Source organism: the organism of the source record quoted next, unplaced genomic scaffold (genome assembly GCF_019419815.1).
Source record: "Pyrus x bretschneideri cultivar Hongxiangsu unplaced genomic scaffold, Pyrus_bretschneideri_v1 Contig34, whole genome shotgun sequence".
NCBI lineage: Eukaryota > Viridiplantae > Streptophyta > Magnoliopsida > Rosales > Rosaceae > Pyrus > Pyrus x bretschneideri.
Window position 1 is genome coordinate 575,694 of NW_025999657.1, and position 274,577 is coordinate 850,270.

The 274,577-nt window shown below is 36.7% G+C and overlaps 22 protein-coding genes, 3 long non-coding RNA genes, 1 other non-coding gene and 2 pseudogenes across 37 annotated transcripts; 13 read left to right on the forward strand and 15 right to left on the reverse strand.

The window, feature by feature from the left end:
• Window positions 1-13,127: 13,127 nt before the first annotated feature.
• On the reverse strand, window positions 13,128-13,732 carry LOC125480620. The gene is made up of 2 exons (XR_007260959.1): window positions 13,436-13,732; window positions 13,128-13,275 (listed from the first exon to the last, which is right to left on the reverse strand). It is a non-coding gene; the product is annotated as an uncharacterized LOC125480620 (long non-coding RNA).
• A 17,813-nt stretch (window positions 13,733-31,545) lies between these two features.
• Window positions 31,546-33,652, reverse strand: LOC103960460 (protein TORNADO 2). Its single transcript, XM_048591491.1, has 3 exons — window positions 33,545-33,652; window positions 32,842-33,368; window positions 31,546-32,013 (listed from the first exon to the last, which is right to left on the reverse strand). Exons 1-3 carry the CDS (start codon window positions 33,561-33,563, stop codon window positions 31,702-31,704), a joined length of 858 nt encoding a protein of 285 aa, XP_048447448.1. The 5' UTR covers window positions 33,564-33,652; the 3' UTR covers window positions 31,546-31,701.
• Window positions 33,653-42,909: 9,257 nt separating this feature from the next.
• On the forward strand, window positions 42,910-45,804 carry LOC103960459 (29 kDa ribonucleoprotein A, chloroplastic). The gene is made up of 4 exons (XM_009372941.2): window positions 42,910-43,389; window positions 43,597-43,695; window positions 44,378-44,668; window positions 45,375-45,804. Exons 1-4 carry the CDS (start codon window positions 43,018-43,020, stop codon window positions 45,507-45,509), a joined length of 897 nt encoding a protein of 298 aa, XP_009371216.2. The 5' UTR covers window positions 42,910-43,017; the 3' UTR covers window positions 45,510-45,804.
• Window positions 45,805-48,147: 2,343 nt separating this feature from the next.
• LOC103960458 (RING-H2 finger protein ATL52-like) lies at window positions 48,148-50,257 on the forward strand. Its single transcript, XM_048591511.1, has 2 exons — window positions 48,148-48,172; window positions 48,815-50,257. The coding sequence occupies exons 1-2, from the start codon at window positions 48,148-48,150 to the stop codon at window positions 50,002-50,004; spliced, it is 1,215 nt and encodes a 404-aa protein (XP_048447468.1). The 3' UTR covers window positions 50,005-50,257.
• Window positions 50,258-51,491: 1,234 nt separating this feature from the next.
• Window positions 51,492-53,650, reverse strand: LOC103960457 (transcription factor bHLH71). Its single transcript, XM_009372939.3, has 3 exons — window positions 52,940-53,650; window positions 52,142-52,582; window positions 51,492-51,778 (listed from the first exon to the last, which is right to left on the reverse strand). The coding sequence occupies exons 1-3, from the start codon at window positions 53,360-53,362 to the stop codon at window positions 51,677-51,679; spliced, it is 966 nt and encodes a 321-aa protein (XP_009371214.2). The 5' UTR covers window positions 53,363-53,650; the 3' UTR covers window positions 51,492-51,676.
• A 6,707-nt stretch (window positions 53,651-60,357) lies between these two features.
• LOC103960455 (uncharacterized protein At4g17910) lies at window positions 60,358-67,622 on the reverse strand. The gene is made up of 16 exons (XM_009372938.3): window positions 67,440-67,622; window positions 67,257-67,320; window positions 67,115-67,160; window positions 66,641-66,759; window positions 66,306-66,379; window positions 66,081-66,156; window positions 65,889-65,978; window positions 65,195-65,268; window positions 64,228-64,315; window positions 63,779-63,905; window positions 63,572-63,676; window positions 61,681-61,810; window positions 61,535-61,586; window positions 61,404-61,448; window positions 61,025-61,123; window positions 60,358-60,893 (listed from the first exon to the last, which is right to left on the reverse strand). The coding sequence occupies exons 1-16, from the start codon at window positions 67,487-67,489 to the stop codon at window positions 60,741-60,743; spliced, it is 1,392 nt and encodes a 463-aa protein (XP_009371213.2). The 5' UTR covers window positions 67,490-67,622; the 3' UTR covers window positions 60,358-60,740.
• A 1,313-nt stretch (window positions 67,623-68,935) lies between these two features.
• LOC103960454 (RING-H2 finger protein ATL29-like) lies at window positions 68,936-70,256 on the reverse strand. Its single transcript, XM_009372937.3, is given in 2 exon segments — window positions 68,936-70,169; window positions 70,171-70,256. Coding segments are annotated over 2 exon segments (1,206 nt in total). The 3' UTR covers window positions 68,936-69,049.
• A 1,018-nt stretch (window positions 70,257-71,274) lies between these two features.
• On the reverse strand, window positions 71,275-75,925 carry LOC103960453 (zinc finger CCCH domain-containing protein 56). 3 transcript variants are annotated; one of them, XM_009372936.3, is made up of 3 exons: window positions 75,641-75,918; window positions 74,557-75,384; window positions 71,275-71,943 (listed from the first exon to the last, which is right to left on the reverse strand). In XM_009372936.3, the coding sequence occupies exons 2-3, from the start codon at window positions 75,308-75,310 to the stop codon at window positions 71,663-71,665; spliced, it is 1,035 nt and encodes a 344-aa protein (XP_009371211.2). In that variant the 5' UTR covers window positions 75,311-75,384; window positions 75,641-75,918; the 3' UTR covers window positions 71,275-71,662. The 3 variants fall into 3 exon arrangements, with proteins under 3 accessions (XP_009371211.2, XP_048447515.1, XP_048447516.1); XM_048591558.1 differs by having other exon boundaries at window positions 74,557-75,917; XM_048591559.1 differs by lacking the exon at window positions 71,275-71,943 and adding an exon at window positions 71,965-72,803 and having other exon boundaries at window positions 74,557-75,925.
• Window positions 75,926-83,432: 7,507 nt separating this feature from the next.
• LOC103960452 (cinnamoyl-CoA reductase-like SNL6) lies at window positions 83,433-87,395 on the reverse strand. Its single transcript, XM_009372934.3, has 4 exons — window positions 87,170-87,395; window positions 86,915-87,069; window positions 84,599-84,796; window positions 83,433-84,038 (listed from the first exon to the last, which is right to left on the reverse strand). The coding sequence occupies exons 1-4, from the start codon at window positions 87,282-87,284 to the stop codon at window positions 83,607-83,609; spliced, it is 900 nt and encodes a 299-aa protein (XP_009371209.2). The 5' UTR covers window positions 87,285-87,395; the 3' UTR covers window positions 83,433-83,606.
• Window positions 87,396-93,085: 5,690 nt separating this feature from the next.
• LOC103960451 lies at window positions 93,086-98,989 on the forward strand. 5 transcript variants are annotated; one of them, XM_048591536.1, is made up of 7 exons: window positions 93,086-93,330; window positions 95,096-95,135; window positions 95,353-95,620; window positions 95,743-95,881; window positions 97,707-97,750; window positions 97,913-98,056; window positions 98,638-98,989. In XM_048591536.1, the coding sequence occupies exons 3-6, from the start codon at window positions 95,357-95,359 to the stop codon at window positions 98,039-98,041; spliced, it is 576 nt and encodes a 191-aa protein (XP_048447493.1). In that variant the 5' UTR covers window positions 93,086-93,330; window positions 95,096-95,135; window positions 95,353-95,356; the 3' UTR covers window positions 98,042-98,056; window positions 98,638-98,989. The 5 variants fall into 5 exon arrangements, with proteins under 5 accessions (XP_048447493.1, XP_009371206.2, XP_048447492.1 ...); XM_009372931.3 differs by lacking the exon at window positions 95,096-95,135 and adding an exon at window positions 93,693-93,807 and having other exon boundaries at window positions 93,089-93,330; window positions 97,665-97,750; XM_048591535.1 differs by having other exon boundaries at window positions 93,089-93,330; window positions 95,082-95,135; window positions 97,665-97,750.
• A 3,296-nt stretch (window positions 98,990-102,285) lies between these two features.
• On the forward strand, window positions 102,286-104,177 carry LOC103960450. The gene is made up of 3 exons (XM_009372928.3): window positions 102,286-102,720; window positions 102,820-102,992; window positions 103,668-104,177. Exons 1-3 carry the CDS (start codon window positions 102,286-102,288, stop codon window positions 103,798-103,800), a joined length of 741 nt encoding a protein of 246 aa, XP_009371203.2. The 3' UTR covers window positions 103,801-104,177.
• A 2,037-nt stretch (window positions 104,178-106,214) lies between these two features.
• LOC103960449 (RNA-binding protein 34) lies at window positions 106,215-109,375 on the forward strand. The gene is made up of 6 exons (XM_009372927.3): window positions 106,215-107,093; window positions 107,181-107,239; window positions 107,582-107,651; window positions 107,765-107,890; window positions 108,011-108,139; window positions 108,798-109,375. The coding sequence occupies exons 1-6, from the start codon at window positions 106,323-106,325 to the stop codon at window positions 109,257-109,259; spliced, it is 1,617 nt and encodes a 538-aa protein (XP_009371202.2). The 5' UTR covers window positions 106,215-106,322; the 3' UTR covers window positions 109,260-109,375.
• Window positions 109,376-109,937: 562 nt separating this feature from the next.
• On the reverse strand, window positions 109,938-112,445 carry LOC103960448 (uncharacterized membrane protein At4g09580). The gene is made up of 4 exons (XM_009372926.3): window positions 112,053-112,445; window positions 110,964-111,234; window positions 110,714-110,884; window positions 109,938-110,405 (listed from the first exon to the last, which is right to left on the reverse strand). The coding sequence occupies exons 1-4, from the start codon at window positions 112,271-112,273 to the stop codon at window positions 110,280-110,282; spliced, it is 789 nt and encodes a 262-aa protein (XP_009371201.1). The 5' UTR covers window positions 112,274-112,445; the 3' UTR covers window positions 109,938-110,279.
• A 22,098-nt stretch (window positions 112,446-134,543) lies between these two features.
• LOC103960446 (inositol-tetrakisphosphate 1-kinase 1-like) lies at window positions 134,544-136,132 on the forward strand. Its single transcript, XM_018650698.2, has one exon. The coding sequence runs from the start codon at window positions 134,718-134,720 to the stop codon at window positions 135,732-135,734; it is 1,017 nt and encodes a 338-aa protein (XP_018506214.2). The 5' UTR covers window positions 134,544-134,717; the 3' UTR covers window positions 135,735-136,132.
• A 15,796-nt stretch (window positions 136,133-151,928) lies between these two features.
• Window positions 151,929-153,660, reverse strand: LOC103960468 (transcription factor MYB39-like). 2 transcript variants are annotated; one of them, XM_048591618.1, is made up of 3 exons: window positions 153,246-153,660; window positions 152,346-153,134; window positions 151,929-152,155 (listed from the first exon to the last, which is right to left on the reverse strand). In XM_048591618.1, the coding sequence occupies exons 1-3, from the start codon at window positions 153,509-153,511 to the stop codon at window positions 152,143-152,145; spliced, it is 1,068 nt and encodes a 355-aa protein (XP_048447575.1). In that variant the 5' UTR covers window positions 153,512-153,660; the 3' UTR covers window positions 151,929-152,142. The 2 variants fall into 2 exon arrangements, with proteins under 2 accessions (XP_048447575.1, XP_009371224.2); XM_009372949.2 differs by lacking the exon at window positions 151,929-152,155 and having other exon boundaries at window positions 152,327-153,134.
• A 10,000-nt stretch (window positions 153,661-163,660) lies between these two features.
• Window positions 163,661-171,484, reverse strand: LOC103960445 (ABC transporter B family member 2). Its single transcript, XM_009372925.3, has 11 exons — window positions 170,900-171,484; window positions 169,769-169,823; window positions 169,478-169,653; window positions 167,971-168,431; window positions 167,322-167,862; window positions 166,713-167,089; window positions 165,895-166,310; window positions 165,553-165,794; window positions 165,225-165,472; window positions 164,600-165,012; window positions 163,661-164,385 (listed from the first exon to the last, which is right to left on the reverse strand). Exons 1-11 carry the CDS (start codon window positions 171,203-171,205, stop codon window positions 163,835-163,837), a joined length of 3,786 nt encoding a protein of 1,261 aa, XP_009371200.2. The 5' UTR covers window positions 171,206-171,484; the 3' UTR covers window positions 163,661-163,834.
• A 2,929-nt stretch (window positions 171,485-174,413) lies between these two features.
• On the forward strand, window positions 174,414-174,507 carry LOC125480637. The gene has a single exon (XR_007260974.1). It is a non-coding gene; the product is annotated as a small nucleolar RNA Z107/R87 (small nucleolar RNA).
• Window positions 174,508-189,325: 14,818 nt separating this feature from the next.
• Window positions 189,326-195,656, reverse strand: LOC103960443 (alpha,alpha-trehalose-phosphate synthase [UDP-forming] 5). Of its 4 annotated transcripts, none has more exons than XM_009372923.3 (4): window positions 195,501-195,656; window positions 192,668-194,726; window positions 191,091-191,364; window positions 189,326-189,910 (listed from the first exon to the last, which is right to left on the reverse strand). In XM_009372923.3, the coding sequence occupies exons 2-4, from the start codon at window positions 194,650-194,652 to the stop codon at window positions 189,587-189,589; spliced, it is 2,583 nt and encodes an 860-aa protein (XP_009371198.1). In that variant the 5' UTR covers window positions 194,653-194,726; window positions 195,501-195,656; the 3' UTR covers window positions 189,326-189,586. The 4 variants fall into 4 exon arrangements, with proteins under 4 accessions (XP_009371198.1, XP_048447458.1, XP_009371197.1 ...); XM_048591501.1 differs by lacking the exon at window positions 195,501-195,656 and adding an exon at window positions 195,141-195,479 and having other exon boundaries at window positions 192,668-194,720; XM_009372922.3 differs by lacking the exon at window positions 195,501-195,656 and adding an exon at window positions 195,141-195,478.
• Window positions 195,657-205,793: 10,137 nt separating this feature from the next.
• On the reverse strand, window positions 205,794-207,503 carry LOC108868177. The gene is made up of 2 exons (XR_007260956.1): window positions 206,996-207,503; window positions 205,794-206,088 (listed from the first exon to the last, which is right to left on the reverse strand). It is a non-coding gene; the product is annotated as an uncharacterized LOC108868177 (long non-coding RNA).
• A 3,294-nt stretch (window positions 207,504-210,797) lies between these two features.
• On the forward strand, window positions 210,798-217,386 carry LOC103960442 (E3 ubiquitin-protein ligase RNF14). Its single transcript, XM_009372921.3, has 7 exons — window positions 210,798-211,334; window positions 213,757-213,831; window positions 213,912-214,425; window positions 215,150-215,535; window positions 216,247-216,473; window positions 216,586-216,733; window positions 216,922-217,386. Exons 1-7 carry the CDS (start codon window positions 210,813-210,815, stop codon window positions 217,048-217,050), a joined length of 2,001 nt encoding a protein of 666 aa, XP_009371196.2. The 5' UTR covers window positions 210,798-210,812; the 3' UTR covers window positions 217,051-217,386.
• Window positions 217,387-222,220: 4,834 nt separating this feature from the next.
• Window positions 222,221-228,113, forward strand: LOC103960466 (annotated as a pseudogene).
• A 7,182-nt stretch (window positions 228,114-235,295) lies between these two features.
• Window positions 235,296-241,354, forward strand: LOC103960440 (heat shock factor protein HSF8). 2 transcript variants are annotated; one of them, XM_048591531.1, is made up of 3 exons: window positions 235,296-236,201; window positions 239,560-240,810; window positions 241,038-241,354. In XM_048591531.1, the coding sequence occupies exons 1-3, from the start codon at window positions 235,899-235,901 to the stop codon at window positions 241,041-241,043; spliced, it is 1,560 nt and encodes a 519-aa protein (XP_048447488.1). In that variant the 5' UTR covers window positions 235,296-235,898; the 3' UTR covers window positions 241,044-241,354. The 2 variants fall into 2 exon arrangements, with proteins under 2 accessions (XP_048447488.1, XP_009371190.2); XM_009372915.3 differs by lacking the exon at window positions 241,038-241,354 and having other exon boundaries at window positions 235,299-236,201; window positions 239,560-241,008.
• A 1,623-nt stretch (window positions 241,355-242,977) lies between these two features.
• Window positions 242,978-246,665, reverse strand: LOC103960438 (protein SAMBA). Its single transcript, XM_009372914.3, has 3 exons — window positions 246,419-246,665; window positions 246,071-246,181; window positions 242,978-243,413 (listed from the first exon to the last, which is right to left on the reverse strand). Exons 1-3 carry the CDS (start codon window positions 246,588-246,590, stop codon window positions 243,352-243,354), a joined length of 345 nt encoding a protein of 114 aa, XP_009371189.1. The 5' UTR covers window positions 246,591-246,665; the 3' UTR covers window positions 242,978-243,351.
• Window positions 246,666-246,902: 237 nt separating this feature from the next.
• On the forward strand, window positions 246,903-249,418 carry LOC103960436 (phosphatidylinositol-glycan biosynthesis class X protein). The gene is made up of 4 exons (XM_009372912.3): window positions 246,903-247,171; window positions 248,126-248,516; window positions 248,650-248,816; window positions 249,057-249,418. The coding sequence occupies exons 1-4, from the start codon at window positions 247,007-247,009 to the stop codon at window positions 249,351-249,353; spliced, it is 1,020 nt and encodes a 339-aa protein (XP_009371187.2). The 5' UTR covers window positions 246,903-247,006; the 3' UTR covers window positions 249,354-249,418.
• Window positions 249,419-249,708: 290 nt separating this feature from the next.
• LOC125480556 lies at window positions 249,709-252,231 on the forward strand (annotated as a pseudogene).
• A 734-nt stretch (window positions 252,232-252,965) lies between these two features.
• On the reverse strand, window positions 252,966-255,803 carry LOC125480617. Its single transcript, XR_007260957.1, has 3 exons — window positions 255,521-255,803; window positions 254,728-254,795; window positions 252,966-254,596 (listed from the first exon to the last, which is right to left on the reverse strand). It is a non-coding gene; the product is annotated as an uncharacterized LOC125480617 (long non-coding RNA).
• A 2,218-nt stretch (window positions 255,804-258,021) lies between these two features.
• Window positions 258,022-261,985, forward strand: LOC103960437 (multiple myeloma tumor-associated protein 2 homolog). Its single transcript, XM_009372913.2, has 5 exons — window positions 258,022-258,128; window positions 258,359-258,484; window positions 259,464-259,553; window positions 260,371-260,638; window positions 261,576-261,985. Exons 2-5 carry the CDS (start codon window positions 258,442-258,444, stop codon window positions 261,847-261,849), a joined length of 675 nt encoding a protein of 224 aa, XP_009371188.1. The 5' UTR covers window positions 258,022-258,128; window positions 258,359-258,441; the 3' UTR covers window positions 261,850-261,985.
• An 885-nt stretch (window positions 261,986-262,870) lies between these two features.
• LOC103960435 (syntaxin-22) lies at window positions 262,871-266,365 on the reverse strand. The gene is made up of 7 exons (XM_048591540.1): window positions 266,172-266,365; window positions 265,584-265,677; window positions 265,242-265,381; window positions 265,000-265,074; window positions 263,556-263,713; window positions 263,372-263,472; window positions 262,871-263,227 (listed from the first exon to the last, which is right to left on the reverse strand). Exons 1-7 carry the CDS (start codon window positions 266,363-266,365, stop codon window positions 263,162-263,164), a joined length of 828 nt encoding a protein of 275 aa, XP_048447497.1. The 3' UTR covers window positions 262,871-263,161.
• Between the last annotated feature and the right edge of the window lie 8,212 nt (window positions 266,366-274,577).

Sequence of the window (274,577 nt, forward strand, 5' to 3'; positions counted from 1 at the left end):
TCGAAATGGGTTACCCGCTTGTCACTATCGTGTAAACCTGTTAAGGACCCGTTATTAACAGGTTCTTATTGTGTAACCCGATTAGTTATCGTGTCAACCCGAAACTTGTTATTTTCGTGTCGTTCACATGTTATGTTAACTGATTGTATAAGAAATTGCTAGGTCTACTCCCCTCATACAAGTTGATATATAGATGAGCACCGAATTGGATATGAACTTTAATTTGAGGATTTACTAAAACATGTTCAACAAGACCTACAATAAATTGTTTTAAAGTAGATGAAGTTTTCCACGTGTTTAAAGTTCAAACTCTTTTTCCTCTTCGTAGTCTAAGTTAAGATACGTAGTAATATTGCTTACATATGAGTTAGGATTGGGAGATACCCATTTTTCTATACACTTTTTAACACATCTTTTGTAAGGCAATTCCGTAAATTTATTTTAGGATCTAAATCATTTATATTTCAATTCATAATTTATAGATCATATTCTCACAAGAAATAGACATATCTAGAATCACTAAGACATTCATTGGTACGAAGAAAATTGATGAATACGGTCATGCAAAGAAACACTAAAATGACTATGATTTAATCCAACGGTCATATGGTGTTGGATTTTGTTGTTTTTCCGTAGACATAATATTTGAATGAAGACCTAAAAGATACGACCGTTGGATTATATGATAGTCATTGTAGTGTTTCTTTGAAGAACCTTATTCGTTCATGTTGTTCGCTTAAAATAAATGTCCTAGTGGTTTTGAATTTGTCTATTCTTTTGAAACGATGATTTATGAATGATAATTGAAATATAGATGGTTTGGATCCTTGAAAAAATTGCAGAGTGGGTCTTACCATATTTGTATTTGTTTTCTCATACAAATACAAATGTCTTAGAATTAAAATCATTAGGAATAAAATTTGGTGTGACCTTATTTCGTTTATCAAATTTAAATGTCCTAATTATCATTTTTATGAATAAAATATGAGAACATTTAGAAAACTATACTTCTGAGAAGTGTACAATTAATTTTTGGAGTACTAAATTTTTAGAGTGCCAATAAAGTTTTCAATTACTCTTTTTTTTTTTTTATGGTTGGACAAAATAGGATTTTTTTTTTTTTTTTTTTAATAAATAAGGGTAGTCGTCATTTTGTTTTTAACGAGTCTTAGCATATAATATCATATATAACACATGAAATGTGACAAACAATAACAATAAACGGCCATTGGTTTGGACTAGTTGCTGTGATTATTTATTGACATTTTGATCTCATCAGAAACTAGAAATAGCGATTGGCCAATGCTACTTCTAACGTATATATGGCCAAATGGGTTTTCTAAGGTTCCTAGAGTATGAATAATCTAAAGTGCTTTTAACTGTTAAATTTTTTCTTTAAAGTATAAAAATAAGGTATATAAAAAAATTAGAATATTACAAAATACAAAATTTTGAGAGAACTAATGGAAAGTCCCTTACAAAATTTTTTTATCGAAAAAACACTTGAACAAATTTTCTTATTATTAAGGACTTTTTTGTATTATAAGAACCCAGAAAAAAAAAAAAAGTCACACTTCATGAGATTTTGAATTAAAACAAATATCTTTAACAATAAAGAAAGTATCCTTAATAATAAAAAAATGTTACGAAATATTTTTAATCAATTTTTCATAAAATGGTTGTGGGCTAAAAGGCATCCAGTTATAATTTACCATTTCTCTTTTTATTGGTGGTAGCCAAGTAGGAGCACACAAGAAAGACTCCACCATCTCTACTTTATCTTGAGTTGAGTTGAGTTGAGATAGATTAGCTTCTTCCTTTTTCATGCAAACGCCCATCACCACCTTCTCCTTTTCCCCCAAAATAATCAAAGACTCCCGACTTTATATAATAAGATACTAGCATATAGGCATACAAAAAGTGTGTGAGAAAATTTTTTATTTTTATTTTTGAAATAGAAGGAGAGAGGAAGAGAGTGATAGAGAATGTGGGAGTGAGAAGTTTTTTTATAGTTTTTTTTTTTAATTAGAGATATGTTACGATTACATGTAGGTGAAGCTTTGGAAAAAAAAAACAGCAAAATTTGGTTGTGTGAAATTACATTTCTGCCGCATATTTCTTATTCATGTTCTATTTTAATTAGAGGGTTAAACTGGTAATTTCATAGGGTTTTGGTTAACGATGAGTGTTTTATTAATTAGTAGAGATTATTACTATTATTTTATTAGCATTATTATTATTCTAGAGGAGCTTTTAAAAAAACTTCATGGCCTATTTACGGAATTTTGTGCTTATGATCGAAATTGTTTATATTATTATCATTATGTAAAGATCATATCTACAAAAAATTAATTAAAACTAAGATTGTTTAGTCAATCAATTATACCAAATGGATTGACGGTTGACAATACTTTTACCGAATTCATTCATTTGTTTTTATACAGCTTAATGCCTAAACAATGTTAGTTTTAATTATTTTTTGTAGATAAGATCTTTACATAGTCATTAATAATATAAAAGGGTCTGATTATAAATACAAAGTTCTATGATAGGCCACGAGGTATTTTATGGATGATTTTCTTCTGTCCTTGAAGAGCTTGGCTCCTTAAGGTTAAGGAGATTTTCTCCTCAAAATACTTTGTGACGTATTCACAGAATTTCGTGCTTATGATCATAATCATTTATGTTTTAATCATTATGTAAAGATCATCTATGCAAAAATCAATTGAACGAAGACCATTTAGTCAATCAACTGTAGCATAGATAGACAATTCCCAATATTTTTACAGAATTCATCCATATGTTTTTTTATACAATATGATGTCGAAACAATCTTAGTTTTAATTGATTTTTTGTAGAAGTAATCTTTACATAATAATCTATAATATGAATAGTTCCGATCATAAATACGAAAGTTTGTGAATAGACTAGAAGATATTTTAAAGAGGATTTCCTGTTAATTCTTTGAGGAGCCAAATCTTTCTCACATATGATATGCGTTTTAAACCCTTCTCTAATTTCGTTTGTCCTATATGCGAAGATGGCCCCCTCCTTAATCAAGTTGCCTAAGCCATGATGTAAGTTGTTTACCAACTCTTATCTGATGATACCCAAAATCATGCCAACACCATGCTGTTACTGATGATCCTAAATTTTTAATGTTTCGTTTTATTTTTCCTTAATCAACAGCTCGAATGGCTAAGCTTTGACTGATCTCGTGTCAGGTCACCAACATTACCTGATTTTTTAACATTTGAAACTGAATGCTGCTCCCATATGACTTCTTCTTCTTCTAGAAAAATAAAATAATCATTTTCCAGTGATGAATTATTTCTACTATTTTATATTCTAGGTCATTGTTTGGCGGCATTAGGGCCGGGTTTTTTCTATATTCGTCGATATATATGTGTAAGAACCTAAGAGGGTCGTTTTCCAAAGGGTTTCTTAATGAACAATTAATTGCAGTTTTATATGTTTGTAATGTTGTTTCAAGTAATTGCAAGAGAGGTCTCTAAACTAATCAGAGGAAGAATACAAGCCAGTTAATTTATTTATGGAAAATCATATGAAACAGTTAGATAAACTATAAACCAACATCGATCTGATTATCTCTTAATCCAGAAATCGTCAAGTGTAAAACCAACATCAAAAGGATTTAATTGTCTAAAGTGCTTAAAAGGGAAATAATTTCATGCTCCTTTTCTTTTTTTTTCTTTTTTTTTTTTCTCATTCGTTCCTAGCTATACACAAGGGAATAAAAAAGAATGTAAAAATCACTTTGCCCAAAATATTTTCTGATCTTTGGTGTGCAATTTTGTGTTTTTTGATATGATAATTTCTACTCGATGACCCCAAAATGAACAAAGAATAAAGGTTTATTTCTCTTTATTTGTAAGTGAGATATATTAAATTCAATTCTAGCTAAAGGCAAAGTTAAACCACATTATTAGGGCAAGTACATTGTTATGTTTAGCCCACTCCCCCACCCTTCCTTTAGACCAACTCCAATGGCGGGCTAAAAACCAAATTACCCCCAAAATTTCCCCCCAAACCCACTCCAACCCAAGGGGAAATTTTGGGCTAAATGCTAAACTAATGTCAAATTCCTCCCAAAATTTAGCCCAGAAATCGGAGTGGACTCCACCCAATATTTATCGGAATTTAAATTTTTTTTAGATTAAAATGTTCATCAAATTAATTTACTATAGTCTAGATATTTATTTATTTTTTTAAAATTTAATTTAACAAAAAAAATAGCCTAAGTTCATTCTTTAATAATCCCGGGCTAAAATTTTAGGCTAGAACGGTTGGAGCAGAAAAGCTGTTTCTAGGCTAAAAGCTAAATTTTCGAGGCTAAAAAATTTGGCTTTTAGCCCAACCATTGAAGATAATCTTAATGTAGATACTATCATTTGTTCAAAAATAAAAAATACAATAGTATCTCTGACGTTTTGGGGGATTTGTGCGAATGTTATAAAGGACCCTCTATAAGATTATTATTATTATCATCGGATGTCCCCGAAGGGACGGGACCCTGTATAAGATATTTTCCTTAACAATGTATTCATGCGAAATTTAACAATCGACATTCTATCTCAATCGAAGTCAACATATCAGTCCAACAAATTGAATAGTCTCACTCATTTGGATTTCTCAACTGCCATGAAATTATGATTTAGAATTAATCCATAAAAAATATGATTAAAAGAGAAATATGAAAAGACATTTGTGCTTGTGGGAGGAAGTAATTGACAAGATTTTTTTAAATTTTTTTTAGAAGATTGGAAAATTAATATAAAAATTATAAAAGCTCCTCTTAACAATTGTAATAATTAATGACCAACAAGAAAAACTCATCGCCATATGTAAACTGAAAACTTTTTATCAAGTTTTTAATAGAAAAAAAAAAAAAAAAAAATATATATATATATATATATATATGTAATATAGGATGTATATATATATGGAGGTGCAATTTAGATTGGATCAACTTGAATCCATCCATGCTCAACCCAATTTTAAACCCAATTGAGTGGATTAAATTGAAGTAAAAACTCGCCCATACCCAACGTAACCTCAACTTGATCAACCCAACCCAATTTCTAGCCCGAATTCTCTTAAACACATATTACTCATTCAACTTCATATTATATAAGCAAGGTACAAGTTTAGGGATGACTAAATTGAGGATTGTTGTTGGTTTTGATTTGTACAATGGATGATAATGTTGCTTTTTATGTTTCTTTTGGTTGAAACTCTAGTATTCTCTTGTACTTGTATTTCAACTTCGCATATTAGAAACATTAAAACTGATCTCCACACTATTTGGCTTTTGTGTGGATGATGTGTAAAATTAAATAATAACTAATATAGATTGATGTTGTTTACAAAGTTTGATAACATCTTGCACAATAAGGTTTTAAGATTGAGCTCGATAAAGTTGGAAAAACTTGACTCAACCTAAGTAAGCCCGAGCCCTTCAATTTAGATCTAAACTAGAATAAACCCGTCTGAACTTGAATCCAACCAAAACCCAAACTGTGAATGATTTGTAAGCCCGTGTTAACTTGAATCCAACCAAAACCCAAGTAAGTCTGAGCTCTTCAATTTAAATATAAAAATAAAAAATTTTGGGCCTCTTAAAAATTAGGGTCCATGGGTCGATGCACCTTTTGCAATATACCCAATGGCACCCTTGTAGAAGAGCTCATAATTATTTTTGTGAAAGTTGGGCGTGTTTCTTTATACAACAATATATATTTAGACTATGGGGATGAAGAATATTGATATCAAACTCGTCATTCACGAAATTTGAATTTGAAATATTCCACTTATAAATAAAGAGAAATATAACTAGACCCTTATATATATATATATATATATATATATATATATATATATATAAAAGAAAATTCCCTCTAGCAAAACAAACATTTTCCTTGATATCATCTGAAGTGTGATTAAGAAGCCCTTATACTTATAAGAGCTTTTCAAAAGAGTGTTATTACTAAAAACTTGTTAAAATTTTAATTAAAAGTACAAGTTCTTTTCTCGCGGGTTCTTTTCCAGAAAGTGTTACGCTTTTATGTTCTTTTGCCAAACCTTAAGCTAGAAGCATTTTTAGTTTTTTCGAAAACATTTTTAACACTTTTAGAAGAAATTTCAAGCCAACCCTATTTACAAAAGTACGAGAAAACATGCCTTTCCTTTTCTTTTGCATGTCGTCCAATCTTGTAGTGGATAGCATGTTGGTTTTCTACATGCGTCATAGGTTCGAAACTCCTCCTCCCCTAAATTATTGTAATAGTTTCGAATCATTCCGTCTCCTTACTTAAAAAAATGCCTTTCCTTTTCGTTTTATTTTGTTTGTAACATTTGATTATAAAGCTTTGTTGTAAGAGCTAGTACTATTTCTGATTCTTAATTTGGTGTTAGTCATAGCAACAACAAGGATTATATTCTAGTAAATCTGGAAAACTATTATTAGAACAGGGGAATTGTATAGTAGATGCACCCGGGCGAAGCCACCAAAAAAAAAAGATTCTCCATATCTGAAACTCCAAATCCAAAGAGCATATAATGTATAGCCTTGTAGATTAAATTTCTTCCCCCACCAAAGAATGGAACATTGAAAATGAAAATGGGAATTCCGAATAATTGAGAATCTGAAATCAAATGGCATTGTACGAAACTAATTTTAACAATTCAACCATCAAACTTGTTTGTATATGCTTCGAGATTGCATATGCCAAAAATCGCAAAAAATAAACATTAAAAGATCAAGTTGACAAACATTTTTTACGGTTATAAACGAAAAATCACTATTTAATGGTAGTTTTAACTTCGATTTTGATGATTTTTTACAGCTACACTCCTTGACCCTATATGATTACAATGAACTAATTCGATCGTCAATTTAAAATATTTACACAAGTGGATACCACAAAATCTTATGTTAGACTTAATGAAAGTATAAATAAACTAAGTGTTAGTGAATTTATCGTTTTGATGGGATACGCATTGTACAAAATTAATTTCAACAATCCAACTGTCAAACTTGTTTGTACATACTTCGAGATCACATACGCCAAAAATCGCAAAAAACAAACATTCAGAGATGAAGTAACGGGACAAACATTTTCGACGATTATAAACGAAAAATCATGATTTAACGGTAGTTTTAACTCCGATTTTGATGATTTTTTTATAGCTACACTCTTTGACCCTATTTGAATACAATGAACTAATTCGATCGTCAATTTAAAATATTTACACAAGTGGATACCACAAAAGAAAAAGGCAATACCAAAAGTCCAAAAGAAAAGCAAAAAAAAAAAAAAAAAAATTTGTGCGACAAAGGTGTACATTCGTCCAAAGTTTTTTTTTTTTTTTTTTTTTTTTCCCCTTTTGCTTGTGAACTAATTCGATCGTCAGTTTAAAATGTTTACACAAGTAGATACCACAAAATCTTACATTATACTTAATGAAAGTATAAATAAACTTCAAGTGTTAATGAATCTATTATTTTGATGGGATAGACATTGTACAAAACTAGTTTCAACGATCCAACCGTCAACTTGTTTGTATATGCTTCAAGATCGCATATACCCAAAATCGCAAAGATAAAACATTTAGATATCAAGAAACGGGACAAACATTTTCGACAGTTACAAACGAAAAATCACGATTTAACGGTTATTTTAACTTCGATTTTAATGATTTTTTACAACTACACTCCTTAACCCTATATGAATACAATGAACTAATTTGATCGTTAATTTAAAATATTTACACAAGTGGATACCACAAAAGAAAAAAGCCAATGCAAGAACCCCAAAAGAAAAGTAAAAAAAAAAAAAAAAAAAAAACTTTTCGTGACGAAGGTGTACATTCGTCGCGCAAAGTTTTATTTTTATTTTTTCCCTTCTTCTTCTTTTGCTTATGAACTAATTCAATCGTCAATTTAAAACATTTACAAAAGTGGATACCACAAAAATTTATGTTATACTTAATGAAAGTATAAATAAACTCCAAGTGTAAGTGAATCTATTGTTTAGATGGGATACGCATTGTACAAAACAAGTTTCACCGATCCAACCGTCAAACTTGTTTGTATATGCTACGAGATTGCATATGCCAAAAATCGCAAAAAAAAAAAAAAAAAAAGACATTCAGATATCAAGTAACGGAACAAACATTTTCGACGATTATAAATGAAACATCACAATTTAACGGTTATTTTAACTCTGATTTTGATGATTTTTTACAGTACACTCCTTGATCCTATATGAATACAACAAACTAATTCGATCATCAATTTAAAACATTTATACAAGTGGATACGACAAAATCCTATGTTATACTTAATGAAAGTATAAATAAACTCCAAAGTTTAGTGAATGTATTGTTTTGATGGGATACACATTGTACAAAACTAGTTTCAACGATCCAACCGTCAAACTTGTTTGCATATAATTTGAGATCACATACACCAAAAATTGCAAAAAAAAAAACGTTTATAGATTAAGTAACGGGACAAAGTTTTTCGACGGTTATAAAAGAAAAATCACGATTTAACGGTTATTTTAACTCCGATTTTCATAATTTTTTACAGTTACACTCATTGACCCTATATGAATACAATGAATTAATTCGATCGTCAATTTAAAATATTTACAAAAGTGGACACCACAAGAGAAAAAGGCAATGCAAGAACCCCAAAAGAAAAGCAAAAAGAAAAAGAAGAAGAAAAAAAAAAAAAAAATCTTTGCGCGACGAATGTACACCTTCATCCAGTGGCAGATCCAAGAAATAATATTAGAGGGGTCAGTAAGAATAGAGCACGCAACGCGCAAATTTTTTTTTATCAGAAATAACATGCATATCACCATTTCATCAAGTCTTGGTAAACCTGAAGTTATTTGGAAAGGCATACTGCACACTTGTTATTGTATGCAGGGACAACACCCAAGGCATCCATGGACATTCATTGAGTCTTGGCAGGCCTGAAGTTAGTTGGAAGGCATGTATGAAGCCAACTCTAATCTTCAAAATGGCAACACCTAAAGTATCCATGGACATTCACCGAAGTTCAGAGGGTCAGCACCCAAGGTATCTATGGACGTTCACCAAAGTTCGGGGGGTCAGCTGACCCCCCTGCCCCTCAATGTATCCGCCCCTGCCTTCGTCGCACAAAAAAGCTTTGAGCAACGTAGGTGCACTTGCGTCGCGTAAAGTTGGGAAAAAATGGGTTAAGCATTCTTGGTTTGGTGCCAAAATCTTGCTCGCGAAAAGTGTCGTTGCGCAAAGGTCATTTGTGCGATGTTTTGTGTTTAGCTTCACGCAAACATACTTTGCGCGACAAAATTTGCTACGTCGCGCAAGGTGCTGTCGCTCAAACATGTTTTTGTACTAGTGTTAAGTTTTTAATAGAAAATATATGTATACATGTAATATAGGATGTATATATATAGGGGTGCAATTTGGGTTGGGTCAACTTGAATCCATCCATGCCCAACCCAATTTTAAACTCAATTGAGTGGATTAAATTAAAGTAAAAACTCGCCCATACCCAACTTAACCTCAACTTGATCAACCCAACCCAATTTCTAGCCCGAATTCTCTCAAACACATATTACTCATTCAACTTCATATAATATAAGCAAGGTACAAGTTTAGGGATGACTAAATTGAGGATTGTTGTTGGTTTTGATTTGTACAATGGATGATAATGTTGCTTTTATGTTTCTTTTGGTTGAAACTTTGGTATTATCTTGTACTTGTATTTCAACTTCGCATATTTGAAATATTAGAACTAATCTCCACACTATTTGGCTTTTGTGTGGATGATGATGTGTAAAATTAAATAATAACTAATATATATTGATGTTGTTTACAAAGTTTGATAACATCTTGCATAATAAAGTTTTAAGATTGAGCTCGATAAAGTTGGACAAACTTGACTCAGCCCAAGTAAGCCCGAGCCCTTCAATTCAGATCTAAACTAGAATAAACTCGTGTGAACTCAAATCCAACCAAACCCAAACTGTGAATGATAATTATATAAAAATGAAAAATTTTGGGCCTCTTAAAAATTAGGGTCCATGGGTCGATGCACCTTTTGCATTATACCCAATGGCACCCTTGTAGAAGAGCTCATAATTATTTTTGTGAAAGCTGGGCGTGTTTCTTTATACAACAATATATATATATATATATATATATATATATTTAGACTATGGGGATGAAGAATATTGATATCAAACTCATCATTCACGTAATTTGAACCTGAGATATCTCACTTACAAGTAAAGATAAATACAATTAGACCCTTATATATATATATAAAAGAAAATTCCCTCCAGCAAAACAAACATTTTCCTTGATATCATCTGAAGTGTGATTAAGAAGCCCTTATACTTATAAGAGCTTTTCAAAAGAGTGTTATTATTAAAAACTTGTTAAAATTTTAATTAAAAGTACAAGTTCTTTTCTCGCGGGTTCTTTTCCAGAAAGCGTAGTGCTTTTATGTTCTTTTGCCAAACCTTAAGCTAGAAGCATTTTTAGATTTTTTGAAAACATTTTTAACACTTTTAGAAGAAATTTCAAGCCAACCCTATTTACAGAAGTACGAGAAAACATGCCTTTCCTTTTCTTTTGCATGTCGTCCAATCTTGTAGTGGATAGCATGTTGGTTTTCTACATGCGTTATAGGTTCGAAACTCCTCATTCCCTAAATTATTGTAATAGTTTCGAATCATTCTCTCTCCTTATTTAAAAAAATGCCTTTCCTTTTCGTTTTATTTTGTTCGTAACATTTGATTATAAAGCTTTGTTGTAAGAGCTAGTACTATTTCTGATTCTTAATTTGGTGTTAGTCACAGCAACAACAAGATTATATTCTAGTAAATCTGGAAACTATTATTAGAACAGGGGAATTGTATAGTAGATGCACAACGGGCCAGTGTTAAAGTGGAGATAAAGATTCTCCGTATCTGAAACTCCAATGCCAAAGAGCATATAATATATAGCCTTGTAGATTAAATTTCTTCCCCCACCAAAGAATGGAACATTGAAAATGAAAATGGGAGTTCCAAATAATTGAGAATCTGAGATCAAATGGCTGTGCAGATATAATCCGTGGGCCAAAAAAAAAAAGCAGGCAGCAAGTGCGGGGGAGTTGATTGAAGTGGGGCCATCAAAATTGAAGAAACAGAAGAATAAGGAGGATAAGAGCTTTGCTAGTTGCTGCAACTACATTGTGACGTGAGGGTGAAGTTGCTCTAATTTAGATTATGCCGAAATTGTTAGTCAAAGCAGTTAAAATGTGTGATGCATGCAAATTGCAATCCCATGCAACCCATCCTTAACCTACCTGCATACGGCCCACGCCACGCCCGATGGGGTCGCATTGTCTTCCAGCGTGAAGGAAAACTGTCGCTTTTCGAGTGCAAGTTGGAGGGACCATCTTCAAAACTAGTTTCATTGGACTTGTACATGGATGATGGATTCAATAATAATCTAGCTGAATCATCTGGATAGCTGAGAACATTTTCACGCGTCTACATAGGATATTTTGGCATTTTTAAAAGTCCTACATTCTAGATTTGTATTTTAAAACAAAAATCTAACCGTTTAAACATCCGAAGTATCTCGAGGTACCATAGAAAATTCCTTGAGTGACAAATATTTTATTTTTATTTTAGATTATGTAAGGCATGTTATCACTTTGCCACTAGCAGCGAAGTAGACCCAAATTGTTTTCAATTTCTTGGCGATGAAAATACTAGTTTATAAATTATAGTTAATGGGACAACAAGACTCAATTCAATCGATGTATTGTTCGTTTAAATTCTTTGATCCTTCTAATATACCTTAATATGAAGGTTTTCTTCTTCCCTAGTTCACGAGATCAATAAATATCTTTCTTGAAGCTCAAAAGGATTCATATGAAATCATAGTGCATTTGAACGGCCCAATTTGTCACATACCGATAAAGATAGCAACCTGACCAAGAAAAGGCCCGTATCTATTACACGCAAAAGTACAAAGTGAGAACTTAATTCATAAGTAATTAATAAAAGACATGCCAAGATCGAACCTTGCTAATTATAAATAGCAATCATGTAATAGCAAAGCATTGTACCAATTAGCACTAGTAGAGAAAGAAAAATTTGTGCGACCCAACTTTATGTGACGCACCAAATTTTGTTACGCAAGGTCGCTTTCCACGACGAAATAAGAGTACCGTTGTGAGAAAACATCAAGGCCAAAAAAAAAAAAAAAAAAATTGAAAACATTAGGCCACGAAGCCTTTCACCGAGCAAGAAGGCTTTGCTTGACAAAATGGATTTTTCGTTGTGCAATATCTGGGTAAAAACGTAGTAATATGAAGGTTTTACGCCATCTATCACGACGAACAATTTTTCATGCAAAAATCTTGCGCCATGAACTATTCATCACGTAAAGAACTTTGAAATGATCGGTAAGATATTTAAGATGGAGTAATTAATGCAAGCTTTGCGCGACGGGGGCTTCATTGCGCAAAGGTTTCATGGGTTCTATTAAATCACAGATCCACTATCTCTTTTAAACATACAATTTAAATTTGAAGGCTTAAGTGGCACCTTGACCTTTTTAAAAAATTTCTTCTCCACTCTATACGTCAAACTATTATCTACTTTTCATAATTGTAATAAATATTTTTAAAACTAAAAATAAAAATAAAAATGATGAAAATCACTTATTAATCCCTAAAATTATATTTGAAGTTGTTGTCAAATGTGACAGCAACCATCTTTGATGTCAAACCACATCATGTCACATAGGAGTTGACATTTCGGTTGAAAAACACTAATGTTGTCTTTTTTACTATTATTGCTGATGTGGACTTTTTGACTCCTCTATTTTACTCTTCATTTGGAGATGCTCTAAAGTAGTAGTTAAAATGGGAATTTGGCTGTTTATTATTTTATTTTATAATTTGTTTTGGTTCTAATTCTTTTTTGTGCGTTTAATACATAGTTATGTTCTGTTTAACAATAATTTTTCTGCCAGTTTACAATAAATAAAAAAACCTTAGTTATTATCTCAATCATTTTATAAGCATAAATACCCTCAATTTGTAATTCTGGCAAAAAAATTGTGAGTTATCATTTATTTTAGCAATAAGAGTTGATGCCAAGATAAGGATTAACTTGGAATAGGGAAGTGAACTTCCGCAGGGGTGATTGGTCGCTTACAGTTACAATCCTTCAGCTGGTGTGTCTCGGGAACCTGCAAGGAAGACAGGAGTTAGGGTTGAAGGGTACCGTGTGGTACGGCCAAAGAGTGTTTAAGGTGCTACATGTATTGTTTAAGGTAATAAATGATGATTACATGAAGGAACAATGACCTTCTATAGATGTATATATATCTGGGAGAAGTTAATACGTACCTTTCGTTAATGTGGGATTCTTAAGATATTGTTGTGGTGTTGAGACGTCGGAGTAAGTGAGCTCCATGTAGGAGGAAAGTGAGAGCTTACGATTGGTTATGGAGTTAGTCGGTGGCACCTGTTGCCACACGAGGTAGTCCGCCTTGGCATGTGGTGCGGGAGCTAAGTGTCGAGTGAAGAAGAAAGTTGATTCAGAAGGCGTGCTTCGATAGTATGGCTTTAACAAGTATTGAAGACTTGACAATTTCGAGACCGATCACATATGCTACAAACCGAAGTAAATAAAAGACAAGCGGTGAAAACTGTGGCCACATTTTTCTCAAATTAGTTGGACAAATGTCTAAGTTTAGTACTTTTCTTGTTGGACAAATGTCAAATTATTTCAAATCCAGCCGTCATATTTGATTTTGAGCACATTTGGGTAGTTGTATTGGTTACAATGGGTCAAAAAATTGCTAAGAAAGTAAGTGGAGTTGAAGGTCTACAATCTTTTTCAATGGAGAATTATTAAACCAACTTGGTAAATCTTTTAGAGCAGTTCCAGCCCAAGGCATTTGGACCGGCACCAAGTGAAAAAAATAGGTTGGGACTCTGTCCATCACCTCCAGCCCGCAAAACAGGCTGGCACCCAGCCCAAGCCAGGCAGCAGCCCAGCCTATTTCGGACAGACCCAGAAGCCGGTCCATTTCCCTGGCGCGTGCACGACACGCGCTACTAGGCGCGAGTAGCCGACAGCCTTTGCAGGCGGTGGGGCCCGCGTGCAGGGCAACTTGCGTTCGACCGGGTGAGGGCTACGTGGCCCTCCTCAGAGTCGTTGGATTTCCAACGGCTAGTTTTTGTAGGCCGTTGGATTTCCAATGGTAAAAAAAATTTAAATTTGACTTTTAAATTGGACTGTTCGATCACAGATCAACGGTCCATGTTTTTTTCACCAAAAATATTAAAAAAAAAAAAAAAAAAAGGCCCAACGGTTAGAAATTTGATCGTTTGCCACGTGGCAGCTGGTTGGCTGTTGGATTTGATTATTTTTCAAATCCAACGGTCCAGATTAATTACAACATTAAAATTTATTAAAAATTAATTAAAAATTGTGAATTTTTTTTAAAAAATATAGAAAAATTTTAAAAATTTAATTTTTTTTTTCTATAAATACCTAACCCTCATCTTCCACCTTACACCACATTTCAATATTTTCTACACTTTCTACACTTTCTACATTTGAATATTTTGTACACTTTGAGAGAAAAAAATGACTTCGTGGAAGCTCAGTGAAGATGTTACGTTGTGTGAATGTTGGGTTCGCACTACTCATGACCCGATTACGGGTAATGAGATGGATAAGCGAGAAATGTGGAGTAAAATTACAAAATCGTTTTGCGATGTACATGGAAAGGATGTACATGGAAAAGATGCCAGATCTAGTCAAGGTCTTCAAGGTCGTTGGAAAAAACTCAACGCATCCTTTACTTGTTGGAAAAACGCCCTCTCTCATGCTTCTGGTAATCTGCGTAGTGGGACAAGTTTAGCGGATGAGGTAACAATATTTTTATTTATTTATATGCATTCCACCCACATCAATATTTTAATTTATTTAATTTCTTATGTAATTTTTATGTAATATGCATTCCACGCCCATCAATATTTTAATTTATTTATTTGTGTTACACCCACATCAATATTTTAATTTATTTAATTTCTTTTATGTAATTTCTATGTAATTTCTTATGTAATTTATATGCATTCCACGTCCATCAATATTTTAATTTATTTATTTGTGTTACACCCGTATTTTTTAATACTATCTTATCCCACATTTTTATAGACACTACAAGCACAAGCATTCTACAATGCAAAGAACCATAACAAATCATTCAACAAATGGGAATGTTGGCAAATTGTCAAAGATTGCCCTAGATACAAAATTGTGGCAACCGGTCCAAAAGTTGTCATGCACGGTATGGGTCTACACAGTTCGCCAGAAGCAGACACAGCCGAACAAGAAGCCAACACATTTGAAGACACGGAAGGGACGCTTGAACAAGTACCAGAGACCCAACCGACTCGTCAGTCCCTCAAGCCTCAAGGTAAAAAGGCATCAAAGAAAAAAGGTAGTTCTTCCAAAAATGACTACACTAAATATATGGAGGAACTTACTCGTCAAGGTGAACTGAACATAGCATGGGAAAAGGCTAGAGATGAGGAAAAAGCTACTGCTATGGCAGCAATAATAGCAGCTACTGAGGCTCGTGATGCGGCGGCTGAGAGACAAAGAGAAACAGTTAATCGAGAGAACGAGATGATTAGAGAAGCACTTCATCGAGAGAATGAGATGCTTAGAGAAGAAAGGATGGCTCAAACAGATCGTGACACTATGAACAAGTCTCTAGTAGGACTGTCTCCGAATTCAAAATATTTTTGGACATCAGAAAAAAGAGATGTCGTGCAAAGGAGCCGTGCAAGAGATGCCGAAACAAGTCAAGGGGGTTCCAGCTACAGAAATCCTAGCAACCAAGATCCTAGCACCACATATCCTAACTCCACAGACTTTGTATAATTTCGCATTTATTTGTACTACTTTATTTAATTTCTTATGTAATTTCTTATTTATTTTTAGAACTTTATTTAATTTCTTATGTAATTTCTTATTTACTTGTAGAACTTTATTTAATTTCTTATGTAATTTCTTATTCACTTTTAGAACTTTAGTTAATTTCTTATGTAATTTCTTATTTATTTTTAGAACTTTAGTTAATTTCTTATGTAATTTCTTATTTATTTTTAGAACTTTATTTAATTTGTTATGTAATTTCTTATTTACTTTTAGAACTTTATTTAATTTCTTATGTAATTTCTTATTTATTTTTAGAACTTTATTTAATTTCTTATGTAATTTCTTATTTACTTTTAGAACTTTAGTTAATTTCTTATGTAATTTCTTATTTATTTTTAGAACTTTATTTAATTTCTTATGTAATTTCTTATTTATTTTTAGAACTTTATTTAATTTCTTATGTAATTTCTTATTTATTTTTAGAACTTTATTTAATTTCTTATTGTTATGTAATTTTTGTACTTTATTTAAATATTTGAATAAGATTACATAAACTCACCAAATAAACATTTAAAAAAAAAACACCAAATAAAATTACATAACCTTACCATTTAAACTTAAAAAAAAAAACAAACACACTAAATAAGATTACTTAAAAAACAATACACTTTATTCTTCAACCACAAGCCTTATTTTAATTATCTTCGCCTTCGTGCAATCTCCACTGATGGTCAATCAAGTCATTTTGGCGGGTTATGTGCCAGTATGGCTCTTGCAATGAAGTGTACCGTTGAACGATCAATTCATTGTAACGTCCATCCCGTTCCAACGGCTCGTGTTGCACGGGATCTTCGGTCCGGTCATGAGCATAGTAGATTTGTGTTCTTGAGTTGTTCATCGGATCCGGCTCGTATTCATCGACGGCATCATAATCATACTCGTCTTCAACAATCATGTTATGGAGAATAATACACGTCATCATGATGGATCGAAGAGCCTCGACATCAAACATTCTAGCTGCAGCTCTGACAATGGCCCAACGAGCTTGCAGGATACCAAAACAACGCTCAACATCCTTCCTACACCCTTCTTGACACTTTGCGAAGTGTTTCTCTTTTTCACTTTGCGAATGTGGCACTGTTTTGACAAATGTTGACCACCTTGGGTAAATACCATCTGCAAGGTAGTATGGTCCCTCGTATTTATTACCATTAACCCAATATGTGCATCTCGACCCATTTCCTTGTAGCAGTTCGTCAAACACTGGAGATTGGGCAAGGACATTTAGGTCATTCTGAGCTCCTGGAACACCAAAAAAAGCATGCCAAATCCATGTATCAAAAGAAGCCACCGCTTCCAAAATAATACTTTTAGCTCCTTTTCTATCGCCATAAGCTCCTTGCCACGCACTTGGACAGTTTTTCCATGTCCAGTGCATGCAGTCGATGCTTCCAATCATGCCAGGGAAGCCTCGCATCTCACCCTTCCTCAGAAGCCTTCGCATGTCCCTTGGCGTGGGTTGCCGAAGGTACTCATTGGTGTAGAGGGCTTCAATTGCAGAGCAAAACCGCATAAGGGACTCCAGAACTGTTGTTTTTCCCATCCTTGCGATCTCATCCACTTGATCTGCAGATGCTCCATATGCAAGCATTCGCAAGGCAGCCGTAATTTTTTCCTCAGGAAGAAGACCTAGAACATGAAAAGCATCCTCTTTTTGCACAAAATATGGATCATGGTTGCAAACATCACTCATGATTTTATCGAACAAACTTCATTGCATTCTAAAACGACGTCTAAAAACATGATCAGGGAAAATGCTGTTGGGAATAAAATAATCTTCCAAGAGATCTTTATCTCGTCTTTCCCTTCTTCTATCGATGTTTGCCGCACGTCTGGGTTGGGCTATCTGACCCATAGCTTCCATGATACGACGGGAATGTGAGGCCCTCCGCCTTCTATGGTGATCATCCTCATCCTCCTCCATTGCGAAGGCCTCATCTCCACCTCCACCTTGGTCAAGATTGACCAATTCTTCCTGTTGTGCCAACAACCTTTTCTGCTGCTCTTGCAACTGTTTATACGCTCTCCTTGAAGAAGACATTGTAAGAACTCAAGATTTGAAAACGATAAAGAAGAATTCTGAGCTAAAAAAAAGGATTGAGTTTAGTGTGAGGATGGATGTAGGGATGTAGGGTTTATATGGACAAAAAAATAGAAGATAAGGTTCTGGACAATGCCACGTGGCACTACGTGATTGGTTAAAAATCTTATCGAAATCTTGGCTAAATTATTGTAAATAGGAAGTGACACGTGGTGTGTCAGGATTGGTTGAAAATCTTATCAGAAATCTATCTACAAAATAGTATGTTCGGATAATGACACATGGCGTGACAAGATTGGTTAAAAATCTTATCGAAATCTTGCCTAAATTATTGTAAACAGGAAGTGACACGTGGGTTGTCGGGATTGGTTGAAAATTTCGGATAATGACACGTGGCGTGACGAGATTGGTTAAAAATCCTATCCGAAATTAAAACTTTTTTTTTATTTATTATTTTATAAAACAATTATTTAATATTTTAAATGGACTGGGTGCCAGCGCATTTTGTAGGGGTGGAGATCGTTTGTGCCAGTGCATTTTTAGACTGGGTGCCAGCACATTTATTTTGGGGTGGAGATGATTTGGCCTATTACTGTTCATTAGGTCTATTACTGTTCACTGAAGTGGATAAATAGGCTGGGTGCTGGCGCAAAGTCTTAGGGGTGGAGTTGCTCTTAGAGACGTATTTTCAGGTCCATTCTCTACTAGGTAATCTTGGAGATGAATAAGCTGTGATACAAAGCTAATTCCTTTCTATTAGTTTCAAATGATCCAGAAGGATTGTTCTATCCCAAATATAGAGGCAATTGACAAAATGACCATACTTAGTCATGACATTTGCCAGAAAGTTTCTCTCCCAAGAAACATATTTTCAAGAAATAAAAACAAAATGCTTCGCCGAAAATCTAATGTCTTCAATTCAATGGTTGTCTTTAACCTTCAAGTTATGGAACACTTCCCTGACATGACTCAATCACAAATTTAGCATCATCCTCTACATTCACCCTTATAATATTCTTACTTCTCGCATGTCATCAATTTAATGAAAATTCATATAATTCGATAGACAAAAAGTGTAAATTGATTCAATTTCAAAATCTTAGAGTGCAATGTGAGAAAATTGAGATCTCGTGACCTATTTTGATAATCACCCAAAACATAGAGGGTGTAGTTAGCCTCCAAGTTTATGACCAAAATAATCGCCTCAAAATGAAAACTTTTTAATTCAATTTTGATTAGGAACTTCAATTTTTCTTCAATAGTCCGGAAACTCATACGAGAAATGAACGATCAAGATTGAGTTTAGAAAATATTATTTTTGGGTTTAGGATTACCCAGTAAATAATAAGAGTTCAACCATTCAGGTTTGGTTAAACTGCTCTTCATCTTCCGGTGTACAATTTAGGAACTGGGCTCATATGATCGAACTTTCCATACAAATGGTGTACTTATCCAGCTTTCTCAGCAGGTCATAAAGTTTACCAAACACAAGGACCTATAGTAACTTGGTAGAAGACACAAGACAGTGCACGGTCACAAACCCTAAACCTACTCATACTCCAAAGATGGTTTAAAATTGGCAAACTCTTGAAACATCATTGCGAACAACATAACACAAAACATCTTCAAATTCTCATTGTACTGTTTTTTTTTTTTTTTTTCTCGTGATTCCGAATAAGGAACTGAAGCTTGAAGTCATCATTCTTCATGACAGTCTCCTCTTCAGAGCAAAATAACTCACTTGCAAACCACCACAAATCACTCCCAGGCTCTGCCCCAAGTAAAGTCTCGACTACTTTCAACACTTCCTCAGTGCTATAAGGTTATGCAACTCTAGTATTCATCGATTTTTCGGCATTCTTACTCCTAGCCATGCCAATAAGTTCAATTTCGTGACAATTCTGCAGCACCTCCCCCATTCTCTTTCTCTTGTTTCGTAGCATCTGTACTCAGTGGATGAAAAGCTCTCTTTTTTCCTCTCTCTTCAGTACCTATAGTAGCTTGACTCGTTTCATCAGAATCGCCACTATCTTCCAATGTAGTGACATCATTCTTGGAGGCCCTCCACTTTCAACTCGGAGTACTCCAGATGAGGGTGCACAAGAATGTTTACCGGTGGCAGTGGCATTCATAAACATCTGATCTAACTTCTCCTCTAGCTCAATGCCAACGTCACGAAATTTTGCAAAGTCTCCGTTTTCCTAATAAAACGCATACATATTGAGATTAATAATAAACTCATAATAGTGAAAAAAAAAATACAGTAACTCATAAACTAAAAATAGATTCACACCTAAATTTTATTTTCCCACCATCCCTGAGATGCATCAATAGTACTCTTAATATGATTCCAACCAAGACCGGTTTCCTCTCATTTGAGTCTTATCCACAATGTCCATCCTCTTCTAAGTGAATCCCATATATTTTTCGATTGTGTTCTATTGAACTATCTTCCAAGTTCTGCACTACGGTTGTTGATCAAATTTGTGTAGCCATCTTTATCCAAGTGTGTACCAGGATGCCTTCCTGGCTCCACCTCTTTGATGCAACCGTCACAGAATATAGATGTTGTATAAGTATTCGAACCCACCTTTTTCTGTTTTGAATCTTTTGATCCATTCCCATCTTATCATTTTTTCCCCATCTGTTTGCGAAAGAAAAGGTGACAAGTAAAATATCAAAACATATTACAAATAGGGATGCTTACTATTGTTTCACTCAAGTACATGTTATTAACATGACTGCCAACAAACATCAATTTCAAAGACAAACATCTCATACCAGCAGAAAGGTGTTTTGTCCCCAGACCACTGAATAATTTCTCAAAAGACTGACAAGAATTTGATTGTTAAAGAGTTCAACATTCTGAGTGATTGATGCAAAAGTTAACAATCACATAAATTATGACAAAAAATTTGTAAACTGGCACTCTGATGTTATAGAACGAGTTAAAAACAAACAATACGGTGACATCGTTGATGATCTTTTCAGGACAACAGGGAAAACAAAACTTCCCAATCATAAAGAAAGCCACTAGTTATTCCATTCACAAGATTTCCCAAGTCAAACTTCTGTTATATCTCTCCATGATCATGTATGACACTGATCTCTAGAGATTCAGAACTAATTTCTCTCCCCACAGATACATATTTTTCGCCTGATTTCCAAACTCAAATCATTTTGCCATGCAAATAAGGGAACATAATCTGATGGATCCCAAAAACAGGAGGAATAATCATGCCGTGAATGCAATGTGGTACATTAAATTTTCATGCCACTAACACTGAAGAACACACATCCAAGAACTACATATGAAAATGATTTGAATTACAGAACAATTATATATGCCAAAAAAGAGCTATTAAGTGATTACCAAGTAGTTCTTATTTGGTTATAAATTCACCATTCTCTTAAATTTGAGTAAAGAAATATTATTAATTTACAACCATCTCCCTAGCATGATTGTGCAGAAAAATGATACACAATTTTGGTATAAAAGAAGATGTATCTTCTAAAGTTTCATTGACTCATGAGTCGGTAGTTTCCATTTCATGTAAAGGAAAAGACAAAAAAATGCACAATATAGTGAAAGCCAAGTACAAAAGAAGCAAGCCCACCAACCCAAAACACGATGTGCAGTATGTACCTAACCCTTGTTTGACCAAAACAGTAAGCACCTGGAGGGTGTGACATTGAGTTAGCTGTTGTTTAACATGGATTGCAAGATTGTTTCGTTGAACGAATTTGTTTACTATTATTGTGTTGGTTTTATTGACAAAGCAAATTTTTTGAGTAAATTACACTTTATTATTACTTCATGTTTGAGATCTATTGCAACCTCATATAACTTCTTTAAAAAAAATTCATTTTCATACCTCATTTATTATTTAATTTCAATATAATACTTCTGTTATATTTTCATCCATTGATTTGTTAAGAGATGACGTGACAGTAGTGCATCCCATTACACGTTAGCCCACTCTTTTAAAAACTTGGACAAGTAGATATCCATCTACTACGTCATAAAAAAAAGCTTAAATACAAAATTAAATTAAAACAAAATGAAAAGGGGCCCACCCCCTATTCGTCCACCCGAGTCCTCCATCTCCTCCAATCTCCATAACCACCAGCACACCACCCCTCACAATCCCTAAACCCTGTTTCTTTAATTCTCCCAAATCTCCGTAAAAAAATCTCTCTATTTTGGTTGTCAATCCAAAAAAAAAAAAGCCCAGAAATTTCATGGATTTCGAAACTTTATTTCCCAAAATTCAAAACCATCATCTTTTCCGCGTCAACCTACTGAGGACAAGGAGGCTTTTGAAGATGAGGAGGGCGGCGTGCAAGGCCCTAACCGGCCGATTGGGCCACAGACGGCGAATCCCAGGTCGCCGAAGGACGCGATCTTTGAGAAACCCAAGTCACCAAAACCCAGGGGTAATTTTTAAATTTGTTTAAAGCTTGAATGGATGGTTGTGATGGAGAAAGAATGAGGAGATGGAGGTGGTTGCTCCGGTGGGAGGGGAGGATTGATATGGTGATTGTATGAGATGGGTGGTGGTGATGTAGAAAGAAGGACATGAAGTTGGGAGGCTCGAGAGGGAGAACGAGGGGTGGGGGGTTGCGGGGGAGGTGGGATTGGGGTGGGATGGGGTGGGTTTTTTGGAAGGAAGGGGAGGTGAAGAGAGTGGAGGAGAGGGAGAAGTGGATCGGGGAAGATGGGTTTCAGGTTTGGGTTTTTTTTTTTTTTTAAATTTTTTTAAATAGGGTAAATTATTGTATTTTAAATGTATAAAAAATTATTTTTTGCCACATGACACAAATTTGACTGGCACGTCAACACAAATGTAGATCTTGTTGAAACTGAACTAGGTTTACGTGAAGTTTTATGAATATGAACACAAAGTATTTTGCACTGGATAACTCAAAAGCATTCTTCTATTACTGAAAGACCTCGACCAGCTATTAAATAGCCTTACATCAACAAGAAAGTGAAATAATAACCCACGATAACAACAACCCTAGAATCGTGGTAATCAACTAATTCAAAAACAGATAACAAACTTGTCCCTCATGTATAGGAGGGTTATTAGCACGTCTAGGGAATAAACCCTAGAAACAAGGAAACCTATCAACTAGAATCTTTGACAACTTCAACATCCTCCCTGAAACTGAATACTATTGATTCAGTTTATTCCAGGCCATTTGCATACACCCATTAGGTCTCGTAGTTTCTGAAATACTTCAAGTTTTAGTGGCTTTGTCATCACGTCTGCAATCTGCTCCTGAGTAGAACACTGCAGCAGCTCCACTACTTCTTCCTTGACAAGATCTCGAAGGAAGTGAAACCTTACATCTATATGTTTACTGCGACCGTGCATTACTGGATTCTTTGACAGCTTAATGGTTGAGACATTATCACAGTAAACCTTTGTTGGACCAGTTTGCCTCAGAGTCAAGCAACTCAAAATTCTTCTTATCCACACCACTTGACACGCACTTGAAGCAGCCGCAATGAATTCTGCTTCAGTAGTAGAAAGAGTGACCACTAGTTGCTTCTTTGAGAACCATGATACTGCTCCTGAATTCATCATAAATACATAACCTGAAGTACTCTTTCTGTCATCTTGATCACTAGCATAGTCACTGTTCGTATAGCCAATGAGCTCTTCATCTCCTCCCTTCTTGTAAAATACCCCAAAATCACCAGTTCCCTTCACATATCTTAAGATCCCTTTGACTGCCAACAAATGAGTCTCTGTAGGATTCTCCATATACCTGCTAATTAGACTTACAGCGTACATAAGATCAGGTCGTGTAGCTGTTAAATACATAAGACTCCCAACCATTTGCTTATAAAGCGTGTTATCTACTTTTGCTCCCCCTTCATCATGAGTGAGTTTGAATCCAGGAACCACAGGGTTATGCACTGAGTTGCACTGACCCATGTTGAACCTGTCTAACACTTCCTGTGCATACTTACGCTGACTTATAAAAATGCCATCTGGTTTCTGTATTACTTCAATGCCAAGAAAATATCTCATACTTACGAGATCAGTCATATCAAATTCTGTCATCATAGATCTCTTAAATTTCTCAAACAACACCCTATCATTTCCAGTGAAAATGAGATCATCAACATATAGACATACAATCAAAATTTTACCTTCACTGGCTGTCTTGATAAACAAAGTGTGCTCAAAAGGACATTTGATGAATACCTCTTTGATAAAATATACCTCTATTCAACTGTACCATGCTCGTGGAGCCTGCTTGAGCCCGTATAGTGCCTTCTTGAGACGATAGACCTTGCCTTAGCTTCCCTTCTGTTCATATCCAGGTGGTTGTTCAACGAAAACCTCTTCATTGATCTCTCCATGCAAGAAAGCTGCTTTGACATCGAGTTGGTAAATCTTCCAGCTCCTTTGTGCAGCAATGGATATAACCATTCGAATTGTATCCATTCGTGCCACTGGTGCAAATACTTCAAAAAATTCCACTCCATATCGTTGGCAATATCCCTTCGCAACAAGCCGGGCCTTATACTTGTTCACCTCCCCATTTTCATTCAATTTTGTCTTGAAAATCCATTTGACTCCAATAGTTTTTCCTCCTGTTGGTAGGTCAGTCAATTCCCACGTATGGTTCTTCTCTATTGCTTCTATCCATTGCTTGTTTCCACTTCTCACTTTTCACAGCTTTGCAATAGCTAGTAGGATCGCCATTTGTAAACAAGGCTAGATGAGCCAAGTTCATACTTTCTTCATCAGAGAGACCTTCACCAGTGTCATAGTCTCTCATCCAACTTGGCGGCCTTCGAGTCCGTCCCTCTTGAGGTGCACTGCCTTCATTTATGGCATCTTCTGATTCAAACAGATTATTGCCATCTGACCCATGAACGTCAGTTTCTTCTTCATTTCCTTCATTTCCTTCTTCATTGCCTTCATCTCCAGTACCTGTTTCTTCATCAAGATCAGCTAAAATATCTTGCTCATGACTGTCATCCCAATTCCATAGTTGATCTTCTTCAAACACTACATCTCGACTTATAACGATTTTACTTGAAATAGGGTCATACAATCTATAAGCTTTGCACTCCTCACTTACCCCCAACAGTATACATTTGAGGCTTTTGTCATCAAGCTTCAATCTTTTGGTATCTGGTACATGCACATGAGAGATGCAACCAAAAACCCTAAAGTGTTCTACCGAGGGTTTGCGCCCACTCCATGCTTCCTCAGGTGTTTTGCTCTTTACTTCAAAGGTCGGACTTCGATTTAGCACGTGGACAACCCAGTTCACTGCTTCAGGCCAGAAGGTCTTTGGAATCCGCTTCTCTGATAGCATACATCGAACCATATTCATGATAATTCGATTCTTCCATTCAGCAACCCTATTCTGTTGAGGCGTATAGGCAGCTGTCAACTGCCTTTGAACGCCATTATCATTGCAGAAATTTGTGAATTCATGTGATGTGAACTCACCACCTCGATCCGTCCTCAACCCTCTTATGAATGATCCAGTTTCCTTCTCCACTTTGGCTTTGTATGTTTTGAACACGGTGAAAGCTTCTGATTTCTCCACCAAAAAATAAACCCAAGTTCTTCTACTATAGTCATCAGTAAAAGTGATGAAATATCTCTTTTTACTGTTTGAGATTGGGTTTATGGGACCACAGATGTCAGCGTGTATCAATTGCAGGATCTTTGAGGCTCTCCACACACTTTCACTAGGAAAAGATTCACAATGTTGCTTCCCCACAAGGCAGCCTTCACACACATTCTGAGAAGCTTTGAGCTTTGGCAGCCCCTTAACCATGTTCTTTTGTTGTAACACCTTCAGACCACTCCAACTTAAATGTCCATATCAACAATGCCAGCGATCAACTTGATCTATGGTTGTCATCGAGAGACAACTTTGTTCCTTTCCCGGACAGCGAGCACTCAAGGCAAACATCCTGTTGTATGTCATCTCAGTTTCGAGAATGAGACCTTTCTCAGGGTGAAAGATCTTACACTTCCCATGTTGCATGAGCACTGCAAGTCCCATCTCTTGCAGTTGACCAATACTCAACAAGTTATTCTTTAATTCAGGTACAAAGAAGACGTCTGTAATCACATGCACGATCCCATGCACCTCCATTCGTACTTTGCCCTTGCCTTGCACACTGAGACTGAAGTTGTTTCCCAGCTTGACTGACTCTCGGAAATTTGCATCTATTTCGACAAATGCTTCCTTTCTACCACACATGTGGTTGCTACATCCTGAGTCAAGAAACCAAATCTGCTCCGTCTCAGCTTCCTTGGCATCCACTAACGCCATTAGCAGCATTTCCTCATTTGTTTCTGCAAAGTTAGCCTTGGAGTCCCTAGTCTTTTTAGAACATTCCCACTGAAAGTGCCCTAGTTCGTGACAGTTGTAGCATTCTATGATAGATTTGTCGAACCCAAATCTACCCCTTCCTCTACCTCTTCCCCGATAGGAGCCACGGCCACCACTCCTTCCTCCTTGTTGGACTCCAGTGGTAACTTGGAGAGTTTGTTCATCCATCACATGTTGACCCATCCTTTGTTCATGCACAAGCAAACTGCTCTGAAGTTCATCAATGGATAGAGTATCCAAGTCATTCGACTCCTCAATCGAGCAGACCACATAATCAAATTTTGATGTCATAGACCTCAAAACTTTCTCAATGATCACTATATCCTGCATTCTTTCTCCATGCACCCTCATCTTATTAGCTATGGTGAGTGTCCTCCCAAAATAATCATTGACAGTTTCTCCAGCCTTCATATGCAATACTTCGAACTCCTTTCGAAGTGCTTGCAACTGAGCACGCTTCACACGTGCAGTTCCTTGGTATTTCTGCTTCAAGGAATCCCATATGTCCTTCGCCGTGTCCTTCTTCAAGATCATTTCAAGGATAGAGCGATCAATGGCCTGAAACAAGTAGTTCTTGGACTTCAGGTCTTTCAGCTTCAGTTCCTCCAGTGCCTTCTTCTGTGAATCACTAGAGTCCGCTCCTCCTGCGACTGCAATGATCCCCATCTCCACCAGGTTCCAATACTCCTTGGAACGCATAAAGTTTTCCATAAGCATGCTCCAGTGATCGTAGTGCCCATCGAGCCTGGGGATGGCAAGTTGCACAAAATTGTTCTCGGACGTCATATTCTTGTTCTTTCACGCAAGAAACTATGTTTGCTGGTTTTGGTCAGGCCCCTGTGATGGGGCTCTGATACCAGATGTTGAAACTGAACTGGGTTTACGTGAAGTTTTATGAATATGAACACAAAGTATTTTGCACTGGATAACTCAAAAGCATTCTTCTATTACTGAAAGACCTCGACCAGCTATTAAATAGCCTTACATCAACAAGAAAGTGAAATAACAACCCACGATAACAACAACCCTAGAATCTGGTAATCGACTAATTCAAAAACAGATAACAAACTTGTCCCTCAAGTATAGGAGGGTTATTAGCACGTCCAGGGAATAAACCCTAGAAACAAGGAAACCTATCAACTAGAATCTTTGACAACTTCAACAGATCTCATATTTTTCATGTCATCACTTAACGTATTTTCTAACGGATGTATGAAATTGAAATAAAATGATAAGTAAATATATGAAATTGAAATGTTTTAAAGATGTAAAAAGTTGCAATCGAGGATAAAATGTAATTTATCCAAAATTTTTTAACACATCCCACTTAAAATTTCAATATTAAATGATAAAGATGCCTTGATATGGAATGAGTAAGTGTTACACACTCTTAAGTTAAAGCCTACTGAAATTATGCACAGCTTTTGTAGGAGGCCACTGAAAGTTTATATAGTTTCGACAAATACTCGTGGAAAACTTGCATTATTTTGGTTCTAACTACTGATGTTTTAAAACAATTTAATATTGATATGCTGAAATCAAGGTTCAAAAAGATGTTAGACGCTAGTGAGACGGTTGGTTGGGACTTAGTGCTTAAGCGGCTAGGTGGTGCCTTAGGGGACTAAGCAGATTTAAGTAATTTATTATATATTGTATAAATAAGTGTCTATTTATATTTAAAAAAAAACACATAATTGTATACATGAATTGCAAAATAATATGACATATAGATTATAAAGTATTAGAACATGTTGAAAACATGGGGAACAAGTATATAATGAGTGTTCACCCAAGTATTCAACAAGTGTCTTACATTTTATTGAAAAAATAAAATGCAAATGAAAATTATCGATTTTTTGTCTAAGTGAGAATCGCGACCTAGACGAACTTAGACGGATTAGGCAGGCAGGCACCTAAGCGGGTTTAGGTGCATTTTCTTAATTTTCAAACGCCTAAAGACTAATTAAGATGGTGACTAAACACGTAGTGTCTAGGCAACGGTAAACGGAGATTTTTAGAACAATGGATGCAACACCAATTATTTAGATTCTTAACGAGAAATAGAAGAAGTTTTGGGAAAATATTGTTGGAACTTATGCAAATTCAATTGGACGCTACAAAAGTTATAAAAAGTACGTGTGAGTGTGAGTAGTTTAGATAAGTTAGGTGGGTGTACTAAAATAATTATATATTTAAGAAAAACATGTGGAGTGATTTCGGTAAGTACTGTGCATTCAACAAATTGCGAGGACTAAATAAAACAACTTGATGTGTGCTCTATATTCTCAATGTTTATACAACATTATTAGGATTTTTATGACAACTAATCGTTTATGTTTTATATATTCATCAATTTGGTACTCAATGTTTCAAATTCATCAATGCCGTCCATTATCTGTTGCTCTACTCATTAATGTTGTCTCTTGTGCGACTTTGTTAGTCTACTTTCTTACGTTTACTCAGTTAGTTTCTACTTATTAAAGTGTTTTAAGCCATTTTCGTGTGTTTGTAGGTCCAAATGGCAAAGTTGGCAAGAAAAGGCAATTTGGAGCATTTTAGTGCAGTTTTAGGCTTGGAATGGATAGCACATGCATGAAGCAAGGTGGATGGACGTTTTTAAAGATCAAAAGAGGCTAGGAATGTGCTTAACATCTGAAGAAATTAATTCAAGACTCGGAAGATAAGGAATCAGCTGAAAGCAAGGAGATCTTATCCAACCTTATCTTATATTATCCCATATTATCCAAACATTATCCTATTTAATCCAACATTATCTAAACTCATCTCCAGCAGCAATAGGAGTCCTTATCCTATTTTAAATCTTTTCCCTCTGAATTTAGGAGTCCTTATCATGTTATACAATACATATCTGATTTTAGAAATCCTGAAATCATGCAAATAACCTAATCCTTCTTCTCTTAGAATTGTGCCATGCCCTATCCTTGTCCTCCAAGGATTGGTGATGTGAACCCTACCCAATATATACACATTTATGCCGCACAAAATAGAGAGGGGGGACCTTAGAGAGAAATTAAGAGAAATTAAACACTTTGTGTCGCAGCTTTGTGAGGAAGGAGAGTTTGGAGCCGTGCCTGCCATCCAAAGCCTTTGGGATTGCTGGAGCGTTTCTAGGTGTATTATATCCTTAGTTTTAGTCCAATATTTGTTTTAATTTGGTTTTCAATTATGATGAACATGTGGAACTAATTTCGTTTTAGCTAGAGGTGAATTCAAAACCATGAACATATGTGTGATATGAATTGATTACATCCAGTTATTGTTTCATAAATCATGAATGCAATTTACTTATCTGTTTGATTGATAATTTATTCTTGTATGTTGATTAAGGATGCATACTTAGTTTGCATGCATGAATTTGATGCTAAAATATAAGGGAATTTCACCTAATAGTTATGAACGTATATTTACAAGTAGTAGAGGTTGCTAGTCACGATCGCGTTAAGTAAATTCCTAGCTGGAGTATCATGCAGTTCATAGTTACGAATGCCATGTCCATGCTTATGATTTTCACAGAACTTAATGATCTTTGATATGTATCTCTATTATGCAGTTCATGTAGGGAACTTGATAAGAATAATTTGGTTGCGTCGTTGAGTCCAATTTAATGAAATTAAGAAAATCTAAGAGTTAATTTGTGTAGTTCACAATTGATTTGGGACATTATCATTCATGGTTTATTAGAATAATAATTGGAAATCGATTTGTATGCATATGTGTCATGTGTGGAGATGAACACTCTAGCTAGCCATTCACCCCATTAAAACATCCAATTTCGTCTAAAGTTGTTTAGAGTCTTTAAATCTGTTTGTTTTTACTTTAAATTCGTCAAAACCCACTTCCCATTTATATTTCGTGTCTTTTAGTTAGAATATGTTCAAACTGGTTTCTTTCTAGTGTTTTGAGTCAACATAAGTTAGAATTCGTCCATACACATTGTTTTGAGTCAATTTGTTTATTTTGTGTAGTTTTGAGTAGTTTGAGTCATAAGAGTTTAGTTAAGTGTAGTTGAGTCTAATTTGAGTAGATTAGCAGTCTCTCATAATATCCGACCTAGAATGATTCCTACTTTCACATATTACAACTATCAAAAAAAAAATTTTAATTTGTATGTTAGTTTATATCACATTATCTCTAACGGAGTTAGATATGAAAAACAATTTTGATCTGTAGCGCAATAGACAAGGGACGACAAATGAATTTACAAAACATGATGGAAATTTGTGATAAGAACCCCCCACATTATTTTACAACATTATGTACTGGCTTTCTCATACGTAGAGCCCACTAATTAAGGCTCTGCTGAAGATGTGGTGCACAACATAGCACAATGATGTACTCTCTTTTCATACGTAAATGTCTTTTTAGCAGCTATGGCCTACAGTTGCACAAATTATTACATGCATAGTTGATTTTTACATAAAAAGCATCCCAATTTCAAAAGTAAGAACCAGCTTTCGGTTCCCTCCGCAAATCATGCACGTACACCTTTGTCAACTTTACACAAAAATCGAAGTTGGGCATCTCATAAAAAATAAAATTCGGCTTATTTTTAGTTCCATCTTTAAAACTTGATTTTATTAAAAAGAAATTCATTTTATTATGTAACTAAAAAATCGTCAATTTACTATCTGAAATTCAAAATTTATTGCATTATACATTATAAAATTTAAAATTCGCTCCACATTACTTTAATTCTGTTACGTTGGCTTGATTTGAGATTTGAGTACACCAAGCTAATCAATGTCTTTTTTATTTTATCTTTGCAACTCAAGCACAACAACTTGAAAAAAAATTCAATTCTTAATTTCTTCTTTTAAACTTAATATTTTCTTATTGATGAATGTTAATGGATAGTAGAGATTTATAATCCAATTCATTGGCACATGTGACATAGTCTTATTGGGAGGTAGATCTCACATGTGTTTTAGGGGTGACCTTTTTGTTTTGGAACAAGAAAAAAATCCACAAATCAAAGTTAAAAGAATTTTGAATTTCAAACAAAAAGTTGCGAGTTTTGAATTAGAATAAACAAAATTTGATCAAAATCGAATTCCATGAAGCATAACCAAAAGTAACCTTAAAATTAACCAATATGATAAGACAACACCACCTAGTAATGTTCATGTCACGAGATAAATAAAATTAATTAAACAAGCTAGAGAAAGAAAAGGACTGAATTATTCATCCTAATTAATATAGATTATATGATAATTAGGTATAGCCTTGCTTGTATTTGCGGAAAAGGTCTTCGGTTTTGGCATTCCGAAAGGCACAGCAGCCTATCAAATAAACGGCAACGAGAGCAATGAGAGTGATGATCAATATAATGTTGGCTCTTCTCCATTCTTTCTTGAGATTAGCAAGTAATCCAGCTTTGCAGGAATCGCAGTTGAAGCAAAGTTGGGTCTGGTCGTTGTTCCAATTCAGGCAATCCATGTCGGCTGCGTTGTTGATGGGACTTATCCAGTACGTTGGATTCACGAACGTGTAACCACATTGTGTGGGTGGCTTACAGCATCCTGACTGTAGACATAACAAATTAAATTAGACAAAAGAAGAATCATCGCCACAAGGAATAAAGCATAAAGATGTATTAGAACTTGCACTAACACAAGGAATAAAGCATAAAGATGTATAAGGTTAGAACATCTCTAAGAATCTTGATAAATTTACAGTTTAAAACATATTAATATATTTTTTTTTAAATGATAGCATTAGTGGGTTAAGTTGTTGAGTATTAGGAGGAGAATGATCGGTGGAAATCGAATTTGCACTGGAGTATATAAATACTATTATTTTTCGCCATTGTAATAAAAAGCCATCTCCAAAACATATTAAACTGAAGTACTTAACAGTTGAGTTTTTGGATCAAACAGAAATGAAAATAATTATCGTTAATTAATTAATTTGAAGACCTGGAAATTATAGTGGGATTTGGAAAAGAAAAAGAATTTTCAACTGATAGATTTACAGAAATTCAATATTGGCCCTATCAACCGTGAATAGGACTCGAAAGAAAAAGAAAATTAGCGCAATTAGTTTTCTAGCTTGCCTCAAGAAATTGTACAATAAATTACAGAAAATAGCTAACAAAGAAAGTATGTTCAAGATCTTATATTATCTCTCATTTAACCGGATCTTATACATACACACCTACGAGATTAAAACTATTTTTCTAAAATCTCTTTTTTTATAAATAAAAAGCCCAATTCCTTAAGCACTCCAAACACGTAATTGTTTCATTAGAAATTATATTCAAGTTGCTTTAAATTAATTGATTGAATAAAACTTGAAAAAGAATAAAAATTTAAATTAATTGATGTTGGAAGAAAATGATACAAAATTGTTTACCTGTAAGGGGGTAATGTGAGCGTTAAAAAAATCCTGAGCCATGCTGTAACTCTGATTCAACTCAGCGCACATATTTGTAGAACTAAGACAAGTTCTTATGCGTTCCCACTTAAAAGGGCTTCGAACTCTACGGCGAAGCCAACCGGAGTAATCATCAAGATGATATTCTAGGTAAGACCGGCTCGGTTCGAGGTGGCCGGAGCCTCTAATAGTGACCATGTAGATGAAAACCACCAAAGCAGCAAGCAAGATTATAAGAACCAGCATGGCAATGAGGTAACAGATAAGGAGCCATGGGATCCTCCAAAACGCTCCCACAAAGCCGGCGATGGCCACAACCAGGAACAAGATGCCTAAAATTATGACAGGCCATTGTAAAAGTTTTACACAAGAATTGTCTGGCTCTGTTGCGAGCCAAATTCCTGTACCAATGATTGGGATTGAGAGGAGCATCGCAACGAAGTTGATGGCTCCGATGACATTGTTGCTAGGTGCCATTTCGGTCTCTAGATCGATATGTTCCTCTCCTGTTTAAAAACAAAATTTAGTAAGGCAGGAAAGATATATCTCAGGCCATATATCAAAGGGTAGGGAAAAGAAATTAAGGTAGAAGTAGCAAAAGCCAGAAGGGCCAGATTCTTTTATTATACAAGGGAGTATGGGAGAGGAAAATCAAGCGCAGAACCTCGAGTTCAGATTTAACCTTTAAACCCTTTTGGCATCAAAACCAACACTTTTTGTTCCTTCCCTTGGATCCATGTAAAGATAGTAAAGCAAGTGGGAATGATTTATTTTTGTTGGAGTTTGAGACCCTCTTGTCCCACATTGGTTAACAATATTTTTGAATAATAAAGTATAAGTATTTCGGTTCTGTATTTCTGTTATTTTATTGTTTCTAAATTGTTCTCCAACAATCTTCGAACAGTATGGAACAATCGGGAACTAAACCTCATTCTGAGAAACCTGAGAAATTTAAGGGCGGAGACTTCAAAAGATGGTAGCAGAAAATGCTGTTTTATTTGACAACCTTGAATTTGGCTAATGTTCTGCGCGAGACTGTACCTACTGCAGATGGAGAAAATATTTTTTCTGCAGAAACTTTAATGGCTATAGATGCCTGGAATCATAATGATTTCCTCTGCAGAAACTATATTCTCAATGCATTAGATGATTCATTGTATGATGTCTATGTAGTATGCAAAACAGCCAAGGAACTTTGGGAATCACTTGAAAAAAAATATAAAATTGAGGATGTTGGTTCGAAGAAATTTGTCTTGGGCAAATTTTTGGACTACAAAATGGTGGATTCCAAGTCCGTTGTCTCTCAAACTGAAGATCTCCAGAAAATCATCCATGACATTCATGTTGAAGGGATGGTGATCAATGAGTCTTTCCAAGTGGCGTCCTTTATAGAAAAATTGCCACATTCTTGGAAAGAGTTCAAGAATTATCTCAAGCACAAACGTGAAGAGATGACCCTTGAGGATCTCATTGTAAGGCTGAGAATAGAGGAAGATAACAGAAAGAATGAGAAGAGCCTGGTTTTGAGTATGGAAGCCAAGGCGAATGTTGTTGAAGGAAGTTCATCAAAGCAAAGGCCGAAGTTCCAAAAAACTAAGAAGAAGGAAAAACACTTTATCCCTGGTGCGAAAGGCAAAGACTTCAAGAAAATCAAGGGAAGTTGCTGGGTTTGTGGAAAGCAAGGCCATAAGGCTCAAGAATGTCGCCATCGAAGGGATCAAGGTCCTGGAAATCAAGGCAACAATAACCGCGCTAACCTGATTGAAAACAATGTGGATGCCTTGGCTGCAATGATTTCTGAAATCAACCTTGTATCTGATCACGATAATTGGTGGATAGATACCGGTGCAACTCGCCATGTGTGTGGTGACAGAAATATGTTCTCTTCGTACCAGAAAATCGAGGGAAACGAGCAGCTGTTTATGGGAAATGCATCTGCATCTGTTGTGGCTGGAATAGGGAAATGTGTTCTGAAATTCACTTCTAGAAAGGAATTAACCCTCCTTGATGTGCTACATGTCCCCGATATAAGGAAGAATCTTGTTTCTGGTCCTATCCTTAGTAATAAAGGATTCAAACTAGTTTTTGAGTCCAATAAGTTTGTACTCACTAAAGGGGGAATGTTTGTAGGGAAGAGTTACCTTGATGATGGATTATTCAAACTAAATGTACTTGTTAATGCTATGAATGAAATAAATAATGCTTCTGCTTATATTGTTGATTCGTCTAATTTATGGCACTCTAGGTTAGGACATGTAAATTTTCGTTCACTTTTTAGAATGCATAATTTAGGTTTGCTGCCCAAAATTGATTATCTAGATAATGTTAAATGTGAGACTTGTACAGAATTGAAATTTGCGAGTCAAAGCTTTAAATCAGTGCATGAAAAGTCCAATGATTTATTAGATTTAATTCATAGTGACTTGTGTGATTTTAGATCATATCCAACTCGTGGTGGAAAGAACTATTATGTAACATTTATAGATGATTTCAGTAAGTATTGTTATGTTTATTTACTTCATAGTAAAGATGAGACCTTGGATATGTTTAAGATATATAAGGCAGAAGTTAAGAATCAACTTAATAAGAAGATTAAAGTCTTAAGGTCCGATAGGGGAGGAGAATATGAGTCTCATGCCTTTGCTGAATTTTATGCCACACATGGCATAATTCATCAAACAACAGCCCCTTATACACCGCAACAAAACGGTGTTGCCAAACGAAAAAATAGGACTTTTAAAACATGATCAATTCTATGTTGAATAGCTTTGGGCTTCCACACAATTTGTGGGGTGAAGCTTTACTTACTGCAAATAAAATTTTGAATCGAATTCCACCTAAAACGAGAAAGGAGTCACCATATGAATTATGGAAAGGAAGAACCCCCAACGTTTAAATTGCTTAAAGTGTGGGGTTGCCTGGCAAAAGTACAAGTACCATTGCCAAAGAGAACAAAATTAGGGCCTAAAACTATAGATTGTGTTTTTATTGATTTTGCATCTAATAGTTTAGCTTATAGATTCTTAGTTTTTCATTCCGAAGTCAGTGATATACATGTCAATACTATTATAGAATCTATAAACGCAATATTTTTTGAGGATATATTTCCATACAAAATAGGCAAGTCTAATTTATTGAAAAAGAGATTACATGATGATGTATCTGAGGTTAATGACGAACCTAGAGAACATGATGATGGTTCATCCTCATCTAGAGTTCAGGAAGAAGAAGAACTTGAACCTAGAAGGAGTAAAAGGACAAAAATTCGAAAGGACTTTGGGCCTGATTTTGTGACCTTATTAACCGAGACAGAACCTCAATCATTCAAGGAGGCCATGTCCATTCCTGAAGCTCCATTTTGGAAGGATACAGTTAACAGTGAGATAGATTCCATTATGCAAAATCATACATGGGAATTAGTCGATTTGCCCCATGATAATAAGCCAATTAGGTACAAATGGATCTTTAAGAAGAAATTAAAACCTGGTGGTACGATTGACAAATATAAGGCTCGTTTGGTAGCTAAAGGATATCGTCAAAAACATGGTTTGGGTTTCTTTGATACATACTCGCCTGTAACGAGAATTACGTCAATAAGACTGTTGATTGTTATAGCTGCACTCCATAACATGGAAATACATCAAATGAATGTAAAGACTGCATTCTTAAATGGAGACTTAGATGAGGAAATATATATGGAACAACTCGAGGGGTTTGTGGTTAAAGGTCAAGAACACAAAGTTTGTAAACTTGTGAAATCACTATATAGGCTTAAACAAGCTCCAAAGCAATGGCATGAAAAATTTGACCATATTATGATAACACATGGTTTTAAGATAAACGAGTGCGATAAGTGTGTCTACACAAAAACTCAAAATAATGCTTGCGTTATGTTGTGTTTATATGTAGATGATATGCTTATAATGGGAACTAACAAAGAGATAATAAATTGGACCAAGAAGATATTGAAATCAAGTTTTGATATGAAAGATCTTGGATTAGCTGATGTGATTCTTGGTGTAAAAATAAAAAGAAACCAAGAAGGATATATTCTTACTCAATCCCATTATATAGAAGCTACACTTAGAAAATATGGTCATTTGGAAAGTAAAGATGCAATTACTCCTTTTGATGCCAATAGCAAACTTAAGAAAAATAGAGGTGATGCTATATCTCAATGTGAATACTCACAAGTTATTGGAAGTCTTATGTACATTATGAACTGCACAAGGCCTGACATAGCATACTCAGTGAGTAGACTGAGTAGATATACATGCAATCCTGGGCATGATCATTGGGAAGCTTTAATTCGAGTATTGAGATACTTAAAGCATACAATGAATTATGGATTGCATTATACAAGGTATCCTCATGTGCTTGAAGGATTTACTGATGCGAATTGGATATCGGATAGTAATGATACAAAATCCACAAGTGGATATGTATTTACTTTGGGAGGATCAGCAATATCTTGGAAATCTTCTAAACAAACATGCATAGCTCGATCAACTATGGAATCGGAATTTATAGCTCTCAATATGGCTGGAGGAGAAGCTGAGTGGCTAAGAGATTTTTTGGAGGATGTTCCCATACGGCCTAAACCTGTAACGGCAATATGTATACACTGTGATAGTTTAGCTGCACAATTTCGAGTTAAAAATAGTGTATACAGTGGGAAGTCTAGACAAATTAGACGAAGGCATAATACAATAAAGCAATGGCTCTCTAGTGGTGTAATTTCTATTGACTATGTTAAATCAAAAGATAATATTGTGGATCCGCTTACTAAAGGTTTGTCTAGAGAGCAAGTTAAGAGCACATCGAGGGGAATGGGTTTAAAGCCAATAGAGTAAAATGAAACTGCCAAACGGAAACCTAACCTAATTGATTGGAGATCCCATGGTCTAGGTTCAATAGGCAAACTGGTTTAGTTAGATTCAAGAAGAAACACACTTACATACCCATTCCTGTGATGGAAGAAGTGTGGTGACTGCTGATAATGTAGGATACATTAGTTTAATGATATTGATACTTGTAAATCAAGTGGAATAGTAGCAGCCTATTCTTAATCAATATCAAATCAAGTGGAATAGTAGCAACCTATTCTTAATCAATATCACCTATATGAGAGTAAATGTAGGGTTGCATTTATGAGAATTACATGGCTACATTCTCTAAAGCTCTCATGAATCCAGGATTTGTTCATGACCAAAAAGAACACAAACGTATGAATTTGTGATGTGTAAATGTGGCATATGTTTTGCTTATTGTCTTGGTTTACTACGGAGATGAACAGTTCAAAATTTTATATTCACTGCATCATCTAGTAAATCCGATAAGTATATACTAAGGTAGGTTCAAGTCCAAAAGACACCTCTCCTGATGTATGTCACATCTATTGTTTACTCTCGTATCTTAGTGTGTCTAGGACCAAAGAGTCATCTCAAATGTGGGGTATTGTTGGAGTTTGAGACCCTCTTGTCCCACATTGGTCAACAATATTTTTGAATAATAAAGTATAAGTATTTCGGTTCTGTATTTCTGTTATTTTATTGTTTCTAAATTGTTCTCCAACAATTTTAAGGCGCGTTTTGATCTTTAGGTTGGACAATATTGTTATTCATACACCTATTTTTATTTCTCACATACTCTTGTAAAATTTTATTATTGATATTCTTCAATACAACTACTAAAATTAAGATAAATGTATGTAAAAAGTAACAATTGATGTGTGGATAGCACTACCCATTAGGTTTTATCACATACTTTGAGTATCACATTTTTGAAAAAGAATACCTTGAACAGGATGAAGGAATTTGAGAAAAAAAGACCAGTTGCAAGCAACTTATGCATAATCATGGAAAGATTTAGAAGGAAGCAATTATCTCTGTACAATAATGCTTTTGGCAGCTGCATCCACATGAATCGGGCTTTGCCCTAAAAATTTTGCATTGCACAAGGAAAACAACTTCTATGGGTTCACTGTCATCGTGGCTTTCCATGCATTCCAATAAAATAATGATATGAGTAGGGCTTTAAAAAATACATTGTATTATTAGAACAAGACATTACGTAACAATGAACACGTTTTATTTAAGTCATCTTTTGCACAAGACCCCAACTAAAATAAGTTAGGGTTTTAAAATTTGAAGTCTTTGGAGTTGGCCCAGGTATAGAACTAGGGATTAATTTTTCAAATTCCTTTAGATATGAGGGATCACATTCTTTGTTTTACCATAAAACTATCTATTAAACATTCTGTCTATGGCATTATAGACTCTTTGTATGATTCTAACGAATTCAGTACGCATTTTACACTCATTGTTTCTTATTCTAAAGGTAAAGCCGCCATACATAATTCATAAACACTTTGTAATAGCTATAAAACTTTTAACAACAGCAGAAAAAAGTTTGTTGTTTGACATGCAACTAAAGATGTACGTTTGCAATGTAAGGAATTACTTTCAATACCCAATAGATTTTTTTGTTGAAAACTGACAATAGGGGGCAAACTGGCTAATTCTTGCTAGTTCAGGGTAAATTGGCAAAAGAGTGCTAATTCAAGGGGGTACATAGCCGTTTACTCAAATAAAAGTGCCTTAGTAATGATAAATTTTTAAATAATATTAGAAATATATTTTTAAAAGCACTTTTACTTACTAAAAGTGTTTTCAACTGGAAGCATATTAATTTTTTTTAATAAAGTTAGAAGTGTTTACTGAAAAAAGCATATAACGGGTGTTTCTTCTCGTACACGTGAAATCACTCATTGTAAATAACAATCGTGCCGGTGGAAAATCCTGGCTTTAAGATATATTATAAAATCACAACAATAAGACATTAGGATCACAGATTCAATAAACCAAATTACAATGAACCAATTACAATTAACTTATCATGGCCTGAAGATATAGCATTGTTTGGATGGTATACTATCGACCACTCAAACTACATCCAAAAGGTGTTGTGCCACTTTAATGAAGATATAATGAAGGCTTTGAGTACTCCTATGGTTGTTCGAACTTTAGATGCAAAATGAGATTAATTCCGTCCTAAAGATGAGGATGAAGACACTACTACTGTAAATAGCTTTCGCGAGGTTAAAGCATCCACAAATTTTACAGTTACATACTAAGAAAATATTTTATTTGTCCATAACAGCTAAATAAAACAGCTACTGTTGTGGTGGTGTTTGTGCAACTTGGTCAGCATGATGCTTCTATTCTAGGTACATTCATCAACTTTTATTATAATAATGCAATAAATTTTTCCAACAAAAGACAACCATAAAATTCATACAAAATTGAGTATTTCCTATCCAAGATCCTTCTCCTTTGTATGTCATGATTGGTTTACTGTCTGATGCTTGTTCCATTGGACCAGCAGCAGAATTGAGTATCTACAACATCATAATTTCCGTATATTCGAAAATGCACAACTTATGACAGACCATTTAAAAACAAAATTAATTACTAAAACAAATTTGTTCTTTATTTGGATGTATAGAGACTTACCTAAGAAATCGAAGATCGTCGACAATGAAAGCATAGGAAAAAGGAAACGAGAACTGGGATATGGGGGGAGAGAAAGTTTTGGAGTTTGGAGGATAGAAAATTTTGGAGTTTGAAGGAGAAGAAAATGAGTGGTTTGGGGAAAATGATGAGGAATAGATGAATGAGAAGAAGATAGTGGATATGGAATAGATAAATGCAAACCTTAGGCGACGAAACATTCGTCACCGAAGGTTTGCATTTATTTTTCACCATAATTATCTCACCGACCAGTTCAAACACTTTGCAACAAAGGCTGTTGTTCGTCATGCTAGACTAAAATGGGGACAAAGGTTTTCTTGCACAAAAAAAAGTTTGTCGAGTAATAAATTGGCACCAAATCATTATTTTCGCATTTTTTCTAAAGATTGTGCGACAAATTATTCAGTTCGTCGTGTGAAGTCCTCTTATGCAACAAACTTCTTCATCGCCAGAATTTTTCAATTTTTTTTTTTTTGATGAGATCAGTTGGTGCAACAAATCGCAGATTTTGTTGCACAAAAAGCACTTGTGCAATGAAACTGCCTGGTCACCTATAGTTTTGACGTGCAAATAACTTTTTCTACTAGTGAGAGGTCTTGGAACTTGAAGTTCCTTATTATACTTGGTTCAATGCAATACACCATACATCTTCTTTGCTGTGAATCTTTTAGCATGATACATCAATGCACTTACATGCAAACACTGGATATGTGCGAAAGACATCCTACATTACCTTAAGAGTACAATGGGTATGAACTTATTTTATCCCTACACATTACTGAGTGGATCCAACCCCTGAGCGACCTAGTGATGTTCATTTTATTGGTTATGCTAGCACTAGTTATTTATCTAACCCGACAAGACACGTTCTCAAACAGGTTATGTCTTTACTGTTAGAGATATAACAATATCTTGAAAATCAACCAAAAACGAGTTTGTTGCTATGTCTTCAAATCACGCTGAGATTCTTGCCCTACATAAAGCATCATGTAAATGCTTTTGGTTGAGGGGTGTGATTGATCGCATAAGAACCTCATGTGGTTTTTCTTCCATCATTGTTGTTTTAGCAACGATTTATGAAGACAACGCTACATGTATCGACCAATTAAAGAAAAGATGCATTGAAGGCGAAAATACCAAGCACATTGCTGTAAAGTATTTCTTCACTCATTAGCAACAAAGGCATCACAAGGTTGAAGTTAAGCAGATCTGATCCCAAAACAATCTTGCTGACATATTCATGAAGTCACTACCAAAATCTCTTTTCATAAGGTTGTTCATGAAATTGGATTGTGTAAACATTCAGATTTGTATCACTAGTAGTTCTCATGGGGAGTCTTGTTGAACTCAGAAAGAGTATTTTAAAGTATACTCACATGATCTTAATGTATTATTTCCCTACGGGAGCACTTTTTCCCATTGCATTTTTACTAACCTGACGAGGTTTTGATGGTCATACCTTTGTGTGCATCAATGATCATCCTAAGGTTGTGATACATTGACATCCTATATTAACTCACCTTTTCTCCTTAAGACTATTGGATTACTATAACAAGGTTTTTGTGAGATTTTTCTTTTGATATGTGCCCCTACCATGAGACACGTGTTAGCAGTTATTGTACTTGGAGAGAACTGACGACAACAACTGCCACCTCCTAATCATATGTAGACCTAATGCGACTAATTCTTAAGTTGTACACACTCAAGAGAGAGTATTAATTAGGAATGTGAATATGTAACTTAAAGTAGAATCCCAATATTATTTGGAGATCAAATCCTCATAGGTTTGTACTTGTAAGGTAAGAAAACTCATCATGATTATTGTGAGTGTAATGCTAGAGAGACCAAAGTTTTAAACCAAATTTTGTGAACCAAATAATGTGGGTGTTGATGATTAGATTATTACTCAATTATTGATTAAAGTACTTATTTTTTATTGATGACACATTATTTGGTTTTAAAATTTGATTTCCCTAGTATTATTCTTATTATAAATAATGGTACAAGATCAAGAGGTGAAGACACAATTCTCATACATTTAAACTCTTCTCTCTTAGTCATCCCCTCTGTCTCACCCAATTTTATAATTAGTTTCACAACATAAGAAGTCATGGAATTTTATTTTATTTTTCCTAAATGTAATTACAATGTCGACTTTGAGCTTCCACCTATGAGAAAAAGTAATTATACGTGGGGAAGTACATATCATTGTTTGTATCTTAATCGAATAAATTCAATGATCGAAATCATTCAATCTATTAACTTTCATTTGAAGATCACTCTTAAAAAAACTTTTGAATTAGCGATCATTTAATCATCCATATATATCAACAAATAAATGAACGCTCATCATAAATATGTTACTTGGTACCTACACCTCGATTTGTATTATACATTTCAAATGAATAAATAATATTCAATTAAAAATTTTTTTTTTGTATAAATAATCTTCAAATAAAAATTAAGAAATTAAACAATTTCAATTATTACTTTGTTGAAGAGAATGAGGTCATTTGGCAAGGCAAGTATTATCCGAATATGAAATAGTGGCGACTTGGAGTTTCTACGCGGACCGCCCCTTATCCACTCCCTCCCTACTCTTCTGGACACAACATTCAAAACAATGGCGGCATTTGAGGCTGCACTCTCTGTCTCCTTCCTCTACTCGTCTTCTTTTCCTTGTTATTCCTCCAAACTCAACTCGTCCCCCAGACAATTGGCTCCCCTCAAGCTTCATATTCCCAATTCTACGCCTCCCAATTCCCTCGATTTTCTTCTTTCCGGTCCCCGACGCATCCCCACAAGAAAGCTCCGTTTTGAGCTGCTGTGCTCTGCGGTGGAGGAGATTACAGCAGAAGAAGAAAAAGCAGCAGTAGAAGAAAGCCAGCAGCAAAACCAGAAGAGAAAGCTGTACGTAGTGAATTTGCCATGGTCTCTGACTGTCGTGGATATCAAGAACCTCTTTGGCGAATGTGGGACTGTCAAAGACGTCGAGGTGCTTACATTTCTCTCCCTGTTTTGTTCCTTAAGATTTGTAATTTTCTTTTAGCAGAGCGATAAAGTTAATAGCTTAAAAATAGTTGGTTGTTAGGGGGTGGGATCGAACTGCATCAGAGTGTATAGGCATAATTACTTTCGGTCACTTTGTATTTGAAAAACTGAAATGTTGGGTAATAATATTAGTAAATGTTGGATTTTTCAGATTATAAAGCAACAAAATGGGAAGAGCAGAGGCTTTGCGTTTGTGACAATGGATTCCGGGGAAGAAGCTCAGGCCGTCATTGATAAATTTCACTCTCATGTAAGTTATTTAGGTATTCTATGATTGCCTTCGTTGTTGGTATTCTACTCACAATCTCAAATGGGGTTTTATTATTTCGAATGTTAAGCATGTACTCGGGCGATATCAATTGTATTATGGGTTACAGAGCTTGTGCTTTTGGGTTTGATAAGGAAAGTGAAGGTAATTTACGACATTGGAGTGGCGTGCGATAGATACAAGTTTATCTCCTTCTGTTCAAATGGCCAACACAATGAAATTAATTGTTTCTTAAGAACTTAAAAGTCTTGTTCTTTTCGAGTTTTCTTTGATACACTGAAGTGGTCTAAATAAATGAGTCTGGTAATGGTTCGAACTGTACCAAAGTATCCTTGTATGATATTTTCATTGCAAATGTTTTGTTTTATAGAGATGGAAATGATCATTAAGATTGAAAGAATATAATTACTGGTTGTTTTATTTACAGAGGCGGTACTATGTTGGATAATTTAGCACCTATTTTGTTGCACGCCTGACATGGACTAGGCTTTCTGCATTGGCTGTTCTTATTTAGAAAGAGTTTATCGTTTATGTTGTATGTTAGCTAGAGCTTTTCTGCATTGGCTGTTAGTATTTAGTGGATACCTTGTCCACAAGAATTGTATCAAAACAAGGTATCGTATATCTGTAAGCATATTTTTCACTTCCGAATTATTTGATACAGGAGGTGTTGGGTAGGACTATCAGAATTGAGTTTGCAAAGCAATTTAAGAAACCTTCTCCACCGCCCTCCAATCCCCAAATTGGAGAGACACGCTATAAGCTTTACGTGTCTAATTTGGGATGGAAAGTAAGATCAAGCCATCTCAGAGATTTTGTCTCTCAAAATTTCAAAGTTCCAGTTTCAGCCAGGGTTGTCTTTAGTGGCCCTTCTGGGAAATCTGGTGGTTATGGATTTCTTTCTTTTACTACAAAGGAGGAAGCAGAGGCTGCAATTTCTTCTTTGCAAGGGAAGGTAAGAAATGCATATCTACTTTGTCGGTCATTGTCATTCTTTTTTATTTCTCTGCTCAAGCTTTATAATAGCAGTTCATATGGATGTGTCATTTTGCTTCCCTAGGTGATATAAGTTGGTTTAGTATCTTAACTTTCAAAAGAAGACCGTAATATGGATTCCTTTTATGTTGCACACATACATCTATAGGACTCTGGGTGTCTGCAGTTATTGTAGAGAAAATCGTACCACTTATGTAAGCCAGAAGTTTACTTTTGGTTCATAAAAAGGGGTTGGTAGTATCTGCTCGGTAAATACTTGAAGGCATGATATATGGAATTGGAATCTTATTAATTATCCACAAAGCACTATATTAATATGTCATTCAATATTGTCACTTGTTTTACTTTGGATTCTGTTACTCGAAAACATTTTAGACCAAGAAGAAAGAACTACAGTGCATTTGGATACGAGGCTTTAAATAAACAGATTCTGATTTCAGCGGTAGTCTACATTGGCAGAAAGAGTCATTTATATACAAGATATAAGGATAGGCTAGATACAGTGAATAATTTGGCGGTATACATCAAATATGTTACAGAAGGAATTACTAACCGGAATATTTTATATGTCATTAACTTTACAGTTAACTATAAAAATATTAAGTGAAATTCTTAGATTTAATGTTTTACATTCAAAATGGCACTTAACAGTTTATCTTTGGCAGGAATTGATGGGCCGACCAATTAATCTAAAATTTAGTGAGAAGAATGTTGGTGATTCTGGAAGCCAAAATGTTGATGACTCTGGAAGCCAAAAGGAAGAGGGAGATAGTTTTGAGGGTCAACCTGAAGAATCGTAAGTCCACAGACAGTCTTTGACCAAATTAATCCGTTTTTATTGCAGATTATAATTGGAATCTTGGGAAAGCAGAAATTTTGACCTCAACCCCCCATGTAGAGATGGAAAGTGTCCTCCTGTTGTCTGTACATTTTTCATTGTCATTTCCCTTCATCTTAGCGTTAGTTCTTGGAACAATGGTTGTGTTCTCTGTCTTTCTAAAATGTTGGCATACTTGCTACTAGATTGTACCACATAAAGAGAGTAATTATTTAACCTTTGTGATTACTCAATGAAAGCCTCTTTACAGAGTACAATTTAATATTACGTTTTAGGGTTTAGGGATAAATTTCCAACATATATTTTCAGATGTTTTCTGGACAAAACTATTGTTTTGGATGCTAATTGTATGCATAACAAAGTTGACCCTTTCTTGAGACAGCTTCTTTAGAGTCTAAGCCAGCGTTTTGATTAGTAACTACGTTTTGTGGATCATCTAAAAAATAGGTATGCTCAATGCCTTTGGATACTAGAATATTTGCGTGTGCACACACGGGTGTCCGTATGCTGTGTTATTTTTGTTTGGACAGGAGGTAGACCTTTAGATTTTACAAATAGAAAGTGTTTTGTTCGTTGTGTTTCCCTCTTGAGGGTTTAATTGATGAAAAAAGTAGTCGGAGGCTGCAGGGTTGATGAACACTGAAATGGGCTAGCGTACTCTAATCATAGCTGTATGAAGGCAGGAGCGTAGCTTAGGATAATAGTTGATGTTTTCTTTTCAAGTCACAATTGATATACTGAAGGGATGCCTTTTGAACTTTTAAGTTACTTGTTAAATTGCATTTTAATGTTGTTCATTTTGAAAAGTTCCACAAATCAATCAATTAGTTTGTTGTTTTACATTTTAGAATCGTTAAAATTCGATCAAAAGCATGTCAAATTTTATTCGGTGTTTTTTCTTTTGTAACTTTTTTTCATAGCAGCATTTCTTTCTATTAGTTGATTGGAACCAAACTCTCTTTCTCACATCCCCCCTCCTTCCTCCTCTCACAAAGTGTGGTGTTTGAAGAGGTTGACAATGACGGAAATCGCCTAATAGCAGTTAAACAGATATGTGTTGGGTTGGGAAACTGGACCACATGAAAGGAAGCTAGGGTGGACTGACATTATGTTGCTTGTTGTACCGCTGCATTTTGCTAGGTACTCTAAATTTAGTAAAAGGCGAAACAATAGTTCGCTTTGTGCTTAAAGCATGCTCTGTCTACGTTCACTAAATTTAGATTCCATGTAAAAGAGGGTACAAATTGTTTATAGGCTAAGATGAATCTAGGGTTGGCGTGACTTTGGAAAAGAGGCTGTCCAAAGTTTAAAGAAGTTGTTTAGCAGAGAGAGAATTAAGTCGTTCTTCGTGACGAAAAATAGCTTCGTAATCGTCCCATCATACCTTAATTTAATGTATAACCTCTTTTTTTAAGGTTTTTACTCCACCTTCACATGGAAACCGTTCAGTTTAGAGAAAGCAAAAGTCTGGCGAAGGTTGGAAGAAGTTTGGTAGAGAGACAAGTCTTCCTTAAGTCTTAAGGCTCTCGACAGAAGACAGCTTATTTTTTAATGCAATATCACATTTCCTTTAGTTTTTTGACTTGCTTGACCAATAATATGCTGGGTTTTACCCAATTTTAAAGTCATGCTTTCTTCTCTCTTTTTTAGGGGACTGGGATTTGTTCAACAATTTGTTGGGAAAAAACGTTGGTCCCTACAACACTCTTTAAGCCCCCTTTTTTGAGACCCACATTTTCACGTTTGTGGATTTTGAAGAGAAAATGGAGCAGCACTACATATCCCATTGGGGGATGATGACTAATCTTCTCAGTCGAAATTTCTCATTCTACATTCTCGGCTTTCCTTCTCATTTTGTAAAGTTCAACCATGATGAGAATCGTTACTTTCTAGTTCACTCTTTAAAGATAAACTCTGTAAAAAATTAATCAAATCAAAAATCGTGCTTCTCATTTTGTTCTACCTTCTCAACTCCTTTTTTTCTTCTACAATTTTGCATCATGATCAAAATCGTAGACTTTCTAGTGTTGACTGAAAAATAAGGTTATTGTCTTTATTGGATAATCGTTAAATAACCAAAAGATACCGGATTTGGTTGATTTTTGGCAGAGTTGATTTTTAATCGATGACCTAGAAACATAGATGATTCAGATCATCATGCAACATAAAAAGATGAGAAAGAAGAACCGAGAAGGTGGAACATGAATGTTTAAATGAGAAGGTCATCTTTGCGATATTGTTTCTAACATTATGTTCTTCCTTTTTCTTTTCTTTATTTATCCAACCTAGAAAGGCTGTGTCATCATTGACTCATATGTTCTCTTTGGTCTAAAGTAGAGACTAATCCATGTTTGTCACAAACCACGAAGAAAACCTTCCCTGCATACCCCCATTGTGTCACTCTCTCTCTCTCTCTTCTCGCAACACTCTATCCTTACGCGATTCACAGAAGGACAGAGAGAGTAGCAAAATGGTGATATGCAACCGCGATAGGAAAGTTTTTTCTCCAAATTTAAGCTTTGTTAATGTAGACTTTAATAGTGAAAATTAGTAGTGTAGATTTCTTGCAAGAATGCACTTGAAAATTTGGTACACCCACCATGGCGGCTCTAGTTTTAGTTTTTGGTACAATGCCTCTTTCACCAATTTAATGGAATGCGATATGCTCACTTGCAAATGCATTACTACTTTAATTTAATGAAACTCCCAACCAACACCAGCACGTTGGTCCACAACTATATTATCTCCCAAACAAATTGAAAAAAAAAAAAAAAAAAAAAAAAAAAAAAAAAAAAAAAAAAAAAAGAGAATGAACGAAGAAAAAGAAATGAAAAGAAAAAGCAGAAAACAACACAACTCTCATCTTCTAGTCTATGAATTTTGATCTGCTTTTGCTTTCCATGTAAGCTGCTTTTTTCTCCCACAAGTCCCAACCAATCTTGTCTCCCTTCAAATAAACTTAACTAGCAGAAACTCTCCTATTGTGTACTTGCTGTTCCTGCCTTGACAACTCTGCAGAATCTCTACAAACTCGGTGTCTGTCTTCGAGTGTGCTCATTGCTAGCAAAAAAAAATCCCCAACAAATCCAATCAAAACAGGAAGCAATCTTCAGGTAAAATTTTGGTCATTTCGACAGCCCTTTCCTCGACTTTGCAGTCTTAAAACTTAGCACCTCCGCTATATTAATTGTCAAGCAACTGTTTTAACCTCAATTATTTTTCTTTCTGTTAACATCATTGTCTTTTAATCTTTGTGTTGATCTCTAGGGAAAATTGTATTGACGAATGAAACAAATGATTCACAGTGTGAACAGAAACTTGGGCGGGTTTTAGAATTTAGATTAGTGAAGGGGTCTCAAGGCAGCCGTAAGACTTGGATACCATATATGAACACCAAAGATTGTTCCCAAGGTTTTTGTAGTTTGCATTGCCCACAGTGGTGTTACATGGCAGTACCACCCCCACCTGCCTTTGAGTTTCCTCAAGAAGATTCGTCGTCTCCCATTTTCTCTCCTCTTGTTATTGCAATTATCGGCATTTTGGTCAGTGCTTTTCTTCTTGTGAGCTACTACACCGTAATTTCCAAGTACTGCGGTAACGAGGACCGGAGGAGAGCAAGAAGAGAAAATCATGGCCAGAATGAGGAGTTCGATGACGATCACACCCAGTCGATCCATATGCCGTGGCATATCACAACGGCTGGCTTAGATGAGGCTTTGATTAAGTCATTAACAGTTTGTAAGTACAAGAAAGGAGATGGATTGGTCGAAGGAACAGATTGTTCGGTTTGTTTGAGTGAGTTTGAAGAAGATGAGAGCCTGAGGCTGTTGCCTAAGTGCAATCATGCTTTCCATCTCCCTTGCATTGATACATGGCTTAAATCTCACTCCAATTGCCCTTTGTGTCGCGCTACAGTAGTTTCTGCAAATGCTTCTCAGTTGCCACCTAATGCAGTGTCTGAAAGTCCTCCATTAACCGATCGCGATACATCATCATTTGCTGAAAGCCAAGGAGCATATGAAAATGCGGTAACGGCACAAGATTCAGAGAGGGGTTCTTCTCAAAACGTGGAAGCAATACATGGAGATCATGCTATTCCGAAGACATCATCGGGACTTGCTTTTAGTGATTTGGGAAATGCAGAGGGGCGAGATAGTACCATCATTGAGATTGCAGGAGATCATGAGGTATATCATCAAGCAGTTAGAAGGTCGGTTTCCATGGATGGTTCAAGTGGGTACCGTGTTTTAGTTGCAGATATTCTTCGCATGAATGATGAAGACGATGGGGAGGACAATGATATTGATCATGTGGGAGGCTCAGATGACGTTGCCGGTTCTTCGAAACAGTCAACTGGAGGAGCTGGAAAATCTAGCCATACAAAAGGAGTACTCCTGCATTGTGTTATAAGTCCAGTTGCAATGAAGAGATCATTTTCAAGCGGAAGATTCTGTTAAACTAGGTATTTGGATTAAAGTGCAAAATTTTGATTTTGCTCTGAAATAGGTATTATAATTATCTGTTTACAATCCATTGTTAGACTCCGTGAGCTTTTAAATCCATAAATTGTTGCATATGATGAGTGTATAGAACATCATTTTTAGGGTATAAAACCACTACACGAAGTGTGATGATTTTTTAGACCGATTGATATACACTCCTGGTGTGCAAATATTTCTCCGATTAGTATATTGTTGCTTTTGGAGTAAATTCTACTGTTTTCTAGTAAATTTAATTAAGTTTCACGGGCTCTAAGTGACGGGCTTGGAGTTTAATGTTCCTAAGTAAATTAAAGTATATACATTATCAAGGAATTTTCTCAGGTCTTACGGACCTTTGTAGCCTTTCACACTCAACCTGCCAGTCAAGCTTGTGAAACCACCTTTTGGATCCATGTGATCTGGATAGGTATCGAGTTTAAAGGAATGTATTTCCCTTGACGTGAGAGATATTTACATGATTGATAATGGATAATAGTAATTGTACACATGGTATGCATGTGCTTATTAAAATTTTGAAATTAAAATTTACAAAGAAAGAAAATATAAAATGGTCGCTAAAGCTTTTTAGTAACGACCTTCAAACGATTTTTCGTCCCTAAAGAGGGTTCATATCTTTAGCGGTTGTTCCTTGATAACTATTTCATCACTAAAAGTTTATTTTATTTGAGAGAAAAACATGAAGGAGAAAATGGTGGCAACTCATATGGTTACCTAGCTGTGAAGCTTTGAAAAACATTAAAACTATTTTGTGTTTAATTTACTATATTGACCATAACTTTTATTTTGGTTATTGTTCTTAGTTTTGTTAACATGTTTAATTTGATCTTTTCACCCTCTTCTAATTGACAAAAAAGATTTTGTTAATAGGTAGTTTAGATTAACAATACCAATTCAAGCCTATACGATCAACCAATAATTTGAAGTCCAACATAAGCTGAACTACTCGATGCGCACCCCTACTCCAGGCACATCTATGGCATACTCTCAGGCAGGACTCCCTTCTATTTGTTAAAAGACATGGGAAAACAAACGGGTGTAGCAACTGAAAGGAAATTGACCCACAAAAGCTACCCGAACATGCCATGCAAGTCGAGAGGCAAAATATAAAGGCCTCATCCAGACAAGACATCATGATTTCTAAGAGAACGGCCGGCGAGATGGTAATTAAACATTCACTTGATTACTATGCCGTTTTGGTTCCTTCGAAGTTTTAATGACGTTTACTAGGCCAATTTTTATAATTCTCAGTTTTATTTTTATTTTGGAGCTAGGCTTAACTTAGTATTCAAGTGAAATAATATGTTGTTCTTAAACTGTCGTATCATTTTTTTTCTTATAAACCTTACAGTGGCCTTCTGTGCTAATGATATAAAGACATGTTTTAGCTTCTTTGCATGTGCCCTTGTATCATTAGTACGTATGCCACCATGGCATTATCTCCGTTTCATGCAAGTTGCTCTTGTAATTGAGGTTTTTTTTTTCTGGTTACATGTGGAAACCGTGCACTAAACAACCGAAAAGGAAAACCGAGTATTAACTCAGTAGCTACTAGCTTACAACTACAAACCAACAATAAAGAAATTGAGAAGCTTAATTCACAGCAGTTGTGGTGATTCTAGTCAGATAATTAACACAATAACCTGGCAGCTGCTTCCTCTATTACTCTAAGCATGTGGTGAAGTGATGCTGCTATGTCATCTGCCGAACTTAGTAAGCACCCTTCTTCAATCTGCACACACACACATATATATAGAATGTTCATATTTTAGACCAATTTATTTAACTCATTGAATTCTTACAATTATAAGCAAACAAATATTTGCAAATATGGTAAACACCACCCATATACACAAAAATGTAAAGCCAATTATTGGTGACGAGACCATTCCAAGCAAATGACAAAACTGCCCCCCCCACAACAAATGTTTGCAAATTATGTAGTCTTGAGGCCTTTTCTATTAGAAAGTGTCACAGCAAGCGTGACAATTTTATGTGTTCAGACTCTAGATAGTACAATTACAGAATGTGAATAACTAACTAAACTTTGGTTCAAGTTAATGTTAATTATTTCGTAAATAAGTAGTATACGTACCTTGAGACTAATACAGTAGAGAACAAATGGATCCATGGTTGAAACAGTGAGATGAAGGATTGTGAGGTGAAGTGAATGAATTCCAGCGACCAACTTGGGAAGCTGTGATCTTGCTGCAATATTTCTGCGTGAGAGAATTTTAAGGTTTGCATGGGTCTCAATTAACGTGACCTCAATGTCAGCGGTAGCCCCCTTGGTTTTTGAAGTGTACTTATTGTTAGGGCAATGACTGTGAGACCACGAGTGCTTCTGAGGGTATTCCAGTAATTGTGTAAAAGGGGATGATGGCACGATTTTGGAGGGGGTGGTGACAATATCTTCTGGATTATGTTGTTGTTGATGTTGGAAAAGTTGGAGCTTTTGAGCTTCAAGGGACTGTAGGAGATGCTCAAGTTCCTTCACGAATTCTATGGCACCACCTACTATAGAGGCCTGGTCACCCTGTATGCAGATGCAGTTGCACAACCAAAAACAATGAGAAGAAAACAAAACATACAAAAATGAAGTAAAAAAGTGACGTTAAAAGTACTATTATGCATATGTGATGCTGAAAAGGTGGACAGGTAAACAGATATATACATGCATGCATACATATATATAATATTAAGATAGATTAGAAGTTCTTTAACAAAGAAAAAAAATTGTGTTTCCCCTGTAAAGCTAATTGGGAAATTAATATATAAATTAAAATTATGCATCTCGACTACACTTCCTAGATAGAGTTTAAGTTAATGGAAGAGAAGAAATTGATGGATGAACATGCAGTAGTGAAGTAGTAGTAGGCTAGGCTTGGCTTACCCTTTGGGCGTAAGAGTCGGGCATGAGAGAGCGGAGAATGGCAAGATGGTCGTTCATTTGTTTTCTGCGGTTTCTTTCGACAGCAATGTGAGTCATTCTCTGCGTCTCAGCTTCTTCCTTGTTCTTGCAAACCCTTGCCTTTCTCCTTCTCTTCTTCCTCCCTTGCCCTTCCCCTTGCCCTTGCGGCTGCTGATGGCTGCTCATCTGCTTCGTCTTCTTACCGCCACCACCACCTGCTGCTTCCAACATCATACTAGTATTACTACTTTTGGCGGCAGCGTTATTGCAGTAGTAGAATTTTTTAGGAGGTATGAAATTATTGGCGGTTTCTGAAGAGTAGTCTTGAGCTTGGCTGGTGTAGGGGGTTGCAGAGATGGTATCATAGACGATGAAGTTGAAAGGAGGATCTTCTAATAATGGCATTATTATCTTATGTATTTGTGTGTGTTTCTCTCTTCTCTTCTCCTCTCCTCACTTGTTTAGCATTACCTCCGGACTTTGATTCTTTAGCTCTTTTTTCTATTCAAATACCACAATCATTTTATATACGAAACTCAACTCATCCTCTCTTCAGATTAACATGCACATATCAGAGACAGAGAGAGAGATGGTGCACGTGAGAGAGGCAGAAAAGGTGAAGTGCTTTTCAGCTTCGGAAAGTGAAGAAAAGAGAGAGGGACTCTCCTCTCTCTCTCCCCCTCTCTTTCTCTCTCTCTCTCTCTCATCCTTGGTTTGGTTTTCTGTCCAATTTGAGAGACGGTGTTAAAAAAAAAGCTGGGCCATGCCAGTTTCTGCAAGAGATGAGAGAGAGAAGGGAAGAGTAGTGGGGGACCCAAATCTATATAGAAATATGCATACAAACAACATAACAAGCTGTGCAAAAGCTACTCATCACATTCAAATCTGTGATGTGTTTTTGCAGCAAGGGACTGACTCGCGTACGTACTCTTAACCTAGCTAGATTCTCTTTTCTTATATACATATACATATATATACATACATATATATATATATATATATAGAGTCCCGTTCTTTTAGACCTCTTGGTCTAAGAAAACTGTGGTTATCCATTGTTCGGTATCTTAATCCGATGGTAGAGAAAAAGGTACAACAAAAATTGAATGACACTTGGTTGATTTAAGATCAAACGATGAGTAAATTCTCTTGGAGCATGAAATTTCGAAACTGGTATTCTGTATATTAATTAATAAACTCTTCATATGTAAACTAAACATGCATGTGCTTGGTATTGCAATGTCTTGCCATCTGGGACCATTTGTCATTAGGTCCCTCGATATATTGGTAGATATTCATTTTGTTTAATTTATTACTTTGTGTACATATTTAGTGCGTAATAAAACAAAAATGTATACTGGTGATCACTTTGGCACTCACATGTCAAACACCAGCAGCAACTACACCAGGTGGTCATTGCAATGTCAATTGTCAACCCTGTTGGTGAAATTGACATATTATTCAAGATATGTGAACACTCATAATAAAAATGAAGCATCACTCACCAAAGGCAAAACGTCATTGATTAATCCTAAAATCAACCTCGTTATCACCCTTGAGTTGACAGCACAAGAGGTTTTCAATGTACTTAGAATACCGTCACATGATATTACAAATCAACTCAAATTGTTAATATATCCAATAGGAGTGAGAAATATCAAAATAAATAAATAAATAAAATCTTGATGAGTGTTCCAAGTACACATAAAATTTCTTGACAAAGTACATATATAAATGGAGCTACCTCTGTTTATATAATTATTCGTTTATCTATTTCATCTCGTAATAAAGTCATGTAATTAAAGAGTAACAAAATCGTATCACCTAGGGATAGGCGAGAAATACTCTGAATAACCACTTCCATTCTTACTATTATTTTATTTTTTGTTACGAAGGGCCGGGGGTCCAACGTGTGAGAAAAATTCTAAACAAGAAAATTTCAATTTAAGGGCTTAAACAACATAGCCCCAGCCATAACCACCCTACAAATATCATCAAATAATGTTTCAAATGAACAATCGATGGAAGATCGAGGTTCATCAATCACGACAATGCCACGGTTGAATGAAACACTCAATTTACCAAACCATCAGCTACCATTTTCCATTCAGTACAAATATGACTAAATTCACTTTGATCAAGTTGAGACATCAAGTGATGGCAACCATATATACCACCAAAGGATGTAAATCCTGCATAACACCTTTGAAGTGGGAAACCAAGAAAGCAGACTCAGATTGCACGGCCAGCCTCCTTACACGCTTATCCAAAGCCACTTCCATCTCTTAAAAGAGTATAGGATTTACACAGCACGAGTACACCATAATAGTGATGTTTTGTACAAATAAATAATGGCATGTATAAATTTTTATCCATGTACCGTTGTTTCATTGACACAAAACACCATATGATGGTACTCGTATCATTTACGTTGTTCTCCTAGAATAGACCTCTTGACTACTATATATTGTTAATGTTTCAGTGGTTAGTAATTGATATTTGCCTAACTTCCACTAGTCCTTACTTATGTCACTTTGAACTTGAATTATAGAATAATTATTACCCTATACATCCAGAAAAAAAAGGCTGTATTATCCTTGCTAGTACAATCATCAATAATTGTAATAAGATGATTTATTATTCGCTAATTACAATTAGAAAGTGTGCAACTTTATTTGAAAAGGAGAAAAGATGTATTCGTCAAGTAAAACCACCGTCTCCCTCTGTTCAATTATGAATTATATATAGAAAAGGTGAGAAAAAGACTTGTCCATCTGCCTGTGCAGCTTAATTTTGCACCTTGTCCGTTAGGGATTTTGGTTTTGTCTTCTACATACCTAAAAAAACTTGTGAGATCATCGTGAGTCTCAGTATTCGGTAGTTATGCACCGAAATTTGGTTACAGTTCAATAGGGAACAACTGAAAATCCTCAAAAGATTTGGTTGCTTTCTGCCGAATACGGTAGCGAGCACCACCGTCACCATTAGCCTTGCGATTTCCAGCGCCTTTATCGTTCTCGTACGGTAGGGAATCTCATGGGTTTAGGGAGGAGTTCACGAGCTAAGTTGATCAAACTGTCATGCCGTGTTAAGGGGCTTTCATGTAAAAAGGATTTTAAACTAAACTAGTTAGAAATGCACTCTAACTCTTAGGGATCATTTGACAAATGCTTTTAAATGAATGAAAGCTTTCCGAGAAAATATTTTTGGATTCTAAAAACAATTGAAGTGTTTTCTGCTAAAACCACCAGTTATGTGCATCTTGCTAGAAGCACCTTAAGTACTTTTTCAGAATTAATTTGCATTTTTACTAAAGTTTGGTTCCAAAAATATTTTATCTAAAAACACTTTCAGTCATTTAAAAACACTTATCAAACAAGCCCTTAAATAAAAAATTTTGCAAGGACTAGGTGCAATGCACTAAAAGAGTTATTTGCATACAACTACTTCAAAATGAGTCGTTAAAAACTTGTGTGTGTTTAATGTTTTTTTTTTTTTAAGGAAAACTAATGAAAATAGCTTGAAAACTTCAAGTTTTAACGATAAAGACAAAATAAAGGGTAAAGTGAATAGTACCAGGATTGACTTTTAAATGTAAAATTGTGGTTTTTTGTTAAAGTAAACAATACCGGGAGTTTTTCGTTAAAGTTCCCTTTTTTTTTTTTAATCATGGTGCATTTTCAATTCCTCGTTCTAATGTTTTCCAGTGCTTTTTGAACTGTAAGTTAGCCTATATACACTACTTCCAAATCGCTCATCCAAGTAAACCATAATCCATACGTGGAGTGTGTGTGCCTAAAGTCTAAACTACATATTAATGGAACTCTAATTATCAACTGAAGTTTTATGAAATTACTATTCTAATCTTCTAATTAAAACTGAACATAAATAAAAATTATGGGCAATTTTGTAATTTCAAAAACAAATTTTGCTCTTTTTTTTAAGTATCACCCACATGTGATTTTAACTTCTTTAATATTTCCTATTCTTGGTTTGAAGAGTCCCCGACTTCATTTCAAACTTTATTTTGTCTGAATGTAATTCTGTTGGATTATGATGTTTGTTTGTGCCACATGCTTGTTATGCTTATGGAGGTCTTTAATTCCCTCCATGTTACATTTTATGTCCATTTCTTCATAGTTTGACATCAATAGTTCCTTGGGTCTTGTAAAACCCTCGTCAAACTTAAGGATAAATCTTGGATAAGTTAGATTGTTGAGTTTAACTACTGTTCTAAAAGGCGGTCTAGGCAACTGGCTAGGCATTAGGCGGGGGTGCTTTGCCACAATTAACCCGAAATCATTTATCAAATCGGCAAGGATATTAGGCAACGTAAGGCGGCCTGGGTGGGCTAGCCGGGCTCGACAGATGCTGGGTGGTCCTGGCAACCTAGAAAAAACATGTGTCGCAAGACTGATAACCGCCTTATCTCCAAGAGTCTCACTGTCTCCCTCTCGGTTTGCTAGAAGAGGAGTTGACGATGGTCTACGAGAAGAGAGAGAGAAAATTGTAGAAGATAAGTATGCAATTACAGAGATGGGTAACGGCGGCACGTTGTAGAAGGTAAGTGTGCAATTGCAGGAATGGGTGCGACAATTTTAGTTAGGGTTTTAAGCAATTAGCAGCTTTAGGCTTTAGCTAGCTTTAGTTAGGTTTTTTTTTTTTTTAAGCGAGTCGGTGAAAATTTTACTAAAACAAGAATGCAAGGCCAACCTTCTACGTTCATGAAAATGGCTTGGGCTAAATTTATTTTGACAAAAAATCATGCTATAACTTTGTTTAATGAAAATTAATTAAATATTCATGAAAAACCCTTAAATTTTAACAAAAAGGACAAATGAACTTAAATTTTAATGAAAATGACACAATTTTAATATTAAAAAGTTAAAAAAAATGAAAAATGAAAAATAAAAAAAAGACCTGACATGCAGGACCTATGCATCTATCACAGACACTGTTTATGAAACTGAACAGTGTTTATGAAGCTAAAACACTATTTATAAAACTGAACACTATTTACGAAATTGAATGCCACTACACTATTTGTTGGTCCAGTTTCATAAATAGTGAGTAATTCTTGGTCATGTTTCATAAATAGTGTCTAGTTATTGGGTCCAATTTTATAAATAGTGTATAGTAATTGGTACAGTTTCATAAATAGTGTCTCTTTCTTTGTCTAGCTTCATAAATAGTGTCTAGTTATTGGTCTACTTTCATAAATAGTCCCTAGTTCTTGGTCCAATTTCACAAATAGCATCTAGTTCTTGATCCAGTTTCAAAAATAGTTTCCATCTATTGGTTTAGTTTTAGAAATAGTGCCTAATTCTTTGGCTTTGTTTAATAAATAGTGTCTACTTATTGGTCAAGTTTCATAAATAGTCTCTACTTATTGGTCTAGTGTCATAAATAGTGTCTACTTATTGGTCAAGTTTTATAAATAGTGTCTAATTCTTGGTTCAGTTTCATAGATTTGAAACTTAGACCATTTTTTGTCCTGTAAAAGCACTCTTTGCGCCGAAAACAATGAACCCAAAAGTGATTCTTTGTATCAAAACCTTGAGAAGATTATGTCATCAGCAATTATATTTAAAAAGTTGTTTTCAATTACCAAATTAAAATTCCCTAACATTTTTTACATAACTACAATAATTAAATGTAGCTCTCCATCCAATTTCTTTAGCTTGGGTGTCATCTTGGAGAAATTTTTCCTTATGCCCGTAACACAAATGGTACAACACGTGTTATTATATAAGTGGTGAGAAATTTGATTTTTTATGTTATTAATTCTCTCGTCATCTTAACTACTATTGGAAAACAACACCACAAAAATAAAAATAAAAAATGTATTCGATTTGAAGTCTTTCTCTTCTTCTAAGAAAAAAAACAAAAACAAAAACAAAACAAAAACAACAAAAAAAACAAACAAACGAACTCTTAAGACAACGGGGAGAAAATAGAGTGGAAAGGGAGGGGTGGGGTTGGGGGTATGCGCGCCTGGCGCATGTGCTTTTTTTCTTTCTTTTTTTTTTTTCTTTTTTTTTTTTTATCCTTTTGTCTTTATCATTAAATAAAATTAGGAGATAGTTTTTTTTATTAAAACGTAAATATTTAAACTTTTTTTTCATTAGTTTTCCTTTTTATTAATAAGAATAAACACCCAACAATATGGGCCTAGAAAATGAAAATGATACAAAACCAATATAGAGTCTAAAATTTTACATATATACTTACATGTATATAATTTATTTTAAAAAATACCATATTAATGAATGTTTATTTATATTATATAGTAAACTTAATTTAATTTATAAGATTTATTACTTAAATACCGTCTAGTCTGCTTAGGCCCTATATAGACACTCAGGCGCTAGATCCCAGCTTACCGTCAACTAACGCTTAGTGTTTTCTGAAATGTAACAATGATCGAGAACTATGGATATTGAAAGACTTCATTTCAATTTCAATACATAATCTTAATTTGAGTGAAGCATATCAGCATAGACGATGTGGTTTGACTGTCTGCAAATCTTTCTTATAGGAAAGTGTTGCCTTATCCCAGTGACAGAACGAGGACATTTGGAAAGAAGGAAGACGGTGGCCTTAGGAGTTGGGACCACGATCCAGACTGTTGCCTCTCTGCAACTTAATCCATGTGACCATCTGCTTCTGCTCCTCTCGATAAACTACATATTTCCTACCATGTCCCATAATCCAAAGTCACCACTCAAAGGATCTACTCAAACCTTTTCCGCCCTATTTTTTTAACTTTCACTTGGACATGGATCCTCTCCGGATCCATGCATTCTAATCCTAGGAATCCACCAATCTGAAGCATTAAAATTTGATCTAACGGCTAAAATTATTATAACTTTTAAAGTGAACCCTTGTTTGTAACTGTTAGATCAAATTTCAATGCCCGGATTGGTGGATCCCTAGAATTAGGATGCATAGATCCGGACAGGATCTATGTCCTATATATTTTGTCACAAAAACAACACGTCATTTTGGCTATTGTGTCAAACTTGCTTTTCTGATTTCTCTTGTAGATTTCTAGGGTACTGTTTTTGTACAATTGAAGCTTGGAAGGCTACATCTTCGTCTCCATTGCACAAACCAAATCTTGACTTGTCATTGTACTCGACAACCGATGCAACATGCATATACCCAAATTACCATACCATTTTCTAATTCTGCCTAACCATCGAAACGTTCTCTTGACCACCAGGTGATTGAAGAATGCACAATACCACTTACCATTAGATTTGTTTACGTCATTGGTTAAATTTTAAGACATTAAAAACACGGCTATTTATTCTCCAGCCTTGACATCAAAGGTAAACGACCGTGAAATCTTCGTTCACTGAGTGACTAACAACATGATTTTAATGCCGAATACATCATACTGCACTAGAAGAGAAAGCAAGATTAAACTGTGGCGTTAACTACAAATTCTTTACCCCTTACAATGAACACCAATTGACTAATTTTTAAAACCCGCAACAGCGCTAATCAATTAGTATGTTACAAAGCGTTACAGTAGTTCAGGATACGAAGCGTTAATGTTTTCAATCTCATTCCAGAAGTGCAAAAGGACCTTCTTGTCTCTGTGCGTGTGCGCGCGCTTGTGCGTATGTGTGTTGGGTTGGGTGGCTCAGTTGTAAACATAGGCGGCTCGGAGAAGGAACATAAAAACAATTGTCATCAACAGTAACAACTTCATAGGATTTCTGGTGATTTCATTTAATTCATGTCCTTAACTAATTAGATTTCCAATTTGATGGTCGACCTACCAAAATTTCAACCGGATGCCGCAGAAATCTAGCAATCCAATGATGAAGGTCGTCGAAAATGTATAGGCAATTAAAATAAAAAGGGCTTTGGCTGCCGATGCAAACAGGGTTTCCACCATCAAGTTCACCAAACCCGTGAGCAAATTCGCCTGCAAGGGAAGAAGAATCAGATTATGTTATGCATGCAGCATGAGAGAATTGAAGCTTGCAAATGTTGATTAAACCAGACAAACATTTGTTGGTCACCACAAGAAACTTTAAAAAGTTCGTTGTAGTATACCAGAAGAAATGTCCCCAGCAAATTGCGGTTATATGCTTCTTCCAGCACTGAAGTTTTGCTTCCGGGGAGAAAATCAGAGAGAAGAAATATTGCCAACACCTGAAAAATGAGTGACAACTTGAGTTGGAGTTAAACAAAAAAGTGGGAAGTTGTTTGAACTGATTCTTTCTACGGATACGTAAACATATTCTAAATAATTTTCTATTTTAATAATCTTATAAACAGAAAATTAATGCTTCTAAAGACGAGTGAGGATATTTTCAATTACAACGACAATTTCCGAAGGGGTCATGCCAGTTAAATTTTATACATCCAAATCAATAATTTCAGAAGGGAACATGCCAATTAAATTCAAGTCAAAAGAGGAAATGGGCTTAACCTGTAAATTTACAGCCAAAACCAGTGTAACATAGGCCAGGTTGCACTGCAAAAATGTAAACATACATTAGTTTCCTTAAAAATACTATTCAAACACGTACAAAATTTGAGTAAAAGCAGAAATACACATACCATCCTACGGGAAACTCTCTCTACGTGGCGGTCTATAATCACAGTTAATAACCTGAAACAGAAAAGAATTTAACACCTTCGGCAACCACCTTATAGCTCCCAGAGAGTGAATAAATTTGACAATAAGACTTGGAGTAGAGAAATACCAAAGGAGAAGTGAAAGTATCCAAACTCTAATTGTTGCCCATTTATTGCTTCCCATTGTAGCAGAGGAATGGTTATTGAATAGAAGAAAGTTTCCCAATTGGACACCAACAAGGTACATACCCCAATATCCTGGGAATGAAGGCAATAAACTACTTTAAGCAATAAGAAGAAAACCCAAACAACACGCTTGAAAGATTATAACTCAGCTTTCTCTCGGTGCTAACCAAATTCAATAGCACTCATAAAAAGACAGGTATAGTAGAACTTTGAACATAGTTGTGCTACCAATGCACAGCAGAAGATGGCAATCTTTCCAGCTATATTACAGATGTTCACACCCCCCAAATACCCACGATTAGGTTATTCAATGAATTACATCATATGACTTTGTTGTTTGAGTTACAGATAACACTAGGAAGGTGGGATGAAATGAGCTTAGCGGAAATGGTGATGATAATAACAATGATTAACTTTCAACTTCGATATTTGAAAGGGATACCATTATAAAAGATATAATTTGTGTACTGTATTAAAAAGAGGCAATTTACATACTTTCATTTAGTATTTTGATTTAATTCATTTTCGTCTCCTTTTCTATTCAGATTTCATATCCTCTACATTTTCATAATAATGAGAAAATCTAAAAGCAGCAACTCAGTTGCAAGATACTAGTCTTAGATCCAAGAACCAAATACCATTAATTACAAACCCGACTTAACCATGAACTGCTATACTCTCAATCTAGAGTACTTTCTCCTGGTTCCTTACAGTATACTATAAACTGAATGTGTTCTAGGTGCCTAAATCTTGGTTCGGACAATTATCAATCTTCAGATACTGACACTTTTATCTCTCAATATATGAGCTTGGAGAAACATCATGATTATATTGAGGGGCGGAGCTAGAAAAACGTTTATGGGGGGCACAACTAAGCAATAGTGGATTAGGTCCTCGTGGAATCCCAAAAAGAGCGCGTGAAGCGCCAAAATGTTTCTCAATTTTAAGTAAGGCATTTTGTTGAGCAATTGACCAACCCATAACCATTGTGTGCTTAGCATACATTCCCACCCTTTGTGCCATTTTAATTGTATCTTTAGAGTCAATATTGTTATAGTGAATAGGTAGATAACTTATATATGTTACATAGCTGGGAGGTCAAATTTATTAGACATATGGGAGGAGGGAATTCTTCTTTGTGACTGCCAGAATCAACCACACAACTAAAACTTTTTGTGTTATATCCGCCTCTTGGTGGTTTTGGATAAGGACCGAGTGATAGAGTTGGTGGTGGTGAGTTGATTATTATTTGTCGTTGGATCTACGTCATATCGAGCAACAGAAAGCGGCTGAGATTTAAGCAGTGCCCTGGCTCCTGCTCAAACCACCTTTTTTCCCAAGCCAAAAACTTGAGGGGGGCACATGCCCCCTCTGGCCCTTAATAAGATTCACCCCTGATTATATTATATATATATATATGTGTGTGTGCAGAGATTACGATTTAGTGTTGGCTCTTCCTAAAAAGTAATCTGGGTGCAGCATTCAATTTGGTTTTCATACTGCAACTTCACATGGGCCAAAGAATGTATTAAAATGGAACGCATTTGATGTTTTTCTTTTGTGAAATTACTTGCTATGATATAGCATTATGAAAAGGGAAGCACATATCTCTTACAGCATCCTACCTATGTCAGTTTATGACCAAACCAAAGAATGTATACTTCGTTAAGAAACTCAGTCAAGAGAACATTTAACAACTTGATTAAATAAATGAATCCCATATTTATTTTTTTATTGATGTACCAAGAAAACCTGTCCTTTGAACTTGACGGAGAGTCCAAACTATTCAGAAGATCAAATAAGCATGAAAAGTATTCAAGCTCAAGCACTTACCAAATATGCTAAAAAACCCCTCCTTATTTTGGCTGATTATATCAGTTCCCCTTTCATTAGAAAGCAGATACGAGTTTAACCCATGCATCAAGCAAACTTGGTAACCTGGAGGATAAAAAACCAATTAGACTATAACTTACATATACTCGAAGGATAAAAGTAATATAACGCATACACCAAAAATAACATTGTACCGTACGATTATACCTACTAGAATTAGTGAGCCAAGAATGCCAGAATACTGCGCGGGAATATTAATTATGGATGTAAGAATTGATATCGCAGCAAGTGTGAAAAAGAAATTCCAGTGCACTCCATATTCCGCCACATGAAGCTACAATGTGTAAACATATCATGACAAAGCAGAAACATAAGAGCTGATAAGGAAATCGGAAAAGCATAAGACTATATAATATATGTGTGTGTGTGTGTGTGTGTTCAGTTAATGGATCAAAAAGAGATTAATGCAGCATTGAACAGCCTATTGAACACATTAAAGTATTGACATGACCACGATAAACATCAGTGATTAGATGGACTGACTTGTTACAAGCTGAAAGGAGTGGTCACCCTTCATTGTGAAATTGACTTAAACTGAAAACAAGACATGACACCAGTGAACATACCAAATTGAACTGATAACATCATAAACCTACCTGATAGTCCACGCCTGTGGTAGACAGAAGACGGGCAAACCCAAGGATAATTAGTGGACTAGCAGATTGAATAGCAGTCTTCCATGACCTTAACAAGCATAAACAAACAACATGCCATCAACATCATATTTTCACACAACAACAGGAGAACACTGCAGTCTGTTCATACCATTCAAGATCCTATCATGCAAACAAAAATATATAAAAACTAAAGGAAAAAAAAAAACATTAAAGAGTAAACAAGAATGATGAAAATATTTATACATAATCACAGGATTTCTTGGAGGAACACTTGAACTTCCATATATTTTCCATTATTCAAAATCACGTTATTCTCTGAACTCTTTTTATTGGTGATTGTGTAAACTTTTTTTTATAGATGTATGGTACATGCACACACACCCACACCCCTACATGTGTGTGTGAGAGAGAGAGAGAGAGAGTTAAGAGGTTACACCCAAGGTTCTAAAAGACGCTAGGCCCTAGTTGGGTGTTGGGTTGGGGCCTAGCGCCTAAGCACCTAGGTGGGCGCCTAGGCGAATTTAATTAAATTTATTATATTTTGTGTAAATAAGTGTGGGTTTATACTTAAAATATATATAATTTCATCAATAACAACAAAATAGAATAACATATACATTAGAAGTATTGGAACATAATGAAAACATGGGGAACACACATATAATGTGTATTCATTTAAGTATTCAACAAGTCTCTTACAATTTATTGAAAAAAAAATAAAATGCAAAATGAAAGTTATCTAGTTTTTGTCTAAGTGAGTCACAACCTAGGCGGGTCTGGGCGGGCCTAGGCAGGCGCCTAAGCAGGTCTAGGCACCCTTTCTTAATTTTCAAATGCCTAGACATTAATTGGTGCGGTGACCAGCTGCCTAGCACCTAGGCGGTGCTAGGTGGGGATTTTTAGAACAGTGGTTACACCCAAAACAACAAAATTATAAATGACTAACCTTGATGATATATTTCGTGCTTGCCGTGAAACTAATGAATTTGCTATGACAAATGAGCCAACCCCAAGATCCATCTGACATATTCATGTATGGAAAAAAATTAATAGAGGTCATTTCTCAATTTAATTTCCTCAACAAATATTCATTAAGTAGAGATGTTTATGTTCGGTACATTTGAGTAGGTCTCAAAGAAAATAGAATATCTAAATCACCAAATATAAATTAAGAGAAAGTAATATAAAGACACAGGAATAAAGAAGAAAAAGAAGTGATAGAAAGAATATGATCCAAAGTAATTCCACTATTCTTCATTTCACACAAAACTTGGAACTAGTACCAGAGAACCAGTGAGTGTAAGTAACTTATGATTGCGTCCCTAAGTCTTGTCCTATATTGGCTATTGATAAATACTGAAAGAATTATTCAAGAGGGTATTGCTATCAAACAAAATTCAGACAGAATTAAAAGTTCGCTGCAAATTGGAAACTACTCATCAGTTGATGGCAACCCAGAAGAAAATGATGGTAATGGAACAGATGTTAAACATATGTTATTTGACTTCTCAATTTGAAGAGTAAGGTGGTACAATATATATACCATAATGAAAATCAACAAAATCTAGTCAAACTCAAACACTACAACAATAGGCTTAAGAAGACTACAATTGTGTTCCATATTGCTTGCAAATTCTTACCCAGCCAGTACCATAAGTCTCGGTCTTGGCATATCTTCTAGGGAATATTGTGAAGTCAACAGCCAAGATACAGACGCATGTTATGATCATCTGCAGCAATTACTTTTGTTCACACGAAAAAAATTGTAAAAGTTACAGGAAAGTTTCTATAGTAAAAAATTAAACTACGCAGACCTAAGTGAAACTGCATACCGTAGCAACTCTGTAAGATGAAATAATTTGCCTTATAGAATAGGGATCTTCCTTCAAAGTAGAATAGGAACCAAACCTACATTTAAGAACATGCAACTGTGAATCAGTATACTATATCCAAGCATAAAAATGCTCTGCTACTCATTCAAACATCTTCTAGCATTGTGAACATGGCATGAATGACTCCTCGTGACGAGGGGAATACTAAAAGCGGTATCATACTACCTTTTGGCTGCAATACTGAAAAGCAGTAACAATATCAACAAAGTTGCCCAGATATACATCCACTCTGCCAAAACCTGACATGAGTTATGATCATAGTGAATATTATAGGACATGTATCCCTACATAAGAAATCATGTGACCACAACAGGAGACCCATCTACAGAATATACAGATAGAAACTATAAAGGTTAAGACACTTTGACGATTCATGAGCAACAGCCCTGCTTTCAGAAGCTTAAAAAGTAGTGGGGAAAAAAGGATTGCAATCTCCACTCCAAAGATTACTACTTGGATCCTTCCAAGTTTTTATAATTAGTCAAGTAAAGAACACTTACAGTGTAAACTAAGACGATTGGAACTATAATGAGAAGAAAATCAAGAGACATTGAAGCCATGTAAGCTGCCCATCCCTTAGAACCAAGTACTGCATCATCATTTTTCTTTGATACGACATCTATTGGTAAAACAATCACATGAAAAAGATTAACATCAGACAAAAAATCACATGAAAATGATTAATATCAGAAACACAAACATATTAGCTGCAATGCACATCAAACAAGCTTGGAGATGAGAAGCTTATGGTAAAGTGAAGGGATCCGGTACAAATGCTAAATTAAATGAATCCATTTGGTGCCAAACTGTGTCCGCTAACACGTGCGCACACACAGGAATGCAGCAACAACAAGTTTACACAAGCAATGTTTAGTTCAATAACCAAACAATTACAAGACCATATTTTGGTAAGTTGAGAATAATTAGGAGAAAAAAAAAGTTTGATTGGTAAAGCAAAAGTCCTTGTGGCTTACCGACGGCACGATGAGAGCCAACTGAGTGCCGGAGAAGTATCAGAATCTAACAACAACGTATAAACACATGAGCATTTTTTTCTAAATTTAAGAAATGCTAGACGGAAAGAAAAATGGAAGTCTGAAATTAGGTTATATTTACAGGGATTATCGTGGTAAGTGCGGCAATCTCCATCATCGACGATCCACTCAAATTGCTCACAAATCTGAAAAGTCATCAAATTCCCCAAAAACAAAGTTAAATTAAATCAACACAGTTTAGTGAAACAGAGGATGTTAGAGAGAGAGAGAGAGAGAGAGAGAGAGAGAGAGAGAGAATATTAACTCTTCTTTGAGACGTTTGTTTGGATTGAAGGTGTTGGGAAGAGAATCCATGGATGAAAGAGAATAGAGGTGAACTTCGCCGGAGGATTTTGTGCTGGCCGGCGGCAGAGGTTTGAGTCTCACTAACTGGTTTTACGATTCTTCTTTGTCCCAAGTTATCCTACTGCTATTCTTCAATTTACATGCATAGCCATTGGGCTCATTTTTGGTTCATTATTATTAATATTATTTTTGAGAAGGATAGTGCTACCCACCTTATTTTTACCTTCCACACAGTGATTGATCTTTTTCAATTCATCCAACTCGACGGTTAAAAATTAATAGAAATGTAAAAAGTAAAAATGAATTTAATTTTGCATTCCAAACTTTTTATATTTAGAAAGAGAAATATTATTATGAAGAGCACAATTAGATTTTTAAAGTGCAAATAATACTTCTCTTATGTTTTTAGGAAAAAAGCCCATTAAATTTTCTTTTCAAACTCAACAAAAAGGCTCATCTCTTGTAAATCCCAACCACCGTGTCTAATGCTAATTCTTGGCAAATATGATGGGCAAAACTTATATCACATTATCACTTAACGAAAAACTTGACGGAAAACCTAAAACAGAAGTATTAAAGTGTCAGAAAAATCAAAGTTTAGGCATGAAACTAAGACAGAAAAAAAAGAAGGATAGCAGAGTGTGAATTTCACAATACTTGATAGTAGTAACGTGAGGATAACCGTATAATAAAATACGACCTTTTTCTAACAATACTCTCAATCACCTAATTAAGGTGTCGTGAGCAATGTCAAGCCCCTAAGCAATCTCTCTTTAAAGACATGATTCCTTTTAAAGACTATAAAAGTTATTCTCAATTGCTTAGTACATTGGTCGTGAATTTACTGATGGTTGCAAGAAGACGGAAGATGAGATTATTGCAGCATGTTGAGTCCTTAAAAATAATATTTGAGACTAGGTCATTGGTTTTGCATTGAACTTGGACGTTCGACAAGTGCTTGAAGCCAAGGTATGGGAAGTTGTGCATCTAATTAAGAGCAGCTTTCACATTGGGATGTCAAGATTATATTAGCCACGTATGGAACTGCACTATTCAATGGGAAATGTTAAGAAAACTTTCCATAAGTAGAACTGTTCAGGAATTTTCTGTCATCTCATAATTTACTGTTAATTTTCGTGTCAACATTATAAAATATTGTGCCAAAAACATGAGGTGGCAGAGAGTCTATGAAGAGTCTCACTTTTAAGAAAATCTCCTTAGCATATCTCTTATATATTCAACATATCGACAGAGAATGTAATATGGTGCCAGACCTTCTTGCTGATCTAGGATGCATACTTGAGTTTCGTGGCCCTTGTATTAGATGCCATTCGAAAGATGATTAACTAGATGTTTTTAGGGCTCGTACCATGTTGGTAATTCCTGATCTAGCAAGACGCTAAGCAGCAAACTAAGGTAATTAAGAGCAAATGAGCTATGAAAAACCGACTAAAATGCATTTGCGGTAGCATCTAAATGGCTAGCTACCCACCCTAATGTATATATTTGGGAAATACAAGAACAAAACTAATCAAAATGGAAAAGTTTGAAGAAAATAAACAAAAATAGTTAAAACACAGAAGCTAATTTGTTAATATCTTCTCCACCGGCGGAGCCGGAGGCCTCTCCAAAGCGGGAAGCACCTGCATTGTCTCTTTGATGAGAGAACTCCCCAAATGTAGTACAGCTTCCTGTCCAGTTATGATGTCCTCTTATAAGTTTAATCTTCACATGCTCTGGCAATCTCAGCGTATATCTATCCTCTTGTGCTCTAGGCCTAACTATGGAGTGCCCCGTTGAATGCGACCGTGAAAATCTTTCGGTTTCATTCTCTTCATTTCGATCATGATTCTGATCGTGATCTTGATCTAGATCTCGATCTTGAGTAGTGCTACTGCTATTTTGCTCACCTTGTGAAACCATAATGTTATTACTACTGTCATTACTTCCTTGATGACAATGATCTTGGCTTTGTTCATCTTTAATGTCAATGCGGACAGCATCCAGATCCAACAACACTGATTCATGCCCAACATGAATGTCTTGCATGGCGTCGTTCTCATGAGCAAGCACCGGAGACTTGTCCGCTAAACTCGGGGCTACTACTTCGAGATTTCCACGGCAAAACGGACAAGTTTTATGAGACTCGAGCCAAAGGTCGATGCAATCTTTGTGGAAAACATGGCAACACGCGGTCAAGAGGCGTAGCATGCTGTCGTCCTCAAACTCCACCAAGCAAATTGCGCATTCTAGGCCGTACTTCTCGATCCGGAAATCTTTGACACTTGCGTACTCGAACGTTGGAAATGATTGTATGAGTGAGACGTCAAGGCCTTCTTTGGGGACAACCGCCGTGGCCACAAGGTCTCCGGAGGGCGTGTGCTGAAGGGAGGTAAGGATGTGATCCAAGAAGCACTTGCAAAAGTAAATAGAAAAGAAACCCACAAAGAAGAAGACAAGGAGGAGGACGGTCAGAACAACAATAATCGGAGGGGAGACGACATGTTGTACTGGGGAGTAATTCGCATTCGTGGTCGATGCTGACATTCCCTGCATAACTAAGACTAAGCAGCAATACCTTGATGTTAACCCTATGGCCGGAGATCGGCTTGCACTTCCGGCCAGCCCTAGTGCATAGATATTCCGAGACGACGGAAAACAACAATAATAGTAATAGTAATATTGGCGAGGCTACGAGGAGAAGAATGTGATGTTGTTTGAGTTGGTGTTGGGATCTGACTTTGTGTGTGTTGGATTGCTTCCTCCAGTCAGTCATTGGCAAGAGAGAAACAAGGAGGCATGCATGTTGTCAATGCATCTCCTCATGTTTTTGTGAGCATACAAAATTGTTGCCTTAATTTGGAATGTTGGTGATGTGGAAGTCTCTGGTAAGAAGAACCAAAACTTCTGAGCTTAATTTGAGCGAGTCCTTGTGAGAAGGATGGGGCTCAACTAATTACTCTCTTCACTAGTATTCCAAACCACCAATACATTTATCACCAAATCCCACCAATACACACACACGCGCACGCGCGTCTGAACTAGAATTCAGAGACATTTTCTAACGCACATTTTGTCACTCTTTCTTGTAGACTAGTAGTTCCCATTTCGTCATTTTAGTGTTTAATTGTAAAACCGTATTCATCCATTTTCTTTACTATAAATGAATGTCTTAATAATTTGATATTTGTCTAATTTTTGCAAAGATGATCTATGAATGATGAATTGAAATATAAACAGTTCAGATGCTTAAAAAAAGTTACAAAATGAGAATCGTGTGTCAAAATGTGAGTAAAATTGTGCCACCCAATCCTAACCCTATATATACACCAAAAACCGCCAATATGTTGCAGGACAAGGATTGTCTGCCCTCCGACTTCCGGTGCCCTCCCATGCCCTCCTGTTTTGTGTGGTCACGATTAAATCACGTCAACATTTTATATTGTTTTTTTAATAGAGATAATAAGACAAAAATAAATAGTAATATAAAATGTTGACGTGGCGTAACCGTGACCACACAAATAGGAGGGCATCGGAAGTGAGAGAGCATACAATCCTTGTCCTATGTTGCACCACCATCTCTGGCTCTTGGTGCAGTGGCAGTACTTCTCTTTCCAATTTTGCAAAAAGTCCCAAATTCGAATCTTCCCTACCGATTCATTGAACAAGACAAATTCAGTCATCTTATGTTATTATGCAAGTCATCTGAGAGAATAATGTTTCAAACAGCAAGAAAGAACCTCAAAAGGCAGAAGACCAGATACAAATATTATGACTAATTCGAGAATAGGGAATGCAAGATGAATAACTTATTTAACTGATAGTTCGAACAAAGTGTTACAAGCTAAGGACCGTCGTCTCTTCCGGACAACGAAATGTCTGTCACATAATTATATATGGAACCAAGAACCGGTCGATACTAAGACTAGGAGAGTGATACAAAGCTTCAAGTTCTATCTGTAACAACAAAATTCTCACATGAAATAAACACATGGGACGTGAATTAACACGCCCGGCATCAACCTGAACTTGAAGCGAGGATACAGAAACTTCTACAGAAAAGTTACAGTTACATGATGGTACCATAATCTCTTACAAAGACTAGGTATCTATTTTTCTATCTAATTCCAGGAAGGATAATGTAAGCGACCGCATTGCATTGCAGGCGACCAATCCCAAATTCTATTCGATGTCATCAATCCAGTCACCATATATCCTACTGATTTTGTCTGGTCCCTTCCATTTCTGATGGGCTCGCGGCCCTGATCTCTGAATTACAATGGATGATCTTTGTGACGGGACTCCAAGGTGATAAACATCAGAATGAGAAACTAGAGGGACTGATACTACCACAGCATCTCCTGGAGTTTTCGAAGGCATTGCTCCCTGCTTATTGTCAGGGGCGACTGAAGAAGAATCTCTAGTTTCTCCCTCCACAAGCCCACCACCATACCGGTGTAATTCTGCAGTCAGAATTTCAGAATATCAAAGTCAGATACTGAAATCGTTATACAATTAGTCACGAGAGATATTGCACACGCTCGAACCAAAACAGAAAAACAATCCTCAGATAGCGGGAGACAAATCATCCATGTTCCAGACAATACATTAGCATGCTACTCTTCAGTGGCAGAAAAGTTTTAAGTCCAACAGATGATGTCAAGTGCTTTCACATAAGAGCATATTTGCATTTATTGTCAACTAAGCGTGAAGACTCGTTAACTTAACAGAAATATCACCATGCAAATTTGTATGAACACTTTCTTTTCTTTCATTTTTTTGCCAGAACTTGCACCGATACGTCAGTAGCCAATAAACTAAAATTTAGAGAAAACAAGTAAACAAACAAATGCACTATCTACTATCACTACCAAACAAGCTCATAATACAACAGTAAGCACTGCATAGCCAAACTAGATCAAGTTGTACAACAATAGTATGCATCTACGTGATCCTTGCTTAAGCTTTATATCTTGTGGGTAAATTCCATCTGTGCCTCCTCTCATGGAAGATGCAGGATTTTTCCTAGATTTTGATGCACAAGTCAAACCACCAATGACCAAAAGTTGATCAGCTCAAAAGTGTGGGCTGGCCACATCCTCTTAAGCTTGTCCCTAATTTGAATTTATCCCCATCTGTATACCTGGTCAGGTGATATACATTGGTGGTTTACCACTATTCCCAAAACCTTAAGTTCTTAGGAATGTCAATAAACTAACCCATCTCACATGCAAGCCCATTCTGCACGTGGGGAGGGAGAGGTATTCAGAGACAGAAGCATACAGGTCCAGCCCCACTCTGCACCTTGTAATCCTACAATGAACTGAGAATGGGGATTAGATTTTGAACCAAGGACCTGCTAGACAAACAGATCCCAAAACTTTAAGCTGTTAGGATGTGAAGCCAATATTTGTTTTAAACATTAACAGTGGGAAAACGCCCCATGTTTCTGAGAAATTTCCACTGAAGACACTAGAAAGAGAGGATTTGTCTTCTCCCTCGTTAAAGACATGATTGGAGTAAGAAACTTATATAGCTTGTGTTTGTTTATAAAGCCCACATCAATGTCCTCTCAAATAGGAGGAATAAAAAGAAAAAAGAATATTACTAAGAATATCTGTCTTCTTCTCATAAGTTTGTTAGTATCTAAGAAACAAATTATAAGCGCGCACATATATATGCTCAGAGGCAGATCCAGACAATAAGAATTCCACAACTATCTCGGTGTCAGCAGTGTAGAGTCGATACACCATCTCATTCTCTACCGCTAATTATGTTGAAGCTTTGTTTCTTCTAATCTTATGGAGGCTCAGGTGGTATGTTTTAAACAAGCAATGAAAAAAATGGAATAGAGCTTCTAACTAGGAACTTCCCTAGCCTACAATAAAAGATGCTTTTATTAATAATTCCCATAATACGAGTGGCCTTCTTAGTTAGACTTAAGCCTCTTTTGGACTGATTGTTCCGTACCAGCCTCTCTGTTAAGGTTTTTTTTTTTTTAGTGGGTTGGGGAACAGCTCCAGAACCCCTGATGACTTGATGATTGTTCGAGGGTATTATTCAGCTGTTCTTCCTTCCTAATCTCTAATCATACTCATGTAAAATTATATTAATAATTAAGAGACAGACAAACTATTCAGTTGTCCATATCAGCATAGGCAACTTCAATAACACCACGGTTCAAGGCCATAGATAGTTTAGAAAAAATGAAAGATAGAAGAGATTAGGGGAGAAGTTCACACTTTCCTGTCATAACCAATAACATAGGTGGACGAGTAAGCAATAATTCAACAATTTAGCTTGCATATTTCTGCTCAGGAACCTCTTCCTCTAAATTCCCCTATAGATTGGGTCAAATAAAGGATGGGATGAGTGGTTTTGAATAAAACCTCATGATCTTGCAATCCAGAACTTCTGTCCTAACATCAGAATTGGGCTTTCCCAGGCTCTCTATGAAAGACAACAGAACACAGAAAGGTGTTGACAAGCATCTTTGCTTTATGACGAAAAAGAAATATTAATGCGTCAATGTTTCTTTTTGTGTGTGTGTGGGTGGGGTGGTGGTGGGGGGGGGGGGGGGGGGGGGGGGGGGGGGGGGGTTGGGGGGTTGTGGTGTTTGAGGAAAGGAACACGGGTAACTAACTCTTTGTTAATGATGCACCAAAACAAGAAGTAAACGAGTACAAATTTTGAAACTATTGGAAAATAAACTCAAATAGTAGTTGCCATAATTGAATCACTATAACATACTCAGTTTCTTCGCAAAATCAAGAACAAAACAACAGCGGAAATTGAGAACATCAGGCATCCATGTAAAGAAACTGAAACCAGTATATATGGAAGCCCAAGCAAGACGGCTAGCTCTATTAAAATTTAAGTGAAAAATGACAACAAGGAATGATTTACTACTATAGAAATTGGATTATTCTCATCCTCAAAACAGATACCTATTAGAGCATGGAAAATTGCTGAATTTCAAAACTGGAGCTACAAAGACAAACACTAGCCTACCTAAAGAATTAACATCAATTGTTTTCGTTGTCTAAGAAAAAATGGAAAAAGTAAATGAATCATACCTGCTACACCATGAGCAAAATGGCATTTGCTTCCAAATGGGCAATATCCTGTCAATTCCCACTTATTGCAAATCCTTGTTTTCCAGTTTGATGGCTTGTTATTTGCTCCATTCACAGCAGCAGCAGCACCGCCATATCCTCCAGGACCTAAACTTATTGCCACACTCTCTCGATTCTTTGACTGCTCATCATGAAGAAAAGTGCAATTATCCCCATAAGAACACCCTTCCTCAGTATAAAACTTCTTGCAATGCCTCCCTTTATAGGATCTTAGAGTCTCCACACCATAACCTGTAGAGACGATTGGAATTTGATACTCTTCCCTTGGCTCTGAAGATACAGCCTTTTCTTCCTCATGGGCAGCCACAATATCTTGCCAATTTGGTGGCGGTCTCCGAAGCTCCTCAATGCTATGAGCAAAGTTACAATTGGTGACATAGGGGCACGTCCCAGCACGGAATTTGCAACAAAGTTTGGTTTTGAAGAACATTTTCCCAATGGCTTTCGACCGGTTAGATGAAGTTGCATCTTGGGAGTTCCTTGATTTCTTATTTGGAGGTTCGCTTCCAGAGCGACTTTGCGATTGCCTTTGATCATAACTTGAGTTGGACATGGTGTCCGCCATCGCATCACCATTATTCCAAACTCGGTACTCATCCTCCGTAGCCCAAACTGCTTGGTCACCAGACCAAATATCACCACCACTATTCCCAGTGATTACCTGGACCGCATTGCTGTCTCTACCATAATCCATTGGAATTTGGAAGTACAATTCCTCAACAACAAAGTAGAATGCTTGAAACAAAACAATACGGCTCTACAAAAACCCTAAGACCAAAATACCCACAAGCTGAATTCACCAAAATTCTATAAAAAAAATTCTGAAAATCCGAAAGAAAAAAAAACAACAATTGGGAAATGGGTATTTCAAAAACACATCTAACACACAAATTACAGAGCTTTTAGCTATGAAACTTCCCCAGAAAATAACAAGTACCCACTACTATTACTACAACAACAACAACAAGTACAAGAGATCAAAGCAAGATACAAAGAGGAGAAATAGGAAAGTGAAAGACTTTACCAAGTTGGAATTGCAGTTGGATCTACAGCCTCCAAATGTCCAAAAGATAATTGTCAGAGCAAAATGGGAAAGTGTTGATGCATAAATAAAGGGAAAGTGGTAGAGAAATTGATAGGAGCGATGAAATTAATGAGGCAACGAAGAAAGAAAGAATGAGAATTTAGATATAGATTTGATTCGGAGAGCCCCCAAGAGGAGGAGATTTCCCAAATTTTCACATTAAGGGTTGTAATTTCTGGAGGAAAGACTTGGACGAGATTCTCTACTTTTGTTCCATTTTTAACCATTTCTGGCCATTTCCTATTTTCTTTTCCAACTTTTTGTCTTTTACCACGGAAGACATCCTGAGCGTGCGTTTGTGTTGTAGGAGATTTTCAGGAAAATGTAAAATAGTTGGTTTTTCTGAATTTTTACTTTTCTTTTGGGCTGATTACACAGAGTAATTTATATAAAATGGATTTATCGTCACGAAGTGTTTTAATTTAATAATTCAATGTTTTGTATTTAAAATTTTATAAATATTTTTTTTTTATTGAAAAAAGACGCCACAGTAACTGTGGACACAGGAAAACTTACTCGTATCGTTATTTTATTAGATATGAGATGACATTAGTTTGCTCATTTCCGCTCATTTTAAAATTTTGTTTGACATATATTTTTTTTTCTTTTGGACAAAGGTAAATTTTATTACTAGACTAAGCAACCATACACAAGAGGTCCAAATACAAGTTAAGCACATCAAAAGAAATGAAACCCAAATTAAGCAACACAACAAGGGGCACAAACACACAAGTTGGAGCCCGAAAACAAAAACACACCAAACAAAAAACCTAGCGTTCTGCAAACACCGACATTGCATAAACAGAGCATCTCCACAAGTGTGATCCAACGCCCCCGACCACTACCAAGAATCCAAACCCTAGAAAAGAGGAAAAAGGAGACTCCAGCATCTTATATTACACACCACACCAAACACAACCACATATCGAAAGAAGCCAGTGGACAACCCTTCAGTGACAATGTCAATAAACGCAAATAGATAGAAGGTGGTGGTGTATACACTTGTGTCGAACCTCTACATAGCTTTTGGAAGAATCAGAACCAAGCACGGTGAAGAAGAATGATTGCAGATCAAAATTGAGGTTGAAATGATAAAGGTCGGAGCCAACTCGGAAAGGGAGTGGAGAAAATGGAAGATTCAAATTGAGGATGATCGACGAGAGACTTGGATGTGGATGGACATGCAAATCGAAAATGGGTCTAGCGCTGAATAGCAAGGGCGCGATGGCATGGCAAACAAAAGTAAAAAGAAGCAAATGAAAACAAAAAGACAGAAGAAAGAGAAGATAAATAACATGAAATGACTATCACCTATCTTGGTCACATCTAGGGTTGGCAACGACGCGGTTGATGAAAACTAAAAACACTCACATGACGGTGAAAAAGCTCCCACAAAAAGAGAGAAGTACTCTCACAGACGGAGCGCAATAACTTTTCTGGTATCATTATTGCTTATATAATTTTAGTTTTGACCATCAAAAGCATCTATTTTACATGCTACTTAGTTGATTAAAAACATTTAGCGCTCAATGTCATGTTGTTTCTTATGTGTTTGATTCTATCTCCTTCAAAAGAAAATATGTTCTTTATTTAAAATTACAATCAACTGAAATTCGTTGAATTTTCCATATAAAATAAATCGAAAAATGAGCTTAACAACACATAGATAGCATGCAAATGGCTAAAATAAACGTTTTGAGTAAAGAGAATAGCATATAATAATGTCATATTCGTCACATGATAGATAGAATCAAGGGCTCTTTTAATTTAGATACCAATTTTAAGAAAGTTTAGATACGAATGAAGAAGTCAACCAAAATAATTGTATAAATACTATTGTAATTAAAAATAAGGAAAACTAACGAATATGACTTGACAACCTTGAGTTTTAATGATAATGACAAAATAAAGAATAAAGTGAATGGTACCATGATTGACTTTTTAGTGTAAAAATGTGATTTTTCGTTAAAGTGAACAGTACCGATAGTTTTTCATTAAAGTTCGTAAAAATAATTACATGGTTGCTCAATCCTATCACGTTTTCCAACCAACCAAGTTTTTAAGCGATTAGATGATCAATTTATTTGGCGACCAACCGATCAAATTTTTCCGATCTCAAGGTCACTAACAGTTACTTTCAAAAAACATGTTAACATAAGAATTTTTTTATAAGTTCTGAAATTTTATTCTGTATATATGTAAAAATAATAATAAAATCACATAACAAACATAAGTTACAGTTATTGCTATTTTTTATGTCACTATTAAAAAAATGACTTGAAGTCATTACCTTTTTGCATTAGTAATGGATGAGTTAACTAGACATATTCAATATGATATCCCTTGTTTTATACTTTTTGCAGATGATATAGTGTTGATAAATAAACGCATGGGGGAGTAAATGAGAAGTTAAACCTTTGGCGGGAAGTGTTGGAATCTAAAGATTTTTGCCTAAGTAGGTCAAAGACAGAGTATATGGAGTGCTGATAGGAGCATATTCATGCGACTTAAATGGCTTGTTCTCGTGCATTTACGTTATGTTTCTTTAGTTATTTTAGTCCTTTATGCTTCTTTTGTGTGTTTTCAGGTTCTAAGGGCAAAGTATGCAAAATGGTGCATTTTGGTGCATTTTGGAGTAGTTTGGGGCGTTAAATGGATTGCATATACTTGAAGCCAAGTAGATGGACGAAATTGAAGACCAAAAGAGGCCCTTTGTACCAGAAATTCACACCAACACATCCCATTTCAGATTGCATTCCAATCATTCCAGCCAAGCCACATGCACTCCCTTTAATTTAGTCAACCTAGCTGTCAAAGCACATGCACATTCACCCTAATCATTCACATACACAATCTGCCATCATTCACACATTCATTCCACATGCATTCCCTTCACAAATCAGCCACATGCACTTTGCCTTTCATCATTGCACTATAAATCAGCCACATGCACCCATAATCATTCAATCAACTTTGCACATGCATTCATCATCATAACCTAGCTGTCATTACCCTTTAATCACATGCATAAATCAGCCACATGCATCTCCCATCACCATTCCAGATTTCCACCAAGTTCCTAGCTGTCATATTCCCTCATTTTCACCTATAAATAAGCATCCATTGTAGCCACAATTCATTCATTCCCATTCATACACAATTCATTCTTCCATACACATTTCAGTCACAAACACCAACCATTCCCTTGTGCCGTGGCCTCCTCCTTCCATTTTCACCACTCCCTAAACCATTCACACCATCAAACTATCCTTAGACCTTGTGCTACAACGAAGAGGAAGATAAGAGGGCCTAAACGTTCATACAATTCAAGTTTGAGTTGTTGGAATGTTTAGGTGTTTCTTTGATTTCAATGTTTAATTTCAATACTCTTTGTTTTGTACGAATGAGGAATGGAAGAGAAGAGGGCCTAAACGTTCATACAATTCAAGTTTGAGTTGTTGGAATGTTTAGGTGTTTCTTTGATTCTCTTTGTTTTGTATCATGAGGAACTAAACCCCCCCCCCTTGGCTAGGGGGGATTCGAAATATATGTTTATGCTTGCAATATGATTTGATTACTTCTAATTGCATTTCATAAGTTGTGGATTCAATTTGTTTAACTGTTTGATTGATAACTTATTTATGTATGTTTATTGAGAGTACACGCTTAATTTTCATGCATGAATATGACGCTAGAATATAAGTGAGTTTCACCTAATAGTTACGAACTTATATTCACAAGTAGTGGAGGTTGCTTATAAACAATCGCGTTAAACGAATTCTTGGCATAAGTTTCATGCAATCATAGTAACGAATGCCTCGTCAACACTTATAATTTTCATAGAGCGTAATGATTCTTGCTTGTATCTCTATTATGCAATCATGTAGGGGACTTGTGGGGAATGTTTTGGGTTGTCGTATGCAATCATCCAATTCAATAACGTTAGGAAGATTTGAAGGTTAATTAGTGCATCACGGTTAACTCGGGGTGTGGAGAATTCATGGTTTATTGAAATGCAATTGGAAATCTTTTTATTATGCAAGTGTAACATGTGTGGAGATGAACCCCTTAGCTAGTCATCCCATCCATTCAAATCCATCACATTCATATTTACATTCTGTTTTTAATTAGAATCTGTGCAATTAGTTTAATTTCGTCCAAAACTCAATCCCCCCTTACTTTAATGTCCAAATTAGTTAGAAATCAATTTAGTTTGTGTTTTTAAGAGTCTTGAGTCAAGTTACAACTTAATTTCGTCCAAATTTGGGTTTAAGGTCAGAAACTGCCTAGTTAGTGTTTTTAGGCAGTTTTGAGTCTTTTGAACTTGTTTTGAGTCCTTTGAGTCTTTGTATTGTTCAAATTAGTTAGAAAGTGTTTTGGTTTGTGTTTATAAGTGTTTTGATTCAATTTGTTACCCAAATTCGTCCAAAGTACTCAAAGTGCTCAAAACTGCCCAGAAAGTGTTTTTAAGGCAGTTTTGAGTGTTTTGGTGCTGTTTTGAGTCTTTTGGTTTGTTTTAGTGTTTTAAAGTTTAGTTTTGCATTCTTTGAGTCTAGTAGAGTGTTTTATATTGTGTTTTTACGTTTTTGAGTAAAATCCAAGTGATTAACAATCCCTCCTAATCCCCGGTCCTGAACGATCCCTACTTACATTCTATACTACAATTGTCAAAAAGAGGGTTTAATTTGTGTGCGTATAATTCTCGCATCAAGTGCAAGTTCGGTGAGAATGTGGGTTCAAATGAGATAAGGGTGAGGATTGCAGACATGAAGTACCAAAGAGTGAGCGCTTTCGTTATCTTGGATATATCTTGCAAAAGAGCAAAGAATTGGATGAAGATCTTAACCATAAAACACAAGCTGGATAGATGAAGTGGACAAGTGCATCGGGAGTATTGTGCAACCGACATATATCACCAAAACACTCGAGGGAAAAATTTTACATGTGAAACCCCGTACCCAGATTTCACAATTCAATGTTTCGTATTTTACAATTATGGGAATTTATTTTATTTTCATTAAATTTAGAATTTTTGTATATATTCATTAAAACCTCGTAGACCTTTCGAGGTCACCTTTTTTTTTTTAATAGAACTCGACTCGAAGAGTGCATAGGCGAAACTGTTCACAAAACAGAATTGTACAGAAGGAGAAATTAGCGAACAAAGTTAGGGGCATTTTCATCAATTGGGATTTATTTATGTGGAGGGCTCCAAGATGGTAGGAGAAGACCTACCATTTGATAGTTGACTCGAAACCCCTCTCGACTCGCGGATGACCCAGGTTCTCATGTGATCTCGTTATGTAGACTAAAATCTAGTGAGACATACTCGTTTGTTTTCATTGAGTAATTTTGAAACTTTACGTCCTTGCCAATTAATATATTCAGAAATTTTAGAGCTTAAAAGAAGGGTGAACTAAGAATGGATTGACCTCGTTTCGGGGTATATAGGCAGTTTAACAGGAAGGTTAGATGTAACCATGTGATAAAAGAAAAGTTACGACGTTATTGGACTAATGATTTGTGTATTATTCATGTCTCAGAGGCGAGACATAATAGATGAACAAGTACGTGATGACGTCACGTGTTAACCTTGGACGTATCTTGGGAGATCGGAGTGTGACATTATAGGATGACAATAAGGCCAGCAACGCTTTATGGCACAGAATATTGGGCTGCTAAGTATCACTACATGCAAAAAAATGAGTGTAATGGGGATGTGAATGTTTCATCGGATGTGTGGGCACACAAGAAAATACAAAATTAAAAACAATGATATCTAAGTTAAAGTAGGAGTGGTTGCAATTGAAGATAAGATGAAAGAAAACTAGTTAAGGTGGTTTGGACATGTGAACCGAAGACCTACATATGCTCTGATTAGAAGATGCGATTATGAGATGGAGGCTCAGGGAAAAAAGAGTGAGGAAGACCTAGGAATCTAAGAAAAGACATGGATTACTTGAAACTAACAGAAGACTTGGGGCAAAACCGAGCAGGGTGACGTATTAGGATTCATACAACGACCCCACTTAGTGAGATACTACTTTGTTATTGTTGGTGTTGTAATGATGGTGGCTTCACACTAGTAGCTTATATATGGGTCATTTGCAATGGGGGTAAAAGTGTAGATGCCCCTATAGTTATAAATATTTTAGCCCACGTATGTTGTGGCTTAATTCAAAGCCTATTGTTTGGTGAACTAAGACTCAAACAAAAGAAGTAGAAAGGAAAGAAGATGTTGTTATACATTTGAAGAACACTCTTTGCAAATGCACTTGCATTTGCAAAGTATTCATTTAAGTGAGGGCCTTTACTCTTTGCTACTTTCTCCTTTAGTGTAGAAATTTCGAAAGCCCCAAAGAAAGGAGGCCTCTAATTTCTCCATATCAAGTTGAGATACGAATGACAGAATGAGAGATGATTGATCTAGAAAGAAGTTGATGATAGTGAACTTCCTCTTGATGGTCGGTCGTATGTCATTTGAAAATGAGAGTGATGTTTTTCCTGTACTCTTAACAAAGCCTTAAAGAAGGCTAGTGTTATGACTCCCCTTATATAACTCTCTTCTATTTTAGTGATTTAAAGAATAAACACTAGAATTATTTCTATATGGTCAGCCTCCCCATAGTTATTGGGTTTTTAGGCCTTTTGGGTTCATGTTGTCATACACTTTGGTTTACTGAGCTTAATGAAGCCCAAATCTTCCTTGAAATATAATTCGAACTCATTCGTTTAAATAATTAAATTATTAATTATCTCAACCTTAAACAATTAAATTATTTAAACTATAGTTAACCATCTCAGTTAAGTTTCTTCAATCTCTACCTTACTCAGCGTACGATTCATTAGATCTAACCAGCGAGAAAGTGGATGATTAGAACTCTTACTAATTCATTTTGAATTAAAACTTCTTTTAATTCTCCTTTTATTGATAATTAGTGTTTACTAATCTTTAGGGCTTCCAAAACCCCGTGATTGGCGTCTAACAATATGGGACCTAAGGTAACCAAAAGCAGTGGAAAACTTATTCAATTGGAATTACAATGCAACATGATAATTTTTCTAATTCAATACTCTTGATCACATTGTTTTTCTTTTCATTTTATTCATGTCTATTATCCCATGTGATTCACTCATCTTTATTGTTGTGAGTGTGATTTGGAACGTACTTCCTAAATAACATCCACGTGCTATGGCCTGAGCTTCTTAAATCATATCATAGAGTATTCTCGTTCTATGGTTGAAGGTTAGAGATCTCTTGTTGTACATTTAATATCAATTTAGTAAAAAATGAAATAATTTCAATGTTCATTACATGTTAGTAAACATGTCATACATTTAACATTTGTCAAGGGTGCTAAACTAATTAATTAGTTAAAAAAAGAATTTAGAACTTTGAATCATGGAGAAATATAATGGAGATGAATGAGACCGGAACTACGTAGCCCTCATTACAACTTACAAAAACTTTGATTTTTTTTTATTTTTTGGAAAATTGAAGCATTAGTTCTTAAACTATGATTGCATTGTAGCTTTATACATGTTTAACAAAATGTGGAACATTAGTCCTTCATGCTAACTTTGCAAGAATTTTTGTATATCAATTTTAATCGGTTTTTAATTAAAAAATCAAAGCTACAATTTGGTCATAGTTCGGAGGTTAATTAATGCTCGAATTTATTCTTTTGACTTCTGAAACAAACAACACGAAAATTTCCAGTTTTAAAAAAAGTAAAAGAAATAAGATATATATATATATATATTTTTTTTTTAACAAACGATATTATTAAGCACACAAATAAATATAGCACTTACAAAAACATGCTTTCTTAATAATATATGCCTTTAATTAAGTGACCAACATGTCACACACACACATATATATATAATATAAGCAAATCGCCCTTCAACACTCTTGAGATTTGCTCTTAAATTCCACCATCAATTTATTTAATTTCTTGTTGCTTATCCTCTGTTGAGGGATACTCATATCTTGGTCCTGGCCTTGTGGATTTGAAGGGGCAGAAGGAGTCAACTTCCGAGCAAGCTCTAGAGCATCTTCAGCCCGATTGATGATGTTGTTGAAGCACAGATATCGACCGTAGGACGAGACATCTTCAAAAACGCAGATGTGTGCATCGACTAAGAAATCAGTATCGACGGTCACGAGCACGCCATCTTCGTACATCTCAGCCGCTCCTTTCAAATACGGGTTGGTGATGGACAAATCCGGAGCCATCAGCAACCCTACATTCATAGACACCATATTCAAGCTCCTGTCCATTGCAAGGGCCCACGCTGTCTTCTCTGCTAGGGTTTTTGATAATGCATGCCACAACTGTCCAACAACAAATACATATGGATAAGTGAAGTTTAGTAATTTGTTGGTTCAGGTTGAAAGTGGGATCGGATCACATTCCTACCGACTCACAACACTCAAACTACTGATCAACACTGGGCTCACGAACCGCATCGCGTCGACATCTACATGCATGAGTCATTTATGACCGTTGAAAACGACGATAAATTTTTTAATGTGTTGGAATACGTTTTGAAAGTATAATACTACAATTGGTTGAAAATTGAAAAAAAATTCAACCAATTGTATTATATGATATTTAGCGTAATGATCCATTTTTCCTGCATACTGGAATCCTCATCTCCAAATAATGCGTGTGGCGACACATCTCATCAAGAGTTAGAACTTAGAAATGGTCCATGCAAGTGGCGGCAGAACTCCCAGTTTCCCAAGATGTGGCTGCGCATCGGGCCACCAACCCGTACCATACGTATAATCATTTTACAACACACACGCATTTGACTAAACGACTCTTTGTTTTCTTTTGTTGGAATGGACTAACTGATGAGTTGAAAAAATTGTAAAGATATAATATTTACCTTGAAACTACGACAGAAATTGACATCACTCCAGTGCCGTTCATCCAAATCCAAATCGAGAGCCGTCGATTTGCGATCATTTCGCCAAAAGACGGCAGCAGCGGAAGATGTAAACACAATTTTGTCTATTGTTTCAGTTCTTGCACATGCTTCTAGTACGTTGTGCGCTGCCCGAACCTCTACTTCCGCTATGTATTCCTGCACGCAACATACATATACATAAAAACCGTTGTAAATTTAATGGTACGTAACATGAGTGCTACAAATATTTCCGTTATATTTGATTTTTATTACTGTTAGAATTTTTTATTTCCACAATTGATTGAATCCAACCCAGTATATTGAAAAGGTTTCTTATAAAACATTCAAAACCTGAGAAAACAATCAACGTATGATGTCCGACTTTTGACTAGTTCTCAAGAAATAATAATTAAGAGGCTGATTGATTGTGTTACGTTGATCTAATTATTAAAAAACATACCGTCTATTTCCCTCCGCCTCCTGGTAATGTTGATATTTTAATAAAAAATAAAAAAAACTAAAAAATAGATATATAGATACAGTGTATGGTGTTTGAAGAGAAGGAAGTGTTTCCCTAGGTAGTTGGGAGCCGACTTAGCTTATACTTTTTCTGCTACTTCATAATTTAAATTTAAATTTTCTTATTAACATTGTAAAATATTATGCGAAAAAAATGAAGTGTCAGAAAGTACATAGAGAGTCTCACTTTGAAGAAAATCTACTTAGCATTCTCCTTTATAATCTAGCTGATGATGGTAATGTATCGACTTAGCTTTCTAATAGTCTAGTTGCTGATATTAATGTACCAACTCGTATTTGATCATTAATAATCAGTTTACTATTTAAAAGAAAAATAAGGGCCAAACCCAGGAGATTGCATGAAAATTGGATCCCTTATCGGATCAGAGAAAGGTTAACTGCATCTGTTATAATGTCCGACTTTTGACTAAAGTTCCTCTTTATTTCTTATTCACCAAATATGCTCCTTTTCATTTGGTTTCTTGGTCACATGATAATACAAAATCTATACAAAATCTAGAAAAAGCAAATGATATATAATTATATATCACTTTCAAACTTCTATTCTTGCCACAAGAGAGCACCTCCAATCATTTCCATACACTAATTCTGTAATCATTATTTTTTTGGACGAAGTGACAACTTCATTAGCCAATTACGCGATCATCTTAAAATGTCGAGTGTATAATAACTTTATTTTAAAAGAGATTAGTTAGTGATTTTGTTATGTTAGTTTATTTTTTTGAAGATAGGAAAGACTCATAGAATTTACATTAGTTTTCAAGCCATTTTCAAACCATTTTCAACCCTTTATTTTGTCCTTATCATTAAAACTCAAAGTTTTCAAGTCATTTTCATTAGTTTTCCGATTAATAAACCCACAATCAGTAACTAAACTCTAACCATTACGTAACTTTTAACGTGCGTTTTGTTCTGGCAAAAACCTTAAGATGCTTTCATAAAGAAAAAATAAGCTCTTTTTGACAGATGGAGGGTGATTTTGAAATTTTCAATCCATTAACTAAAATATAAATTTATTTATGCAAGAGTTGAATTATTGATTTATAGACTATTAGCTGTATAAGTTTACCAAGTATTTGTTATTCTTTTTGGACACCATTTACCGAAGTCTTCCACTTCTTGATTTACATATAACCATAACATCCTGCTTTTGTTATTGGATTACATATCAATCTGCTACTACTTAATTCGAGAGTTACAGTTAGATAATAGACAACATTAATTAGCTAAGTTCCTCATGTATGCGTTTGTAGAATATCCTACTGATAATATTAGTCTTTGCTTTGCAATCTAAATTCTAATAATTAGCCAAACCACCAACAGCTACAATCTTTGCATCATTGTTTTCGCATGTTTCCCAGCTCTTTTCATTTGATTTTGGTTTTTTATTTTTTAAATGAGTGTAAAGATAAATTTACATCCTTGAATTGGGTTTGTGAGGATAATTTAGGCAATAAATTTAAAGAGATATTGAAAGTTTAATTAAAAACAATATGAGTGTAAAGAGCAAGCTGGATGCAGAAAGAGATTCAACGGTTCAAATAAAATTTCCCACAGAGAAGATCAGCAAATTAAACACAGAATTTCTAGTGCAGTTGATTAACAAAAGGGTTCGTTTACTAAACATTTCATCTTTTAGTTCTATTGAAGAAAAAAACCTGAAAGCATTCCGTAACTATTTTCAGTTTTCAGCTTAAAAAAACGAAAACAAAAAGATTATCAAGTGAGTCAATTGGGGAGAAAGAAGGTACATACATCGCAGTCAGGCTGATCTTGTGGAGGCTCAAATGAATAAAACAAGCCGGAACAGCCCTTGAGAGCGTCGAGCATGCTCTGGTAGTCGAACGGATCCAGATCGAAAACTTTGAGCCTCGTTTTGTCACAACAAATCCCACCCAACCACGCTTCCCCTAATTAATCAACACACCCCAAGAACAATGTTAATTAACGATAATAATCCAGAACTAAACAAAAGTAAAAAGCTTCATTAAGCTAAATTTAAAAACCCACCATGCCTCTGACGGGCAGCATGGACCGTGTAACCCTTTTGCAGCAGGCGCTCTGTGAGGCTGGCGCCTACGTGACCTGATGCATCCATTACGCATACTGCTGCTGCTGGTGCCATTTGTGTCTCTCTGTATGAGAGAGGGAGAGAAAGAGGCTTTTGGGGTTTGAAGGTCCGAGCGGGCAATATTAGGGAGGTTGCAGGTTCCGGGTAGATGGAGAGGAATCAAGTTTATATATATAGGCACGACAAGTAGTCCCGCACGTTACTTACCAAGCGCCACAGAGCCAGCAACAATTGTAGAAAGTATGTATTGCGCTCGTCACGCTCTTGTTGACGTTCCAGAGATCGCGATTATTGCTAATTTATTTGCTTGACAGTTTACGTTTTTACAATTTAGCAGTTTGATTAATACGGTATCAGAGTTTTAAATTTAGGGGTGTACTTAATTAGATAAAGATTTTAGCGCCGCTTAGTACTACGATCTAATGATATTTATTTTGAATTGTAAGTAGGAGTTTTTGGGTTCGATTATGGTAAAAAACGAATTTGAACCACATTATGCTAGCCCATTATGAGGCTTAGCTCACTCATGATCCCTTAATATAAATAATATCGTTTGTTAAAGAAAAAAAAGAGTTAAGAATTTTAATCTCCCTAACATTATTCTTTCATAAAACACCATATATATATATATATTCAATTATTGTTTTTAAAATATTTTAAAAAGTTATGCATTTTGATGAATTTGGTGGAATTTTCTAGTGTACTTTAGGCTTTTAAAAATCAGGCTTATACCTAAAATTTTGAAGGAATTCACCTAAAATTTTAAAAATATTGGTTTTTTTTTTTTTTTTTAAACCAAATTTCAAAAATATTGGTTGATTACACTCAAATTCTACGAAATTTTATTAACTACTTTAAATTTTAATAATACTCTTTTATTTTCAATCTCGTTCTGATAATGCTTAGGATGCCTTGACATTGGGATTGTTTACCCACTCTTGGTGGTTACAAATAATTATAAGAAAGTGATATTCACACACTTATTCTTATCTTCTAAATACACATATTAGTATTTGGTCATTAATCTGACGATTGAAAATTAAAATTGGTTTGCGTGAGAAGTAGGGAAGGGAAGGCATAGATGGACGGGTGGCTAGCATTCAAAGAACGTGGAGAGGAGGGGAGAGGGGATTAACTCTAGTTGGGAGGTAGTTGCTATTATATGGGGTTTGGTGGGAACATGTGTCTCCATTAAACTTCACACATGTAGTTATACATTCACATACCTACTTCCTCCTTCCCTACCTACGTGATACAACAATTGTAGTTGTTTATTTATATATTTATTTTTAAATCACTTCCAACTCATCCGTTCAAGCAAGTGTCATTTTATTACAATGGTAAAAAAAAGTTTAAGTCATGACATGACGGCGTCAGTGGAACCTCGTCGATGACTAATCAAATATCTAATCTAATAAAATATATCATTGTGTTACAATTACACAAATAAAATATCTCATATTCAACTCATATAGAAAACGATGACATGTTTATGTTGAGTTGCATACTTAGTGGCTGATGCATTGAGTATCTGCCTCAAATCTTTATTCCTTTAAAGTAAATATTGTTATTTATAAATTTAAAAAATAGATCAATAGAAAATTACACTGCCGTTTGGGAGTTTAGGTGCAGTGCACAATAGACCAAAATCCGTTAGTCAAAATTTGGGTCAACAAATAGATCAGGTCTGGTCTGACACTTTACGCGACCATTTACTTTTCGATGCGGAAAAGCTGGATCGGTGGCCATTGTCTGCGTTGTGTCCGAATGGATGAAAGATAAGTTTGAATTTTGGTCACGGATGGACCAAGAAAATTGAGTGATTGCATTCTACCCTAAAATATTTCTCTGTGTTGAAACTTCGTACATATTTCTAGATAGAGATGGACTGAGATATGTTTAAAATTAAATCAACGTTTTAAAAGGAACGGAGTTGATTCGCAAGCCACGTGCATTGAAGCATATAATTTTTTGGAGTATTGCAATCGGTGATTGCCATAGTTAGAGTCTTTTTCTTTAACTCAATATGTTTTGTGTCCAAACTTTTCATCTACCTTGCTATAATTTAGTGTAGAATATCGATTGTAATAAAAAAAAAATTAAAAACCCTTTCAAGCATTGAATTTTATGAGGCAATGGTACTCAATTAACATAATAATAACCCTTGAACAATATTTTCAAGACAGAGACGTTTGGGAAATGGCCTCTTTCCTTGAAAAATAATACTAAAATGACATCTTCTCATTTTAAATTCCTTATCAAAACTCGTTGTTTAATAAACAATACATTAGTTGCTTTGTACTACGATCTAGTGGTATTTCTCTTGTAAGTGAGAGGTTATAAGGTTGAATATCGTAGATGATGAGTTCGATACCAATTTATTCTCTTATTCTTTAGACCAGACATATCATTGTATAGAAACATTAAAAATAAAATACAATAATTTAAAACCAAAAGCAAACAATATTATTTTCTTAAATTTATCAAAAAGGATATGAATTTTTTAAATAGAGCGTTAGCATTAGTGGATTAAATTCTAGTTGTTATGGGAAGGGAAATTGATGAGGATCCAACCCTCATCATGGTGCATATGAATGATTGCTTTCTATCATTACCATTTGGAAAAAGTACATGACTTCTTTGTTAGTGATGGCATGCGCCTTGATAGTGGTATGTGCATTGATAGTCTCAAGAATACAATACTCACCTATTCAAGTATTGTATTCTCAAGTATCTTAAAACATGTTTGTTGATGCACAAAACGAGTTAACTTTAAAATAACATAAAGTGTCAAGTTATGACCTTTGCAAGGTTGCTATGGTCACTTAGCAAGGGTAATATGAAAGAGATAGAGATAGCGAAACAAATACAAACTATACATGGTTCACTCTAAGTTGGACTACATCCACGAGGGTGGAGGAGTTCTCATTAGTAATGTAGAATTTACGTAGTAAAATGGTCTAAGCATAATCATTATTAGTAGGTTCTAATAATGGGTACTACAATAATGGCGTTAGGGAATAATTGTAGAAGAATGGTGTCCTTTTATAGTTGAGGAGAGTTGCATGCTTTCGTCCGTGGTCTATGTGGGACTCTAAGAGTTTTATTTTGATGTTGACACATGTCACATTGTGATTGGCCTCCTGGTTGGAGAGAAACTCTTATCCTTTAGCAGGAGTGCCTCAACACGAATCCTTTCAATGGGCTCTGAAGGTATAAAGTTGACTGATGCTCGTTAGTTTCGGGATTGGTAAAGTGTGGTACAAACAATGTTAAACCCTTTCTAGGAACTTTCAAATCACAATGGATTGAGACCAAGTTAGTTAGGAATATACTACAAAGGTTTAGATAGGACGTATTAGGAATGTACCACATGAGTCCTATAGATGCATATACAAGATTCATGTGAATAAGATTTACAACTAATTACATGTAAGGAGTCATTTACAAATACTTCTTAATAGTGTTTTCTAAAGCTTGTTTGGTGGACCATTAAATTGGCCATAACGTGGCCTATTAAAACATTACAATGTCATAGACAAACTCACAAATTTATTGCAATGTCATATATCTATTGGTTAATCAGTTTATTTGATCGTTAATAGATGACCAAGTTAGTTAGGAATATATTACAAAGGTTTAGATAAGGCGTAATAGGAATGTACCACATGAGTCCTAAAGAGGCATATACAAGACTCACGTAAATCATATTTGCAAATGACTCTTTGTAAGAGTATCTTCAAAGGAAATGTCAAAATCCTAGGTGGAATGCCATTGTGCATATTTGACATCAAAAGTCTCTCCAATCGAAATGTTATTTGCTTACTGAATTTGAAGGCTTTGTGGTTTGGAGTCAAATTTGACTTCAATGTCAAATTGATTTTTAATTCATTTTAATGGTGGGTTCCTTGTTCCACTAACATATCAACCAATACAAAATTTGTTTCAACATTGTTTTAGTAATTATAACCATTTCAAGCTCTATTTAAATAATCTAATAATATTTGACAATTCGGTTGGAGAAATACAAAATTTGACGTAAAACTTCAGATTGCCACATTAACCATCAATTATAATTTGACTCTTATAATTTTACATTTCATTTAGAAATGATCTAAGGATTCATTTACAAATACTTCTTAATTAGTGTTTTCTAGAGCCTATTTGGTAGACCAAATAAGACATAATGTGGCCCATTAAATTGGACATAACGTGGCCCGTTAAAACATTACAATGTCATGGATAAACCTACAAATTTATTGCAATGTTATATATTTATTAGTTAATCAGTTTATTTGACCGTTAATTAATGATTTCGCAAGAATGAAATGCTGATGTAGATATTTAAAATATGCCACGTGGAAAACAATACTCACATGTTCAAGTATTGTACTCTCAAGTATCTTAAAACATGTTTGTTGATGCACAAAATGGGTTAACTTTAAAATAACGTAAAGTGTCAAGTTATGACCTTTGCAAAGTTGCTCTGATCACTTAGTGAGGGTAATATGTAAGAGATAGAGATAGTGAAACAAATACAAACTATATATGGTTCACTCTAAGTTGGACTACATCCACGAGGGTAGAGGAGTTCTCATTAGTAATGTAGAGTTTACATATAGTTGAGGAGAGTTGCATGCTTTCGTCCGTGGTCAATGTGGAACTCTAAGAGTTTTATTTTGATGTTGACACGTGTCACATTGTGATTGGTCTCGTGGTTGGAGAGAAACTCTTGTCCTTTAGCAGGAGTGCCTCAACACGAATCCTTTCAATGGGCTCTGAAAGTATAAAGTTGACGGATGCTCTTTAGTTTTGGGATTGGTAAAGTGTGGTACAAACAATGTTAAACCCTTTCTAGGAACTTTCAAATCCCAATGGATTGAGACCAAGTTACTTAGGAATATACTACAAAAGTTTAGATAGGACGTATTAGGAATGTACCACATGAGTCTTATAGATGCATATACAAGATTCATGTGAATAAGATTTACAACTAATTACATATAACAAGTCATTTACAAATACTTCTTAATAGTGTTTTCTAAAGCCTGTTTGGTGGACCATTAAATTGGCCATAACGTGGCCTATTAAAACATTACAATGTCATAGACAAACTCACAAATTTATTGCAATGTCATATATCTATTAGTTAATCAGTTTATTTGATCGTTAATTGATGACCAAGTTAGTTAGGAATATATTACAAAGGTATAGATAAGACATAATAGGAATGTACCACATGAATCCTATAAAGGCATATACAACTCACGTAAATCAATTTTGCAAATGACTCTTTGTAAGAGCATCTTCAAAGGAGATGTCAAAATCCTAGATGGAATGTTATTGTGCATATTTGACATCAGAAGTCTCTCCAATCAAAGTGTTATTTGCTTACAGAATTTGAAGGCTTTGTGGTTTGAAGTCAAATTTGACTTCAATGTCAAATTTATTTTTAATTCATTTTAATGATGGGTTCCTTATTCCACTAACATATCGACCAATAAAAAATTTGTTTCAACATTGTTTTAATAATTATAACTATTTCAAGCTTTATTTAAATATAATAATAATATTTGACAATTCGATTGAAGAAATACAAAATTTGACGTAAAACTTCAGATTACCACATTAACCATCAATTATAATTTGACTCTTATAATTTTTCATTTCATTTGAAGATGATTCAATTCAAGGATTCATTTACAAATGCTTATTAATTAGTGTTTTCTAGAGCCTATTTGGTAGACCAAATAAGACAAAATGTGGCCCATTAAATTAGATATAACATGGCCCGCTAAAACATTACAATGTCATAGATAAACCTACAAATTTATTGCAATGTTATATATTTATTAGTTAAACAGTTTATAATTAATGATTTTGATGTGTGCTTCATCGTCTCATTCCCCTTCATCATCTCCTTCCCTTTACTCATTGCCATCATCGCCGTCTCCAACTCTCCTTGATCTTATGCTCGATCGCCGAATCGCAAGTAGAGACAGCGGGCTGAAGGCGCGTCTAACTGGCACACAAAGGTTCTATTTTTCGGTTGGATTTTGGGTTTTACCATCTGGATATTGTCCATCTTCTCATCTTCCAGGTACCCAATTGATTATTCGTTAATTTGGTTATTTGGGTGCTGAATTCCGATCTAATTTGAGAAATTTATCATCTTTTGGAGTTTCCAAGGTGTGGTTTTGATTGGTCGCCTGAATTCGTTTTTTTGGTTTTTGGTGAGATTGTTTCAATGGTGGCCATCCTTGAGGTTTGCCTCCTCCTCCTATATGTCAAATGGGTCTAGTAGTAACCATGTATCTGCCTTGGCCATTTTTGAACGTTATTTGAATCTAAACAAACTCAGTGGCGATCTTGAGAGACCATTAACTGAGCTATTTCTCATACGTTGAAGTATTTGGAATCTTGATAAAGTTAATGCTCTTGTATTGTGCTTTTTGTTACCAGAAAATCAAGGGGTTGGTAAATGGTCTTGGTTTTATTGGGCTCTCTACCCAGCCATAGTAGGGAATGGGGAGTTGGAATTTTTTTGCTAAAAATTCACATGTAGATTCGCGGATGGGTATGAACTTTTTGTTCTCATGTATTCGGCTCGTAACTGTAAATAACAAGAGCTACAATTACATGTTTACAAAGCTTAGCTTTCATTCTCTTGTTATTATTTTCAATTCAAGTAGTTTTAACTGATCAAGTACTAATCATAATTTCTCAATTCTCATGTGTTGATGGGAATTTAGTGTCTGTTTTATTTATGTTAGTTTCTATGAATATATCCATCGCAATCATTAAATATGCTAATGTATGGACGATTTAGTGCTTACGAGTTGTGGATATCTTTTAAGTTAGGCACAAAACTTGTCATACTTGCTTGCATGGGTCTCCCTTATAATTCAAATGATTTTACTTTTAGTATGTCATGGATTAGCCAATTGGAAGATACAAATTATAAACTTGTTTCATTTTACTTTTATGTATCATACCAGTTGTTCTTTGTTCTGCTCCCTTTGAAAATTTTAAAGAAATATGTAGACTTGGTTCGAATGAAAAGAGAGATTATAGTTGATTTACCAAGTATCATGGCTGTGTGAGTTTGTGGTGTTTGATGGTTGCTGAAGTGAAGAAAAGGAAAACAAATTGATGGTGTTTGTTTATTTATTTCACAAATGGTACATATCCAACATTAAATTCATCTAAATTAAGATCAGAGAACTTCAAGTTTAGTGTAGACGGAGATGCTGCTCTAACCAACTTGGCTAACCCTAGGTCCGTAAATTGATGGTTTAAAGTGAGCTTACAAGGTGGATCTAGCTGTGCAAGCACGTTCAAGTCCTTTATAATAACTGACATAACAAAGGAATGAGGGAATCAATTCCCATCAAATATGTTTCTCAAGCATTTCAAACAAACAGTCTCTCTTGCATGTGGACAGATACACATGTAAACGTGACCCAGTTAAAGCTAATCTTGGCCTTTGATTCTTTAGTTATAAAAACCAACGTTTCAGATTTAGTTTGAAGAGAATAATTGCAGACCTTGTAAGACCACTTGAAAATTTTACCTTCTCCATCTCCATTGTCTTCACGAGGAAGACCTGAAAATGCAACTTACAGAGCCCTGCTTTTCCTTCTCTTTCTTCCTCTTCCTCCTCCAAGGTCAGGATTGATAAGTCTCCACCACCAATTGGATCGGTGAGGTCGCATTCCCTCTGCTTCAATCAAATCCTCGCCGACCCCATTGTCGAATGTTGTTTTCTTTTTCCCGAATTCCGGTTAATAGAATGTTGGTATTGAATGTTGTTTTCTGATTGTCAAAATCATTTTCTGATTTTCTTTTCAGTTGAATTTGTGCAGGTTTGGAGTATTGAGCTCGATTCCATAACACCTTCCCGAGGTAATTCCCATGTTCTTGCTCATTGGTTACTTTTTTTATTCACTTGGACAGTTGTGTTTTGTAATTGCTGGGTCTTTGATGATAATTTGAATAATCTATTGTTGTTACAGTACAATTCTTAATTAAGTAAAAAGAAAAAGAATCCACCATTGTTATTAATACTGTCTGGAAAGTTGGTCATAAATTGAAGCCTTATGGTCTTTTTATAAAATCACAGGAAAATGACCAGTGATCCGATGAATCCACCTGGACTGGTCGTATCGACCACCGAACCCATCCTCTCATTCCTCACCTCAGCTTCCACAGACCCACACCTCTCTCATGAACTCCAGCAAATTGGGTCCAATCTATCCTCCAAACCCAATGTACCGTACAAGTCTCTCCGAGCTCTTTGGGTTGCATCTGATGCCTCGACCCGACCGCAGTTGGCCCAACTCTTCTCTGGATGCGAGTTCGTCCTCACCAGCCCCAAACCCAGAGAAAAGGTGAAACGCAAAACACTATATCACCCCTTTGTGTTTTGTTTGGTTTGCAATTGAACTTTGTTATTTTTTCCTGTATTTTCCAGAGATTCCAAATGAAATGTAATTGTTCTTGTTGTGTTTAGAGTGAGGAGTTGAAGGCTAGACTTAAGAAGCTGGCTGAAGTTTTGGAGAGGAATGCATATGCAGAACTTGTGAAGGATATTACCCCTAAGAAAGAAACCACTGAGCCTTTCTCTTCTTACAAGGATCAACTCGGCTTTGGTAAGATAAAGAGTTTATACATGTCTAACATAATGTTTTATTGCTTGTTTCTGAATGATATTACTGTGGCAAATGCATTGAGCTTGGACTTTTTCAGTTTTGTGATAATGGCGTAAGTTTCTTTAATTCAATGATCTTATCAGGAAGAGTTCAATTTGTAGTTATTGCTTTGGTCCATTGATGGAAATTGATTTTTATGTGAATGGATTTGAGGGGAATGCGAACAAAACTGTGATATAATACAAGGATGTTGTTTTTTATTACAAACAATTTTTCATTCTCTGAAAGTGCAGAGTCATGACATTTAGAGGGGGTAGAATGGTTGGATTGGTATGCTTGACAACGTCAGATTGGTTGGACTTAAACATGGTAATTCAAATGGAAACTGTGAATCCATTCTAAAAGGTTTAATGGATAAACTCTGGGATGTCACGTATCAGGTGTCTTCTTTGGTTTCCTTTGCATGTAAATGTTGCTCATCGGTCATCAGAGACGATATTGATTCCATTTCCATGAGCAGGTCAACCAATAATAGTATTTTACCTTGTGAATTTTATCATACCATCCACATGGAATGCATATAGAATATATATTTTTCCATTCAGCACATGTTCAAATTTTCTGTCTTAGTAACTAGTTTAGATGCCTATGTAAGCATGAAAGAACTATGTTAAGGATGAAGCTTGAAATGTTGAGCAATAAAGAAACCAGATTCTGTTTTAGTGAATGCTTTCCATTTGAATGAATACATTTTCCATCTGCTCAAAAACTTAGCTCTTGAGGTATCTAATGCTTATATGGAATTTCAAAGAATAATGAAATTTTGGTGAGTCCGAGGATGTATTCGGGCATGTGTGATCTGTACAAAAGTTCTAATTATTTGTACAGGTGTGCAAAGTACTTGCTGGTTTTGTTGACTGGGCAGTTTGGTGTTCTATGGCAGTTTGTTTATGTGGGATTACTCTAATGTGTTAGCACCTGAATGATGAAAGAATTAATTTCTTCTTTCCTGTTTATTAATGCCAGAAATTTTATGACCGTTATTTTTTGTCATATTGCTGTTTTGTTTTCACTCTCTCTCTGCTTGCCATTACATTCCCAGCAGATGATATTGAAAGGAAATTGGTGACTGATTGAGAAATTTGAATCTAGGATATATATGGGGAAATTACTGGCTGGTGGTAATAGGGAGAGCATTGGGTGGGGGGGAGTATTCTGTGATAATTTCCGGACCAAGTCATAAAAGTATTGGATTGCATTTTAAATTAACATGATAGTAGACCATTATTTATGTAAAGAGTACATGAAATCACATTGGAAGCGAATTAGTTCACAAAACTAGAGATTTCTTTCTAGTTTGGGTGAACTGTGAAACTGGAACTAGTTCACAAAACTAGAGATTTCTTTCTGGTTTAGGTGAAACTGGAACCGAATGGAAGGCAGTACAGGCTCCCTAGCCTAGAACATTTGCTTCATGGGAAGCATTTTGTGTTAAGAATTCATTGAAATAGTTTGACTACATATTTGAATCTCTGTTTAAAATTCATTCCTCTTATTTCCGAATAGAGTTGAGTGGTTTATTTTTCTAATTTAAAGCATCTATTGTTATGTTTAGAAAAACAAAATATATTTATTATCCCTTTGTTAGCGAATGATTGATAATCTTTTAGTTTCTTTTCTCCTTTTTAATTGTGTTTGTTGTGTAAATTTTCTGTAGAATTTTTATTCTCTTTGAAAATATGTTTTGGATGCTCCAGTGCTAAAACAGTCAAAACTTCTACAGGTTTACATGTTGTGGTGACCATGTTTACCTGCTATTTGGTAGGATATGCTGCATTCAGAGCTTTGTTTAACCACAGTCCCGTCATGGTATGTATCTTCGAGAGAGTAGTTTCTATTTTATTAAACTATTTTTTGGTTTCTGGGCATTGTAATATGTGATTATTGTTTGGTTCCTATTTTATCTGCATGTTCTTTTTCTTATTTACAGTACTATATAAGTTGACGGCGCTCTTATTTTTCTCATCTCAGAATGCTGCTGGAGGCATTCTTGGATTGGTCATTGGCATGCTCGTGGAAACATTTATTTTCATAATTAGAACTTCTAGTCAAGATCTCAGATCATCTTCTTCCACATCCAAGCTAAAGAAGAATCAGTAGGCTTGGTCTTTGGAGGTTCGTATACTTTTATTGACGGTTTTATTGATAGTACTTTTTTGACATCCTAAATACAAAGAGATCTGAGCAATTAAAGCAACCTTACATGTAGTATCGTTATCGGCCTCACACTCCATATTAGCATTGTTGTGAAGCTAAGGGCATTATTAGCTAAGTAGATAACAGTTGAGGATAAGCTTCCAATTTAAGGGTGGCATGGCTATCAACTGTAGCAGAATGGAGTAGTTAACACACAACTGAAATTCGTTATTCCCAACGCGAAAACTAGTTGACATCTGGCCAACCTCATTTATAACGGCCCTGCTTAGGCATCCCTGCATTAGAGGCTTATCTTAATCTGTCAACTTCCCTGCTGTCACAAGTCGTTAACAACTTCAAAATTCTAGCAGCTAACGCATGCTCCTAGCCAACTTAACAATCGTGCAAACATGGATGCTGATATATGTGATGGCTGACATATAAGGTTGCAATCAATGTTGTTCACGCTTGTTTTTGACTACGTAGTAGGGATGGTTCCATTCACTTACAAAAGTTGTGTCTTTCTGATCTTAATTGTAGTCTATTATCTTGAAATTTAGGTTTCGATGAGGAGGATGAAGCGTAAACAGAGGAGAAATGTCTATGTTACTAAATATACTCGTATACTTCAAACAGTCAGGTACATTCTTGTCCTCATAGAGTTATCCATCGGCCTGATTTGCATGAAGCCGGATAAGTATGGTTGTTAGTTTTACAGATCGATCGTGGGTTTACCACCGAAAGATTAAATCAAGGTCTTATAGTGGACCTTTTTTTTGTATTACCATTACATCCCAGTGGGATGTTTTTTGGATGGTGGTTTGGGATCAAGATCTTTGTACCTTTTTCAATGTTTTCGCAAATTTGTGCCACAAGAAACACTTGAGACTTAACATCTGCAGATTATTTGAATCATTATGTACACATAGTTTAACAAACGATATACACTAAGGGGGTGGGAGAGTGGGCTAAGCCTTACAATGGTCTAGCAATAATGTGGTTCAAATTCGACACTGGTGAGAATCGAAAGTAGGACATTTCACTTACAAAGAAAGAGGAATACTACTAAACTATAGTACTAATTGGCAATATGTACAGTGAGTTGACAGTTGCATGTTAACTAGAGAAATTTGATACCAAGTTTACACTAGAGGTACAATTTTTTACACCCGACAACAGGTTGTCTTTTTCGGGTTGATATGGTGTGAAAAATAGGCCCAAACACGACCCCTTAAACCCTAAACCCTAAACTCTAATTTTGTTGAAGTTACTTAATATAACAATAATTCGATGAGCAATCGATAACTGTTGGTTTGAACCATTTCTTTTATTTCTAGTTGTTAGGGTAAGACAGAAGTTGGTGAGAGGTTGAAGCCTAGAAGGGAGAAATGAAGAAGAACACATCAAATGAAAAATATGTCAGTGAAAACGACTCCTCCATTTTTTTATCTGAAAACTAAAAAATAAAAACGAAATGATTATTAAACGACGTTAAAGTAATAATAAAATCACGACAAAGCAAGCTGTCATAATAAAAAGGAATCGTTACTTGGTACATACTTTATCTTATCAACTTGAAATAATTTATTAGGAGATAAGATAAACCCCACTTTGTTAAGTTGATTTTGGGATTTGTCATTGACCCGTTAAAAGTCGATCTATTTTCTTTTGTCTTTTCTTTACAAGTGACACTACTATTCTTCTCTTTATCAATTTAGATACTCTTCGAGAATGTATTCTTTTGGAAATTTCAACTGTTTGTTTAATCGACACAAATTGGGACCCGGATCTCGCAGATATTTTGATTCCAACGAATGGTGACGCTATAGCTTCAACTTGATTAATTCTTAACGAATTAGCATTTGCAATTTGTAAAGGTCATTCTAGCTATATACGAAATTCTTGGTGTGCATTTGTCTTCTTCTGTTTGTCAAAAGTAACAAGGTAATAATAATTAGACGATTTACCTAACGGTTAGAAATCTTCTTCTTTACAAGTGTTTTATGAGACAAGAACTTACATGCCATTAGAATAGCGCCGCGTGATGTCTCGTGTCAAAAGTAAAATATGTTTAAACAAAAGTTTACACATTTTTATTTTGTTAACATGAAACTTCACAATAATATTGTACATGTACTATGTAAGTTTTATGAATCATGACCTAAAGTGGGAGAGATTTTTCCATCCATCCATTCAAAACATAAATCAGTATTCCATATGTCATGATTTAAATAAAAATTATATTTAGTCACTTTCTTTTAAATCATGACATATAATATGTCGACTGACTCGTGTTCGGAAATATTGAAATAATTATCCTAAAGTGAAATAAAGGAAATTGTCACTTGATATCAGATGGGGCTATAAATCCACGTGGAGCAGGTGGGACCTTCCCTAAGTGCATTGGGTTAGGATAAACGCACCGTTCCACTGTCTCGGCAACTACAGACAAAATATACTCTTGGAAATAAAGGAAATTGTGAGTGTTTTCTTAATTTTTAGCTCTTTAGGATTAGAAATGCATGTTTTTAATTCCAATTCAAAAAGTTTTGGATATGAATATCACAGAATTTTGGGATCAGAATCTCAAAATATACTCTTGGCGAATTTGAACTTTCGAGATCGGATCAATTCCGAAATTTCGTAGTTGTGGGAGTTATTTGGCTTCATCCATACCAAGATTACATAATATATCATCATCACCACGCTCTCTCTACATAATATATATTCATGGAGTTATATGTTTTCATTTGAAAAGTTTCGAATGTGAATATCCGATTTTGTTTATATTTGAGTATTTTGTACAATATATAGCAAGGATACCTATTTAAAACATAATTAAGTGTATGTAATGGAATTAGGCAAGTTTCTGAGATTCGGAATATTCAAATACATTTCAATTTGTATCCAATTCTTCTCATATTTTTTAGGTTTTTGATGTCGAATTTGGATTGGACAAGATACTTTGGAACTTATCGGCTCACGATCGGTCAGGGTCGAATATTTCTATCCAAGTTGCAACCGTATGTGAGTGTTGGCAAATTCTTGTACCTTATTTTATAAAAACCAACGGCATGGGGCAGGGATGGGAACACAGAAATTATGCCAAAACCATATGCTGGGATGGGAACACAGAATTTATGCCAAAACTTCTGAGCGACCAAAAAATAGGTAACGTGAAATCTCAGTTACTTTTCATCACACGGTCAGATGCGGATAATCTAGGAAGGGGTCCTCCTGTCTGTCCCATTACCATCGGGGATTTTTTTTATTTTTTGAACAGAATTTGGCTGCTTGAAAACAAAATTTGTTTGATTTGATAAATTTTTTTAATAAGTGGGATGCAATTCATACTAAATGTTGTTGTCTGTTCCAAATATTTTATAGGCTATGTTAATAATTGTACCATAAAGAGATGATAAAAATTATAGAATCACATTTTTATTTAATATATCGGGTGGACCAAATGATTGTACAAAATGTCAAATTGATCCATAAGTCATCAAATATCATTTTGATGTTTTACACTTAACATCTCTGTTGAAGATGATTTAATGGTTTATTAACTAGACGATGATACTAGGAGAACATTTTTAGTATTTCGGAACAAAACTATGTACACCAAATCATATTACAATTAGTTGAAATAAATTTTCGAAGTGTCTAACTAATTTTATTATTACATTGGGAGGAAAGGGATCCATTTGGATCCCTTTGATGAAATCTACCAAGGCACACAATCTGGACCTTTGAAATTTGATCCAACGACTAAAGTTACTATAACTTTTAAAATGAATATCTATTTGTAATCGTTAGATCAAATTTCAAAAGTCTGAATTATGTACTTTGGTGGACTTTGATGAAAGGCCTCTTTCCACCTTTGGAATACACGGAGGGGACCACAAAGATTTGTCGTGAAACGTGCACTTGGCACTGCTTCGTTCCTTACCTGATTCACGATCTTCCCGCCTTCCCCATCGGAGTGGCTTACTCACTACTCGCTAGCCAGCCTCACGTGCAAATTCGACACGTGTCATCATCCCGTACCACCCCAAGTCAACCCCGTCAGCGCATCCAACGGCGCAGAGTGAATTATATATACAGGCCTTCACTTCACGGATCTCTCTGCAAAAAGCAGAGAGAAAAACTACGAAGTCTCACACTTTGCTCAGACACTGCAAAGTAGGCAAAAGCTTCAATTAGCAGTCATGATTCGAACCGGTTCTTTTGCGCTCCGGTCACCGGCGGTTTCCGCCTCGCCTAGAGTGTCCCTAGCCCGGAACGACTCGCTCTCGAGCGTTTTCTCCGGCGAGAGGAGCACCGTCGGATCTCCCATGATCTCCCTGCATTTCGACGTCAATCGCCGCCGAGATAAGATGATCCGGGGATCTCTGTCGGAGAGCAACGTTCTGCAATCGGCGTCCGACGGATTTCGAGCTCTGCCGGCGAGTTACGCTGGTAAATTGGCGGGAAGTGGAATTTCGACGGAGGAGCTGGTTCCTGGCGGCGGCGATTGCGGAGGGAATACTGTAACGGTGCAGGAAGGCGAGCAGAGGAAGATTGGAGCGTATTATCAAGAGATGCTGAAGTCAAACCCCGGCGATCCGTTGCTGCTGAGGAACTACGGGAAATTCTTGCACGAGGTAATTGATTAATTAATCAAATTATCAAATTGATCTGCAAATTAATTATGATTAATGAGAAAAGAAAGATGATAAAAATGATTGAATGATTTGGATTAGGTGGAGAAGGATGCGGTAGGGGCGGAGGAGTGCTATTGTAGGGCGATATTGGAGAGTCCGGGAGACGGTGATTTGTTGTCGCTCTACGGAAAGCTAATCTGGGAGACGCAGAGAGATGAGGAACGGGCTAAATCTTACTTTGATCAGGCTGTTTCTGCCTCCCCTGACGATTGGTATGTGGCTTTTATTTTATTTTATTTATTTTTATTTTTTTCAAACTCTCTTGCTTGGTAGATAATATACGAGAGATTATCTACCCAAGCAAGGAATTTAGTTTGGTGTTTTTAGTTCAACAAATAAAAATGTTCGATGTTTTTAGTATTTTGTTTTTCGATTTTATATCAATTTTTCTCTAAAAATAAAGATAAATTGTCGATTTTGTTGCTGAATTATTACTCGAGCATAGATTAAGTCTCTAAAGTTATTCTTTTCGATATTAATCTCTAAACAATTCTGTCCAATTTTTCGACATTTTAAATCACGTGACTTCCATGTAGTATTATATTGTCAATTCTTTTACCCATAAACCACTAATTTTGCGAATGAAACTATACTATTTTATCTTCCAAACTTAATTCCATAAACTATTTTTCAGAACAATAAGTTTATCTTTATAAATTTATGTCAATATACTCTTTAAAGTGTGTCACGTCTACTTAACTTAAATTCACCGAAAATTGAATATTTGCTTGTTTTAATTCTTAATTTTTTTTTTCTATCATTTGTTTAAACTAGTAAATAAGATTAAGAAATAAAGCGCTCAGAGCTTTGCCGAATTTGGAAGCGTCGTCTTTTCCTAAGCGTAAGAAAAAAGTTTGATTTGTCTGTGTATGTTATGTTTAATGCAGCATGGTGTTGGGGTCCTTCGCTAGCTTCATGTGGGAAGCAGAGGAAGACGAAAACGAAGACGACAATGAAGAAATCAACATTGACGACGGAACTCAAGCCTCATCTGTGCCGGCTCTGGTTCCTGCATTTTAACTCTGTTGGATGAAGTAGACCGCGAATTCGACAAAGAGAGTTCAACCACGCCACTCGCGTTCCCGGGAATTCAATTCCCAACGTTCCTGATGTTGGTAAAAACGGCAAAAGAAAAAGAAGACGGGAGGTACCAGTTTTATGAGAAAGGCTTTTACTGTCGAAGTATAACTATAACCACTACTTAACTTGAAGAACAAGAAATAAACATGTATATGTGCTAAATACATAGCATATGTATGTAATATGTAGAATGTGCTTACTTACCCGGCTGAAATCTTTAGCTTGCTAAGTGAAGGTTGAATGTGTTAATTTCATTTGCTTGTCTGCTTTCCTTGTAAATGTTTATAAATAAAATTATAATGTATTCTAATCTGTCACTTTTCTGTATCTTATCGAATGCATAGACTTTGTAATACTTTGCCTTCATTCATGCTAACGGCTTCTTATTCCATTTGAAGTTTTGAACTTTTGGGACGTCAAACAAGACCTTATTTGAAAGTACTTTTAAAATAATTGAAAGCATTTTTGATGAAATTGATTCAGGACCAGCCCTGGGGCAGGGCAAACAGCCGGCTGCACAGGGCCCCAAATCTTGAGGGGCACCAAAATTAGTTTACAAGCATATGTTTATGCCAACAGCGGTGGGAAAGAACTAAGGAGGACAACCTGAGAAAGAAAAATAGCTTTTTAACCGTTGACTAAGGTTGAGTTTCCAAGAGCCAAACATTGAAGATGAAACTTAGAATTCAGTAGAGCGGTTGTCAAGGTTGACTGTTCAATACTTCACTGGTGATGAAGGAGAGCTACAGTAACTTGATGGAATGAATAGTATTTGGTCCTTTAAAATATTTATTTATTTTTATTTTTATTAAATCCGCCTAATCCACCTAAGCCCCCCTCGCTTAGACCTCGTCTAGCCGTCTAGGCACTAGGCTTCGACTTGCCGCCCAATTAGCGCCTAATGTTTTTAAAACCTTGGTTAAGAGTTCAGTCATGAGGACCCTTTTTTCATATGTCTGAATAAAAAACAATAAAATTTCTTATGTGGACCTATACAAGGGCATTATTCTTGGCCTTGCCCTGGGTCTCTTTAAATCTATGAACTGGCCCTAAATTGATTTATGTGTTCTTGCAAGAAATACTTTAAGTGTTTTTGTAGGATCTACTTAAAGCTCGTTTGGAATTGCTTTTAAAATAACTGAAAGCGCTTTTAAATAATATTTTTGGGTTCTAAAAGCACTTCAAGTGCTTTTCCAAGATTTTCTTAAATTTTTAGTAAGAATTGGTTCTAAAAATATTTTTTCCAAAAGCGCTTACAATCATTTTAAAAACACTTTTCAAACGAGCCCAGTGATTTTTATTAAGGATTGATTTCAAAAGTATTTTCATTAAAAACACTTTCAGTCATTTTAAAAGCACTTCAAAACGAGCCCTAAAATATTAAATGTGAACAATTGAAGTCACACTTGTAACAACCCGTCCCTAAGTTTACAATTTAATTAATTTTAAATGAGTGATTTGATGAAAATGCCCCTAGAGGCGAGATTGTTGACTTTCGTTGACCATCATATTGTGAGATTGTTGACTCTCTCTGCATTCACCATGCACAATAACACCGAACCACCACCACTTGATTACTCCGACGAGTTAGACCATCAGACCACCACCGCTTGTTGACCTTCCTTATCTTTGTTAAGCTCAGACCCTGAACATCAAACCCAGGCGTGGAGCTTGCACTGCACAGTGGCCATTGCCACTGTTCACCATCTTCTTCGACGAGTTCTCATCGATCTCGACCAAGGTAAGCGTTAGGACCTTTCTCTCCCTTACCTTTTTCATTATTAGTGAACAATCTCAAGGTTTGGACGCATTTTAATAGGGTTTAGAAGCTGTTAGGACGAATGGAGGATTTTCCCAGAAATTTTGGAAGCTTAGAACCAAGGAAATATTGTGCCATATTGAATTCTTGAGATACCGCTGGCTCTGGTAAGTACTTTTATACTATACTTAGTATGTATATTTTGGAAACTATAGTCGTTTAATGGCGAGGGATTATTATGTTTTCGAAAAGGTCTTTACAAAAATTTTTTTTTAGGCCCACTCATTCTTATTTTTCGCCCCTCCAGGTTTTAGCAGAAGGTATGAAGAGGAAAATCACTTGCCATGTGGTGTATTTTTTTCAGGTCTTACTATATGAGAGGAAGACAAGGTTGATTTATTAACACATGATGGTGTTTCAAATACACCCGAAAATCTCTCGTGAAAATGCACCTACTTGTCTATGCAGTTTTATCTTTGGGCCCATTTGATCTCTCAGCCCACCCAATTTATGAAGTCTTAACTTGATCCGGCCCACTCTCTTGCAACCACTTTCAAACACTCCCTCCTGATTTAAAATAAGAGGACTCTAGGGTTTCGAAGCCCAGCTTCCCTTTTCTGCCTGCAACGCTTTGAAGTTAAAGAACTTGCGCTTTCTCTCTGCGTCCTGATTGATTTCTCAAAGTTCCTTCAAACCAAATACAATGGGTAGGAGGAAACCCAAGGACCCAGAAACCGACGCCGTTTCAGCAGCTCAGTCCGACGTCTTCAAGACCCTATTCGGCGACGCCGCCAGCCACGACGCCGCCCCTGCCATCTTCTCCGAGAGCAACCCCTTCAGGAGGAAGAACCAGGAATCCGGGTTTGGGCTTGTTGCCCCTTCTCAACCTGCTGAGACCACCAATAATGGCGAGTCTGAGAACAATGGCGATGACGGGGACGGCGAGGTGCAGAAACGGAAGCGGAAGAACAAAGAAAAGGCGGCTTCCGGGTTGATTAATGAAGAAGCTCCACAGAGTCCTGTGGAGTTGGAGGGCGAAAAACCAAAGAAAAATAAACTGCCGGAAACGCTCAATTCTGAAAACCCTAATTTGGGCTCTGAGTTAGAAGGGTTGTCAAGACAGGAAAATGATGAACCCTCCGAGACGACGAATGCGGTGACGAAGAAGAAGGATGGGAGGAAGAGGAAAAGGGATGAAGTTGAGAGGGAATATGAGGTGAAGAAGTACGGCGTGAAGGAGGGCGAGGAGGATGGGGACAAGGAGAAGAGGATTGTTGGAGAGAAGAGGAAGACAGTTGATAATCCAGCTGATATGTTGGTTTCCAACGAAGGTTTCGACGACGAGAGTAAGCTCTTGAGGACTGTTTTTGTTGGAAATTTGCCCTTGAAGGTCAAGAAAAAAGCTTTGATGAAGGAGTTCACTAAATTTGGAGAGGTGGAGTCTGTGAGGATTCGATCCGTGCCAATTTTGGATGTGAGTTTTGTGACTTCTTGTTTGCAAACTGTGGATATAAATGTATTGTTGGTTGCTGATTTTGTACATTTGGTTCTTTTTGTTCAGACCAAAAGGCCCAGAAAGGGAGCAATACTCACAAAACAAATCCATGATAAAGCTGACAGGTAATCATTTCGCATCACTTAGTCAGTTGGTTTGGGAACTGCTTGTTGCATTTATAAGCGTTTTTGAAGCACGTAAGGCCCTGATTCCAATTTACAATCAGATTGTGGGTTGGGGCTATAGGTTCTAGGTGTACTATTGGAATCTATCGTAGCTCAAATAAAGCCTTACATTGGAAGGTTGGCTCCCTCAGTCACCAATTTGTTATTTAATTTGGTGTGACTTTAAGTTGTTAAAAGTAAGTAAAATGATGTAGATTTTAGACTTTTGATACTTGTTGACATGAAAATTTCAAATTTAAGCGATTTACGATTGCTTTTGAAATAACAGATTTTGTGTTGCAGCGTTAATGCCTACATTGTTTTCAAAACCGAGGAATCGGCACAGGCTTCTTTGTCCCATAACATGGCTGTGGTATGTTATTTGCATGAAGTTGGGTGATTGGTATCATTCTGCACAAGCTCTTTCGTACAGTAAAGCTGAAGTTGTTGATCTTGTACCTTGACTTGTTATGCATGTTGATGTAGGTTGAAGGACATCATATCCGTGTTGACAGGGCTTGCCCACCTCGTAAGAAGCTGAAAGGGGAGAGTGCTACTGTTTATGATCACACGAGAACAGTTTTTGTGGGTAACCTTCCATTTGATGTAAAGGTGAATTGCTCTGCTAGGATTTCTTTTCTGCTTCTTTTTGGAACTTTCCACCTCCCAATTTGCTTTTTGTTGCACACTTTTAGTTGCAATATGTGGACAACAATTTCTTTTCTTTTGCAGGATGAAGAAGTTTATCAGTTGTTTTGTGGTATCAACAATCTTGGATCCAGCGTTGAAGCTATTCGCATAATCAGGGATCCTAATTATGGTATCGGAAAGGGCATTGCTTATGTTTTGTTTAGAACAAGGGTATGTGATTTTCACCAACAGTTTATCAAACCCTATTTACCGTCAATAATTCTTTGTTACAATGTCATGCATTTTGAACTCAGATATGTGGTTGCTTAGTTGATTCTATTCATTTTCTTCTTGGATGGCGTGCTCTACCTTTTTAATGATAGTCCTCATGGGGATGTCAATAGGACCCCCGGTTGTCTCCTGGAACATATGTGAAACATTTGTCTTTTCAACCCTAAAAATATAAATTTGTTACTATGGCAGTTTGGCGGTAAGTATATAATGACGTTAATTTAGCAAAAGAATGACTACAATCAATTCTTTAAATATGCATATTGGGATGCTAAGGTGTTTCCTGCCATTATCTTTATTTGTATTTATCTTAAAGTTGGACTGAGGATAGAAATAAGAAATTATTGATGGAGTAGTTTCTGTAAGTGTATGATTATATTTTATCCCGAACCTTCTTGTAGCATGAATATTTCATTTCAAAATTAAGAGTATTTGGAATTGAATACGTGCATAGTTGACTAAACTATATAAATTACTTTGTTTGCGAAACTCTGTAGCTAAATTTGTATATGCTGTAAGTTTCTCAAGGTACACCTATTTTCAATTCGTATCATCTGATACGGTACATTATGTGTTGTCTGTCAATTTGGGCATCCAGGAAACTGCAAATTTGGTCGTTAAGAAGCGAAACTTGAAGCTTGGGGATCGGGAGCTCAGGCTGTCTCATGCAAAACCAGAGTCCACCCCAACTAAGAGAAAGAACCCCTCATCAGCATCAGAAGCTAATTCTTCAGCCAAAAAGCGAGCTGTGGACTCGAGGAGTCCAGATTTTAACAAGTCGAGTTCAAGGGCATCTTACCAGGGCCTGCGTGCAGGTAAGCCTGGTGTCCAAAAGAAGTTCAATGCAAAGGGCAGTAGACCAGATAAGTTTGAATCAAAATCACCAAGTGGAGTGAAGCCGAAAGAACGGAAAGATAAACGACCATCTGTTGCTGCGAGAAAGGCTAAAGAAGCACTGAAAGGTGGCGCTGCTTCAAAACAAACAGGTACAAAGCGTAAGCTTGATAGCCGGACTCCAGATAGCTCCCAGCAGAAAAAGAAATTCATGAAATATAGGTAGGAATATACATTAACATTACGAAATGTGTACGTTTTCCAAGTTTTTATTTGTTGTACAAGCTATTAATTGTCAAATTGGTGATATGGTTTTCCTTATAATTTTCCCATTTTATTTTCCTTGCACTGGTTCCCAATCTTTTGATAGAGACGTGGATTGGAATCCGTGGCAACAGTTAGGTTGGAAGATTAGGGCTGACAAAGAAGGTCATTCCCGGTAATGATAAACACACGCCATTTTTACTCTCCCACACGCTCCTGTTTAATTTGATCTTCGTTTTTAATTGATTTGAAATCAAGAGGGGCGTGTGAAGCTAAAATGAATAGGAAAGCCACCTCTCTTTGTATTCACATTAAGAATATGAAAGGAACCAATTAAGCGGAATTCCTTTCACATTAAGAATATGAAAGGAAGCAATTTTAGATGCTTTAATGCCTTCCCAACTTCAAACTCAATCATTAAGCCAAATTTGACAAGGAATCGTGAGAACAAATGTTCTTCCTGCTTACCCGCTAAGCATTTTAAGCATAAGTGCTTTATTATGAAGCACTTGCTACCTTTCTTTGGTTATACCAGGCAGCCTGCATCGACAAAAACCGTCGAAATTGTAAACATTGCCGAAGGGCGGTTACGTCAACCTCATTCCTACGGCTTAGTCGTTACGTTTATGAAAAACAATACTAATATCATCTTGGAACTTTCATTATTCAACACTAGAGCTGCGTCAAGTCAGAAATTGACTAGAGAATGCCTTCACATTTTTGTTGATGATGATACACATACCCTATAACATCTTACCACTGAAATCGAAGTTACATACACATTTAACCCCAAACCCACAGCCCGAATGAAACATGACAGTCAACAAATTCCATCCAAGGACACGGACACGCCTTCTACATAACGAGGCAGTAATACCTTTGTATTGCAATTTCTTGATGCTCATCTGTACAGAGCTACCCAAACGGCTGCAAGCAGAACAAGGTCCTCATGTACACCAAGCAAAGTTCAGTAAGTGAAATACTATGCTTTGTTCTTGCTCACTAGGGTGGGAGTAATTGAGACAACTCCAATGAAGAACAAGGTGGCTATCGAGTTGAAGTCATAGAGATCCCCAAGGGATCGTAACTCTCCAAGAGCTAATCCAGCCTGCAGCACGAAAACAGAGTCAAGTACACAGGCACAACCAGTGACTATCGAGTAGAGCATACGTAGACGAGACCACGCAGATAATTATATATTTTTCTGCAGTAGTCAAAATGTGGATTGAGATGGCGTCGAGAGGAAGGTATATTGTATTTATCTTCCTCTATAACAAAAATGGAAAAAAAGATATTGATTTTTATTTTGGATCATATGGCCATAGAACCCTTCAGGTGTTGCATAGACGTCTGATGTTCTTAGACAACAACTAAACTTCAATATTTAATCAACTTTTTGAAGTGCAGGATACATACCCTGACAGTGACGTAAGCAGCTGGTATCAGACCAATTGAAGTTGCCAGTAAGAAAATATGGTAAGGCACATCAACTATTGGTGAAGCAAGATTAATAAATGTATTAGGCAAGGTCGGAGTTAATCGGAGAAACAACATATAGTTCAACAGTCCCTGCCTTCTTTTAGCTACCTGGAAGAAAAACAATAATGATTCACTCATTTTGGAAGTTAAAAGTATCAATGGGAGATATGAAAACATTTGAATATACCTGGTTTTGGAAAAATTGCAGCTTGTCAGGCCAAAGAGAGATGACAATGGGCCTCCCGATCAGCTTTGACAAGAAATAACAAGAAGATGCACCAGCAGTGGCGTTAAACACCACCAAAGCTACACCTTTGAAGACTCCAAAAAGGGAACCGGCAAGCAAGGACATAAATACAGTACCAGGGATCATGAAAGTCTGCATGAATATATAAACCATGCAGTACCCTAACAGAACCTGCGCGGTGTAGTCACTTGTGTAGTCCTCGAGGTGAACTCTAACCAGAAGAAGACAATGACAGAAAACAAAATAAATAGAACCGCATAATACCATTAAAATCATATTCAACAATTTATCTATAAATGGAGCAAACGCAGCTGGAACAAAACACAACGCATCGGTCATCAACTAGGGGAGTACACGGCTACACTCAACCAAGTTCATAACTTTTTCCGACAATGCAATTTAAAACGTTTCGCAAAATGTGAGTAGAAGAGTCATCAAACTTAAAAGTTTAAGCTCACAATAATGCAACATTCCATGTTCAGCATTAATCTCTCCTCCCTTACACATTAAGGTCGCACTAATGCATTACCCCGTATCCTTCATTGATACCATAACCAATGAAAAACAAAATTAACTAATGTAACAGTTGCACGCGGTTCTATCAAATTCCTCAGAACACAAATCAAAAGCCCGAATCAAAACTCGCTCAGACGAATACTGGTGCATAACGTTCAAGAAAAGAAAAGGCCAACGCAGATAAGGAGAAAGCAATATTCTATTCATTAATTTCAAATCCTAGAAAACGATTTGCGAAAATAAAATGCTTCAAGAATATGGATCCATGCAAAAATCAGGTCTCTTCCTAAAAAATAAATTTTGAGACATGATTTTTTTCCTAATTAGTTTGCATTAAGAGGTGAAAATCCATAATTAACTAAAAACTAACATAATAATCCCAGATTGATATCGCATGCATTAGAAACCCACAAATTTCCCATTAAAATTCGTGGCTTTTCCTGGAAAATTCAATCCTAAAAACCCAATTCAGATTCATGGGAAATTTATAAGAAATTTTATTCAAAAAAGTACCTGAGGATTTGAAGCTCCTGGAGGCTACGGGGAAGCTTGAGGAAGCTGTAATCCGATGCGGGCATGGTCAGGTAAACACCCAGAAGGCCAAACAAGAAGCCCAATACGACGGTGGAAGCCACAGCCACCTCCCAGAAGCTCAACGGGAACTTACTATTATTGGGTCCCACTCCCCCACCAACCACCTTCACGTCCACCCCATTGTCGTCTCTCTTCTCCATCTCTCTCTCTAAATTTCCCTTTCCTCTTTCTCTTTCTGCAATTTTTCTCGGGAAAAGTTAGAGAGGATGAAAATCAAGGAGCCCCTTTTCTCTTCTTTCTTCTCTCTCCTCTGCTGTTTTACGGTGTTGAAGAGAGAGGGAAGAGAGACAAAAACGAAAGAAAGGATATTCGCTGGTTCCTACTAAACCAACTCATTCTTCCCAATACAAGTTACATGCAAATTGGAAAACGATGTTAATTACTATTAAAATAAGGGAGTTTTAACGAAAAATCAACGGTACTGTTTATTTTAACGAAAAATTATATTTTTATACTAAAAAGTCAATCTTGGTACTATTTATTTTACCCTTTATTTTGTCCTTATCATTAAAATTTAAAGTTTTCAACCCCTTTTCATTAGCTTTCCTTTAAAATAATAATACTTGTATCTCTATATAAAAAGGGAAGTGTTATTGGCACTCCAAAAATCTCATTCTACACTTCTCACAAGTGTATTTTTTTTTCTAAATATAGAAAGTTTGTGAGTGTAGAATGAGAAATTTAGAGTGTCAATAACAATTCCCTATAAAAATACAAATATCTTGTATTTTTATTGTATAAATTTTATAATCTAAAACATTTAATTTTTTAATTTTCAGTACAAGTAATAATAATTATTTTTTTTGAGGAAGTTCAAACATCAAAATGTATCATATAAATAGATGAATTATGTATATGATATTTGGTACTCAACTCCTCGATTTTGTTCAGTATATTTGAATACATAAATGATTTCTGATTCGTATGATTTTTTTTTTTTGAAGTATGATAGTTTAAAAAGGTTTTAATTATGAAGTTTTTTTATAAAATTTATTCGTTTTATAGATTATATTTTTCTTTTAAAGCAATTTTGGTACAACAATTTTTAGTTTGGCTTTTAGATAAAACTTAAATTAGGAGAATAGCAACTAACTTTTTATTTAGAGTAAGATGTAGATTTTTTCCTTAACCTTTTACCCCCTGAACTTTTAAATTCGAAAATCAAGGACTTAAACTAATTTTTTTGGCTAATTTCCCTTACAGTTAGTTTTCCATAGATTATATCCAAATTAACGTTAACTTTTATCACGTGCACACCACATGACTCTCATTTGAAACAAAAACGTCACTTCGCTAGACTTTCAAACGCAAAAGCTATAGAATCACATAGATTTGCACAGGTCAACATTTTAGAAATCTAGGATTTTTAATTATTTTAAAGAAGGAAGTGATTGAACCACTCTCACATGTTGTGCATGTGCTTTCATTTAATAGAAATTTGGATGGAATGAATGAAAAACCAACAACACTAGAGAAATCAGCAAAAAAAAATTAGTTTAAGTCTTTGATTTTCCAATTTAAAAGTTTAGGGGGTAAATCGAAAGTTAGATGAAAGTTGAGGGGAGATTGTCAGTTTACTCTAAATGAAAAGTTTAAATCTTATATTGTATTAATCACAATAATTTAATAAGGACACTAATTTTTTTTTTTACCAAATTAATAGTGTGCATATGGCTACTTAGTACTACGATATAGTGGTATTCATCTTCGCTTGAAAGTGAGAGGTCTTAAGTTCGATTATCGCCAAAAGTGAATTCAAAACACATTGCTAGCCCATTGTGAGGCTAAGTCTACCCCTTCCCCTTAGACCATCTCCAACCCATGGGATAAATCTTAAAATATAAGTTTTAAAACCCCCCCCAAACCATCTCCAACCATTGAGCTAAAATAAGTCTTGGGGAGAAAATATATCTTTGGGCTAGATTCCCTTTAGGATTTAAGCCTGATTTAAATTATTCTGGACCCACCCAACTGTCATATTTCTTTTATTTTTATTTTTTACTTATAATCTAACGGCTATGGTCAAATGAGATCAAATCTAATGGTAAAAAAAATTTGACGACCCAAAATTCAATCGAACGTCTAAAACTATTTTAAAAATGATTTAAATCAAATTTAACTTAAAATTTTATAAATAACTATGTATTTGTATGAATTTAGATTACTTATCGAAATTCAAATAATTTTAGATTAAAATGTTCATAAAAATAAGTTAGTTGTAGGCCTATTTAACTGAGCTATTCTAAGGGAATGGAGAGTGGAGGTTGGCGACAACAAGAGAGATAAAAGAGAGATTTAATTGTGAGGTGTGTATTGTAGCACCCCATTGTGCCCTTATTTATAGTAGTAGGATATGTTAAATGCTTACCCTTTTAGGATTACAACTCTAATAGGATATTAACTACTAAAGGGAATATAAAAGAGATACACTAGAATTTCCACAAGCACATTCCTATTCCAAATATTAATGCAACACTCCCCCTTGAGTGTGTAAATACTCAAACAAAACATTGCATCAGATCTTCAGCAGATAAGGTAGAACAATTGTTGAAGTCGGCGACACAACGGGTGAATACGAGTCTCAGATAATTTACACACACCGATTCTTTGGACAAGCTTTTGAAAAGTAGACTTGGGCAACGACTTGGTAAAGAGATGGGCCAGGTTGTCTTGGGAACGGATTTACTTAACTTCAATGTTCTGATGCTGTTGTTGTTGATGAGAATAAAAGAACTTCGGTGTTAAGTGCTTGGTGGTGTCTCCCTTAATGTATCCCTTCTTTAACTACTTGGTACACGATGCATTGTCTTCAAAGATCGTCATAGGAAGGTTAATGATGGAAGTAAGACCATTAGTGCTTTTAATATGTTCCATAACTGCTCTTAACCAAAAGCACTCACGCGATGCTTCATGCAGGGCGAGAATCTCAGCATGCTTCAAAGAAGTCGCAATTAGCGTTTGCTTGGTAGACCTCTAAGATATAGCGGTGTCTCCAATGGTAAAGACATAGCTCGTTTGCCTTATGTGAGTCAGACAGATATCCAGCATATGCGTAACCAACAAGGAGGGAATCAACCCCGAGAAACGAGGGGGGCACCTCTTGAGGATTCGTGGGTGTAGAACAAGCCCAAATCCGTCTTACCCTTGAGGTAACAGAAAATGTCTTTAACACCATTCTAGTGTCTACGTGTGGACGCATTGCTGTATCTAGCCAAAAGATTAACAGCAAAGGAGATGTCATGTCTAGTGCATTAAGCCAAGTACAATAAAGCCCCAATTGCACTTAGGTATGGAACTTTAGGCTCCAAAATATCTTCCTCATCCTCCTTTGGACGGAAGGGATCTCGTTTAGCATCTAGAGTCCGAACAACCATATGAGTACTCGAAGGCTTCGCTTTATCCTCATTAAAACATCGCAACACCTTTTGGGTGTAGTTCGATTGATGTACTAGGATTCTATCTGAACAATGCTCAATCTCTAGGCCGAGGCAATATCGAGTTTTCCCAAGATCTTTCATCTCAAATTCCTATTTCAAGTGAACGACAATTTCCTCAAGCTCTATGAGAGTTCCAATAAGGTTCATGTCATCGACATAAATTGCAACGATCGTAAATATGGAATGTGACTTCTTTATGAACACGCATGGGCATAATTTGTTGTTCACAAAACCTTGACTTGTTAAATATTCACTCAGATGGTTATACCACATCCGCCCGGATTGTTTCAATCTGTATAGTGATCTTCTCAATCTAACAGAGAGAGTGTTCTATGGTCTAGAACTATTTGAACCAGTTAATGGAAGTCCTTTTGGAACTTTTATGTAGATTTCCGTAACTAGATTCCCATAGAGATATGTGGTTACCACGTCTATAAGTTGCATATTCAATTTTTCGGAAACTACCAAACTAAATAAGTAACAGAACATTATGACGTCCATTAGGAATACGTCTCCTCGTAATCAATCCCAGGGCGCTGAGAGAAGCCTTGCGCTACGAGGCGTGCTTTGTATCGTACTATTTCATTATTCTCATTACGCTTCCTCACATAAATCCATTTGTAGCCCACTGGCTTCACATGTGGTAGAGTATGAGCTATAGGTCCAAACACCTTATGTTTCGCAAGCAAATCGAGTTCGACCTGGATTGGTTGTTTCCAGTTTGACCAATTTGTTTTACGTCGGCATTCATCAACAAAACGTGGTTTAATGTCATCGCTAAGCATGATGTTAGTAGCTACTGTGTACGCAAATGCATCATTGACGATGATCTCATTCGGATTCCAAACCTTATCCAATATTACGTTGTGGACCGAAATTTCGCGATTCTAGGGAGGTCGGGTTGTCTGATATCACTGTAATCTAGAATAACCTCATGCATTGGAACAGATGAGTGAGCAATGGTCGGATTCAAGCTAGGGTCACTAGTTGGTGCCATTTTCCTCTTCTAGGGTTATGAATCCTTTGAACCAAGGGGTCTGCCATGCTTCAGGGTCGAAGCAGATGATTGCTAAACACCAATGTACCGGGCTACGTGGAAGGTATGGCCTCCCCACCTTCGGGGACGGTTCGGCTTTCCCAGGCAGGATTAAGACGTACGCAGGGTACATCTATCATTGTAGGTGCGTTTGCAGCAGGTATATGTGATCTTGTCACCTTAGCTAGATCAGTAAAAACATTTGGCATGCTTTGAGCAATGCTCTGAAGATCTATAATTCGTCGCACCTTAGTTTCAGACTGGGCAGTGCGGGGATCTAAATGAGACATAGTGGGAGTATACCATGATAATTCGCGGCGTTCTCCAGGGACGTTAGCATGCTTATCTCCCCTTAACGACAGGAAGACTGTTTCATCAAAGTGACAATCCGCAAAATGTGTGGTAAAAAGATCCACTGTCAAGGGCTCTAAGTAGCGAATAATTGATGGCGAATCATAATCAATTGTAATGGTGAATGAGGTTGGGTAACGGTGGACCTCAGGCAAACCATTATAGCTATGTGCAATATTGCATAGCCCCAGGCAGATACCGACAGTTTGGTTCGCATAACCAAAGTCAAAGCTATCAATTGAAGGCGCTTTATGAAAGCTTCTGCAATGCCGTTTTGGGTGTGAACATGGAGTACAGGATGTTCGATTTCAATCCCTATTGACATGCAATAATTGTAAAAAATCTGTGACGTAAACTCTTAAGCATTATCCAGTCGAATCGACTTAATCGGATAATCAGGGTGGTGAGCCCTTAGCTTAATAATTTGTGCTAAGAGTTTCGCAAATATAGCGTTGTGTGTGGACAACATGCAAACATGTGACCATCGTGTCGATGCATCAACCAACATCATAAAGTATCGAAATGGTTTGCATGTTGGATGGATAGGTCCACAAATATCTCCTTGAATCATCTGAAGAAACTTAGGAGGGTTGTGAATGATCTTTATAATCAAGGGTTGAGTATTCAACTTCCCCAAAGAACACGCTTTGCATGGCGGGAATCCAACGTAGAGAGGTAAATGATGCCTATGTGATGATTTAAGGATATGGCGCATCATGTCATGTTTGGGATGTCCCATATGGTCATGCCAAAGTAGCAAAGTGCTCTGGAAATCAAGCACAAGGCCGGCCACATGGTGGGCTTCTATGTCGTGAATGGTTGTGTTGTACAACTTACTCAGCAGACGTTCAAACTTCTCGTGAATACGCTTCTAGCCATATTCGTACAAAATGATACAAAGAAATTTAGAACCATTATCTTCAGTGGTTTCAATATGATATTGATTATTTGAATATCTCTAAAACTAAGCAACGTTCTTCCGGAACATGGAGAATAGAAGGTCTTTTTAATGGTACCATTGGACAACATGATACGGGCATTTCCGTATCATTCAATCAAATTGGATGGGCTTGAGAAAGTTGTCAGAGGTGCTTTCTTAGGTACAAAGTTAGTAAAATAGTGTCGCTCACGCAATATGGTGTGTGTGGTAGCACTATCAGCCAGACAACTAACTTCCCCACTAAACATACGTAGAAATAAATTGATTGAATTGGTCACATGCATAAATATAATTCCATTCATTCAATTAATCAATTTCAGAAATAATATCCATAAAATAACAATCCATAATTTAAAACAAACCAAAACCAAACAAATTATTCCAAATACTTAGAAAAATTGTCCAAAATTAAACCATAAACGTAAAAATTAGGGGGGGTCCAGCCACTAGGGTTAAAACACCCTAAAACATGTCTAAAATTTATTCGTCCATAGAAGCTGATGCTTCCTGAAAATCTGATATCTCTATGGATGTAGTAGCATCTTCTAGATGTTTCGCATGTGCAAAGTTAGACTCACGATGGGAATGATACTTGACAATAGCCTCGGGGGTAGCTCTGCATATGTGTGACCAATGATCATTTGATCTACAGTGATAGTACATGTCCATTTCAGTAGAAGCCGATTGAACGGTAGCTTTTCCCTTGTTCTTAAAGTTTGGGGCCTTAGGTGCAAGGGGTTGGCGCTTTTGGGTCACATTTCCTCCCTTGGGTTGGCTTTGATTCTGCTGACATTGGGCCCTTGGTAGGGCTTGCCGCCCATTGCCATGGCCACGACGATTTTTGCGTCATTTGTGGCTGCTAGGATTGGCCGCATGTACTTCAGGCGCGGCGTTCGAGCCAGTCAGTTAAGCTTGATGATTTTTCATCAAAAGCTGGTTCTGCTTTTTAGCGAGAAGTAAAACAGAGATGAAATTTGAAAATTTGGTAAACTTCTGTGCCCTATATTGTTGCTGCAGGACAATATTGATGGCATGGAAAGTCAAATAAGTCTTTTTCAAGAGATCTGATTTGGTTAATTCCACTTTACAGAACTTTAGAAGTGATCGGATTCTACAAACTTCAGAGTTGTATTCATTCACAGACTTAAAGTCTTAGAAGCGAAGATGCTGCTAGTTGTGTCTTGCTTCAGGCAAGTAAATGTTTTTCTGGTGATCGAAATGGTGGGCCAAAGTAAGCCAGAAGGTACATGGGTCCTCCTTAGCGAGGCACTCGGTTTGCAGAGCATCATGGATGTGTCTTCAAATGAAGATCATTGCAGTAACTTTCTAAGCTTCATCGACATGTGTGTTGTTGGTAGGTGCCTCGATGGTGGCTCTAATACCATTTACAGTAAGATGGAGCTTCACATCTTGAACCCACTTTAGGTAGTTTCTTCTAGATACCTCTAGAGCGGTGAAATCGAGCTTGTTCAAGTTCGACATGTCCCTAAAATGAAGGGTACAACAAAAATGTGGTTAGTCATATAGTTATCCATAGATATACATCGTAGAACATTCGGGTTCTATAGACATGTATTGGTTTAATTTATGCATAAAAGCTCCAAGTTTCATGTGGTAAGTTTTGAATGAAAACTTCGGGTTTTGAAGGCACTAAATATGAAACTACATGTTCAATTTAATTTTATGAACGATTAGTTCATAAAGGAGAGGTTCTTGCAAGAACTCATAATGCAATATGCTGATTTAAGTGTAGTTGATTTGAGTTGCTTCGAGAACTTAAGTGTGAGAGCTTCGGGACTACGAAAGGATGTGAAAGATTCCAAGTATAAAAATAAATTATCGAATTGTTAATGTCCAAAAGTGATATTCATGTTAATAATTTTGGATTAATTATCATATTAATGGACTGCAGGTCACTTTTTATTAATTTAATAGATCGCGACCAAACGGGGTTGATCGTGCAAGCAAAATAATGACAAACGAGTCATATTAGCTTCGGTTGGTGATAAACCAAGTGATAATTAAATTAGAATTAATTAGTATAAACCAAAACGCCCCAAAATTCTTTTTAGACATGATTTATAATGCGGGAATGCCAAACATTGGCATCGAGTTGAAAAAAGACAAGGGAGTGGGCCCTACAGATTCAGCTGCAGGTAGATTGGGTCACAAAAGGGTTGCATGCCTTGGGCCTTATGGTCTGGGGAGCCCTGCAGCCTTGGACACAGATGTAGGCCCAACAAGAACTTGGCCGTGGGTTGGTCTAGGAAGCCCAGCCGAAGCTAGGTTCAGGTCGGGGTAAGCCAAGCCCAGTAGCAAAAGCTGTGGGTAAGTAGGCTGAACGCTATGGCAAGCCCAGTTAGTTATGGGCTGTTGCGGGCAGGCCAAATCATGGGACAAATAAAAGCCCAGCAGTACTGGGCTGTTGGAGTTGGGCCAAAGACTTCGCGGGACAATAGGGTAAGAAGGTTGCATGTTTTCTTGGTTGGGCTAAAGGACATCATGCCCATTAAGCTTATCAGGCTAAAGGCTTGGGGTGTCCAAGTCAGCGCATCAAAGCCCAAAAAGCTGCTGCCGTATGGTCCAAGGTGTCAAAACGACACCGTTCCATGATATGTTCCATGCAGTTGGGCTTCAGGCTAGCGGCGGTGGTTTGACGACCGTGCCGCATGTTTTCCCAATTTTTTTTTTTCTTTGACATAACTAGGGTTTAAAAACCCTAAATTGCTTCTAATTTATTTATATGCTTTGACTCACAAATTCCATATAGCAATATAATTGCGTAATGCATGAAACATATATATATATATATATATATATTATATGTAGACAAATATATGAAACATATGCAATATGTATATGGAAGGAAAATATAAACGTAGAAGGGTTCACGCATCATGGGGAATGTTTTCATGCTTCGTGGATGTTTCAAATATCTTCCTTTATTTTAAGCGTACCTAATTGGCAGAAAAAAAAAAAGAGCCTTTGAATTTTTGTAAAAGAAAGCCTCCTCCTATGATCCTTTAGTTCCTTAGTTTCTGGCAAAAACGTGCTGATAACATGTTGTATGCCTATTTAACTGAGCTAACGTGTTGTAGCCTATTTAATTGAGTTATTCTAGGGGAATAAAGAGGGGAGGCTGGCGGCAACAAGAAAGAGGAGAGAGATTTAATTGTGAGGTGTGTGTTATATCACCCCATTGTGCATTTATTTATAGTAGTAGAATAGGTTAAATCCTTACATTTTTAGGATTACAACTCTAATAGGATACTAACTACTAATGGGAATATAAAAGATATCCCTAGATGCATTATGATTTACACAATCATGTTCCTATTCCAAATATGATTGCAACAATTAGGATAATTTACATAAATTTTATTTTAAAAAAATTTACTAAAAAAAATATTCTAAAATCATTATTTAGTAATCTCTGGTTAAAATTTTAAGCCATAAGGGTTTGAGGAAAAAAAAACAGTTTTTGGGTTATGGTTTAAAATTTTCTAACTTAAATTTTTAAGATTTATTCCCAAGAGTTAGAGATGATCTTAGAATAAATAATATAGAATAAATGATATCGTTTGTTAAAAAAGAATAGTGTGCATATGTGACTTAAATTAATGTTTTTTTACACTATAAAATAAAAGGGTTTATCTTTGACTATTTAGAACTACAAAGTAGTCTAGAAAATAAATAATAAAGATTAACTTTAAGGGATTTTGCACCATTTATTTTTTGGATTATTCAATAGACCTCAAACTTGAGGTGGTAAAGTGTAATTTAACCTTTCTTTTATGTTGTAGGCCTATTTAATTGAACTATCTAAAGGTTTAGATAGAGAGAGGTGGCCGACGGCAATTAGAGAGAGGAGAGAGTGATTTAATTGTGAGGTGTGTTTGTATCACCCAATTGTTATTTATAGTAGTAGGATAGGCAAAAACCTTACCCTTTTAGGATTACAACTCTTAATAGGTAATCAACTCCTAATAGGAATATAAGATACATTCCTATATCTACTAGGATTTAAACAATCACATTCCTATTCTAAATATGACTGCAACACTCCCCCTAGAGTGTGTAAATGCTCAACAAACCATCACATCAGATCTTCAGTAGAGAAGGTAGAATAGTTGATGAAGTCATCGGCACAATAGGTGAACGTGAGTTTCAAATTTAAGAAAGTATGCATTTGTAGTAAAACTCACAAAACGTTGCTATGGTAAAACCCAAGGGTATGGGGAAAACCCATAGACTAAGGAGAAAAGTGAGAAGTATGCTTAAAGTCTAAAATGAAAGTTAAACATGACGAAGGTAGTGAACTTAACGGAGTATGATCATCCCAGGATGGATGCCTCGTAAAAACCTTGTCAGGTAGCAAAAACCCAGGGGAAAAATGCACCTAATCGTAGGAAAAAAAGAACATTAAGATCAAGTGAGTATGCTTCTAGATACTCCCCCTGAGTTAGACATAACTTCTAAATAAGAGAACTACAAGGGATTCAACTCAGATAACTTAAGCACACCGATTCTTTGAACGAGCTTCTGAAAAGTAGACTTGGGCAATGACTTGGTGAAGAGATCGGACAGGTTATCCTAGGAACGGATTTGCTTGACTTCAATGTTTTGATGCTGCTGTTGCTGGTGTAAGTAAAAGAACTTTGGCGTTATGTGCTTGGTGTTGTCTCCCTTGATGTATCCTTCTTTTAACTGCTCGATACTTGCTGCATCGTCTTCAAAAAGGATCGTACGAAGGTTAATGATGGAAGTAAGACCACTAGTGCTTCGAATATGTTCCATAACTGCTCTTAGCCAAAAGTACTTACGCGTTGTTTCATGTAAGGCGAGAATCTCAGCATGGTTCGAAGAAGTCACAATTAGTGTTTGCTTGGTAGACCTCCAAGATATAGTGGCGTCTCCAACGGTAAAGACATAACCCGTTTGAGAACGTGGGTTAGACAGATATCCAACATCTGTGTAACCAACAAGGCGGGAATCAATTTGAGAACCATATGGGGCGGCAACACTCGAAGATTCGCAGGTATAGAACAAGCCCAAATCCGTCGTACCCTTGAGGTCGCGGAAAATGTCTTTAACACCATTCCAATGCCTGCGTGTGAGCACATTGCTGTATCTTGCCAAAAGATTAACATCGAATGAGATGTTAGGTCTAGTGCATTGAGCCAAGTACAATAAAGCCCCAATTGTAATGCATGAAATATATATATATATATATTGACAAATATATGAACATATACAATATATATATATATATATATATCGTAAGGAAAATATAAATATAGAGGGGTTCTTGCATCATGGGGAATGTTTTCATGCTTTGTGGACATGTCAAATATCTTCCTTTATTTTAAGCGTACCTGATTAGCAGACAACAAATATAAGCCTTTGAATTTTGTGGAAGATAACCTCTTCCTACGATTCATCAATTCCTCAGCTTCTGGCAAGAGCGTGCTGATAACGTGTTGTAGGCCTATTTAATTGAACTAACTAAGGGTTTAGAGAGAGATGGGGGGCCAACAACAATTAGAGAGATGAGATAGTGATTTAATTGTGTGGTGTGTTTGTATCACCCAATTGTGCCTTTATTTGTAGTAGTAGGATAGGCAAAAACCTTACCCTTTTAGGATAACAACTCTTAATAGGTAATCAACTCCTAATAGGAATATAAGATACATTCCTATATCTACTAGGATTTACACAATCACATTCCTATTCTAAATATGACTGCAACATTTTATAGTATTTTTGTGAATTTGATTTGATTTTTTTTTTTAATTGCATGTCCCGGTTTATAGCCAGCGAATGAGGCCAAACAAATCGCCCATCCCAATCTCACTTTCTCTCAGAGACTCACATGCTCCCCTTGTTTTTCTTTTCACGTTTTTTATGAGTATTCACGCTTTAATTAGGGCCTCAATAATTTAGTTACATGATTAGGGAAAATTAAAGTATTAAATAAAATAAAAAATCAAAAGGGAAGATCCGAGGTCAATCTAATTACCTGTTGCCAACCACCATAGAGTAGCTTAGTGGTTGGAGACGAATTTCAAACTTGTATTTCACATGAAACGTCCTGGATTCGATCTCTGACATTGGTGAATCACACGATGGTGGTCAGGGAGAGGTTGAAATGTCTCTATGAGTCTTCCCACCCCCAGAATGGTGGACTGCCGTGGACGAAACCACCATCTGATCCCCTTTTTGAAAAAAAAAAAAAAATTACTTCTTGCCGAGAAAAACCTTGTAAAGATAACTACTTACTCATTGTTTCTGGTTATGGGAAATCCTGAACACATTCAAAATGAACACCATGTTTCTACATTATAAGATAATTCTTTAATTTAAAAACATATGATCGTCAGATTCAATTTAGTGTATTTTTGTCAAATCGTATTTATCTATTTTCTACGCTACAAATGACTATTTTAATAGTTAAATTTGTCTAATTTTTTGCAATGATGATATATGTATGATGAGTATAAATATAGACAGTTATACGTTATATAGCAGCCCTACAAAGTGGGGCGTCAAAATATGAGTGGCTTTCTTGATCCTAATCATATATATATATATATATATGTGTGTGTGTGTGTGTGTGTAATATTATAATAGTAAAAATGTTGTAAAATGGGCAGTGTGTGTAGTGGAATAAATGAAACAAGTCACAAATTTTATGAGGTTCCTCTACAGTCAGTGTGACTGGAGTACATCCTCAAGGCAGCAATAGTGCTTTCATTATAATTTGGAATAATAAGAGTGCAAGGATAACTATCACTATTCTCTCCTCGTCCTCTTTTTTTTCTTTCCTCTTTCTTCTTTCATAATCTCTTCCGTGAACTTATCACTTTGATGTTGTGTGGGGTTTGTATTTATATAGAAAATATGAGTAGTGTGCAACAAGCTTCAGCACACAATGGAAAGACAACTTGCCTATTATTTAATTCTTTGAGTGGACATCCACTGTTTTACAACACTCCCCTTTGGATGACCACAAGTCTTCAATTGACTCGTTAAAATCTTGATTTGTTTTTGGATGCTCCCCCGATGAGTAGTAGCACATCTGTTGTGCTTGTTGACTTTCCACAAGCTTGGTCTTGAACTGGGCTGGAGCGTCTTTTGGTTTCCTTTAAATATCTAAATTTACTTCATTTATATGAAGCTAAATTTGATTCAAGGGTGGGGAACACTTGATCTTGAATCAGAGTTGTGATTTCTTCAAGGGCCGTCGAGTTTTAATCTTGAATCAAATTGGACCACGAGGAGCTTCACGTGGCAAGTGATCTTCGGCTCTGTCAGGGATGAATCGACACTTGTTTGTTGCGCTTGTTGATTCTCCACAAGCTTCGATGTATCATTTTCACTTACCTTATATGTTCCCCTTGCAAAAGCGGTATTTTCCTTAGTTTTCCCCCATGCAGGTGTGGCACCTTCTCTCACATCATTTGTCCCTGATGCAGGAGTGGTATCTTCTCTGGAAGTATATCAACAGTTGAAGATGACTACTCGAGAGCAATGTTAGGTAAGCAATCAGGGAAGGATTCCAAGCAATCAGTTCTAGATCGGAAGTTTGATTCCAAGTGCCGACTGATTGCTCTCTTTCTTCTTGTCTTGCAGGTAAGAGCAACAACAAAGAAAAAGGACAAGGGAAAGCGTGATATGAGATACCTTTGTTTTCGACCTTGATGATATGAGATGCTTTTGCTCTGGTGTGACTTGTTTGAAAAGGTATTCTCGGAAAGGAAGAAAACTGAGTATCTCAAGATGCTTCGTTGAAAATGCACTCTCAGAGAGGAGGAAGAGTTAGGCATTTTTGCAGGTTTGCCTAGCCATAGACTGTGGAGGTCGACATATATAGGGATTTCTCAATAGCAAGTAGTGGTGCTATTCCTTTACTTTTGTCGGCAACTGTTAGGTAATTGAAACAATAAGATTCACGCGTTTTAACCTTTGTTAGAGATCTTTGACAAAGTTGCAAGTGATATCCAAAAAACTGAGATTGCGTATGAAAAATGCCAAAGAACTTTATTCAAGAAAATATGGCTTTTGAAATTCATAGAGTGGTGCCTCTTCGATTTTTGAACAAGTGGCCTTGTTGCCTCTTCTTTTATATAGGCATTAATTGTGCTCAAAATGTACGCTCGGAAAGCTACTGCCTGTAGAATTTTTCCCTTCTTACACTTCTGAGATTTTATTTGACCTCAGTTTTCCTTCATCATTTCTGAATATGGCTTGCCCATTTGACCTTTGTTTAGATTTGAGTCTCGGGAGGGATACAGACGAGTTGTGTCAGGATAATATATGGCGCATGTGCTTCTTATCTTTTAATGGTTGTCTTACGGTTGGGGACTCTGTGATGAAGAATAACATAACCGCTACAATGGTAGCTATGAATCTTCTCACTCTTAAGGATAACAGAATACTTTCAAAGAAGTCTGATAAACTGGCTGTTCAAGACTCTTTGGCTTTCAGTGTTCAATTTGCGGGTTTTGTATCCAATATGGGCTAACACCTACTTGCTCGAACAAGAGATCAGAGGGCTTAAGCACGAGAATAGAGAGTTACACATGCTTGCAAAGAATTACTCAACGAGCATGAAAAGAAAGCTCAACCAGCTACTGGAATCCAAAAGTCAGATTCAAAGTGATCACCAGAGGTTCGTTGCTAGATTTCGAAGGCATCTGATGCCTTGTCTTTGTGGTGTTTTGCCACGTATTGGGGCGCCACATGATCAATCTCTAGTGCCTTCCCTTTCTGGGGTACTGTAGAGTATTGAGGCTTCACATAAGCAACCTTTATGAATGCTCTATCTTATTTGTTTGTTTTAACTCATATGTATGCACATATCTGTTATTTCTCGGAGATATCAATATATAAGCTTTATTTCATTCAATGTATTATGTTAAATACAGTAAAGCATATACTTCACTAAAATTTGGTACTTCTGGACCAAATATCAATTTATCTTTACCCTCATGAAGATAAATGATCTTTCTTAGTGTCTAAATATTGGTTAATCATTTGAGTATTCAACTCATAATCTTCAATCCATATGGTTCTTTAATATCATAAACATTATGGATAAGATTCGTGTTGACATGTTGTTCAATCTGCAGCTCGAGACAATATTCCTTTCAACACTTTATAATCTTTCTAGACTCTTTAAGAGTCCCAATTTAATAATATCAACTCTTGCAAGAGATTTTAGTATGTTACAACAATACCATAATGATAGTACCTACTAAGGCAATTTATACCATCCATTGGTATTGAGTACATAATTTATGTTTTACCCTTCCGGGGCTTACTTCAAGTAATTTGAATCCTTCAAGGATTTTCTACTGTTCATGACACATTTTCCTTTGGAAGTTATACAAAGCAATTTGCTCCCATGTATACTTGAGGGATTTACTTATGGAGATATGATGTGGGCGACTCACAACCCTTCGTATATAATTCTCCATTTATATGAACTCGTTTACCAGAATATAATTTCAGGTTTCAATTAGTAACCTTGTGTCATATCATATGAGTGTATTTCACTGCATTACAAATGCCCATATGTAACTTCCTTGGTTCAACATCTTTTGGCTATTTGTATTGTATTCAAGTATATAGATCCATATTTCCACATTCTTACAAAATTGTAATGGAATTGCCTTTCTCTATTTTTGGCTAATAATATTTCCTTTTGTCGATGGAAAAAGAACGGGACTCAATATCAACACAGCTCATTGATTAATTTAGTAGCTACCTGTAAAAACCAAAGTTACAATTGGTTATCATCAATCCGTGATCCCATATTCCCATGTGCATGCGCATGCATAAAAGCTTTTCATTTCTTTGGATATCCATTGCCTCTTCAGGGGTATTACACTATCTCTTATAAGATAGTCATAGTTTAGAGAATGGGGATCATAACCTCATCTTGAGCGTTATAGAGCTTGGATTTTAATCTCCACTTCCGGGAGTTGAGTCATTGGAACCTATACATCCATCATGCTTCATGCATAAGACATTTTAATATTCCCATGATCGAAGATTGTCCTTTCTAGAACGTGTATCCATGTGGCGATTGCTATGCTTCCGGCATGCAATAGTTATGCTTCAGGGATGCAATAGTTCAGTAGTGCCATATTTTTATTCTTTCGAAGGACTGAATCTATTGAGTCTAAGGGTCTGCCACGCTTCAGGCGTGCAACAGATAAATCAATTGCTGCCACATTATTTTGTTCAATAGGGACATCAATTCTTGTAGGCACATTTGTAGCAAGTATTGTCATGCCCCGACTCGCGAATAAAGACTATTCACGAGTTAGGGTGTAAGCCATATCTTAACTATAGAAATAAATTCTACAACCAAGATATGGTAAAAATAAAATAAAATTATAACAATTACACCATACATCAACAAAATCTTTCATAAAAATTTATCGAATACGCAGTAGAAATAGAAAAGTACACAAATTAATTCAAAACAAAAACTACTACCAAAAATAATAATTAAATTATAACAATTCTTTCGAATGCATGAAATACATACAGATGAGATGAAGGAATGCACCCAAGCCTGCATGTCCCATACCATGCTTATACCACTTGGCTTCAGATACTTTAGAATATAAGTTAACTCCTGTTCATCCCTTAAATCCAATTTTTGTAATTAAACTCTCAGTTTCCACTTTATTAGACATGCATTTCCCTCGACGCCTAATTGTATATTCAAGCCCTTCCTCCGACTCCTTACATATACAAGATTTCATTATTTTTATAATCAACCAATTTGTATACTCAAGCCCTGCATCCTATGCCTGACATATACAAGATTCATTATTTTATATTCAAGGGAAACTTATTCTATCACATCCAGTCTCGACTCCGCCATAACACGATATTGTCCGCTTTGGGCTTACCATTCCCTCATGGATTTGTTTCTAGGAACTCAGACGAGAACTTCCTAGTGGGTCACCCATCCTAGGATTGTTCTCGCCCGAACTCGCTTAACTTCGGAATTCCGATGGAATCCGAAGCCAGTGAGTTCCCAAAAGGCCTCGTGCTATAGGGAAGGAAGCATGTACATATAAGGTACATCACCCCCTCTTCGTTGGTCGATATGGGATCTTATAATCAACCTCACTTAAGGGGAACCCGGCGTCCTCGCTCGCACATCCTCACTGAACGGCAGAGTGGCTCTGATAACATTTTGTCATATCCCAGCTCGACTCCGCCGTAGCACGATATTGTCCACTTTGGGCTTACCATTCCCTCACGGATTTGTTTATGGGAACTTAGATAAGAACTACCTAGTGGGTCACCCATCATAGGATTGTTCTCGCCCGAACTCGCTTCACTTCGGAGTTCCGATGGAATCCGAAGCCAGTGAGTTCCCACAAGAACTCCTGCTATAGGGAGGGCAGCATATACATATAAGGCACATCACCCCCTTTCCGTTGGTCGATGAAGGATCTTACAAGTATATGTGATTTCATCACTTTCTTTACATCATTAAATGCATCCGGCATTTGATTGGTACATCGTTGCATCGTTCAATTATTCTTACTTCATTTTCTCATTGATTGCTTCGTTCTTTTGGACTGGTCTTTTCTCGTCGTTCTTTTGGAACGGTATTTCTTCCCCTAACAGCAGGAAAATTGTCTTATCAAAATGATAGTCCACAAACCACGCAGTAAACATATCCCTAGTTAAGGGTTCCAAATATTGAATGATAAATGGTGAATCAAATCCAACATAAATTCCCAATATGTGATGATGCCTTATTTTAGTACATTGTGATAGTGCAATAGGCACATATATAACACAACCAAAAACTTGTAAATGTGTAATGTTTGGCTAATGCCCAAACACGAGTTGTACTGAGAAATATTGATGGTTGGTAATAGGTCTCAACCGAACTAATAATGCATAATGTAAAATGACATGTCTCCATGTATAAAACTGGCAATTTCGTTTTCATGAGCAGAGCTCATGTAATCAATTTCATCCGCTTAATAAATGTTTCTACTAAACCATTTTGAGTATGGACATGAGGAACTTCTGGTCCTTATTTAATAGTCTATGGATTAAGACTCTTATGATTTTTATTACAATTAAGTTAAGACACTGCAACACTTCAAACTTACGGTACTCATCAAGGAACTTTATGTCTTGATCTTAAGGATCAAGGGACTTCATGCCTGATCTTTTTTCATGATGGAACTTCAGGTCCAATCATTTTTATATGATGAGGATCAAGAAATTGCAGGTTCTGATCTGATCAAGGAACTTCAGGTCCTGTATATACTTATCGTAACAAAAGAAAAATACAATAAGTAAATTAAAGCAATAGGCGGTAATTCCAGCTAATAGGATTTTTACCACCTGCAAAAGTAGGGATAAAAATACTTAAAAATACTTGCAAGAGAACAAAGTTATTGTAGTATAGTAGCTCAAGTAAGGTCGTTTTCCACAAGGATTGAATGAATAATTTGTGTATAAAACCAACTCTCAATTAATTATTTAAAACAAAGTTTGGAAAATATTGATTTTAGAATTTAATATAATAAAAATGAATTTTAAAATAAAACAATTAAAGAAATTAACTAGAGAACAATTTAAAAGAAAATCAATTTGGCAAAGCCTAGGGTTCCGCCATCCACTTAACAATCCTACGCAATTTTATCAATTACTTATGAATTTCCACACACATGCTTTGAAGGTTAGGTTTTCTTAATGCATATTTTCCTCGTGATGTTCAAGCGAAAATGTATATCTAACATGTAACCCGTCTGTGATGTTCAGATCAAATATAAACATGCAGGACTCATTAAGCTTTGTGAAAACCCTTTGAAAAACCATGCAACCCTTAAGAATGTGATGTTTGCCTTAAGTGAACTTACACTTACTAATCACAAGAAGCCCACTTCAATTTCAGGGTGATGTTCCAACAGAAATTGCATCAAATTACTTGTTTAAAAACCCTAATGGTCGCGAATCATTAAGACAATTAATAGTTTAATGACGATGATTAATAATTCAAAGCAAACATGCTTCCATTCATAAGCAAATTAATAAAATCACATATTCATGCTAAGGCTCAAGGCTTCGTCCTAGCAAAAGAAATAGTTACGAACAATCGTAAAACAAAATATTATTAAGAACATGGAAAGAAAACACCTAGAAAATAAACTTGAATTGTCAAAGGCTTGTGCGTTTCCTCCTCTTTTCCCTTCTAACCCTAACGACTAAAAAGTCTTATTTATACTACTACAAAATAAAACCCTAAAAAGTCTTAGAATAAAACTAGGAAACATAATAAAATAATAAAACAGAAAATAAAAGGTTTCCTATTTAAACTGAAATTCGGACTTCTCAGTAAATTAGACTTTTGACCAACCAAATAAACTCCGATTTGGTCCCAAAAGGTCTCTTTTGAAAGCTGGAGACGCTCCCTACAAATCATCAGAAGGAATCTTCCTCAAAATATGTCATCTTGACCTCCAAAATACCCAAAACGTCCAGAAATGTCAGTTTGGAAAAGCTACGCGCTGGGCCTTTATTTCATCGCCATGGTCAAACAGCTTGGTAGAAAAATCTGGAATTTTGATACAATCATCTTGAAAGACTCACGAACATCATTGGAATCACTCCAAAAATTTATCTGTTTGATCACTTTTTGCTCCAAAGGAAGTCGAATATCCTACATTGAAAATATATAACAAAGTATCAAAATTCTACCAAAATAACTAATATATTAATACTAAGATAATGGTAAAATATATGGTATAATATTGACTCATCACCAACCATAGTAAATAAATTGCATATACGTAAATAAAGCTTGTGACAATGACTTTAATTCAACTCCATTCACATAAATTAAAAACTTAGAGCAATAGACAGTAAAACCATCTATGATAAATAAATTATTTTAAAGTAAATAGAACTTATGGAAATGTTTCATGACAATACTATTCACATAAAACAAAAAGTATCAGATTCTTTTTTTTTTTTTTTTCTTTGACCTTTTTCCACAGTGTGCCGAAGCACCTAAACCTTTATTATTATTATTTTTGCTTTTCTCACATGGTGCCGTGCACCGTTCAAACCTTTATCCCCATTTCCCCCTTTTTATTCTTTTCTGTGCACAATTCCAACACATCAAAGTAGCTATCTAGAGCTTTATGGCTGCTGGCTTTTCTTTGCCCTGAGCAGAAGCCATCCTACATAATTATCTCTCAATTTCTTGTAGGTAAAGGGGAGCTTTGAGGATATTTCAAGCTTAATTCAGACAGAGAGAGAGACTAATAGGGCTTGAAACGTCAAGCTTTATTTCAGAGGATTGCAACACCATCAAAAGACAGTTGCTATGGGCGCCTGGCCAAGTAGTGTAAAACTCAAAGCTAGAATTATCGTGAGTCCTCAAGATTCATTGAGAACGATGCGATCTGGGTTTCCAACTCTGATGAGATTCTTTTGGATCTCTGAAAACCAGTTGTCAGGTATGAGTTTTCTTACTCGTGATGACTACAGGTCATTGTAAATTTAAATTCTCACCGGAATTTGGTGGAGCGCTTCTGGTGTGGTGGGAGAGACGGAAAATGAACATACTTTTTATTATGTGAGATAGCTGACGGAGGTGAGAGGTAGATAGTGCTTCACCTTTCCACTGATATAAGAGTTTCTCGTGCTGACAACGTGTTGTAAAATGGGGGCGATGTGTGCAGTGGAATAAATGAAATAAGACACAAAATATACAAGGTTCCTCTACAGTTAGTGTGACTGGAGTACATCCTCGAAGTAACAGTAGTACTTTCAGTATAATTTGGAATAATAAGAGGACAAAGATGACTATCACTATTCTCTCCTCTCTTCTTCCTCTCTTTTTCTTTCCTCTTTCTTCTTTCACAATCTCTTCCGTGAACTTATCACTTTGGTGTTGTGTGGGGTTTGTATTTATATAGAAAATAGGAGTAATGTGCAGCAAGCTTCAACAGACAATGGAAGGACAACTTGCCCATTATTTAAGGATTTGGATCCTCTCCTGAGCTCAGAAATCTGAGCCTAGGAGAGGATCCAAATCCATTATTTAATTCTTTGAGTGGACATCCACTGTTTTACAAAAAATAAAAAACTAATCTCTTATCTTATCACAAAGTGAAGAACATTTCTCAGATAATCCAATAATTAACTGAAAATCATATGCTATCTGAAATGTAATGATGTTGTGTAAGCCACAATAAACATGTACATGAATTAATAATTGTACTTTCGCGAGTTATTTAATACATCTTGGGCCTGCAGGCCCAAGACCCACCCAGCCCAACCAATGTCCTTTCTTGGGCTTGTCACCTTTCTTAGCCCAGCAGGCCACACACCTATTGAGGACACATGCCTTATGCCTACTTTGTTGAAGAGCTCATAGGAGGGAGATGGCTGGACAAGTCCCATCACCAAATTGCACATATTTATTATCCCATATGATATGAATGTAACTTATAGATTGTGACAGAAAGATTAATAATTATTTTATGTTTTTTATTATCAAGATTTCAGAAACCACTTAAAACCAAACAAAACTCCGTTGAACTTTACAATTTGACGAGTTATTGATTAACGAATTTTCTTTATACATGTCATAATCAAAACTATTTATTTTTTAATCATCATAAATGGCGTGTGTTTGTGTAAAGGGAAATTGAATAAGAGGAAAGAAAATGACAATCGGTCCAAGTGAGTCAAGTGCTTCTTCCTTCTTCTTCTTTAAAAAGAAAAAAAAAAAAGAAAAAAAAGAAATCTTATTCTTTTCAAAAACTTATTTTCAATTGGATAGCATGAATGTGTTACGAGAATTTTATGTGCATCAATAAACATCTTATAAGAAATCAATCGCATTTTTACTATGATTCCAGATAATTTAGTAAACAAGTTGGATATAATTTTGATTCTTTCCTATTTCAACTTCTCCGAAATTCAATTCCTCCTCAAATTCTCTTATTTGATTTACGGATTATTAAACAAGTTATTATGTTGATTACAAATAAATAAACGAGTCGTTAATTCAATTCTCCCTTAATTCTATTTTTCTTTTCTTGATTACAAACTAGTAAAATATTAAATTATGAAACAAATGAACGGACGGCTTCATTGTAATTTGGAAGCCAATGGCCCCATGGAGAGGAAGGATTTTTCGGTGTACCCGGTACACCAAAAAAATTTGGTGTACCCTCACTCATAATGGTGAGGGTACACCAAAAAAATTTGGTGCACCCTCACTTTTTGTACACCAAAAAAATTCTAATGAGTGAGGGTACACCAAATTTTTTTGGTGTACCCGGTACACCTAAAAATTTTCCCATGGAGAGCATCTACAGGCCCAATTGACACTCGTTTCATTTACTCGAGGAATCTCCAAGTCAAGATCGTTGACTCCCTCCACCCGTCACTTCAGCTCAATTCCAACCGTCCACTCTTCGATCTCACACGCGCTTCTTCCCCGACGCGAATCCGCATCTTTCCCCATAGAATATGCCACGTGCGCACAGACCCCTCCTCCCCTCTGTACTAACCCCGGTTAGTTTACCCATCCCCTACCTTACTAACCCTAGTCGAATCTATATATATCCACACTTCTTTCTCTCTCCTCCCCGTTCAATCTCTGTTCCCTCTGCAATTTTCATTTCTTCGAAGCTCCAAAACAACAAAGAAACTACCAAATTAGGGTTTCGTGTTCGGAGCTCGGGATTTGTATCCGCGGATTACATGAGCGTTTTGTATAGCATTCTGTGGATTCGTTGTGTTGCGATTCAATGGCGGAGCGGAGGTTCGGCGTAGGCTATGCTTTGGCGCCCAAGAAGCAGCGGAGCTTCATTCAAGAATCGCTCGTCAACCTCGCCAAATCGCGCGGCATCGATCTCGTTCGGATCGACACTGACCGCTCGCTGGCGGATCAGGGGCCCTTCGACTGCGTGCTGCACAAGCTCTACGGCGATGACTGGAAGCTGCAGCTGGCGGAGTTTAGGGTCAAGAACCCTAATGCGGTGATACTCGACGCGCCGGAGGCGATCGAGCGCCTGCACAATCGGATTTCCATGTTGCAGGTGGTTTCGGAGCTGAAAATCGAGCACGAGAGCAACACGTTTGGGATTCCGAAGCAGATTGTGATATACGACAAGCAAACGCTGTTTGATCGCCAGGCGTGGGAGGGTCTGAAGTTTCCCGTGATTGCGAAGCCGCTGGTGGCGGACGGCAGCGCCAAGTCGCACAAAATGGCCTTGGTTTTCAACCATGACGGTCTCGACAACCTCAAGCCCCCAATTGTGCTTCAAGAGTTTGTGAACCATGGCGGCGTCATATTCAAGGTGTATGTGGTTGGAGAGTATGTGAAATGCGTGAAGCGTAAGTCGCTTCCGGATGTTTCCGAAGAAGAGAAATTAGGGAGCTTGGATGGTTTGATGTCGTTCTCGCAGATATCGAATCTTGCAAACAATGAGAGGACTGATGACAAGTATTACAAAATGATGCAGCTGGACGATACTGAGATGCCGCCGCAGAGTTTCATCACTGATATTGCAAGAGGCTTGCAGCAGGCAATGAAGTTGAACTTGTTTAACTTTGATGTGATCCGGGATGCAAGGTTTGGCAACCGCTACTTGATAATCGACATTAATTACTTTCCTGGGTATGCCAAGATGCCTGGCTATGAGACTCTGTTGACGGACTTCTTTTGTGACATTGTGCAAAAGAGAGAGAAAGATGGGGTGGAGAGCACTGGTTTGGATAGTTACGAGGTTCTTAGTTGCGACGATGAAGTGAGAAAATTGTAAGTTGTGATGGGGATGATGCGGGTGACCTTAACGTAGAAGATGTTGAGAGTTGTCCGGAGAACCCAAATCAAGTTTAAGGGCGGTGTGGCCTCTTCGTCCGGTGGTTGCACATTAGGTTTAGATAGCAGTTGGGGTACAATGCTGAACTGAGTAGGTTGGTTCTTGGTTTTAGCTTTAACTTCTTGACAACAAGATGACATGACGTTCAGCGTCTATCGTGTATATTCCATCCACCAATGCTCCGGAGAAGGTACTTCTCGAAATACTGTGCTGAAGTTTTAGCCTTTTTAGGAAAGTCAAGATGTAATCTGAGGCTTTAAAGTCCTTCCTTTCCTAGAAACTGTTTTAGTTTGTGCCATAGGCACCTTTTAGTTAATGGATTTTGGCCTTTTTGTTAATGATTTTTTCATTTTTATTCTTTTATGCTTTTTGGTCTCTGTTGAATTTATTGAATTTGTGATACTTTTCCCCCTGTTCTTGAAGTAATTTATTCTTCTTTTATTTTAATATGGCTTGAATGAATTGCATTAAGGTACTTTGTACCTCAAATGAATTGCATTAAGGTACTTTGGAATCCTCGTAATCCAAAAATGGGAAAAAGGAGACATAATAGATGGAAATCTCTCATGAAAAGTGCCTTTTCATAAACCATAACTTGGAAAGTTGGAATTTAGGTTTAGAGCCTCTTTTATATCAATACATTTTTATTTCTGTATTTGGCTAGTGATCCATGGTCTTTATCATGCTAGCTGAGAATTGGAAAGTGCCTGAAGTTATTAGTTATTAAACTCTTCCTTTTTATTAGAAATGTGGGTTTTATTGGACAAACAGGGTAAAAGAAATGGTTGTTGCCCTATTTTACTTTGTTTGTTGACAAGAAGCATTTTCAGTTGATTCAATTTATTCTGTTACTTTCTGATCAAACTTGTTGTCATATATCCGCCGCTTTTTATTAATTATTATTGGGAGTGTAGTGTTTTGTCGTATGTTTTGGAAGGTTAATTTAAGACTCAGTGCATATAGCGTGTCTTGGTGCTTTGATTTTACTAGTAATAAAGTGCTATCCCAGATTGCCTTTTAAGGTTTCGTGTCGACTTCAGAGTGTTGAACTCTAAAAAGCATACGTATAGTATTGTATTGACGTAAGATTTTTTGGATAACGTAGAATGCTAGAATCAGAATGCAGTAGGGTTCTGATTATTTCTTTGATGTATGAGTTATAGGGTTAGGAAATAGAGAAGAATTATCAGGTGGTTGTTGAAACAAAGTGGATCCAGGTTGAAATAAGTTTCTATGTTGGATCTGTTTCTATTCGCTAACAGTCAGTCTGTGTATTGATTTTGCATGTCAATAGAGGAGGGATTGACCCTCGTGTTGTTTTGGTGTGTTGTTATCAGTAATGGCTTCTCGTTGTCTTGTCCAAATATACCATGTCGTTTATATATATAAGTAGTTTATAGGTTTGACACTAATTCCCCTGGTGGCTTCTACTCATGTTAGTTCTGACTTTTAACTGTGTTGTATAAGCACCATGTGCTGGCTCGTAAAATTTTCATGTTTTCCATCAGTTGATAGGCTAATAGAATATCCAATTGTAGAAGCACCATATGCTCGTTGTATCTAGGATTCCTACACGTGTTTGCTAGCTGTCCAAAGTTCAGAATTGTGAGCGTTTCCCACAGTGCGACGTAGCTAAGAAGAGATTGGGTCTAGCAAAGCGACTAGGTTGCACAGGAACTATCTTATGTCATTTCGCCTCTCTGGTTACCCTCTTTCAAATACAAAAAGAGACATTACCATTACCGGGCAAGTGCAAAGCCACATTGATTGATAACATAATAGTGGTTTATAAGTGAAATGGAAAAGTTGGAATGCGATTGAGTTTCTGTAGTCAACTGCAAACATATTAAATCCTTTGCAAAAATATATCAAAAGTATATCCAATTGTTCTCCAATTGGCTTACTTCCCTTGCTTGAAATCCATGCTTCACCCCGCTCTACAGTTCTGCCCAAATGGGCTATATGACAGCACAGTTGAGAAATTAACGATAATAGGGTTAATTCTTTTCAGTGCGACTGGTTTCTCTAGCACTCATTACCCTGGCCAATTCCATGACCCATCCTTTGCTTCTCTAAGCTGAGTATTCCTACCATATTTCTAGCCTATTATAGGAGAAGTTATCTGTCTGTCTCTTAATTCTCTGTATCCTGTTTCCGAGAAGATTGGTGAACTAAAGCTCTAGGTGTCAGTTAGTTTGAGGAGATTGATGCAGGATGCATACTTCTCAGAAGGGTAACTTTAAGGATCTGGATATGCATTTGACATGATGTGCTCTGGATTCTTCTGGGTGATATCCAAATACTTCACAAACATATTCGCTTTGGAGATTAGATTAACTTTTTTTAGGACTTTTCCTATGCAAACATAGGAACAATTTATGACTTTTATCTTGAAGTGTTTATAGATAGATAATTATGAGATTGATTACTTTACTACCCCATGCGGAAATAGAAAGTTTTAGAATGGTAAGAAAAAGAAAAACAGCTTGTTTTCTGTTTGTCAAACTTATAGTTTGCCCCCAAGTTATGTTTTGATTCCATTATATCTGCAGAGTTGGCGGAAGGTTTCCACTCTGCCTTTTTTCTTTCTTTTCGTTATTTGTTCAGTTAGTTATTAGTTTCTTGTTAAAGGCACTCTTCTTGTAAGGTGATTAATTGTTGATCTGTGAAGGATAGAATAACCTCTGCATATTCCGTCGTTAGGTTGTATATGTATAGGTACTGTGAGTTTTCATGAAATGCATCTTTGCTACTCCTTTGAATGTTTGTGCGTTGCACAATTTTGTGGGCTTATCGTAAAGGTCATGATTTATGTGATAGTGTTTATAGGAATTAATCCTTTGAGAATAATGTCCTTGACGCCATCTGTAGACAGAGCTTCATGTACAGACCCTTTGTTAGATGTAAAACTTAAGCCAAGTTTGGTATTTGACGAGGAAAGGTAGAAGTTAATTTTTCTGGCTGCCACAGCAACTTTGAATTTGCTGTTGTACCTTGGTTTAGCGTTACCAAATGTGGAATAGTGGTGGGTGGATATGAATCTCTAGCAGTCTTCCATGGAGATCGAACTCTGTTTAGGTAGCAGAGCGGTTATTGAGGACCCAAGTTCAAGACATTTGGGGAATTAACATCGAGCGGGTTCAGTCTTTCTGTGTTGTGGTGTTTCTATTCCAATATGTTTCTGCAGTAGAGTAATTGATTTAGATTTATATATGTTACAGTGGCAATGCCGGTTTGTCATTTCTATGCAGTCTTTAGATATTTGCTTGGATCATTTTCCGTTTGGATTAGATATTCCAAGTTTCATGAGGAAACTTGAGGAAATGGAATCAGGACCTTGGTTGTTCCTGTTTATCTTGGAAGGGATATGGTGGCAATATAATTCTTTGGAGTCGTTCAAATTCCCCAGTATTCGTTTGCAGTGTGTGATCTGAAAATTCCTGTATCCATTCCGGTCACTCTCTGCATTTGGCCTCCATGTCTTAAAATCTTGGTTTAGTTGTAACCTATATTCGTTCTAAGCAACGTGAAATAGGAATGGCAATAGGGCGGAGCGGGGCCGGTGGTGCCACCTCCATTGGTGATTTTTCCTCCGTAACCGTTACTTTAAGGGGATTCTTCGTCCCCGCCTCCACTGGAATAGTACTTCCAAACTCGCATCCGCCTACCTGCGCATTTTGTTATGTTTATAAAATGACAACCGGATTTTTTTTTTTTTTTTTTTTTTTTTGAGAAATTGATAGAAATGAGTTATTTTCTTAATATTAGGACAAAAAATCACATGCATGCACAACAATATAACAAAAATAAGATTTTTGTAAAACTTAAAATGACTAAATTGTCCTCCCCTATAAATGGGTTATTGCAAAGAAACCCAACAAAGAGTACCAAATTGAAGAGAATTGTAGCAAGCTCCAAAACGGGCAAACCCTGTAGAGCTGTCAAAATGGTAATCGAGGATTGCTGAGCTGGTGAAGAAGACGAAGGAGTTAAGGAGGTGTCTCCATAGAGGAGGAGAGTGGGACCCATTATTGGATGTAGCGGAACTTGCGCAAGAGTCGATTGAAAAGAGTGAGTTGCTGGTGAGCTGCTAGGCGAGAGGAGGAGAGATTGAATCGTTTGACAGAGAAGGGCATTTCACCATCTGGGAATCGTACCGTTGAAATTTGATTCAACGGCTACAAACAGAGATACACTTTAAAAGTTACAGTAGCTTCTGTCGTATCAAATTTCAACGACAAGGATCACTGATTTTATGGAGAAGAGAAAATTTTAATTACTACTTATATCTCTACTAAATAAGGAAAAGTGCATCATGCAGATAAAATAAATTTAAAAATTATTTTAATTTAAAAAAAATATAATAATGGCATGTAATTTGGCTTGAGGTGGCTATTTGACATGCCCAACCCTGATATTCTCCAAACACTAGGGTAGGCACGTGCTGGCCGACACTCGAAAGTGACGAAGCCATATTAGGATGCATGAAAACTAAAAACAATTAACTGACATAAATAAAACTTGTAAATTTAATTATAATGAAGATTCAATTGTGGAACGTGTTCAGAGCATACAACTAATCCGAGACACTAAAAAGGAATAATATAAAATTGAATGAACAAAGAGATGGATCCTACACTGAGAGGATTCGAAGATGCCGATACGAGAATGCCTTGATGTTGGGATTGTACGCCTCGATTCTAAGTCTTGAGAGGGCGCAAAACAAAACATAAGTGGACTAAGTTGATATATAAGTAATAATAACATAGTTATTCAACAACGTACTAACACCCAAAGTTTATGAAAACTCATATAGCGTAATAAAATAGGTTTTCCAGAAACCCTAGCATGCCATAAAACTTCATAAAACATATACTGTATATAATGTGGCTAGTAGTGGTATCATCTCCCGCCCGAAGGCATATAGAACTCTTCATTTGCCCAAAGGCATACAAAACTCTTTCGACCGAAGCCACCTACACATGCTCGGCCGAAGCCATATACACACGTTCGGCTGAAGCCAATATGAGTATCTTCCGGCAGAAGCCAAATATAAGTATAATTCACCCATAGGCAACTAGATCACCCGACCGAAGCCATATATAGAAACGAATGTCATAAACGGATTTAGGACGTCGAAAAATATAAAAGGGGACCTTGGGTACCCCCATGCGTCGCCGCACGTGCCTTCATGGGCCGCTATGGGATGGCGACCCGGATGATCACACGCTAATTTAGGACCCCAAAAAGTTGGCGCCATGGATGGCGGTGGAGCACTGTATCTCCGGTGAAGGCACATGTGTTCCATGCGTCGCCCAAGACAAGTGCTCACATGCGCCCACTCACTAGCCAGGGTTCTGGGTTAGGCTGAGGGTTTTGGGCCAATATTGATTTGGACTTGGGTTAGGTTTAGGTGGGTTGGGCCTGGGCTAAGTGAATTGGGCTTGGTTACATAGGCCCAAGGTTTGGGCTGGGTTCTGCGGGTCAGGTTTGACCCATTTTCAGGTCGGGTTGGTTGGTTTGGATGAAGAGGAAAGCCGGAGCTTTCCAAGTTCCATTCAACCCCAAAACTTAATCAAAATACATTATGCAATATACCAAATTGAAGCCCAAGGAACAAGGAAGAGATTCATACCAATTTCAAGACATGTGGTGGCTGGAGTTGGCTGGAAAACTGTCTGAAACCCACAGGTTCTCACCGAAATCTGCGAAAAGCTCTCCAAGGTGGTTCTTCGTAGTTTTAACGTCCAAAACACACAAATACTATCAAAAATGAACTATGAGGAAAAAATGAGAAGGTTTAGAGTGTTATAGAAGCTCACCCACGTTGGAGGTGATGGAAACTCGTCAGAGATCATGAACTGTGGCCTTTGCCACGATCGATTCCCAAGTCTTTGTCCAGGGTTCAAGGTGACGAGGTCCAGGTGGTGAGTTAAGGGCATCGTCGAGGCTGTGGTGGTTTTCAAGTGGAGTTTTCCCATGGCACCATCTCAATGCTTGTCGAGAAAGAAGGGAGAAAAGTGAGAGTGAGTTAGGAGAGAGGTGAGAGAGAGAGGACTTTACGGGGAGAGAATAGACACGTGGTAGGCAAGGGAAAAGAGAGACTGGGGGACCAAAATCAGAGTAGGCCCCACTTGGCTCACCTTTTAAGACCCAAAAGCACACTTCAAAATATCTAGCCCAACAAAGATAAATTACCAAAATGCCATTATGTTCCATAAATTCTGGGACGGGTCGTCACACTATTGGTCAAAACACTTTAATCAAATTTTAAAAAAGGCACAAATGTTTAATATAAACGATATAGAAAAACTATAGAGGATATATAATTTTCTCTCTCCTTTTTTTTGTTTTTTTTTTCCTTTTTAAGGCCATTACGAAATATAATACCCAAAAATTCACAAAAACCTAAATCCTAAATTGACAAAACCCTAGATGTGCGGAAGAGAATAAACAAATAAAAAACTTTTTGAGCATTTTCTTTTAGTACTAAAGACAAAGACGAGTTTTTGATGACCATTTTGTGAATGAGTAGTCTGGACAACTTAAGTGGTTGTATTGAGTCAATGTGTAGTTTAAAAAGTATTCGTGAGGTGTTTTAGTAATTGAGGTGTAGTTAACAAATTGGGAAGTGACGATAAACAACCCTATGTATAAACTAAATCCTTTTCTATCTTGTTATTTGATTCTTGAAATACTCCCTTCAAGTATTATACCTTCTTGTCATCACCTTCGTATGTTTATATGTTATGAAAGCAACGTAACAAACCAAAATTCAACTAGGCAAATACAGTGACTAATACATACTTGGTATGTATACAATGATATTTTTAGCCAAGGGATCGAAAATTAAGGTTAAGCCATACAATGAGTAATTCATCATTTTTGGGTATTAAACTCACTTGCCATGAGAATCGAACTTACCACCTCTCATTTACATATCACTACTATGAAACCATTTATTAGTGTCTCTATAATAACCGACAAGAAACGTACATTTGTCACATCCCGGCCCATGCCCTCACCACATCCCGATCTCGACTCCACCGTAGCACGATATTGTTCGCTTTGGGCCCCGACCACACCCTCACATTTTTGTTTCTGGGAACTCACACGAGAACTTCCTAATGGGTCACCCATCTGGGAATGCTCTCACCCGAACTCACTTAACTTCGGAGTTCTGATAGAATCCGAAGCCAGTGAGCACCCAAAAGGCCTTATGTTAGGTAGAGATGAGAATATACATATAAGGCTTACAAGATCCACTCCCTTGGGCAATGTGGGATCTTACAATATTACTGTCGGATATTAAGCAAAATCTGAGAGAAAATGAATGTAGTGGCGAATATAATAAGGGACAGAATTGCCAACGTCAGGAAATGAATTTTCCGACAGAAAATACTCTAAAACCAACATAAATTGTGTCGGACATAACCAACAAAGAATATATTAATAATGAATAAATAAGAGCATTCTCTGTCGGATAATACCGACAGAAAATACTCTAAAACCGATAGAGAATAGATGCAGTGGCAGATATAATAAGCGATAGAATTGCTAGCGTCAAGAAATAAATTTTCCGATTGAAAATACTTTAAAACTGACAGAACTTGTGTCGGATATAACCAACAGAGAATTTATTAATAATGAATAAATAAGAGCATTATTTGTTGGATAAAACCGACAGAAAATATATTAATAATAAAAAAATATATAAACCACTTTCTGAATCATTTCTTTCCCTTTCAAGTTGGCCTCCCCTGCATTCACTGCATTTTCCAACTTTGGGATGTGCAACGTTCCTCTAAGGTACACCATATTCTTCAATTCTTCAAGTTTGTTTCCTGTTTTGTAGCTAACCTGAATATATATAGTTAGGCAGAAGTTTGGCCCCCAACAACAAGAAAAGGATTGGAAAGATAGATAAATATTTTTGAAAAAGAAAAGAAAAGACAAACCGAAAATTTGTGCAAGTTGTGTGGCCGCCTACACTACTCCTTGGGGTTACAGTTCATGCAGTGCTCCTATTCTTCGACACTTTCGTTTCTTCACCACCTTTATCATCACAGACCTTGTCTCGCTCATCAACTCATTGTCTTCTCTCGTCACGTTTCTCTCGATCTTGACATCTCAGTTTAAGTACAAAAACTTCCATCAATCTCTTTCGCTCAGGCTGCTTTTAGGATTTGCCTTTCTTTTCTTCTCGCTAGTGACGACCATGCTGCTTTTAGGATTTGCCTTTCTTTTCTTCTCGCTAGTGACGACCATGCTCTCGTTCACTGCTACAGTTGTGCTCTTGATTCATCTCGATGAGGAATTGACAAGGTCTCTCCTTTATGTTGCTACCTTTCTTCCTGTGTTTGTATTTGGGCTCATACAACAGCTTCCTTTGTATACGGGATTTTCTCATTCTTTGATATTTCTATTTAAGAAAGTTAAGAAGTTTATAATTTCTATTTAAAACACAAACTGAACGTAATACAAATAATTTAAAACGTATTGGTTTCAGAATGTTGCTTCTCGAATTGTTCATCCATGGTGATTGAAGCGAGAAGGAGAAGGAAATGAGGAGAGGAGAAAAGAGGGAAGGAAGGGGGAAAGGAGAACGGACCAGCGAAAGGAAGAGATGGAGGGGTTTTATTTTGGAAAATTTTCATTACTGTCTGTTAAAACCGACAGAACATTTTTTTTAAAAATAAAAACCGACAGAAAATTTTCATTACTATTGGTTAGAAAAAATATTCCCTCCCAAAATTTTAAATTCCCCTAAAAATTTTTGTTACGATTTAAAAAAATAACAAAATAATATGTATTTAAATAGAATATGTTTTTAAAAATTACATAAATAATTGTTTGGTTTAATGGATAATAACCCATGTAAAATATGTGATAAAAAAAACAAAAAGATAATTGTACAATGAAAATGTCATCACACAAACTAAATATTGTCTAATCAATACTTGAAAAACATAAATAAAAATTTAGCACAAATTACTTTTCCCACTTCAAAATTTAGGCAAATTTAATGGAGATATGCATTCTATGAAACTAGTTTCAATGATCTAACCGTCAAACTTGTTTGCAGATACTACAAGATCGCATACGTAAAAAATTGCAAAAAAAAAAAAAAATTTCAGAGATTAGGTAACAGAACAAAAAATTTTGACGGGTATAAACAAATTTAATGGTTATTTTAGTTCCGATTTTGATGATTTTTTTACAGCTACACTCCTTGACCCTATAAGAATCAAATGAACAAATTCGATCCTCAATTTAAAATATTTACACTGGTGGATACCACAAAATCTTATTTTATACTTAATGGAAGTATAATATTAACTCTTAAGTGTTTGTTTAATCTACCGTTTTGACGCGATATGCATTTTACGAAACTTTTTTCAATGATCCAACCATCAAACTTATTTGTACACACTCCGATATTGCATACGTAAAAAATCGTAAATAACAAATTCAGAGATTACGTAACGGAACAAAAGTTTTCGACGGTTATAAATGAAAAATCACAATTTAACGGTTATTTTTACTCCGACTTTAATGATTTTTTATAACTACACTCCTCGACCCTATAAGAATGTAATGAATAAATTTGATCTTCAATTTAAAATATTTACACTAGTGGATACCACAAAATCTTATTTTATACTTTATGGAATTTTAACATAACTCAAGTGTTTATTTAATCTATCGTTTTGACGCGATACACATTATGTGAAGCTTTTTTCAATGATCTAACTGTCAAACTTGTTTGTACACACTCCGAGATCGCATATGTAAAAAATCACAAAAAAAAAAAAACATTTAGAGATTAGGTAAGAAAACAAAAGTTTTCGACGGTTATAAACAAAAAATCACGATTTAACTGTTATTTTAGCTCCGATTTTGATGATTTTTTACAGCTACACTCCTCAACCCTATAAGAATGCATTGAATGAATTCGATCTTCAATTTGAAATATTTACACTAGTGGATACCACAAAATCTTATTTTATACTTGATGGGAAAGTATAACATTAACTCTAAGTGTTTGTGTAATCTACCGTTTTGATGCAATACACATTCTACAAAATATTTTTCAACGATCACCGTCCAACTTGTTTGTACACACTCCGAGATTGCATACGTAAAAAATCGCAAAAAATAAACATTCAGAGATTAAGTAACGGAACAAAAGTTTTTGATGGTTATAAACGAAAAATCACGATTTAACTGTTATTTTAGCTCCGATTTTGATGATTTTTTATAGCTACACTCCTCAACCCTATAAGAATGCATTGAATGAATTCGATCTTCAATTTGAAATATTTACACTAGTGGATACCACAAAATCTTATTTTATACTTGATGGGAAAGTGTAACATTAACTCTAAGTGTTTGTTTAATCTACCATTTTGATGCAATACGAATTCTACAAAATGTTTTTCAACGATCAACCGTCTAACTTGTTTGTACACACTCCGAGATCGCATACGTAAAAAATTGCAAAAAACAAACATTCAGAGATTAGGTAACAGAACAAAAGTTTTCGATGGTTATAAACGGAAAATCACAATTTAACGATTATTTTAGCTTAGATTTTGATGATTTTTTATAGCTACACTCCTTGACCCTATAAGAATGCAATGAATGAATTCGATCTGCAATTTAAAATATTTACACTAGTGGATAAATCTTATTTTATACTTAATGAAATTGTAACATTAGCTCTTAAGTATTCGTTAAATCTATTAATTTGATAGGATATGCATTCTACGAAACTAGCTTCAACGATCCAACCGTCAAATATGTTTGTATATACTCTGAGGTAGCATGTGTAAAAAATCACAAAAAAAAAAAAAAAAAAAAAAAAAAAATTCAGAGATTAGCTAACGTGACCATGAGTGAAAAAAAAATATTCCGAGATTATTCTGGCGGCCGCCTAAAATTTTGCTTTGTTCGTGTCGGTTATATCCGACAATGCTATGAGTGAAAAAAATATATATTTAAACCATGTGTTTATTTATTTATTTATAATCAATATAACATTTTAAAATAATAAAATAGTCAATTTCTATTGGTTATAACCGCCAGAATACTAAAATAATAACCACCAGAAACTAAAAGAACAAAATAGTCAATTTCTATCAGTTATAACTGCCACCATTAACTTAAAAACCACCAGAATATGTTAAAAATATTTAAAAAAAAAAAAGAATTCAAAAATACTAGTGGTTATAATAATTTTATGGCGGTTGCATCTAACACTAAATATCCGCCAGAAATTTATGTCGGATATAACCGACATGATTTCATTGTTATTCGACACTAACTGAATGATGTGTCGGATATCTTTTATCCGACATAATGTCTTATTAAACCGCCACCATCATCCGACACCTAAAGCTAATATTGTAGTAGTGTATGTAGAGAAGAATATCATTCAATAATATGATTGTAAATCCGTCAGATGATCACAATCTGGATGCTTAAGTACAAATTAATGAATTGTGTGGAGCCAGAAATAATCACAAGGCGACACGTGGATTTTTGGTGAAAAGGACAAAGTTACCCCTGAGACATACAGGTTGTCCTACGTACGAGCAGTGGACAATCATTCTTTAATCAAGCAAAGAGTGTCCAAAATAGGTAACAAATTCCAAATTATCTCATCCATCCTCATCTTAGGTAATTACTTCATAACCTACAAATTATTCCATATAAATGGAGATTAATTGGCTAATTAATGGATTGATTCCTAATTAATCCATTAATCACCAATTAAATCACCCATTTTCACACAAAAAATCCTCTAAAGGTGGGCCACCTCCATTCCCTATATATATGACCCTATTTTCTCTAAAAAGCTAAGTCCACACTCTTGTAAAACTCCAAAAACTCTCCAAACACTTTTTCTCTCTAAATTCTAACTTTGACATCGAAGGTTCTTCGGCCAAAGCCTTCATCATGGGCGTGTGAGGCTCTTGGCCTTAACCTAAGGTGTTAATTGTTTTGCAGGTGCAATTTTTTCCAAGATCAAGAAGGCGGAAATTTGCATCCACAAATTGGTGCTTTCATTGAGAGTTAAAATTCACACTCGTAGAAGACTCTCGCATAAAAAATGTTTTTTTCTCTATTTTCTAGTCCACTTGTATTTTTCGTACGTTCTTATTATTAGAATTTTTTATTTGCAAAGATTCTTTGATAAAACGAAAAAAGAGAAATACAATGGCTAGAAATTTAGAAAACTCCATAAGTGAAAATTCAAATATAAAAGAAATGGGACCGCAGAAATCCATGAGACTAAATGTGATCCTAGGGGGAGCGGCACCACCACCACAAGGTTCCACCATGGGAACCATCGCGGTGGCCACCCGCGGCGAGGTCCATGGCACCACTACCACAACCCTAGCTGTGCCACCAAAGCAAGCCTAAGCTGTGCCATCCAAGGCTCATGGCACCAAGGCCATGACCTAAGCCATGTCACTCCAAGCCCTAGCCTCGCACCCACGTGTGCCACATGCCGAGCAACCCACTCCCATGGCCCAACCTGCTTCCATCGAGCTGCTTGCTCTTGTGGCCTAGCCTGCTCCCGCTGAGTAGTCTGTTTTCGTGGCCCAGCCTGCTCCCGTAGTCTAACATGCTCTTACCGAGTAGCCTGCTCTCGTGGCCCAGCCTGCTCCCGTGGTCGAACCTCCCGTGGCCTAGCCTGCTCTCGCAGCCCAGTCTGGTCCCGTGGCCTTCCAAGTAGCCCAAATCGATCAAAGACTAGTTTAACCGTTTCAGCTCCAAATTTCCAGACCGATGATCAAACTGGGAGCATTTTTACCATATTTTTCTGCTGATTTGACATTCCCCAGCTTAAATCTCGCGCCCGGAGTCTACCCCACATCCACTGCTTAAGGAGAAACAATCCTTCCAAGCTCTTCCAATCCAAATGGCGAACAACACTTATCTCGAAAAGTCATAGAGTTGATGAGCGTCCTAGTACAGCAGACGACCTTGGTGAACCAGCTCTTGCAGCACATGAAGATGCAACGTGTTCCAAACGAGGTGTCCCAAAGAAGGACATGGGCAGACGAAGAACCTCTCCAGCAGCGTCTCGATAAACAGCCATTCGACCTACCATGAACCGAGCGTTTTGGTAGGGTACGTTCCCGATTATGCCCCCGAGATAATGTATACTCCCGTCTTAATGCGTGGATGAGCGTGCACTCTCGACTAGGCCCATAGACGAGCATACACTCACGATTGGGGCCACATTCTGATAATCAATATGAGCAGCCTTCTAAGCGAAGTGTTCATTCACGGCTAGGCCCGCAATGAGCATCCTCTATATCACATCGAAATAGGCAGCATGACGGGCAACGAGAAGCAGTCACTCAATCCGGCTCAATTTCAACCAGCAGCCTGCGAAATCCCTCGCCTACTAGGAATCCACCATATGCATCGCTGCCACGACATAGACGAGCTGAGCACGTAGAAAAGCAGCTTAGACCGGCAAGTCAAGACTAGGGCAGCCGAGAACTCTGCCACTCCCAACAAAGGTAAATTCAGGAAGAAGTAGAAAGGCTCCTGATCGAACGATTGCGCAATTTCCTGCACAACGAAGCTATTGACAAGGCGCTCCGATAAGACATGACCAACATGAGCGAGTCATCTTTCAATGACAAGATCGAGTAGACAGGACTACCCCATATAAATTGTTGGATATAAAGACTACTTCTGTTCCGACAAATGTAGCAACTTAGCCTAATAGCACGTCGGGGGGCAGACGAGTACCAGAAGGACACACCAGCCCAACTACCAAGAACCGGGGGTAGGCTCAGGATTTTTTCGGTTGTCCCAGCAGTCCAACTTTCTTCAGTTGCACTCACGACAATGATTTCCATGCTCTCCAGTGCAAGAGGATAAACTAATTGCTCTCCAGTGCGAAAAGGTAAACCAAGTCCCCAACACCCCAAAAGGGTCTGCTCTCCTTTGCGAGAGGATAAACTAATTGCTTTTCAATGCGAGAGGGTAAACTAATTTCTCTCCAGTGCAAGAGGGTAAACTAAATCCCCGATACCCATATAGGTAAGCTCTCTAGTGCGAGAAAGCCACATAGCTCAAAAAATCGAATGCCTGAAGATCAACTAAGCAACAAATGTTGAAAAATCAAACTCAAGCGATTTCCTCATTTTCAGCAGGTAGCCCAGACAATTGCCTATTCCACAACATTTCCTCGGCCCATGCCGAACCAATCCTTGGCTTTAATCAAGCCAAGCTGCTAAAGCAATGGCCCCTGCCATATCACCTTCTTGGCTTATGCCAAGCCAACTCCTGGCCCTTGCCAGCCAACATGCCGTACCACCCCGACGACTGCCCCGTGGCAGCACCACCCAAGAAGAAGACAAGAAAAAATTAAGTTTTTATTACATTGGTGCGGCATGGAGAAGATGAAGAAAGCAACGAAAGACGGTCCTTTGCACGGGCAAGATGTAGAAGATTGTTAGAGGAGGGGGAACAAATATCCTCTAAGCTTTCTCTCTCTCTCTCTCTCTCTTGTAGGGTAGAATAAATCACTCTCCAAAGTTGATTTAATAACCCACTTAAGGTGGACTTCAACAGGCTTTGAGCGAAATTTATTTCCCTTTCCTAAGGATCTAATTTCATATTAAAGAGGGAATCTACATCAAAACAGGAAGCAATCCTAAGTATCCTAGAGCAAGAAGATCTCTACACCTGTTGCCCTTTCCTACGAGCAGTCTAGCAGGTGTGGGAGCATTTGTGGAGCCATAAATAATCACAAGGCGACACGTGGATTTTTGGTGAAAAGGACAAAGTTACCCCTGAGACACACCGGTTGTCCTACGCACGAGCAGTGGACAATCATTCTTTAATCAAGCCAAGAGTGTCCAAAATAGGTAACAAATTCCAAATTATCTCATCCATCCTCATCTTAGGTAATTACTTCATAACCTACAAATTATTCCATATAAATGGAGATTAATTGGCTAATTAATGGATTAATTCCTAATTAATCCATTAATCACCAATTAAATCACCCATTTTCACACAAAAAACCTCTAAAGGTGGGCCACCTCCATTCCCTATATATATGATCCTATTTTCTCTAAAAAGCTAAGTCCACACTCTTGTAAAACTTCAAAAACTCTCCGAACACTTTTTCTCTCTACATTCTAACTTTGGCATCGGAGGTTCTTCGGCCAAAGCCCCCCTATTCATCATGAGCGCGTGAGGCTCTTGGCCTTAACCTAAGGTGTTAGTATGTGCAATTTTGTCCAAGATCAAGAAGGTGGAAATTTGCATCCACAAATTGTATTCAAATCAAACCATGGATTATTATACAAGTGTATTATATTTCAAATCAAAAGATGAAAATTTCTTTAGGTTTATTTTTTTGTGACAAAGATCAAAATTTCCTCGTTGATAAAAAAAATGTCAATATATCTCTTAACATCGTATTGATTTTTAGTGACTGTATTTTGAGACCCCAAACATAAAGATGACGCTAAGTCTGTCTAATTAGTATTTAAAACGTTATCCCAATGTGGCAATTTAGTTTTAAAAATTGTTAGGTGGTTTAGTTGGGAACTTGGTAAATGGATTTTGCACCAGTCAATACCTTGTATTAAACGGAAATAATCTTACCTAATGAGTAGCAATTTAACTACTAATCTGACTTTTAGTGACTGTTCACATAAATATGCATGGAGTATTAATAATTAATCATTGAAAACACCGAAAATATCCTTCCCTTGCTTTATTCATCAGCTGATCTTACACTCGGAGATCCCTTCGACAGCAACATACACATACATATACTTTACACACACACACACACACACACATATACATATACATGTCTGACTTTGGCATGCAACAGTATGCATGGTCAAAGCCTTAATTAATTAATTCTCTCATATTATGGAACATAAGTTTAATTTCTAACGAAATACTGCATCAATCTTCTTCTTCTCCTTCTTCTTCTTCTTCTTCTTCTTCTTCTTCTCTCTGTGTTTACAAGCAACAAATAGAGTGCTACTGAGACTATATATATGTAGGAAATGAAATTACGGTAGTGAACTACTATATATATTCAATGGAAAAGGAAATTGAACAATACTTTTACAAGAATTTGGAGGTAATTAATCTTTTCACATAGGTGCCGAGTACATAAAAACATATGTATATGAGTTGAGAATTCAGAAGCCACATCAAGCAATAACCAATCCGAAAAATAAACCTTATTAACGAATAATGAATGCAGAAATAATTTTTCTGTCTGAAGTTGAAAAGTTTCTTCAAAGTTGAAAGGCTGTACGAGCCAGAGAGATCACGATGAAGGAATTTATGAAATTGATCTGCAAAACAGAAAGAAAAATGTAAACTTTAGTTTATAAGGAGGCAAATGCATCGGGTGAACAGTTTCTAGATTAATTATTACGAATTTTATTTTATCTCAAAGAATAAAGAGGAAATATTCAATACTCAATGTAACATGAAAGTAATGAAGCGAAAGATTTGAGAGGATATTAATCTGCAAGAACATACTCTAGAATATCTTTCCAGTAGGATTCACTTGTTTCATCATCCAAGAGTTTCTCCAAAGCATCAAAGATGGCCGTGCGCGCAGGTGCTGCAGGACCACTCATGCTCATTTCCATTTGGTTCGCTGCTGAAGAAGTCCCAGGATATACTGATGATGATGAAACTAATGCAGGAAGTGGGTGGTTCTTGGTCTGCAAATATATATCATCATAGCAACAACTACTGCTCATGTTCTCCTGATCAGGACTGTTGCTACTAATAACTCCTTGTGCACCAAACCCACCTTCAAATCCTTCTAACGAGTTAGAAATCGAGTGGAAGCCATCGACTACATCTGCCTGCTGGTTCCATTCTTGACCACTTAGCATGGTACTTGCTCCACTCACATGTCCTCCTCCAAACGGATTAAGAATGTGAGAACCAAAAAGGCTACTAGAAGGGTTCATCAAGTCTACATTATAATTATTAGGAGGAACACTACTATTACTTGTCCTCACGACCGGCATCATGTATAAATGTTGAAGTAACTGCATTTTGGTAAGTTGGGCAGCACCTGCAGCTGCTTTCAGCTTCAGGGCATTGTCCCAAGGACTAGTCATCATGTTCGAGTTGCCAACACTTGCCGCGCCGAGCAACTTTGTAAGGTCGAGGAGCTGATTGAGGTCAGTCCTTGGCTTGTGAGTGTTTGGATCAATCCCCATGTGCAGGAGCTTCTTTCTCAGTTGGGTGTTCCAATAGTTCTTGATTTCGTTATCGGTTCTCCCTGGAAGATGAGTTGCAATCTTTGACCACCTGAAAGAACAAGCGAAGTACACCTTTAATTAATTAGTTTCCCAAATTTTTCTAGAGGAAACTTAATTTTATGTGTGAATTGTGATGGATGGAGCAAATTAATTAGCATACTTGTTTCCAAGAACTGAATGAAGATTGATGATAACTCTTTCTTCCTCTTCGGAGAACTTTCCTCTCTTAATATCAGGCCTCAGGTAATTTATCCACCTTAATCTGCAACTCTTGCCACACCTGTTGAGGCCAGCAAGCTTGGGGAGAGCTCTCCAGCTTCCATGGCCATTTCTGCTAATATAATCCATCAATTTTGCATCTTCTTCGGTTGTCCAGGGACCTTTCTTCAAACTGCTCTCTTCATCACAACAAGGGGCTCTAACCATTGTGCTAATATTAACACACAAATATATCCAAATTCAAGACGATGAAATTAAAGTCCGAAAAAGGTATGAAGATTGATTGATTCTAGGATTAGTTTTGGGCCTATATATTTCTGAGACATGCTGATTTTATAGGTGTAAGGAAGATGTAATTCAAAGAGTGATGTCATTTCATTCTTTTCCTCGTTAGGATATATTTCTTAGCTCCCCGAAACAAGCAATGACGATTGACGAGGAAGCAACCTAGAAAGTTATAAACCATTTAGATGGCACTATAGTTAACAGGATTAGGTAGTGCATGTGTCATCAAATGAGACAGTAAATTTGGTTGACAAATTTTCGTGACGCCACGGGTCAGATTTCGGTTGGATATCGAATGCCAGAAGAATAAGGTGGCGTACCTACGATTCAAGGTTCGGATTGTGTTTATGTTTTGTGACAATGAAACTAAAAGGTACGCGACATGAAGAAAAGCAGATGAAAAATATACAGATTGTGTGCTACTTGAGAAGATGTGCTGTCATTGACTGTTGTTGGCCACATAGTGAACAAGTATTTGAATTGAGATGGCAAAGATACCAAAAATTTGACATTTTTTTTCGTGGAATTGTAGTGTCCAATATATTTACTGTGGTTCCGATATATGTTGATGTCAGTGTGATAACATTACAACTTTCATTAGGAATTACCCAAGGAAAACAGAATACTGCAGCATGTCCATATATATAGAAGACTTTCCATCATTCCATGTTTTGCTTGGAATTGTAACTTGCACTCTGAAGAATGTCAAGGATGCTTCTGATGCTATTCATAAACAATTAAGATGAACTACTAGCTCTCAGGTCAAATTCAAGTGAAAAGTCGATCTGCAGAATGTTAAACCCCATTAGTGACTTTTATGGTTTCATCTGGAATTTTAATTAGTACCATCACCTGTTGTTTTGTACCAAACAAGTTGTTCATGGTTAATGTGTAATCAAATAATTAAAGCTGAAAAATAAATCCAGTAAGGAATATTTCTTGGATCGATCAAGTTATGCAGCGTCAGTGTTTAATTAGTATTTCAGTTTATACCGTTTTGATCACTGACTGAAACATTTTCAGTCTTGGTATTAAGTACATTGATCATATATATTCTTGTTTCCGAGGTTTAATTCGTGACACTGGACTGACATGCTGCTTATCATATTAAAGGATTGGAAGATGTATTACTATTTGCATTGCTGAAAATTAAATTCAAGTATTTGATTACATAACTTATGATGTTTGATCTATTTGTCATCTTCTTATTTCATCACGTGTTATATATATGTGTGTGTGTGTAGGGATGTAATCGCTGACATATATATCCTCTTCAGTGTGGAAGATTATAAATATGGATGTTGAGTCAGGCATAACCTCATTACTAGGTAATAAAACTAAGCTGCTTAGTTTATATTATTATTCTTCAATTTATTATCTTAATCTTCATATATGCCTCATCCTAATGGTCATCATTTTTGTAATTGTCCTACTAATTTAACATAAAATTATTGAATTAATTAAAATCTTGTCCAAAAATATGCAGCAGTCTCCAACTGCTCTCCCAAAATCTTGCCATTGCTTAGTAGATCACCCATTTACCAAATATTCTCCACAATCTTCCTCGGACCGAAAACATACATTATTGATCTCATTCAGTTTACCACATTACGTTTTGAATTTTCATTCATTCAAACTCAACATGTATGTATGGCATACGTACGCGATTAGAAGATCAATCTTGTATCAAGAAGTTGATTAGTGAATAGATTAAAGATGTTAGGCATTCGTACTGCTAAGAAATCTGACATCAAATTTACAATAATGTACATACCTACCAAGGAATGACTGCAATATTATTTCGAAAAATTATATTTAGTCATGCTCTTGGGGTATAAACGTTTACGATGAGCTTTCATATTTTCAATATCAAATTGTCATTCTTCTCAGTTATTGCCCACATAACCCGCAATTATCATTTACATTTTACATGCAAGTTAACTGGTATATCAATATTTTCTTTTACTCCAGCAGATTTTGCTTAAAAATTGTTCAGTTTAGCTTATCATTTACACCATATATACAAGTTAACTGGTATCAAATTGCTATCATTCTCTATTTGCTCCCCTTGAACAACTAAACGACCTTAGTTGTCTACCTTTCTTTAGAAGAATAAATTAAAAAGAAGTTAGTTAAATTCTGGTGCTACTAAAAACCAGAATATGTATCATCGAGTACACACGCATTCAGTGCACATAGCCTTTGCTCAAATTCCAAATAAAATAAAAGAGGTTGGACTGCATTGTAAAAAGGTATGTAATACGTTTGACATTCACAAAATTAATGTTTGACATTTGTCATTTGGTACAAAGTTACAAACAAGATATATATCTAAGAAGTTGGTTTTGACATCTGCATGCAACTGCATGATAGCTATAGCTCAAGGTATTTTGTATATTCAAAGATGCCTCCTCGATCTCACTGGTCAAATTAAGGATTAATGCGTATAGAAAAGGACAGTAAGATATGCTAGACCTCGAGTTCAACTTTTCTTACCTCATTCGCTTCCTTCACAAGGCCGTCGATTGATGGGATGAAACCCTAAGCAAGAAAACTGTAGAAACAGATTTGACAGATGAGTTGAATTTTGAAACCCAGGATTCAACATGCATCAACCTATATGTTGACCTTTACACGATAAGCCACATCATCATGTACAAATCTTCCAACTGGGATAATTTAATTTATAAACTTGGTTTCCTAAGATTAAAATCTTTGACTTTTATTTGATACGACTGAGATTAACCCACGCATTTCGTTTTGACAAAAAAAATAAGTTTGGAAAAAAAGACTAATTAAACAAGAAAAACAGATCATCCATGTCGTTTTTCCATGGAACAACACAAAATTTCCTACTTTCTCTTTTGTCGCTAAACTACACAAAAGTTTGTTGTGTCTCAAAGGTGGGGTCATTTGTATTTATACGGCAAAGTTTTAATAAGTTGAATAGTATAGGACAAGAATTTTTTAAGACAACATCTAATCAATTATCGTTTGACAGATTCAATGAATTTTAAGTACACCAATGTGATATAAATATATGTTCTCTTTAGTATTACTCTTGCATAAAATGAGTAAAGATTAATTTTCTAAAATGAGTATTGTGGAGTAAAAAATAATCAAGAAAATCACGGAGGCGACGCGTGAACTTTTGGGTAAAGAAGATAAAATTACACTCAAGACACACCGAGATTTCCAGGGGTATGCAACGGACAATAACGGCATAATCGAGGTCAAAGATGATCAAAATGGTATTCTTTTAAACCCTCTCATCACTCCTCATCAAATCCTCACCCACCAGGTGACTCCCAATCATCATTTTCAAATTAGGATTAATTGCCAAAATCAATTGATTAATTTCCTAATTAATTGATTAATTGCAAAACTAATTGCAAGATATTATTTTACATAATATCTTGCAATCAATCCCACAAATCAACCGAATGTGGTCAATCCCAATTCTCCTAATAAGGCCAGCCACACCCCTATATATAGCCACTCATTTTCTCCTAAAACCTAGGTTCAATTCTCTTCTAAAAATTTTCTAAACATTTTCTCTAAAATTCTAACCTTGGCATCAGAGATTCTTCGGCCAAAGCCCTCCCACCAATTCATCATGGGCGTGTGAGGCTCTTGGCCTTAATCTTAGGTGTTAATTGTTTTGCAGGTGCATTTTCATCCAAGAAGAAGAAGGCAGAAATTTGAATCCACAAATTGATGCTTTCATTGAGAGTCTTGATTTACATACTCGTAGAAGACTTTCGCATTCAAGGTTTCTAATTTTTTGTTCATTTGTAGATTTTTCGTATGTTCTTATTTCTAGATTTTTTTTTAATACAAAAATTCTTTAAATAAACGTAAAAGAAAAGTACAATGACAAGAGATCCAGAAACCACGACGAACGGAAATTCCAACGTTCAAGAATTTGGACCACGATGATCCATGAGGCTCAACATGATGACGAGTGGAGCGGCACCACCCCCATGGGACACCATCGCGACAACCACTGTGGTAGTAGCTATGACAGCAACCTTCGGTGAGCCCACTACTCACGATGAGCAAGCCACCTCACAGCAACAGGCTCAAGCCCATACCATAAGGTAGCCAGCCCAGATAGCAGGCTATGGCCCAAAATGAGTAAACCTTGAAAGCAGCCCAGCTTGCGGCCATTTCAGCAGCCCAAGCCCAGGAGGAAGCCCAGGCCTAGAAGCCAGCAGCCGAACCATGACACGCCCAGGCCCACGTCATGGAGCAGCACCAAGCCCAGGCTCTCGCCATTTTGCAAAGCCTGGCCCAAGTATGTGCCGCACATCAGCCGGCCCAAGCCAGTTGAGGAGGAAGCAGACCTAGCGCCCACGCGCAGCATATATGGGGCAACCCACGTCAGCGACCCAATTCAAGATCCAACCCACTTCTGTGGTGTCCCAAGCAGCCTAAATCGGTCCAAGACCAGTTCAACCGTCCCGGCTCCAAATTTCTGGGCCGACTATTGAACCGAAGGTATTTTCACCTTATTTCTCCACAAATTTGACAAATCCCAACTCAAATCTTGAACCTGGAGTCCAATACACTTCCACTACTCAAGGAGACGTATATCGTCCAAGCTTTTCCACCCCAAATGGCGAACAACATTTTTCTTGAAAAGTCATAGAGTTGACAAGTGCCCTTGCTCAACAGATTACCTTGGTGAATCAGCTCTTGCAACGTACTAAGATGCAGCGTGCCCCAGACGAGGTGTCCTGAAGTAGGACAAGGGTAGACGACGAACCTCTCCAGTAACATCCCGATAAGCAGCCACTTGACTAATCACGAACCAAGTGTTCTCGCAGTGTACAATACTGACTGGGCCCCCGAGATAGTGTATACTCTCGTCTTAGCGTGCACTTTCGGTTAGGCCCACGGACAAACATAAATTCACGGTTGGGGCCGCACTCCAATAATCAACATGAGCAACCTTCCAAGCAAAGTGTTCATTCGCAACTAGGCCAGTAAGGAGCATTCTTCACCTCACATCAAAATAGGCAACAAGATGGACGAAGAGAAGTATTCACTCAATCCGGCTCAAGTTTAACCGGCAGTTTGCGAGTAATTCGCTCACTTGCTAAGAATGTACCACATGCACCGTAATCACGACATAGATAAGTCGAGCACATGGAAGAGAAGCCTAGACCAACAGGTCACGACTGAGGGTAGCCGGAAGTTCCGCTGCCCCACTAGAGGAAAATTCAAAAAGAAGTTGAAAGGCACCTGACCAAATGATTACGTGATAAGATTAAGCAGATGGGACTATCCCACATAGATTGTCGGATACAAAGATTATTTCTGTTCTGACAAATGCAGCAGCTCAGCCTAATAGCGCGCCGAGGGCAGACGAGTACCAGAAGGACACACTAGCCCAACTACCAAGAACTAGGGGCATGTTTTGCTCTCAACACTCCAAATGATTCAATACTAAAACAACACATCACTAGTAGTCGAGCATCAAAGACCTAGTGTTCCAATTCCACCTACTGCGCATAACCTGGCCCAAGCCAACCCCAACATTATGCTCATAACCATGCCTACCTGCTCTACAGCTCCCGGTAGCCTTTGATCTTACACCACTGCTCCTAGCCCTGTCGATCTTGCCTTATGGCTTCTAATCGCTCCAACCAAGCCCATGACACTCTAAACTTCAAAGCATCCAACAACAGAGCAAAAGACAAGGCTTTATTAGCGAAAGACTTAGCAATGAAAAAGCTTGCAATCTATTTAGATTTTCAATTGATCACCAACCAAGCCTCAGAAGGGCACATGACGAAACATTTAACAATGGTGCAATACTTGAAGAAAGTCTGGGAGCAGCTCGCTGCGCTTCCCATTTACACCCTTACGTGGGTTCCACAAGCAGTTTAAAGTCTCAAATAGATCGCCAAACAAGACCTCATAGGCTGAGGATTATTTCAGTTGTCTAGCAGTGCAGCTTTCATTAGCTAGACTTATGACAACAACTTCTATACTCTCTAGTGCAAGAGGGTAAACCAATCCCCCGACACCCATTTGGGTAAGTTCTCTAGTGCGAGATGATAAACTAATTGCTTTCCAGTATGAGAGGTTAAAATAATTGCTCTTCAGTGCAAGAGGGTAAACCAATTCCCCAACACCCATACGGGTCCACTCTCCAGTGCGAGAGGTTAAACTAATTGATCTCCAATGCGAGAGGGTAAACTAATTCCTTGACACCCATATGGGTTTGCTTTCCAGTGTGAGAGGTTAAACTAATTGTTTTCTAGTGCCAGAGCGTAAACTAATTCCCCGACATCCATCTGGGTAAGCTTTCCAGCGCGAGAGGATAAACTAATTCCCCGAAACTCATATGGATAAGCTTTCTAGTGCGAGAAGGCCACATAACTCAAAAGATCGAATACTTGAATACCATCTAAGAAACAAATGGTCAGGGGACATTAGCCACATAACTCATCTGACACTTCATATTCAGCAGCTCTAATCTTGGCAGCTTCATCCTTGATTGCTCTATCTATAACAGCTCAGAAATCAAACCATACCATGCCACGCCACTTCCCTGGCCCATGCCGAGCCAATCCTTGGCTTCAGTCAAGCCGAGCAATACAAGCATTGGCCCTAGCCACACCACCTCTTTGGCCTATGCCAAGCCGACTTTTGGACCCTGCTAGTCGACATACTGCACCACTCTGACGGTTGCCTTGTGGCAACACCTCCCAAGAAGAAGACAAGGAAAATTAAGTTTTTCTTACATCAGTGCGGCGTGAAGAAGACAAAGAAATCAACGGAAGACAATTCTTTGCACGGGCAAGCAAAGAAGAGTGCTAAGGGAGGAGGAATAAATATTCTCTAGCTTTCTCTTTTTCTTGTAGGGATAAATAATTGCCCTCCGAAGTTGATTTATTTCCCCTTTCTAGAAGAATCTAATTCCAAGTCTAAGTGGAAATCTGCATCAAAGTTGGAAATCTCTACACCTGCTGCCCTTTCCTGTGAGTAGCCTAATAGGTGTGGGGGCATTTGTGGAGCAAAACATAATCAAGAAAATCACGAAGACAACACGTGGACTTTTGGGTAAAGAAGACAAAATTACATTCGAGGCACACCGGGATTCCCACACGCCTGCAACGGACAATAATGGCTCAATCGAGGTTAAAGGTAATCAAAATGGTATGATTTTAAACCCTCTCATCATTCATCATCAAATCTTCACCCACAAGGTAACTCCCAATCATTCTTTTCAAATTAGGATTAAATGCCAAAATCAATTGATTAATTTCCTAATTAATTGATTAATTGCCAAACTAATTGCAAGATATTATTTTACATAATATCTTGCAATCAATCTCACAAATCAACCAAATGTGGCCGATCCCAATTCTCCTAATAAGGCCAGCCACACCCTTAAATATAGCCACTCATTTTCTCCCAAAACCTAGGTCCAAAGATAGGTTATGGATGTTTATAAATAGGTGCATCGACTTCTCACAATGGGTGAAACACTTCTTCCCTACTTAGAGCACTCTACTTATCTTATATCCTAAATACTGACTTCATCGTCGAAGCACCTATGCCAGAACCACCCCTAAAGCCTAGTTTTATGATCCCTTCTTTATTTATGTTATTCCAGACTCACTTCAACTACTAAACCATGTGCCTTGAACTTGATCCAACAAAACCTAATGGATCGTACACCATTTAAGGTAGAGATTGAAGAATACAAAGAAAGTTGAGTAAACACAATTAAATGGTTTAATTTACTATATTAAGACGTTAACTAATCAAACGAATAAGTTCGTGTTAGACCTTGAGTTAGTTTTGGGCTTTAAGGAATAATAGGCTTCAAACCATCAAACACATTAACTTAGGTTGTATGACAACTTAAAATCAACAGGGCCAAAATCCCAATGACTCTATATAGGCCGGCCATAGAGAGAGGAGTGCTAGGGTTTTATTTAAGTCACTGACCTAGAGGGACTATATAAAGTATGTTATCGCCTTAGCCTCATTTAGGCCTTTGTTCGGAGAAATTGAGGAACTCTTTCTCCCCTTTCCCTCTACATAGGCTGGCCCCTAGGAGGAGATTCACTAGCATCAATCTCCCTCTTAGGTCACTCATCTCCACTTCACAACTTGCCTTGGTGTAGAGAAATTAGAGGTTCCCTCTTTTGGCAACTTTGGAGTTTCTATTCTACCATTCAAATCCAATGGGCCTAGGAGCAAAGTATATCATGGAATGAAGACCCTCCCAAGGGTGATTAGCCTTTGCACATGCAAAGAGGAATCTACAAAGGTATATATGAAATTTCATCCCTTTTCTTGTAGATTTGGGTTAAGTCTTGGTTCACCGAAACTAGGCTTTGAATTTCATAGGTAAAAGATCGATTTTTTTTTAGTTCATGTTAACTAATTTCCGCATTTAAGCTTGCTGTAAGATGCATGAGATACTCAAATGATCTACAATGGCTGACAATTCTAGTTCAAGTTCCAACATGGAATCTGATTGGGATGAGCAAAGACAACAAATAATGGAAGAAGACGATGCTCGGCTGCACACAAGTACACAATTAGTGGCCACCGCAGCATCCTTGTTGACTCAGGATCTTGTACAACCCCAACACACAAGTATGGTTGGTACACTTCAATACTTGACGACCAAGAGGCCTGACTTTTTGTGCGTTGTTAAATAGGTCTGTCAATTCATACAGCACTCTCCAAAGAATACACATTGGATGACTGTGGAACGAATATTAAGGTAACTAAAGGCTACTTATTATCATGTTCTTGTAAATAAACCTGGTTTAATGTAGCTTACTGCATTTTAGATGCATACTATATAGGAGATCCAGCATGACGCATTCAACTAGATGATTTTGTGTTTATTTTGGAAAGAACCGTATGTCCTGGAGTCCCAAAAAATGTAACACAGTAGACAGATCAAGTACCGTTTGATGAAAAATTTAGAGTAGCCTAAAATCAAGTGCATTGGATTAGCCACTAATTCTCCTATCTCAAAAAAAAAAAAAAAATGCAGCAGCCACTTAATTATAGAAGGGAGCGAACGCCAATCTTCTGGGCTTTTTCTCCTCCCTCCTCGCCGATTTTTTAAAAGTCATCTGGAGAGTCCACCATTGATTAGCCAAATAAAGGCTGAGGAGTTGTAACTTCTGAAAACAGCATTAGAATCCCAACTTTTGTTGAAGTCCCACATCGGTGAGGTAAAAAGAAACCAAGGGGTTTAAATAGTATTACTCTACTCTAACTAATACCGAGATTTTTTGTGGTAAAATTTCACATCTGACAGATTGAGCAGGTGGTTAAGTTGGGGACAATATTGGTGTCGTTAGAGTAGGATTGGCCCAGCGATCCAAAAATCCAACATGGTATCAAAGCCCACGGTATGACCCGTGCAAGCCAACGAGCTTGTCACTCATAAGGAAACAAGTTTGAACTCTTAATATAAAGACGATCGCTGAATTCCATTGAAAACAAGTGGGCCCAACGTGAGTCGACCTCTGAGTTTCAATTATTGATGTGAATCTCCATGTGTGAACCACTAAATGGGATTACATGTGAGGGGAGTGTTAAGGTCTCCCACATTGGTGGAGTGAAAAGAAACCAAGGGGTTTAAATTGTATTATCCTACTCTAACTAATACCGAGGCTTTATGTGGTAAAACCCCACACCTGACGGATTGGGTAGGTGGTGTGGATTGGACAGGTGGTTAAGTTGGGTGGTAAAACCCCACACCTGACGGATTGGGCAGGTGGTGTGGATTGGACAGGTGGTTAAGTTGGGAACAATATCAGTGTCGTTAGAGTGGAACTAGCCCGCTACAAAAATCCAACAACTTTATATCATGAATTAAACTCATCAGTTTTATTTAAGAAAATAAAACACAAGTTTGGACTCCATACTTACTGTTGGAGGAGAATCCCGATTGAGGATCTCAGTTTTTCAATCAAGAAGGAAGCATTTAGAAGTTGATTATTATACCTGTCAGAGAGAGTAGTTTGTGGGGAGTTATCTGTCAACTTCATTTGTCTGGAAGCAATAAGAAAAACCAACTCATTTTGTACAGCAACGCCCCAATGTGTATATTATCATTATTCTCAGACAAATGCAATATCTCCATTTGACAATTCTATATGATATTCATATATGGTTAAAAAGAAAAAGAAATAACAAGAAAATTGAAAGAATTACAAAGGCACAGTGAGGATGAGTATTCTGTTCCGAATTTTGCTACTGTTGTCGTTGCTGCTGTTGCTGAATGTTTATTAACTTGAAATATGGTCCATTTCTGTTCTCTCTAAGTGTCGAATGACTTCCTTGCTCAACAATCTTCCCGTCTTGTATAACTGAGATTTCATCTGCGTTTTTTATTGTCGAAAGCCTATGTGCCACCAATACCGTTGTACGGTTCTTCATCAATCTGTCAAGAGCTTGTTGCACCACGCGCTCCGACTCCACATCTAGAGCACTGGTAGCTTCATCTAATAACAAGATTTCTGGGTTCTTTAGAACAGCACGGGCAATGGCCACCCTTTGCCTTTGACCACCAGATAGTTGCACCCCTCGCTCTCCGACTTTGGTTAAGTATCCCTCAGGAAGGGCACTGATGAAACTGTGCGCATTAGCAAGCTTAGCTGCTTCAATAACTTCTGCTTCAGAAGCTCCATCTTTTCCATAGAGGATGTTTTCATAAATTGATGTGGCAAAGAGAGCTGGTTCTTGTTGAACCAAGCCAATATGTTTACGAAGAGACTTGATATTGAGTTTCTTGATATCTTTCCCTGCAGTGGTCCAAGAGCGATTGATTAAGTTGTTCAAACTTTTACTGATCAAGAAATTGTTTCAGAAATTTGTTTTGACGAGGCTAAAATATGTGAATCCAATGACACTATATTGGAGGTCTTGCTTTTCGAACTTCGCATAGATCAAGCAATAGTTTCCCTCGTTCTATGTTTTAGCGCAAAAGAACAAAGTTTTACGCATAAGCTTACTTACCATCAATCATGACTTTCCCAGAGGTTGGATCGTAAAATCGGAGTATTAGAGAAAGCACAGAGCTTTTTCCAGATCCACTTTGCCCCACTAGTGCCATACTTTTGCCCGAGCGCACTTCCAAATTGAAGTCCTTGAAAATGGATACGTCTGGTCTTGAAGGGTAGCCAAAGTGAACACTCCTTAGCTCTATTGTACCTTCAACTTTCATAAGCTCCTCTCCTACGTCTCCCAGGACTTCAGTTCTACGATCCAATACTTCAAAGACTGATGACACCATTTGGTTCCCTTTCAAGAGGTCTGGGGCAAGTGCTAAAGTCTCACCCATAGCTAATGCCGTCACAATCAAAACCATGAAAGATTTCATGACAGATTTAAAGCTTGCGAGCTCCTTTCCCATTAAAACAGAACCATACCTGAGAGGAATGCATATATTATCAATCAAATCTAGAAGCTAATTAAGGTCACCGGAAAATTACAACCGTGATTAGTTTTGTTTAGCATTACTTTTCATGTTGACACATTATAACTTAAGAGGTCATCATGTCAGTCACCGGATAGAATAAAATTGTCGTTTATCCAACCTACATCGTCTATACTAAGGAAAGAGGTAATTAAACCTACATACCACAAGGCCAGGCCGTAGGATGAGAATATGAAGAACTGGGATACACCGTAGAATATGCCAGCAATCTGACCGCGAGTAAATGAACGTCTAGAAGGATCCACAAGCTCACGAGCATAAAGGTCGATGATCTTCTCCTCAGAACAAAATGCAGCAACAGTGCGGATGTTACTCACAGCTTCCCCGGCTAGCATGTTAGCTTTTAGATATGCTTTGCTCAAGTTTCCACCGTAGCCTTGAAAGAAAAGTTTCTGAAACAAATGTAAAAACTGTTGGCATTCTGTAAATAACAAATATTCCTTCTCTTTTAAGTATAGTACTGAAACTGAACCTCGCTGATGTGACCACTAATGATCAAGGGATATGTGGCTATGACCACGAGTGTAATTCTCCAGTTCAAGATGAAGGCGATGACGAATGAGGCAACAACCAAACCCAAATTCTGTATAAGAATTGTTGTCCGATCAACAACAATAGTTCTTAACAAAGTTGCATCACTTTCTAGACGTGATGAAAGCATAGAACTAGTGTTGTTTGTATCATCAAACCATCCGATCTCATTCCTCAATATGGCTGCAACCAAATATAAAAAATTGAAGATGAGCGATCAGTATCGTAAAATGAAGATATAATCAGCATAAACTTGATAAAGACAGTATGTGGTGTGACATACCGGAAAACATCTTTTCTCTAACACGAAGAGTGAGTCGCTCTCCCATAATCCCAAAACAAAGATGCTCTATGGCATGAACAATGACAGTTAAAAATGCAGCCCCGCAGAAGAGTAAAGAGATTTTTTTAACCTCATGTTTTGTTGTCTCCCAGTCCATGTAAAATGAAACAAGAGCCTGAGAGACCCCGAGAGCAAAAAGAGGCATCTGAGCTCCAGCAATAAGGCCACCAAAGGTTCCTATCACGCCATAATACCAGTCTGGACCAACCATGGAATACAGTGTCCCTGCTGAAACATGTTTTGACTTTACAGTCTCCATTACATCAGCACCAGTACGGCCAACAGATTCTTTATCAGAACGGAAGCTGGCTCCGAAACTTGTTGTAGTGTGGGATAATTCTCGTGAATACCTCACACTGGAAAAGTTAACCAGATATTATTAAAACATGAATGTCATTCCCAGTTAACAAATCAAATGGATCATAGTAGTATGCTTAAAGTCTGGCAGAGAGTATGTCACTACGGAATTAATATGCAACTAGTGACTAATTGCATCCATATTCTGTATGTTTCTTAATGACTAGAGCCAAATTCACAAGCTAAACACATATTGCAAGGTTTCTGATTATCCCAACCCGTGTTTGCAAGGAGAAAATAATATTTCAAAGAAAAAAGATCTCTTTGATTATTATCCTCTACCAAACTCATTGTAATACTTTGCAGAAATTGGTCTACCTCGATTCTAATTGTTGAAGTTGATCTAGGCATCAGAATGATTCATATAAAGGTTCCAAGATGTAACAGTTTCAAACAAGTACCTTAGTGGCCTTCCCGAGTTACCAATTGAGGGGTGGCGTTGCAAAGAAGCTGTCTCTTGTAGTTGAACTAGTGCTGCATAGACACCGTTTGGATTAGAAATGAGCTCCTCATGGCTCCCGGTTTCCACTATCTTACCCTCTTGAACAACAGCAATTACATCTGCATGCCTAACCGTAGAAAGACGATGGGCCACCACTACTGTTGTTCGTCCCACCATGGCACGATCAAGTGCCTCCTGCACACTCTTCTCAGACTCTGCGTCCAGTGCGCTTGTTGCTTCATCCAATAGGAGAACTGATGGATTCTTCACTATTGCACGTGCTATTGCAATCCTTTGCTTTTGTCCTCCTGAAAGTTGTATTCCTCTCTCACCAACCTGTAGGAAAAGAACTCTGAACGTCAATGCATGAAAAGGGAAAAAAAGAGAATATTTCTCTAAGGTGAGCATGGAGCATTCTCTTCGAAACTTAGAGTTGTGTGTAAAAGGCCATTGTATATCACCTTATATTTATTTCCACAAGCTATTTGTTTCCTCGAAAAATGATAGATGCACTATACGAGACATTCTGATAATTCAAGGTCACAATGAAAAGCTAGCATATCCATACCTGAGTTTCAAATCTCTCTGGGAGATTATTTACGAAAGAGAGAGCTTCTGAAAGTTTAGCTGCACGTGTGATCTCATCGAATGTAGCATCATATTTTCCATAGAGAATATTTTCCTTAATGCTTGTTGCAAAAAGGGCAGGCTCCTGGTTGACCAGCCCAATTTGCTGCCTAAGCCATTTGATGTCAAGCTCCTTGATATTATGTCCATCTAATAATATCTGGCCAGCAAGTGGCTCGTAGAAGCGTTCGATCAAAGATATAGCTGTACTCTTTCCCGATCCACTGCCTCCCACAAGGGCTACAATCTTTCCGGCAGGGATATCAAGATTGAGCTTGTCGAAGATGCTAACATCAGAACGAGACGGGTAACTAAAACATACGTCCTTAAATTGTATGTGACCCTCAATTTTGTTCAGTTTGTGGCCATTATTGCTGCTAGATTGGCTCATCGTGTTCCTCTCTATCATTTCAAATATGGTATACGCGGCTGCCTTGGCTCGAATGAATGCAGTGATGTCTGGTGCTGCCTGCCCTAGTGACCTTCAAATTAAAACAACAAATACTATAAATACGAACGAATGCATACAGATTGAATTAGGTATAAAACAAAGACAATGCAACACCATTTAAGATTATTGAACCACTTACAGGCCAGCAATAACAACGTTAAGCATGGTGGTGAAGGATTCGCCGCCATTGGCGATACCCTTGTGAACAACAATGCTAGTGAACCAAACAAGCAAAGACCACGAAAGGAAAAGGGAGCAGTGCATGGAGCCAAGGCCAAGACCCTTGGCCAGTCCTGCTTTTTTCCCGTACTGGTACGTTTTCAAGAGTGCTGCCTTATACTCTCTTACCGCCTTGTCTTCTGCGGCAAATGCTTGCACCGTCCTCACATTTCCGATCACCTCCTCGGCAATTTCACCGGCCTTGACGTAGGATTTGCGAACCCTAGCAATGAGGCCAATTGTGACGTAGGCATAGACGCCACCAGCAAGGGCAATTAATGGAACAATGGAGAGTGTGACCAGACTGATTTGCCATACCCTAACAAACCCAATTATGAAACCTGCAAGAAACCGGCTTACGTAGTGCAAGAAGTTCCCTACCTGCATCATCGTCCATAATCCATCACCCATTCATCATTCATTCACAACGTGCATCTTACTCTACTCGTATTTTGTATTTAGTAGCTAAAAAAATTATGATAGTAAGAACAAATTTGATATGTAAAAACTATATTAACATCACATTTACATTTCTTGAAATGTAAATGTGAGTTCTACTGCCTATCTCATTCTCGTTAGTGTAGATAATATCATTTGTTAAAAAACAAAAAAAATCACGTTTACTTTAAAAATAGGGGAAGTGCTATCACACATTCATTTTTACCTCTCACTCAACCTTGTTAATTTTTTGTCATTGATCTTGTCAATTCTTTCGATCCAACGGTTAAAAATTGAGAGCGGTGTGTAAAATGTAAAATTTGTGTGTAGATAGCACTACCATAAAAAGAGGAGCCAACCGCCTAAGTATATAAAATGTCCATTCAAAAAACATTTTACATCTTCCATTAAAAAAAAAAATTGTTATTAACACTTTAAAAATCTCATTTGGCACTCCAAACTTTTTATAATTAGAAAGAAAAATACAGAGGTGGGTAGAATTATATTTTTGAAGTGCTAATAACAATCATTTAATTAATAACCAATCTGATAATTAATTAAAGGAATTGTTATTAATATTTTCAAAATCTTATTCTACACTCCTCACAATGTATTTTTCTTTCTAATTATAGAAAGTTTAGAATGCAAAATAAGATTTTTAAAGTGTCAATAACAATTCTCTTAATTAATTAATATGTTTTCGATGGCCAAAATACTTTTCTTCTCAACTATTTCCATTAATAAACCCATTCAACCACCTCAACCGACTTTTAAATGCTGATAGCCTTTTGCATTTACTCCTGCACCGTCTCCGACTCCCATCAAATTCCCAGACAACAACTATTTTGACCCTCATCAAATTTCACTTGTTTCATTAATTAATTAACCTTTTCTTTTTCTTTTATCTGGGGTAATAGTTATAATTATGATAATTAATTAAGTAATTAGTTTGGTAGAATCCAATTAATTAATAGAATTACTGCACGTACCTTCTCAGAAAGTGCATCTTGAACAACAATTATGTCACTTGTGATGGCCGAGATGACCTCTCCTGTGGAAGCTTCAGTGTCAAAGAGACTTATGTCTTGATTCAGCATCGCCCTCAAATATGCCATCCTCATTTTTGCCGCTTGTCTTTCCCCAGTGTGCATCCAGCAAGCCACCTCTGTATTTATTTAATTAATTCATTGGATTAGAATCCGAATATTAAAAAATTCAAAATTCAAAAAGAAAGATCAAAATTAATATAACCATATATATATATATATTTAGGTACGTACCCGTCCATGAAGAAAACAATATAGCCACACTCAGATATACAAAATCCAACGAGTACTGCAACAACAATATAAGATTAATAAGTTCCAAAATACATAAACTAATTAAGGTCAGATCAATCTGAAAATTAAAAGGCCATTTAACAATCATTTCATTTTTTATTTTTTTATTTTTAGTGAAAACTGAAAACTAAAACTTAAAAACTACTTTTAGTTTCCAATTTATTTTTGATAAAATAAAAATAAAAAGTCAAATTTTAAAAAACTCATAAAATTAACTTTCAATTTTTTAGTTTTCCAGTTTTTAAGAAAAATAATCATACATATGTTTGGTTTCTCATAAGAATAGGGTGCAGAGTCCATGTGGATCTAAGTTAAGTACAATAGAAACCCAAATAGAGGGAATAGGATCCTCTCCGGATTCTTTTCGTGGTGATCTGGATGATCAATCAATCAAATCCATTTATTATACATCATGCAGTTAGAAATCATTTTGAATTTTGAATTTAAAATTGAATATAAATAATACTTAACAAAAACAGACCGCACAATGTATGATGAATGGACACGATTGATAGATCTCCAGATTCCCACAGAGAGGATCCGAAGAGGATCCTCGTCCCAAATATAGCTAGGCTCTCTGAATTAAGAAAAAAAAAAGTAGTGCTTGAATAGCCAGTGTTGTATTTTAGCCATTCATACCGGTGTTCAAAATATTAATATATAAAAATATATGGAAATATTGATATCGGTTGCCTTCAATTGTAATTTTGGAAATTTGCAATGGAGCGGGCTATCAATTCATTCAAATTTGGTCAAAAATCGAAATCTGCAATGGCTTCCGAAAAATTATTGTAGTAAATCGGTAAATATTTTTTCGATGTTTATTGATTTTCTTATATTTCGCCGATATAAGGTGAAATTTTTATTTCACCCCCTTTCTGTATAGATCCTTGATTTCCAAAAAATTTTGACACAAAAATCTACAAGTTGGTAGATTTTATTCGTACCTAGTTTCGTATAATTAATTAAATCAATACTAAAATTTGCATATACATAATACAAAATAAATAAAATAAGTAATAGTGTTAATTACCTGCAACTTATAAAATATAAAGTAATAGTGCTAATTACCTTAGCAACTTTGGAAGAAGCTTCTTTGGGAAAAAGATAAGCCATGCCAATAATATTGATCAACTTGCCAAAGAAGATAAAGAAGACAGGAACTGAAGCTCCATGAACGCACGCCCCGACGGATCCAACTGCCATTAGCAAGTAGTCATACGAATCGGCGAACGAGAAGAGCTTCAACAACGGAACCTTCCGCTGCTGCTTTCCTTTACCTTCTTCTTCTTCTTTCTTTGTCTTCTTCGCGTCGCTATAATTGGTACCGCTGCCGTTGCCGCTACCGCCGCCAGTAAACGTGTCCGGCTGTGTCATTGTTGCAGCTGCCTTCAACTCGATCGATCGGTGTCAAAGTGTCAAGGGAGGATGATAAACAAACACAAGAAAGAAAGAAGATGGAACAAGTAGCTAGCAAGAAAGGGGGTCGGTTGTTGTGAACAATGTGTGCCTCAAATTTACAGTTATATGGATGGCTGGACCGCAGGTGTTTAATTAATGGGGTCACTCACTACTGCTCAACTATACAACAAACAAAAAATAAACTTAATTTCTATTTCTTTTTCGAAAAAAAAAGAAAGAAAAAAAAAAGGAAGAAAAAGTATGATGGTGTCACTAATTAAGAGAGCTATTCATAAGCAGCAGCATGGGTGGTTGACTTAGGTTATGGAAGTATCGTGTAAGTGATGTCTCAGTGACAGACGGTTGGGGTTTTTACGCACCTTTCTCCTCTAACCATCATAACTGCGCTCTTGAGAGGCTACTTATCATTACTTATGACTGGCCGTGTGAGTAATGCTAGAATCAGTCGTGCATGCAAGCGGGTTCTTATTGTTTCTGTTTGAGGAGTTCAAATGCATGAACAGTCAGATCAACTCAAACGCAACCGCTCGTGTGTGACGATTGATCATCTCCCTTGGCAAAGAGAGACATGGCATGAGACTAGAGAGACTCAACCACTCTCTCTTTCCTTTTGTTTTTATCTTTCTTTTTGCGTCAAAAACCTTGATTACTATGCCTCTTAAGGGATATATTGGAGATTGCCTTCTGAGATTTTGCCGTGCATTAACTTCTCTCTCACTGAAAATTTAATGTCGATGAGGTGGCTGGATGTGCATATATAACATGTTATATGGTCCAATGGTTCATGTTCTATGTAAGAAGGCTTCGGGGAAGTTGGGGGACCGCTTGAAGATAGCAACTTATATGAAACGAGTTTACTGCTATCATAACATCCTTATCTAATAATGAATTATCATAGAAAGAAAAACTTACACATGATATGACAATCTATTATTGGACAGAAACGTCATGAACAGTGACCAATTCCCATGTAAGACGTCCTTGCGTGATCCATTCCCAAGATAGCACCAACTGTTGGTAATTACCAAAAACATGAAGTTTTTCGATTGGAGAAGCTAGCTAGCGAGGTGAGCAAGTGTGTATCATATATGATATACGCCGTGGACTGTGGAGTATATTGGTAAATTATCTTCTCTCCCATACTTTTGCATTGTCACATATAACATCCATCTTTTGACCCACATTGAACTGCACGTATTAAATTAAGGGGCGGCGCCAAGGTACATAATGCTTCTCTTCTTCTCAACCGCTAAAGTTGTAGTTATTGGTTGATAGGTACTACTCATCTTGATCAAATCCTAATTATAAAGTTTGTATATAATGTGAGTTCTTTTATATGGTTTATATATAAATTGTATTAGAAATTTCTTCAATACTACATATAGCATTCTTTTTTTTCCTTTTTTTAATACTACATATAGCATTGAATTATACGAGAATGAGTGACTGAGATTGAAAATAAAAAATATAAACAGAAATCAAATATAACGGTTAAAACACCTATAGCATAAAATGATAGGTAACATATCTTCTCGTCAATTATTTCCCAGACACTTAATTTAAACCTACAATTCAAGATCAACTATCATGTTTTTTAATTAGGAAGAGGTGAGAGATTTAAACTTGGAATTTATTTTATCTCTACTAATTAATGAAACCCTCTTTGTGAACCAAAAGAGGGTGAAAAGATAAATTAGTCTTCTATCACAGAAAAAAAAAATTGATGGGCAATAATGTAATTTCACAGGTCCAAATTTTACTTTTTTTTTATTGAAGCCTCACCTACCGGTGATGTGAAAATACCTCCAATATTCAAAAAAAAAAAAAACCAAAAACAAAAACCTCCCATTCCCCCATGCTCTCTCTCTCTCTCTCTCTCTCTCTCCCCTTCCTTCTCATTTTCTAAAAAAATGTTTTCATACACACAAAGTGTGTAGGCAAATGCTAGTATTAGGAAAGGAAATACTGCTTAGTCCAATGAAGCTAGTTACTCACAATTTATTTTTGAGTGATGAAGCTGATATAGCGGAAGTTATATATAGATAAAAGGGATAAAGAATGGTCACTCTTGGATAGAATCCTAAAACATCAAAAAATTGAGAAAAGTTCTCGAGTTTGATTAATAATATGATAAGATGATAAAATACAACCCTAAATGTGTTTAAATATTCTTAACAAACCCTAAGTCCAAATAGGAAATATATTAAACAAATAATAAAACATAAAAAAAATCCTAAAATATTAAAATCCGAATTAAACACATTAGAAGATACAATTCGCTCAAATTTCGACTGGGCTCATTGTCAAACAATGATTTTTACAAATCTTGTCGTTTCCTTCGAATCCATATATTATAGGTCTAAAGCTGACACACCAAATGAAAGTAGCGTTAATCTGAACAATTTAAAAAGTCCAAAACATTCACTTTAGGGATATGAAGCAATCAATAACCTTTTAACCCATGAATTACCAATTCTCCAATCATTTTCTTAATTAAAAGACTCTTTCTTCTTTTAACTTTCCTGCATCTAAAATATCATAAATTCCGTTCTCCATTATTTACCTACAATATTCACTAGTAAACTCATATTAAATACCAAGTTGGACATAGGTTAAGAAAAGACTTTTTTTATTAGCACCCCACATAATATTGAATGCACCCCATATTAAAATTTAATATTAAGTGACTTATGTAAGTTACTATGCAATGACAATTTCAACCTTATGAGGTTCAAAGAAAATAAGAAATTTTTAAACACACCCCAAATTACTTTTAATGTATTATTTATCTTCTTCAACTATCAAAACCCCTCTCACCCCTGCACTCCATTGTTGAATAAAATTTTAACTATTGAAACTATAAATACGTTGATTGAGAAAAAAATTTAACGAATGGAACACGATATCAATATTTTGGAAGCTTCACATGAGGTAAAATTTCATATTTGTCATTGTTTTAATTATTCAACGATATCGGTAATTATTTAAGCCTCCTTTTGCTTTCCATACTACCCAATTTCATAGGAGGCCAACTAGCAACACAATTTCCGTTCTTATTCATCTTCTGGGGTTTACTTTTGCTCTGTTAGGTTCCTCCCAGTTGCCATTTTTTAGCAGAGATCCTTTTTTGTTAGCAAAAGGCTTAAGAGATAGAGAAAAGGAGATTGGCTGTGATGACCCAATGAAATTCAAGCTCAACAGACCGGATTGTAGGCTTCTCTTTTTAGAGAATCTTAGGGTTTTAATCATAAGTCAATTTAATTTATTAAAATTGAAAATGAGTATTATAAGATTGGAAGAATGTGGGGTGTATCGAAAATGTGGGGTGTATGTGGAATATATTAGGTTTATGAGAATGTGGGGTGTAAGGGTATTATGAGAAAGTATGTGGGGTGTATTAAGATAATTTTTAATTGAAAAAGAAAATATGGGGTGTATTAAGTATGTGAGGTTTAATCAACAATATGTGGGGTGTTAATAGAATAAGCCTTAAGAAAAAATTAGCATATTCAAGGAAAAATAGAAGTCTAATTAAATATTTTAGGATAAGCCACAAATTTTATTACAAGTGAGCCTATGACTAAATAAAAGACATGGGAAATTACCATCTCGTCCTCAAGCTTATTTGTTTTAGAATTTCGTAAGGTCCCTTAGAGCCCGGGGTTGACTTTGAGGGTTTTAGAAGGTTTGTCAAGGTTTGGGGTTGGTCATTTTGAGTTAAGAGTTTTAGAATGTCTTTGGGAGGAGCTTAGAACTTAAAGTGTAGGCCGCGGGTTTTGGGCATAGTCCAAAATCTGGGAACTAGACCTACGACCTAAGCGGTTAACACAATGAATTTTTTTTTCTTCTAAAAAAAAATCTTACGTATACATGTTAGTCACAATTCATGGGGAAAGTTAATGGCTATGGCCTTATAATGGTAGGGTTGGATATTATTATTGTATTAACTAGTAAATTAGTTGATTTTTCAACTAGTACCTAAACTAAAAGCTCCCATCCCATATTCACCAAGTCAGAGCTCTCCTTTCCTAATGTCTTCATTTTGAGCACCCGTGAAGACCTCTTTCATCTGTACCCTTAGATTAATTCAAGGGTAGCTAGACTTATTAGCTTAAATCCTTCCCGTTACATCTAAACACAATATTATCCGGGAATTGATTGAAGAGGGATGGGTTCTTGCTTTGCTTGATTCCCAAGATTTTCTATCTCTCTGTCTTCCCCAAATATTAGATCTATGGTCCATGTTTTTTGTTTTTTTCCTTCGCAGTTTATTGGATTCAGATTCACATCTACTTTGCTTTTGAATTAGGAAATCATGGGAATTATACGGACGTTTCCCAGCTCAATAGGGTTTCGCGACAAAGAAGAGAAAAACCAATTTTTAAAACCTAGCAATCCCAATCTTTTTTATGGTGCTTTGTAATTAACATTCTTCTTCAATCATGGGAATTAATCAAGAAAAGCAAGAAATTATTCTTCTTCAATCAATTCCCGGATAATATTTTGTTTAGGTGTAACGGAAAGGATTTAAGCTATTAAGCTTAGATACCCTTAAATTAATCTAATAATTCAGCTGAAAGAGGTCCTCACAAGTCCTCAAAATAAGGACGTTAGGACCATAGATAAGGAATTTACATTGAGCAAATCTAAAAATTGATGTAGTTTTATACATTCACGTTCTGTTATTTTGTTGATTTCTTTCCTTACCTTTGCATTGTTTTTGGCATTTATCTAGTAGTAGGTTGTGCTGTAGTGGCACTAGCAAATATGGGCTCATTTATAAGTGATTTTAAAATGACTGAAAACGGGTTTTGGTGAAAACGTTTTTAGAACCAATCATTGGTAAAAATGCAAGTGAATCATGTGGAACCCAAAAATATTTTCTCTAAAAGCGTTTTCAATCATTTTAAAAGCACTTCAAAACTAGTTCTATGACACCTATACTGTATGAAGTGAAAGCGTTGGAATAATTACTAATAGCTTGATATGTTTTGTGTGTGCTTCGTAATTTTGTATCAAAATTAAGGCAACATGTTATGAAGGCCTTTGTTAGTCACAAATTCGTCTCAGCCACTTGGTAATCGAGCGGAGGTTTTGAGATCTCTTGATGATTCTGATTGGTTGAAGGTGCTCCAACTCGCGGCTTAAGGCCAAGGGAGTAAAGAGAAGTTGGTGATTTGGATTGCTCTTTGATACGACTTCTTACAATGCAATTTGTGGACCAAGGAAGCCACCTATCTCGTTCGTAGATTCTCCATTCCTTGTGAGCGAGGACTTTGGGTGAAGTGTTATTCCTAAAAGTGAGGCGGAATGAATTTAAAGGTTAATGTGGCGGTAGGGTTGGTGTGTACTTGGATGGTGAATTGCATCAATTCAATCAAACTAGTGTTGGGAGTTGATTAGATCAAGTAGATGAAACCAAAATTACAATATGATAAAATAAAATGTAACAAAATAAAAGTGTGTAACTAAAATGCTGGAAATTCAAAGTGTGATAAAACAAAGTGCGAGGAAGTAAATTGCGGGAAGATAAACTACGATAAGTGTGAGAAATACAAAATTACTCAATGTTCGAGATGATAAAATTAACATGATCACATCAATCCAATCGAACTATTCGTGAGGATGGAACTGAAAATGAATATGAAATCCAAAGTGCAAGAATTTAAAGTTAGAGTGCGCGTGAAGAAATCAAAATCATATTAAATTGAAAAGTTACACTTCGAATTGAAAGTGTGACAATTATGTATGGTTATATCTTGAACGAGAAAATAAAGACAAATGCACACCAAGAAAAATGAGGAGAAATTGTTGTGTTGTTGCATGACCCTTTGACAAGGAGCTCATCTATGAATCTATCCAATCCCATATTAATTTGACGCTCACGATTTTAAAACTTCAAACTTAATTTCCTTTTTGGTAGCGCCACTCATGCACCTGTTTTGGGAATCTTAATTAACTACTCTTGGGCCACGAATAAATCCGGAGCCGTAATTAGGTGAGTTGGGTCTACTCAAGCAAACTTGTCTACTAAGAAAAGCAAGTGAGCTCGTCCGACTTTGGCTAACAGGTTCCAACTCGGGCGACGCAACTTGGGGAGAACAAAACAACGTTGGAAGTTTCTCTTTGCCTCCTTTCTGCGTTCATGGCCAGTACTTTCTTGGATTTCACGTTAGGTCGGTTTCTCGTTTCTTTTTCAAAGTTTTTGTATTAGTTGTTACTTATTCATTTAACATTATTGTTTTTTTTAGTTATAATTTAGGTCATCATCCACGTTATTTAATGTTTAAAAATCACCACATTATTCTTAATCAAAATTTTTAGATTATCTTCAAGTGAGACGTCAAATTCAAAACATCAAATTTCGATGTGATGGTTGACTTGGCAATTTCACATATTATCAATATTTTTTTTCTGGCCTGATATGCCAAAATTTGTTGCTTCATTAATAATAAAAGTTGGGTAGTTGTTGGTTTAAAAATAATAAAATAATACTTAAATATGCTAGCATTTAAGGTAAGGCAAATGGAATGCCTTTGGAAATAGCTCAAACCATATTTGAAGGTAGCTTCAAATTTGACATCTCTTTTTCCATGCCAGCTTAGTCTTTTTTTTCATGTCAGCTTTGACATCTCGATTGGAGTAAATAGTACGTCATTTGTTATTGTTATATGTATGCGGCATTTTTGACTTCTCCTTTGGAGATAGTCGTAGATGTTATAAAATCTAATGGATAAGGAGTGCCAATCGAAAAAGATTAACAAGGAATGAAGGCTTATTTTAGAGTGATGAGAGCAAGTGAGAAGGAGAGAATGTCCACACTGCAACTTCATTCATATAGAGGATGTAACTCCCATGGATTCAAACAAAAGTCATGCTGAGCTTATGAGCTCAATACAATCCAAAATGTGATTGTTAGAAGAGAGAGAGTAACCAATACAAATGCAGTCTCAACCCTCCATCTTATCTAGCCTATGAGCTAAATACATTTGTCCAATTCCAGCTTGTAAGCTAACACAAATCCATTGTTCAATAAGAAAATTACACCTGTAAAATCAGTAAACATGATTATAGTGTAACACTCTCTCTTAAACTGTCCACTGCTTTTACTCCGAGCAAGTTTCTTCGATAGTTGAATTTTTCCTTTGCTAGAGCTTTGAATATGTCTGAAACCTAGACAATATAGTAGGTCAACGACTCCTTGTTTCAAAGCTTCCTTGATGAAATGGTATTTTGTTAATGCGCTTGGTCTTTTAATGGAAGGCTGGATTCTTGGTGATTGCAATGACTGAGGTGTTGTCACACTTGAGAGGAGTAACTTTTGTTTGCATTTCACCAAAATCCTTTAACAAAAATTGAAGCCAAATTGCTTGAGCAGTTGCTTCAAAGGCACTTATGTATTTAGCCTCAGCTGTGAACAAAGCAACACAGCTTTGTTTCACAGATGTCCAAGAGAACATCTCATTGCCAAAGGTAAAGGCATATCCTAAAGTACTCTTTATATCATCATATGGGTCACTATTCACTCACAATATCCAAATAGGACATTTCCCTTCCCCTTTTCGTATAGTTCAAAGTTCCTTCCACATATCTCAGTACTCTTTTTGCAATACCAAAATGCTTGTTTGTAGGGACAATGCATGAACCTTGCAAGCAAACTTGCAGCATACCTCAAATCAGGGTGCATTTTTGCTCACCATCCTCAAATGATGGTAATGCTCACCACCCTAATTATTATCATTGAATGAGTTTAAATTTTGAGATTTGTGTCAAGGGTTCATTTATATACAATAATCGGACTGTAGCAGGTATAGTTTAGTGGTAAAAGTGTGATTCGGTCTATAATCCTTTATATAGTTAAGGGGTCTTTTGATTTGATTAATATTTCATTCCGACCAAAAACTTTATTTCTTAAAAGAATTTAATCTTTTACCTCTTAATGAAAATTCGAGGAAGAATATACATTCTTGCAATACGTGAACGAAAGAAACAATGTCTTAGAGCATCTCCAGTGGAGTCCCTAAATAGAGTCCTTACCACCCTCTACCACCGTATGTCTATAAATTTAGGGACTTTGTGGCTTCCAATGGATGAAGCTCCAATCCCTATAGTAAAGGGATTGCCCGGAGTCTATATAAAAAACACTACATTTGAGGACTAGTTTTAGGGGAGGAGGATTTTCTCCCCTCCTAATCTCTCTCCCCTTCGCTTACCTCCCCTCCTATTTGAACGGTCATGGTTAAGCCACGTCAACATCTTATATTGATTTTTTTTGTAGAGACAATAAGATAAAAAGTAATGTGTGAGAGGAGGGGGGGAAGAGGATGAGAATAGGAGGGAAGAGAATGGTTTTAGGGACTCAAAATGGAATAAGGCCCATAACAATTATGAGTGAGATGGAACTAGGCCTGGCAAACAGATTGTGTCTGTCGTGTTCGTGTCATTTTCGTGTAACACCTGCTATCTTAACGGGTCGTGTCGTGTCACACCCGTTATCTTAACGGGTCCTTAATAGGTCGGGTCATTTTACCCAACAGGTAAAGTGACCCGACCCATTATGACCCGCTATGACCCGTTAAGAAAAATGTTTTTTTTTCTTAAATTTGCACATACCACACTAGACCTGGTATTCGTGTCGTGTTTCTCGTGTTCGTGTCGTTTTTATGTCATACCCGATAGTTTAATGGGTCGTGTCATGTAATACCCGTTAAAGTAAACGGGTAATATGACTCGACCCGAAATCAACCCGTTAATATTATCAGGTAATATGACCCGACCCGTTACCCCTTAAGAAAAATATTTTTTAAATCAATAAAAATGAAAATGAAAAACATAATTTGACCCAAAAAAATGTAAAACATAATACTAAATTAGTATATATATACACTAAATTTCGAAGTTGACCCCTTCATGAAAGTTGTAAAACATAACTTGTCCTGCTTTATATCATACATTGTCTCCCTTCGAAATTTAGTGTATATATATACTAATTTAGAGGATTGAGGATGCAATTATAAACGTTTGTTATGCTTTCACATCATTCAAACTTATACATTAATGATTATGAATTTTGTTTATTTTGAACTCCCTTAAAAATACTATTCATGAGAGTTTGTATGGTTTTAAAAATTCAAATGATCATATACCCATCCTCAAAGCATAGAGGATGCGACTACGAGCGTTTGTATATTTTTTCATATTTTTCACACATGTAAATTAACTATTATAACTTTTTTAATGTGTTTGGTATTTTTAAATTACTTGATATTTTTATTTTTAATGTGTTTTATGATTTTTAATCTCAATCTTTGCCTATAATATACTATAAAAATAAATAAATAAATAACACTTAAAATTTAAACTTTATATAGAATAATAATTATTAAACAATATATACATATTCATTATATCTATTGTATTTTATAGTAAGTTTTTTTTAGTAGTTTAAAAAATTAAAATCATCAAAATAACTTTTTTCTTATTGTGTTGAAACAAGTTAGCCGCGTGCCACTCTCGTGTAAACCTGTTAAGGACCCGTTATTAACGGGTTATTATCGTGTGACCCGATAATGACCCGATTAGTTATCGTGTTGACCCGAAACCCGTTATATCGTTTACGTGTCGTGTAAGAAATTGCCAGGTCTAGATATTTTCTACATTAAGGGGGTGGGAGAACATGCTAAATCTCACAATAGGCTAATAATAATGTGGTTAAAATTCACCTTTGATAAAAATTAAATCTAAAACATCTCACTTGTAAATGAAAAAACTTAACAATTTTCCATTTTTTGTTGGAGAACGAATTATTGAAATGAAACGTCATGTTCTCACCCTTTGTTGACAATAATGTATCTGAGAGACTTCATCAAATGACCTTCTTTTTCTTTGGCTTGTCCTGCTGTATATCATACATCGTCTCCCTTCATTAAATTCTATCCAAAAAAGAAATGTATAATAATGAGCGAAAGAAAGTAGTTGGACTTGCTTTTCATGAAATTAACAAACTAGCATTTAATTTTTTAAAAGAAGATAGTAATAGTAAAGTGATAAAATAATATTGATTTTATTTTAATCAAGTGCAGGGTGTTTAGGCTGTTGAAGATTATCATTGAGCACATCACATTACTTGTATGAATACTATTTAACTGAAATCTTGTTGGTTTTTAATTTTTTATCGAAGTTCCTGAAATTAATGTGATAATTTATTTCTTTGTATGTTACTATATTTTTTAAATTAAAAATTAAAAATTATAGTTGTTTATATTAATGAGATTTTAAATAAAAAATCAAAATTTGTGAGATTAAAAATATTAAAATATAAATATATTATTGTTTGTGTGGGCGTGTGTGTGTGTGTGTTTACAATTGGTATATTTAATAATGATACATTTTAAGATTAAAAAATTGAAAAAATTACACAAATGGGTACATATAAGATTAAAAAATTGAAAACATTTTTTAAAAAAGCTAATGGGTACAAACTTATTCTAATTTTTTTTTTATTTTGGAAATATTTTGAATTGAAAATTAGTTAGGAGTTTAATAAAGGTGTGAGTATTAAAATTCTAAATCTATTATTAATTTTTATTTTGAAAAATTATGTAACTGACATGTAAATTCATTATTATATCAATACTAGGGACTTAGATCAAAATCTGCAAACTAATAAAGTTTCAGTCAATGAACATTAGTAACTATGGATCAAATACTAATTTTTCCATTTTTTTTTTCTTTCTTTTATGTCTAGATCTCATGTTTTTTAGAAGGCAAATTTTTTCATTGATAACATTACTAGCTTTGGCCACTTCATTCAAAATACATATATTTGGGATAAGTCTTTACTCATTGTTGCAAAAAATGCTTCTCTTTTTTATTGTACCGAAAACAGTTGTGCTAGAGATTTCGTTCTTTGAATAATTTTAATTTTCCACAAAACAAAAAAACTACCTAACCAAATCAGACTAATTACTGCCCAATTTAGTCTAAATGACACCCTGTGTTCAAACTTCAAACCTGTGCAAAATAATGGGATTGGCTTGGTTCAACCAACCAACCAAAACTAGCTGAATACGTTGCAAACATAATTAAGTGCAGATGGACATTTATGCTTACTGGCAAATCTAAGTTAAATCTAGATTTTGGTCCCCTACGAGAAAATTATATACATTTGAAAACTTTGGTATGCCTTCGCAAATTGGATAATATCGTTGCACGATTTATAATATTGGATTCATACATCCTGAGGCTGCATTTGGTATGCGGAAATGAGCTAGTACATTCTGTTAGCTCTGCACCCCGCGAAAACATCTCGGTTGAAAGATTCAGAAACACACCAAGTAATGAAGGCCAACATTAAGATATGAGCAAATTTTACAATTTCGCTACTCACACACTAGTCATTGCATAATAACAGAACGGGATTTCAATGAATAATCTATTTACTTTTCTAAAGTAAGTACTCGCTGAGAAAGTTGTGGTGCAGCGCTTTTGGCCTCCTGCTCCGAAGCATTTGGCCAGCCCCTGTAACATTCTCAGAATCTCAGTTGTCCCTTGAACTCATTATCGCCTCAAACATGTCTTCGTCGGGTTTTGGCCAGAGCCCAAAATCTAGGAACTAGACTTACCACCTAAGCGGTTAATACCATTAAAAAAAATAAAAATAAAAATAAAAATAAAAAAATAAAATGCTTCTAAAAAAAAGTCTTACGTATGCTTGTTAGTCACAATTCATTGGGAAAGTTAATGATTATGGCCTTATAATGGTAGGGTTGGATATTATTATTATTTTAACTAGTAAATTACTTGATTTTTCAATTAGTACCTAAACTAAAAGCTCCCATCCCATATTCACCAAGTCAGAGCTCCTTTTCTAAGGTCATCTCCAACCGAAGGGTCCAGAGGGCCAAGGGACCGAATATAGCCCGAAAACTGTATCCAACCCAGGGCCAGGCCAAAGGGCTCGTGGGCCCCACTGGACAAAAAAGGGCCAAATGGCCAACCGGGTGGCGAAATGAACCAGCCAGCCAGCCTGGGTCGGGCCACAAAATTTAAACACAATGGCTAGTTGACATCAATTACTGTTGGATTAGAAATTTTTTTTTTTGTTTTTTTTGGGCCAAAATTTTTTAATTTTTTTTTTTTTTTAAATTCTTCTTTTTTTCCTGTCAATACCTAAGCCATTCCTACACCATTTCTCACATAATATTCACCATTCCTACACCATTTCAATTCTCATATTTTCTTACCTCTTCCAATAATCTTTCCTTCAATTTTTTCAATAATTTTCAAATGTCCTCATTTGCAATGAAATGTAGGGTTTGGACCCGAATAGAAGATGAAGCTCTTTGCAGGGCTTATAGATGGGTCTCGGAAGATAGTGTGAGGGGGAGTTCTCAAACAAGTGAAGGTGTTTGGGCTTGTGTGTCCAAAAAATACTACGAGTTCTACGAAGGCATCACTCCACCGAATACCCAAAACCACGAGATTTGTTCTTCAAGATGGAAGAAACATCTTCATCCAAGTTTGAATAAATGGCATCAAGCACTGTTAGCAGCCGCAAGTAGACATGAAAGCAGTGCAAATTAGTACAACGAAGTAAGTGTTTTCACAATTTATTTTAAATATTTAATTATATTACATTTAATTTCATAAATTAATTTCCTTTAATTTTTGTAATTACATTACATTTAATTTCATAAACTAATTTCCTTTAATTTCTGTAATTATATTTTCTAGGTACGTCAAGCGGAGGAATTGTATATGGAGGGTAGCTCAAAATGTCACATCCTGCCCTAGGGCGGATCACTTCCCGGACCCGCTCCACCACCGTAGCACGATATTATCCGCTTTGGGCTTACCATTCCCTCACGGTTTTGTTTTTGGGAACTCACGAGCAACTTACCAGTGGGTCACCCATCATGGGATTGCTCTAGCTCCCTTCTCGCTTAACTTCGAAGTTCCTACGAAATCGGAAGCTAGTGAGCTCCCAAAAGGCCTCATGCTAAGTAAAGATGGGAATATACATTTAAGGATCACTCCCCTGGGCGATGTGGGATGTTACAATCCACCCCCCTTAGGGGCCCGACGTCCTCATCAACACACTTCCGGCCAGGGATTGGCTCTGATACCAAATCTAACACGCCCCGACCCCGATATTCCCCGAATACCAGGATAGACACGTGCTGGTCGACACCCGAGGGTGACAAAAGCCATTTATTGAGTGCAAATGCTGAAAACAAGGGGTATAGAAGGCTTATAAATATAAAAGAATAATGAATATGCAAATAAGGAACGTGTTCAGAGCACACCTCCAATCTAGAACACTAAAAGAAAATAATATAAAATTGAATGAGACAAAGGAGTGGGTCCTACACCACGAGGACTCGAAGATGCCGATGCGTAAGTGCCTGGAAGTCGGGATTGTATGCCTCGATTCTAAGTCTTGAAGGGGGCGCAAAACAAACATGAGTGGACCAAGTTGATATATATATATATAATAAAACTGTTATCAACGTACTAACCCCCAAATTTTATAAAAACACAAATATAATAATAAACATAGGTTTTCCGAAACCTAGCATGTCGTGCAGTGTCTCAAATCATAACTTGTATATATAATAAACACTAGTGAATGTCCGATATAACTCTCCAGGCCCCATGCCGGCTCCCCATCTATGAGCAGACAGTCAGAGGAAAATACACTTCAGGCCCCATGCCGGCTCCCCGTCCCTGTGCTAAATAGCCAGAGGAAACACACTCCAGGCCCTATGCCAACACCAAACCGTTGCCCGGGACGGACCGGATCTATCCCTACGTCCCATAGCGGAAAAGACAACTAGGTAAGTACAAAACCAGTTAACATACATATATTGAAAATCAACTTCATAGTATAAAGTCATCCATCATCTATACTATAAAGAGGTGTTCTAAACATGTTCTAAATATCATATCGTCATCCATCAGATATTCTATAAGAACATGGGTTATAGGAAAAATAGTAATAATTCAAACTAGCCTTAGTAAGCATGTTATCTCATAAAACGTTCCATAAAACATAATCATCAAATCATGCTTTTCATGTATGCATTTATACTATCAAAACATGCATTTTTAGAAGGGGTCCACTCACAGTACTTCGCCATCGAAAAGCCACGCCATCTAGCGAAGAAGGAAACGCCACAGATAAACACCTCTAAGCACATAAATGGTACATTTAGTCAAACTCTACTCAAACGACTGAATTTGGGAAAACGAACATCGGAAACGGGTTCAGGACGTCAAAATTAGCCTAGGAGGGGTCCCGCACGAAAACCCAAAAAGTCAATGGTCAAATCAACGTTGACCGGTCAAAGTTGAAGTCAACGCTGACCGCTGACCGTTGACCGGGTCAACGGTCAGACCGGGTCAGGGTCAACAGGTCAAATGGGTCTGGGCTTGGATCTGGATTTGGGCCTAAAAGGTTTGGGTCTACTGGGTTTAGGGTTAACGGGCCGAAGGCCCTAAAGGAAACGGCCCAAAGGCCTTTAAATTAACAAAACAAAAATAAATAATAAAAGGGTTGGGTTGGGCTGCCCGGGGTTTTGGGCTTGGCAGGAAAGGCCCAAAGGCCTTGGGTTTGGTGGTTCACCGGATTCCAAGGAAGGAGAAGGCCTGATTTCGGCCGGAGAATTCCCAAGCTCCGATGGAGCTCAAAACTCAACCAAAATATGTCATTCAATATACCAAATTGAAGCCCCGAAGGTAAGGAATCGAAATATACCCTTGGTTCCTGTCATCGTGGCCGGAGTTGGTAGGACAGTGCTTGTTTGTAGGACAGTGCATGAACCTTGCAAGCAAACTTGCAGCATACCTCAAATCAGGGTGCATTTTTGCTCACCATCCTCAAATGGTGGTAATGCTTACCACCCTAATTATTTTCATTGAATAAGTTTAAATTTTGAGATTTGTGTCAAAGGTTCATTTATATACAATAATCGGATTGTAGCAGGTATAGTTTAGTGGTAAAAGTGTGATTTGATCTATAATCCTTTATATAATTAAAGGGTCTTTTGGTTTGATTAATATTTCATTCCTACCAAAAACTTTATTTCTTAAAAGAATTTAATCATTTACCTCTCAATGAAAAATTCGAGGAAGAATATACATTCTTGCAATACGTGAACAAAAGAAACAATTTCTTAGAGCATCTCCAGTAGAGTCCCTAAATGGAGTTCTGACCACCCTCTATCACCGTATGTCTCTAAATTTAGGGACTTTATGGCTTCCAATGGGACAAAGCTCCAATCCCTATAGTAGAGGGATTGGCCGGAGTTTGTATAAAAAACACTACATTTGAGGATTGGTTTTAGGGACTAAAAATGGAGTGAGGCCCATACGACTTATAAGTGAGATGTCACTTGCAATTCAAATGAAGTTGTTGTGCAACTATGACAAACGCGCAAAACAAGCGCAAATAAAGCTTACTCGCCTGACACATCATCAGGGTAGGTCCCACACTTACATTTTTTTTTTCTTTTCTTCTTCTTTTACCTATGGGATCCAACAATTCAACTTTCTTCTTGGATTTTTTAATCTTGTAGTCCCTAAATTTAAGGATTATACTATGAGGATCATCCATTGGAGCTAAAATTCCTTTAGGGACTCAAAGATTCTTTTAAGTCCCTGTATAAGTTCTCATATGTGGTTGTTGAAGTTCTTAAATAGGGACTCCCATTGAAGATGCTCTTACAAAACACTTCTTTTATTTCGTCTCCCAAAGAGCAACTCTTCTCAAAATCTCAAAAGGAAAGGTGCTAAGTTGGAATCCCATTCTAACTAAGGATTTTTGTGGTTCAAGAATTCTTGTTTAGGCAATTCATACCATCCATACATAATATTTTGACATCACCCCCATCACCTGAGGGTGGTAAACATACATATTCTCGTACAAAATATCTTTCTATGAGAAAAAAGATATACTCATATTGGGTATACTCATATTGGGTTTGTTATACACAGTAAAACAACATTAATGAAGTTGGATAGTTGATTTTTCATATTTATAAATTAATAATAAGTCAAATTGCTTTTAAGATGTTTTGGTGTACATTAATTAAAATTAGACTGGGCTCCCTACCATATTTATCTTCGTCTAATGGTAATACGGGAGGACAATTGGAACCTTACCAAGGGGTTGAAGGCCTTTTATCTCCACAATTAAATAAGGTTTGGAGATGGTTACAAATGGGAAAAGATCCCTTCCGGATCTCTCCCACCAAGTCGTAGGGATTCGGAGATCCAGACCCTTGAAATTTGATCCCACGGCTACAATTATTATAACTTTTAGAGAGGCCCCCTATTTGTAGTCGTTGGATCAAATTTCAGGGGTTTGGATCTCTGGTTCCCTAGGATTTGGTAGGAGAGATCCGGAGAGGATCTCTTCCCGTTACAAATAACTATCACCCTGATGCTCATATAGTTTATAAATAGTGACATGATCATGACATGCATTTGCAACCATATACAGAGGCGAATGCACACTGGAACTTAGGTGGTCTCAGGATGACTCGAAGTTCTTAAAATATACATGTGAAAGTCATTCGAGGAATCTTCGAATATTTTGTACTAGTCTCTTTGTACATATTAAGTATTTGATGTAATACCTGCTAGGCATATTTCGACAGGTTCCATGCACAACACTCAAATTCTCTCGATATCACTCATCAAGTGTTCGACAAAATGCCTTAGTGAATAAACTAAATTTTTTTTCTTTTGCACGCTTCACACTCAGTTCCTATCTAAAAAATTTGAACCTTTGATACTACAACCACCCAAATTCAAATCCTGGACCCGTCACCAACCGTTAATGTTCCCAAAATCAATCTTTTTTTTTTTTTGAACAAGCGATATTATCTACATTAAGGAGGTGGGGGAACAAGCTAAGTCTCACAATAGGCTAGCAATAATGTGGTTCAAATTCGCCTTTGACAAAAATCAAACCTAAAATATCTCACTTATAAGTGAAAAGACCTAACAATTTTTCTTTTTTTTATTGGAGAACGAATTATTGAAACAAAACATCACGTGCTCACCCTTCGTTGGCAATAATGTATCTGAGAGATTTTGATCAAATGACCTTCTAGTTCTATTGGCTTGTCCTCCTTTATATCATACATTGTCTCCCTTCATTAAATTCTAAGGAATTTTAACGAAAAACTCCCGGTACTGTTCACTTTAACGAAAAACCACATTTTTACACTAAGAAGTCAATCCTGATACTATTCACTTTACCCTTTATTTTGTCCTTATCATTTAAACTCAAAATTTTTAAATTTTTTTCATTAGTTTTTATAATCTTATGAAGCAACAACCATAACCCTAACAACATAAACAATTTTTCACAAAAAAAAAAAAAAAAAAAAAAAAAAAAAAAAAGAGAGAGAGAGAAGGAAACAACTAAATTTCAAGCACATATAAAAGCAAAAATTGCATCCTATCATTCTAATTTATAAATCTCTACCACCAAACGATATTTGACGTTTCATGAAATTAATAAACTAACATTTAATTTTTTAAAAGTTGATAGTAATAGTACGTGATAAAATAATATTGATTTTATTTTGATTAAGTGCAGAACGCTTTGCCTGTTGAAGACCATCATTGAGCACATCACATTACTTGTACAATATTTTTCTTTTATGTCTAGATATCATGTTTTTTAGAAGGCGAATTTTCTCATTGATACCATTACTAGCTTTGACCGCTTCATTCAAAATACATATCTTTGGGATAAGTCTTTACTCATTGTTGCTAGAAATGCTTTTCTTTTCGATTATACCGAAAATAGTTGTGCTGGAGATTTCGTTCTTTGAATAATTTTAATTTTCCACAAGATAAAAAGAGCACCTAACCAAATCAGACTAATTACTGCTCAATTCAGTCTAAATGACACTTTTTTGTGTTCAAACTTCAAACCTATGCAAAATAGTGGGATTGGTTTGGTTCAACCAACCAACCAAAACTAGCTAAACACGTTGCAAACATAATTAAGTGCAGATGGACATTTATGCTTACTGGCAAATCTAAGCTAAACTAGACTTTGGTCCCCTAAGAGAGAATTATATATATTTGAAAACTTTGGTATGCCTTCACAAACTGGATAATATCGTTACACGATTTATAATATTGGATTCATACATCCTGTAAGCTCTGCGCCCCGCCAAAACATCTCGGTTGGAAGATTCAGAAACACACAAAGTAATGAAGGCCAACATCAAGATATGAGCAGATTTTACAATTTAGCCACTCACACACTAGTCACTGCATAATAACAGAACGGGGTTTCAATGAATAATCTATTTACTTTTCTAAAGTAAGTACTCGCTGAGAAAGTTGCGGTGCAGCGCTTTTGGCCGCCTGCTCCGAAGCATTGGCCAGCCCCTGTAACATTTTCAGAATCTCAGTTGTGTCTTCCAGGTAGTACTTGGCCTTGCTGGGCTTCTGACCGACAGTGCAAGCAAACACTTCAGCCACCGGAGAGAGAGAGTCCCTTGAACTCAGTATCGCCTCAAACATGTCTTCGTCGGATCTGTCATCCCCAATACACAGAACAAAATCTGGAAGCATTGCTTTCTGTTTCATTGCTACGAGGAGACGTTCCGCTACAAGGCCTTTGTTGACACCCTATGAGATGGTCATAGAAGAAGAGAAACTTGTAAGGTCTGGGGCTAAGCTTCCGCTCTATACCACCGAAACCTCAAAGAGAGTTTGCAATACTTTTTTCACTTTTCATGCTTCAAAATCTTAAAAACAAATATCAAACTGTAATATCTGAACTGAAATATATAGGAGAATCACTAAAAGTCAACATACAATTTATGATCCATACAAGAGATGCTATTATGAGTCTAATCAATTCAAAACAGTCCAATAAATTAGATTCACCATGAGATGTTTCTTCCTTTAAAAAAAATGAAAAATCTTTAAAGATTAGAGAATGATAGGTTACACTTATTAATAGATTTGAATCCTCTCGACTTCTCCCAACTCAATTGCATAAGGTTACTTGACACTCTCTCCAATTTTCTGACCTGTTAGTTAAAACCCAGGTTGGAACTCATCTTTAAAATTCGTTTCAAGGAAAAAGTTCCCATCTGTTTCTTCCAAAAGGTTCCCGTTTGCTTATACATTAACCCAAAAGGTATGCAGGGGATGTGGAACAATGCTAACACTTACTTCTGCACCAGGATTGCAGGGTTGCAGACACTAGGTTTTCCCACTCTACCTTGGCCAAGCAATATAAACTTGACCCATCCTTACGATAAAGCTACTCTGAAACCATGTTAAACCCAGTTCATAACACTGGCAGAGAGAGTTAGCATAGTTCCACATCACATGAGTACCATTTGATTTTTGCAATGTACAAATGCATGAGCATGCTTTCCTTGAAAGCCAATCTTTAAGGATGAAATTCTACCCCTCGGCTTAACATGGTATGAGAATAAACAAAGGGCACCCTTTCCTTGTAAGCTAGTTCTTGAGAATGAGTTCTACTCATGGGTTTTAACGCAATTATCTGGACATTAATTAATGGAATGTTCAATTCTTGCAGGTAATGCCGTCCCTAAAGAATATATTCCTTTGCACATAGGGAATTCAGGATTCTTTTTGTACCTAATACTCCAATGTCATCTGTTGCTTTGGAATCTTAGTCCTCATTATAGTGAGAACATATCAAACTTATAATGATAATTATAATATTTAAGAATGTCTCAATTACTTAGTGCATGTTACTATAGAAGACAAGATTAGACTTCGGAATGGCTATAAACTGACAGTGGAAGGAGAACAAAGAGCTACTAACCTGAGGTTTAACTTCTACAATGTGCTGACCACTCTTGACAGAAACTGGCTCATTGGCAAGAACACTTTCCAGGTGATCTAGAAGCTCCTTAGCCTGACAAAAGCCAAAATCTGGATCTGCGTATTGATAATTCCAAACAAGAGCACTTTCTTTGGTCTCTATGGTAGAACCATCGGTTGTTTCGGTATATAACTGCATTACTGGCTCAGCAATCTGTTTCCAACCAAAATCTGGAATAGAGATACAAGTTTCCCAGTCGGCATTATGATTTGACCTGAAAAAGAGTATCGATCAAAATTAAATACACCACAAACAAACAAAGAAATCTTCAGACATGTTTCTCTTTCCAAAATTCCATGAATGGAAAATGCATCACTAGGTTAGAGACTGATATGAAGGTTGCACTTTGGTACACCTCACGTCCCCAGAATAAAAAAGGATACAAACGAGCACAACTCTATTATTAAGAGTTGTAGCATTTGAATTCAAAATTTTCAGCATACAAATGAGCACAACTCCATTATCAAGCATATGACAATCCGAAACATGTGAGAAATAATAAATTGAGCTCCAATTCCAGTTCTACAACATGAATAGTTTTATCTGCTGTAACATAATTACTAGAACTTTTCATGTTTCAGTATTAAGGGTATCTAAAAATGATGTAAATTGAGTGACATAATCTTTTGATAGGAAGAGCTACCCTAATTAATATGTAGGAAAATAATTCAACATATGTAGTAGCCATCCTAATTTCACTTATTCCTTTCCGCCCTTCTATTTTGTACAAAAGAGTTGTTTATATTTTGAAATACATTTTTTAATTGAAATATTGAATACACAAGCTGTTAGTAAACTGGACAAGTGAGACTGCAAGTTCGTCAGTTCTTCGTACAACTAGAAACTGAAGCTGCACAACCTTCTCGGACACAAACCTTGACCAGATCTAATCCTAGTTCAATATTACTATGCTTAAAGCTAAAATTATTTCAATTTTGCAACCAGAAAGCTACAAAGGGTTGCATACTGGGAAAATTCAAAGATGTTTTAATTAAGCAAAATGACAAGAAGAAAAGTAGAAGTTTATAGTTTCTGTTCCTCTTCTTTCCTGTCTTTTTCTAACTTGTCCGTGTGACATCTACAACCAGAACTTAGCCACTGACAGAAGACCAACTAAGATAAGTTACATTAACAAGTTCTTTTTTATTTCTCATCATATTTTCCTCTTTTTGTTCCTTCGTTTTTAAAGTGTGTATGCAATACCTATAACAAGGACTTGATTAGGACAAAGATCCAAAACCAAAAATCACAAGTTTAAGTTTATGGCCGGAAACTGCAGTTAGTGGGAAATGTAGAGCTGCACGGGCCTTGAAAGAGAGGATGGCCTAGAAGACTTATAGAAAGGCAAATTAGCAGGCATGAGGTTGAGGTTATATTCTACTGCAGGAAACTGAAATATACAGGAATTGAATTTGAATGACATGAAAAGTAAATATTAATATAAAGAAAAGTTCTATGTAGCTTGTAGGAACCGCGGGGAAACAAGTAGGGGGCTATAACAACAAATAGGCACGTACCTCACATAATAGCCATGCTCTGCTGCAATCCCAAGCTTTTCACAAGAAGAAAACCACTTGGTTAAAGTCTTTCTGTCTTTCCCACTAACAAGAAAGACAACATTCTTGGGATCATTGCATAAATTGTTCAAGATTGCAACAGCCTCTGTATTAGGAGTGGTAATAATTGAACCCGGCAGCATCATAGCACCATCATAATCCAAAAGAATCGCTCGATTCTTGGTCCTTTTATAAGCTGAAACAATAACTTCAACTGAAAGCTTTCTGAAATTTGGATCCAAAACAATCACCCGGAACCCTAAGCCAAAACCAATTCCCCAGCACCTTCTCCTCATATGATCCCTACATGCCCTTTCAAGATCCTGCAAGAAGCTGCGCGCCCAATATGCAACATCATGTGTAATGACATACCTATAATGCTTCTCGTGTCGCAACTGTTTTTCTGCCTCTGGCACCATAAGAGCAGAATCCATAGCTTCAGCAACAGCATCAATGTTCCACGGGTTGACTCGGATTGCCCCGCTTAGTGATGGAGAGCACCCTATAAACTCGGATACCACTAGCATGCTTTTCTTTGGGGTTGTTGGGTTTAGTCCTAAAGTCTCATCTAGCTTCTCATTTCCTTGGCGGCAGATAATATACTCATAGGGTATAAGATTCATTCCATCCCTCACCGCTGTAACAAGACAACACTCCGCAATTACATAATAAGCAATTCGCTCATAAAACTGAAGCGGGGTATCAATCAAGACCACAGGTTTGTATCCTTCCCTTCCAAATGTCTCGTTGATCCTCTTCACTGTGGCATCAGTTTCTACCTGGACCTCCCGGACATCTTTCCCCCTGCCTCTGGCAGGGTTAGCAACTTGAACCAAAACAACCTTACCCCTCTTATCAGGATGTTGAATAAGCAATTGTTCCATGGCCAAAAGTTTCAAGCTGATTCCTTTAAATATGTCCATATCATCAACCCCAAGCAAAACAGTTTTCCCCCTAAACTGGTCTTGCAACTCAGCAACTTTAGATTCAGTCTCTGGAAGATTCAACACATTTTGGAGCTGGTGTAAGTGTATCCCAACAGGAAGAATCTTAATGCTTACAGTGCGACCATAATACTCAAGCCCGATGTATCCTCGCTTAGATTGATATGAAAGGCCAAGCATTCTACTACAACAAGAGAGGAAGTGCCTAGCATAATCAAAAGTATGGAAGCCAATAAGGTCAGAATTCAGAAGTGCTCTTAGAAGGTCATCTCTTACAGGAAGTGTCCTATATATCTCAGACGAAGGGAATGGGCTGTGGAGAAAGAATCCAAGCCTCAATCTATTAAACCTCTTCCTCAAAAATGTTGGCAACACCATCAAATGGTAGTCATGAACCCACACCAAATCATCATCAGGGCTAATCACTTCCATTACTTTATCTGCAAATATCTTGTTCACAGAAACATAAGCTTGCCATAGAGACCGATCAAACCTACCACCAAGATCTGGTGAGAGAGGAAGCATGTAATGAAATAAAGGCCACAAATGTTGTTTACAAAAACCATGATAAAATTTACTAAAAAGATCAGGAGGGATAAATGCAGGGACGCATTTGAAAGTATCAAGCAAAGTTTGGGCTACATCATCTTGCTCACTTGGGTCAATTTCTTCTTTAAGGCAACCAATATAGACTACTTCTACATCTTCTCCCAGGCCATCTTTGAGTTGCAAAAGAAGTGAATCCTCATCCCAGCTAAAGTACCATTCGCCATCGTCTCTCCGATGGGCCCGAAGTGGAAGCTGATTTCCCACTATGATCATCCGTTCTTGAGCAATGGATGACGGAGCATCAGAGCCAACACTATTACTGTTGTCATCATCAAACTCAGACAATACTCCAGCGACAGTTGCCACTCGGGGAAACCTCTTCTTCTCGCGGCCAAAAGTTGGGGAGTCACTAGAAGTAAGGTCAAGTAAGCTAGAATAGGACCTTGAAACCATTGTGAGGACGAATCGGGAACTTCTGGTTAGCTTGGAAGTGAAAGAGGACTGGGCTGATTCCTCAGGGCCTACTTCTACAAAGAATTAACAACCCATAAACACGAAACACAAAAAAAAAAACATGAAATATCAACAGAAAATCAAACCATTAACAAAAGAAATCTACTGCAGCTGCACAGATTATAGTACCAATAGTTGAGTTGTGACAGCATAAACTGGGATAGAAGCTTCACTATAATACAGAGATGCTTTTACAAACAAATAAATTTTACTAGAAAGCTCTTTTAATTAGCTTTCCTCTCTCAGCAGAAATCAAAATTTTACAGAATTAGAGCAGTTAAATGTAATAAAGAGCCAAAAATTAAAATCTGAAACTCACACAATTATTTGAACAAAACCCAGAAAAATCAAGAACCTAAGTAACAGATTTGGAATTACCCAGATGCCTAAATCTGAAGAAATTAGATCCAAAACTGAGAAATAATCACCTCCAGAGTGCAGTCATAAAGCAACCCAGAAATGCAAGAATCTTGATGAGAGTCTGTCTGTCTATCTATCTATCTATCTACCCATCAAATTAGCTTGAGAAATCAAAATGCATATTCAACCCATCTTCCATCACAAAAAGTAAAAATAATCTAGAGAGAGAAAGAGTCAACTAAGCAAGTGAATGAAAGATGCAGCAGCAAGCAGCACCAGCACCAGCACTCAAAACCAAGTGGAAAAATGCACCAAAAAAGTAGATTCCAACTTGAAAGATCAGAAGAATAACCATGAAAAATAAAGCTTTAAAATAATCATTCCACACTTCACAGTGAATGAGTGTGTTAGTGAGAGAAACTGCTCACCTTTTGGCTTTGGTGAAGAATGACGGTGCACTCAGACCCCAAAGATGCTCCCTTTTTACTCTCTCTCTCTGAATTGCATTTGGAGAAAATGAAAGGCCGGTGCGTTTGCTAAAATTTGGTAAAAAATCTCACTGAGACCACTATTTCCTTTTACATTCGACAAAAAAACAAATGGGATGTCCTTTTGACAAAGAATTAGATGCTCTCTGTTACTTTTCTCTCTCTAATTTTGTTGTAACTTGTTATAGTGATGACTTGCTGGGGAGATTTTTTTGAGAATTAATGTTTGAGAGATCAAATTTTTTAATTTAAATTTGTAAACTAAATGATGCGATCGCTAATAATTGGATTGTTATTTTGTAACACATTATTTAGTTTGTAAATTTAATTTAAAATTTTGGTCTTTCTACCATTATCCATTTTTAGTGTGCTGGAACACTAAAAGAGTTTTCAGTGTGTCCACAACACGGATAATCAGTATACAAATAGTGAGATACTTGTGTTAAAAAATTAACTTAAAAAAAAAAAAAAAAAAAACTTTCCACTACTTATATAATAAAATATTGAATATCACCCGTGTTTTGGAGATAATAAAATATTTCTCTAAAAACACCAGGATAAACATATATGTATCATATAATACCAGACATACTTAAAAGAAAAAAAAATATTTCTACTATATACTAACAAGTAGTGTTTTGTCTCGTGTTAAAAAATCTCTTGACTGACATGCTGAACATAAAACAGTAAATATTTCTACTATTTACTAACAAGTAGTGTCTCATGTTCAAAAAGGAGGTGGATTGTCTACCTTTTCATTTTACTATTCTGATTGTGTGGTTAGGATTAAGTTACGTTAATATTTTATATTAATTTTTTATAAAAATAATAAGAATATAAAATGCTGACGTGACTTAACTATAATCACACATTACATAATAACATAAAAAAAGTGTGGAAATGAGAAGTCAAACAATCCACATCCGTTCAAAAATCTCTCGACTGACATGCTGAACATAAAACAGTGTGCAGTCAGCACCGTTAAGCATGGTTACTTAACTCAACAACAACATTGGTTAGAAGCCGGGCGGAGACATCGAAGAAAACTGGCAGAGAAGCAGGTCGGAGGCCAGGAAGACAAAGGAAAATAGGAGAGAAACAGGGGGAGGCAACGAGGAAAACAAAGAAAAAAAAAATAGGAGAGAAAGAACAAAATTATGAAAAGAAAATAAATAATAAATAATATTACATCATAACATATACTTTCACAGAAATTTTATATAAAAAATTATCAAACACTTAAATATTATTTTTTTTACTAAAAGTATTTTTACTATTAAAATTTAACATACATTTTACTAGTTATTTTACAATTATTTATTCTTACAATACAATAAAAACATTTTTTTTTTAACACAGCAATACTACGGTAGCTCTGAGAGTGACTGGGATATAAATTATTATTAGAGATTCTGTGCAGCACACCAACATAAAATTATGACTTCTGTCGTATTCATATTTGATTTTTATTTTTTTATTTTTTTAACAAACGAAAAATAATGGAACTGAAGCAGCGCACCAACCACTTTCCTCCGCCCCCAAAATGCCCTTTGATTTTGACCTCCGTCGCACTTAGTTTGACATTGTCTATTTTATGATACATTTAAAATTTTGATTAATAAATGAAACAATTTTTCTCTTATAGAAGTTGGAAGATAAATGATTAAGAAACCACCAGCCCAACATGTTGTACGGTACGCATTGATATCAACCCAATATGTTAAAATATAAAATATCAGGCAATTATTACTTTATTATATTGATATATCGTAGTGTTCAAACTTTCATGCATTAAGTTTATTTAGAGAAAATTAAAATTAGATGCTTTATTTTAGATTTTTATAGACTAAACATTTATGTTTTTTGAGTTTTTTATTAAGCTTTTGAAACATTTGATTAAGATAATCAGACTTGAACTACTTCAGATTAATTAACATTAATTTACATTTAAATATCTGCTATATATTTTTAAAAATTTCAATTATATTTAAGTCTAAAAATTTCAACTTTTCAAATCTAAATGTATACCCATGTCAAATGGTAACGTACCAACATTAAATGAAAACGTACCAACGTGAAACGAAAACATACCCACCCCAAATTAAAACGTACCAATTATAAACTATATTAAAATGAATATTCATCTTTTTGGAATGTTTACAAATATGTTTGATTCATACACAATGCTCTAGATAGTCTTGTTTTTTGGTAGATAAGTCTTTGAACAACTTTTAGTTGATCGTAGATAAATCTTTATTATTGTAGATAATGCTAAATAATAACGATAAATCATATAATTTTGAATTAACAAAAAGGTTATTGTCCATTGATTAATGACTCTTCCTATAAAAAATTAAAAAATTAATTAAAGTAATTTAAACTTTTACATTGTTAATGACTCTTTCTATAAAAAAAAAATAATTAATTAAGGTAATTCCTCATTATTAGGACAAAAGTAATAAAACTTATGTTTTGAACGTACCAAAAATTAAAATATACCAAGAAGCCAAATGGACCAAAAATTCAAATGTATCAAGTAACTAAATGTACCATTATAATCAAACATATCGATATAACTAAATGTACCTAACAACAAGTTTTGTTACGTTCTATTTAATTTACTAAAATAAATATTTTAATAAAAAATAAAAAAGGAATGCTAACTTGAATATACTTCTAATAAAATAAAATTAAAGTACTAAAATTGTAGGAAAAATGTTTAATCAAATTTGCAAGAGGAATAGATGTTTAATCTATAATATTTAAAAACGAGGCGTTTATATCAAAACGTCTCTTTTTATTATTTCAGTGTCATACCTAAAGTTGGAATTATAGGAAACTTTTGGACATCTATTACGTTTTTCTTGAGAATTTTCGTTAACTTGTAACATGGTAATTGTCAAATCTCGGCCCAGGGCGGATCACTTCTCGAGCCCGCTCCACCACCATAGCACGATATTATCCGCTTTGAGCTTACCATTCCCTCGCGGTTTTGTTTTTGGGAACTCACGAGCAACTTCCCAGTGGGTCATCCATCATGGGATTGTTCTAGCCCCCTTCTCGCTTAACTTCGGAGTTCCTACGGAACCCGAAGCCAGTGAGCTCCCAAAAGGTCTCGTGCTAGGTAGAGATGAAAATATACATATAAGGATCACTCCCCTGAACGATATGGGATGTCACAGTGCTCACGTGGACAATAACTAAAAATCACGTGTCAATTTAGCCCACATGAACGTTAAAACGTTAAAAAAGTGGGGATAATAGCAGAACTACCTCCCCTTCGTTCCTTTTTCTATCTTTTGTAAATCTTTTCGTAATTCTTTGAGAAACCTTCTATGCCATCTTATATACGTACACCCCGTGTTAGGTCCTTGGCAGCTAGAATCGTCCAAACCAAACCAAAAGTTTTGTAGAAGCCCCAATAGCGACTCCATCGTCGAGTTCCTCAACTTAATGCTTCCGATTTAGAGCCGAGTTACCAGGTTCCGGTAGTGGTCCAGACCGTCTCCTTCTTGGAGGAGGAGCTGTTGACAGACAAGACAACGGAGTTGAGGAAGGTGTCGCTCTTGATCAAAATCTCGGCGTCGGCGACGTGGCAGTCGAGGTGGGTCGTGATGGTTCGGGATTGGCTGGGTGGTTTAGGCAGAAAAGAAACAGGTCGAGATATGGGCTGGTCAGCCGGGTTACAAATTGCATCTAATTCAAAGTGGTGAGCAGCCAAGTTCGTGGATTCAGAGATCATATTTGGGCATGGTGGTTCCAGCGAATTCCACGGTTTCCAACAGCAAGCAGGGTAGCAAAGGTGACATGTAGGGCCAGATTGACACGTAAACCTAATCATTGTCTGCGTGGACGTCACATCATAATTTAGCAGAGAATTTTACGAAAAACTTAATAGATGCTTGAAAGTATCCCATAATTCTAACTTTAGTATGACATTGAGATGAAAAGATCTGATGTACGAGAGTTTGAAAACCACAGTACTTCCATGTAGTAAAGTGAGTATCTTAAAATATTTTTCCTCAACTTCAGCCATCAGCCCTAGGTGCGGTCTGGGTCGGCATCAATCTTTTCTTTGTTTCCTTTCTTTTTTGTTGTTTTTGTATCCCGTTTGCTTTCGTTTCACCTTGCAGTCCTAAACTCTGATATTCACCTTGTTTCTGCTTTGATCTTCCATTTACCTGTCATTCTTCCCATTCTTCTATGTTCCTAAGAACTAATTTCCTTCCACTTCGTTTCTATCTCAATGTTGATTTCTTACTTTTTCACATCCACCCAAATCACTACATCTCCCCTTGTTTTCACACTAATTTCAATCTGCTACATCTCTTCACCGCGCCTTGACACGGATTTCTCAGACTGTTTGTGTGCCTTTATCAGCACAGATGCCTGTGGTTTTCCCATCGGCTTCCTTGTCAGCTTCTTTTGTTTGGTGGCAACGGAACGTTTGGTGCTGTTGTAAGGATGGTGGAGCTCTGTGTCTTCTTCTTCCTGGGCCTTTGTTTGGTCGGAATTTAGGCTGCTGTGTGGTGGAGGATCTCTGGTGCCAATGTGATGGCAGGGATGTAGTTTTTTTGGTTTGTTGGTTTTGTGATAGACCCTTAGCTGGCTTCAGGCACACTTTTTTAAGTTTCAGGCGCTACTTTTTTTCTGTGCTTAATTTGATATATCTACGGCTGGGATCAGGATCCTCTCTCCTAATCAAAGAGTAAAGATCCTCTTTATCAAGCCTATCGGACCGTTGAAATTTTATCCAACGGTTACAATTATTATAACTTTTAGAGGAATCCCCTGTTTGTAGCCGTTGAATAAAATTTTAACGTCTCGATAGATTTGGTCAGGAAGATCTTCACCTTTTACTCAAGAGAGGATCTTGATCCCTAGGGCTGGCCTCTTGGATGTATGTTTTTTTATTGGAAATGAAATCTACCATTTGACCAAAAAAAGAATCGAGTTACATTTTGGTCCCTCAACTCTAATAATAGCTTTTCAACTAAAAAAATCTCTAATTCTTGATGTCTTTCAACTTTATCTAGTGTTGCACAATTAATCATTCCTTCAATTCCGTCAATAATTCTGTAGGCTTGGACCTTGATTTGTTATCCCTCATTTAAGTTAAGTTAGCGCGTTCGAGTGGAATGAGTACATGTTCAAGTTGAGCCGAGTAAGCATGCATTCGAGTCGAGTCTAGTAAGCACGCGTTCAAGTCAAGCAACTTACTTGCAGTTGAGCAACATTTGTCATTCCTTGTTTGAGATAAGCAAGCACACTTCAATAGGTGGTTCATTCCAAGTGAGCCCAATTCACTTTCTTACCACATTCCTGGTCTAAAGGAGTTGGGATGTGGGGAAGATCATAGCAAAGTTCAAATCTTGGGCCTAAAATGTGGGGGAGATCATAGCAAAAGTCAGACGCACGTTAATTTCAAATGGAGGCTGATTGAGGCAATCGAGGTTAATGAAGGCTATCAAGGCTTAAATTGTAAAGGGTGGGGTTGGGATTTTTTGCCAAATTATTGTACCATACCAAATTTATGCCGAAATTTTGCACCAATCAGTAATAGTACGGTATTTGTACCAAACCATACATTTTTAGTACGGTAATTAAAATTTTATTTTTAATTTGTACCCATATATATATTTTTTACTGGACTTTTATCTTTTAACTTAGACCCAGCCAATTATATAAATTATAGGAAAACCCACTTATCCACATCATCAACTTGATTACATTTAATATAGGTAACAAAATAACTTCCCTAATTTTATGCATCATTTTACTCTTAAATTTTAGTTTTTGATCATATACATACGTATACATTGGATTATAAAACTGAAAAAAAAAAAAAAAAAGCCAATTTGCCAAATTTAAGTGATAAAAAAGGTAGAAGAACAAATGATGGGAGAAAAGAAAAAAGAACACATGCAACCGATAGCTCGACTACTTAACCATTCTATTGTGTAGGTTAGTAGAGAAGTAGAAAGTGATGAGAAGGGGGTATGAGGTTAAGCTTTTTGAAAAGTTATTATTATTAGAGGAAGGGTGAGAGTTCAAAACTATTACATTAATTTGGGAGAGGAGAGTTTAGATAATTTAAACTGAAGTGAAACTGAATCATTCTGTTTTGGTTCGGTTCGGTTTCAAACATCTTTAGTTTCAATTTGAGCCTAGCTTATAGGCCCGTTAAAAAATTAGGCTTACCTTACATGGTTGTTTCGGTTTGGGTTTCCCAAATTTTTTTTTATAGCTTTTTCAGTTTGTTTTGGCTCCTAAAATTGATAATCACCCTACTAAAATTGAAGAAATTATTTTTGGGTTTGTTTCAAAATCAAAAGGAAAAACAAATCACAGAAACCAATAACCACTATACTAAAATTCAAGTATCCAAATCCATGTATGGATTCCACCAAATAACCAATTACACCCCAACACCTAACTTTCTAATTAAATTAAATAGTTTTTATATTATGCCATTCAGTTTTAAACTAAAACCATTTCAAAATTGTAAAAATCAAATTGTTCGGTGCTGTCCAATTTGATTTTTGGGTCACGTTTAGCCCAGAAAATGAGCCAACTATAATGGCTAAGACCTAGCGCTATGACCCAACTGCTGAAGATGTCGGGCATTAGTCCATGTTCAAATTTATTTAAAAAAATAATAATTTATAAATTCATTACACCAACCACTGAGATCAAATATGAGTAATCTAACGGTAAAAAAAAATTGATATAACGACCCAAAGTTAAATCTGATGGCTAAAACTTTAAAAAATTATTTAAATCAAAATTCATCAAAAAACTCTATAAATACATACATATTTGTTCAAACATCCACACATAATTCACTTTCATCATACGATTCTTCCTTCTTCTTTTTTTCTACCCACCCAGGTATTTGTGTTTAAGAATGAGGTAGGTTTTGGTGATTTTTCATTATTAAATACACCCCACATAAAAATTTATTATTAAATGATATATACTTTTATATGAAATGACTATCTAGCCCACAAAAACCAAATTAGTTGAAGTAAAACAATCAAATTAGTTGAGCAAAAAATTTCAAGAAACAAGCTACCAGGAGCTCGGCAAATTCGAGTGGTTTAGCAAGCGGAGCATCCTGCCGGTGGCTGAGCAAACATGAAGTTTAACATTGTTAATCCCACCATCGGGTGCCAGAAGAAGCTTGAGATCGACGACGACACCAAACTACGTGCATTGTGGGACAAGAGGATCTCTAAAGAAGTCAATGGTGATGCATTGAGTGATGACATTAGGAGGTATGTCAAAACCTACCGCAGAACATTCACAAACAAAAAAATAAAAAATAAAATAAATTTCAACTTTAAAAAGTAACACTTTCACAATAATTCGAATCAAAACCAATGCAGGAGTGCCTTTCAGTTAAAGCCGCTGAAATGTCTGCAGAAAAGAAACGTTTATGTTTGCTTTCAATTTAGGCCTTAGGGATATTGTTCTCAAGCTCGACACGAAGGGAGTGGTGGTGGTTGATATTACGTCTATGGAGGATTATATGGGTCCAGAGGTTTGTGTCATGGAGAATATACAAATGTTGGGAAAAAGTTTCAAATGTTTTTTTGTCAATGGTAGAACAGAGCTTGATGTGGCTCATGAACTTGCTCAATATGCAGTTCGTGCTTATGATTTTAAATCTGGGATTGAAGAGGAGCTTACTTGGCTCTCTCCTCTTGTACTGTCTGTTGATTCCTTATGTTAATGAAAGTCATATTTTCATAAAAAATTGAAATAAGAAAAAATCTATAAACATAACTAAATGTGTAGAAAATTGATGGAAGACTAAACCCTCGAGTGGACAAAACTAAAAGTGCAGAAAATTGAATAGAGAATATAAAAAAAAAATCTTAAATTTCACAAAGAGTGTGGATGTAAGGGTAGTATTGGAAAGTAAGTGAGGTGTATTAAGATAAATTTTAATCTAAAAAGTAAACGTAGGATGTATTAAGTATGTAGGGTGTAGTCAACAAAATGTAGGGTGTGTATAAAACAACCCATCTACATGCATTTTATTCTTTTAAAAGTTGCCGGAAAAAAAAAAGATTAGGTAAAATCATTCTTTAATAATCTCAGATTGAAATTTTAAGCCAAAACCATTGGAGGAGAAAAAATGTTTATAGGTTAGTGCTTAAATTTTAGGTTAAAACCCCGACCATTGGAGTTGGTCAATTGGGCTAGGTTCAAAAAATCCAAAAATCGAAAATAAGAGAACCGAATACCGAACCAAAACTGAAAAATCGAAAACGGAAAAAAAGAAAAAAACCTAATTAGAGAAACTGAACCAAACTGAACCGAAACCAAATTAGTAGCCTCATTGCGTACTGGAAAAAATATTAGTACTCTGTTAGCCAAATAAGTAAAAAATTATAGCCAAAGTTCATTACATTTTGTAATCCCGCATGCCTTGTCCACAACTTCATTGGAGAAAGTAAAAGTAGCACCTCCATACTCGTTGATCACACGGCTGAGAACGAGCATAGTCAGCGGCGTCATCAACCCATCTCCGAGGCTACCCAGAGTCCCGAACACCATCTGCATACCTAAAGATTCGACCTTTCTTTCCCCTTTTACAAGCTACACAATAAAACTCAGTTTCCTCCAATCACCTTCTTGGAAAAATTGAAAATCCTCACTTCCAAGTTCTTAATCTAATCACTTGCAAATATCAATAAAATTAAGTTAATTAACATTGTTTAAGATTTGTGATAGATTTACTTAGCAACAAATAAGCATCTTTTAAGAGATAAGATGAGTTACTACTTACTAGAAGTGGCCTTCTCCTATTGTATTTTCTGACAATCTCAAGGTGTTAATTGGATGGTCATATACTCAACAACTTAAAGCACGTTTTTGGAGTAATTAAGTCGGCTTTTTGTTTACTTAGGACTAATCGAACTGTTGGTTTCCCTAATTCCAACCATATGTATGTTTCTGAGGTTTACGCTCTTGCCTCTTTGCTACATTAGGAAATACAACTAAACAAATATTTTATTGTTGTGGCCTATATTTAACTGACAAAGAGAGGAGGCCCATGACACAGAGAAAATATAGAGAGAGATGTGTTTGTAGGGTTGTGTAGAGGATATGTTATTCCGCCCTACGCAGTGCCTTTATTTATAGTAATAAGGGAGGAAAAAAATCTTTCTCCTCCAAGGAATACAAGTCCTAATAGTAAAGAATAACTAGAATAAAATCTAATCTAGAATTTACACAATCACACTTAAATAAAAAGTTTATAACACTCCCCTTTGAGTGTGTAAATACTCAAGTAGATTCGGCATCATGTAGAGTTGAGGAAGTTAACTCTTCGGCACTGAATCTGGGAACACACTAGTCTCAAATAAGGTAAGAACTTGCATAAGGCAGTAAGTCTCACAAAAAACCCTATGGCTATGGTAAAAACCCGAGTAGGGACAAAATCTATAATCTAAGGAAAAATGTGTGAGTAATGCAAAGTCAAATGAAACGTCTACGGGACGTCATCGTAGTTATGATCAACCCAAGATGGGTGCCTCGTCAAAACCTCGTTAGGTAAAAAAACTCAATGGGAAAAATGATCCTAGTTGTAGGGAAAAAGAATACATTAAGATCAAGCAAGAATACTTCAGGATACTCCCATTGAGTTTGACACAATTCCAAAGAGAACCAACAATGTTACAACTCAGAAAGTTTACACATACCAATCCCTTGAACAAGAACGTCGCCTTTAGTACTAATTTAGTGAAGAGGTTGGCCAGATTATCTTGTGAATGGATTTGCGTGACTTCAATCTTCTGATGCTCTGGTTGTTGATGTGAGAAAAAGAACTTCGGCGCAATGTGCTTTGTGTTGTCTCCTTGCTGTTTGATGCATGTTATGTTGTCTTATTAGATTGTCGTCGGGATGGCAACGATGGGGTAAAGATCGTAGGAGCTTCGAATATGGCCCACAACTGCTCTTAACCAAAAGCATTCCCAAGTTACTTGGTGTAAGGCAAGAATTTCAGCATGGTTAGACGAAGTGGCAACTAAGGTCTATTTAGTTGACCTCCAAGAGATTGTGGTGCCTCCAACGGTAAAGATATAACCCATTTGAGAACGCGCCTTATGTGGATCAAATAAGTATCCTACGTCGGCATAACCAACAAGGTAAGAATTGACTCGAGATAAGGGGGTACGGCATCACTCGAGGATACATAGAGGTAGAACAAGCCCAGATCCGTTATACCTTTAAGGTAGCGGAATATATCTTTAACACCAGTCCAAAAAAAACTATACGAGACAAAAGATGAGTAGTATTATATATACATGGTTCTCATAGCCCAAGTAAGTAGAGACTCTAACCCACTGAGATCTACAACAACTTAGTCTGCTACACAACACAAGGATCGATTACAGACAGAGACTAACTATACAACACTTTGGCAGCTCACCCAAAAGATATGTACTCCTGGACTCCCTTCAACTAGCCCACACTAGAGCTGCCACTTGAAACTCAGCTAGTCGACCTTACACACCTGAAAGTACATGTTTAGGAAAAACAGGGTAAGCATAAAATGCCCAGTAGGGGTAAATTCATAGTCATTTAAAATTTCTAATGCATGCCGAAAGTAGTAAGTGTGATTCAAAACCACTTATATTCACAACTACGTAATCCAACAAATCTGAAATATGCTCAAAAGTTTCTGGAAAATAACATATGACAGAAAACAAAGATTTCGGAGCATCAATAGCTTGATAACAATGGTACAACACACAAGTTCAAAGTCACCTCTTTTGTCATGAAGATAACAAAGCCATTACCATTTAAAGAATCACTAGCACAACAAATCATAAAGATTTTCTTTTATCCCAAACAAGTGACAAGCAGATTGGAAAGAACCGTAATATACTTGACCAATATTCATATCACATGTATTTATCACTTTCGTAACTCATTCTCACAGCCCCCACACATAGAGCTTTCCCCGGGGAACCTTGGGTCATTGTGCCCATAATCAAATAACTTCATGGGTCATTGTGCCCATTCATACATTTCTTAACATTCACATCTGGCACAGGTATGATACGACTTTTCATCTACTTTCACAATTTGAAAAATCAAAATATTTTTATGGTTAAAGCACCTCTCCCTCAAACTAAATTTCTTGACATTCAACTTCCAGGGTGTTCGTTGACTTGTTCTGTAGTCCCCTTGTCCTTCTCTTCCTTCTATAAGTAAGAAAAACCATCACACACCACTTATACAAATACCAAACAACATACCCTAATTCAAGATTAATTGGGGACTTTAATCAAACACTTGGTGCTCAACTCTAAAACTAGAACATGAATTATGATTCCTACTCCCACCCAAGCCAATTCCTGGGTTAACAAACCAAAAACAAAAAAATCAAATAGATCCTAAAGGTAAGAAATAGATACCTTAAATGGAGACAAGGGAAAGATCCTCACTTGTTCTAGTCTTCACAAGCAAAGAAAACTAACTCCTCTTCCTTAGATTTCCTTTTTTGACAAGTTAAGAGCTAAAAAGGGATAACCCTTTCATTTCTTTCGGCTGGAAGGGGAAGCAGCTAATTGAGGGGGTTTTTAGAAACCCCATCCCCTTTTTCTAACGTCAGCTTTTCCTTTTTTTTTTTTTTTTTTTTTTTTTTTTTCCAAGCCATGGCTTGGTCTCAAAAGTAAGAGAACTTTTAATGGCCACAAGAAATCTACTCATAATCACCACCTAAAATTTTGTGGGGATATTACAGCTATTCATATGAGCTTTACCCTTATGGCAATTTACATTTATGAAGCTTGGGCTTGAATTATGCCTTGGACCTTGGTTGTAAAACTGGACACCATGATTCTTACATTTCCCATTCCACCGGTCTCACCTGTGGCCACATCCTCGTTTGTAATTATTGCCATAAGAGGATGTGATATTCACTTCAAGGGAATCATCATTCACTTCTAGGAATAACATCGATCCAGTAGGTTGGGACTGATGACTTTTTATCAGGAGCTCATTGTTCTATTCAGCCACGAAGAACATTAATATTAGCTAGTTATACTCGGTAAAGTCTCGCTCTCTATAGTGCTGCTGCAAGAGTATGTTGGAAGCATGAAAGGTGTTGAAAGTTTTTTTACAGCATATCTTCCTCAATGATATTCTCCCCACAAAGTTTGATCTGGGAGCTAATTCTGAACATTCAAAGTTATACTTAGCAACCGTCTTGAAATCCTGGATTCTCAAGTGTGTCCACTCATAACGAGTCCTTGGGAGAATGACAGTTTTCTGGTGATTGTATATATTTCAAAATGCCTTTCAGATAGCTAATGGATCTTCAACTGCTAGGTACTCGCTCTTCCATCCTTCATCAAGGTAGCGACGAATCAAGATCATGGCCTTCACCCAATCTTAAGATGATGCATTGTTTCCCTCCTTGATGGTGTCTTTAAGGTTTCTTGCCGTCAAATGGATCTTGGCATCCACTACCCATATGAGGTAGTTTTTCCCAGTAATATCAAAGGCAACAAAATCAAGTTTTGCCAAGTTCGCCATTTTCTGTTTCTAAAAGAAAAATAAGATGTGTAAGAACTTGCAATAGTATGTATTATGGAGGAATGTAGTGTTAGAATTTATGGTTCTTACAAATTTCTCATTTTGACATTCAGGCCAATATGATAAGCACTCGAAACTTCAGGCTCAAGATTTACACAATTAACGAGGAATGTGATTGTACCGCACCACTCTCATTGAAATAATATAGCGTAGGATGGGCGATTATGCCGCATCACTCAAACAGTAAGAAAATTTAAATATGTAGTGGAGGGTGGACAATTATACCGCACCACCTAAAATTGCAATAAAAGTTAAATATGTAGTTCAAAGATGGGCAATTGTACCACACCATCTAAAACGAAGTAAAATTAACATAAATAAGCACTGAGTTAGTAATCAGAAGCTACACCAAATAAGAAATAAAAAATATAAGTAATTGTTATATTGAGAACTAGGAGAAGGCATAGTGCTAGAAGATCTTGGCAAGGGTACATCAAGCAGGTGAGGTAGAGAAGGAAGAAAAACAATAAAATCCTTGGAGGAAGCATTTTTTGATGAAGGGAAATAGGAACTGGTTAAGGCTAGAGAGTCGTGCTGATAACGTGTTATAAATAGGCAAAAGTTAGAGAGATAACATTTGCTAGAGACAAGAGCGAAATAGGTACAATGCACACTGTTTAGTTTCGTAACTATAACACAAAATGATTGCAAGTAAATAAGGGAAGGAAGAGATATTGATATTATTGCTTTCACTTCTTTTCTTTTATGTTGTGTGTTGTAATCATACAAGGAATGCTCCTTATATAGAGTCATATCCGTGAAGAATTATAAAAGTGAAATGAGTGCATTTTGAAAAACATCATACAACAATAACAATGCTACTATTCTTAAATTTTCCCCATTTTTCATTTTTAACTAAAACATGTGAACATTCATTCCCACAACTTTTACAACAAAAAGTTCAAAATTAAAATACAAAAATTATAACAATTACAAAAAAGAAAAGATGACGTAAAGAAAATTATATATGTCATCCATCATAATCTTAAAGATCACGTATAGGAAAGTTATGTACGATTACAAAAAGAAAAAAGAAAATTATATACAATTACAAAAAGGAACAAAAACAGTGGTCCCAAGCTATGGTTTTGTTATGAATATAACAAAAGTGTAATCAACTCACAAAAAGGCTGGTTGACGTCGTGCACGCTGCCTTGTTTGTCTTTTTATCTTCCCTTTGTCCTTACCATTAAATAAAATTATTAGATTATTTTTGTTTAAACTTAAAATTTTAAATCACTTGGTACTACGGTCTAGTGTTATTCAACTTTACTTGTAAGTGAAAGGTCTTAAGTTTAATTCTTATCAAAGGCTAATTTGAACCACATTATTGCTAGTCCATTGTGAGGCTAAACTCACATCCTCCCCCTTAGTGTAGATAGGCTTTTTAGCCAAAATAGTCCTTGAGATTTGCATAACTCATCACTTTGGTCACTGAGATTTGAAATCAATAAAAGTGGTCCTTGAGTTTGTCCACTATCAATCATTTTGGTCCTTCAATGAAAATTTATATTAAATAAGGACCAAAATAACAAAAATACCATCAAATTAATAAACAATGGGCCAAATGATTTGATAAAAATTAAGGGTATTTTTATCATTTTAACCTTATTTAATGGAGATTTTTTTTTGGTGGACAAACTCAGGAGTTACTTCTATTGATTTTAAATCTCAGGCACCAAAGTGAGGAGTTATGTAAATCTCAAAGACCATTTTGGCTAAAAAACTGTGTATATACTATCGTTTGTCCTTACCATTAAATAAAACTATTAGGTTATTTTTTGTTAAAACTTAAAAGTTTTGTGCCACTTAGTATTACAGTCTGGTGGTATTCCTCTTCAGTAGTAAGTTTTGCAAAAGGCGAATTTGAATCGTATTATTGTTAGCCCATTGTGAGGCTAAACCCACCCCCTCTCGTTTATTGTAGATAATATCGTTCGTTAAAAAATAAAACATTAAAGATTTGAAGTCCTTTCATTAATACTTTTTAAGACCATTAAGATAATTAAAGGAATATGACAATAGCATCCTCAAGCTAGGACGTTTTTCGTGTCAAAAGACAGAAGTTATGGGTTTTATCTCTATTATATTAATGTACACCCCTTAAACAGGTAATGGATCCATATGGAACGGTGTGATATTTGTTAATATAGGTTTTACCTTAGTGAGATATACAATCTTTATTAGATAAGACTTTTTAATTTGTTTCAAAATAGAATGACGTACTATACGTTATTATATAAATTGGCAAGCTTATAGTTTATGAGAAAATAATCTTCTTCGGACTCTGTTTATGGAAATCCTGGTAATCAATCAATTTTGTTCATTCATCGTATATCGTCCGGTCAGTTTTTATTATATACTATTTTTATTTAATTTAAAATTTAAAATAATTTCTAATCACACGATATAAGACGAATGAACACGATTGATTGATCCCAAAGGATCCGGAGAGGATTCAATTCTTAGTTAATGTATCCTTATTTAGCACACTGAAATAACTCCTGGGTCTCCCTTTCCATATAAAGAAAGCACAGAAACCCACACCTCAGTTATCCCTTCCCACGACACCTCCGCCGTTCCTCTTTCTGTCTCTCTCTTCCTCGACCCCGGTAGACTAATTGCGAATCTGCCATGGGAAAGGACAGAGGAGGAGGAGGTGGAAAACAAAAGCTCCGACCTCCCAACGGTCCTGACTCACCTGCACTTCCTTACTCCTCTTCCCAGCCAGAGAGGGTTGAACCCACCGCCTCCACAAGCCACTCCAAACCCCCAAATTTTATCCCAAACCCAAAGAAGCCCAGAAATCCCAATTGGGTTTCACGGAATCGGCGTGGCCCGCTGGTCAAACAGCAGTTTGTGAAGAAATCTGAGGTGGGCTCTTCCAACGATCAAGTGGGGTCTGGGCGTATTGTCGAGACAGCAACTGGGCAACAAGAAGAACATGAAGAAAAGGAAGAAGAAGAAGAAAAAGAGAGAATCGCTATTGGTGTTGGTGTTGCGGGGGAAGACGTTGGGGCGTCGGAGTCCAGAAAATCTCATGAGGATGATGATTATGATGTGGTGAGTAGATTGGAAGAGTTGCAGCTGGGTGTCCAAGAGCCCGAGTTGTCGGACGAGCAGCTAAGGATCAATGATCAGGCTCAGGCGGATGAGGTAATATGAGACCTTCAAGTTTTTTTACGTTCTCGTTGATGCTAGCTTTAATTGTTGCCACCATTTTTAAGTATAACTTAGTTAGTGTAGCTTGGATTTCAATTCAGGCTTACTTATTTAGCTGTAGTGTGCTGAAATCATGAGAATTTCCCCGGTGCCACCGTGCTGGTGGTATCAAATAATAATCACACATTAGTTGGATATTAGTCTATTAGATGATACCTCATGTATTAAAAATTGAGGTTCACTTGGTATTTATCTCTGCATCATTGCTTATTTTCTTAAAGTAAAATCTGGGCAATTTGATTCCCTGCTTACGCTTATCAGCCCTCTCTTCGATTCACAAGTCATAGTTATTTGCAAAGCATGCTCTTGAGTCTTGACATTTCTGGACAAAGGTTGTACAGGGCAAGTGTTTTGGTTTTATCTACCTGGGTTTATGAAAAATCAAATCAATGGGGATGGAAAATTATTCAGTAAAATTGACCATGGAAGCACTTCAGTTTTTCTTGTGTCTCAAACAATATAAATATTTATATAGTGAATTTCAGAGAAAGAATAGAATAAATAGTGAATTTCCCTAGGAAGAGCTTTTGTTGTCGTTTCCAGATTTGAAAAATAGTTAATGGATAATTGGATAGTTTATTTGATTTGTCACTTTGGCTTTTCTTGAACTGAATTAGTATTAGTTTTGGTATAGTGAAAACCATACCATTACATTGGTTCATTTTGTCATATTTCTATTATATACAGTCCCTTCTATTGTTTTAAGTTTGAACAAGAAATAGAATTGGGAACATCAGAGGGAGCAAAAAAATAGTGACAGAAATAGAATTGGGGAATGTTAAAAACAAATAACCGTGAACTTTTAAAATTACTGGAGAGCATCTTCAGTCTGAAAGAAAACTCTTGAGTCTATGATGTTATCGTGGTTATTTGTAACAGGCTTTTGCATGTTCTTTATTGGTGACATATTATTCACTTACCAAAAAAATATTCTTGAGGTTTGCTTCATCTTCAAAGGTTGGGATTTAAATTCATCTCATAACAAACTTTAGGAACCCAGAAAAGAGTTAAAAACCAAAGAGAATATTGAGTTCAGGATTCATTATCATAAGGATTCGACGTAACCTTGGAGTGCCGGCTGTCGACTACCTGACGCCCTCCCCCTCCTCCTTTATCTGGGCTTGGGACCGGTAATGTAAGATAAACTTACACAGGCGGAGTTAAAGAGAATATTGAATAAGGTAATTTTAATCTAGCATGTATGCTGTATGGACTATGGAGACAGAAATATTCGAGTTAAATAATGTTAATCTCGCACGAGCTTTGAAATTTTCATTTATATACCATTCAACAGTTGCTTCAAGACTAATTCCATATATGCACCCAGTATAGGTTAGGATTTAGTTCTGGTATAAATTTCTTTTACTCTTGAAGTTTTTTGAAAATTAATGATCGACTTTTAATTTGGATGCCTTATGTGTCTTTATGCATTCCTCGTCCCCAGATTTGAAATGAATTGTCAAGAAAAAAAAAAGAAAATTAATTATATCTACAAAGGCATTGGAGAAGATAGTTGAGAATCAGTACTCAGTATGCCAAGAAAGAAGAAGATGAAGTTTTTGAGGGGTGGAAGGAGAGAGACGAGTATGATTCATAGTAAAGAGGGAGAAGAGAGTATAAATAATCAAAGAAGTTTGAAACATTTTATTCATTTCTATGTTTAATAGTTGCTGTTAATAAAACAAGCTAGTAAAATATAATCTAGATACAAGCCTAGCCATTGAAAGCTTCAATCTAATTCAATCTAATGATTTAAACAGTGTGTCACAATGAGTGTCAAAAGTGTTGTCTCGTGATTGTGAACCATTTGTTTTAAGCGTACCCTTTTTAGTGCTATCTCTTGTGATGTGAAAGCTTTAAACATAATTATAAATCGGTTTAATTTCTTTTGGCTGGTCTATATAAGCATATGCATTTACTTTTAATTTTTTTTCTTACAACTGTTATCCGACATGTAATCATTCTATTGTTTTACTTTCTAGGATTCAATTCATCTTTATCATTTTTACTTGTACAAGTGATCTGGTAATTCTACATGATTTGGTCTACCACAAAGTTTTCTTTTTATTTGTTATAAAACTCCCCATAAGTCACCCTCAGTTTCGGGGTGTGACAGATCGGTATAATTTGGTGCTCACACGTTTTCTAACTTTTTGCTACATAAACATGTTTGAAAGTGAAACATAACAATGAATGATAGGGTGATGGATGTGACTCTGTTTATATGTGAGATATATAATTTGGTCCTCACATGTAGGAGCATTTCGAGCCTCCTTTATGTTACTTTTTCTAATTTCTTCAGCGTGCAATTGCTCTTTTTCTTTGGCACTTTTTCTCATCATTATGTTTTTGGCAGTTGCTCGCTATGGAGTCCATTTATGGAGACCATTTTTGCATTTTTGAAAGACAAAGAGACCTTCGATCATTTCAGGTTTGGCAATAATCCATGATTTTAGAGTTCCTTTAATTATTTATTTGAAAGAAATTCATATGACACCTGTGCATATGCAGATTCATATACACATCGAAGCTCCTGGTGAAATTGCTGTTACTACAAAGTTGAATTCATCGGATCATAAGACCAGAAGCAACAGTTCTGATGACTTCTCATATCCTTTCAATGTCCAGCATCTTCCACCAATTATATTGACGTGTATATTACCTAAATCATACCCAAGTCACCTACCACCTTATTTTTCAATATCTGTTCAGTGGCTGGATTCTAGTAAAATCTCCAATTTGTGTTCTATGCTGGATTCAATATGGACAGAACAATCTGGACAGGAGGTTATGTACCAATGGGTGGAATGGCTTCAAAATTCTTCTCTCTCTTATCTGGGGTTTGATAAAGAAATAATTCTTGGTCCTTATGGTGTAAGGGCTGCTGTAGATAGACGTGCAGTTACAGGAAGTGTCTCTCCAGATGTTGATATTCCGTTTATTAAAAGTTACAACGATGATAAACTACTTGAGAACTTTCACGATAATTTGCACGAGTGCTGCATCTGTTTCAGTGAGTATGCAGGTAATTATATTCTTTCATGACATAGGTTCTTTTGAATTTGATATAGAATTAACTTCTATTATGAAATTGGTCTGTCATGTTTCTCTCTTTTTTTTTTTTTTTTTCCTTTTGTGCCGAGGAATATAAAACATATATTCAGCGAGTTCACTTTAAAGTACACTAATTTTTCTTCAAGTTTGAGAATAATCAATAGTGATGGCACTATACGTTCTTTTTCATATGCTATATGACGAACATATATTCTGGTTAACTTTAGTATGATCATTGTTCGCATGCACATAGCCAAATAATTCTTCAAACAATTATGTCTGGGATTTCCAGTCAAATCATTTAGAGTTTAGCAGTAAGATCAACAGTTCAAAACATTTTTGAATCACACAAGTCAAATCAAAATTAACTTTTTGGTAACTTGTGATATTTTTCTAGTCCTTTTCCTTCTGATTTCTGCACATACATAACTATGCATTAAAAACTTGTATTCTTGTGTCTTTGTTAAACCACATCCTTGTAATGCATTTCTTGAGTATTCCATCCTTAGGATGAATCTATCAGTATCCAATTTTTCCTTTTAATTTATTTTAATTACTTTGTAGTTGATTGACCGTGTCAAACGCCCTTGTAATTAGCTTAATTGATTCATCCTTAGTAGGCGGTTTATCACTGTGCCATCTGTTAATGAAAATTTCAGGTCTTATTCATCGCACTAACTACTGTATCTTTCTAGGCACTGAGTTTATCAGGCTACCATGCCGGCATTTCTTCTGTGGGGGATGCATGAAGACTTATTCTAACATACATGTCAAGGAAGGCACCGTACACAAACTGCAGTGTCCAGATGCAAAATGTGGGAGTATGATCCCACCAGGTTTGTTAAAACGATTGCTTGGTGATGAAGAGTTTGAACGATGGGATTCCTTAATGTTGACTAAAACACTAGAGTCAATGTCGGATGTCGTGTACTGCTCAAGATGTGAAACTCCCTGCATAGCGGATGAAGACCAGCATGCCCAATGCGTAAAGTGCTTCTTTAGCTTTTGCACACTTTGCAGGGAGCGGCGGCATGTGGGTGTTGAATGTATGACACCAGAGCTTAAGCTTCGTATCTTGCAGGTAAAATTTAAACTGCTTTATCATGTTTATCATTTCATCAAAGCAGGATTTTGTGGTAAAATCAACTGACGTTTGGTAAAAGATATATTTGGTTGTGAAGGTTTATACTATATCCTTTTGGGTGGTGCTATCCACATCCATTTTTACTTCTCACACACCCCTCTCATTTTTCGGGCGTCGGATCGAATGAATTGAAGTTCAATGGACAAAACTTAACAAGGGTGTGTGAGAGGTAAAAAGGGGTGTGTGAATACCACTACCCATCTTTTTTTATCAGATAGTTTAAGGTATACAAGTTTATCTGTGTAGTCTGAGTTCATTGAGTAAGAATATGCAATGGTTGAGTTAAATGGTCCAGAACCCTGCTTTCTGCCTCTTCACACATTCACACAGACAAATTTCTGTTTTCGTTTCTGGTTCAGCATGCATCTAAAGATTTTTATTCTCATCTGATTTTTTCAATGTCAATTGATTATTGTTGCAACTTGAATCTAATTATGCGTAAGAGAAAAAAGAATATTGAACAATTTTTATCCTAAGATACATGGTTATTATTCTACTCATAATAAAAATTCGGGTTTGAAGGCATGTTTTCTGCCATGCTAATATGCTAGAGAAAAATCAATTCATCTAGTTTCTTAATTGTATGTTAGAAACTTCATTACATTTTCGTAGACTTAGAATTTAACTGTAAACGAATTTATTGAGCAGGAACGTCAGAGTTCATCTCACTTGAAGGATGATCAAAAACGCAAAGAACTTGAGATGATCAATGAGGTTCTCAGTGTGAGGGAAATTCTTCGCGATGCAAAGCAATGCCCATCGTGTAAGATGGCAATATCCAAAACTGGGGGCTGCAACAAGATGGTGTGTGAAAACTGTGGGCACTACTTCTGCTACCGCTGTGATAAGGAAATTGACGGATATGATCATTTCAGGTGCTTAAATCGATTTAAAGTATTTACAGGCTATTCCTATTGTTGATTTCTACATGCATGAATATTTACATACCTACTTTCTGTATAACTAATTAACTTGTTTTAATTGAAGAGATGGTGAATGTGAACTATTCCCGCAAGAAGAAATTCGGAACTGGGAAGCACAGATGAATCCACGGCAGGTTTTGGGTCAGATTCAAGCTCAACTCTTTGTTCAGAATGGTCAGGTGTGCCCTAATTGTCGTCAGTTTAATGCCAAGGTGAGTCAAATATGTGCCCTAAGTGATGATTGTACATATTGAGGAAACTTATGTCGCTCTCTTTTTGATTCTGTTTTTTGGTTTTCGCAAATTTTGACGTAGCAAGCACACTAGCATATGGTATAGTAATTATCCTTTATGTTTTCGAAGTTTTGTGAATACGACTAACAAGAAACTTTTCCGGCCAGATTGGCAATAACAATCACATGTTCTGCTGGGCGTGTCAAAACCACTATTGCTATTTGTGCAAGAAGATGGTGAGGCGAGGCTCTCATCATTACGGACCTAAAGGTTGCAAACAACACACTGAAGGATAGTTACGAACACAAACACAATTACATCGATCTATTCAAAGGAGTGAATGAAAACATTGTGGACGGACTCAGATCACATGTAAGTGAACGTTGTGGAGATTACATATGATCGGAACTTGAACAGCCAAGTGAAAATAAATGTTGTGGAGATTACTATGATCGGAACTTGAACAGCCAAGTGAAAATAAATGTTCTTTTCTATTCGCGGCAGTCAATGGCATCTTACCAGACTGCGTTTTCCTGTTTCAGGGAAATTAACAGCCTCTGTTCATTTTTCTGCACAAATTATTACGCTTCGTTTTGGCAAGGATATTCAATGTTGCATAGTTTCTTTTTCTATTCTCTTTTCTGTTCTCTCAAATGGGTCCGTTTTGGCCAACGGAACTTTAGTTACTTTAAAATATTAGAAAAATTATAAGTCTCATTAGTCCAAAGTATATGCGTTTAAAAAGATAATGAATGATACTTTGTACAAAAAAAGATAATGATCGAGGGAGGTCATGTGGTGGATTTCCTCTTATGGTTTGATGTATTTGGTGGAGATTATCATATTAAGTCCACCTCTCCACAAATGAGCTGGGCAACAACCCATTTCGCCCCCCCAAAACAAAAACCCACTTCACTCCATCCAATTAGCTGGGCTTGGGTGGAGGCCAACCATCTACTTAGCTTAGAATGGACTGACCCAGTAACCAACCCATTTGACATCAGGCTAATGCCAGCATGATGTCAGACACGGATAGGATTTTTTTTTTTTTTTTTTTTTTTTGCACCAGGCGCGTGAGAAATATGTGCTGGTGGGCGCGCGTTCCCGACAGCACGCAGATGGGTGGGCCCGCGCTGCAAGTGCATTATAGGAAGTGAGACTTGGGTCACGTGGCGCAGCGATGGCCATTGGATTTCGAACAACTAGTTTTCTGGACCGTTGGAAATCCAACAATCAAGAGTTTGAAATCTAACAGGTAGTGACGTGGCAAAATCTGGACTATTCGATTTCTAGATTAATGGTATAGGTTTTTTGGCCAAAAAACTTTAAAAAAATTAATAAATAAAGAAAATGTCAGAAATCTTACAGTTTGCCACGTGTCCAATTTTAGGCTGTTGGATTTCAATCTTTTTGAAATCCAACAATCCAGATTAATTAACTTAATAAAAATTGTTAAAAAATATTAAAAATTGTTTAAAAAAATATAGAAAAAATAAAATGAAAATTTTTTTTTCTATAAATACCTAACCATCATCTTTCACCTTACACCACATTTTAATATTTTCGACACTTTCAACCAAAATTTTCATATACTTTTGTGTGAAAAAAATGGCTAATTAGACGATCATCGAAGATGTTACGTTGTGTGAATGTTGGGTTCAAGCTACTAATAACCCGATTACAGGTAATGAGATGCAGTTGCGAGAACTTTGGAGTAAAATTACAACATCATTTTGCGAGAAACTTGGGAAAAAATCAAAAAGTTGTCAAGGTTATTGGAAAAAAGAAACTCAACCAATCGCTTACTTGTTGGAAAAACGCCCTCTCTCAAGCTGCTAATAATCTAAGTAGTGGCATAAGTTTAGCGGATCAGGTGATAATATATTTATTTATTTATTTGTATTACACCCGCATTTTATAATATTGTCTTATCCCGCATTAATTACCTTGATTATAAAATTGTCTTCTCTTGTATTTTATAGGCACTTCAAGCATAAGTTTGGTACAATGAGAACAACAAAAACAAATCATTCAACCGCTGGGAACGTTGGAATGTTGTCAAAGCTTGTATCAACTTGTCCAGAAGTTGTCATGCATGGCATCCCTCTACACTCTTCGCCAAAAGCAGACTTGGACCAACAGGAAGGGAAATGCCTAAAGGGATGCCTGAAGCAGTGTTAGAGCTGACTCGTCCATCACTAATGCCTCAAGGTAAAAAGGTGGTAGTGAAAAAAGGGAGTTCTTCTAAGAATGACTACAAAATATAGGGACAAACTTGCTCACCAAGGTGAACTGAACTTGGCATGAGACGCGGCTAGAGATGAGGCAAAAGCTACAAATATGCAAGTAATCTTAGCAGCTATTGAGAGACGTGATGCGAATAATGAGAGACAAAGACAACTACTTAATTAAGAAAGGGAGATGCGTAGAGAAGAAATGATGGCTCTACAAGATCGTGACACTATGAACTAGTCTCTCGAATAAGCATCTTTGTATTCTAACGAAGATCCTAGCTACTAAGACTTTATGCAATTTCTTATTTATTTTTAGTACTTTATGTAGTCTCATATTTATTGTACTTTATGTAATTTCGTATTTATTTTTAGTATGTTATGTAATTTATTATTTATTTTTAGTAGTTTATGTAAATTCTTATTTATTTTTAGTACTTTATGTAGTTTCATATTTATTAAATAGCGTACTTTATTTAAACTAAGAGCATGTTTATTCAGACAAAATAAAACTACAAAAATAAACCAAATAAACTTAAAAAAAAAAACACACCAAATAAAATTACATAAACACATCCAATAAATTTATAAAAAACACACCAGATAAAATTACAAAAACACACCAAATTCTTACAAAATCATGACATGTGATGCTACGGAAATGGTTAAAATTCTCCATTAAAATATATCCACAAAAATTGTACTTTCAGATAATGACACATGACATGACAATATTGGTTAAAAATCCTATTCGAAAAGCATAATAATAATATTTTAATATGAATTGACTAGGCAATTCAGTTTAGAGCAACTCCACCCCATTGGGGTAGGTCGGCTCAAAGCACAAAAAACAGCCCAACACCCCCCAAAACTCTTCCAGCCCAGCCCAAGCCAACTTCTAGGTTGGCCCAAAATGTGCTGAGCCAAGGTCCGACCTATGTGACGTCGCATTGGCGTCAACATGACGTCACTGGCCAGTTTTGAATTTTTTTTGCGCCAAGCGCATGGGAAACATGCGTGAGTGGCCGCATGTTCCCAACAAGAAAAAGGGGTATGTGCTGGCCACGTGCTTCGGCATGGGCCATTGGATTTCCAACGACTAGTTTTTTGGACCGTTGGATTTCCAACGGTTAAAAAATTTTGAAAATCAAATCCAACGGCTAATGACGTGGCACATTTTGGGACGTCTGATCCCAAGATCAACGGTCCACGATTTTCGCCCAAAAATGAAAAAAAAATGCACAACGGTCAGAATTATGACTGTTAGCCACGTGTCAACATCTAGGTTGTTGGATTTGAATCTTTTTCAAATCCAACGGTCTAGATTAATTAACTTAATAAAAAATTATTAATAATTGTTTAAAAACACAGAAAAAAAACTTTATTATTTTTTTCTATAAATACCTAACCACCATCTTCCACAAAATAGTACTTTCGGATAATGACATATGGCGTGACGAGATTGGTTAAAAATCCTATCCGAAATTAAAACTTTTTTTTTTATTTTATAAAAAAAATTAATAATATTTTAAGTGGGCTGGGTGCCAGCACATTTTGTAAGGGGTGGAGATCGTTTGTGCTAGCGTATTTTTTAGGGATGGAGATGCATTTGGCCAATTACTATTCATTGGGGTCTATCGCTATTCATTGAGTGGATTAAATGAGCTGGGTGCCAACGTATTTGCTCATAGGGATGGAGTTGAACTTGGATAATTATTATTCATTGCAATCAATTACTATTTACTTAGGTGGATTGAATTGACTCTTGACCAGGGGTTTTTAAATGAGTTCTACTTGGTTTGCAATTCGGGTTTATTTAACCCTATTGAATACTATAATGTTAGCTGGGCCTAGAAGTTGCAGCAGTAAAAAGCCCAAATCATGCCATCCGAGAAAAGGCAACAGAATGTCAGCTGGAGGTGCATGTGGCTGATTGTGGACTTCTTATTTTTGTGTTGCACACACTAACGGTTGCCAACCAAACTCATGAACATATTTAACTTCTCTCTCGCTTAGTTCTTCTTCTTTTCAGGTCACACTGCAAACTCAGTCTGATTCACCTTCAACCAAGTGCTCCCTCCTCAAATTGTAAGCTCTCTCTCTCTCTCTCTCTCTCTCCCTCTCTCTCTCTCTCTCCTGATTTAATTTTCTTCTTTTGTGTAATATTATTCTGGATATTTGTTTGGCTTTCATTTGGGTTTTGATCAGTGATCTAACAAGCACCATTCAGGCTCTAGGCAATGCACCACCATGATTATTCCTCAAGCGTTTAAAAAATTAAAAAGGTTGCCTAGGTGCCCGCTTAGACTGCATAGATCATAACTCTCACATGAATAGAAAATAGATAACTTTTATTTTGTATTATATTTTATCAATAAATTGTAGTAGGCTTGTTGGATACCTGGATGAACACTCATTATATTTTTGGTCGTAATTTTCAATATGTTTTAGTACTTTATAATTAATGTCATTTTATTTTATTACTTGTGTATCTCAATATAATTATGTATTTGCATAAGTACAAGTAAACATTTATTCATATGTTATTATGATAAATTTAATTAACACTAAATAAAACCTAGGCCCCCACTAGACGCCTAGGTGATAGCTGTGGTCTAGCACCTTTTAGCACTTAGGTTTCGATGCTTTGCTATTTTCCCCAACTAATTAAATTTGCCATTTATGTTGATTTAAAAATAATTGTTGATATTTTTGGCTAATTTGCAATTTTGCATTGATTTGATTGGGTTTACTTGTTTGAAGTTGCAGTGTAGCCAATTTGATTGGATATCGAAGACAAGGGCGGAAGGAGAGGCATTCCTTCTTTAGCGTTATTCTTGCAGGTTGCACCATTGGTCATTTGGTAAGTTTCAAGCACTTGCATCTCTTTAATTTCCTGCTTTTGTTTTGAATATTTTTGGTACTCTGCAATACTTACTGCTACTGGGGATATATGTTCGAAATCCTTTTCACTTTCCGTGTATTTGATTTTAGAACTTGTAAGCATGCTTAAGGTCATAGAAGTGCCTGCTATTTGATTATTTAGTAAAATGTGTAACATATGCTATAAATGTTAGAATTGCCCCAAATGACTACATCTTTGAGTATGATAACTGAATCGACACATTTTGTTTCTTAGTTCACATAAGAAATATGTAAAAGTTTTGATTTCTAGTCCCTGAAGAGCAGTAGTGGTTAATTGGGGCTCAAGAAAAGGTATAGAGAGAGAGAGAGAATGGAGCAGTGTTCAACTGGGGCTCTAGTCCCGGTAGTGAAACCAGAACCAAAGGAGTCAAGCATCAGGGATTTGGCAGATCTAGGCAGCGGTAACATGGGTTGTCCAGTGCATGAGAAAGGACTGGCAGAGGTCGACAGGGACTTGTTATGTCCAATTTGTATGCAGGTGGTAAAGGACGTCTTCCTCACAGCATGTGGTCATAGCTTCTGCTACATGTGCATCAAGACCCACCTCAGCAACAAGAGCGACTGCCCTTGCTGTGCCCAGTTCCTCAGCACCAACCAATTGTTCCTTAATTTTTTGCTGGACAAGGTCTCCTTAAATTCCCACTCCTTAAAGATGAAAAATGATATACTTGAAACTGCAACTTACTGTTGTACGACGTGTATTGTAGCTTCTGAAGAAGACCTCGGCTCGTCAAATTTCCAAAAGTGCATCCCCTGTAAAGCATTTTCGCCAGGCATTGCAATAGGTGAGTTTGGCTGTATGAGTCAAGTAAAATAATATATGAATTGTCGTTTGCTGTCTGAATATGGTGGTGTGCTGTGATAGGGATGTGAAGTGTCAATCAAGGAGCTAAACACCCTGTTGGCACTCCTGGCAGAGAAGAAGAGGAAAATGGAACAAGAAGAGGCGAAGAGAAACATGCAAATACTGCTTGACTTCTTGAATTGCCTAAGGAAGCAAAAAGTTGATGAGCTTAATGAGGTTTCTTCGTAAAGGTGTTAGTTGAAATATATTTGATTGAATTGAATTAAATGGTATCTGTTACTAAGTCAATTCGATATTGCAGGTGCAAACCCATCTCCAATTTATCAAAGAGGACATAGGTGCAGTAGAGAGGCGTAGAATGGAGTTATACCGTGCCAGGGACAAATACTCTATCAAGCTGCGGATGCTTGGAGCGGATGATTCTATTTATGGGGCAAGAAAGCAATGGCTTTCCTCTACAGATAACAATACCAGTGCACTTAGTGGACGATGAGGGATGTCTTCTTGGAATCTTCTAAGAAAAGATGCATCAGACTCCCAGTATATGACTCAAACTGGTCTTGCCATAGCCAGAAAAAAGCGGGTCCATGCACAGGTCAGTGACTGTCCTGTAATGATTGTAGACTAATTTTGCACTTTGTGTGCTTCTATTTTATAATGAATATACTACCCCTGGGATCTTTGCTATTATTTAAAGGCAACCCTCTCAATCATCCAAAACCTATTTCTTCATTTGCTCCTCAACAAAAGCCACTTCAATTATACCCTATAAATGCATTAATATACCTCTTTGTCAACTTGGCAGGAAATCGATACTTATACTGGGTTTTGGTTATGGGGTTTCTCGACTTTAGTTGAGTTTACATTTATTTTTAGGGAATTGTTATTAGCACTCCAAAATAGTCACGCCGCACTCCTCCCTACCTTTTTTATTCCATTAGGAAGGAGTGAAGAATGAATTTTTTTAATGTCAGCTCCCGTATTGGTCAATTTACTTGAATTTAAGGTAAGCTAGACCCTCCTCATTTTTACGGCTGTCTTGGTTTGTTCTCATTCCATCCCTAGCTGTAGTTTGGTGAACTCCAAGAGTGTTACCTGCAAAAGCGGCATCAGATGGTGAACCAACCATATTCCCAGCAAGAACAGGGCAAAGGTGTAATACAAGGAGAATGTTATACTGCAGGTCTTGCTGATTTTCAAACAGTACTCACTACATTAACACGTTATAGGTATGATCACAGATATTGGATCCCTTACAGAAATTTACTTTTTGTTTGGGTTAACAGTCAGATATACGATTTTATTAACTATAATCACCATTCTTTTTTGTTGGCTATGAAACAGTCGAATGAGGGTCATTGTTGAACTTAGGCATGGGGATCTATTTCACTCCCCCAATATAGTATCCAGGTGATAGTTACATTGCATATACTGTCTAAATTTCAGAATTAAATCTCTCGATTCCTTATGGATGAACTATGTTCTGGAGAAGTTGTAACTGGTATTGTTAACCTCATATGTTCATTTTCATTGCAGCATTGAATTGACTGTGATTATGAGTTATTTGCTACTGCCGGAGTATCACAGTGCATAAAAGTTTTTGACTTCTCTTCGGTATGATTTCGATTTTAAGATTGTTTTTACCATTACTTCCAACAACATTATTTTTCTACCTACAGTCGGTATTGTCAACTTCTAAAAGCAAGGCTGTTGAGATATTTTTGGTTGCTTGAAGGCATCGTCTAGTCAAAATGTCAAATACTAGAAGAAAGGGTGTTCAGATATTTTCAACAAAGACAATTTGCTGTATCTTTTTTATTGTTTGAATGCCTTCCTCTAACATATCAATATAGTTTTGATTCAATACAAAAGTTGATTTTACTTGGTATATTTGAACAAATAGAACTAACCATTGAACAATTAGCCAATTTAAAGAAAATTACTTGAATCGTAAACATTCATGTATGGTATTTAAAAAATCTCTCATAATTTATGTTTTTTTTTTTTTTTTCTGGATCTGGAGTATGAAGAATATTTGTTGATGGTATGACACAAAAACAACAACAACCAAACCTTATCCCACTAAGTGGGGTCAGCAGTATGAATCCTAGAACGTTATTGTGCTCGGTTTTGCACCAACTCTTCTGTTAGTGACAAGTACTTCATATCATTTTTTATAGTCTCTTTAAAAGTGTTCATAGGTCTTCATCTACCCCTTTTGCCGTGGGTCTCACATCTTCTAACCGGAGCATCTATAAGTCTTCGGGTTTATATATCCAAACCATCTAACCAATTTTCTCTCATCTTATCTTCAATTGTGGCCACTCTTATTTTACCTCGGATATCCTCATTCTTAATCATATCCTATCTTTTGTGCCCAGACATCCAACAAAGCATTCTCATCTCCGCTACACACATTTTTTGCACGTATTGCTTTTTGACATTTTAACATTTCGTACCATAAACCATCATTGGACTTATTGCCGTTCTATCACTTGAGCTTCAATGGCATACGACTATCGCACAACACACCGGATCCACTCTTCCACTTCATCTATCCAGCTCGTATTCTATGATTGAGATATCCATCTAATTCTCCGTTATTTTGCAAGATAGATCCAAGACAACTAAAACGTCCACACTTTGGTGAGGGGGTTGGTTTCTTAGACACACTCAAATTATGAAGCCAGCCAATCAGTTGACATCTCATTGACTACTGTATATGGCTTCATGGAAATTTTGATATTGATTGTTAATGATATTTCTTTAACAGGTTTTGAATGATCCAGCTAACGTGCACTGTCCTGTTATGGAGATGCCTACACGTTCAAAGCTTAGTTGCTTGAGCTGGAACAAGTTTACTAAAAACCATATAGCCAGTACTGATTATGAGGGAATAGTAGCAGTTTGGGATGCAAATACTCGGCAGGTAAGTGATGTTACTTGTTCTGATCGATGTGTCATGCGTGATTTGAACTTTTGTACTTGTTACATCACCTTTAGGTTTTTTGCTCATGCTTAAACTTTTTCGACAGAGTTTCATGGAATATGAAGAGCATGAAAAACGTGCTTGGAGTGTTGACTTTTCATGCACAGAGCCCACAAGGCTTGTATCTAGTAGTGATGATTATAAGGTACTCTCAAAATCTTTATATGTTAAACCAAGTATTTTATTATGCTTACGTGACCAGAAATGTAGTACCAGTATCTTTTTGGAAAAGCAATGAAATATTATTACCGTATGCACCATTTTTTACTTATAAAATCATTAGTAAGAAATTTTTGAGAAAACCCCAAGGCGGAAAATTGCTATTGTGTATGCTAATATATATTGTTGTGACTTTCGGGTTTAGGCAAATGTTGTATTTACTATGCTTGTCTTAAGGTTGGCTTGGTTGGTTTAGGCTAACAAAATAGTTGATGTGTCCTTGTGCCCTTTGACGATGCATATTGGTTGTGGAACTGTTTCCTATGTTTTAACTTTTAGAAATACCAGTAAATATGTCTTTTTTAACAATGCCAAACAATATTAGATCCCCCGCTTTATATACCTTGAGGTTGCGCTCACAGCTTCCCATCTGACTTTCGGGATTTAAGTGAGCAATTTTGAGTGACACGTACTTTTGCTTTCTCCTTTTTGGATGCTCAAGGAAGGGATCATTATAAACTAACCACATCCTTTATACCCTGTATATAAATCAGGTAAACCTTTGGTGCACAAGGCAGGAAGCTAGCGTTATTGATATTGATATGAAAGCCAACATATGTTCTGTTAAGTATAATCCGGGATCTGGCAACTGCATTACGGTATGCACCTTTCATTGCATGTATTGGAGAAACTTTAAGGCACACTATCTGCTTCATTGTTTGATCATGTGTAGTACTTGAATGATTTGAGAGCAACCTTGGTAATTTTCTTGCTTAATTTGCAGTAATATACGGTGCCTGAGAAATGCACCGGACTAACATGCCTTCAGCTGGCATGTGCATACGCTAATGTGTGCATGCACACATCTATTAAGTTTTTCTTTGACATTTTGTGGTGGGTGGGGTATGTGGTGCAAGAGTCATATACATGATTTGTCCTGTAAGCTGAAACCTTCTTCTTCTGCTTCCTTTTCCAGGTTGGTTCAGCAGACCATCACATCCACTATTATGATTTAAGAAATCCAAGCGAACCACTTCATGTGTTCACTGGGCATGGGAAAGCTGTTTCTTATGTAAAGTTTTTATCAAACTATGAGCTTGCCTATGCATCCACTGATAGCACATTGCGGTTATGGAATGTGAGGGATAATATTCCAGTAAGTAATTATTCCATGAAGCGAAGTTAGTTTAGTACACTTCAATAGTTAACAAGTTATTATATGCTCTAATCTACACGGTTTATGAAACCAATTGAGAAAATATAACAGATTTGACTTATTGACATCATGTTATGAAACTTAATTATCGATTAACTAAGTTGTACTCTTCATCTGTGTTTTGTTTGAAGGTTCGTACTTTCAAAGGTCACACAAATGAGAAGAACTTTGTAGGTCTTACAGTAAACAGCGAATACATTGCATGTGGCAGCGAAACAAATGAAGTGTTCGTGTATCATAAGGTTAATGGCATTCAAACTTAACCCATTCCTGCTTTTTGTTACCTAGTGATTAAGTAAAATTTCAGGGTATAATTTTTCAGGAAATCTCTAAACCGATGACTTGGCATAAATTTGGGTCGCCTGATTTGGATGACGTTGATGATGATGCGGGGTCATACTTCATTAGTGCTGTATGTTGAAAGAGTGATAGCCCTACCATGCTAACTGCTAACAGTCAAGGAACCATTAAAGTGTTGGTTCTTGCGGCGTAGACAACTCAATGGAAAACTAAAAGAAGGTTTCACGAGAGAGAGTTGTTTCTACGGTTCGATATTTGGTTGTTGAAGTCTAAATGCTAGGATTGAGATGCAATGCCAGCGAATGTTTCATTATTTGTTATATACAAAGAAAAGATACTAAATGTGCCAAAGAAAGTGAATATATATAGAGCAAAAATAGCTTTGGTTTGCGAGTAGACTTCTGTTTTATGCCCCAAGTCTTCGGTTCTTGAGTTCTCTAAGCCAATGGCTTATTGTGTATATCACAAAATTGATATAAACCAATTAGATATTGGACAGGAAGAGTAATAGTATGTTAACATAAGATTATAAGCACTGAAAATCGTATATTAACGGTGAAACCCAGGTCAGTAGGTTTTTCCGAGGAATATGCAGAAGCTTGTAGTGGACCGTCTGCTATCGGTGCAGCCAGTCAGCATCGGAGAATGCAAAGAAGGTGGTTCTCTCTCCTTTGCCCTCTCCCTCTTTTCCTCTCATCTCATCTCCTTTGTTCCCTTCCCCTTCCCAGCTTCCTTCCTCTTCTTCCTTCGCCTTTTCCAGTTTGCTCCTTTTCTTTTTTTATTCTCGGTTCTCCGTTGAGCGTAATCTCAGTTCTCCTTAAGTCGAGTCTCAACTATCCCGAGCTTCATGCCCCTTATCCGGTGTTTTTCGCTTGCTTTTACTGCTTTCTGTCTTTTATTTTTTCTTCCTCTCCTCTCCCTAGTTGTGATACTTCATCCCTATCCCACCATGTGTTTGGATTGGTGGGCTCCAATCAAAAATTGGATACCAAATCCACCTCCCTCCCTCACTTCCCTTCCCCCAATAGCATATGTTACTTTGTTTGTATATATTTGCAGAGGTTCGTGAAAGGGACTTAGATCTGGGGTCTATTTTCTCGGTTCGGAGTTTGGCTTCCTCTGAGGATGTGACGGCGGCAACAATGTGGTATTTGCTACCCGATAGTAAGGTTTTTTATTGTTTGTTTTTTTTGTAGCCTTCGGGCCTAAGCTGGTGTGGGCCTCTTGTTGTTTCTTGGACTGCCGCTCACATTTTTTTTGGGCCTTTTACTTTCTCTGTAGTTGTCCAGCCGATTCTTTTTGGGCCTTGTACTAGTTTTTTATTGCAACAAAAAATAATGTTTGTGATAAAAAAACAAAAAACAAAAACAAAATACAAACTGCTAGTTTAGGGACCGCTCAACAACTATTTCGTTTTTAGATTTTATTTTTATTTTTATTTTTTTTTAATATTGAAAATTCGTTTGGTAACTACTTTGAATTTTTAGTTTTTTGGGTAAAAAAAGATGAAAACTAAATACTAAAAGTCAAATTTTGAAAACTTAATAAAGTAGTTTTTACTCTTTAGTTTTCAAATTTCAAAAATAATAAAAACTGAACGCGTCTACATGGTTATCAAAAGACTTCTTAGCGTCTAGCATTAGATTGGATTTAATAACTCACAGTTTCAATACATTTAAAGGTCATTTAATAACCATTCGTATTCAAATTTTTTGAGAATTTCACTCCTGTTAGTAATGCTATGTAGAGTAAGTGGGGGATTATATGGCCACTGAAGACTATTATTGAAGGCATTTGTTGATTGCCCCATCATTTTTCAATATTTTTTGGAGTTATGCTTTTAGAGAATTTTTTTCTGTTAACACAATGCGGAGAGAACTTATTTCATGTCGTGTTAACTGCTTCTAATCCTTCCATTTATTTGCTAACACACACTCGTTCTTAATTCTTACACTTCTCTCAATTTTTTGTCGTTAGATCGAGTGAATTGAAGAAGACGAATGACAAAAAATTAACAAGAGTGTGGAAGGTAAAAATAGATGTGTGAATAACATTATTCTTTAGAAAACACACACTCTAGGAACGGCCGCTTCTGCTTTCCGCCCGATTTTGCTTTTCCATTGGATTGCATGGTGGGGATTGTACTTAATCCACTCTCCTACTTCCTTAGCGTGGATAGTATCATTTGTAAAACAAAAAACAAAAAAAAAACAAAGAAACAGTAGCCGTAGGATCTATTTTAATGAGATTTTGCGGCTGGGATTAACTATGAGTTATAACCAGACATGTAGCTCTGAGGAACACAGACACCCATCCTTCATCCCTAAATTGTCAAATCCCTAACCCTAAACCCCCAATTCCTTCCCTTTCCTCTCAATCTCAGCGTAATTGAGCTTAATTTCGTGTCGAGGGTCCGAAAAGAAAATGGAAGGATTAGAAGTGAAATGGAAGAAACAGGCACATTGATGGTGGTCTCAATCCCTTCACTACGTTCATCTCATTCCGTCTCAACAGATTTATACAGCCATGGCCGTACTGCTATTCACCATGTTTTTGCTCTTACTGGGTATGTATGTATGTATATATGTATATTTGCAGTATAAATTTAGTTCTTGAACTTGTCTGTAATTTTAATTATTTTGATTTGTTTATATATTTTGTTGATGTAGTTAGGTTGTTGAAGCGCCCAAAAGCTAATACGATACTAGTGACTGGGCTTAGCGGCAGTCGCAAGACTGTGCTTTTCTATCAAATAAGCATTTTCGCAGCTTATTCAATTTTCTTCGTTAAATTAGTAACAGTATCATATGACTTAATGTGTAGTAGATAGAAAATAGATTCACCAATTGACCTGCTTTTCACAATCATTCGTTAGAGCTCACTAGTCTCATGCTTGGTCCATGATATGTAATGCAATATAATATTTATGTTAGGCCAATTAATAGGATAAAAATTGTGCAAGCTTTCTACGAATTGGTTTTGCGTATTGGATTGTTTTTCTGTCAACATTGTAAAATTGTCGTGCGTTTAAGATGTTATGTTGGTCCTTTGCTTATGTTGTATCCTTTGGTTTTCTTTTCCTTTTATATATTTTCCGTACTCAATGCTTGTTTCTAATATGATTTTATCTTGGTAGAAATTCTAAATGCTTTTTTGTTATGTTCTTTTTTCCCCCTGTTTTTGAGTTTCCTTGATGGCCTTTTATTACATTGCAATGTGGATCTTACTTTTGTGATATGACTTGATGCACATGCCAGTGTCGGGATGACTCTTTTCATCAAGGTATTGTCACGCCTATGGTCCTTCAAGCACTTGATGATGCTCACCCTTCTTTTCATTGTCCCTAACAGAATGGAAAGGTAAATCCTATTTATGTTATTGATGTTTCTGGGCATTCTCGCCTAGATGATTTCCTCCCTGAAGTTGCTGGTATAGTGTTTGTGGTCGATGCTGTGGAATTCTTACCAAATTGCCGTGCTGCTTCAGAGTAATATTTTCCCCCTTTTAGTACATAGCTAGAATGTGATATTGAACAATGACTATTTTTCCTTCAAGATTATGCTTACATCCATTTTTACCACTTGATGGTAAATAGTGCCAGCCCTACGGGTCTAAGGTCCTAGAGGTGATAAAAATGATCATAACAGACAGAGACATCCAAAATTTGGGATGTAAGCATATAGATGCTTACTTTGCATGAAACTCAAGTTTTTCACAGTAGAAGATGATGTTTGGAGTTTTATTTGCACCATGTACCTGTATGATATTTTGACCAAGGCGAGTGTGGTGAGGAAGAAAATTCCAGTTCTTATTCTTTGCAATAAGACAAACAAAGTGACGGCACATAGCAAGGAATTTATTCTAAAACAATTGGAGAAGGAAATGTAAGATTTGAATTGTTCTAACATCAGTGTCTTTTTTTTCTCTAATTGATCTTAAACTTGTAACGCAAGCTTTCAAATGGTGTTAATGAGATAACTATATTGTTCGTCTTTGTATCAGGAATATATTTTATATTGATAACATTTGGGTTTTCCGTAAATATATTGCTTCCAGTAACAGTTTTGCCGTGATTTTCTATTTAGCATCACATTCGGGACAAATTTTTCATTTAAATGCTACTCTTGTTTTTTTAACCCTTGTTTATGCAAGTGTTCATTGGCTCAATAATGCTCTGTGATGTTATGATTCATATTCATCCTATTTCTGATTCATATATCGAAACCCTAATATATTTGTGACATAACATCTTATAGTGACAAATTACGAGCATCAAGAAGTGCAATATCAACAGCTGATATTACTAGTTTACACTCGGAGCACTTGGAGAACGATTTGCATTTTCACAGTGTCAAAACAAAGTTACAGTTGGAGAAGCTTCTGGCCTTGGTGGTGAAATTTCCCAGGTGGAGCAATTTATCAGAGATAACATAAAGTCGTAGGATATTTGATCCCATTTCATGAATTTATTGTAATTTCTTGTAAGTTAAAAGATGTTCCAAGTGATTATGGCTCATTGCATTTGGGATGTTCACGCTGCTCGATTCTTAAATGATTTTTTAATCCCTTTTAATTGCATTTTTGCAATGTCTAGCCATCCTTGTTTTTAGTGCTAACCACACGTCCATTTTTACTTCTCACACACCCTTCTTAATTTTCGGCTATTGAATTGAATGAATTGAAAAAAATTAATGGCCAAAAATTAACAAGGGTGTGGGAGGTAAAAATTGATGTATGAATAGCACCATCCAACACAAAATATGTACAAAACAAAGTTTTGATAAAAAAAAAAAAAACTCATGGGGTAGTCTTTTGAAGACCTTCCGATTGTATAATAGGGACGTAAAAGTATCCATCAAGTGCTCAATGAAATCTTATTCGATAAAAACTCGGTAGGACTTGCTCTGCATCTGTTGACAGATTTGCTCGGAAGCTATAGATACATGTTGACAGGCTTACAACATTATTCGGCTGACGATTACAGAAGCCCCAAGTGCTTGACAAATTAGATCACTTAATAAATTGAAAAAGATTTTGCACATCTCACGTGTTATTTTCGTCTAAGAGAGAGATGGACTCAATCACATAGAGAAGGTATGGTTTCCTTTTTTTTTTTTTTTTATCCAAGAAAGAATGATTCGTGACTCCAAGTCATTTAAAAATAAAACCAAATAAGTCACCTATCATGTGCAGTTCTGCCTAAGTGTCATAACCTATTGTCTAAGCGCCTAGGCATTAATCGTGGGAACCTAAGCCCCTTTTGAGAACACCGAGTAGTAGTGGCCTGAAAGGTAATGGTGGTGGCAGCATGGGTGACAGCAGTAAAGAATGTGGTGGTGGTGGTAGTGGTGGTAACGGCAATGGTGGTGAGATGTAATGGTGATGGTGGCGACGGTGGGAAGGGTGATGGCAGTAGAGAATGTGGTGGTTGTGATGGCGGTGATGTTGGTCGAATATGGTGACAATGTGATGGTATCGAAGGTTGTGGTGGCAACAATAGTGATTCTATGATGGCCATGGCAAGGTGGCGGCGGCAGATGTACTTTTATTTCTTAAAACTTTAACTTTGTTTGTCACTTAGTAACACAATCTATTAGTATTCTTTCTCTCTTGTAAATGAAAGGCATTAGGTTTGTTACTCGTTGAAGGTGTATTTGAACAAATTTTATTATGTCTGGATCATTATGTTGCTTAGCCTAAGTCTCTCACCCTTTTAGTGTAATATATCTTTGTATTCGTAAAGAAAACAAAACATGAATGTTGTTATAGCCTGCATCATGAGGATCAATCATGATACGACAATAGAAGTTCAAAGGAACTTGCATAGACTAGTTTTATCTAGAACACATAACACCTTCTATAATTCGATCAAGAGTTCATTCTCTAAAGTGTGTATTTGATCAGTCAAGGATAATGTGAATAAATTAAGCCCGTTGCATGTTCTGTAAAGAAGTCATTTTGGACATGCTAGAGTTATAGCCTATGTCGTTGATATGAATCTCACTAAAACTTTGGAGGAGTTTGAGAAAGTTGACTTACACCCTAAGTCGAACTTTGAGATGAAGGATCTTGGGAAAACTTGTTCATGTCTTGGCATGAGGTTCGAGCATTGTTCTGATGGTATCCTAGTCACCAATCAAATTACCCATGATCATCTGTATGTGTTGACCCTAAAAACTACCAAGCATACGTGGCACAAAGGCCGAGTAATCAATAAGCTAACTACGTTCTTCAGTTGTGTGCAGGGTATGCCAACTCATTGGCCGAGCATGGCAAGGGAGTAAAATATGTTGACGTCACATTAGACGTGCTTGTGACTTCTTGATCTTGTGACTACGGCCGACGAAGGAACACGTCTCAGCCTTTGGGTTCTAGAGTCTAAAGACAAGGCTGCTAGTTCTGCGAAGTTCAATATCAAATTCGGCTTTCAATGTGCCGAATGTAGTAACATGTAACACCTCACTTCGCCGAGAAAGCTAATGAGATGACTTCTATCAATAAGGATTCGAAAATCCTTCTCGACCAAGACTTGGATAAATAACCAGTCGACCTCGACGCAGTGCTGTTTATCCAAACTGAAGGTGCTTCGCGGTCGACTGATTCTACGGCAACAGTGTTGTTTGTCTAAACTGAAGATGTCACCAGTTGTCTTCACAGTGCTGTTTATCCAAACTGAAGATGTGTTAGTGGAAAAAGAAAATAAAAATCTCAAGGTTTTTGAGAGGTTTCGCGTAGAGCGAGAGTTTGCGTAAGGCAGTTTGTGTGTTGAATTGGATATGCCTTCAAATGTTGCATGCGACTCTGTATTTATAATGGACGTCTTTCGCTTCCTGATAACTTTGTAGAGTCCAATTGCAATTCTAATTTGCAGAACTAAAGTTGATCCGCATCAAAAGCCAAGGCATATCCTTCAAATTAATCTGTGGGATTTGTTCTTGACCTTTCAAACCTAAAAAAAAGTTAGGCTTATCACATCACATTAGAAACCAAACCTATCTAGGCTTCTCCATAATCTTTACCAATGCATGCATCCTGATCCCTACAATACTTTGAATGGACAATAATCAGTTTGCAACACACCACTTGTCAATTAACCAAACTGATCCCACCCACACATTCACACGCCAAAACATCCAAATCAGCTTGAATTGTGCTGCCATGTTTCCAGTTGGAAATACATATCTCATCTTTTATAATAAGTTATTATTAAAAGATAATTACGATAAAACACCATAACATTATCCTTTAATAATAACAAAATGAATTATCTTCAATTTTCATCTGACAATGTCAAACTATGCTCACTCAACACCCTTGATTGCACGGGCCGATAGTGTAAATTTGGGTCCAAACAGTACGCTAGATCCAAAGTGACACCTTTGAAGAGGTTATGGAATCCAAAGTTCCATATTTGAGTACGATTGGAGTTTGTTGTACTTAGCTCGTTGCATTAGGCTGGACATCTCTTTCGATGCGCCTATATGCCACCATTAGGTTGGTGAAAGACGTTTTTTTTCTTATATCTTTATGGAACTACGAAATTTGGGCTTGTTTATCCCTAGCATCTCTAGATCTAGTCCCTGATCATTAGAGTGATGCTTGCCTTGTTAGTTATGTTGACACAGAGTTCCTTATCAAACTCTCACAAGGCACATTTTCAAAGACGTTTTATACCTTTATCGTTGGGAATACACCAATATTTTGGAGGTCCATTGAATAGAGCTTAGTTGCGATGTCTTCGAACCTTGATAAGCTTGCCGCGCCTCATTACGACGCTATGCCTCACTACGCCACATGTGAGTAGACACGGCTGAGAGCTCATGTTGAGTATGTTCGAAGCACTTGTATATTTTTATTCATCTTTGAGTCCCCACAATGATCGATGAAGACTATGCCATGTGTGTCAACCCAAGGAGACCATACCAAGCTTATGGCGTCTAAGAAGAGTGAAGTCAAGAAGATCTCATGTCAAGACAACCTTGCTGATCTCTATACAAAATCATGCCCGAAGTCCACCTTCCCGAAGTTTGTCGGAGGAGTTGGATTGCCTACACTATCTTATTTGCAACACTGGTAGTTTTAGGGGAGTTTCGTCGAACTTAGCTAAAGTATTTTGAGTGCACCCAGTTTGGGTTGGTCATAACCTCGACAACCTCGCCGTCCCTCTCTCAATATTTAATTACTCCAACCGTTTTTAATTTTTTTAATTGGAATTTTGTGGAGGAACATTATCCGTCCCCAGACCCCTGAGGAGGCAAATCGTGCCCGTTTCGTGCGCCGGTCTCCCTTTTGCCCACCTCCCCACCCTATTCTTCACCGGTCCCACCCACTGTCCGTACACAACACACAGACTCTTCTCTCTCTCTCTCTCTCTCTCTCTCTCTCATAAAAGCAGCAGCCTAGGGTTTTAAAGCCAACCATGGATGGAAATGGCTTCTGAAAAACCCTATCCAATAATCTTCACTTCTTTCTCATTACCCTAATTTCTCAATTCTATAATCAATTTCTTCAACGGCAATATGGGGGGCGCTGATAACAACAACGGCGACGAGATATCAGTGGCCGCCGGCGGACAACAGGCGGCTTCGGGTTCAAGTTCGGCTCTGGCGCCGGCACCCTTACTGAAATCCAACGCCCTGCCGCCGTTCCTGTGCAAGACGTACGACATGGTGGACGACCCGGCTACCGACCCGGTCGTGTCGTGGACCCCCACCAACAATAGCTTTGTGGTTTGGAAACCGCCGGAGTTCGCCAGGGACCTCCTTCCCAAGTACTTCAAGCACAATAACTTCTCTAGCTTTGTTAGGCAGTTGAACACCTACGTATGTCTCTCTCTCTCTCTCTCGCTCTCTATATACGTGTATATATTTCTCACTGTTTAAAAATATGCTTTAAATGGTGATTGATTTTGGTCAGTGATTGGTGGAGACAGAGATTGGTCTTATCTGGGGATTAGTGTTGTATACAGGTTACCCAAATGTGAACCAATTAGGCATATAATTGTGCCGAAAAGACCCTAGATTTTCTGGTTAAGTCTTTGGGTCAATGACTACGATACCCCATTTGGTTTCTAAGAGAATTCAGGGTAACATGTATGGAGTGTTGGGTTTTTTCTTTTATGTTTGTTCATCTTTGGGAGTTGAAGCTGTTGACTTTGGTTTTTTGTTTTCGGGCTACTAATACCACTTAAAAAATGTGCAATTTGAAAGTTTGATCTCACTTATTCCTGCATTTTCTCAGCAATCAGATGGAGCAGAAGTGGGATAAAAGGGAAAGAATGTGAGGGCTGATTACAAGGTTAATTATAAATGTAGATATTTTAAATATGTTTGTGGCATTTGCAATACTGACCCGGCTGAGGGCTAGCTGCTGATGATAGAGCAGGCGGATGTGTTTTTTAATGTTTTGTATAACTGATTGATTAAGAACATCTTAATGAGAATATTTCAACATCAAAACTGAGCCTGTTTGTTTATTTTTGAGTTGTACATTGTGCCAGTCTTTAAGTCTCTGACATGACCTTTTGACTGTCTGTTCTTGGAACTATGAAGTATTTAGTATGCTAGCTGCTATGTGATCTATGCATAGGCATACTGACTTACTGTCTTTTAAGTTTTCTAGTATCCTTGTAGTTTGGGTCGTAGTTTTCTCTACGCCTTGGTTATACGTCCTCTTTTTGGTCAGCAAATTGCTAATTGGATGCTTCATATGGTCATTCTGTCTTATGATAGCAAATATATTCGCTTACATGTGATGGCTAATGCATTTGACTCTAACTGAGTGTAACGACCACCACTGTGTGGCATTTTTCCATGGATGACTAGAATACTCCATTTGGTTGCTCAGAGAATTTAGGGTAATATGTATGGAGTGTTGGGATTGCTCTTTTGTGTTTTCTTTTTGGGGAGTCGAAGCTTTTGGTTTTGTTTTTTTTTTTTTGTTTTGTTTTCGGGCAATTATACCATTTAAAGAAATAAGAATGTGCGATTTGAAAGTTTGATCTCTCTTCTTCCTGCATTTTCTCAGCAACCAGATGGAGCAGAAGTGGGATAAAAGGGAAAGAAAGTGAGTGCATGATTACAAGGTTAATTATAAATGTAGATATTTTAAATATGTTTGTTGAATATGCAATCTGACCCGGCTGAGGGCTAGTCAAACCTTTATACAGGTGATGATAGAGCAGGCGGATATGTTTCTTTATGTTTGCTATTACTGATTGAATAAGAACATCATAGTCAGAATATTTTAACAGAAAATCTGTTGTTTTGGACAGTTTTGAGGTTCTAATTTCTCTGGGTCTGGAGCATCGAGCACGTATGGTGTTTGTGTATTTTGAGTTGTACTTTGTGCCAGTCATTAAGTTTCTAATGACCTTTTGACTGTCCTTGGAACCATGAAGTATTTGGTTTGCTAGCTTTTATTAGATCTATGACTTGGACATGCTAACTTACTTCCTTTTAAGGTTTCTAGTATCCTTGTAGGTTGGGTCATAATTCTGTCTACGCATTAGACTTGGTAACTAGCTAAGCTGTAAGCTTCATATGGTTATTCTGTCTTATGATAGCAAATATCTGCACTTGTGATGGCTAATTCATTTGGGCTCTAACAGAGTGTAATTGGGTTTGTAACGGCCATCACTGTGTGCCATGTTATTATGGTTGAAGATATCACTGTTGGTAGAAATACCACTATTTCTTTTACGGAAAGGTTGCTGGAAATATGGATACAAAATTACAAATAGAAAAGTGGTTAAAATTACAGACATCTGACTGTGATTTAAAAAAGGGATAATTCCTTTGTCTTTCTATGTGTTTACCTCATTCATTCTTATGCTTTTCCATCTCCCTATAGTGAAAGGAATTTGTTGCCTTTCTGGCTAGAAATGTGAGACAAGGGGTCTCATTTGTTGCCTTTCTGGCTAGAAATGTGAGACAAGGGGTCTCATACTTCATATCCTGTTTTATGGCTGTTTGATTAAGGTTGGTCTCTGGACCATGGTGACTTTGCGTGCAAAGCATGTAAGACATGTTTAGAAAGAACAATTAGATATTTGCCACCATGGCACTCATTGTTATTTTTATTGAGCCATATTTCAAATAGTATTCTATGAAAAGTTTAGTTCAAACTCAAAGATTATCTGTATACTGCATTCAAAATTGTTTGTATAGAAAATCAGAGATGCAAAACTTGTGAGCGTCTTCTTTCTCTATTCATCTCGATATGACTGCATTTAGGACATAGCCTGGAAATTTTCATTGTCTGTGGATGTGGAGAAATGTGACATCTATCTGTAAGACTCTTTTTGGTGCTTTTGGAGAGTTTACTTGCTAATGGTTTCGGTGGGGTGACTTAGACTCTGGCTATGAAACACTTTTGGTTCCTTACATGTCTAAGATGGTCATGTAGTGAGTCAAAGACTGCATGGAATAACTAACTCTATGAAGTTAGTTTTGGAACCTTTTTATGGTTTTGCTTTCCTGTGGACTAGACAGATTGGAAACTGAATTTCGGATAGGCTTCACATGGTAGGTTATCTTTTCTGAATGTGATCCTTAATAATGTATCCACATCTATTCTGAATCTGATCCTTAATAATGTATCCACATCTACTCTGAATCTGATCCTTAATAATGTATCCACATCTATTTATTTTTGTAACACTGAGTTACCTCTTCTGCTATCTCCGAATCAAATGGGGAAAGCATTGCAAGGCCAGATTCTTCAGAAAACATTGCTTGAGCAGGTTGTGTTGGCTGGTTTACATATTTTGTTCGTGGAGTGGATAATTGAGTTGTACTCTTCTGGTAGTATTGGGGGATGAAGGAACTCGTTCCTTAAAAATTTTGACATGAAGTTTCTAAATGTAGGGATTCAAGTTGAGTGAGAGTCCCTTCAGTTCACGTTGAGCTAGGTCGTGAAACCTTCTAATGTTAATTTTTTTTCTTTGCTTATTTTCGGGATACACTAAGTAGCCTAAAATAATTATTCTCTTCAACTACATTGATCAATTTGCATTTTTCATAAATGATAGGTGTTTGATCCATTGTCTTCATTAATGTTTGTCTGCTTATTCTGATATTGTTTTTGTTTTTTTCATTCCTTTGCTAAACCATGAAAAAATCCCTTCATTTTTTCTTTTTCCATCATGTTGATTGAACCGCTTCACTTTTATTCGAAAAGGGATTTAGGAAGGTTGATCCAGACCGCTGGGAGTTTGCTCATGAGGGATTTTTGAGGGGTCAGAAAGATCTCCTTAAGAGCATCAACCGGCGAAAACCTGCCCATGGACATAGTCATCAACAGCCACAGCCATCACATGGACAGAATTCAATAGGTGCGTGTGTAGAAGTTGGGAAGTTTGGCCTCGAGGAAGAGGTTGAGAGGCTAAAAAGGGACAAGAATGTGCTTATGCAGGAACTTATCAGGCTAAGGCAGCAGCAACAGTATACTGATAACCAGCTACAAACAATGTTGCAGCGTCTTCAGGGCATGGAGCAGCGGCAACAACAGATGGTGTCATTCCTTGCAAAGGCTATGCATAGCCCTGGTTTGTTCACTCAATTTGTACAGCAAAATGAGAGCAGTAGGCGCATAACTGAAGTCAACAAAAAACGGAGACTTAAGAAGGAAGGTATTGCTGAGAGCGAGCATTCTACTACTCCTGATGGACAGATTGTTAAGTATCAGCCTCCCATGAACGAAGCAGCAAAGGCAATGCTCAGGCAAATCATGAATAGAGATATATCTTCTCGGTTGGAATCTTCTAATAACAATTTTGATAACTTCCTTATTGGTGATGGTTCATCATTATCATCCAGTGCAGTAGACAGTGGGAGTTCTTCAAGCCGCACATCAGGAGTGACTCTTCAAGAGGTCCCGCTAACTTCAGGGCATGGCCTGCCTTCTGTAATTTCTGAAAAACATTCTTCTCCGCGGGTCACTAACTCTGGAACAGTTATGAGATCTATATTCTCAGATGTCAATGCCCTTGTCGGAGCACAAGAGTCCCCATCCGTTCCCATACCTCAGACAAATGTAATTATCCCGGAGCTATCTCAAATACCAGATATGCCACCCGAAGGCTTAGTGGATATTCCTGAAGAAAGCATGGCAGGTGAAGACACTGGTGTTGGATTTATTGAAAACATGGCATCTGAAGCAGGTGATGGATATATTGACCCCACTTCAGAGGTATTGAATGGGTCATTGGCGATAGACTTTGATATTATTTCCTCAGACATCGAAGCATTTCTAAAGGATTGGGATGATATTATACAAAACCCGGGGGCAGATGAAATGGATTCTACTTGTGCGGAAGTAGGATTGCGTATCGAAAATGAAGAGCAGCAGCCAACAGAGAATGGAGACAAAACCCAGAATATGGATAATCTGACTGAAAAAATGGGACTTCTTACATCAGATACCAAAGGGGTATGATCTTGTTTATATGCTAATGTACATAAGTCTCATCACTATCTAAACACCACAGACAACATACTAATGATCGTATTTTGATCTCGGGTCCCTTGTATGGCCCCACTGAAAACCAGCTGTACCTTCATCTGTATCAGTACATCTCGTTCTTTATTTTGCAAATCTTATGTGGCTAGAGTTTCTAGTTTCCATTTCCCTTTTGATTTTTTTATTCTTCTTGTCAGTGTTGATTGAAACTAGAGAAGGACATGCCGATTATGGAGGTTGATGTCCTGCTCCATGCAGAGTTAGAGACACCACCAGCCTTTTATTTGAAGCAATTGATCACTGAACGCTTTCTCTGCATTAGAACACTTCCAGAGTAGGAAGGCCTCCATGACAATTGGCAATTGAATCCCCTCCATTGAATAGTAACCGTCTTCAATGAACAGTAATTGCTTTTTGCATCTTTACCCTTAAACTGAGTGGTCATGACAATACACAATAAAATATTAGTATTTTTTATTTTATAAAATAATAAAAAATAATTTTAAATTTTAAATAGGATTTTTAACCAATCTCTTCACGTCATATGTCATTATCTGAAAGTAAAATTTTTGTAGATGGATCACGATAAGATTTTTAATCAATTCCGTTGCACGACATGTTCTTGATTGTTTAGAATCGTTGAAAATATTGAAATATGCTGAAAAGTGGGAGAAAATGATAAGGTATTTATAGAAAAAAAAATTATATATATATTTTTAAAATTTGTTTGAAATTTTTGGGATCTTTAATATTTTTTTTTAAATTTATTAACTTAATTAATCTGGACCGTTGGATTACAAAAAAAAAATATATTGAAATCCAACAATCCAGAATGTGACATGTGGCCCACCAAACATTTCAGATTTTTTTTCTTCTTTTTTCTTTTTTTTTTTTTTTTAAATTTTAAAAGCCTAAATACCTAGACCGTTGATCTGGAAATCAACGGTCCAAATTCAAAGGTAATTGAGTGGGCTAACATGCGAGTCCCATCATCTGAAAATGTGTCGGAGAAGCGCCCCACGCGCATGACGCAAATTTTTTTAGAACATGGTTAATGTCATGCTGACGTCAGCCTTGCATCAGTTCCCTTCAGGCGCTCAGGCCTTGAACTCCTGCCTGCCCTCTCCCATGGGCTCCCCCTTAGTCCAATTGCCCGAATGAGCTGGAGCTAGTTTGGGAGGGGATTGGGTTGCTTCAGATCCCTCTCCATTGGGCTAAAGAGCATGCTGGAAGTGCTCTTAACGTACTCGTTGGCTTGCTTTGTGTGTGCATGTTTTGTATTAGATTTTGAATTTAGTTGTGTTTCGCATCGGATTTTGATTCTAGATTGAAAAAAATTCAAATTTTGGTGTTGGTTTTGGTTGTGGATTTGGTTCAACATTGTTCGGTGTTTTGGTATATGCATTATTCTTCGAATTCCATGTTAATTTCATATTTATTTGTGATTTTTCTTTTCATTTGTAATTTAGGTTGTGATTTTTGTTTTGATTTTTTATAAAAAATGTCAGTGTTATAGTTGTTTCTCCTTGTCATTATAAATCGATTATAGTTTTGTGTTTGAGTGTTGGTGGTCTGTTTTCAATTTTGTGGCAATTCCATAGTCATCTGTCTGTTCCATTTTAGTGATTTAAATTGTTTTTATTTTTGTGTTTTGTTTTGACCGTTTGGGACCTACCGTTTTAGAGCATCTCCAATCAAAACGCCAAATGCAAAACATTTATACGGCAATTTGATGTTGCGAAAAAAACTTTCTATTCTAACCTCATATGTCAATCTTTTTATTTTATTTTATTGTTTTTGTAATATTTATGAATTGTTTATTAAAGAGCGTAAATACACATCAAACAAGCTACATATATGGTGGATCCCACTCTTACTCAATTTATAGAAGGATTTGGCATCAATCTCTTAAAATTATAATAGAAAACAAGTAACACAACATATCTTTAGGAGCACATAATGCCCGTGATTAAAAAATAATGTCCTTCGCACGTGCTCATGCAGGGAGGCTAGCATAAGATAATGGAACTGTCAAACAGTTGAGCATAAAACTTTATTCTTTACTTTTGGGTCAGATAGAACTTTCACTAAACACCAAACAGATGAATTTGAAACACGAATCAACTAAAACTAGGAGTTGGCGGAACCCCAATGACCATTTGTGATAAAAAGTAAAAGCCCAATAGTGTATTCAATTTTTGCCAACATTGCAATTCTCAGTATTGTATTTTGATTTCATATCAGATGCAACTGCATAGTAGTGACATTCGAGAGCTTGCCCCTTCGGGTTTGACACAACAACAGAACATTATCCCACTAAGTGGAGTCGGCTATATAAATCCTAGAATGACGACCAAATTGCTTTGCCTTCTCGTATATTGACTCATTTGCCAAACAGACAGAAGAAAACCCAAAATGTTTGTAGTCGTGTACCAAAGCAGCAATCCAGGAGCCCTCATACAAGTTAACATCATACATATGCAAGAACGCATTATCCTTCCTGGCTGAAAATCATTTTGGTGGTGCCATATTCCATTTATTTGATGCTTCCTTGTGCTTCTGGAGAAAACCGCCTGATTAAGAAAAAATAACAGCAAGTTACCAACCATTTGCTGTCACAATTCAAATACTGATGATCAAGCGAGCGTCACCAGAATGAAAATCACCAGCACAATTCAAACAGGCATGCGAAACTAACTTATTTCTGTTTTGGAAGAAACAAATTAATGATCCTAGCACAGGAAGTCATTTCCTAAGTTGTTGGTTCCAAAAATCAAGCATTCAACCCACCCAAATGAAATCCTCATATCCCCAGTAAAAAAAAAAATTATAGCCGATTGTCATCAGTGTCCAGAGGTTATCATCACCTCCATGCCTCTGCCGTCTCCAAAGTTAGAGGGATAATCGCAAGATGGGTTGGCAGATCAAGGGGTGGGGTGTGGGAGCAAGATCAGAGAACGGGAATCGGAGTTATGCTTCTATGACTACGCATTCTTTTATGGCATGCCGTGTTTTCTGGCAAGTGGTTTGTTGTGTTCACTACCTGCCCGCATTTCAAAATAAAGGACAACGGTGGATGTTCATTATCTCCTCTTGCACAAAATGGATGTCAGTGAATTGGAAGGTACTAAAAAGCAAACTATGATGAGAAAGATTCTAGAGTATGGCTTCCTTTCATTTCGTTTCAAGGTATAACTAGTTAGCTTCATAAGTGCTCCCAAAATCACAGATTTACAAAGAAAGGGTGTACATGTTAACATCTTCTTCCCAATGTATTATGAAACATACTATATCTTCTTACAACATGAACAAAGACCCTAGGTGGTATTCTGTTTAGAACTTGGAAGCACAAAAGTGGCTACGGGCATAGGATCTGGGAAGGGAAATGACTCTACATGGAAAGTCCTAATTTTGGGGCATCCAAAAAACATGCATAACCATTTCACTGCAAACTAGTAGGAACCAAAGAGGAAGTCAATTAAAAATAAGAATTTAGCAAGGAAATAGAAACAATAGCAGCAATGTAGCATGATTCCCAAAGCATCTGTAACCTAAATAGCACATTTTCAGTCTGTGAAAAACAGAGAGCTGCAAACAGTAGAGATTCATGGTGTACATGAAGCAAATTAATAAAATTTGAAACACATATAAAGACAGATTTTTTATTTTTTTTATTTTTTATTTTTTATGATTACAATGTCTACATGTTCTTTAATAATTACCATTTATTCCATAAACAAGCACAACTAAGGCATGCAGAGAAAATGAATACCATATGCGCACGATACTCAACAGAGAAAATGAACTGGGCATGCTGTACCAAAACAGTTAGCCACATCCAAGATTACTTTCTACATCAAAAGCTGCATAACCATTCAAGGCGGTTAATGCAAATTGCTTCAAACACTATGCTATAGGTGTTCAAATAACTGGCTCGAGCTGACCAAGTTGGTTCAGATACTCTACTTCCTGTGGGTTTGTTTCAGTTACAAATTTTGTGACATCCCACATCGCCCAAGGGAGTGATCCTTAGATGTATATTCCCATCCCTACCTAGCACGAGGCCTTTTGGGAGCTCACTGGCTTCGGGTTCCGTAGGAACTCTGAAGTTAAGCGAGAAGGGGGCTAGAGCAATCCCATGATGGGTGACCCACTGGGAAGTTGCTCGTGAGTTCCCAAAAACAAAACCGTGAGGGAATGGTAAGCTCAAAGCGGACAATATCGTGCTACGGTGGTGGAGCGGGCCTGGGAAGTGATCCGCCTCAGGCCGGGATGTGAAAATTGGTATCAGAGCCTAACCCTGGCCGCGTGTGTGCCGACGAGGAGGTCGGGCCCCTAAGGGGGGTGGATTGTGACATCCCACATCGCCCAGGGGAGTGATCCTTAAATGTATATTCCCATCCCTACCTAGCACGAGGCCTTTTGGGAGCTCACTGGCTTCGGGTTCCGTAGGAACTCCGAAGTTAAGCGAGAAGGGGGCTAGAGCAATCCCATGATGGGTGACCCACTGGGAAGTTGCTCGTGAGTTCCCAAAAACAAAACCGTGAGGGAATGGTAAGCCCAAAGCGGACAATATCGTGCTACGGTGGTGGAGCGGACCTGGGAAGTGATCCGCCTCAGGCCGGGATGTGACAAATTTAGTACGCGATCTATATGAAGTTAGTCGACTGTTGGGTGTTATGAAGCCAACAAAACCGATCCCATCGGACTATGTATTGAGTGCCAAATATGATTTCTAATCAACATGATGAGGACATGAGCATCAACTTTAGGTTTACTGTTGAAAGAGATGAAAAGAGAGAAAATGATCTAATCCCCTTTGTACGTATGCAAATTGACTGTACAGCTGTCCAAGTTTTCAAAGCATTTAAGTTCTAGTTTTGAAACCTCGTGGAAGAAACTAGATAAGGCGGGTCTTCTAAGAGTTACCAGCCCTACCAAACTGATATATATATATATATATAGTTACAGTACTCTAATTATGTTTTCACTGTAGTTGTGCTGAATGTCACGAGAAGCTGACACCATAAAAACCTACTGAATTTGAAGCACTTGGAATGAAACGCACTGAAAATCAAGGGCATTGTTGTTTTATTTTGTTCTTGATAAAAATTCAAAAGTTTGATACAGATGACACCAAACCCAGGCGCATAAAAGACGCGGTAAAATTCAACATCGAAACTTTGAATTATCTTGAACCAAAACTAGTTAGGAAGCATAACTAACAAACCTTGTCTTGATATAGGGATAACGCGATGGCGCGGCCCTTCGAACATCCAATTATCTTCTTCAAGGGATTTAACCACCTTGTTAAGTGCATCCATAAGATCGGATTTTATAACTGCAATGTCGAAAAGTAAACACTCAGATTTCGCATAAACTACACGCATTAAAACAAAACAAAACAAAAACAAACAAAGCAGAGATGCATTCAATGATCAATCGATTTCTTTGATGACAACAGAAACGAGAAACCAAAATCATGTAATCAAATATTTGAACCAGTAAAAGTGGAAACAAATAAACAAACAAACAATTGGAAAGTGAGATTGGAAAGCGAAAAGTGAGAGGAACGAACCAAGTAATGCTTCGTGTTTGCGATCTTGAATGGAAATGAGGTCGGAGGGGAAGAAGAGGTCGTCGGAGAGAGCGGCGGCGGCGGCAGGATTGGAATTGCTTCGTTCTCTTTCTCCGGCTATCGCTGTCGTCGATATCGACGAATGTGCCGGCGATGAATTCGAATTACTCATTCTCTCTGTCGCACAAGGAAGAGATTTGGAAATGTTTTTTTTCTTTTCCTTTTTTTTTGGAATTTCTGATAGAACGACCCTAAAATCCCTGAATTAAAAAGAAGTCAGTATCCAGTTTACTCACCATGATACGTGGTCCAATAAAATCCTAACACGTGTCCAGTTTGCCCAGCTTCTTCGACCTTTGTCCCTGCAAATCCGAAATGCCTTCTCTTCCTCCAACTTTGCCCTTCGTCGATCCCATCCCCGTCTAATCCTCCCTCCTCCGTCGACTCCGCCGTCGTCCCCTCCAACTTCTCTCCTCCTTCGCCTCCCTTCCTCTGCAAATCCTACCACCAGACCTGATAATACATGTGCTCTCCTCGGCGCCCTCCACTGTCCTCTCTCACCACCACCAGCCGCCGCCCCTCGACCGAATGAGATCTGAATCTAGCATGAAAGTAGAAACCATGAAGGCAAGAACATCCCAGCCATCAGCCACCGTTGCCTTCTCCAATTCCTTCCTTCTGGGATTTGTCTTGGTATTCTTCTCCGCCATTGGTTTCTGCACACATTCTTCTGCACATTATTCAACTCTTCAGGTCAGTGCTTGGTTTTCTCAGATTCCTCAATTTTTTACTTAATTTCATTGCAAATTTGTAATTATTACCAACATTTTATGAGATTTGTATCACATATATTTTTCGTTGGATGGAGGGAGAGAAGTTTTACAATTTTTTAGTGTTAAGAAATTTTGAGCTCTACATGTTCATGTTGTGTTGTTGCATAAGCATAGCCCCTCATGGATTACTCAATTGTAATCCGCCTTCATGTAATCCCCTACCTTTTAGATTTTTAAAACCATGAACAAAATCGATTCACCGTGAGTGCCTTCATGTAATCCACTGCTTAAAAAAAAAAAAAGAAAAAAAGAACCGAATGGAACGGAACAATGATGTAGGACAATACGAAGGGATAGAGAAATAGAAGACATCCGGACTCACTCCGGCCCTTGGCATCACACCAAAGGTGTATTGGAATCACTCCAATAGAAAATTTGGAAAAATTCCGGCATCACACCGGACTTCAGCATAACACCAAAGGTGCCTTGGAATCACTCCAAGGTTGTTGTGCCTCACACACAAGCAGTAACTCTAGGCTTCCTTGTTTTCACTAACAATCTGATTTCAAAAGCTTACAAAGTGGCCCCATTTATAGCATCTTTTGTCAAAGTTATCAGTCCCTTGCTTGTATATCTGTCGATTTACCATTGCAGTCCACTCTATATTCGTTGTATTTTCCGTTCGCGCATGTTTTGTATACTTGTCCTCTCTTTCTTCTATTTAGATACATATCATTTATGGCTTATAACCAGTGTCCTTGCATTTTTGTACTTTATTATTCTATGTTTATTTATTCTTCCTTTGCTAGCCTTTTTGTATGCATTGACGAGCAGATAAGAAAAGTAACACTATCATAAATTGTGAACTGCATCTTTGTGTCTGTAGGATTTCTCTAATGATTTTTATCCGTGATGTATGTTTTTTATTTTTCAGGCAGGAACGTCTGATTCAAACTATGATGGTGGTGGCTCTAATATTAGTGCCTTTTCTAGATTCAACAAGTATATTATGCAGTCTTACTACGAAAAATATGAAACCTTATTCGATTCAGATTTCGAAGATTTTGTAGCACAAGAGCTTCCTTTTGGTTTGTGTGAGGTGCTGCCACATGATCTGAGTTTTGTTGTTAGACCCTCAATCTTGCACCGCAATTTGATAGGCAGAGGTTCGCATCGTCATCTCACCTCATCCATTAGAGTTAACATCAAACGAGAGCCCATACATGAGCTACCAACTCACCATTGTGAGCTCATAATCATTGAGAGACTGCCATCTGGGGTATTTGCGGATCCATTTGAGCTTCAACATCTCCTTCAGCGTGGCGGTAAGTGTTCCTTCTTGTTTCTGCTCTACTCCCTCCGCACCACAAATGAAAACAAAATACTACACATTACCTGTTATCTAGAGATGTTGCACTAATTTTGTTTCTTGTATTTCTGATTTTCCATTTAATGCAGCATATAGCGCTATAGCTGTGTTTGGAGATGCGAATTTGGAACTGCCTTCATTTCTTTCCAATCGTACTGCTGTTGAGGTTCACATGGATATTGGTCATAATTTCTTGCTGAGGCACGACAAAGAGTCTAACATCAACATAGAGCTTCCATTGCATGCACGATATCCAGTAAGTGGAGAGGTTTTGAATTAAATTTGTAACTGTATCTGATTTCCCTGTGAAGATATTTTCACCTCGACAGGTTCTACATTCGTTCTGCATTTGCATATATGGTTTGAAATTGGGATGTTTGGCTTTTTTGGTCGTTAAAACTTTGAGGCATGTGTTGTGCGCTGAGGATTCTGAAACCTGATATATTCGTTATTTTGTATCATTTGACCTTGCTTTTTTTTCTTTTTCTGAATGCAGCCTCTAGATGAAAGCGGCTACTGGGAAGTCAAATTTGGTATGCCGGATTTGTTCATGCGTTGTAGCATGGAGGGAACTTCACAAAATCAAAGCTGTTTGTATAAGATGCCAGAGATCAATGGTTCTGAATTAGGATACGCTAAACTTGTCTGGAAAATCCCTTCTGGGATGAAGGCGCATGCTGGAATCGTATCCACTCTCACGTTCGTTGCAGCCTTAATTTCGGCTATTGCAATTGCTGCTACATCCATTTTTCATTCAGGCGTTGCTTCCGGCAAACATTTGAAAGAATCTTAATTCATTAAACATGTATGTTGCTTTACCGTCATTTAGCATTCATTTATATGAATTGGCTTTCATAACTTGCACCGAGTTCCCCTTTTCGATCCATCCTTTGTTTTTAAGCGACTTATCTCCCATTCTCACTTTATGATATTGATGTTCACCCGTTTGGTTGAAGAGGCATTGGAGGTTGGCGGGCTGAACAATTTACATGGCACGGGTACATAATTACAATGACCAAATTGGCTGAATTAAAAGCACGACGACCAAAATAGGTTTTGACCTGAAACACAGTGATCAAAAAGGTTTTTAACCTTTGTTGTTAAATTTTTTATTTTTTAACCAAAATATGTGGTGACGTGGAAAAAACATGGAGTGTTGGATGAGTAGTAGGATGCTGATCAATGAAAACGCCAATTATTCAGTCAAGGTGGGATTTAAACCCAGAAACAGCATCTGGGTTCTCTCTCTGACTATGTGTCTCAAAGGCAGAGAAAACCTTTAATTTTCTTCAAAAACTTGATAAATTCGCATCCTACAATCAAAAAGTTGGATTTATGAAATTGTTTCTCCTTTGGGATCGTCAGAAAGTTCTCCCTAAAATGAGGTAAATCAATTGAAGATGATTTAATTTTCTGTGCTCTGAACAAAATTTTCGGTTTTGTTTCATGAATTAAGTAGGTTATCTGATTTTATTTCATCTGTTGTGTATGTAATTGGCACAAAACCGAGAGAAATGGTGTTCTAGGATGCATATAGCCGACCATAAGGCTTTGTTGTTGTTCTTGTCTATGTAATTGAGAATTAGTTGATTCAATTAACAGAAGAATTTTGAGGTAGTCTCTAGTCTGTAATCTTAGGGTTGATGGGAACCCTAATTTGGTACAATTTGGGATTTTTTGTGCACAATTGAAATTTTGAGCTCAATTGGAGAAGCTGATTGATAGCATCTCAGGAACATCCATCCCCAGACAACCATAGGAAGGAGGCTCCTGCTGATTGCTGAACACATAACACATATATAGTCTGTACTCTGTACGCATATCGAATATGTATCATCCCACTAGGGACAGTGTTCGTATAAATACATGTAGTCCACTCTATATTCCTTGCTTGTTTTTCTGTCAATTTACCATTTTTTTCAAAGCTATCAGTCCCTTGCTTGTTTTTCTGTCAATTTAGCATTGCAGTCCACTCTATATTCCTTGTGTTTTCTGTTCGCACATGTTTGTATACTTGTCCTCTCTTTCTTCTATTTAGATGCATATCATTTTATGGCTTATCCGGTGTCCTTGCATTTTTCTACTTCATTAAATTTATTTTTATTTGTTTTTCTTTTGCTAACCTTTTGTATGCATTGATGAGCAAATAAGAAAAGCAAACGCTATCATAAATCATGAACTGCATCTTCGTGTCTGTAAGATTTATTTAATGATTTTTATCTGTGACGCATATTTTTTATTTTTCAGGCGGGAAGCTATGATTCAAACTATGATGGTGGTGGCTCAAATATCAGTGCCTTTTCCAGTTTCAACAAGTATATTATGCAGTCTTACTACGAAAAATATGAAAACTTGTTCGATTCAGATTTCCAAGATTTTGTAGCACAAGAGCTTCCTTTTGGTTTGTGCGAGGTGCTGCCACATGATCTGAGTCTTGTTGTTAGACGCCCAATTTTGCACTGCAATCTGATAGGCAAAGGTTCTCATCGTCATCTCACCTCATCCATTAGAGTTAACATCAAACCAGAGCCCATATATGAGCTACCAACTCACCATTGTGAGCTCATAATCATTGAGAGACTGCCATCTGGGGTATTTGCGGATCCATTTGAGCTTCAACATCTCCTTCAGCGTGGTGGTAATTATTCCTTCTTGTTTCTGCTCCTCCCTCCGCACCCCAAATGAAAACAAAATACTACATATTACCTGTAATCTAGAGATATTGCACTGATTTCGTTTCTTGTATTTCGGATTGTCCATTTAATGCAGCATATAGCAATATAGCTGTGTTTGGAGATGCAAATTTAGAACTGCCTTCATTTCTTTCCAATCATTCCGCGGTCAAGACTCGAGGTTCACATAGATATTGGCCATAATTTCTTGTTGAGGTACGATAAAGAGTGTAACATCAACGTAGAGCTTCCATTGCATGCACGATATCCAGTAAGTGGAATGGTTTTGAATTAAATTCGTAACTGTATCTGATTTCCCTGTTGAAGATATTTTCATCTCGGCGGGTTCTACATTCGTTCTGCATTGCATATAAATTGGGATATTTGGCTTCTTTTAGTGATTAAAACTTTGAGGCATGTATTGTGTGCTGAGGATTCTGAAAAAAAAGAAAATAACAATTCCCTTGAAGAAACCTGATATATTCGTTACTTTGTATCATTTAACCTTGCTTTTTTCTTTTTTTTTTTTTTTTTTTTCCTGAATCCATTGCAGCCCCTAGATGAAAGCGGCTATCGGGAAGTCAAATCTGGTATGCCGGATTTGTTCATGCGTTGTAGCGTTGAGGGAACTTCACAAAATCAAAGCTGTTTGTATAAGATGCCAGAGATCAATGGTTCTGAATTAGGATACGGTAAACTTGTCTGGAAAATCCCTTCTGGGATGAGGGCGCATGCTGGAACCGTATCAACTCTCACGTTCTTTGCGGCATTATTTTCAGCTATTACAATTGCTGCTACATCCATATTTCAATCAGCCATTGCCTCCGGCATGCATTTGAAAGAATCTTAATTCATTGTTCTATCTTCTTTTTTTAAATGTCTTATTTCACATTCTCACTTTAACAGATTGATGTACACCCCTTTTATTTGGGGAGGCGGGAAGATGTACGCCCGTTTGGTTGGAGAGGGATTGGAGGTTTTAAAATGAGAGAACAATTTACATGATCCTTCTACTCACACAACCTCGTTTTGAACAACCACGCTATTAATTGAACCCACGTTTTAGATCTTAGTTATACTCTTATAATACTGGTCCCTTTAAAAATACAAGTATATATACACACACACATATTATTGTTTTTCAGTAGCATTTATCCATTATCATATGCTTATCATAACAAATTAATGGGACTTGATGAAGTTTATTAGTCTTATACTTGTATTATTAGGGAATTAAGCATTTCCAACATGTCATTCGAAGTTTTCATATTTTGGACCCATATCTGTTAATATTTCCAAGAAAACCCATATTGAAAAACAATTAGAAAAACTAAAATAAAATTGAAAAATGGTATTTATAATGCGAACACATGACATGTTCAGAGATTTTTGTAGTGAGCAAAAATACTCCCATCAAAATACCAACAATCAAATATATAACATGCCAAAAACCATTGACAACCTCCTCATAATAAAACAGTGGATGTCTAAGTACAGGACATATATGGCTTAGGATCATAACCCATGCTTTGATTGGTTCGAGAGAATTATGACATTTTCTACGTTACGTTTTTATAATGCTTTGATCCATTGTGGCGTCACCTACTGGCCAAATGACTCATTGTCTTTTCTGATATACAGCAACAATGTAAGGAAACATTATCACATTAAGGTGAGTATGTTTTCATGTCTCAATCTAAGAGGATCTTGTATATTTGATTTATTTTTCCTTCTTTGTTTGTAGTTGATATGTGTTTTTCTTTCCTTGCAGTGGGAGGGAGTTGATGATGAGAATCTCAATATGGCATTAACTTATTTCTTTGCGGATCTAATGTCCCACTTGTTTAAAATGGACAATGTCAAGATGTCTGAGATTTTATCGAGTGCACTTTGAGACTGAGTTGAGTGAGTGGCAGTTGAAACTTGGGAGCATTTCTAATGTGTTTTTTATTTTTTATTTTCTTGTGGTTTTGTTTTTGTTTGACTTATTGTGTTCTCGCTTTCAGACATTTTTATTAGTTGTACAATCAATTCAGTTTATATATATAATCTATTGCTTCTGTGAATCACTTTACTTAGATTTGATATGTATTCAAAACTATTTATTTTCAATCTTCAACGCATGACAAAAAGGGTCATTCAAGTTAACTTTATATCTCTCACACAAAAGATTGCAACACAACGTTCAAAATTTCAATCTCTAGGTTGGATCCAGGAGACATGAATGGTTGAGATCAGACAGATCCAATCTGGATATGAAATAAGTATTAAAACAACAAGTTTCACAATACATACTCAAAAACAATATTATTATTAAATAAAACAGATGAAAGAACTGTGTAGTGAAAAAAAATTCAATTTCAACAATTTTATATAGCAGTATTCAACAACTTTATCCCATTATTTACAACCAAATTAAGGATATGAGCAACACCTCATATGCAAATATTTTCCATCATGCAAAAGTGCATTAGGAATCATACCCACTTATTCGGTGCACTAGATCCCTTAAGCCAAAATCATTTGTAGAAGCATTGTCAACTATAATAGTTAACACCTTCTCTATGCCCCACTCCACCAAACATTCCTCCAAAAGTTGAGCAATGGATTCTCCTTTATGATTTGCAATGACACAAAAGTTCAAAATCTTTTTATGTAACATACAATCATCATGAATAAAATGCGCGGTGAGAATCATGTAATTTGTTTGTTGAATAGAAGTCCATGTATCTATTGTTAGACACCCTAAATGTCTTCAACTGACTTTTCAATTTCTCCTTTTCAGAATAAAACAAGCCAAGTACTTCTTTAGCTATTGTCTTACGACTAGGCACTCTCCACAAAGGACATGCATGCATGCAAAAATTATGAAAATCATCTCCCTCGGCGAAAGAAAAAGGTAACTCGTCTATAATTATCATCTCAACACAAGTCTTAGTAACTTCCACTTGAGAAAAACTTATAGCTTCCAACTTATCTTTCGTGCCTGCAAAAGTTAAGATTTTTTGCCTATTTGGACAAATATTTCCTTATTAGGACCGTAGCTTCTACACCTTGCCAAGTGATTTATTATACTAGTTGTACCATTTTTATCCGTATCGGCCATAAATGGTTTGTTGCAATACTTGCACACCTCTTAACTCTACCTCCCTTAATTATCCTATTAAAGTGCTCTCAAATTGTAGACCTTTCATGATTTTTTTAGTGAATCCAAGAGAGCTTATTCTTTACTTACTTGATCACTTGAACCACCTTTTTTTGGAGTTGCATCAAAAGAATTTTTGGGTCCACCATGAGGATGAGGAGTTTGTTGAGGTGCCACCATGGAGAGTTGAGGCAGAGTTGATTCACAAACAATGTCCTTCTAAAATAAGAGAGAAAATCATTACAATTAATTATTAAATAAGTTGAGACATAAGAATCATAGAGAAAGTATAGAGATGACAACTTATTTGCAATGAAGTTGAAGTAGATGAATTTAGTTTTTCACGAGACCTATTTGATGATTTTGATCTCATTGAGTTTGAGCTTGAGCTTGAGGCCTTTGATGCATTTGACTTCATCTAATTAAAATAGAAAACATACAATAAGATTCAATTAGGGAACAAAAAAAAAATCACAATACAGATTAGTATTAACCGAGCAAGCTTAAAAGCATGCTGCAAAATTCCAAGCAGTAGAAGATAACCATATTTTGAATTATCCTCTGAAAAATCAACATATATGAATCTACTGGATACCACAAGTCGGTGAAATGATTTTAATAGCTAGAAGATAACCATAATAGTATTGAACTACCAAGTTCACTGCCACTACGAATTATTATCAAAATGCCTATTTTGGTACCATCACTAGGTTTTAAGTTCACTAATAATTTTAAAGCATGATGGTTGTTCACATACTCAAAGGTGGTTTAAGGTCTAGCATCAAAACATCTTCAAACATAAAATCCAAATCTTGAAAGTACGAGTTGTTCCTACAACCAACCTCTTAAAATAGTGCAATGTATGACCGTCGAAAGTGAAAAACCAGAGACATGCATTGTTGTGGTATTTCTACGTAAATCATTACCTATAAACTCTAACTCAAATTGAAGGATGCGGATGGTTCAAATTAATATGCAGCAAAACAATTCATAAACAGAATAACAGATAATAGAGAGAGAAAAGGATAGAATTGGAGGTTTGGCATTTCTCACTTTTTTTTTTACATTTCGATTTTCCTTTCCAATTTTTTTACTTCCTTCTTTTTGTAATTCCACAAACACCCACCCACCCAGAATACTTACCTTTGTGACAGTTGTCGATTGTCGAGACAGTGAGGCGGGCAAGTGCTCGACGGCAGGACTGTGGGGCTGCAAGGCGTTGCAAGGCTGAGAAGTTGCACGACTTCAAGGCTGCGGCGCTCCCAGCTATGAGAGTGAAGTGATGGATGATTGAGAGACAAAGTGAGGGAGGTGCATTGAGAGAGATTAGTGAACAGCAGTGACGGGTGAGGGAGTGATGGCTGAGAGACACATTGACTGAGTGAAAGAGGCACGGGGGGAAGAAAACCCTTCTAGTGTTAATAGCATAGCCAAAATGACACTAACTTAAGGATAAAAACGACATTAGCGTATCTAACTTAAGGGTAAAAACAACATTAGTGTATCTAAGGGTAAAACGACGTCATTTTATACACACTTCGGTTCAGTTCGGTTTGGGAACCCCAAAAACTGAAACCGAACCAAACCATTTCAGTTCTGTTTTTCACGTATAGTTCAATTTTTTTTCGGTTATAGTTCGATTTTTTTCAGTTTTTGGTTTTTTCAACCCACCCTAGCTAAAACAAACAAAAGAAAACAAAAACCTTAAGTACACTGACACCATCAACTTCTTCTAGATGGGTGAAATACTTAAGTGGTTTGGGGCTTGTCCTCTTTTATTCATATTATAACTTTGCATCTGATCAATTTCTTCTCACTCAGTTTCAAAATCAAACATACAACTTCAAAAACAAAAAATTCTCAAATTATTCAACCTACATCTCCATAAAGTTATAAATAGGGGCCTAAACGTCATTTTCAAAAGGATAAACATGTCATTAACATAATAAATTGAGTGTTGATAGACCTACCCAACTATTTATCTCCCTACCTAATTTTTTTAATGGAAATCTTGATACCATTTTTACCCTATTGTAAATTAACATCTAAAGAATCAAAGGGAAAAAAAAATAATAATGATTCTCTTTTTCGTTCACTCTCTCTACAATTGTCTCAATTTCTTTAAATAATATTTTCTTCATTTTCTATTCCTCTAGTTTAATCATATATAATAGTTGTTCAAAACATTTTACTAATGAAACAATTATTTAAACACTTGAAAAATAAAATGGGAGATCAGAAGTAGGAATTGGGTTTGGAGGGGTGAGATTTGGTTTTCGCGAATTTGGAAATGGGGCATGAGAATGAAATTTTAGAATTGCGGCATGAGGCTTAGTCGTGGAATCTAGAAAGAGGAGGGAGGGGGTTGCGTTGGGGGGGGGGGGGGGGGGTGTCACTCTGTTAACTGGAATAAAAATTGGGAAAAGAGGCCTTGTCAATGAATCAAGGCTGGGTTGGGCTTATCAGCACTGTAATATTTATGCTTTAAATTTTTTTTCAAAGAATTTAGATATATGATAGAAGTTATTTTAGTAATGATAGTCATGAGAAAATAACATTATAATTTTTTAATTTTTTTTATGATGAGTAAAATTATAATGCGGGTGAAGAAATATGACATTGGGATGGGTTTAGGCTTGTAGCAGCACTCTAACATTTTCATTAAAAAGCAGCCACTTAATCCTATGATTTAGTAGTATTCATTTTCACTTTGTAAGTGAAAAGCCTTAGGCCATCTCCAACCGAAGGAGGGCCAAATGGCTATGTTTAGCCCTATAGCCTTGTAAGAAATTATATTTTAATATAGTGTCAGCCATATTTTATACCATCCCCAACCGAGGGGGCCAAAGGGTCATAGGCCTTTAACAAAAAACTCATCTCCAACTGAGAGGACTAAAGGATCATAGGCCAAACATAACCCTCTCAATAATTTATTATTTTAATTGAATTAATATGGTTAATTAAATTAAATTACCATATTAAAATAAGATTTTCGGACATATTTTGAGCGTCATTTGTCGCTAAATGAATAATCCTCCGAATTTTTTTTATCTTTATATAATTTCAATAATTTTTCGGATTGTATGAAATGGTGAAAAGTATGTGAGATATTGTGTAGGAATGACTTAGATATTTATAGAAAAAAATTAAAATTAAAAAAAATTCATCCAAAAAAAAAAAAATTCAAATTCCAACAATAACTTGACGTCAGCTAGCTAACGCCAAGTAGTCTTTGGAGGGCAAGTGGGCTGGCTGGAAATGGCCATCTCTTTCGCCTAATTTGGGTGTTTTGGCCCGATGGGGCACACAAGCCATTTGGCCTAACCCTCGGTTGGAGATGGTTTTCGTGTCATTCCGAGCTTTTTCTAGCCCTATAACTTATTGGCAGAGTCGGTTGGAGATGGCCTTAGGTTTGATTTTCGTCAAAAATGAATTTGAACCACATTATTATTGGCTATTGTTAAGCTAAGTTCATTGCTCCACCCAGCGCATATAATATCATTTATTTTCGTTAGAAAGCGAGTTAAAAAAAATAAGAACAGCAGTCATTTTAATATTAAATGTATACGTGGTGACGTGGAAAAACATGGAGCGTTGGATAAGAAATAGGTGCGATCAATGAAAACGCCAATTATTCAGTAAAGGTCGTATTTAATCCAGAAACAGGATCTGCCTTCTCTCTCGTCTCTCTCTTCTCTCTTCCCTCTCTCTCCGGGTGGCTCTGGTTTCAGAAAGAGTTGTATAATACGAGGTAAATCAATACCAGATGATTTAATTTTCTATTGATTTTGTTTTCTGACTTTCGTTTTATGAATTAAGCATGATTCGATTGACGGAAGATTTTTGAGATAGTCTCTAGTCTGTAATCTTAGGGTTTATGGGAACCCTAATTTCGTACAATTTGGGATTTTTTTGTGTACAATTGAAATCTTGAGCTCAATTGGAGAAGCTGATTGATGTTGTGCTGATTGATTCCGACAGAATTCCGGATCCCCATACAACCATAGGAAGGAGGCTCCTTCTGATTGCTGAACGCACAACACACGTATACACATCGATCGAATATGTATCATCCCACTAGAGGCGGTGTTCGTGGCGGTCGAGATCGTAAGCCCTCTCCCTATCTCATCATATATACACGCACGCGCACACACACATGTATATAAATATGTGTACATTTTTCTGTATATTCATGCTTTAGTAATCTGTTCTCTGGCTGTTCTTTTTCATTTATCTCTTCTATTGTCAATAATTAACAGTGTGGTAGAATTTAAACGTAAAGATATAGTTTCTCTGGAGGGGAATTTATTTACTTAATAAGAAAAGTCCACTAATTTGATACAGATCTGTGTTTGATTTTTGGTGTTTACGAAGATAGTTTTTCCCCCTATTATCACCCAATTGGCTGTAAAAAAATAATTGCATGTGGAGTAGCTTATCGTATGCGCACAACTAGATTTCATGAAATATTGGTTTTGTTCCGGAGATAGTGACTTGGTGAGGCAGTTATTATTCCATTCTGTAAAGTGCATAGAAAAACTTGAACTTCTGATGTAAAAACATATTGATGCGGGGGAGAAGATAGGAAAAGTAAGAAGGGAGGATAGAGGATAAAAACAACAAGGGAGCAACAGGGTGGCTGGTTACTAGAGGGTCTTTCATTTATTCCCTCATTCTCTACCCATTTTTCCTAATTTTTCTTCTCCCTAATTTTAAGGTGGGCAATGGCACATGGCTGCCCTCTCAATCCTCCATCCCTGGGCGGCCGTAGGATTTTAATGTTCAACATTCAATTCAATTCAGTAGTTTAGAATAACGCCCATTATTTAATAGGTAGTTGAAGCACGACAAACTCTTAATACCTACAATGAAACTCTGATAGTCGTAGGAAAGTGAACTTAGTAGTTAAAAAAACAATAAATCATATTTTTGGTACCCTAAATAATAGGAATATTCATCACATATTTATGTGTAAATCATGGACATAATCCTTGTATGTTGTAGCTATAGGTGCATTCTTATCTTGGGAGGCTTTTAAATTTTTTTATTTATTTAATCAACTTTCTGCTTCTCCTTTGATGCACAGAATTCAGTTGGGATGATGTTAAGGTTGATAAACATCGAGAGAACTATCTTGGTCACAGCATCAAGGCGCCTGTCGGAAGATGGCAAAAAGGTGACCCGTTTAGTTACTTCATATTTGGCTATAATCATTCATTTTTCTCATTTCAAATGAAGTATTCAATTTGGTTTTAAGTTGCAAGTAGCTCTGTGGTTCTTCTGAAAAATAGTCAAACCCTCTCCAATTCAAAGATAAGCCACTGAATAGAACAAAATTATAAATTTAGGTAATTATTAAATGAAAAGACTAAGATACCTTAAATTCACTCCTGTAGGTCTTTACTCTCATATTTCTTCATTCTTTATATCTTTCTGTTCTTTGATTATTGGAATCTTTTCATGAAAGATGAACAAATGTAAACTTCTGGTTCTCTTAATGTTGCAATGAGGATTGCTGACAATTTTGGATGTAGACTATAGTTCCGAGTTCCTTCTTGTCTGCCAAATTTGCACATTGTATGGCATGAATGGACTTTGTTTGAATCTGTAGGGCTATTGGGAATTTGTTTGTGCAGAGTATTTCTACAAATGATTTGAATCTAGAATTTATAAAAGCGATTGATGCTTTTCGTTTTCTTTATAAGGCTGATCCACTGCCATGGGTGAAAAATGTATTAGAGAAGTCTCCTTGTCCAATAAAAGTTGCGTAGTCTTTTTCATTCTGTTTCTAATTTCTTTTATACAAAGGTCTAATCTCTAGAAATTGAAGTGGTTGTCTGGTTGGACCTACTAGCAAAGATACTGTATATACTGATTCTTACATAGTTTTGTTTTCTTTTGATTTTAATGTTTTTCCCTGTTTCATTCCCATGTATGAAAGGTTTTGCAGTTATTAAAAGATTTTCTCAACTTTTTATTGTATGCTTCCACAGGTAAAGATCTACACTGGTATGCTAGAGACAAAAAAGCTCAGAAGGCAGAAATGGATGCTGCAAAAGAAGAGATCAAGAGAATTAAGGAAGAGGAGGAGCAGGCTATGAGGGAGGCTCTTGGCTTAGCTCCTAAGCGTGCAAGCCGTGCTCAAGGTAGTCGGCTTGATAAGCATGAGTTTTCGGAACTTGTGAAACGAGGCTCGACTGCAGAGGACGTAGGTGAAGGGCACGCTGAAGCAGCACGTGTGCATGGTCTTGGATTTGCAAGGTGCGTAACACCCCAAAAAAAGGGTTTAAATTGTACCTTCCTTACTCCCATTTTGATATGTAGTCCTAGCTTAATTGCAATAATCCGCAGCCACTTATGAGCTCGTTTGGATGTGCTTTTAAAATGATTGAAGGCGTGTGCTTCTTCCAAGAAGCACTTTAAGTGCTTTTCCAAGATTTACTTGCATTTTTACTGAGGATTGATTCCAAAAACATTTTCACCAAAAGCGCTTTCAGTCATTTTAAAGGCACATCCGAACAAGCTCTATATCATCAATCTCTTTGAAGATTGAAAGTTTAATGATGTTGCTGGTTTTGACCGTTTTGTCTAGTATAAGTAGGGATGGGAGTTATTTTTGTGGACTTATGGTATAATTTGAATCTTCTCTCCAATTATATAATATAATAATTTTGTGTACTATAAAAAAAATGTTGGTGGGTTTTTGTAACAGCCATTTTCTGAGAGTTCTAAAGAAAACTATGGTATAGAACGGCGAAAGAAGAAAATTGTGTAGAGCTATTCCAAGGGTGGTGATGGAATACTGTCATATTTTCTTGGATTCCCATAATGTGAAATGGGGATGTAGGCCATTGGAGAAGGAATACATGGATGGTGGGGAAGTAGTAGGCTTTATGGTTTAGTATGTCTTTGTTTCAGCAGTGAGATACTTTGAGAAAGGAATTTATGAGATACTTGATAAATTTGTTAGGCGTGATTAATGTAGTAATTAATGAGCTTGTAGTGTGTGTGTGTGTCTATATATATATATATATATATATATTCGTACTTAGTGCCAATAGCCTGCTGTGTAGTTTGTTTGTGATGTATGATTACTAATTTATGTTTAGCCTCCCTCCCATAATCTTTTTCTTTGCTTAGCGTAATTTTGCTTGATCCATTTTGTCCAAAAATAAATTAATTTATAATCTTACTGCAGAGCACCCTGCCCTTGGGATGAGTCAAGTTCTCTTCATCCAACAGCGAAGGATGTTCCACCTGAAATGGGAAAGTCGGATGTTCCTAATTCACCACCAAAAGAAAAGGTTGAAGAGGAGCTAGAGGATGAAAGCAGTCGAAAGAAGAGGAGGCGTGATGAGAGAAAGCAGGAGAAACATGAGAGGCGTGAAAAGCATGGGAAACGTCCCTCAGATGAGAGGAGGAAAGACAGGAAACACAAGGAGAAGAGAAGACATGGTTCCGACGCCGAATGATATGTCAAGGCTTTTGTGTAATCTTTTCCTCCAAGATTTGATGGAGATAAGTCATTTCATTGTAAATCATGCAGAATCTAGCATGTTGGTTCCGGTTTCGCTTTACTACTAGTGAGTTTATCAACTTGCCTACTCATACCAAGTTCATCTCTTGAGCTAATATGCTCCTGGTTAAATGCTCATCCTCTTGAAGCCGCTACTTGGCTCTAAACCCAGAAGACGAAAAGAAACCTGGGCAGGAGATTTACACAATTCGTAATTCGTCTTGAAGCTGATAAATGTGAAGTCTGCTGGGACTGAAAACTGGGAGGGTAATGGAAGGCTTAGATTAGAAGGTGTTGGAAGTGAGGAGAGAGGACCAAATGAAGGGAGTTCACAAAAAGTGATGATTTGCAGCAAGGAAATTCAGGTGGTGGATGTCATTGAAATTTCGCCTGTGGGTTTAGATGTCTCGCCCATTAAGGATATAATAATTTCGTGTATACAAATTAATGTTTTAGAGGCCAAGGCGTAAGTAGGCTTTTTGCGTATTTCTTATTTATAATTAAAATATATAAGATGTGTTATAATGGGAGACTTAATTTTTTCACACATTTTGTAGGTCTGCTCAAACTTTTTTCAACAATCGGAATTATCTATATTTTAATTCATCATTCATAATATTGGAGGGGGCACAGTACAGTACAGTACAGTATGTTTTGGGATAGGGGTGGAACCGAATCTGAACTCAAGACAAAACTCCGGTACCAGTACAGTACGGTATGGGGTGGAACCGAAGGTGGGTACCTGTTCGATTTCAGTACGATATGGGAGAGCTTCGTTACAGTGGCCAATTTGGCAATCTGTGAGAAAAGATTAATAGAACAAGATGTTAACCAGAATGTGTTTGTCCCTTCACAAAAAAATCGATGGAGAAACCTACCCTAACCTTGATCGGTTAGTCGAAAGAATACCTTTTCAGCTCCAAGACCGACCGATTAACCAAGTTCAAACAGCAGAAAACTACATATGAGCAAATAAGTGAAAACCCAAAGAATTATGACTTTTATTTTAACTTGTATACGTATAAACGAACACCGTAATATTTAAAGAAGAAGAAACAAAAAACAACACGCACACAGAACGCCATCAGAAGCCCCAGACACCAACTTACAGAACAGAACAGACACCTCACCCAACAGCAACCAGAAATTGCAAAGGATATATGAACATGGAATACAACGGCAAACTCAAGTCAGGCATCGCAGAAATAGCAGAGGGATGCGTAGCACAATCTTGAGTTCGCTGTCATTGAGTTTAGACAATCTTCTGATTAAGCTGCAAGTACTACTATCACGATGAGAAGCACAATTCCAAATATTACCAAGAGCAAGCAACTCTGCAAAAAACAAAAAAGATAACTATGATTAAACAAACTTAAAAGTGATTAGTTAAAATATTTGTAAAGGAACTGAGAGAACATTTGGAAAAATATATATACAAATATATGTAAAATGTCATAAAATAAATGTGAATAAATTACCAGAGACGAATTTGATCTTTGGGTCTTTGACGCCTTCACAAGTTGAGACTTCGCCTGCCCAGTTGCAGCATGAGCACCCTCAATATTGGAGCCAATGTCATCTACAAAGCAGATATCACCGATAAGAAAACAAAAGCCAGATAAGTACAAGTGCCTTCAAGAGAGTATGGAGAAGGTAAGTTACCAATCATGGTTCCTTGCTCATGAACCAGTATAGCAAGATCTTTAAAAATATCATTCACTTCACCAATTTGCTGCTGGATTTCTTGTATTCCCTGTTCTCTTTCCTCAATGATAGCCTCATTGAAGGCAATCTCGTTGTCCAATAGCACAACCTCTTGTCTGCAGCAAAGCTCACTTAGAACCAAAGATATATGGCAAATCCAACCTTGAAAAGAGTTTAAAACTGAAGTAGATAAATCAAACAATCAAAATTTTGGAAACAACTAGCAGAAGGTATCAGATCTGCTCTCTCAATTGGCAAGGAAACCAAAGACTGCTGATGCTAAGGCTCCCGGTGCCAACTATTTTTGTGCACAAGAGAATCTTTAAGGACAGGAAAAAGGCATTAGCATTTTGATGTAGAACACCACAAGCTGGGTGCGGCGTGATTATTGTGAGCTTCGGATGTCACGAATTTTAATAATTTGGAGGAGGAATGCTAGCCACATTCTCATATGTACCTTCTCACTTTTCCTCACGCCATGTGTCAATTTTCTTGTACCTAAACTTATGCATTTTATGCTTCAATTAATTAAATTTTGTTTTCCAAATTACCCATCTTAAATGTAATAAGTCTTCATAAACTTTTTCCCTTGCTAATTAAAAGTTGAAATTGGCCGACTGTTCTCCTCCGTCGTTTCCTTCGTCATTGCAAATGCCACAATATCGTTTCCTAACTCCTAAATATCATATGGCCTTTCTAATAAGAAAGGAATAGATGTCTTCTGGGATCTAATTTTTTTCTAGTAAGAAATGAAGGTGCAATGAGGTTAGTGCTGATGCAGTTCACTTTTTTATGGCGGTTTTGAAAAAGTTACAGTGGTTCCACCATTTTTAAGTTTTTCGACCTTGAAAAGAGATGATTATGTTTTTTATGTTTTGTCTTTTTTGAAGAAGAGAGAGTATTAAATCTAGACTAGACAATGAAGACACAAAAAATTTCAAAGACAGCTCCTAGACCAAAAGACTAGAAGAACCAAGACACGGCTCCGACACCACAGCACACATCAAACACTTCACTCAATCTCATGGTCTGACCTGCACTTTGTTCCAAAGGGATTGCAACCCACCAATAATAGTCTCTGACACCCTATCCCATGACTACCGATAAAATACCCATTTTCCATGAACCATATTACACTTCACCACTTCCCACCAAAGGCTCTATCCCTCCACCATAAGCCTAAAACTGGACTTGGAAAAACATTCATTTATATATCATTGATTGACTCCAAATTATGGTAGATAACTCATTGTCTTCCCATTAAACATAATTTCATTCAATTTCCTTCTACTTGAAAATGCAAGATTCCACTGGTTTGTCCCTCGTCTTTTCCTCATTTTCAACGGCAATTCGACTAATGCAGAACAGTTAAATTTTCGTATCAAAATCAAGTAAAACTCACCTTCTAGATTCCACAAGGAGAGCACGCTGTTCCGGACTCTTTTCTGAGTTTACATCTATCTCACTAGCGGTGTAACTGCGTGAAACATTAAGAATAATTATACAAGTTAAGATTGAGGGCCTCCAACACTAGATGTAATGCAAACTAAACAAAACAAAAATATCTTCTGGAAGATATCACATAAATACTGCAGACAAATAAAAGACTGGAATTGATTGTATACATCCTCCAACAAAATTTACCTGGAAGGAAGAACAGCTTGAGGAACAAAAGGAGCATATGCTGTTTCCCTCTCAGCTGCAAGTCGTTGAGCCTTCTGAAATTCTTTCAGCACTGCTTGAAAATCTTTTGCAAGCTTAGCATCTGTAATCTTCTTGCTTGCCTGCAATTAAGTTGATGACATCCGAGATCATCACACCAAAAAGTTTGAATTTTCAAAGACCGACCCTATTGTTTGCACGATTGTCAAGGAATAAATGTTCGTATTTGTAATAAATACCATAGACATGCTCTCTAATTTTGGGTGTGTGTGTCTGTGTGAAGGACGCATGGAAGAAGAAGGGATGAAAGTGACAGAGACTTACATTAACTTCAGTATGATGATCTCTTTCGCTGACTTGTTTAAGTTTTTCTGAAGTATCCTTCACCAATTGCCCAATATGTAGTCTCGTCTTGTGCCTGCAATCAAGAAAAGTCAATACGGGGAGCATTAGACAATGGAATTTATCATGCAAGCAGGTATTTTGCTGAAACCTTTCACAAGAAAAGAGAATGAATGATGACCAGAAATGACATTTTACAACTTGAAAGAACTAATCATTGTTGCTATCCAGGATGTCGCTCTTCCTTATGATCGGGTCACAATCAAGTTGTATAGCAGCCCTTAAGCTATTTTTTCTTCAATATTTCAAATTTTAAGTAATCCTACATGCACCCCCGAAAACTATAGCGAAACAGATAATCCTAATCCGTGGAATTACACAGCATCCAGAAACCCATAATTCCAAACAATTAAATCCAGCTTATTATTATGATACTCGCAATTAATTCAACCTTGATAACACAAAATCATCAATAACTCAATCATGGAACAGAAAATCAAAACCCCACAATTCAAACAGAAATCAAGAAACGATACAAAATTGACAAATGAAAGTGAAGAAACAACTCACAGCTTTTCGCGGAGCTCGGGCGTGTCCTTGGGGGTGCCGATGGTGTTGACGAGCCTCTGGAAGGTGGATACGGCGGTGTTGATCTGGAAAATGCCGGAGGCCACAGCTTGGGTGGGGTCCTGCTTTCCATTGCCGAGGTCGCCTCGCCGGGAATAATTGGAACCCCGACCCGCTTCCAGATCGCGAAAGCTCATCTTGTTGCTTCCCTCCCAAACCCTAGCCCTTACTTTCCCGAGAAAATCCCGACGCGAATTTCGAGGACGTAGAAGGAAAGTTGGTGTTTGGGTACAGGGATCTTCAAGGACCTCAATGCGAATTGAGAATTGGGGCGAAAAGGGCAGCTATGCACCAGGCGATTTTTGGGGAGGGAGGGAGAGAAAGGAGAGAGAGAAGGTATTATTGACGCGGTGAGGTGGTTTTACCTGGTGGAGCTATGGAAGGGAAGCCGGTGCCGGCACGTTGATTGTACTACACGTGGGTGGCGCTCATAGGTCAAACTTTTGAAGGGAACGCTGAGTTCAATTCCCGTATGGTTATCTACCAACAAGAACATTCTTCATGTGCACATAATTGGTACGGCTCAACTTTTTTTTTCATAATATTCTTCTTTATCTGCTTAGTCTTATTGATATATTTTTTTTATTTGTCGTTTTCGACCATCTTCAATTTTAAACAAGAAATTTAAATTTGACAGCTTATTTTCAATTTTAAATATAAAATTCAAATTTAAACAAAAAGGTAAAAATTCATATTTATTTTCTTTGCATTGCTAAAAATACAATGAATTAAAAGGTATAAAAATATTTAACCATTGTATTGGTAATGAAAAGAAATTAAAAGTTAAGGCTTTAAACCTATAAAAACTATTTAATAATTAATTTAAAAAAAAAAAAATTTGAAGTTGCTGACAAACTTGGTAGCGAAGGGAGAAAGATGTCATTCCATGTAATGACACATCAGATTTGGCTTCTCAATGGGAAAACATTGTTGTTTTTTTTTTTTTTCGTTATTGCTTATTTGAACATTTTGAAAATGCTCTTAGCCATATTCTTCTTTATTTATTGGCTTTTAATATTAGCACCCCACAAAATATTGAATGTATCCCACATTAAAATTTAATATTAAATGATTTATTTACCCTACTATGCAATGGCAATTTTGACCTTATTAGGTTTAAAAAAAATTAAAAAATCTAAATGCACCCTAAATCACTTTTAACGTATTATTTATCTTTTTCGACTATTAAAATCCTTCCCTCCATTGTTGAACAAAACCCTAACCAATGAAACTACAAACATGTTGATTGAGAAAAATTATTTTTGACAAATAAAACACGAAATCAATGTTTCGAAAGCTGTACATGAGGTAAGACTTCATATTTTTTATTGTTTTAGTGATTTTGACGACATCGATAATTATTTAATCTTGTTTTTGCTGCGTTATTCATGCTTCTATGTTCATATTCATCTTTTAGGGATCACATGGATTACATGAAAAATTAAACACCTAAAATTACCACCAAATATTAAAAACAGACGACATGGGTTTAATGGTGGAATTGAAAACAACCCACATATGCTTTAAATCCCAGATGGCATCCTTTGTCAAAATTTCAGTCGGCATTTTTTGTCCAAATTAAAAGTTTTATAAGATTTGAAAATGTGAGGTGCATGACACACCCCAACCGAGATCAGGGCATGCTGGCCGTCACGTGGAGGTGACGTAGCCATGTGCACAGTGCGGAAGCTAAAGGAAATAATATAAAAGTACGAATAACTTAAAACTAGCATATGTAATGTGATAAAATAAGTGCTAGCGAAAGTGAGACGCTGAATTCAGAGCCTAAAGACTACAGCAGTCCAAAGAAAAGATACAACAATAGTGCACCCGAAGGTGACCCTACATCGGTGCGTGTCTGTCAGAAATGCAGGGACGTCCTCTGGGAAAACCACCGAACCCGCTAAGCTACTAGAACCTGGAGGGGCTCAAAACAAAAGCGTGAGTGGGCAAAAACAAATTCTTTGAAAACCATTTCATAAAATACATTCTAACCCCTCGCCGTAAAACCTGTATACTTCCCAGAAAATAAACATATGCACGTATATATATAGATATGCCAAACATGCTCCATAATATGTCATGTCGGAACCTCAGAATGAAATGCAAGTGCTCAGGTATAAATCATATCAGTAACATATAATCTGGCAGCCGGAGTCATCTAACGTGACCTGTACGGCTGCATCTAGAGCTCAAATCTCAATCACTATATCTGAACCTGCCCACAAGTCGGAACCACCTAAAGTGGTCTGTACGACAGGCCTGGGTGTAATACATATAAACGCTCTAGTGCTACGATCACGTGAAGGCTGTGCAAATAATCGCGGGTCACCTACGAGTCGGAACCACCTAAAGTGGTCTGTACGACAAGACTGTGCACCTAACTTGGATCCAAGCTGAGCGTGTGGTGCGGGAGGTGAACATCACGTGAAGGACTGTGCCCTACTCTGGGCGGGAGCACTAACACCGGGGGTGCAGGTTATGAGCTCTCTAAGCACCTCTAATCACTATTTAATGCAATTGTTAAACAACGCTTACCTGGCACTTACCTGTGCCTCTACAGCACCATTATATATATAGACATATGCATAATTGATTATATAATTAAACGTATATGCAACTAATCATGCATAACCACCAATTATATAAAAGGAATGGCATATAACGAATAAGCATTTATACTAATTTCTGGGAATTAATATGTATATAGGTATATACGGAAAACCAAAAGCCCACTCACTGGTATGTGGAAGGGTCGTAGCCCCCCTGCCTCGAGTGTGCACGCTCGTCCTCGGGATAGGAATCACCTATATGCGAATTAACTATAAAAACGTTAACTTTAAAGCACATAACCTTCCGTTCAAAATAACTTCTCATACATTGCTCAAAATGGACAAATGAATATACCAACGTGCTCTACACAACCTCAGGATCACAACCATATTTTTAAAATAATTTTTGGACCTCTCACGCGCCCCCACACGTCAAAATAGGCACGGACCTACGCGCCCCCACGCGCGGCCACGTGCCGTGCACACTGACGGTGTCAATTGACGCCGTCAGGAATATTCCGTTAAAACTCAGGAATATTCCGTTAAACTTAACCGGATACCGTTACTGCCGTTAAGAATATTGCGTTAAAATTAACGGAATATTCCTGTTTCTTCTCCGGCCTACCCTCGCCGGACTTTGGTCACCGGAAAACTGGGAAAACTTTAAACTCACTATTCTCCTTCGTTTTTCAACCAATTTTCATGATTCTTGAACCAAAATGAAGCTTAGACCTAGGAGAATCACGATAGACTACTTTTAAAGGTTAAAAACCACGCGATCATACCTGTCTTCAAACTCAAAAACCGGCCAACTTCGAACCAAGCTTTCCCGACGTCCAAATTTGTCCAACGAAGCACTCCGAGGCTCCTGGGAACCTCACAAACACAACTACAAGCTTCAAAATCCCAAAAACTAGCTAGGTTAAATTTGCATGAACAGTACTCAAATCGGAGCTTAAGAAATCGACGTGAAAACGACTGGTTTCTCACCTGGAAATGGTACAGCTGTACTCCCACGAGCTTCACGAGCTCGAATATGGCCTTAGTTTCTTCGATCTGTGATGATTTGGTTTAGTTGTGTGTATGTCCGTACGTTGCAGGAAGAAGAAGAAGAATAATAGAGGACTCGAGGGAGAGAGAGAGACAGGGAAAGTGACAGAGGAAGAGGGAGAGTGAGACAGTGTATGTGCAGGTGTGGGTGTGGTCCAACACATGCCACACACACAAAACAACCAATTACGTCAAAAAAAACGAACTAGGAGCAAAGTTGACAATTCACATGTACGTTTTAATATTTCCGGGACGGGATGTCACAACCTACCCACCTTAAAAGAATTTCGTCCCGAAATTCAACACAACCAAGTATAACCCCTAGTGACCAAAGAACAATCTAGGATACAAATCCCTCATCCGATCTTCTGTCTCCCACGTCGCTTCCTCGACTGAATGACTCCTCCACAAAATTTTCACTAAACCAACCGTCTTGTTTCTCAGAACCTTCTCCTTCCAATCGATGATCGTCACCGGTTCCTCGTCATACGTCAAATCTAGGTTAATCTCTAACGGTTGAGGAGGTATCACATGAGATGGATCAGCAACGTAATGTCGGAGCATAGACACGTGGAAAACGTTATGCACCCTGGCTAGCTCCGGAGGCAACTCCAACCTGTAAGCTACCTCACCAACCCGCTCTGTGACCATGTATGGTCCGATGTACCTGGGACTCAACTTGCCTTTCTTCCCAAATCTCACTATACCTCTCCACGGTGAAAGCTTCAAAAATACCCAATCTCCAACCTCGTACGCTCTGTCCGTAGCATGTCGATCTGCTAAACTCTTCTGTCTGTCCTGGGCTTCTTTCAGGTTAGACTTGATTACCTGAATGTTCTGAGTAGTCTCCTCAACAATCTCCGGACCCACTAAGACTCTTTCTCCAACCTCTGACCAACACAACGGTGTGCGACAAGCTCTACCATACAATGCCTCAAATGGCGCCATGCCAATACTCGAGTGAAAACTATTATTATAGGCAAATTCCATCAAATCCAACCGCTAGTGCCAAGCATCACCAAATTGCAACACCGAAGTTCGCAACATATCCTCCTAAGTCTGAATAGTTCTCTCTGACTGTCCATCCGTCTGAGGATGATACGCCGTACTGTAAAGCAGTCTCGTACCCAAAACTTCTTGAAAAGCCACCCAAAACTTAGATGTAAATCGTGGATCCCGATCCGAGACAATACTCACCGGGACACCATGATATTTCACAACCTTCGAGATGAACAACTCCGCTAAACGACTCAAAGAATACTTCTCTCTCACTGGAATAAAATGTGCGGACTTAGTGAGTCGATCAACGATCACCCAAATGCCATCAAAACCATTATGCGTACGCGGAAGCTTGTACACGAAATCCATGGTGATATTTTCCTATTTCCACTCGGGAACGGGAAGCGGCTGCAACAACCCAAACGGCTTCTTCCTTTCTGCCTTAACCTGCTGATAAATGGCACACCTACTCACATACTCGGCTATATCCCTCTTCATACCCGACCAATAATAGAACGGTCGAATGGTATGATACATTTTAGTAGCTCCTGGATGCATAGCGTAAGCCGAGATATGTGCTTCATCAAGAATTTCCTTCTTCAAATCCACATCATTTGGCACGAACATTCTTCCCTCTTGCATCAACATGCCATCCGATTCACGTACCCTGAGGTCTCTCCTCCTTCCTTGCTCTCGAGCTTGGACTAGTTCTTGAGTCTGCTCATCAGCTACTTGAGCTGCAAGCACCCGATCAACTAAGATGAGCCTAACTTGAAAATTAGCAAGTAACGCCACATCTCGATCTTCTGCTTCTAACCTCACTCCCGTAGCACGCAAGTCCGCTAAAAGAGGAATGCGACTTGCGTACAACGCATTAATGCGGCCTTGAGACTTCCGACTAAGTGCATCAGCAACTACATTCGCACGACCAGGGTGATAATCAATCGTGCAGTCGTAATCGCTGAGCAACTCCATCCACCTCCGCTGACGAAGATTAAGTTCCTTCTGAGTAAAAAGATACTGGAGACTCTTATGATCAGTAAAGATCCTACACTTCTCACCATAAAGGGAGTGTCTCCACAACTTCAACGCAAAAATGATAGCAGCCAACTCCAAATCATGAGTAGGGTAATTCAACTCATGAGGTTTTAACTGACGTGAAGCATAAGCAATCACCCTACCATACTGCATCAACACACATCCCAGACCATTCAAGAAAGCATCGCTATAAACCTCGAAATCACCACTATCGTCCGGGAGTGCCAGAACAGGTGCTTGAGTGAGACAATGCTTCAACTGCTGGAAACTCTGTTCACACTTATCATCCCACTCAAATTTAACATCTTTCCTCGTTAGTCTCATCAATGGTAAGGCAATCACCGAGAAATCCTTAACAAATCTCCGATAATACCCCGCCAAACCAAGGAAACTCCTCACCTTGATGACGGTTCGCGGTTGCTCCCAATTCTCCACCGCTGCGACCTTCTGAGGGTCAACCAGAATACCCTGAGCAGAAATGACGTGCCCCAGAAACGCTACTTGGTTTAGCCAAAACTGGCACTTGCTAAACTTAGCATATAATTGGTGTTCCCTCAACCTCTTCAACACCAAAGTAAGATGTCGAACATGCTCCGCCTTCGACTTAGAATACACCAGAATATCGTCGATAAAAACAATGACAAATCTATCCAAGTAAGGCTGGAACACCCGATTCATTAAATCCATAAAAGCTGCTGGTGCATTTGTCAACCCAAATGGCATAACCAGAAACTCGTAATGACCATAACGAGTCCTGAACGCCGTCTTAGGAACGTTATCCCGATTAATCTTCAGCTGATAGTACCCAGACCTCAAGTCAATCTTGGAAAACACGCAAGCACCTCTAAGCTGATCGAACAAATCATCGATACGTGGCAACGAATAACGGTTTTTAATCGTCACCCGATTCAATTGCCTGTAATCAATACACAGCCTTAAAGTTCCGTCTTTCTTCCTCACAAACAATACTGGAGCTCCCCACGGAGAAGTACTAGGCTGAATAAAACCCTTATCCACTAATTCCTGCAGCTGCACCTTCAATTCCCTTAATTCAGCAGGTGCCATACGATAAGGAGTGAAAGAAATAGGATTAGTACCTGGAAGTAACTCGATAGTGAACTCCAAATCTCGATCTGGTGGTAACCCAGGCAAATCCTCGGGGAAAACATCTGGAAAGTGTCGGACAACCCTCACGTCCTCAACACTACTAGGAGGAGCCTCATCCAACACCACATGGGCTAAGTACCCCTGACAACCTTTAGTCAACAACTTTTTCGCTCTCACAGCAGAGATAACGCCATGTCTCACCCCGCTCTGCTCACCCACGAAAGTAACCACGGGTAGTCCAGGACGACGAAATGTAACTATTTTCCCGTAACAATCAATATTGGCACGATTGGGGTGCAACCAATCCGCGCCCAAAATCACATCAAAATCAACAATATCTAACGGGATAAGATCAGCTGGCATAACCACCTCCACTGTCACTGGACACCCCGGGTACGCACGATCTATGATACATCTCTCCCCTCTAAGCATAGCCAACTCTAACTCGTACCCTAGAGGTGTGGGGCGAGGTTGCGTCACTTGAGCAAATGTATGAGAAATTACAGAATGTGTAGCTCCGCAATCAATTAAGACTCTAGCAAAATAACCAAGAATATTTAACGTACCCATGATCAGATCTGAGTTGTTCTGAGCATCCTGCAGAGAAATGTTGTGAATACGCCCCTGGCCCTGCTGTCGTCCGCCACGACCTCTGCTCGCCTGAGCACCATGACCCTGCGTACCACGCCCCTGACTGGGCTGACCAGTCTGTCTCGAAAACCCTGCACTGCTAGTAGCAATCTCTCATGGCTGAAACTGTTCTCCCTGATACCATTGAGAACCGCCGGCTGGAGCTGGAGGATACGGCATATAGCCACCAGAATACTGAGGGTAACCACCCTGGGAATAGGGGTCCTAAGGATACTGATACTGTCCCGGGGCATAAGGAACAGCATCACCCTGGTAGTGGTAGGCACCACCCCGACCTGCTTGTCCATAACTACTCGGACCCTGAATCTGCTGGATAGAGGCAGGTGGTGGCAGGAAAGTCTGCTGCGGTCTCTGCTGCTGACTCTGGGGACATTGCGCGGCTCGATGTCCCATCTGCCCGTAAGTAAAACAACCACTACTGCCCCGCCTACACTCGCCAGTGTGCCGATTATTACACCTTCGGCAAAATGGGGCCCTACCTCGACCACCATCACCCTGTCTCTGGCCTCGAGCGCCACTAGTAAATCTACCTCCTCATCCTTGACCAGTGGCACTGAAACCACCACTAGAAGAACTAGAGCTATTACCACCCTCTTGAAGTTTTGAGTCTGACGAGGCCCGAGCGACGCTTGACCTTTACCCTTGACATCTTTCTTCTGATTACCATTCTTCTCATCGTCATCACTCTCGCTCGTCATGTTCTCAGAGTCCTCAACTCTCAGCAAAACCTCGTAGAACTCCTGATAAGTATCACAATGAGTGGAGGTCGACATCGAACGCCACTTCTTCTTAGTGCCAATGCGAAAACGACGAAGCATCTCTGCTGGATTACCAGCAATCTCAGGGTGGTAGCGAGATAAGTCGGTGAACTTCCGATAGTACTCGTTCGCAGTCATCTTCCGCTGTTTCAACTCAGTGAATTCCTGCTTCTTGCGATCGATGTACTCAGGGG

Bases quoted from the DNA above. Each gene is read 5' to 3' on its own strand.
- LOC103960460 (XM_048591491.1), bottom strand. The intron at 32,014-32,841 runs GTAAACAATTTT...TTATGTCTACAG, and splicing joins CTCACATTACCCCCTTACAG to TCAGGATGCTGTAAGCCACC.
- LOC103960459 (XM_009372941.2), top strand. From the start codon at position 43,018: ATGGCGGCATTTGAGGCTGCACTCTCTGTCTCCTTCCTCTACTCGTCT. The intron at 43,696-44,377 runs GTAAGTTATTTA...TATTTGATACAG, and splicing joins TTGATAAATTTCACTCTCAT to GAGGTGTTGGGTAGGACTAT. The intron at 44,669-45,374 runs GTAAGAAATGCA...TATCTTTGGCAG, and splicing joins TTTCTTCTTTGCAAGGGAAG to GAATTGATGGGCCGACCAAT.
- LOC103960458 (XM_048591511.1), top strand. From the start codon at position 48,148: ATGGCGGCTCTAGTTTTAGTTTTTG. The intron at 48,173-48,814 runs GTACAATGCCTC...GTTGATCTCTAG, and splicing joins GGCTCTAGTTTTAGTTTTTG to GGAAAATTGTATTGACGAAT.
- LOC103960457 (XM_009372939.3), bottom strand. From the start codon at position 53,362: ATGCCATTATTAGAAGATCCTCCTTTCAACTTCATCGTCTATGATACC. The intron at 52,583-52,939 runs GTAAGCCAAGCC...ATCTGCATACAG, and splicing joins CCGACTCTTACGCCCAAAGG to GGTGACCAGGCCTCTATAGT. The intron at 51,779-52,141 runs GTACGTATACTA...GTGTGTGTGCAG, and splicing joins TCTACTGTATTAGTCTCAAG to ATTGAAGAAGGGTGCTTACT.
- LOC103960455 (XM_009372938.3), bottom strand. From the start codon at position 67,489: ATGGATTCTCTTCCCAACACCTTCAATCCAAACAAACGTCTCAAAGAA. The intron at 65,979-66,080 runs GTATGCAGTTTC...TAATTGCTGCAG, and splicing joins CATCTTACAGAGTTGCTACG to ATGATCATAACATGCGTCTG. The intron at 64,316-65,194 runs GTTAGTCATTTA...ATGCTTGTTAAG, and splicing joins GCACGAAATATATCATCAAG to GTCATGGAAGACTGCTATTC.
- LOC103960453 (XM_009372936.3), bottom strand. From the start codon at position 75,310: ATGGATTATGGTAGAGACAGCAATGCGGTCCAGGTAATCACTGGGAAT. The intron at 71,944-74,556 runs GTATGATTCATT...TTCTGACTGCAG, and splicing joins TTTTGCTCATGGTGTAGCAG to AATTACACCGGTATGGTGGT.
- LOC103960452 (XM_009372934.3), bottom strand. From the start codon at position 87,284: ATGGCACCAGCAGCAGCAGTATGCGTAATGGATGCATCAGGTCACGTA. The intron at 87,070-87,169 runs GTGGGTTTTTAA...TTGATTAATTAG, and splicing joins TGCTGCCCGTCAGAGGCATG to GGGAAGCGTGGTTGGGTGGG. The intron at 84,039-84,598 runs GTAAATATTATA...GTTGTTGGACAG, and splicing joins ATTTCTGTCGTAGTTTCAAG to TTGTGGCATGCATTATCAAA.
- LOC103960451 (XM_009372931.3), top strand. From the start codon at position 95,357: ATGACCAGTGATCCGATGAATCCACCTGGACTGGTCGTATCGACCACC. The intron at 95,882-97,664 runs GTAAGATAAAGA...AAACTTCTACAG, and splicing joins CAAGGATCAACTCGGCTTTG to GTTTACATGTTGTGGTGACC. The intron at 97,751-97,912 runs GTATGTATCTTC...TTCTCATCTCAG, and splicing joins TTAACCACAGTCCCGTCATG to AATGCTGCTGGAGGCATTCT.
- LOC103960450 (XM_009372928.3), top strand. From the start codon at position 102,286: ATGATTCGAACCGGTTCTTTTGCGCTCCGGTCACCGGCGGTTTCCGCC. The intron at 102,721-102,819 runs GTAATTGATTAA...GATTTGGATTAG, and splicing joins ACGGGAAATTCTTGCACGAG to GTGGAGAAGGATGCGGTAGG. The intron at 102,993-103,667 runs GTATGTGGCTTT...TGTTTAATGCAG, and splicing joins TCTGCCTCCCCTGACGATTG to CATGGTGTTGGGGTCCTTCG.
- LOC103960449 (XM_009372927.3), top strand. From the start codon at position 106,323: ATGGGTAGGAGGAAACCCAAGGACCCAGAAACCGACGCCGTTTCAGCA. The intron at 107,652-107,764 runs GTATGTTATTTG...ATGTTGATGTAG, and splicing joins TGTCCCATAACATGGCTGTG to GTTGAAGGACATCATATCCG. The intron at 107,891-108,010 runs GTGAATTGCTCT...TTTCTTTTGCAG, and splicing joins ACCTTCCATTTGATGTAAAG to GATGAAGAAGTTTATCAGTT.
- LOC103960448 (XM_009372926.3), bottom strand. From the start codon at position 112,273: ATGGAGAAGAGAGACGACAATGGGGTGGACGTGAAGGTGGTTGGTGGG. The intron at 111,235-112,052 runs GTACTTTTTTGA...TCTTCTGGTTAG, and splicing joins CAGGAGCTTCAAATCCTCAG to AGTTCACCTCGAGGACTACA. The intron at 110,406-110,713 runs GTATGTATCCTG...TTCGTGCTGCAG, and splicing joins CTGCTTACGTCACTGTCAGG to GCTGGATTAGCTCTTGGAGA.
- LOC103960446 (XM_018650698.2), top strand. From the start codon at position 134,718: ATGGCGGAGCGGAGGTTCGGCGTAGGCTATGCTTTGGCGCCCAAGAAG.
- LOC103960468 (XM_009372949.2), bottom strand. From the start codon at position 153,511: ATGGTTAGAGCCCCTTGTTGTGATGAAGAGAGCAGTTTGAAGAAAGGT. The intron at 153,135-153,245 runs GTATGCTAATTA...TTGTTCTTTCAG, and splicing joins CATTCAGTTCTTGGAAACAA to GTGGTCAAAGATTGCAACTC.
- LOC103960445 (XM_009372925.3), bottom strand. From the start codon at position 171,205: ATGACACAGCCGGACACGTTTACTGGCGGCGGTAGCGGCAACGGCAGC. The intron at 169,824-170,899 runs GTAATTAGCACT...TTGTTGTTGCAG, and splicing joins CTTCTTCCAAAGTTGCTAAG to TACTCGTTGGATTTTGTATA. The intron at 169,654-169,768 runs GTACGTACCTAA...AAATAAATACAG, and splicing joins ATTGTTTTCTTCATGGACGG to AGGTGGCTTGCTGGATGCAC.
- LOC103960443 (XM_009372923.3), bottom strand. From the start codon at position 194,652: ATGGTTTCAAGGTCCTATTCTAGCTTACTTGACCTTACTTCTAGTGAC. The intron at 191,365-192,667 runs GTACGTGCCTAT...ACTCTTTTTCAG, and splicing joins GAGCATGGCTATTATGTGAG to GTCAAATCATAATGCCGACT. The intron at 189,911-191,090 runs GTTAGTAGCTCT...ACCATCTCATAG, and splicing joins TTGTAGAAGTTAAACCTCAG to GGTGTCAACAAAGGCCTTGT.
- LOC103960442 (XM_009372921.3), top strand. From the start codon at position 210,813: ATGGGAAAGGACAGAGGAGGAGGAGGTGGAAAACAAAAGCTCCGACCT. The intron at 211,335-213,756 runs GTAATATGAGAC...TGTTTTTGGCAG, and splicing joins ATCAGGCTCAGGCGGATGAG to TTGCTCGCTATGGAGTCCAT. The intron at 214,426-215,149 runs GTAATTATATTC...GTATCTTTCTAG, and splicing joins CTGTTTCAGTGAGTATGCAG to GCACTGAGTTTATCAGGCTA.
- LOC103960440 (XM_048591531.1), top strand. From the start codon at position 235,899: ATGGGGGGCGCTGATAACAACAACGGCGACGAGATATCAGTGGCCGCC. The intron at 236,202-239,559 runs GTATGTCTCTCT...TTATTCGAAAAG, and splicing joins TTAGGCAGTTGAACACCTAC to GGATTTAGGAAGGTTGATCC.
- LOC103960438 (XM_009372914.3), bottom strand. From the start codon at position 246,590: ATGAGTAATTCGAATTCATCGCCGGCACATTCGTCGATATCGACGACA. The intron at 246,182-246,418 runs GTTCGTTCCTCT...TCGACATTGCAG, and splicing joins CAAACACGAAGCATTACTTG to TTATAAAATCCGATCTTATG. The intron at 243,414-246,070 runs GTTTGTTAGTTA...TTTCTTAATCAG, and splicing joins TATCCCTATATCAAGACAAG to GCGGTTTTCTCCAGAAGCAC.
- LOC103960436 (XM_009372912.3), top strand. From the start codon at position 247,007: ATGAGATCTGAATCTAGCATGAAAGTAGAAACCATGAAGGCAAGAACA. The intron at 247,172-248,125 runs GTCAGTGCTTGG...TTTATTTTTCAG, and splicing joins CACATTATTCAACTCTTCAG to GCAGGAACGTCTGATTCAAA. The intron at 248,817-249,056 runs GTAAGTGGAGAG...TTCTGAATGCAG, and splicing joins CATTGCATGCACGATATCCA to CCTCTAGATGAAAGCGGCTA.
- LOC103960437 (XM_009372913.2), top strand. From the start codon at position 258,442: ATGTATCATCCCACTAGAGGCGGTGTTCGTGGCGGTCGAGATC. The intron at 259,554-260,370 runs GTGACCCGTTTA...ATGCTTCCACAG, and splicing joins TGTCGGAAGATGGCAAAAAG to GTAAAGATCTACACTGGTAT. The intron at 260,639-261,575 runs GTGCGTAACACC...ATCTTACTGCAG, and splicing joins CATGGTCTTGGATTTGCAAG to AGCACCCTGCCCTTGGGATG.
- LOC103960435 (XM_048591540.1), bottom strand. From the start codon at position 266,365: ATGAGCTTTCGCGATCTGGAAGCGGGTCGGGGTTCCAATTATTCCCGG. The intron at 263,714-264,999 runs GTGAGTTTTACT...GCTTTGCTGCAG, and splicing joins CTCCTTGTGGAATCTAGAAG to ACAAGAGGTTGTGCTATTGG. The intron at 263,228-263,371 runs GTAATTTATTCA...TGTTTTTTGCAG, and splicing joins AAAGATCAAATTCGTCTCTG to AGTTGCTTGCTCTTGGTAAT.